The 246741-nt window shown below is 41.2% G+C and overlaps 2 protein-coding genes and 2 long non-coding RNA genes across 13 annotated transcripts; 2 read left to right on the forward strand and 2 right to left on the reverse strand.

Moving 5' to 3' along the window:
• Positions 1 to 11572: 11572 nt before the first annotated feature.
• On the reverse strand, positions 11573 to 173586 carry XRCC4 (X-ray repair cross complementing 4). 9 transcript variants are annotated; one of them, XM_064403607.1, is made up of 11 exons: positions 173549 to 173586; positions 171960 to 172079; positions 167211 to 167283; positions 160136 to 160338; positions 158039 to 158190; positions 155042 to 155229; positions 117483 to 117649; positions 112489 to 112641; positions 111999 to 112102; positions 84418 to 84565; positions 30011 to 30760 (listed from the first exon to the last, which is right to left on the reverse strand). In XM_064403607.1, the coding sequence occupies exons 5-11, from the start codon at positions 158175 to 158177 to the stop codon at positions 30655 to 30657; spliced, it is 1005 nt and encodes a 334-aa protein (XP_064259677.1). In that variant the 5' UTR covers positions 158178 to 158190; positions 160136 to 160338; positions 167211 to 167283; positions 171960 to 172079; positions 173549 to 173586; the 3' UTR covers positions 30011 to 30654. The 9 variants fall into 9 exon arrangements, with proteins under 9 accessions (XP_064259679.1, XP_064259677.1, XP_064259676.1 ...); XM_064403606.1 differs by lacking the exon at positions 173549 to 173586 and adding an exon at positions 172291 to 172434; XM_064403609.1 differs by lacking the exons at positions 30011 to 30760; positions 167211 to 167283 and adding an exon at positions 11573 to 11636.
• A 60-nt stretch (positions 173587 to 173646) lies between these two features.
• On the forward strand, positions 173647 to 193536 carry TMEM167A (transmembrane protein 167A). Its single transcript, XM_064402760.1, has 4 exons — positions 173647 to 173769; positions 184313 to 184422; positions 189138 to 189172; positions 192387 to 193536. Exons 1-4 carry the CDS (start codon positions 173767 to 173769, stop codon positions 192455 to 192457), a joined length of 219 nt encoding a protein of 72 aa, XP_064258830.1. The 5' UTR covers positions 173647 to 173766; the 3' UTR covers positions 192458 to 193536.
• A 19119-nt stretch (positions 193537 to 212655) lies between these two features.
• On the forward strand, positions 212656 to 220244 carry LOC135290569 (uncharacterized). 2 transcript variants are annotated; one of them, XR_010353335.1, is made up of 3 exons: positions 212656 to 213120; positions 216755 to 217008; positions 218751 to 220244. It is a non-coding gene; the product is annotated as an uncharacterized LOC135290569 (long non-coding RNA). The 2 variants fall into 2 exon arrangements; XR_010353334.1 differs by having other exon boundaries at positions 216765 to 217008.
• LOC135290570 (uncharacterized) lies at positions 218859 to 223921 on the reverse strand. Its single transcript, XR_010353336.1, has 2 exons — positions 223865 to 223921; positions 218859 to 219037 (listed from the first exon to the last, which is right to left on the reverse strand). It is a non-coding gene; the product is annotated as an uncharacterized LOC135290570 (long non-coding RNA).
• Between the last annotated feature and the right edge of the window lie 22820 nt (positions 223922 to 246741).

A 246741-nucleotide genomic window follows, 5' to 3' on the forward strand; every position in this document is an offset into this window, starting at 1 on the left:
CTCCAGGCAGCCCCATCCCAAAATGTACCTATCCCAGGATGTGGGAGACCTTTAAGGCACCCTCACCAAGCACAAAATGCTGGCAAGAGCAGCTCCTCTGGCGTGCTCCCTCCCAGAGAAGCAGATGCCAGAAGTCCCCCTCCTCCAGGAAGGTGTAAAGCTGGAGCCAGAAAAGAAAAGCCTGGAGAAATAGGTGTGTCTGATTGCACTGCTCTGGGCACGTTTTTGGCAGCCCCAGGTACAAGCACTGGGAAGAGGCAGAAGGAGTTTTCCTTCAGCTCCTCTCGCTGTTACTGTTCCAGCTGCTGTGTCCCCAGAGTTACGCTGACAGAGGATTTCAGACAAGCCCAAAGCCCTTGTTTCCAAAGACAAGAGCTGGTGCCAAGTTGGAGGGGCGGGAGGTGGAAGAGATGACAGCCAAGCAGGGAGAAACGGAGACCTGGAGGCTTAAGCCAGATCAGCTTTGTGTGAGCTGTGGCCTGGGCGAGCGGAGCTGGAGCGCCGGCTGAAAACCTTATCTCAGCTTGCAGAGCTTGTTTGTTTTCCCTCCTTGCACGGAGCAAATACACAGTTGCTTACTTGGGATGTCCAAGAGAGGCTTCTCTCCCACCAGCGTCACCTCCCAGCAGCACCAGTGCCCCCAGTTCCTCGTGCCTGGCTCAGCCCCTGCATGCTGCGCTGCCACACCTAAACACGCCGGACCTGCCCCACGCTGGGACGAGGTTTCTCAGTCCTTGAAACTTTCTGAATCCTTGAAATCGTGCGTCAGAAGGGTTGATGGAAACACAACACTCTGTTTTCAAACAGGCACTGTAAACAGTTGTGGGCACGTGTTGTTTTTTTTGAGGGTGTTTGATGCAAATTCACACAGAGGCTTGGCAGTTCCTGTTTTTGGTGGCCTTGCCTGCCTCACCAGTGTCGCTGCTGAGGCAGCGCACACTTCCTCTGCACAGTGGTGTGATGAAAGGAGGATACTGACGTTGAATCTCTCCCACACGGGTTCAAACAAGCCTCTTCTGCCCCCCCAGATGTAAGGGGGCTGGGTGAGACACACGGGGAGGGCACTGCTCCCTCTCCCCACACAATCTCAGCCTTCCCGGGCTGCAGACAAACCCTCCTGAAGGCAGGAATCTCTCTGGCCCTCTCTTTTTCTAGGTGGGAGACCATCCTGCTGCCATCCTAGAGTAGTAAAGGAACACTGGGTATCTCCCTTTGTCCAGGCCACCCTCCAGGACAAATGAGGAACTTATAAATGAGCAGGAACCACAGTCAAGCTGCCCCTCTAGCCTTCAGTGTCCCCAACTTCCCAGCTCCACCTGCTCCTACTCTGCTCCCTGCCTTGGCTTCAGGTGGGAAGGGTGACATTAAGCAGAGCAGGAGCCACTTCTGCAGCCCTGGGCTTGCTTCTCCATCACCCCGTGACTCTTCTCCACTGGAGACTGAGCAGCTGCTCCTGGCAAAGGGTGGGAAGAGGAGAGGGTGGCTCTGCTGCCCCGGCTCCGCTGTGTGGAGCATCCTCTCGCAGCTGTGGCTGCAGCAGCACAGCTCCACGAGGGGAAGCTGCAGGTTTCTGCTGTGCTGGTGTCCAGCTGAAGCACTGGCCACCCCTTCCAGGGGATGGGGAGATCCTGAGTCTGACCGGAATTCCGAACAGGGAGTAGGGCAGGGCAGCTCTCTGCCCTACAAGAAGCAACCAGTAGTTGTAGCCCGGGGCTAGCCAGCCTCGCTGCTGGCACCTCTTTTTTTTTTTTTTTTTTTTTTTCTTTTTCACGATGGGAAAGAAAATAGATTATTTCTTTAAAGAGAGAAAAAAAAACCCCACCCTTCCCCCTCCCCTTTCCTTTCCCACCCCCCGGCTGCCGGAGCTCTGATGGGAACCGGCCGGCCAAAGCCGCTCCGTCTCGGAGCTGGGAAGAAAGCGGAGGATGCAGAACCCACCCCCTTCCCCCCCTCCTCCCCAGCCCCCTCCCCGCCTTCCTCCTGCTCCTCCTCCTCCTCCTCTTCCTCCTCTCCGCCCGGCGCGGAGCTCCCGGAGCCCCCGCGGAGCCTCGGGGCCCCGGGGCTGGAGGCGCGGAGCCTCCCCTTCCCCACCCGGGGCCACAAGGCTCCCCCCGGCCCTTCCCGCGGTGGGATGGAGCTTTCTGGGCACGGGGGAGGCTTTGGGGCCGGCCAGACAAAGGCACGGGCGGAGGTGGTCGCAGGGCTCCTGCGGAGCTGGGGAGGGAGGGATGAGGAGCTCCTCCCGGGCATCCCCAGCCCGCCGAGAGGGGAGAGAAAACCCCGCAGGAAGGAGGGTGTGTTACACCGGAGACCCTCTGGGCTTTTCGGGATGAGTGAGGAGCGGATCGAGCTGGGAAAACAGAGCGCTGCAGCCCCTCGGTGTTTTCGCCTCATTTTATTTAACCCTCCCCACCTTCCCCGGGAGCCAAGCTTTCTGCACTGAACCAAAAAAACTGTCCAGAAAGGGGATCTCCTTTCCTCCTCTTGGAGACCACGCAAACTGCCTCCACGGGTTATGTCAGGGGCCTGAAACGTTGTCTGATTTACTGTGAATGTCAGATACTTTTCTTTGTAAATATTTTAGGCAAAGTAGAAACAGTAAACCTTTGCTCAGGCTGCCAAAGTCTCCCATGACAAATCATTGTTTTCAGATGTTCGGATTTGTGTGGGAAAACCCAACAAAAGGAAAAATGTTTAGGCTTTGTCTCCATCCTAAAGCAATATCACTCAAGAAAAAAAAAAAATAATCCTCCCAGCTACGTCATAGTCCAGAGATGAAGAAAAATACTATTTTCATTACACACTTCTTAAGCACAGGTTTTATGTTACTGACTCAACAATGATTATCATTTTAAATGTGAAACACAGGCCCTAAATGGTTCTTTATGAGAAACCATTGTTTTCAAATATCTGAAATTAATTAGACCATGGCTACAGTCAATGTGCAAATATCAAACTGAACATCTGTGGAAAAAAAGCGCTTCCCATCACTTGAAAGAATATTGTGGGTCTGAAACACAGTCTCTCAAGGAAAATCTAATTTGTCTGGCATAGGCTCTCTTACGCTATCTTTTGTGGCTTCACAATCACCTTTTCTTTGTCTCTTCTGTGCTTTTTGTTCCTCCTGAGCTGCTGTGTGTGAAAAAAACTTTACGTAAAAGTAAAGGAAATAATTAATGCAATTTACATGTCAGCGGCACTAGGGTCAGTTCGAGCCAAATCAAAGATCCTTTCTAAGTTATTCCACCTGGTCAGTGGCTCTGAAGGTCCAGCTTCCCACTCCCATCTACTTGCAAAGGACTGTGCCATGGCAGCTGTGCTGAAAATGAACCAACTGCCCCAGTTTGCCTCTCAAAGGTACAGATATGTAGGCTGCCTCCTTATTCTGGAGTGATTCAGTTATCTAAACCCCAATGTGTTTTCAGAAACCACAAAATCTCCCAAAACAATAGACTTTTTGCAAGTTCTCAGATTCCACGTTTAAGAAAAGCTTTTTTTTCTCCCCCAGTACTTCTCTTTCCTGCGCTTCAAGTGAAATATGTTTTCAGAGGCAAATTAAAAATCTCCAAAGGAGTCAGGCTCAGCAGCAGTGGTAACCATAGTGTACACAAGCGCTTTCTCAAACAAAACACTTGATGGCTTATGTCAATGTTTCTTTTGTGGCAAAACCCTTCTCCACCTATTTTTACTCCATATTTCTTCAGCAGAGGGGAGAGCACTCAGCTACGAAAAACCATGAATAGAGTGTTTCATTTGGTAGCAGAACAAGCCACAATTGATGGTTAGGTATTATTTCTGCATTAAATGTAATGATGCAGACACGGCATTATCTGCACTGAGATAGTCGGTTTCCAGGACAGGATTTATCAGGAGAAGGTCCAGGCTTTCAGCAGCACTGGATGATGATGGCAAAGGCAATGATGTTTTCCTCCTGTGTTCTGATGCTGCCTTCTGTTCTGACTCAGTGTTTCTGCCTTGACTCCAAGGACAAGGGGCCAGACTGGGATGTTTTATGTTTCCACAGCTAATCCCCCCAAAAGCTGTGTCAGGAAGCTGGTGGTTTTTAGTTCTGGCTGGTGTAAGTGTCAGGCTGTGTCTCCAGGTCAGGCTGAAAGAGCAGCCCGCTTCCCACAGCTGGGTCTGGCTGCTGGGAGAATGGCAGCTTTGTGATTTTGGGGAGGAGTGGTCAGTGTGGGCAGGTCACCACCAAGGTCCTTCTCAGGGCTGATCCCTGTGAGGGCCAAACACAGCACAAGGCAAGAAAGGGGGAAAGAAACTAAGAAACTTATCAGTACAGGGTGGCCTGAGCCATAGTCAAGTGCTGTGCTAATCCGTGCTGTCCTGGGCTTCCTCTGATAAACTCCATCCTGGGCATGCATTATTTTTGTTTTGATAACTCCGTGGCTGCATCATAAACTTGAGTGCGGAAGTAATCCTGAATAATCAAATGCGGGTTTGTTCTCTTGCTTCTTACCAAAAGAAATGAGTCTTTCATGCTCTTTTTTTTTTGTTGTTGTTGTTCTTTTTTCTTTATGATACGAAGGTACCACCATTGTGCAAAGAATAAGCTCTCTGGGTCTGGTTCCACACTGATAGGGCAAACTCTTGAAATGGATTAAGAGAGATTTTCTTAACTAATCTCTTCTTCCTGGGCCTTCTCATCCTTGGCTAAAGCAATAACAAACATTCGCAATGTGATTAATCCAAAACCTACCAAAGTCACTGGAAAGATCGTGCTAACTCCACAAGTGTCAGTCAACAGTTTCTTCTCCTTGCCAGTGTGTGAAAGGCAAGCAAAGAAATTAAATCAATCAGGAAGACCCTAAAAAGTGGAGGAAATAGGGAATTTAGTCTTTTTCCTTGCCCCTCCCACCATGCTGGAAAATCTCTGCTTTTCTTTGGGGACTCCCTTTTGTTGATTGAAATAGAAAGGTGGAAATCTTGGTTGCTGTTAGCAGGCAAGAAGGATGAAAGCATCCATGTCTACAGGAAGAGTCGTAGCCCACCTTGAGTAAAAGAGAGTAAATTTGGGCTCAAAGATCTGATCCTGTCCTGGCATCTCACAACTTTTGATTTGCTCTCAGACATGTCCAAGATAATAGCTGTCATAATAACATTTAAAACAAACAAACAAACAAATATATAAACAAAAAAAAATAATCTGAGGATGTCTGCAAATATGTCTTGGCACAATTTATAAGCATCATGGGGCAGCTGTAAACATTTTCCCCCCAAAAAAAACTTACCACTTCCTATGAAGGAAATGGTAGCTTTTTTTGTTCAGTAGGGAAACAACAGGTATGAAAGCAGAGAGAAAGATTCAGTCCCTCTCTGTTGAAAATTACCATACTTTGTTGAATACTCTCTGATTTTTAATGATTTTTTTTTTAGTTTTTTGAGGGCCTCAGCTAAGGAGATGTAACATTCTTGAACCTCGTTTGAGTTTTACACGGAACATGAATCATGGTAGGAGCAGAGAAGAGGAAGTAACTTTGCCCTGAAGACCTAAACACCAAATAAAAGTAATCAGAGACAGAAAAGAAAAGAAAAAAAAAACTGTGATTCGCCAAATAATCATGCTGTTTGTGAGGAAGATGAGCTCAATGCTTTGGGAAGCCCAGGACTGTCAATGAGTGAGAACTGATTTGTGATGTACACCAAGAGCTTCAAGCTCCGTGTTCTCCCCACACCATTCCCAGGTCTCTGCTGTAATTCAGTCTTGGCTGCCATCAAGGGTTTCTGACCAAGGTTTGGTGACACACATGCCATTTTTATCCTCCATCTGCTAAAGGAAGGATAAAAGGAAGTGTTTCTGGTATCCAGACATGCAGTGAAAGGTTTTCTCTGTTGCAGCAAGTGGGGTCTCCCAGGATGAGGGCGAATGGGAACAATGTTAGCATTCATTGCACTGGCTGTAGGAGCTAAAAGATGCCCTTTTTAGTATAAAATCAGACAGAAATACCATAAACTTTGTGAGATTTTTCCATAGTAATGCAAGTGGACCTACTCTTGCTGCGAATGCAACGGAGGGGTTCTCCCATCACCCGGCTGAGCACAACCCTTCAGCACTCTAGTCCCAGAAGTTTTGGACATTTCCATGTCCACAAGTGCTCAGAGAGCAGCCTCTGATATCTCTTTGGGGTGACGAGTCTGCAAATGGGGCTGGTGAGGAACTGATAATGGCCTCTCATGCTGGGGGCACCAGGTCTCCCCAGGATTCTGCAAAAGCTTCTGCCGTGTGGAAGTTTTGTGATGGCTGCTGGTCCTTCCCAATCGTCCAATGAGCCAAGAAACCATAAATATGGATAACACCACCTGCCTGGTGTTTGATTTTGCAGGGTGAGAAGGGGTCCAGGTCTGCTCAGACAGGAGGTGAGGTATTTCTTTTCCTTTTTGTTGGCCTTGGCTACCTCCTTGCACAGCACACTACAGGAAGATGCTGTTTGATCACCTTCTTAGCTTTTTCTTCCCCTGGTTCAAATGCACCAGGGGTGGGGGAAGCTCTGGGGTTGAAATGTTTCTACTGGAACCAGTAAAAATGGTGCCCAGCAGCATCCTCTACTTCACAGCTCCAGCACCACCAGCACTGCAGGATATCTCATTTTTTTGTGCCCAGTGAACAAACAGTTTTACCATTTCAAGATGGTTATGACCAAGCTGCTACAACAAAGCTCTCTGAAGCACAACAACCTCCATCTTTCCATTCAGCAAGTTTTAGCACTGCAGATCCAGGACAGCCCAGGAAGAGAGAGGATCTCCCTGCTACACTCCAGGGAAGCAGCTTGGGATAGGAGGATCTTCCTTCTTCTGTGCAAGAAAAACAGGGAATTTGAGGAACCTTTGGCACAGCAGAGACAGAGAATGGACCTGGCAGAGGAAGCTGCCCAGGCAGGGAAAAAGGGGGTTGAGGAACAGCAAGATGCCATGAGAACAAGGGAAACCAGGGGACACTGCAGCTGAGGGAGGACGAGTGTCAAAACAAACTCCACAGAGCAACAAAAGGCAGGGGGAAAATAAGTGTTTATTTTTCTCCCTGTTTGCTTTTTAATGAAAGTAGGCAGGCGAGTGTTTGAGGGTTGTTAGCATTTCTTGCTGACCTGCAGCTGGCGCATTTTTCACCCACTTCTGTCAGAATTTATTTGAGTTTGGTACTGAACGCTGATCAGACTTTGCCCCTTGCTTTACTTAGGCTCGGAATTGCTTATACAGCAAACACTCTCTGCTAGGGTTCTCATTAATCCACTTCTTTGTTGAGGTTTCCTAGAGGAATTCCTATTTGGTAAACCAAACAGAATTAAAAGGAATGCATCTGCACCGGGGATATCCATCTTGGGTCTCTGGGACCCATTGTCCCGGCTAAATTAGACCAGGAGGCCTCTCGTGTTTGCCCGGAGCTGTGATTCCCACTGGCACTTGATAAACCATTAATAGGCTGCTTTAGTTGGGAGGTTTTGGCAGATTTGGGGCACCCCTGGCAGTGCGGGATGCGGGATGCAGGATATGGGATGTGGGATGCAGGATGAGGGGTGTGGGATGCATGGGATATGAGATGTGGGGTGCGGGGTGTGGGATGCAGGGTGCAGGATGGGGGATGCAAGTTGTAAGATGTGGGATGCAGGATATAGGATGCGGGATGAGGGATGCAGGGTGCAGGATGCAGGGTGCGAGATGTAGGATGTGGGATATGGGATGCAGGGTGAGGGATGCGGAATGCAGGGTGCGGGGTGCGGGATGCGCTCCCGCGGCGGCGCGCTCCTTGCCACTAGGTGGCACTTCCCATCCTACAAATTACAGTAATTAACGCACGTCTGCTGCCGCTAATGAACATCGCCGGCTCTGTTTGATCGGCTGCAGGGCGCGGAACCTGATGCACAATCTTTTCCCCTTTTTTTTTTTTTTTTTTTTTTTTTAAGGCGCGATTGACTGGTGATTATTCTCTGTCTCAGCTTCTTATCTTCCCTCTCCCCACTTTTTTTTAAAATTTTTTTTTTAAGATGCTCTGAACCTCACAATGAGGTCTTTGCCTCTGTTAGGATTTCTTAGCCTCCTACTCGCATGTAAAGTTGGGTCCTTTCCTCTAGAGATAGTGCTTGTTACTGAAAACAGAGGATTTTTGGTCCCATTTCATTCCCTCTTTGTTGCCTTGGTGTCAGACTCCACCAATGTGACACAAAAACAAAGACAAGACAGGAAAGCCAATTTGGGTCTTCCAGCTTCTCCTCTCAGAGCAGCCACAGAGAAAGTCTAATGAGAGAAAACTTCACAGTCCAGTCTAAGAAAATGTACACTTTCTTTATTAAAAAAAAAAAATCAAAATAAATAGACCCAGGTTTTACTGTGGATTATGTGACACGTCACCTTGCACTTTAGGTTTCTATAAAGCCCAGTTTAGGTCAAACTGATTTTTTGGCAGAAAACCAGGCATAACTAAGAGCTTCATATAGTTTCCATCTGAAAACATAAATCAAGCAGCAGGCTCAAAGGACAGCCCAGCCAAGGTTTGCTGAACCCCACAGCCCCAGACAGTGAGGCTTTCAGTGGATGTAGTCTGATATGCAGTTTTGGCTATGATATGTAGATATGTAGTTTGTTTGTTTTGCAAAGCATCTGGGCGCGAGGAGGGGAGGAAAGATAAGTGAAATGTGGCTTTTTCCAGGCCCAGGAGCCACCCCTGGCTCCCCAGTTGCTGGTGAACAGTGGGCTCTTTTACACAGCCCCGAGTGGCTCAGCGGAAGCATGTGGGATGCAAATGGGAAAAGGGCACGAGAGGGGATTTTTACTTTTTTTTCTGCCTCTTTCTTTTTTTTAAAGTGTGCACCACTGTGTATATACTTTATCATCTGTGATGCAACCAGATATCCACTCCTACCTGCAGACTCCCCTTGCCCCTTTCACTTTTTATCCATCCATCTTTGCTAGCTCCATTTTATTATTTTTTTGTTTGGTGAAATTATAGCTTTCAATGTTGCAACACTTGAATTTGCCAAGTCTTGCATGCTTTCTGTGCCCAGCCCTTTTTCTCCGTGTTTAGCTGTGTTAGATATTCTCATGCTGTCTCATGAGGATTGAGACCTTTGTTTTCAGAGCAGGGTCTGTATGATTTTCTGTTGAGTGCCTTGAGATGCTCAGTTTCACAGAGATGTTTGTGTGTTTTTTTAATAAAAAACAGTAGAACGAGATAATTTCCCACTTGTGGAACCATTTAATAAATTCTCACAGGCTTACAGCAACACAAAGAGAGGCTTGAATAATTCCTCTCAGGTTTTGCTCATTTTGCAGCAATTTTGTTTTCCATGCTCTGAAAGTCTGAGTGGTTTCTAGCAAAGCCCTCCACGCAGTGTAACCTCTGCTCCCTCGCAATCATTTCACTCCGATTCACAGAAGCTTGGATTGTTCCTGCCCTCGAGTATCCCCCAGGATTAATGCCTGTTAAAACTTCCTAACATATTCCAGCCCATTCTGCTGCTTTCAGCATCTCGCTGAGGACTTTCACTGCCCCACTTTGTACTGCAGGTCCAGAGCCTTATTAGCAAACTCTAATTATGTCACGGGAGCCACACTCTGCAATAATGGCCTTATATGCAACCCAGGTGTGCAAGAAATAAAAAAAAAAGAATAAAAGCTTGGTGCAGAGTGCTGGGTGGATGAAAGGTGAGGGCGTCTTTATACCCTACAATACTTGAAAGCTGGAGAGAAAGAGCGAGTTCCAGATTGTGAATATGGGGCTGAAACTGAGGGCTCTAACACTGGCGAGGTCCCTGGGAAGGGTTCTGGGTCTGAAGACTTGGATTTGTTTGTGGCTATGATTGTTCTCTGGGCAGGCAGTGGGATGCTGGATGCCTGAGAGGGATGTAGGGATGCAGAACTGCATCAGCAGAGCCTCTGGAGAGGTGTTTTGAGGCCAGTGAAGGTCTTGAAGCCCTGTCAGTGCCTGGAAAACTTTCTGCCCTTGTCAGCAGCAGCTGTAGAAATCCTTCCACGGAGCTTTGCTTCTCCTTGCAGAGTTTGCCCAGCCCCTTCTGTTCATACACATCTTTCTTGAATGTGCAACACCCCTGCTTCCTGCCAGGGCCTCTCCCTCTCCTGGGCAAACACGTCTCCCATTTTGACTCAAAACCCCTGGCTTTTGGGCAGAGCTTGAGCTCCCACACACCCCAACCCCTGTGGTACCTCTGGGCACTGATGGAGAGCAGGACCTGAGGTCTTGCCAACATCTGCTTCCTCAGGGGGCTTCCCCAAATTCCCCAGGGGCTGATTGTGTCCGAGGAGCACTCAGCAGCACTGACCCTGCCTCTGGAATCAGAATCCCTTCCGTCAGCACCAGGGGCACTAACTCATGGGTGCTGATACCCCTGCTGGTGTCTGCTCCACAGCCCTCGCTCCCCCTAATTGAATTAAGCAGCAATTGAATTAAGAAAGCGAGGAGAGGGGAGGGCTGGGCAGGGCAAACAGGGGAAGGAGAGATTTGCACTTTCCTTGCCTTGTGCTGGAGATGTTTGTTTTGACACAAGAACGGGGTTAATTCCGCCTCAGCAAAGAAAGCTAAGCGCAATAAAGCTCTTTTCTTAGGTGGGAAGGTTGAGGAAGTCTTTAAACTGTGGCACAGATCATAAAGATAAATTTGGGAGATAGCTGAAAAATTCCCCCTAAGATATAAAGTAATAACAAGCTGTTCACTATAGTTTGGGTCACAATTAAAATGCCTGTGGGATATATAAGTGTCATCCATGGGAGCTCCTGTCCTGCTGCTGGAATGTATTCATTACCCAATGAATCCTTGGGTGCTGAAAAGCTACAAAGATACTCATTGACTTTTAGGACTGATAAGTCAACTTTACAGGGATAGAAATACCTTTCTTGAACACTTTGACATAATTTTTGCATTAGAGTTTATGGTTTGGGCAGAGAAGTGACAGCAAAGTTTTAAATCAAGGAAAAAAAATATTATTTCTTATATTCTTCACTATTCATTGGTTGATAGGAGGGTGCTCCCTCTACTATTGTCAAGGAGCCATCAAAATCTTAACTTCAATTTTTCTCATTTCCTAAGAAGCCAAAGGGATTCCTAGGAGTTAATTTGCAATTTTTTGCTTGTGGGATGTGTGTAGGTAACCACATAGTTAGAACTTACACTTGCACCGCATTTTCATTGTTTCCATTGCTGTCGTATTGGTTATTATTAGGTTTTATTATTAGATTTTTTTATTAGACTTTAGTATTAGAGCAGCCTAATTATTTAAAAGAAGAAAACATTGGAGGTATTTTTATCTCGTTTCTTTTTAGAACATATATATAGGTCTTAATCCGAAGCATTTTGAATTTTCTCAGGAATCTTCCACTGACTTTGAAGAGCTTTATGCTCTGGTGTGTTCAGCAAAAAGGTCAGACAAAAGGAATATGTTGACTCTGCTCGGGCTTCTATAAAAGGAAACCTGAAAGCATTTTAAATAGAAAAAATGCTATCTTTCTGCAACGCGTGTTCCCAAGGCCAGACGTTTAAGCCTCCCCAGAAGCCGGCAATAAGCTCCTCGTTTAATGTCACAATTAATTCAACAGGGCTCAGCCGGGACAGGGGGTTGGTGTGAGTTCATGCACCCGTGCCCACGCAGGCGTTCACCACACACCGTGACATTGCCCTGAAAAAAAAACCAAAAAAACCTGCATTAACATCCAGTCCGGGGCTCAGTTCACAGCTCTGGGTTTGCCAGCTGAAAGCTGAGCCCCGCTCTGACTCGGGGCTGGCTTTGAAGGAGGCCGAGATAAGGCAGCATTAATCTAAGTGAGTGGTTCTTTTTGCCTGGAGGGAGGGAGCTGGAGCTCCTTTGGGAGGCCAGAGACCACCTGGGCATTCATGCTATCGGGCCACAAATCAGTGTGTTAATAGCTTGTGTACAATGGCCTGTCAGAACGAGCAGGAGGTACCTTTGCTGCTTCTACAAGTTCTGAATTTTTTTTTAAATTTTTTTTTTTTGTCCCTGGGACAGGAAAAATAGATGCTATTTTAAACACAGAAGAATACATCCATATTTAATAATTCCTTGATAATGCCAGTACGTTTTTTTTAGTTAGGGTAGGCGTAGGTAACCCTACAAACACACTTTTGTGTGTACAGGTGAGGTGTTCTTTGAGTGGAGGATTTATGGAGGGAAAGTAGCAGGAGTGCAGTTTCGTGGGCCTTTTGCTGACAACCGACTCAGGAAAATGGTCAGTTTTGGACTGAAGTCTTCACGTTGGGAGATGGGGCTGTGCATTGTCGTCTGGAGAGACACCAGAAGTTTCCACAGACTCCAGCAAAGGCCTGACACAGGTGGGATCAAAACTGAGGAGCCGTGACCACATCTCCTGCTGGTGCTCAGCATAAAGGAGCTTTAGTTCCGGCACAGACCACGTGGATTCAGGAGGATTTGATATTAGAGACCTTCTGCTCACATATTGCCCATATATTAAAATTTACACCGCTGTGCAGCAAGGCAGACAAGAATGTTTTTCATACTCCTGACTTCCAGAAGTGCTCCCACACACAGAGCACTTGCATTATTGGGTCCCAGATAGCAAATGAAAGCTCTTACAGAGAGGGACCCACACAATGACCTATTCAGATTAAAACTTGTACATCCAGCCCTTTTTTTTCAGAGCACAGACACTCTATCAGCAGCCAGACAAGAAAAAAGAGCAGATATTTTAATATCACAGCCATTTCCTGGCTTGAGGCATCGTCCAATCAATCTTATAATTCATTTCTAAAAGCCTTTCCAGTTACCCACCCCTAACCTACACCCACAGTGGCACTGAGAGGGTCCCATCTCCAGGGACAAAACAGAAGTGGTAAATATTCAGCATCTTGTGAAAACACAGAGGTGGATGTGGTGCAAAACACACCTCACCACTCCAACACCAAGAAACCAAGACCACAAGAACTTCAATTTCATTTCTCTAAACTCTAAGGAGTGAGAATGAAATGGGAGCAGGGACATGGGGAAGAAAACAGGGGTATGGCTCAGGTGTGTAGGGTTGGGGTCAGAGGCACAGGTGGAACAGGACTTGGCAAGGGATGTGAGGAGTAACAAGGTGAGATTCTGTCAGTGCAGAGGTCAGAAAGAAAGGCCAAGGAGAGAGCAAAGCCCCTGACACTGCCAGTAGAGAAAATTTGGGCATCACTTGATGAAACTGAAGAGTGACCACATCTCTGTGGCCTGCTGAGATACACCCCAGCAACCTGAGGGAGCTCGCTGGCGTTGCCAAGCCACCTTCCATGGATGCCTCAGGTTTTAGCTTTTATATTTTCAGATTCTGTGCTGCTTTAGTGTGCAGTTCTGATTTCCATATGAGGGGATGGTGAGCTCTCTGCACAGAGCAGGGAGACAAAACAATTCCTGCTCCAGCTGGGCACCGAGGACAAATGATCCAAATCTCAGCCCAGGAGCACAAACCCCGTGGGCTGGAGAGAGAAAAACAAGCAGGATGGGACTGCAGGGGCTGCAGCTGGGGTTGGACACTGAACTGCAATGTGCACATGGAGCAGAGCTGAGCCCAGGGAGAGACCCCGGCAGCGCTCGTGCATTTTGGGGCCATTTGGGTTCATCCTGAGTTCATTTTGGGACCATTTGGGTTCACCTTGGGTGCATTTTGGGACCATTTGGGTTCATCCTGGGTGCATTTTGGGACCATTTGGGTTCATCTTGGGCTCATTTTGGGACCATTTTGGTTCATCTTGGGTTCATTTTGGGACCATTTGGGTTCATCTTGGGTGCAGCCCTGGCTGGGCTCTGGTGCTGCCCAGGGTGCATCCATGGAGGAGATCCTTTGAATGAATCCCTGCTTTATTCTTTAGCTCTGTCCAGCCTCTGTTCAAGGTCAGCCTTCACAAAGCATCACCATCATATCTGAAAAGTCACAGCACTCAGGCAAAGCCCCTGGAGTAACTGGAAAACAGGAAACATCATTCCTGCTTTTGAAAAGGGAGGAAAGGAAGACCTGGGGAGCTCCAGAGGAGTGAGCATCACCTCTGTGCCTGGGAAGCACATGGAAATATCCCCATGGAAGCAATCTTAGTGTCCATGCAAGAGAAGGAGGGGATTTGGGACAGCCAGGTGGTTTCACCAAAGGTCCCGTGTCCAGGGAGTCCTCAGGACTCTGTCTTGGCACTCCACCCCTGCACCACAGGGGATGAATGGAGCACACCCTTAGCAATCTGCAGGTGACACAAAGCTCAGGGTGCAGTGACACCCCTGAGGGACAGGGTGGCATCCAGAGGGACCTGGACACGCTCCAAAGTGACTCCAGAAGCATCTCAGGAGGCTGAACCAGGCCAGGAGCTGGTGCTGCCCCTGTGCTGGGGCAATCCCACACACAAGCACAGCCTCGGGGAAGAGTTCAGTGAGGACAAAGAAGGACTTGGGGGTTCCTGTGAGTGAAAGGCTGGATTTGAGCCAACAGTGTGTGCCCACAGCCCAGAAGGCCCGACACATCCCAGGCCTCACCAAACCACGGTGGGCAGAGGGCAAGGAGGATTTCTACTCCTCTCTTCTGTTTTCCTGGGACTCCAAAGCTGGGCTGGGCTGGGCTGGGACCCCAAAGCTGTGCTGGGCTGGGACCCCAAAGCTGTGCTGGGCTGGGACCCCAAAGCTGGGCTGGGCTGGGCTGGGACCCCAAAGCTGGGCTGGCCGAGCCCAGAGCCCAGAGGCCTGTGCTGGGCCCAGCCCCGCGGGGGCAGCAGGGCAGGGGGGATTCTGCCCCTCTCCCCTCAGCCAGAGCCCACCTGCAGAGCTGCCCCAGCCCTGGGCCAGCCCAGCAAGGAGCTGGAGCTGCTGCAGCCAGGCCGGAGGAGGCTCCAGGCTGGGCAGAGCACGGAGCAGCTCTGCTGGCAGCAAAGGCTGGCACAGCTGCCATTGCTCAGCCGGGCAGGAGAAGCTTTGGGCTGAGCTCAGGGCGGCCTTGCAGGGCCTGCAGGGGCTGCAGGGAAGATGGACACAGACAATTGCCAAGGGCTGCAGGGACAGCACCCAGGGAATGGCTGCCAGGGCCAGAGGGCAGGGCTGGCTGGCATCTTGGCAATGGGAATTGTTCCCTGGCAGGGTGGGCAGGGCTGGCACAGGGTGCCCAGAGCAGCTGGGGCTGCCCCTGGATCCCTGGCAGTGCCCAAGGCCAGGCTGGACACTGGGGCTGGAGCAGCCTGGCACAGGGGAAGGTGTCCCTGACATGGCTGGGGCTGGATGGGATTTAAGGTCCTGTCTATCCCAAACCATTCCATGATCCCACAATTGCCACTTTTCAAACAGAAGCATTCAGAGCTTGGTGGATTTCTCTCTCTGATGAGAACAACAGTAAATAATTAACCTTGTGGAGGTGCCATTCCCACAGCATGCCCTGACAAAGAAGTAAAAAGGCTGCCATGAGAAACATGAGGGAAATAATTGAAATCATGATGACCAAAGCAATCCCTTAGTGACCCCATTTCTGCAGGCTTTGGGTGCTGAAACATCAGCACAGAGTACCTGCAATTTCTGGTCTCTTCCCTTTTATCTCTGCTGTTACAATTAGCCTCACACACACCACTTCATGGTCAAGAATTACATTCATGACCCTTATGTAGCATGTCAGTGCAACAAAAAAAGAATTTAATGCACAGTGCTCACAGAAATGGTACTGCTGCCTGTTTAATGTGTATCATTTTCCTCTGAGTTATTTGAAAATGCAAAGCAAATGGTTTTGTTACTTAAAGTGCCATAGCACTTTCAGATGGTGAAGAGTCATTTTAACTTTGAAAATGTCAGAGCTGGGTGGGGGGGGACATTAGAAATTAACATTTCAGTGTTCCCTTTTCAAACCTGCAGAGGAAAATAAGCTCAGGAATCATAAATTTCCCTTTTCTTTTTATCGTCGTTAGAAATTTCTCTGCCTACAGCCCAGTCAACAGCAATTCAGTCGTGATTCATGTGTTTAAAGCCTGAATTATGACAAAAGGAGCCATAAATTGCAGGAATTATTTTACTTTAAAGATGATGGAGTATCTACTCTGACCAGAAGACTTTTAATCCGTTATATTTCTTAAATAAATATGCCTGGGCAACTAATCACTTGCTATTAGCACTCTCCTATGATCACTTCAACTAACATAACAGTGTATCACTTAAATAAACTGGCAATGTGAACAGGGTAGATTTATGGGCTTTAATTTCTCAGCTCACACTTGTCTCTTGCATTTAAAACAAATACCAGAGTGTAGCTGTTGGCTGATGTTTGTAGAATCCATTTGTTCCATGTTTTGAAAGCAACTGTAGTATTCATCAGCCAGTTTGGGACTCAATTATTAGGAAAAAAACCCCAAAAAACAACAAAAAAACCCTCCAAGGAACTCCAAGCAAACCCAGCTAACTAACAAGGTTAACAAAAACGCCTCTGGATTTTATGGTAGCATTGGAATTATTATTATTATTTTTTTTTAATTTTCATGATGACATATTTTTTCTCCAGTGGAAAAGGTATGGGTAGTGCCAGAGAAAGTTCCATAGCTCTGCTCATTTGAAGAAAGATATGAAAAGGGGGGGTCCCAAAGGGGTCCTTGCTAAGCCAAACTGGCCTCACAGACAGAGGTCAAGTACCAAAAATCTGATGTTTTGCCACCAAGAAGTGCCCAGGCAGGTCACATTGTACCTGGTGCAGCAAGCATGGCACATCCATCAGCTGGTGTTAGTCAATACAAGTTACACTTCAGGATATTTAAAAACAAAACAAAACCAAACAAAACAAAACAAACAAAAAAAAAAACACACAAAAAAGAAACCCCTGTACCTTTTTCAGGTATAAAAATAAAAACAATGACATTTTATTGTAAAAAAACTTACTAAAGCTGGAGGTGAACAATGTAAGTTTTAAGGCAACTCCCCCTCAAAAATGACCTCACCTCTGCAGCAGTTTTTGTGCTTCACCTTTCCTAAATACATTCAGAAGTCCCCAAGGGCAGGAGAGTCAGGGTGGCTGGGGAGGATGGGGAAAAATCAACTTTTCCTCACTGCCCCATTTGGGAAAAATCCCAGCGCCTCCAGTGGCACTTCCCACCTGCCACCAGAGCTGAAGAGAGAGCAGATCCTTGGGTTTTAACTGATGGTTTGCAACAAATAAAATAAAAGACAAATTGAAAATTTAAAACAAAACAATGACAACAAAATCTTAATTTCAGGCTGACCTATAAATCTGGCATTTGTAGTCAACTCAAAAATTACTTTGGGATTAAGCAATATGTTCTCATTCCTGAAAAATGACTTTGCTTTGGATTTAGACTCCTAACTTAAAGGAAATGTGGAACAAAAATTCTGTCTAAATGGAAATCCCCAAAACAATCTGAAGTAATGCTTGGATTTCTGGTTTTTTTCCTGCTTCCAACTTTTCCTGGACTTTCTGCGATTATTCTTTTTTTTTTTTTTTTTTTTGGTAAGACAAATGACTTGGCAAAAATTAAATTTTAGTTTCTACAATGCTACGATGTCACCACATCTCTGTGTTTCATAGAAAAAGTTCTTAGCCAGTTCTAACCAACTAATTCATGTCCTGTGGGCAGCTATAGTAAACACAGCTCAGAAAGGAGTTATTTCCTATTAATAATGAACCCAGTAGCTGGAAGGAGAAATAAAATAAATCTCCCTCTTTGATTGCAGGGCAGCATCTTCTCCAAGATATCTGTCATTTATCAGCCTAATAAAAAACGAAGTTGCTTTGAATTCAAGTACCTCTTGCTGAGAAGGTGTTTGAGGAGGATCAAAATTTTTTAAAAACCTACTATTTTTATTAGTTGGAAAGGCATGAATCAGCTCTATTTTATCAGTGATTTGAATTTCCACATATTAACTGCAGGCATCTCTAAATTAATTTCTGGTCTCTGCAAGTGAAAAGCAGAATTGACTTAAAGGGCAAAAACTTACATGCCTTCCCACACAACTGTCTTAAGTATATATCAAAACTGATCTAAATCAAGCTGAAAAAACCCCTAACCCCCCAAGAAATCAATAACATCAGGATTAGTTCCATGTTTGGTTTCCTTGCATGCATTTTTTGTATTTCCAGACTACTGCTAAGTGCCACTAAGACTTTAAATTATTGAAGGCATTGAAACAGGAGATCCCTACTTTGTGTGGGTCTGGGATTGTTTTGTGAAGCCAGAGCTAGATTTTGTCTTTAGGAAGTCCTTGAACAGTCAGCAGCAGTCAGGCCATCTGCTCTGGGATCATTTCAGGAAATAAAGTTATCCTCACAGTGATGTTGGGAAGTGTGGTGACTCACCCTGGAAATCCAAGGACACTTTCCCCCATCCCACACACGCCCCTCACACCAGCCTCACAGAATTAATTAATATTCTTGGTGCTGCAAGGAAGGATTTTCGCAGAATCTAAATGTTCTGTTCGCCCTGCCAGCATTTTTAGGGAAAGCTACAAGTTTTCAGGTCAGTGGAATTCTCGCACCAGCTGCCTCCTCCCGCTCATCTCTGCCAGGGAAGTGAACTCTGCTCTGGTGGTTGGGGAGCAGAATTCCACACCCCTGAGCCAGGCAGGAAGGTGTCCCTGACCACGGCAAGGGGCTGGACCAGGTGACCCTTAAGGTCCCTTCCCACCTGGATCATCCTGTGAGTCTGTGGAAATTTAAATTTCATTTTGCTCGTTCGCTCAGATCGACACAACCCAGTAAATTCATCACATCCCTTCATTCAGTCTCCCTGTGCCTGGCTTTCCTGCCACCCTCCTGAGCTCTGTTCCACCAGGAACAGAGAGGAATCCCTCTGGAACCATCTCCATCACCGCCTGCCCCCCACAGCAGGCACACTTGTGTGATTTCAACCCAGCCTAAGCTGCTCCTCACCCCTTTAGCGATCAGGGATTTTGTGTTGCACTGCTTGCACATCTCTCAGGTCTCTCCCTGAAACCTCTGACTGAAATTCTGCAGCCCACCAAAAACCACAACTGAAGCAGAACCCTAAAATTCTGTGAGGAAAAGGAGCAGGTTACAGCATTTCCATGCTGCAGTCAGCCTTGCCTTTCCCACTCCATGAGAACAGCATCTCCAAAAGGCTGGATTCCTTCTTTTATTTGGCCATATGCTCTCACTGTAACTATGTTCTTTTCATAACAACCCTGCACTAACCATACATTATTAACCCCAGGAGACCCAAACTTCATTTTAACATTTTCCTGTAAGCAGTGTGCAAGCCTAAGGTATAATATTAATGTCTTTTTTTCACCCCCTCTGCTTGCACTTTAAGTATAAGGATATGGTAAGTCAGTTTTAAAAGAAAAAAAAAAAGAAAAAAAGAAATGAAAACTCATCCAGTGTGGAGCATCCAAATCTGAATTATTTTCTGGTAGGAAAGAGTGGGCAGGTGGTAAAACATCTGTTCTCTCTCTGGGCTTTAGGTATCCAACATTGGCTTCTGCTTTGCAACTCCTCTCCCATATGTGTCTCTTACAGAAGGTTTAACACTTGTTGGAGTCTCTACAGCATTTTAAAAATCAAAACAGCAGAAAAGCAGTAATTGTAATGTTATTTCCCAGAGTTTCTGCAATGAGAACTCCCCTCAGATTTAGGACTTTTGGGTTGCATGAGGTTCTGTGACTTGTCTGGCACAGAAACCAGTGCCCTGGTCAGGTGTAATAACCCACCCAGTGGCTGACAAACCCAACAACAATTTTGTTTGTGCTAAAGAACAAACAAAAATCCTCCTGCACTTTGGGGAAAAAGGTTTCTATCAAGGGATCTCAGAGAAGAACCCTGTGATATCTCAGGAGTCTCAAGCTGAGGCCTGTCAGGGTGTAATTAACAGATGCAGACAGACCCTCTCTCGGCATGGCCAAGCTAGTTTTACACCGGATAAGCCGGAACTGTGTTTGTTTTCATTTCACAACATGCTCATAATTTTAATGAACTCGTGTGTGAGATACGGAGAGGGAGAGCAAGGCACCGTGACCAATCCCCCTCCCTGAGCGGCTGGGTCTGGAATGTCACTGGAGACAGAAAACAAAAAAAAATGCAAAAACACCTTCCCCACGGATGGGAGCACGGGGAGGAGGGGAGCGTCAGGAATGGGGTGGCAGCAGGAGCAGGGCAGTGACTGAACCCTGTGCTGAGGGACCACCTCAAATCCTGGGGGCACCTCTGGGCCCTCACACGGGGAATGGAGGGGCTGGAGCGGGGCCCGGGAAGGGAACGGAGCTGGGAAGGGGCTGGAGAATTCCTGAGGGAGCTGGAAAGGGGCTGAGCCCGGAGCAAAGGAGGCTCAGGGGGCCCTTGTGGCTCTGCACAGCTCCTGCCAGGAGGGCACAGCCGGGGGGTCGGGCTGTGCTCCCGGGAACAGGGACAGGAGCAGAGGGAACGGCCTCAGGCTGGGCCAGGGCAGGCTCAGGGTGGGCACAGCAGGAATTTCCCCATGGAAAGGGGGCTCAGGACCTGCCCTGGCACTGCCCAGGGGGGTCTGGAGTGCCCATCCCTGGAGGTGTCACCTGGAGGTGGCACTCAGAGCCCTGGGCTGGGGACAAGGTGGGGATGGGGCCCAGCTGGGACTCCATGGGCTGGGAGGGCTTTTCCAGCCTCTGGGATTCTGTGATTCTGTGATTCTGAGAGGAAGCAGGCAGCTATTGGGGCTGATTCCCTGGGACCTGGCTTGTTTTTAGCCATCTATGATTGAATCAACAGCCAAAATAGCAAAATCTCAACAAGACTGCACTGCAGTCCAAAAGCACTTGGCCACACAAACCAAACACAATTGCTGGAATGTGTCTCAGGCTGAAACACAAGAAATGTTTTCTTGCACCAGACAATGTGATGCAAATGAGTGAACAGGTAAGGGGAGACCAAGATGTTTTATAAGACACACTGGTGGACAAGAGGCTGTAACACAAGGTAGAACTTGTCCAGCTGTCAGGCTGCAGCTCTTGGAATAAAAACCCCATTTTCCCTCTGCTGACCAACAACAAGAAGCCTAAGGATGCTCTCTGAACCTGCACCTGTGCCTAAGATCACTCTTTTTTGGGCTGAAACCTGCCCATGCAGCAGCTGCCCAGGTGTTCACTTGTACAGCAAAGGCTTTTCTGCTGCAGTGCTGGAAAATACACACACACATTATGTAAAAAGGGATTACATGGTCTCCTGAAATTGTCACATTTAAATATCAGTATACAAAGCTTTCTGGCTCTGGCTGGGACACAACTCACTCTGCTGTGTCAAATCCCTTGTTAGAGCAGTACCTCACCCTCTGGGCAGATGATTTTGGTGCAGGTCCTGCCCCAGCTCTGACCTCGGTGGAGGGACACAGGGACCACATTCAGTGCTGCTGAATGCAGGTGAGAGAAGGGCAGGGAGGAGATAACCACCCCATAAATCCATAAATCCACCCAGCAGCACTCCCCAGGACCATCACAACACCAGCATGGGTAGGAATTCCCCACTTCTCCTGCAGCTGCTTTCCTCCCCAGGCAGGGCACCTGTCCGTGATCAGCACCCACAGGGACAGCCACACCTGCCCACACCAGAAAAAGGCCAATAAATATGAATATTAATACAAATACTTTTCCTCCTGTGCTGCCTGAAGCATTCCCACTGCCTTTTGCTGCCTTCCAAACCCATTCTGTCCATGCCACAGCTCTCACACACCCCCTGTGGATGGCAGACACCTGGGGGTACCAAAATGGGGCCCAGCATTTCTGCTGCTCATGTTTAAAGATTATCCATCAAACATCTTTCAGCAGAGGGAGTTTGTGGTGGGATGATGTGCAGGCCTTCAGCCAACCCCAGATTAAATTAAATTCAATGACACTGAGAGGTGAGCTCAGCCCAGCCCTGTGTTTGCCACACCTGGGTGATGCAGAGCATCCCTCAGCAATGAGGAGAGGAGGTGCTGGAATGCCAGGCTCTGTCTTGCTCCAAGGTCAGGGTGAATAAAATTCAGGAGATGTTGTTTTTGAAGCCTCCCTCTGAAGTTTATCATCCTTATCTATTACAAACTCACAAGATGTGAGCTCTCCCTAGCAAGTCAAGAAAGTGCCCCGAAATGGTGCCTGGTCAAGGATATTTAAATCCCAATTACCCAATAATAATAATAATAAATTATTAAAAATTACTCAATAAACAGTTGACATCCATATTATTTCTGCTTCTTGCCCAATTATGATCACCCAAAACCCCCAGTGCAGACATCTTTCACCCAATTAGAGAAAACCACCCAGATTTGTGAAAAAAGAAGAAGAAGGTGCAAAAAAGACATCAAACCACACCCAAAATTCTCCATCTTGGCTCCCACATATCACCATATACTAAAACCCCAAATCTAAGTTTTTTCACCCCGTGAGATCACACAATACTCTCCAAACCACACACAGAGAGTTTCTGTGCTATCACTCAATTTTTGAAGCCTTTTCCAAGGTCTCACCTCAAGTAAACAAGGTGTTTACTTTAGTGTAAGTACTTGAGTGTTTACTTGAGGGTTGACACCCCTAAATTCAGAAATCTCCAAATTTTCAGCCCTCCAGCAGGGAGGGAGGATCTCCTTACCTGTGCCCACCTCAAGGGCTGGGTGCTACCACAGGCTGCAGCCTGGGCTCTTTCCTCCCATAAATAAAAACATCAACCTGTTTTTCAAGGATTACCCCAATCCTCCAAAGCACAGCCAAGGGAGATCCCTTTTCACACATCACCCCAAACATCAGAGCCCTCCTGTCCCTGAAGTCCCTCTAGGCACTTGCTTTCCTAATACAGCAACAAAGCAGAACTTTGAGTGCAGTATTTCACATTTTGACTTATTTTTAATGACTATTTAATATAATAACTCCTGTGCTTCTCTGTCTCCTCATTTCTTTGCTGCACAAAAGCTCTCTCAGCGTGTTTATGGATATGAACCACTCCACTGCCCTCCAGCCATGACAGCAGTGGCTACCTGGTCATCACCCCACCACCCTAACCTGCCACCTTGGCCTGTTTTATGCACTTTAAAAGTGCCTTTTTTTCCTTCAGAGAGCACACAGCTCACATCCTGGCTCCCCTGAAGTCTGCACAGGGTTTGGGGTTGACTGCAGTGTGGTGAGGACTTGACTCACTCATCCCCCTGCCCAGCCAAACTCTCTCAAGTGATTTTGTGCCACAATGGAAAGCAATTTATTACAACGGGGCTACAGCAGAAATCTAGCCAGGCAAATGAAGATAAAAAATACCCCTGACAGTAGAATTTATAGAGACGTTTTCCGAGGGCCTCAAAGGGATTTCATTTCCTGACAGTTCTCTATTCAAATTGTAATTTCAGGGCTGGGTGTGGAGGAGCTGATGTGGCAGCTGAGTCCTGGTGAGGGGCAGGGTGAGGGTGCCACAGCCACAGGCAGCAGGGGAACAAAGGCACTTGGGCCAGGCCTGAGAGGTGTGAACATCAATTTGAGAATTTTCCCCTCCGCTGGGAAACAGAAATCAGCACAAAACAGCAAAAAGCTGGCCAGAACGTGCCCACCTCTGTTTCAGCCTGACTTTTTAGTATTTCCCTCCAGATCATGTCTGTACAGAGGAGAAAGGGAAGGATATGAAGAACCTGTTGTGGTGTGGAACCTACATATATTTTTTGTGAAACCAGAGACTGCATCTTTATTTGTTTTTGTTGTTTGGGTTTTTTGTGGTTTTTTGGCCGGTGCATCTTCTTGTGCTGTGTAAGTTAAATTTCTCATTTTAGTGATAAAATCAGACAGGGTTGGCCTCAAACACCTCCTTGTTTTGAGGCCTTGCCAGTGATTTTTGTGCATCAAACTTTGGTTTGGGCTCTCTGATTTGGGGAGTTTGACTTGGGAAGTTTCCCTCCTGCAGCAGTCCTGAGCAAGCCTGAAGGTTTCATGATGAGGACCTGTGCTGCTCAGGAGGAACACAGGTCCGTGTACACCTCTGGTCAGGCTTAACTCAGCAAACACACCTCCTGAAAGATGAGAAAACCTGAGGGCAGCTGAGCCATCCATTGAGACTGGTGACAACAACAGGAAAAGCTCTTGCAGCAGCTCCACCTGGAGAAAATCACCTGCTTGCTCCTCCACACAGAACTGAAAGCAAAATCTAGGTTTAAGAAGAAGAGAAAAAAAACCAACCCAGCATTGCAAAACAGCAGCCTATTCTGGGCTCACAGCAGCTCATTATGGAGCAGTTGCAATAAATCATCATCCAGTTTGGCCGTGGAGCTCAGCTGAAGTCAAAGTGGAAGACACAACATTCCTGGGAGCTGTCATGAGGAGCCCTGTCCCATCTTTCCAAGGTTTGCACGAGCAGGAACGAGACAAGCTGCACGAGGCCAAGTGCTAGGCAGAAATTATTTCACTTCCTCCATGCCTCTGCAGCAAAAAATATTCCTCTCCCTAAATCAGCTCTGATTAATTTATTGCGGAGTTTTGGGTTAAAACGTCTCAATTGCTCTTTTGTTCTTGGGAGGACACTCTTGTTTTTTATAGATATTTATTAGTGCAGCTCGTAGACAGCTGATTTCATTTCCCATCTCTCTGGGTTTTGGCTCTGAGGAGGGAAGGATGGAGTCATGGGGCTGAAACAAGGGAGCAGGACTCAGGGGTTTGTCTCCTCCAGCACGAGGAGCTGCTCAGGACCAGACCCTGGGCTGCTCTTCCCCTGTGAAATAAAATAAATTGAAATAAATGTGGTTAGCCAGGCACGCCTGGAACATCACCAGCTAAATCAAAGCTGAGCTAAGACAGGCTGGAAAAAGCCAGAGATCAGGGATGCCTTCAACTCACGGGCAGAAAGGATCCACACCAAGGGGAAATTTAGCTTTTAGTTCTGGGTTTAGAGCAGCTGGGAATGGCCTGGCCCAAGCCAGGCTGGTGCTGCTGAGCTTTCTCCACTTTCACGTGAATAATTCATGGATAATTAATGTAAATAATTAATTCATTCATCCTCTGGGACATCAGGTGATGGTTTCTGCCTGACCAGGGCCTGCCAGGTACCAGAAAGGGTGAAGATAATTTTCTCCCTCCCCAGGAAGGGAAATTAACCATGTGCTCACTGTGTGGAAATGCTGTCAGAGAGTATTGTCAATACCTGCCTTCCCAATACAGCAAGAATGGAAAACCTTGAGCACAGTATCTGGATAAATTCTCAATGACTGTTTAATGCAAGAACTTATGTTCTCTTCTGTCTCCTCATTTTTTTGCTGCATAAAAAGCTCTCCCAGTGTCTTTATAAACTGGAGTTGAGCAGGCTTGTGAGTAGTCCTGTAAATATATTTTACTGCCTTTCTCTGTTTTTATGTGGATGTGAGTCTGGAGGACAGACTTTTCCTCAGCATTTTCTGTCTGGAACTCTGGCTTTTGGTTAAAATTGAGTTTTAACATCATCTTTCAATGATCTTGGAAGCCAAAGAGGACCTGGCAGCATCTCAGAAAGAAAGGGCTACACGAGGCTATTGAGGTGGGTGAATAAACTGATTAATCCCAGAGCTTAACCCTGGTCTCTCAACCCACAGGAATCAGAACCATGCACTGGAAATGAGATGCAGGACTTCAAAGCCATGGTTAATTAAGCAGGAAAAGGAGGACAATGTGGTATTACATCATTTACTCAGAGCAGCATGGGTGCTACATGCTGTACTGATGATTATTAAATTAATTCTACAGCAATAGCTGCATAAAAACCACATATTTAAACACTTCATGCCCTTCACAGGGTGGATGTCTACCTCTGGACATGAAGCTCACAAGAAACCCTTTACAGAGATGATTTTCACAGTCCCTTTCCAAAATCACCTGCCCAGTGGCTCCGTGAGGCTGTAGGAATGATGGCAGAATTTTCCTTGGTTAAATATTTCAGCACAAGGAAAATAGAGCCATAAAAAACCCTCCAAACTGAGCTTTGTTTTCTTCCCAAGAAGGAACTTTAAAGTAGAATGGTCATCCTTTCAATCCAGGGCTTGCACAAACATCACCTTGGACAGTACTAGAATTCAGGAAAAAAAAAAAAAGCAGAAACCAATTAAAAAACCAAAACCAAAAAACACAACAACTACAGCAACAAGGACAACAAAACAAAATTAAAAAAACCCAAGAAACAAAAAACAAACTAACACCACCACCAACAACAACAACAAAAAAAAAAATCCCAAAAAACTAAAAAAACCAAAAAACAAAGGTGATATCTGGTTGCTGTTGTCACATCTGGCCAGTGGGACAGAATGAAATTCAATACCACACAGTGCCAAGCTTCCCACATCCACATCTTCAAGAGGTTTCACTGCAATTCTTACTTTTTATTTCAATGCCAGTGGTGAAAACCCTCAATGAGATTGAGCCCAAGACTTATCCCTAAGGGATCTCCAGAAACAATTTTCCTCCAGCTCAGTGTTTTCCTTCTTAAAAGTGTTGGTCTTTAAAATTATAATTTTATTTCCCTAACAGAACCAGATTAATCCTGAGGACATGTATGAATTAAATTAATTCTGGAGCATGATTATAACAGCAGTGAAATTGTTTAATGGTCAGCAAAGGATGAAAAATTCAGATTTGACCAACATTATACGGAAAAAAAAAGACAAGATGGAGGATGGCAGATCAAAAGGAATTTTAGGAGAAAGATTTTATGAGCAGGCAGAGTTTGTGAAGGGAATTGGAATAAAATTAGAGCAGGAAAATGTTTAGTATGAAACTGAGAGGATTGATGGTTGATCCTTTTTCAGTGGGGTAACCAAATCCTGGGCATTTTTCTCAATTAGGATTGCTCAGAAGAAGTTCAGATGTATCACCTTCACTCTCTGGACATTCTTTTATTGCCTTGTTTTCCTTCCATTTTGACTTCACCATTCCCATATTTTATTTTTCCCACGGAAAAAAAAAAAACAAAAACAAAAAAAAGGATTAAAAAAAAAAAAACCAAAACAAAACACAAAAAAAGAAAAGCTTTGCTTTAAACATTTATCAGCACCTGGATCCCCATGTGTAAACAATTTTTCTTTCCTGCAGCACCTCCAGGCTGATGGATCAAACTGCAGGAGCTGCCAGAGCCAGCAGCACCACACTGAATATTTCCAGATAATCACATTTATCCACACAGCCATTCCTACACCACAGGCACAAAGGGAGGGAGAATCTGATGCACACACACGAGTGTCTGCTTTGGGGAATAATAGTGAGAAGGAAGCTAAAATAGTGATGCAGATTGTCAAAACATTACCTCAAAATCAAACTGACATTATCAAGGCAAAGGCAACACTTTATGCAGCACTTCCTCAAGAATTTATGGGGTTTTTTGGGGTTTTTTTGGTCCAGAATTTTCTTTTTCCGCTCCTGTAAATAAATATTTTTGACCTGTACTTTTCAAAATTTGCTGGATGAACTCAGACCTCAAATAACAAATTGTTTTGCATGGCAATACACATTCTGTTCAAGCAGTTGCATTAAAGATATAAAACTCTAGATGAGTCCAAACCTTTAATGAAAACATGGGTTTTCCTTCTGCAAAGCAACTGCATGTTTTATCTTCCCCTACAAATATAGTTAAAACTGCTGGAAAAAAAAATTACCTGGGAAATAATTTGTGAAATGTTAATAAAGAATCTTTGGAATCTGATCTGTCATTCCTCACTTTGATTAAGTTCCTGCCTTTAAAAACCCATTTCTGGGCATTTTTCTCTGTGTTGTCTCCTGTAGTTTTGGGTAGGGGAGAAGCAATTGAGGAATGTGACATCCCACTGCACACCTGGAAAAATTTGTTTTACAAACACTGAGTTAGAGAACTCTGTCCACAAACCAAAACAAGTCAAAGTTTGGTAAATCTGTTAAAGAGGAGGGTGAGTGGAGTGAGGATTAAATCCAGAACTGCTCATGCAGGGATGGCAGAGACCTTGGCTTTTCTCAGACACAACCAAGCAACACCAAGTATTAAATTACTAAACTTTAAAAAATCATTTTATGAGGCATTCCCACAGGGTTCCCTTCCCAAGAGTTAATTTGAAATAGATTTCACCTGTCTGGGTGAATTGGCCACATCTCCATGCACAGGGAAGAATGAGTTCAAACACAAAGCAGAGATCCCCACTTTTCCCACAGACAATGAAATCCCTGAGGAATTTTCACTGATTTCCTGCAGTTTTTTGCAATACCACCTCTGCTCTCACACCATGAATGACCCACACAGAACTGATTTGGAGGTTGGTGGGCTTTTCCTTGTCAAAATCGACTGGAAAATGGAAACTTTATAAAAAAAATCCAGTAGTTTCTCAAATAAACCTTGAGAAAAGAGGATTTCACCAGCTCTTCCCACCAGGCTGAGGGCACTGACAGTGCCAGGAGGGGAGAAGGGGTTTGGGTGTGCAAGGAGCCCCAGCTGGGTGGGAAAGGGCTCACACACACCAAGGGCTGCAGCTGCATCCCCCACCTCGAAATCTTCTGCTCAGCCCCTGGCCTGACTCTGCAAACCTGCCAAAAAACAAAAGGACAAAGGACAAAAAACAAGGAAACGAGCAAACAAACAAACAAAAAGCAAGAAACCCCCTGAAACAAAGAGAAACTCCAAAAACAACAACATAAAATACAAAAAAAGCCCAAAACCAAACAACCCAGGAAAACCCAAAAAATGGAAAACAAACAAACAAATACAAAAATCCCCAAAATAACCAAAACCCCTCAAAACAACAACAACAAAATAATACCAAAAAACTGCACAAAACAAAACAAAACCACAAGAAAACCCAAAAAATTGAAAAAAACCCCACAACCAAACAAAAAAACACAAACCCCCCCAAAAAATGAAAACCCACAAAAACAACCAAAAAACCCCCACAAAAAACAAAACCAAAAATAAACCCCCAAGAAAACCCAAAACATGAAAAAAACAAACAAAGAAATAAACAAAAATGCCAAAACCCTCAAAACCAAAAAGAAACACCTTAAAAAAGCACACAATAAACAAAAACAAAAACAACCCAAGGAAACCCAAAAAATGAAAACAAAAAAACCTCACAGAAATGAAACAAAAAAAAAAGAAACAAAAAACCCAAATCAAAACAAAACCAAAACAAATCCCAAAACCAAAACCTACAAACACCAAAAAACCCCAAAAACACACATTAAAAAAAAAAAAAACTAAGAAAAACCCAAACAAACAAAAAACCCAACCCAAAGAAAGGAGAGAAAAGTAACATTTCCTATTTGCAGCAACAGCATTTTACTATTAGAAACCCTTTTACTCTTAGTTTCCTGACGGGGGGAGCTCTGTGGGACATTCAGCTCCATTTTCTGCTGCAGGCACAATCCAGCCAGGCTCTGGCACTCCGGGTTAAGTCATGGAACATTTTCACTTCAGAGCTGAAACCATATACAAGCTTCTGCTGAAAGCATTGTCAGATCAGCACTGGAAGATTTTAAATCAGGCTGTGCCTCTGAATGGGTGCATGAATGGCTCTTTTGTGGCCCTGCCACTTCCCAGGCACAAAGCCTTCTTAGCAAGCAAAATATTTTGGCCATTCTTGTTTTTGCTGTGTGATTTATAACACTGTCCCAGAGCCCTTTGTGAATTTAAAACGCTGTGACTGGGTTTTTTTTTTTTCAGACAGGAATGATTAAATATAATATTCCCAGATCCCCATGTTCTTGTATGAAGCCTGCAAATGCTGACAGGGATGCTTTTAATGGAGTATAGGATGGAATTCTGGCAGAATCAGAGCCACTTCAAAAATATCAAGTATTTCACCAAAGAGCTTTGCAACCCAGAGAGCACAGGGGATTTAAGGGCTGACTTCAGTGGGATTCCTTCTGAGAAAGAACTGGATCCTTCTGTCTTAAGCAAGGATGGATTCAGGTCCTGAAAATGCAAAGCAGAATCCTGAGGTCCACGTTGAGCTCTTCATTTTGGCCACTGAAAGGTAAATGCATGTTAACTTTGCCTTTTTGGTGAAGGTTTAAATCTAAATTAATGCTTCACTTTGGGGCAAGACAAGCTCAGGCATTACCAGGTTTTGGTAATGACCACCATTACTCATAATGTTTAACAAATAAAGACAAATTTGACGTATTTTTGCAAATGCATTTTATTTTTCTCTTTTTTTTTAAGAAATTGCCATAAGGAAAAAGCTGAAGTATCAAAAAATCCACAATTTTAAACGCTGTGGGTTTCTAGAGAAAGTTAAAACATAGTCAATACCAACTTCAGTAGCACTTCACTCCTGGAATACCTTACACAGCACAGTGCCACAGAGAACCCTCAGGAGAAAGGACATTTTGCTCTGACTCAGGACAGACCAATCCAAAGTCACACCTGCACCTCAAAAAAAGCTGATTTATCCATTCCAAGGGCTGAGCTGGGAAAGGCTGAGCTGGGAAAGGCTGAGCACAGCTCTGGCCTGGCATCACCCACGCCTGGAGCCTGGGAAATGTTTGATCCTGAGCACAACCAGGGGCTGTGAGGATGCAAAACCTCATCCACAGTGCCCTCCCTTCCCCACGCAGGGATGGAAGCTGCACGTGGAGCCTGAAACTCAAATTTGGGACAGCCAAAAGGAGGTGCAGCAGCCCAGGGCTCTGCAGGAAGCGTGGTGAGGGAGGGTGTACAGCATCGGAGAAAAGGTTTTGGCTTTGCTCTGTAAAAAAACAGCTTTTAGCTCACAACTCATCCCTGCTGGACGCAGCAGGGTCCCACTGCCCAGCCCCCAGGTGGCTACATGTCCTCGAAGAGGTCCTGGGGCTCACAGGAGTTTTCCAGGGTTTCCAGATCCCAGTCCGGGCAGCGCTGCCCCGAGGTCGCCTGCGAGCCCAGCCCAGCCCTGGGGACAAAAAGCAGAGGGGTGTGAGACAAACTGGGAACAAATATAAGTAATTTCAACGTATTTTGGGGCTTTTCCTAAGAGGGAAGTGGTTTCTGTGAGACTAATTCATTTTCTGGGGTGGCAGTGGCAAAGCAAGCCACTGAGGAAATTCAGTGTACAAATGTTATGAATTTATAAATTTGTAATCTATATATCTATATACAATTTTATATAAAAGAGTTTATACATTTATATTAATATATAATAGATTTATATTTGTATTGATAATTGTATTTATATTTATTTATACTTCATACAAATACATATAATATATATTCCAATATATAAATATATATAAATATATAAAAATAATATATACAAGTATATAAATAACACATATATAAAAATATAAATAAATATTTACATATAGATATGTATTCATATATAAATATATAAAATATGTATATGTTATACATATAAATAACACATTTATATGTATAACATTATATGTATATAAAAATTTATATTAAACAGTTTATAAATTTATATTAACATAAAGTATATATTTTAAATTATATTCATTACTACATTTTATATTTATATTTTATATAAATATATAAACATTTTATGTATTTATATATTGTTATATAAATGTATACACATACAATATATTTATATTTATCATTTCATATTTATATAAAATCATATTAAAAAGCTTATAAATTTATATTTATATAAAGCATATATTTGTATTTATATTCATTATTATTTTTATATTTATATTTTATATTAATATATAAATAATTTATATTGAATATGCAAATATATAAAAATATATAGATTGAATATATTTATATTTATAATTTTATATTTATAGTAAAATTTATATTAGAAAATACTTTATAAATGCTCTGCTAGAAGTCTTTTAAACACCCTGGGAATGACCATTTCACCCACAACTTCCACATGGAGAGCTGGGAAGAGCAGCACAGATGCAGAAACCATGCTAAGGGATCATGTTCCCTATTTCTGCTCTCTCTCCAGGACTTGATTCCAGTAAAGACAGCTCTGCCCTTGTGCCTTGGGAAGGTGATGTAGCCTGTGTTTCCTAAAAAACCCCAAAAAAGCGGCATTTCCAACAGCTTCTGACCCATGCGGGAATTACACTTATAGAGGCTGAATGCAGAAAAAAACCCAACCAAAATACAAAAAACAAAAACAAAAAACCCAAAAAAACCCCCAAAAAACAACCCCCCCCCCAAAAAAACCCAAAAAACCAACCAAAAACAGAAACAAAACCAAAACCAAACCAAACCAAACCAAAAAAACCCCACAACAACAACAACAAAAAACCACAACTGAATCTTGCAGAAAAACTCCTTTTCTTGTGAGTTTAGAGGGGATTTGTCAATCCCAGGGGTGTGACAAGGATTCCAGGGACCAGCATCAGCCACTGCCTTGAAAATAAGAAATTAAGAAGTGATCTCCTGACCTTGGCTCAGGGCCTGGCTGCAGCTTCACAGGGGTTGAGGGTTCATGCCCAGGTTTATTACAATGCTGACAAAAAGGTGGGAAATTCAGGTGTTTCCCAGGATGGGAAGAGCTAGACAGAAGTGGTGGAGAGCTCAAAGCTGCCCTGTGAGGATTCAGGGAAATGCGGCACGCAATGAAATTCTAATTTTCAGACTGATTCCAGCGTCTTCCTTCAACTGCTCCGTGTGATAAAGTCAGTACTGTTGGTCAAATTCATGAATTTTCCAGTTTTCAGAACCAAACTTTTCCTTAACTCCTACCTGGGAATCTCTAGGGAGGAGAAGTCTCTATAAAAGTGGCAATTCCAAAGGGGAATGAGCTCTCTAAGCCGCCAGGCACTGCCTGGCTCCCACCCCAAGCTGCTCAGCCCCTTGGGGGCTCAGAGCCCTGGACATTCTGTGCTTCCTGGATCTGGGAATGAGCTCCATTTCATCCCTGTCGTGCTCCAGGGCAATCAGCCCTGTAAATGCTGAGTCTTGGATGCTGCCACTTCCTGAGAGCTCTCCACTATCCAGAAGGGTTTCCTCACCACTCCACTTCTGCAAACCCATCTAAATTCAGTATATTGCTATATTCAGAGTATGGTAATTGCTTTCTCTGAAAGTCTAATGAGCTTTCTCCGAGAGCTCTTCCAAAACTCTCTTCTTCAGGCCTGAATAAATTGTGCCAAGCATATTTTATATTCCTTTTTGGCGTGTATTGACACCTAAACAGATATCTGCCTCACCAAGAAGTCACTGGGATGAGCTGTAAAACAGATCTGCAGGAACTGGACCCTTCACCAACGACCTCAGAGCATCCACACTGCCCTGGTGGCTAAAAATCAACTTATTCAAAAATAAAATGCAGGCACCAAGCCCCAGCAGAGGGTTTTGAGGTTCAGTCACTGAAGGTGTGTTGTCCTTTTACCTCTGTGGATCCATCTCCAGTGAGAACAGCACATGTGTGGAGCCACCCACTGATCATTTAAATTAATTCTGAAAGGTCTCATTAGCAAATAAATTAGGCTGTGGAGGCCTTTGTGCCACCACGGGATATTTCAGATATGGCTTGTTGTTTTGCTTTTTTTTTTTTTTTTTTTTTTTTTTTGAGCATAGGCTCATATATTATTCAGGCATAAAAGAATTAAAAGACCTCTGAGACCCCACATTTGCTGGCTGTGGGATTTCAGCAGTTCCAGAGTTTTCTGATTTGGAGAAGCAAGCCTGACAGGGCTTAAGCAACGTCAACAACCATTCCTTCCTCATTGGCTAAAATAACAGTTTTCAACACCATCCATGAGAGCACATCTTTAAGCCAAGCCACTGTTGAGTTTTCACATTGCACAGTGAGAATTATTAAGCTTCTGTGTCCTTGTAACAACATGGTCCTCATTTAATCTCCTAAAAGCTGCCTCTGAATAAACCCAGAGTGGAGGCACCAGGCCCTTCACGCAGAGCTCATCAGCATCTTAATTTTGGTTTCAGGACTGGGTGATTCCCACTTGCATGGCAGCTGCTCACTGAATGCCAACAGCCTGCTTTGTTAAATTAAAATTATTTGGGATTTCTCAGGGAGGCTGTATTACCATATCCTGACACATAACTGAGTTAATTTCTGTGAATTGCAGCGAGTTGCACAGCCCTCCCTTGCCAAGAAGCCTGTGAGTAAGGCATTCCTCCTCAAAGTTTACTCTTCTGTTGGATCTCCTTTTGAAGTCCTGCCTTTTGGTAAACTTAAACTCCATTAACACATCTGGAGAACTGCTGACTATAAGAGATCATTTCATATTTCCTGACATTTAGTTCATAAATTAAGGCAGAGGAGCAGACCCACAGCTGGTGTGAATCACTGCAGCACTAATAATGTCACTGCAGCTCTGCTGACTTACAGCAGCTGAGATCCTGGCCCCAGATCTGGAAGAAAGTGGTTACATGACTGGATGTTTCCTTCCAGAGCTGAGCAGGAGTCCCGAGGAGCAGGAGACACGCAAGGCTCTCCTTACCCAACAGCCCAGGAGCTCTGCAGGAGCTGCACCAAAAAAAAATGTATTTTCTGGAAGGATGAAGTGTCCTTGCACTTTGCCTTTGCCTCCAGAGCCAGCCCAGCACACTGTGGTCATGACTCTACCCAAGCTTTTGTCCTTGGGCAACTCCCATGGGGTTTGGAAAGAGAGAAACCCTCGCTAAAAAACGTGGATGGAAAGGTTTCCCAAGAAACTTGAGCAATCCAGGATTGTGCCCCCGAACCACTGCATTATTTCCCTCATTTTTTAGTAATTGAAATAATTGCTTCCAACCCTGAGCTGGCATTTAAGCAGGAGAGGGGATCTCAGCTCTCACCATCTGAATTTCTCAGTGTGTCCATCCTTGCTTTGGACACGAATCCTAATGAAGGTTTCATACCACGAGCAGACAATAACAGAGGGTAAAATCTGATATACACTTTCTTCAGTGTCATAAAAATAGGTGCCAGCAGCAGCTGGTAGGCAGAGAATTATTCCTGCATTAACACAGATATCTAGAATTTTTGAGGCCCCCATAAAGCTCGTGGCTGCAGCAGAAATCTTGGCCTGGAATAACCAATGTCCTGTGGTGCTCCCAGTGCTCAGAGAAATCCAGTCTGCCCGTGGTGACTGGGGAAAAAAAGAGGAAAGTTAACCACAAAAATAAAAAGCAATGGTGTCATGGAGGGACATGGGGGAAAGCCTCTCACGTGGAGTGATGCACTGAGAACACTCCATGCAGACAGAGCTCTTTAAAAGGGAATATTAAAATTGTGGGTAGGCTAAATGGGAGCTGCATGTGATCAAAAATATCATGGTACTCCCCCTTAGAGACATGCTAGAGTCACTATAAGGTAAATCATAGAGGCACTTCTTTTTTTAATTCGATATAGAATGGAAAAAGAAAATAAAATGTTTCACATTTTGGCAGTAGTAAGAGTATTCAGCTTCCAGATGCAGTTTTTGCTGGCATTTCTTCCCAGAAATGATATGAAAGCAGGCACATATACTTCCAAATAATCCTGCAAGATGTAAATTCCACCAAGTCTTGAAGAACTTGCTGGGTACATTCAGCTTCATGACTTCAGATTAGAGGGACTTTTCCCTAAGTTAGTGAAGAAACTGAGATTATTTTTGTGTTGATCTGAAGAGAGCAGTGGTGCCAGAGATCATCACAGCCCAACCCACACCTGGCCCCCAAGAAAAAGTCACAGAAAGTAGAGGAAAATACTTAGGAAATAGCTGAATAGAACAATTCCATGCCTGGCATTCCCCTAAGCTCAGTGTGTCACTGAGGTCACCAGAGAGACAATGACAACATTATTATATTATATAATACTATATAATATCATATAATATTATATTATATAATATTATAATATTATAATATATAATATATGATATATAATATATAATATATAATATGTTATATATTATATGTTATATACTATATATTATATATTATTATCGCTATTGTTATTGTATGGTATAAAGATATAATGAATATTATATAGATATTATGTAAAATATGTAATGATAACAAGTATATAATGGAATATAAATAATACTACCAATAACAACGACAATACAAATTAATCTTGTTCAGTTTCACAGTTAATGAAGAATATTTTCAATGTAGCAACCACAAAGTCAATGTTCAACCAGGGAATCAAGTGTTCCTTCTTAAGCTTCCACCTCTGGCTGGAGGCCAACCTGCACCTGCACCATCTCCACCTCTGCACTGCAGGGCAAACCTGGAATTCCCTCAGTGAAACACAACTTAAAGACAAACTCTAAAATCCAGGACTATTTTACATTTTGTCTTCAGCTCCCGTGAATGATGCTTTTCACTCTCTGGGACTAGAAACCACCAAATGTGGGATGATTTTGTTTGGTGCTTGTACAAGTTGTGTGGGTTTTTTTTTTAGTTCACATATCCTTGGAATCCTCCAGAGGGAGGAAAGTGACCCTGGAATCCCTCAAGTATTCCATAAATTGACACTGACTGCAGCAACAGCAAACAAATCCTTCATATTGAGAAGATGCTCATATTTATCTCTTAATGACATAACTTTTAATTTCTGATATAATTTCCAATAGTTGGTCTAGATCAGTTCTCAACATTTCTATTCATCCACTGCATTTATTTAGTCCTACACAGCAGAAACTTTTTTAGGGACTTCTTTGAGTTGCAAATTCCCAATTAACTTCAGCTGGCATTGGTGCAGGTCCTTATGTCAAGAGAACATTCTGGTTTAGCAATATAAATACAGCCTTGGATCTTTCCATATGATCAAACACGCTTACAGATGCTCACTAACAAAGATCTACTTAAAAATGTAATAATAGATGTCACTTACAAGGAAAAAGCCTAAGCCATGTTTGTTTTAGACAAGTGGCACACATTTCTGTGGCTCATTTCCACTTAAACTCCTTCCTGCTTAAATAAACTAGACCACATGCACTTCGAGGAACGCACCAGCACCACTGCCTTCACTGGGGAAAAAACACAAACCTCTTAATCACAGCTACGAAAGTACAGAGCAAAGGGAAAAACTTGGTTTGTTTAGGAATTTTGTCAAGGCCCTCCATAAATCCAGCGCGTTGCAAAGCCACTGGCAAATGCTGGGAGACATTTCTCAGAGTCATGAAGCACTTTTTATCACAAATGCATTTATAAAACACCTAAACTGGCTGAACTGTGCCACAATCCTGCTCCAGGCTGTCAGATCCTGGGGCTGCAGGGTCTCCATAACCCTTTCCTACCCCTCAGGGTGACCACAGAGGGCAAATAATAAAAAAAAAAAAAAAAAAAAATCCTGGTTTGTTTTCTTGTGTGGGGAGAATTTGTGTGTCCTGCTCTTCCTCTGCCTGCATCCCTGAAGGGGTGGAGGTGGAGATGGAGGGATGGGGTTTTCCACCCCAGAATCTGGTGACTGCACACGGCAGCCACGGCTGAAAGCCGTGCAAAAACAAAGAACAAAAGGGTATTTAACTGGAGGAAAGCAGGAGTTGGGTTAAAGGTAAGTCTGAGCTTGCAGAGCCTCCTGAACCACAGACTCGGCCTGCAGCTCTCTGGGGCCCACCCTCTGCACTGCCTGCTGAAGAATGAAACCACCCCCTCCACAAATTAACAGCATTTAAAGTGTTCTAAAAGAAAAAAAAAAATAGACTAGGTCACAATCTGTGTGATGAAAATTTCCCTCTCAGGAGCAGACTGGGGTACTCTGATTTAGGAGTGTTGTGGTTTGATATGGGTGGAATTTGGGGAAGTAATATAAAAGGTTTTGGTGCATTAGTTTGTTGAATTATTGAGAAATTTGAGATGTTTTTGTGAAAGATATGTGTTAAAGATGGAAAAAAACTGGGTGTTTGTTTTTTTCTGTTTGTCTTTCTTCTGTTTTGTTTGAATTTTTCTGGGGTGTCTGTTGGTTCTTTTACTGATTATTGGGTAAAAGAGGGGGTGTTATGGGGTTGGTCTTGTTTTGAGAAATTTTAAAATTAAAAAAAAATCTTAAATTCCCCAACCAAAACCACTACAAGTAGAATCCATGGGCTCTTTTAAAAACTCCTACGACTGAATGAAGCACCTTCTTCCTCCCCACTGAGCAATGTGTGCACATCCACCTGGGCACCATCAGGAGCCCATTTCTGCCCAGATTACCTGTTACCCACAGATCTGCTCAGCAGGTTTTGGATTTTTCACTTTAATTCAGTTTACAGCAGAAAACCAGATCAGTGGAGTGTGTGGATGTATCACTCATGCAGGTGTTTTCTAATGACAAGATGCACTCAGACACACAGAGCAGCACTGAGTTCTTCATAAATCTGGGAGCAGGGCTCCATTTACAAGCTGAGGTAGAGCAGGTGAAGTATAGCAAGGTTTTTCCTCCCCTCTAATGGGTTTCTATTGAATATAAAATTGTTTTTAGGACTCAGAAGTGTGCTTTCCTCTCTGCTGCCTCTTAACTCCCATTGAACCTCTCTCTGTGCTCCTCCTGACCCCTCCCCAGCCACAGATCTGAATTCATTCATGCTTTTCTGAAATGAGATCAAAGCTTTGATAATTAAGATCAAACAATCGCCTACAGTGACACCTGTGAGAGCTGAAACCTGTTCAAACACACAGGAAGAGAAATAAATTTTTTAAAAACCCCAGAAAACTAAAAGAAGGGGACAGAATGTATTCAGACCAAACACAAGTTCATAACTTGTTGGGGAAATGCTGCAAAGGAGTCTGGAGAATGAGATTTGTATGAAAGGTTGCACCATCCCCAAATAAACAAGAAAACCCCAGCTAAACAAAAGGATGGCCCTGTGCATTTCCTTTGGGAAAATTACCATAAAATAAGGGGTCTTCTTCTTAATCAGCTGCTTTGCTTTTTGTTCATGTAAATGGTCATAACCACAGAAAGCAGTGACACTCCAGCTGGGATGACAACCACCCCCACAGGTGGAAAGGAGAGGAGCCCAGAAGGGCCACCAGGCTCTGCACCAGGGAGCCACCCGTGTCCTTTTGGGAAAGGAACCAAGACAACCCCTGGAGCTATGAGACAGGAACCAAAAAAGTGACATTTTAAACAGAAACTTCTGATTTCCACCTCTCCCCAGATCAAGGCATGGATTCAGGGAGCCCATGCACCTCATGCTGCCTCCACCAGATGCTCCTTGTCAGGCTCCAGGTTTGAGAGGCACTGAAATCAGGGCATTAGGAACAGGTCTGGGATAAAACTTAGGCATTTGAGGGTCATCAGGAGCACTGACCCACACAGGAAGGTGTGACACTGGTGTCCCACAGCCTGCTCAGCACCTGCATGGACACCTGCAGGTTCCATTTCACACGTGGTGCTAGCTGGGAAAAAACACTCAGCAATTTTGGGTTGCGTTGGGGTGGAATCAGCACCTTCCTGTGGGGATAAAGAGGCTGTGTCAGGCTAAAAAAAAAAAAGGAAATTAAGGGATGACACATCAGCTGTCCACAATGTGGGGACAGCTGTCCTTGGGTCAACTCAGCTCTGCCCAGGTGCTCTCCCAGTTAATTTTTCTTTCATGGTTCTGTGTCCTCTCAAGGCCATGGAAACTTCCCAGAGTCTTGAAGACACCCCACACATAATGTACAGGAACAGGAAAACCACAGCAGAAAGCACAGAACACAATGAAAACGTGACAAAATTCATTAGACACCATTGCACAGTAATTTTCTTTACACAGCTGCCCCCAACTCCAGCCCAAGCCAGATTTTTACCTTCAGCTCTGACACATTAGTACAAACCTAAAGTATGTCCAGGAAATTGTCTTGTGCTGCTCTGGTTCTAAGCAGCATCCAAACCACAAACATTACACAGTTTTAATCCACAGAGAGCCTTGAAAATGGTCCCAGTGCTGCACCACCACTGAAAAATTTAGATAGTTTGCCTTTTTGTTGAGTTTCAGCACAGTGATGTAAAGGAATTTCTCAATTTGCATTAAAAGCATTAAGAGAGAAGGGAACACCATGCAACTGGGACTTTATTTGGAGAAGGCAGGTGTCAATCAGAGGAGAATAATCATGGTTCACATATGAAACAGGTGCTGCTGCTGCCTGGGTAAAGCAACCCAGAAACAGCACTGAAAATGGAGCTGCAGCTGGATCTTGAGGCACTGGGAACAGGTCCTCCCAGTGGGAACTCAGGGTGGTTTGCATTCACCCTGTGGTACTGGGAAAAAGGGGAAAAATAATGCATATTTTTCAAGCACACCTCCTCACCTGATGTCTCGACTGTTTCATTTCCAGAAGAAAAGAAATTAGAATCAGTAGTCAGCCCAGGGCCCAAAAGCACAGGGAAGACACTGTCTGCTGTTAATTGAGATTGTGACAGATTGACCATTCTGATTCTGTCTAAAATGGGAATCTTTGCAAAGGAGACAGAGGAGAGGGAGGAGAAAGAGTGAGACACAGGAATTGCCATCTAAAAGAGCAGATCACAACAAAATAAAATAAAAATCTGGGATAAAATCTCATGCTCAGAATAGGCAGTAAAGATAGTAAAGAATAATGCAAAAAATTTAAGAGACCTAGTTGTTCAAAGAGCCTTTTAAAAATTTATTTTAAAGCACTGTTATAAATAAAAATGGTTGCTTGAAGAGTTTCCCAATACATTTGGCAGACCAAACACATTCCTGGTATCATTGGTGGGGAAAAAAATCAGAATTAATCTGAAGCACAGGTTTTCAGTTTGAGCTTAGCTTAACTTCTTGTTAAATAACCAACATCAATTTTAAAGCAATTTACCAGCCAGATTTCCAAACCTTTCTACATTTCCATAATTGTTATTGCTAATTGTAATAAAATATTCAGGCAAGAGTAACAGAGGCTCATTCGAAACCTGGTGGGGGACCAGCAGGAGCCAGGGTTTGGTGCTGTCAAAGTGTTGAGTTTCAAGCCTAACATAATTCTTTGGAGCTTACACTTCCCCTGTCCTAGAAAGAGGAGAATAAGCTGTTTTCTGATGGAAACACAAGGAAACAAACCATTTAACTGCAGAACACCACAACACTCCATAAACCACCAATAAAAATATAAATGTGAAGAATAAGTTTGGTGTTACTGGTGAGAAAATACTACAAGGGCCTCGAGGCCCTTGGTGGGGTGAGGGAAATTTCAGTGGAAAATTTTCAGGGAAATTCCAGAAATTTCTGATTTCTGTATTTACAGAAGGGAGAAACCTGCTCAAACCTAAACTACTCCTGCCCTTCTCTCACAACAGCTTGATGATCAGGTGCATTTAACTGACTCTTGATATCAGAAAGAGCTTTTGTCTTGGAAGACAAGATAAAAATAAAAAAATCCCAACTCTTATTTGATTGCTACAGCTGTACAAAACCAGAGCAGTAAGCAGTGCTCATGCCACCAGCCAGAATTTATGTAGTAAGGTGTTTCTCTTCCTCTAAGCATCCTAGACCTGATCCCAGCATCACAAAAATAGCAGATTCAGAAGGTTTGGAAGTGGACTGGGGACTTATCAAAACCACACAGTTCTCCCCAAGGCTTTAAACAGCAGAAAATCATGAGAGGAAATAACCTCCTGTAAGACTTCTCTATTGCTGCTTTCCAAAATGAGAGGGGATAAAACCAGCCGTCCCCCTTTTGCACAGGGGGGATGAAAAATGGGATAGCATAAACATCCAGGACAATCCTTTTGAAGTTTGGATCAAAAAAAAAAAAAAAAAGGAATGAAGCCTCGGGGGCAGGGGCAGGGGAAGGGAAGTCACTCCTTTATCACATTGAGTCATTCATCTTGAGCACTCCTGTGTGTCTATTACGTGTCAGCAATTGCAAATTAGGCAACAGGAGGGTGATGAAACCAGACATTCCTAGAAAACCTTTCTAGCAGATGATGCTTAATTCAAAGAAGTGGGTTTTTTCTTCCAACAGTTGCCTGAAAAGACAAAAACTCCAGTGAAACTGTCTCTGGTGACCAGTCCAGATCGATACGAGGCGAGCAGCTAGAATTAAATCAATAAAGGGAATAATGAACATGAAGACACTTCTCCTCAAAGCAGAAAGCCCAGCTGATTCAAATTCCCTCACAGACACTGTCCTGCCTCACCAGGGCTGACTGTTCCCACGCAGCTCCAAGCTGAGGGGCCACTGTGCTGCTGAAAATGCCTTAGTGATGATTAAATACCTGCAGAACGATCAAAAATGGAAGTGTTACAAAGCTGGGTGAGGGAGAGGAAGGCATGGGACTCCTGGGGACCATGCAGGACCACCAAGTTTGGTTAAAGTTTGGTGAAAAACCCCATTTCTGGAGAGGCTGCTGCTGGCAGGGTGAAGGTGGTGTCTGGGGAGGGGTGTGCAGGTGTCAGAGCACACCTCACAAAGTCGTTCCTTGCCCAAATTTCTGCACTGACAGGAAGAGTAGGACCCAGTGTGGGTCCAAACTGGGAGAGGCTGGAGCCCTGACAGGTGCAGCACAAGCATCTTTTGGGGCAGGAATGGGTTTTTTGAGAGGTTAAGCACACCACACTCCAGCAGAACCTGCAGTGGGTGATGTATTGCTGCCCTTCCCAAAGGTGAACTCCCTAAATGGAGAAGTGAGCTCCACAGTCACTGAGGGCTCTGCTGAGCTGGTGTGTTCACAAGTGCGTCTTTGTGCAACAGGAAATGAAGATAATCTTCTGTGGGGGTGAAAAAAAAAAGGAAAGAAAAAAAGGAGAAATGCAACGTGGAAATAAGAATGCTGTGGGTTGATCCCAGCTGGATAACAAATGCCCATCGAAGCTGCCCTGTCCCCCCAATCCTCAGCTGAGGAGGGCAAGGACATCACAAGTGGGCTCTGCTCCTTCTTCCTCAGGGGTTGGACTCCTCACATTCCTTCCCTGCCCCAGTGTGGATCCTTTCCCCATGGGCTCAGTCCTCCAGGAATTCCCCCAGTGTGGGTCTCCCTTGAGCCCACAACATTCCCACCAAACCTGCTCCAGCCCTAGGGATCCCAGCCTTCTCCAGGGACCCCCTGCCCCACAGTGGGGTCCTGCAGTGGCATCTGTGCCCCCCTGACCGTGCCTCTCACGTGTCCCCCTCCCCAGCTGCAGGTTCTTCCCCCCTGATCTGCCATGCCAGAGGTGCCACCACCAAGGAAAATCACACAGAGAGTGCTGGTAAGGCTGCTGTCCGTGCAGAACTCACAAGGAATTAAAGCATGCCGTGCTGGTGGCTGCTTTGCAAGGCAAGATTGCAACCCCAGCATCCAAGGGGAAATGAAGCACCCTTTAAACAAGAGATTTGGAAACAAGAATCTCTTAAACAAGAGTTTGGTTTTTTTTTTCCCAACACATCTTGAATTCAGTTTGCTAAGTGGCTGCCTGGCCACCCTTGCAGCCTCTGGGCTCAAGCACTCATCACATCCTGGAGTATCCCACCTCCACAAGAAATCCAAGGAAATCACTGTGGCCCACAGACCCCGTGAACTTGTCCCTTAAATGACAGATATTCAGGGAGCTCTGTAGAACCAAAGGTGCTCCAGAGCCTGGAAATCTGACTGTACTAAAATTGGAGACTATTGAGGAGATGTTCTTGCCAATCCTCCTTGGAATAATCTCTGTGAAGCTCTGTACATAAATATATACATACAATTATGCACTGGCAGCAGGGGATTGCCTGGCTATGCTTTTCAGGCAAATCAAAGGCAGACATTAAATATACATCCTCGTTAATTCTAAGAAACATTGGGAAACTGGGGCTTTGGGCACATAAACCAATGACCTAATTACACTCATCCACATACAGCATTTTTCCTACTCCCAACAGATAAAATGCTTAGCAACCCCCGCTGCCCTTCCTGAAATTTGTTGTGCAATGTTCCTGTCACCAGGGCTGCTCTGGTCTGTCTTAGATGTGACTGCTTCACAGACCAAGCCACACACACTGCCAGAGAGTCATCGGGTCCCCCTCCAGCTTCAATCACACAGTTTTGGGAAGAAACCTGAAAAAAAAAAAAGGCTTGCAAAATGGAATGGTATGTTCAGCATAAGCCTTGCATCCAGTACGAGTGAATATCCATATATCCATATATTGCAACACACTCCACCTGAAATGCAGATTACACTCCCTTTTGCACCTCAATTTTTAAAGGTGTCCTCTCCACCACAGAACAAAATTTATATTTCCCTTTTAAGACATACCATATACAGCTGGGTTTTGGGGTTTCTCTAACACTTGATGGAAAGACAGGCATTTAGTTTATATGTTTGCCAGGCAAAACAGACAGGTATGAAGCACCAATTTAAATGTGTTTTTGAAGCGCTTTTGTCAGCGAGGGGAACAGAAGAGGCCTGGGACAGCACAGTGTTTATTTCCAGCTTTTCCAGTTTCTGTCCCACAGCTGAACTCCTGTTTCTGGGTGAATACACTAAAAACTATCCAAGGGTAAATATTAAACCAGTAACAGCAAGGTGGAAAAAGAGCATTTCCTCAGACAATCCTTTTCCTAAAGATAGTTGTTTCTGTACATTGATCACTTAGGCCTGAATTTCTGTGCTGATAGAAACCCACTGAAAGAATCCCTTAAAACCAATGATCAAACATGTCTTTCTCTCTATACTTGGGTGTCAAAGGGTATTTAATGAATATTAATTCAGGCAAGTCCTCTGATCTGGACAGCCATGTCTTCAAGTTTAGTGGAAATTTCCAACAGGTCTACAGTTACCTCAACAAAAGACATGGAAAAATAACTTCACATATGTTTATCACAGCAATTCATGCTTACATGCTACTTTTCAACTCAAACAGTTAATTTTAGAACAGAGAGGAGTGTATCTTGCCTTCTGTCAAGATAAACACTTGTGGCATACAGCGCACAGAAAACAATCCAAAATGACAGAATTGATTTTGGAAAACGACACTCACTAACACAGCTAATGATGAGTAATTCCAGGTTGCGATTTACCAGATTTGATCTGAACCATAAGCTATTTCTTTGTCTACTGCTATGTGGAATCATACTTTATTGGGACTGTGGCAGTGTGGCAGATTTCCCCAAACCCCAACAACCCCCAAAGATAACCTAACAAAAAAAACCCAAAAAACAAAAATAAACAAATAAAAATGCAAACAAACAAACAAAAAAACCCAACCCCCCAAAAAAACAAAACAAAACAAAACAAAAAAAACCCCAAAAAACCAAAAAAGCCCCCAAAACAACCTTTAACAACATAATTATTTCCTCCAAGCAGCCAACAGAGTCTCACTGCACTGATGGCATGGTAAATCAATGCCTTTTTTTTAAATTGAGAGGATTATCACTGAAATAAAGACAGGCTGCCCTTGCAGCTTGGTTGGATTAGGTAATTTTCCATAAAGGCTTCGTGATGGTTTCGTTCCTTACAGCTTGGTTTGGTTTTTCACCCGACGCATGTCCGGGATCAATCCCTGCCCACAGACAGCCCTGCACTCCTGCCTTCCCCCACTGTCCTCCCCTTTGATGCTGCTTTCCACATCACAGCCCTGCTCTGTCTGTGCACAAACAGCTGAGCCAGGATTACAAACTCCAGACTCTGCCAAGAGTGTGAGAGCCCAGCATGAAGAAGCAGTTCAGGGATCCAAGTTCCTGTTGCCTAATCAGTCCTTTCACCCTGGCCAGGAGGCAGCCGTGCCTCTGCTGTGGTTTTGCAAAAAAAAAAACCCCAAAAAACCAAAAAAACCCCACCAAAAACTCATGAATTATATGGCAGCACAATGAACTATCAATTACCGACCCAATCTGCAATGCTGGGAATCAAATCCCAGAGAATCTAAGTGATCAAAGAGGAGTCGTAGGTTGCAAATTTTATTGCTGTGTTTTTACTGGAACACAGTTTATTCCTCCTAAAATCTTCCGCATTAACACAATACATAGTCTGAAGCTGTTTAAACAAGACCTCATTCCACAATTCCACATTTCAGGGAAATTAGCCAAGTAATAAGACAAAGCATTTTCTTTAGGGTACTACAAAAAAAATTAGGAAAAGTTTTGAAAATTTAACTCCTGTCCCCAAAGCCTTAAACTCTGGAAATCAACCATAGAGCATATATTTTCCTAGATAATGAAAAGTATTTGTAATGGATTTTACAATTAAATGAATGAAAGCTGCTGCAGGATCTGTTAGGGATTGTCAAACCACTGCAAGGAATTCACTGCTACGTCAAACCCACCATTAAATTTCTTGTGCGTTTACCCACGAGGCATTAGAGAAGAAACAACACTTCACACTGAAAGAACCCCCCTCATTCGGGAGGCAATGACTCAATTTGACTTCAAGGGTGAAACGTGAGGGTGATAAATCAGCCAAGGGGCTGCATGTGGCACAACGCGCACGAGGCTCCGCGAGCAGCGCTTGGTTTTCATTGCTGCTTTTCCACCCTGCATCCCCTTGATGCATTGTTAAAGGCACTGGAAGCAGAAAAGGCACAAACCCGTGCCTGTCTTGGCAGGAGTGACGCTGGAATGGATGAATTTATGGAATTTTTGCTGCTGCCACCAGGCACAGCTTTCATAGAAGGCACTTCAGGAAGGAAAGAATCTTTGGGTGCTTTCCAGCAGTTCTAAGTCTCAGGAGGAACTTAGGCAAGAGCAAATCATGGCTGTAAAGCAGCTTGCCCTGGGAATTCTGACAAGGCTGTGCCCTCCAGCATCTCACCAAGCCATGCTCCTGCCCTGTTGCTGGGGGGAGGGATGGAAAAATACCTGGTCTGAGGAAACCAAAACAGAATATGAATCAGCAGCAACCCAGCTGGGTTTTTTTTCCCTTTGGCTTCTATGTTTTTAAATTTTTTTTTTTTCCTTTTGTTATTTTGGGGTTTTTTCCTTGTGCTTTTCTGTCATGGAAAGACAAAATCTTTTCCTCTTATTCTTCTCTTTTAGTACTTTATTACTCTTGTGTGTTGTCAGTGGGATCCCTCACACTAATAGGTCTCAAACTTCTGAGCCTTTTATTACAGCACTCCCTTCAAGTCAAGACTTTTTCCCAGCAATTCTGCAAAACAGGATCTCGTGCATTGAAGAAAAAATTTAAAAAAGAAAATTACTTTGGATGGAATCTCATTCTGCTAGTCCTGACTTGACTACCACGATCCTACTGAAAGAAGCACTCCTGGTAGCAGGAACCTGTAGGTTCAAAGAGGTAAAAGCAGTGGGTGTAACACCATAAAGAGCTGCAAATCCTGGCAGATGTTTGGGTGGATGGATGGATGGATGGATCCCCCTCAGTGTTCCCTTCTCCAGCCTGCCCAGCCCAGCCCAGATGAGCTCTCCCATCAGAGCAGGACACTCCAGCTGAAACTGCTCCTCAGTGAGGCTGGAGACATCACATCAGCATCCGCAAAATAAGTATCCCTTGAACTGGTTGCCTTGGTACCCTTAATGAAATCCCAACTTCCAGCCTGTTCAGCTCATCTCAGAACATTACAGCCTGATTGCAAGAGGCACGGGGAAAATGAGGTGATGCCAGTGGAAAACATGCCTGTTATCCATATAAATAACTCCCGAGAAAACAAGGTGTTCAACAAGGAGTCAGGATGCCCTGACAACTAAGAGCAATTTGCCAGATTTCAGTGCTTCCACATCTATCTGCACACAAATCTAGGGCTGCACTGGCATTCTTGCATGCACAAAATAATTAATTTCTCTATTTATACTGGTTTTCCAGAGTAGAGAATTAGATGAGGGGGTATTTATTTACCTTACAAAGGACTGTGAAGAGAAACAAGCTCTGTGGAGCTTTTCAAACTGATCTGTTTCCCCCAGCACTCCTCCTCATTATTAGTATTTCTGCAGCACACTGTTAAATTCAGCCAGAGATGCTGCTTCATTTTTTCCTCTGGAAACACTATTCTGCAAGCCAATAAATATAACTGACAATTTCTTAATATATTGTCCAAAAGCTCTTTCTCATTTCCAGTCATCTTCCCTAATCCCATTTCTCATATTACATTCTCTGCTCCGCGCTGATACTCCTCAAGCCTTATCAAATGTTTCCTTTGTTGTCCCGTAGCCAGCCTGTATGTATTTAACCTAAACCCATCCCTCATAAATCCGGGCTCCAAATTCCTTTCCTGTGCTCGGAGTTCTTCCCTCCATCCCTCCAGCTGTCAATACCTCCCTGCTAACGAGACCTCAGCATCCCCCAGCGACAGGAGACCTCTGCTTATTGGACTAAAATTGAATTGGTCTTTATTGCTGTCAAATCAGTATTCCAAATTCATGCCTAATTTGCTGTCAGTTACTACTTTTTTAAGTCCCTTTTGGCATTGCTGCTTTCCAAGGTTCCCTTCACCCGCAGGAATCCGTGGCTCAGATTATTTTTCCCTTGATAGGCCGGTGCTAATTAATGTTTCCAAAATGCTTTCAAAGGGGAAAGTGCTGTATAAATATTAAGTATCCTTATCTGTGATGGGGAAACGTGCCCCATTACTGTTGTCACATAAACTTCACATCAACACACTCTGTGCACAGCCCTTGGTCATGGGCACTTGATTTCCGACAAAGCCCTGCTGACTGGATACAATAATGGGAAATATTTATGTGTGGGCTGTGTACACACCAGAGCTGGGCCCTGCAATGTGAGTGTTGCACACACAAAACACGGCCTGAGCCGCTCTGCTGTTTATGTATTTAATGTAAACAGAAACTCAGAACAGTTTGCAGCTTTGCCTGTGTATTTTACACCGATTTTTGCTGTATAAACACTGTCTCACTGAGTTATTGGCTGCCCAGCAAGGCCTGGTGCAGGGGGATTGTTCAATACTGAATGAAATTAAGTTTGGTGAGTTCAGGCAGCTTGGCTATTAATCATTCAGAAAAACAAAACTAACAAAAAGGGCCTTGTGTTTCCACCGCCTAGCATTTCCTACATCTGACTTTAACGAGTGTCATTTCCAATGCTCCGTTCCACAAAGGAGTGGAACATATTTCTGCACACTTTAACACCTTGAGAGCAGGGCAGATGATGGTGTGCATCCTCCAGTGCCAGCACGGGGCCCCTGGGGACTCACAGCTCATGGCTGGTGGGTTTATGTCCCAGAGCACAAGCCCGAGGGGATGATGAGCACGGGGCACACAAAGGAAGGAAACCAACCCAGATAATTTGTTAAAGCAGGCATGAAATAGGTTGGCAAGGTTTATTCTTCCAAAAGGCTGCATTCTTGGATCTGGTCCAATAAATCACTCACCACAGAACTCTGAGGAGTTATGCAGAGATTATGAAGTTAAATCTGTGTTTACATATTTGTTTTTCATTGCGATCAGCACAATCACCATCTACCAGGATTCAACCTACCACTTAACCCAGGGTTTTTTTTAAATGTACCGATTTTTGACTCAGGAAATTCTGTGACAAATTTTCTGCAAGCATTGCCCCAGAGCAATAGGGATGACAGATCTCCACTTCCACCTGCACTGTTCTCCAACAAGCCTATTTACTATGAGACATTTCATGACATTCCCTCTTGACCTGAACTAGAGTCCCTCTACAAACTTCAGACCAAAGCAGGAAATTAATCTCCTAAAGGCCATAAAAAAGCCACTCCATCCAACCACCTGATGCTTTCGCATGGCAGGTTGCATTTGCTGTCCTCTCCGTGGTGGTGCAAGGTGTGTTTCCACTCTCCCCTTCCGCAGGCGGAGGAGGAGGACACACCTGTGCCAGGCTTCCCAAACCAGAAATCCAGCAGGATTGTTGACTTTGGAGATGGTTTGGGCAGCACTGCACACAGCCAAGGCACCCGTCATGCTACCACAAGACCAGGAAAAAAAGGAAAAAAAAAAAAAAGAGTGTAAAAGTGTTTGCCTCCCTTATAAAAGAGGGAACAGAGCCCTTAACCTCGTATAAAACGTCTAGACTCTGGATAAACAGTCACCAGCGCTGGTGCTGCTGCTGGTTACTGAGTTACCACGGGGACAGGGCTGCAGATTGATGCCAGCCATGCTCAGGGATGAGGAACAGGTCTGAGATAATTCCTGGGATAATCTTTGCCCTGGGATCATCCGCATGGCTGCCCCGAGGATGCAGCCACAGTTCCCACCCCACCCTCACATCCAACCTTCTTTTTCCACTCAGGTATTTCTCACCTCTGAGATGCAGCTGGAGCACTGGATCTGCAATACCTCTGTCATATTGCTGTTTTATCTGTGGTTTTTAACACCAGTTTCCTTGGCAGCAGGACACAAAGGCAATAATCCACCGACCACTGCCAGGATTTCAGGACAGAATTCCTGATTTCCTTGACAGAAACAAGGGAAACTTAGGTGAACCCACAAAATGTAAAGGGTACATTTTACTGGATGTAGGCAGCCTATTTCAGGAGTGCAGTGCACTTTGTAGTAGTTCCACTCCATTGCCTGGATTGCACAAATTCAATTTGCTTCATTTTCTACACACTGATACAATGCCTGCATGTGTTTGCTTCAGGTTTTGTTTCCTGGCACCATGTAGATAAACTAATACAGTGCTGCTTTGGAAAAAAAAAAATGTTTCCTATATTCACATGATTACCCAAACAAAAAAGCAGGTTTTATTCATATTGCTATTCCTAGTAAAACACAACCAGAAAGACAACACAATCCCTTGGTGTGCAAGGGATTTTTGCCAAAGATGTGCTGGAGGTGACTCCAGAAAACAGGCTGGAAAGCTCACAGCCTTTTGTAGAAAGGTGAAAATGCCACATAAAACAAATTTACCTATCAGCAGTGATTACCTTCCCAGGTGTTTCACTACTGGGGAAAATACATATTAAAAAAAACAACAAACAAACAACAAAAACAGCCTTAACATGAAAGAACATCACCTGTGCTGTTTCCACAAGCAGCAGGTTTGAAAGACCTAGAAACTGGGACAGCCCTAAAGGAATTTTCCAGGATTTCATCCAGGAATGCCTCTTCCCTGGCTGAAAACCATCTGGGCTCCTTGCTGAGCAATCTTTAATCAAATTGTCTGTGACAGAGAGAAATATTAAGAAGAAAACTAAGGAAAAAAATCCAGGTCTATTTTCACCAGGGACCTAAGCAGTAGCCTCAACTGAGATTTAAAGACAGAAAAACTGGACAAATGCACTATTTCAACCTCATATTCCAAGTTACAGAGGCACAAACAGATAAATGTGTCAGTAAAATCAGCTTGCTTTTACTGCACAGTAAGCTCTTATGAATAACCAACTTCTTCTCCCCAACACATTTTTTAAAAGAATAATTTGTTCCTAGTCAAAAAGCCTGTGTGCCAAGTTTCAGCACAGAATAAAATCTTTACAGTGGAGTTATAAATTTTTTTGAAAAGTGGGTTCTGTGTACTCACATACACTTAACCATTACAAGGGCAGCAGGTGTCACTATAACAAATGATGTAAAGTTTAATTTAAACATCAGAGAACACACTAAAATACTTTGGAAATTGCCACAGGTCACTTAACATTTTATATGAAAAAAAAAAAAAAAAGAAAAACCCTAACTCCTCTCCCTAACATTTGATTTTTTTTCTCCCCTACACGGCCAAGTAAAGAAAACACAGACATGGATTCTTTGTAATTAGCAGGACTGTGGTTTTTACAGCCAAACGTGGGCCAAGAAGTGAAAAGTTAACAAATCATTAGACAACATACATTGCTCTGTATGAGAACCATGGCAATCTGCAGAATAGCTCAGGATACACGAGCATGAGGTCAACTGTTTTCAGTAGATAATTGTTCAGTATAAGCATCCTTGCCTCACAGACAAGGCATGCAACAACACACAGGGACTCCTGGCACTTCCAAAACAATTATATTTGTCCACCACGTTACCTAAACAAATACAGGAAGCATGGTCAGTAATCACAGATATTATTTAAATACTAAAGAAAGAAAGAAAGAAAAATAATAATTCCATTTTCTTCCCTCTCCTCGCTCCATTTTTCTGTGAATCACCAGTTTCCATGGCAACTACACTGTTTACAACACAATAGCCTCTTCCTCTTCTTGCCCAGGCTCCCTGATGTTGCAAACCACTTTAACACCTACTTAACTTTAAAGCTGGGGGACCCCTACAGCAGTGCAGGGGACCAGTGTGGGTGTTCTGCTCAATTCAGGGACAAAAAGGGAAGGGAACAGAAGGAAAAGTAAAAAATGCAACATCTGTTCGCTTAGGGATGGCCCTCCTTCCCCAGACTGTCCTTTTATTTCAATAAAAGGTTTGATTTTCTGTATTTCCTGCAGGTTTCCACTCAGGAATCCTGCTCCTCCTGAGCCAGACTCTGCTCAGGGCTGCACTCAGCTCCTACAAACATTGGTGATCAATATTTTATTCAGCATCTGCCACCACCAAGGCCAGGCTGGACAGGGCTTGGAGCAACCTGGGGCAGTGGAAATGTGGAATGGGATGAGCTTTAAGGTCCTTTCCAACCCAAACTAGCGAGGAATGCCAGTAATAATTTACCACCATGGTGCTCTTGCTGCTGCTGGTGTCCCTACCTGTCCACAGCAGCAACAAAAAAACCTTAAAATCAGCAATTTCAACCCACACGGCCGAACTTAATACGCAAAAAAATAAATAAAATTGCCTGTGAGAAGGTTTAAGGGGAAATTTTAGTTTTTAGTTTTCTCTTAAGAAAATCATGGTCTGTGGGGAGATGGGGTGTGGGGCTGGAAGAGGTCTGTGCTCCTTCCTCAGGACCCAGAGCCATTTTTTTAACTGGAGCTCTTCCTTTTCTGCAGATGAACATTTTAATCCCAGGAATACAAATATTATCTGTTAGGTATAATTCTTTTTTTTTTTGGTGGTTTGTTGGGTTATTCTTCCTTTTTTCTCTCTTTTGCTACAGCATAACAACTCTGGCCCCATTTCAACAATGCACTTAAGCATGTGCTTAGTTTTAAGTAGATGAATAGGTCTGTTGAAAAAAATGCTCCAGTTAAGCATAAAATTAATAATGTGCCTCAGTGTTTTGGATTAGGCTTTAATTGCAGGAAAAGTTTAAAGCCATATTGTATAACACTTAAACATCCACCCATAACCAAGTTATGCTTTTTCTTAAAAAAACCCCAAAAAACAAAAAAAAACCACCCTCCCAAACTGTAACAATGTTCCCTGCAAGAACCAAAGTACAGGGCTAAATATTCCTAAAATGAAACCAATATTACCCTGCAATGTGATAATAAAAACAGGTCTGTGATTTTCATGCTAATCTTTGCTGTCACACTCAAAGGAGATTTTTTTCATCCCTCTCCATAACTCAGATTATACAGTTTAAAAACACCAGTGGAGTTCGGTGTCTTTTTGGCTAATTTGGTTCTGGTTTCAAACCCCAAATACAGTAAGTCAGGTAATTCCAGAACACACATTCCAGCATCTCTTTACATGTTTTACAGGAGGTCTTTCTGGTTTTTTGTTTTGGTTTTGTTTGGGTTTTTTCTTGGGTTTTTTGGTGTTTTTTTTTCTTTTTTTTTTTCTTTTTTTTTTAATGGTTTTGGGTTTTTTTTGTTGTTGGTTTTTTTTGGTTGTTGTTGTTGGCGGTGGTGGGGTTTTTTGTGTGTTTTTTGTGGTTGGTTGTTTGTTTGTTTTTGTTTTTTAATGGGAAATTCTATTTCCTGTATCACCACCTCCCCCACCTACCTACAACAAGAGCAACCTATTTCAATTTAATTGTGAAATATCCCAAATAAACATTTCAAGTGGCAAAGGAGCCAACGTGAACATGGAATACACATGGATTTCTTCCCTCCTTATGAAGGAGATGTCTATCAGCATGAATTTAGCAAGAAGTGAGATTTTTCTTTATGGCTATTCAACCCAACCTTAATTTAGCACAGAGAATTTCACCTGTCCTTGTGGAAGGAGAAGTCTCCCATAAAACCTAAGCCAAAACTGGAAACCTGAAGAGTTTTATTTATCCTGTTAGTGATACCTGGTGCACAATGAGACAGAGAGAGAGCTGCAGGATGGTCTGGGAGGAGGGGAACAGACAGGAAGGGAACCCGTGGTGTGCAGCAGGGATAAATACAAACTGTTGACAGCAGAGAATGAACTCTGGCACTGAATATGAACTGGTCACGAATCAGTGAGCACACAGCTGAAACCTGAGCACAGGAGGGACACAGTGGAGCCCCTAAATTCAGCAGGAGGATTTGGTGCTCAGCCTCCAGCTGCCTCGAGTTCTGTGTCTCATTCTGAGGAGCATCCCCCGTGCCAGGTACAGCAAAATATTTATGGGGCAGCTGATGGGAAAAGCACGGAGCCAGAGGAGGGGATGAAAAGGCCACAAGACATTTCTCTCTGCAGCTGTCAGAAGGAGGCTGCACACCAGAAAAAAAATAAAATAAAAATCTACAAGAAGTTTTTGCAGTGGGTTTTTTTCCCCCCTCAAGAGACACGGATACAATGATACCTATTCAGCAGCCTGAGCCTCAGAAAAACACAGAATTATACTTCTCTGCCTCTGTGTGCAGTTCTCTGTTCACATACATTGTCCAACACCAAAGGAGACAGAGGGAGAATAAAGTTTCTGCAACAAAAAAGAACTGTGTCTGTTGGGACCCTCAACGTGTTGGAAATACCAAACTTTCATTCATACCATCCATGTAGCAAGGCTTCTCAAAAGATAAAGAAAAATATTTTATCAAACTGAATCAATACTGGACTTTCTCACCAAACACTGCAGCGCTTTATCCCTACAGGGTTGCCTGAGAGCTGTGGTTTGAAACCACCACCACCACCACAAAAATCAATTTTTTTTTATTATTAATTACAAGAATTTTCCTTGCAGTCGTTGTGGGAACAGTGCTCACATATTGATCTCTCCTAGGGCAGCTCCAGAAGTAATCCAACCATCTCATCCAGCCATCTCTGCAAAGAAAGTCCACACAAGTCATTAAAAAAACCTCATTTCTACTGGGCTGTGCTTGTAACCCATGTGATTTCTGCCTCCTGGGTCACAAAGAACTGCTCAGAGAAACTTCAGCATGGGAGACTGGACCTGGGGCAGTTTTCCTTTATTTGTACCAGTCCAGGGGATCCTTCCCAGCTAAACACTGGCCAGGGTAAGAGAGAAGAACCTCTGAGGATCTGACAGCCAGTGCTACAGAATTATTTTTTTTTAATGTAAAATGTTAAAATGCAAATTGTAAACAATTTTTAAAATGTAAAAATGTGGTTTTAAAATCAAATAAAAGAAACTGATGGCGAGACTGTGGATCAGCCTCATCCATTGACTATTTTAAAACTTGCATTTGTCCCTCCAAAATCAGATTACACAGGAGCAAAGATAACATGTAATCATCATCTGGAAAAAAAGAATCCAAGTAGGACATTTCCATACATTTTTGCTTGATGGATTTTGTCCCTTTTTGTCCCCACACGGTTGATACCAGATGTGGTTGTGTCAGCATCTTCCTCAGATGATGTGAAAACCACAAGCTAGTGCAGAAAAGCGATGAGGAGGAAATCCCTTTATTTCCTGCACTCATGAAGGAGCTCACAAACAGCAAAGGTTTTGATAAATGACAAATTATAGCTCATACAATAAATAATAAATTATGAGAATAATAAATAAAATAAATGATAAATGACAGTTCATTCGTGGGCTGAGATTTGAACCATGAACAGGTGGGAGAAGGTTGTCTCTGACCCTGCTCCAGGCACAGCCACTGCAGAACAAGAATGAGGATAAAATCAGAGAGTTTGGACAAAGGGAAGCGCAATAAATTCCAGTGGCACCATTCGTCACAGTCTTGTATCTCATTAATGGTGTGGCCTGCATGGCTGAGTAATTTTCATGCAAATAGGAAGCACTAACATCTTAATTTCATCCTGAATGAAGTAATGGATTTATTATTTATTTAAAGTCACTGGTGTCCTTCTAGTTTGAAATGAACTGGGTGCACAGTGCTGGGGGGAAAAACAACTTTTGTGCTGGTGTAATCAGATGATATAGAACATTATTTTACCTGATTTAGGCCTATCACAGTGCACATAGCAATGTTTATCCATGCTAACCCTGAAAGCAACAGGAGAGCAGCAGGAATATTCAGCATAAACTGCAAAAAGCTGAGACATTTATATGTAGTTCCCTGCACTGCAACCAAAAGACTTATACCACTGATTTGAGCAATATTATTTACAACTTACTTCCAATTTCCCTTTTTCCCTCTACAGACAAATTGAAATAATAGATGCAGGAGTATAATCATGTCTGGCAATTGGTGAGAGTCTTGAAAATTGCTATTTTTGATGCTGTAGTTTGAAGAGCAAATAGATTTCCATGTTTGTGTATCAGCTGGATTGTACTAATGCAGTAAAACCTGTGCAAAATTGTTTGCTTGTCTTTGGGCTTGACAGTGATTTCAGAATTTCACAGCAAAATTGCTTTTGGTGCAGGATGTAACCTGCAAACTTCTCTTCAACAGCTCCTTTTTGTTAGCTAAGTGATAAAAACGCAAAACAAACTAGGAAAAAAACCAAGCCAAACCAAACAAAGAAAAAACTCAAACAATTTTTGCCACATAACCATTCTTAGCACACATTCAGGCAGGTCTAATTCACTTTTTTTTTCCTTTGGCAATACCTGAAATTACATGGAACACGTTTGAAAGATGAGTGCCTTGAATTGAAAGGGTTTTTATGGAGCTGGAGTTTACTGGGGTGCCACAGTAAGCTGAATTTTCCCCAAAGGATTGCAGTGATATGGGATGTGAAAATGGGAAACTGCATGGAATACAGAAAGATTGATGGGATGTCTGTTTGGGGGTGAATATCTCTTTTGTTATAAATACTTTGCCATGGACATGTAAATGAAACTTTAATTTTTCTCCCACCTCTGGCTCTTCCACTTGTTTGATTTTCATATCAAATAAACCCGATTTAGGTGCAACACTTCTGTGGGCAGGAAGTCAAGACTTCACCAAAATAAAGGATGAATATGTGGTAGCCACAGAAGTTGTTATTCCCACCTCAATTCTCCTTTTTCCCTCACAAATTTATTACAGCACTTTTACTCAACAGCGACTACATATAACTGTGAGTTTCCAGCATAAAGGAATAATGTATTTTCTTGTATTTTGTTTTATGATAAGCACAAAACCTGTAGGAACATATTTTATAATTTTCTTACAGCTACTGGGAAAGTAGCATTAATATTAAGGTAAAATTTGGTGGATTTTTTAAGTCCAGAACATGAATAATTGAGATATCTACACTGAGTTAAGATGGTATCTTTCTGTAAAATAACTTGGCAGGACAGATCATAAACCATTTCAAATTCCAAAAGGCATAATTTTCTGTATTACATGAAGCAAAAAACCCATCAAAATCCAAAATAGCCTTTCCTGTACATAATGAAATTCATCCCTTATACAACCACCTAACTTTTCAAGATGTGAGGTGACTTAAAATGAAAAAACAGAGTTTCAAAAGGGGCAGCGTGACTTCCCTCATCCTTCTCTTTCCTGTGCTGTGGTCTGCACCTCTCTCCATGCACCCCAGTTCAAGTTTTTCAAATGCTAATTCCAGATGTAGCACTGCCCCAGGAAGCTCCAGTGAAGCCTGAGGAGATCAGAAAAGGAGGATCCAGTGCTGGCTCAGGAATGTAGACAGGGTGTTCAGAGGGTGCTGCACAGTGAATACAAAAAGAGTCTGATATTTAATGTTGGGGTTGTACTGTCCTGACCACCAGTGGCAGTGGATTTCACCAACCAAAAGAGGCAAATTCAGTGTTGCCTCAAACTGCACCAGCTTCCTTCACAAATCTCAGCTCTGAGGAGTCAAACATAAATAAATGTTGTTGTTTTCCCACTAATTCCACTGCTGACACGTTCTGTAATACAGATCTGTTACTTATTCAGCTGCTATCATATCAGTATTTAGAATAAACACTACATTTCTGAAGACACATATGAATAAAGGGGGATGTTGTCACACCATTTTAAGGCAGAGGCTTCATGAACAGCCAGCTTTGCAGTGTCCTGCAGCTCAAATTTCAGATGGCTAGGTGAGAAAATACATGGGATTTATTTTCAAGCATTTATCATCTGCAATAAACCCAGACTAACCAAAACAGCACCATGACAGTAAAAAAACTCAAAACCACATTTTCAGGTCTCTGTCATTACGGTCTCTAATGACAATTGCTGCTGTTGACATTTCAGTGGATGACAAACTCCATAAAACAGGGGTTTGTTTATGAGAACTGATGTTTTTAAGCAGCTGGCCATGACTTTTCAGCATGGAAATTATTTTAGCAGCACATCTTCCACGACACTCACTGCGATAGTCAGGACACCAACAGCAGGCTGGGAACATATTTTAAGGGGAAAAAAGGAAGAATCACCCCAAAGTCCCGCAGGAAGTGGTAGAGGAGGAAGGTTTGGGCACGGTGGCTCAGAGGCAGCCAAGATTAAGGGAATAAAAAGTGAATATATTTATTGAAGGGCCTTCAGGTACATTTTGGGCAGGCAAAGCCCATGCAGGGCCTACACCCAAAAATGGACAACAGGTCATGCATTTTCACACTTTTGTAAATTTGGTCCATTTGCATGTTGGGGGTTAATTTCCAATAACAGGTTCAGCTAATGAAGTCATTTACCCCAAGTTTTTCCCCCCAGTTCACTTTTGTTTGCATTTCTGGCCCCTGGGGCAGTGAGGCCTCCTTGATTGCCAGGCCTGGAGAGGCCTGGGACAAAATGGGACAGCAGCAGCTGACACTGAATGTGGAGTTTGGAGTTATGCACTAAAGAACTGCAGGATTAAAAATGTATGAACAATATAAAAGCTAAAATCCCAAGGGATCAACACCTCTTTCTCCCCAAAGCTGTGCCACTGCTGAGGGGACAGAGGCCCCTCAGGTGTCACACCCACCTGCATTCCCAGCAAAAACAACCCAGAAAAGCACAGAAGGTGCAGCATTCTGGTAAAGAAACAATTACCCACTTCAGAATAAATTTTAAAAAAAGGACCTTCCACAAGGGAGTTTCTTTCCCTTCTTTTTTATCCCTTGCCCTCCCCCTGGAAATATGTGCAGTCTACACCCCTTTTATCCTTTGCATTAGTTATTTTAAGGGCTGCAGACAATTCTGATGTAAGGCAAAATGAAAATAAGAGTGTTTCACACAGTGTATCAGAGAACCCAGTTTAAAAATGCATAGCCTCATGCCTTGAGCCTCTAAAAACACTCTTAAAAATCAACCAATTCAATGCTTTTCATGTCAATCATACACAGAGGTCTCCAGTGACTCTGAATTTTATGAGCTGTCACTCATCCCAATCCCAGAGGTGCTCCTACTAAATACAAGCTTAATGACCCTACAAAGCATGGCTGAATATTTCCATGCTACAAAAATGTAAATTAAAAGCACAATGGTAATTGAAATTAAAGAGAAAAAAAAACCCAAAACCAACCAACCCCAACACCACTGGCAATTTCTCCTTAAATAGCATTTTTATATTGGATATGGGCTTTGTTCACACTTAAATACACATTTTGGTCTCAGAGGGATGACAATGATGCTCAAAAACATCTGCAGACAGTAAATGGCATTACCCTGAGACAATGGAGGTTACAAGGTAATTACTCCTTATAATACATAATGGCACCTGATTAATTGTATTTCCACTCACACAAGAAACCAGAGAAATTTCTGTTGTCACAGTCACTGACCATACTGCTCACTTGAAATTTAAGTTTCATTTTCCCTTTGTTTCAAAGATGGGGATAATCTGCAGAAATCTGGGGCACTGCCCCAAAATTCAGTGTGCACCTGAGCTGCCTCACTGATGGAAAGTTATCACTAAGAAGCTAAATTATATCACAGGTATTGAACACACAAATTGAAAAAATACAATTTTAGTAATGTTTTGCAGGGTGATGATCCAAGAAATAAAACAGTCCAGCAGAAAAAGAGAGGGCATTAATGCCTGTATTTGTTCTGTTGGTGAAAGTTACTGAACTGGCTACCAGGTGTGTAATATTGTGAATAACTTATCACAGAATTGTGGAAAGGTTTCTGTTGGAATGGAGTTTTGTTCAGGTTATTCAGTCCAAGGCCCTGCCATAAGGGTCTCCATTTGCTGTAGTTGTACTGGAGGTGTTAAAAAATAAATTAAAATGGCCTAGAAGTCGTGTTACCTGCTTGCCTCATTAGTCAATTATAAAAAAATAATAATTTTAAGATTCAGGGTAGGGCATAGTTGATACAAATTAATACACTTGTCAGCTCCACTCATGAACATAAGCTGAAGTATCAGAATCAGTGTGGGCATAGAAATAAAACAGACTTTTTAAAAATATATTTAAGTCAAAATGTCCTGTGTTACCAACATGGCAACTCTGAAAATCCAATTACCTTTGCAGACTGACAGGAATATTGTTAACACCTTCATTTCACCTTTGTTGGCACTCCATTCTTCTCATCTTTCAGCACAGAAATACAAAACACTGGCATGAACCACCACTGTTACACTAATCCTTTACACTTTACATGTCAAGGCATTGCTAGAAAAGTGCAAAGCTACTTTAAAACTCATGAAAAAGTTTTTATTGTGAAAATAAGGAGTGACCTACTTTTTCAGACTTTTCCACTAGTAAAATCTATGAGAAAAAACAGATATCAATGATGACAAAAGCAGAACTACAAGCTGCTGATAAGGCTCCTAAAATTGATGGGAATACATTCCCTGATGTTGATATTACACCTGACAAGTGGAAGGGCTGGAGCTGTGAACAGTCCCTTCCCAGAAGAATAGGAGAGGGAAATTTCTTGCCTGCTGAAAAATGAAATAGAAAAGGCTAAGCAAGAACCAAACTTTCACAAAAACAAGCTACATTTAGAGATCCACCATGCTGATTATACATAAATTACATGCTGTAATTTAAATATTATAGACAGCCTTATTAATTGTTAATTACACAGTGATTGTGCAGAAAGCCCACCCTCTAACAGATCCACCAGATCAGTATAAGTGTTATTGCTTTTTTTTTCTTTTTAGGTCTTACATTGGACTAAGTCCTACTGATTTCATGATAAGTAAACAAGAAACCAAACCAAAATTTTGGGTGTAATTTAACCTTTTTATGGACTAGGAAAGCACGTTCTTAACTTTTGGATGTGGAACTGGGGAACAACCCAGAGAATTGAGAGAAAAGAACCCATATAAGAATAATATAATATTAATAGGGAGATTTTATGGTGATGTCATTTATACCACCATGAAACCTCAGTCCTCCCAGTGTATGTCTGCTAAGATAGGTTTTTCTCAGGGTGCTGCATTTATTTCACAAAATTTGGGAACACAAGAATAGTGCTTGTCTTCACAGGTTGTGTCTTTCCTGGAAAGTATCAAAACACAACAGTAACAGCAAAAACCTAAGTTTGCCTAAATTCAGAAATATGATTTAGGCAGCACCCCCAGGTCTCTGCCAGAGTTTTGAGTTTTAAAACTTTGCAATTAATTAATTCTCAACACTGATGTTTGTGAGTAATTTCATAAGTACTCAGTGTTTAAAAGAAACAGTAATTTTCCTCACCAAAACTGCTGCTGGGGTAACACCTTGGGACACTGAAACAAATGCTATTTATAACATCCAGCAGTAACTCAATATCATCAGGCATTCAAATATATGCCTTCAGCTCCAGCATTTCCCTGAAGCATTCAATCCTTTTAAAGACCCAGTTTTTGTGGCAGCGGTTAAAAAAATGTTCCTTCCACTTGATTAAGGGAACCATTTCATTCCCTAAAGGTATCAGATGTTACCTGTCAGGAACAGAGACAAGAATTGAGCCTTGTTTCACAGAAGGAATATTAAAAACACAGGACAAAATCAGTGTCACTGCAATGAGCTGGTGAATTATGGCGTTTGGGAAGCAGGGCTTTGGTTAAAAGCTGCTGGCTGAGGTTTAATCCAGGAAACAGCAAAACCAACACACACATACACACGCTAAAAAAGAGAAAAAAAGAAGAAAAAAAAAAAGGAAAAAAGAAATGCAAGCTGCATGGAAAGGGTTCTAGGAGTTCATAAAGGCTATCAGCTTGTGTTCTGTCATAGTGAAAGAAGGAGACAGGGTGGGAGTCCAAACAGAAAACTATCCCTCCAAACAGAAGGATTCAGTGGTGAATTTTGTTTTAAATCCCTGGCACAAGGTAAGGGCGGCAGCAGCAGCAAGGGTTGTGGGAAGAAACAAATCTGCTTATAATTATTATTTCTATGGGACCAGTAATTCTAGGCCTGATAAGTAATGAAGAAGTAAAACAAATAAGAAAACGAAACAAGAGACAAATGAGGAGTTCTGCCTCTCCTGTGCTGTAGGTCTGGGCTTTCTGAGGGGGTGAAGGATGAGTCAGGGTGACTCAAAGCCCCGCCACGCCGGCGCGGGGGGAATTGAGAGGCACCTTCTGTTTTACCCTCAAAGTGGGTGATCTGGTCCCAGCACTGCCCCAGCATTAGTCATCCCATGGCAATAAAACCCGTGGAACACTAAAAACTCTTCGCCAGAAAGACAGAAAGCCAAAGAAACAGAAAAAAAAAATATATATATATGAATGAGCAAAGGAGGAGGAGCAATGTCGATGTTCTTGCATTAAATGAAACTGTTCACAAGACTGCTTGGCCCCTGCACACAAAAACACTTCCAAATCTGAGCACAGGCCTTGAGCCACATCTGGATCACCTGTCTGCCTGGTCTGGCTACACCAGACCTAAAACCCCACACTTTGTGCTAAATTCAGCATCACCAGCAGGGTCCTGGTGCCAATTCCAGACCTTTGAGTGAAAAGCCTTGTCACTGCAGCATGGGCATTTGCTGATTTGAAGAATCAGCCTGCTTCTGTGACTTCATGTCTTCAGGCAAGGTAAGAACTGCAGGAGGGTGGTGGGGGAGCCACACTGCACCCCTGGAGCACAGCTCACTGAGAGAATGGCCAGAAATTCACATATTCACGGGAAAAAGACAGCAAAAAGGAGGCACGGTTACCAAATGCCCCTTTGCAGCCCATGGGCTGCTCTGCTGTGCATAATTTCAGGATTTTGGCAGGAGCACAGTTTAATTTGCCTCTGAAGAGCCTTGTTTACTTGCGTTTCCCTCTCACTAGTAACAAGCTGCCACTTCTGACGTTGTTCCAACACAGACACAAACCTGAGAGGGATTTAGTGTATGGCTGCTGCATGGTTCCCTCTTAATAATAACACATAACAGAAAGACTTCATAGATTATAAATATATCCTGATGAAATTACAGATTCAGAGCTATCTCCCTTAAAAAAAAACCAAAAAAGGTTAGGAAAACAATGAAACAATTAAATAAATTAAAAGCTTGTAAGTCTACACCCATTACCATGAGAGGAAAATAGCCTTTATGCCAGGGCTAAATCACACAAGTCAATTTAAGATGTGTGCAAATGGATTAAGGACAACCGTGTCAGTTCTAGAGTTATTTGAAACATTGAAAAAAAATTCCCGTGTTTTCAAGGAAAAAAAGAGTCCTGGAATGGGTATTTAAATGGGACAGGAAGACTGGAAACAAATGCACAGCTGCGGAGTGAAACTTACAAATTCAATTATGCATGGTTGCTAACTATCAATTTTGTTGCTAAAGTAGCATCATCACCAGCAATAAGGAGAACAACAATTTATCTAATTTTATGGTGTTTGCAATGATGATATTCTTTAATGTATGATATTAAGCACAATTTTAACAAAAAAATTACCATTCAATTGGAGAGAAAAACCATGTAGTCTCCAGAATGATTCTTGATTCCAGAAATGTATTCAGTTGGAATTTTCTCTTCCTTCACCCACCCCTGCTTTTTCCTGAATCAACTGAGATACACAGGAACTTTCTAACAATCAAAAGAAATAAAAATAAATGCTTAATGGAACAAAACAAAATTACTGAATACAGATATAAAAGACACTTCAGCCTAATTGTGTTAGTCAGGGAGAAAAGTAAAAAAATACTGTGAGAAAACCTGTCATTTTTTTGTTTTAGAAAGGTAACCTTTGTGTCCCACATACACTAAAAAATAACAACTCCAAAAAAACCCCAACAATGCCAAAAGGAAAAAGAACCCAACCAACCTAAACAAAATTAATCACCTGGAAAAGATAAAAACCATCAGGACTTCTACTGCCCACAATTTTAGACGAAACTCTATTGAGAGTGCTTAACCAGCAGAAGGAAAGGAAGGGCAATGCAAAAGCCGGAAAAAAGGAAATAGTCTGTTATCAAAGGACTATTAATTGCTCCCAAAGTAAGAGCAAGTGATGATCTTCTTCCTTTATTTACTCGGACGTTCAGCTGCCTAATCAAAGAAACGTTGTGCTGGTTGGGCTGAAAGAAAACTGTACCTTTTGTTTTGGTGATTGCCCACTAGACCTTAAGGGCTTTCATTGGATCGGTTTTACAGCTCACTGCTGCACTTTAGGGAAGCAAAGGAGCAGCAGGCAGCTCCCAGCCTCCACTTGCACTGCCAGGAAACAGGAGCAGGGCTCTGGAGCATCACCCACCTCGATTTTGTGGTTGTTGCTGCTTGGTTGGTCCTCCCTCCAAAGCTGCAGTTCCTGGTTATACTCAATTTACTGCATTTTGCAAATATGAATTTCTAATTATAAGTAGCTGGTAACATTCAAGCCAACATATTTAAAAAAAAAAAAAAAAAAAAAAAAAAAAAGAGCTAAAACAAAGCACCTTTCCACAGAGAAGACAAAGATTACAGGTTTTGAGTTTTTGCACTCCCTGCTCTCCTAGCAGAGCATTTTGGCACAAGCTTTTTTTGTGCATTTTGATTTTGCCACAGTTCCAGTGGCTCTCTTGCAGCTTGCAATAATGAATAATATAAAGAAAAATTTAATTTTCTTACTGCCCTGCAGACCCACAGAGTGTTAGATTTTTGCCTTCAAGCTCTTCAACTCAACAAGAAAATATAGAAATGCACCTCTTCCTTTTATCCTCCCTGCATCCCCCACGCACAATCCATTACCAAAGCCATGAAAGTATAAAAGTGTCAGGTCCTCTTTCTCTTCAGAGCAGCAAGTTTTGTAATTTGCCTGCAGGCAGAATAGGAACAAGCAGCTTTTCAAGGTTTTTATGGCCTGAAAGAATTCTTACAACAGCAAAATTATTTTGGAAGAAAATTTCTTAACTCCTACCGGAGAGAGCAAAGATGTTCCAGATGATCTGTAAATGATATGTAATGAATGCTGACTTTTTTTCCCCCTGTCTGAATTTGCTCTATTCTGCCTTTTTAAGGACTTTTCTATATTGAGAACAGAGTATTTGTAATAATGGATACCATTACAGAATGTGTGTGCAGAGGCTGAAAATGACCACAGGCACATTTCTCAGGGCATGTAAGGCTTTATAGTAATTTCTGTGTGAGATGAGGCCTACAGGAGCGAAGAAAACCTTCACTCCTGATACTTAGCAACACAATTTATTTTTTTTTTATTCAAGATGTTTACGACTCTGCAGATGTTACAGGTTTACTTCTTTCCTTACAGGCTGAGTGAGCACAGCAAATCGTCCCCCCGGGAACTCGCGAGCCAAGGCACATTCAGCTATCCCAGAAAACATCTCCCTGCATCCACAGGAATAAAACACCATTAAAAACCCAGTCTTAAGGGGCTGGTGAACCTCCTGCTTTACTGGTCCTGACCAGAATTCTGGCACATCTGTGAGACAAACACAGAAAATGGGCAATTTATGGAAAAGCTTTCAGCGCAGCAGCCTGGGCTCCGGGTGGGACCCTGTTATTTCATGCCCCACCTGAGAGAGGGGCAGTGAGATGAGAGAGGGGTAATCAGGCACACTAAAAGCTCTTGGCTGGCAGGGATAGGGCAGGATCACTCAGGAAGCAGCAACAACATGAGCCATTGTTTCCCAAACCTGTCCTGACAAAGGTAGCTCTGTCGCTCTGTTTGCTTTTCCCAGTTTGTCACGCTTTATGCCATTGATAAACTGTCAAGGCTAGCCCCTCCAAGGACTATATTGCCCCCAAAAACCTCTCTCTGACAGCCTCACATGGCACAGCTCCTTGTGCTTCAGCAGCTTGCAGTTCCCATAGGAGCTCTCCATGTTTTCCACAATAATTTCAATACTTCTCGCATTATTTTCCAGCTGTGCTGCGCACGGGCTGAGCAGCACCACAAATCCTGCCCTGTAACGTTACTCACTTTCAGCTGCTGCTGCAGTCCTGTGGGCTAAGCTGCAGAAATACTAAAAAATACAGAATCAGCTGAATGCCAAACATGCTCACAGTTTACGCACAAAACAGATGAATTTGCTAATGTTACCCATCCCCTGAAATAAAGCAAAGTTGAAATCGGATTACTTTGGCTCCCAACAAGAAGAATGATCAAGTTTCTCTGCTCCAGAGGCAATTTTTCTCCAAGCTGATCAGGCTGAACTACCCCCTAGAAATTAACAGTATTGGAAAGCTAATAGAGCAGGACATGTACTGGATAAAATAACATTTTTCTAACATCTTGACACAGTCAGGACTTTTCTATTTTTGAAACACACAGGAAGAGCAACAGGAGAACAATTCCTCAGATGGAGATTCCTGTGCTAAGGGAGCATCCACAGGGTCTGGGTTTGCCTCCTCTGGAGCTGGAGCATAAAAAGGGATAATTGTGGAGTCAGAGTGTAATTCAGGAACTTGTGCAATACCATTGCCCTTTAAATTCACTGATTAAACAAATAGCTTATTTTGCAAAAATTTGCCTATGTAATCAAGCTTATAGCAAGGCCTAGAATACAAGAACTGTTAATACCAGGGTGACTAAGCCGTCCACTTGCAAAAGCCAGACAAAAAGGGGATAAAATGCATGTCTGAGGACGGGAAATGTTTCACACTGAGAGCACAGAGTGGCCTTTTTCTGAAGAATGATTAGTGCTCTGCAGCTGCCCTGACCTCATTATATTCACTCTGCTGAAATTCAAACTTCCTATTCCGACAGTTTGTTCGGAAGGTGAAGGAAGAGGTTTTTTTTGTTTTTTTTTTCATTTGCCAGTCATGGGTGATTACACATCTTCCTTCCACTGACAGCCAAGGGGAGACACAAGCCTGAACAGCACTTTTGCCCTCCAGAACCTCCCTGCCAGGAGGGCAAGCAGGTTTTGTGCTGAATAATTCCACCTGCCCATTTGTGCTTGCCATCCCTCTGAGCTCCAGCAGCCACAGCTCAGACTGAGAAATCACCTCTGGCAAGCCTGAAACAGATTAGTGAAAAATTGCTTCTCCTGTTAAGCAATTTTCAGCACTTTGTTCTGGTCAATTCAGCAGGTGACCATTCTCCCCCCAAGAGGACACTGGGACCTGAGGGAGTGAAGATGAAAGCTTTTCCTCCACAGATAAATGTGGTACATTTTTAATTCATTAAGACCCTCATTTAACTCCTCTAAAAACAACAGGCTGCTCACAATGCTTGTTTAATGGGAATTACAGTGGATTACCAGCAAGCACAAATTTCAAAGACAATCCATGTTTGAGAACTCAGTACTTCCTCACAGCTGCACCACAAGCATTGTCTGCCTGTCATCAGCATGTTTTGTGCATTGTTTTTTGTATCATTCTGCTTCCACTAACCCAAGGCAGCAATGCAAATATTTCAGCCCAGTTCAGTTCCAGCTGCTGGGTCCAGCAGGGCATCACAGGGGTGCTGATGTCCTCACCATCTCATCCTCCTGCCCATCACCACAACTGCTCCCACCCACACCAAAAACGCAGCCTGTGTCTCAATATTCTGTGTCCTAAAAACCTTTTCCTTGGAGAGAAATTCCTGCCCAGATCAGCCTTCTAAGAAGGGAAGACAATTTTTCAGAGATAAAACCCGCACCATCCCTGTGTCCTTACAGTCCTACAGGGACTTCCTATCTCCCCTTGCTCCCACCTGAAGGCATGCCATAGGCCAAATTCCAGATTAGGATGAATTTATGTTGTTGCCACTGCCTTTTGGGTTGGTTTTAAGCTTTTGCAGACTGCCTCTTTACAAAGTTATCTTCTGATGCAAGTCCTAATCACTGCCGTGACCACAGGAAGGGAGATCAGTAATTCCATTTTCCATCATTATTCTGTCATGCTGGAGAACAAAATGCCTTTTTTTTTATTTCCCAAACAAAAAATTTCATGCTACGTAAAAGAAATACAGATGCAATTTTGCTTAGACTTTGAACAGGGCAAAGGCTGCCAGAGCTCCAGGAGTGTTTGGACAATGCTCTCAAGCACAAGGTGGGATTTTTGGGAGGTCTGTGCAAGGGCAGGGCTTGGACTGGATGATCCTGATGGATCCCTTCTAGCTCAGGACATTCTGTTATTCCTAACCAAAGAAGATCTTTACAAAAACCCTGCAGGTTATCCCAGAACTGCAAATTCACAGTTTTGGTCGGATGCTTTCTTACACAGCACAGCCACCTGCCAAAAGTAAGCCCCGTGGAATGCACAATAGGAAATTTAAATTTTGACCCACAAAAGTGAAAATACAGCAGCTCCATGTACCTAAGGTGCTGCCCAACATCAGAGCTGCACTCTGAAGTATCAGGGAGTTCAGTCTGCCACAATTATTTTTTTTAGGCTCACCTGCTTTCTGACTGAAATCCTCAGGAAAGCACACACACAATGGCACAGGGTGATTAAAAAAGCAGGAAATTGGAGGCCCTGTGGAAGGACTCTGGCAGGTGAGCCCTCTGCAGCAGCTCCTGACTGGTGAGTGCATAAACAAACCATTCAAAGGCTAAAGAAGCATCCCACTTCCCAATGATTTTTGCAATTGATGAGACTAAGTGTGGAGGCTGGGCCCATACATCTGAAAATATTTATTTCAGACTCAGTAGATATCTATTCTCATCCATTTAATCACACTATATTGATCATGTGTCCATTAGAAATAACATTTTCCGTAATCCACACAATCCCCTTTCTACAAACTCATTCTCTTATGCTTAGAACTCTGCTAAGTGTATAATTTATTCAGATAATGAGCTGCATGTGTTTTGTTGTTGTTTTTTTTTTTTTTAATTTTTTTAATTACTAAAACATCAAATGTACATATAAGAAATCTATCTTTCTGGTTAAAGCTATAAAGACACCTTTAAAACAGTTTTACATCATTTAATATCATGATTAGTTGTACAGAGTACTTGAATAGATGGTACAATAAAATCTAAGATATCTAAAGTGCCTTTCAGGGAAAAAATCTCTGTGTTTTTCTGAGTGCTTCTGAATGCAAGCAGTTAACCTTCCATGTTGACTAATAAGTCTAGGGACCACATGTCATGCATGCAATATTTATTAATCTGTTCTTTGTATTTCAGAGGTAAGTGTATAAAATACCTGCAGCACCACAGCAATTGTCAGACTGGGCTTCAGAGATTAAGTAGAAGACAACTCCACTGATAGGAAAGGGACTATAAATAAAAACACACTAAAGATTTCATTGATCAAACGCCCTCTGAATACATAATTCATCAAGGTGTTTGAGAACATTGAGATGCCTTGTTTGAACAGCAATCCACTTCTGTCAGTAATTTGAAATTTAAATTCTCACATTAGCTTCAGGGGGAAGCAGTGGGCGTACTCAGCAGGCTGGAGGTATGAGGAAGAAGAGATAAGGATTAAAATAGAAAATCAAGAAAAAAGTGTCTATTTCAAAGTGCACACTGTTAATTAATAGATTATGAGCCAAAAAAGAAAATGCATAAATATTCCAGTGACAGCTTCACAGTTTAAAAATAAATTTAAATTCAGAATTAAGAAGTACTCCGGCAGACTTTTTTATTTGCAGTTGGATGGATGGAGGGTTTGACTGGCCAAAGTTAAAGACACAAAATATGGAGTGGATTATTTGCCAACAGTTCATAGAACCACAGACTCCCAGCGTGATCTGGTTAGGAATGGACCCTAAAACCCATGCAGTTCCTGCTGGGTCCTGTGTCCCAGGCTGCTCCAAGCCTGGCCTTGGGCACTGCCAGGGATCCAGGGGCAGCCCCAGCTGCTCTGGGCACCCTGTGCCAGCCCTGCCCACCCTGCCAGGGAACAATTCCCATTGCCAAGATGCCAGCCAGCCCTGCCCTCTGGCCCTGGCAGCCATTCCCTGGGTGCTGTCCCTCCAGTTCCAGAGGAAGAGTCCCCTCTCCACCTTCCCTGCAGCCCCTCCAGGTCCTGGAAGGGGCTGGGAGGCTTCCACACAAATTTGTCTTCTCCAGGCTGAACAGCCCCAACCTTCTCAGCCCAAAGTTGCCGCTGAGCCCCAAAATCACCCCAGGTCTAGCTGATCTGGCAAGCAGGGAGAAGATCAAGGCACAGCTCAGCTCAGTCCTCATTCCTGGTTTTCTTTCAGAAGAGCTTACCAGACAAAGCTCATCAGACAAACCTCATCATCCTGCCCTCCGAAGAACTCCAGAGGACAGCCTACAATCCATACAGAACAGTTTATACTGCCTGGAACAGTCAGGGAGGAGAAGGAATTCTGCTGGGAAAAGGAGGCTGGGCTGATATTCCTACTCTCTTCACAGCACCAGAAAGCACAAGGTGGACACCTCCCAAATTTTGTCACAAATTGTGACTTTGGAAGCCTCCCAGTGAGGTGGAGCACTGACAGCCTTGTTTTGGAAGGTGCGACAGGAACTGGTGGGAATAGAGGGATGGAGAACAGTGGGAATAGAGGGATGGAGAGCTCCATCCTGAGCTCCAGGAAAGGAGCAGAAAACCATCAGGCTCCAAATCCCTGCCTTCCTGCCACTTTGCTTAATGCCATCTCTCCCCAGACCAGGCATTTTTCTGTCCCCTGTCTATATCCATCCACTGCCTGTGTGTAATTAAGTTTTCTTCTGAAGTGCTTTTTAATAAAACTGAAGCTGCTGCCTAAGCCCTTCTCACACATCTGCTCTATCCTCATGGTGTCAGTTCATCTATAATTAAACACCAGGAAGCTTTATCACCTATCAGTCATCATTCAGCCACGAGCTTGTCTTATTTATCTAATTAAAAAGGTATTTATTGTCAACAGATTATGCACGTGCCCAGTGGAGAAGCCTTGTACTATTTCATTTAATTTGTGTGCAATAATGTCCACAGCAAAATGCTTGTGAAATCAAGGAGTGGTAAAATAAGAAACAGTAGCTTCAGAGTTGGTATTATCAAGGAATTCTCATGTAAGCTTCATATACAGATGGAATATGGAATTGCTACTGTCTACTTTAATATTGATTACTCCTCTGGTTTCTTTTTCAGGTGAATAAATAAATTTTATTATCATTTATCTGACAGCTTGGTTAGTGGAAGGGAAATTCATTTTGCTGAAAGATGGAAAATGAGAAAATATATATAGCACCACATTGAAAATGAGGCAAAATAAGGAAAGATAAAAACCAGTATACATTAAAATTTTCCTGTTGCTGGAAAGGAAAAGATAGAACTCTATGGAGGTGTCTTGCTTGCACATTTATAATAAAAGTTTAATTTTTCAATTATATCCCTGTAATATCCTGTCCTGCAGCACTGATTACTTCCTTGGCTGACTGAAAATTAATTCTGCATAGTGCAAAACTGTCTGTGGAACACAAGCCCCATCAAAACACAACAAAACAAAACCCACAATCTACCTCCTCATCTAAGACTTGCCAATCCTTCTCCATTAACAGATCCACAATAACAAAAATGAGGAACTGACATGTTAATAATGTCTGTAAGAAATTATTAAAGACTGAGGACCCTGATTATGTGCTGTCACTCATTTAATTAACTTCTACTCTACAGAGTCTTTAAGTAGGCAGAGCACCAGGCTTTCAAGACTCTACATCTTGCCATAGTTTATACATAATCCCCACTATTCACTTGGAATTTTGCAGTTCAGTGCTGTTTTGACACAACCAACTACAAACTAATGTCTGAAATTGCTGTGTCCTGCAGCACCCTGAGGTTGGTACCTCTGCCAGACCTAAACCTGGGGTGAGGGAATTACCTGAATTAGTCACCACACAAGGATTACAAAACCCATTCCAGGATGCCACTACCAAGGTTATGAGTTGCCTCAAGGAAAGGAAAAAAAAACCCCTACAGCTGTGGACTTATGTTTCTGTTCCCATCAGCTAAACTCAGGTGAAATTGCTCAGAAAAAAAAAAAAAATCTGATTTCTCTTTTCTTCCTCTTTTCTTCACCTACATTGAGGCAGTCACGTTTTTTGCTCCAGGGGACAACGGAGACATTGTCACATGAGAAAACCCACTTTTGTGAGAGCACACGATGGAAGAATAATATTTGGAGATGTCAGGTGGTGGCAGGTAAACCTCCACAGGTGCACCTTCATGCAGGCAGCACCGGGCCCTACCTGGATTCATTTTCTGAATTCCATCTCAAATTGGCTAAGTCTGAACCACTGGAAAGTTTTCAGGATGAAAAGCACTTGTCAACATGACTCAGCCAAGAAATATATGTAAAAGCAGAGAACTCAATTACATTTGGAATGCTGGTGCCCTGCTAAGGAACAGCAATTTCAGGTGTGAAAGAAGTTTTGAGGTTAATCATTTGGAAGCCCTAACTGAGACTCAGCTTTCTGATGCCTTTAAATAAATATCAAGCAAATGCTTAAAAATAAACACTAAATACTACTAAAGACAGGGATGCCTGGTTAAGAAAAATAAAAAAAGTGAAGGTGAGAAATAAAAATATTAATAGCCAGCTCAGATTCAGGGTGCTTCAAGCAATTTGAAAGGCTTGGATAGGACATGCATACTCACCTGTCCAACAACATCCAAGCCTGTTTACTATCTGTCATCTCAGTAATGAACTTTGCTAATACAAATTTCCCTCAATTTTTTTTTTTTTTTTTTTTTTTTTGTTCACTTGCATATTTCTCTTTGGAATACAAATACATGTTTTGGTTGCTGCATCATGAAACTCCAGTGGTGTCTGCAAATTCCATGTGTCACCATATTCAATGTGATCTACCCAGTTGTGGGCTGGCTTTGCAAGGGGACCTCAGAAACAGAAAAGTCAGAACAAATGAATTTGTATTTTTAGCTTGGCAAAATGAGAACACGTCAAGAAACAGGACCTGGTGCAGAGCTGGGAGTGGTGTGAACAAAACCATGAAGAAGGGGAGTGTCTGGCTAACACTGCCTCGGGGTAACACAAAAAAAAAACAACTGGCTTTTTTTCTGTAAATCTAGCTCAAGGAAAGGTTATAACAGCATCAGGAACATCTCAACCTTGCAAATCATTGCAGGAGAGAAGCTGTAAAGGGAGGATTGTGGTCTCTGGCAGCATCCTGCACCCAGTCATGCTGAGCAAGCAGCCTGACAAGCCTTCCTCCCCCTGCCCTCAGATGTGATGGTTGATTTGGTGTCAGTCAGAGCAGAAAAGGTGTAAATGCATGCCAGGCATGCAGGGGGCAAAGAGTGGATCAGGACTCACCTGGGCAACACCACATCCCTCAAAAACCGAATTTTACACCACCCCAAACCCTCCAGCCCTTACAATCCCATCCCTGCTCATTCCAGTGCCTTGACATGGTTTTTCCAAATCTCCTGCTGTGTTATTCCCTACGTTTAGCCATGCAGCCACCACCTGCACATGGGCAGAGCTTTGTTGTCCCAAACAAACCCCAGGTGTTCCCAGATTTGGGAAGGACAAAGGACAACACTCACCCCAAAGGGAAGAGGAACAAACCTCATGTATCTGTAAAAAAATAAATGCTTTGCTTCCCCTTGTTTCTCTCCCTCACCACCATCACTGACTGGGGGATACTGGTTTGAACAATTTGTTTGGACATTTTGCTTACAAATTTTGCTCCAGGCTGGCTCTCACTAACATTGATAAAAATTTGATGGTTTGGCCTCTTTTTAACACTTTGGAGCTCACAAAGTGTTTTGATTCACTTAAAGAGTCAACAGGCAACTCGACACATCCTGACAATGTTTTATTTTTATTTGGACACCTTCTGTTTTGTGTCTTCAAATCTGGTTTTACTTCAGCTGAAACAATTGCTCAGGTTCTGAGCAGTTTTATCAGCACAACAGGGTATAATCTGTTTCTTTTGTTTGTTTTTTTTTTCATTTAACATTTTTAGTCAGTGCTGTAGCTACACAGATATACAACTAGAAAGGAGTTTTAATACCAAGATATTCTTTCCTAACCTGGTGTTCCAGAACAGTTTGACACTCACACAGCACTCAAACAGAAAAATAATTTTGTATTTGTGACATACAGCAAATCCAGGAGGTTCACTCCTTGGAGAAATGTTCTCCTATTCAGGGGTGAGTTTTAGCCTAAAGGATTTAAGGTTTTCTTTATAAAAGTATATATTTTTTCAGGATAGCTTAATAAAAGTAGAATTTTGTTCAGGTAGTTCAGTAGTTACCCAAGGATCAGCTCCAAAGGGAATAAAGCAGAAACTCCTTGGATGGTTCACATCCCCAGAAGAAACCAAATGATTTATCACCACTTTACTCCAGTTTTACACTTGTGCAACCTCAAGGTTTAGCCAGTCGTGGCAGAACACTGAGGTGATGAGTAATGAACCATTTTCCTCTGTGAACAAAAAATAACCCCTGTGAAAATATTTCATCGAGTTGCTCAGGAATCTGGGGAGTGGGGAAGATCACAACATGAACTAGGTGCTGAAGAAAGATCATTCCTGTGGCCAAATCATAGTTTTAATGGTGATTTTAATAACTATGTGGAGAAATTCTCAATGTGTAAAAAAAAAAAACAACCAAAAAACAAAAAAAAAAAAAAAACCAAACCAAAAAAAACCAAACAAAAAACCAAACAAACAAAAAATCCCCATTTTTCGGACTCCTGCTAAAGTCAGTGAACATACTCTGTGTTCCGTGGTGTCTTTAGAAAATCACACCTCTGTGAGCTTCCACGACATAAAACAAATTTCTTTCAACCTTTTTTCTCCAATTATCACCTTTTTCAACCAGCCTCTCATAAATTATTTTCTCCAGTTAAATACCTTTATCTTTTCTAGATAAACACAAGGCCAGATGTACCATTTTTTTACTTAACAGACAGGTCTCTTACTTTGATGTCAAATATTCCTTGGGGGATCTATATAAGTGGAATATAAAATATTTATTTCTACACTCTTGAATAATTAACACCTTTTAAAGAAGCACATGAGAAATCTCATCTCTTTCTGGCATGAGACCTAGAATGAAACTCACCCTCACCAAACAGTGGAGTTTTCTTGCACATTTCTTGCCAATTTCCTCACTTTTAGTTATTATTACTCTGCTGATTCTAATTGGACAGGAAGAAACACTGATGCCAGTGGCTACACCACTGTTAGATTTTAATTCACCTCAGTACTTTGAATCAAAACAATTTTGGAAAGAGCCTTTCATTTTATCTCGCTTCTGCTATTTAGGATTCATTGCAACATTGATTCTGTCACTGCTCATTTTTGAATATTGACCATTTTCCCTCAGTTTTACACCCAGTCCACTTATAACAGCTGATATGCAGAAAACCATCTGAGGAAAACACAAGCTTGTAATTAGGTTCCAAATTGCTGGTTGTATGTTCAAGCTTGAGTGATGCAACAGCTACATGACAATTGTTATGAATGGTTTGACAGATGAATAAAGCAAGGAATTATTTTAAGTGTTATTAAGCAATCAAGGGAGTGTGTCAGCAATATTCTGTGTTAACAAGGCTCACATTAATCTAATTCTGCACATCCTGCAGCTCCTAATAAGGACATTTTTATTTATGCTCAAGGAGAGCAAAAGGTAGCCAAATAATTTTAGGGGAGGCCAGATTTGTGCAGCTCTGTCTCTAATTCTCAAAGTTTTTGGGCTGATGCATGAGTATGTGCTCTGTGCCCTGCCACAGATGGCAGAACCCATCAGGAAGGGGTCCTGATTAATGCCACAGGAATTCTGACACAGGCTGCCAGAAACAGATGAGTCCCCTCACCCGACCATGAAAGTGCATTTGCTCAGGCTGTACCTATTAGTCACAGAGTATAAATTTATGAATATTTATCCACTCTGACCAGATCTGGGGAAGCTCTAAATATCATCAGAAATTCATTGCCATGGATGTCAAGGGCTTGATTTACTGCTTTTGGAGAGACACAGAGACATGGTAAATGGGAAAACAAATGCACCATCAGTGCCTCTCACCACATTCCCTCTCCTGCCTCTGCTCACAGAGGTGTCCAGTGCCACCTCTCACCCTTCTCTGTGCTCCACACCATCTCCTGCTCCTTCTCCAAGCCATTCTGAGACAGGAACAGGGCTAAAATAAAATCAGTACAAGCCCTTTCCCTTCTTTTCCTCTGTTTTTGCACCAGAATTCAAACATTCTGGAAGAGAAAAATCTGTATCCTTTTCAGTTTCAACAGCATCCTTATGCATCACACACAAGAGGCCTAGAAGGACACCCAAATCTGATAAAATATTTCTCATTTGCTGGGCCTAGGTCTTCACAATCACCAGTAATCAGTGAAATTAGGCAGGTGAAGAAAAATAGACAACTTAGACACAGCCATCACTGCTTGAAGAGTGAAGTCACCACTGGAAAAATAATTCCCATGCATTTATTTCTGTGGATTTAAAGCAGAGGATTAAGCACTTTTTTAGCATAAAGACCTTCAAGAAAGTCTTGCTAAATCTAAATGCTAGCTGTTTAGCCCTGCTTTGCTGAGGTGGGACATTTCTGGGAGGAAAAAAAGTGGTAAAAAGTTAAGTAAAGAAAAAAGGATGAAGATATATAAAAATAGAAAGATTAATAGCTTCATGCACCAAATTTGAATTTTGAAAAGTGCACTGAACTGAGCAATCACTTCAGCAGAGCAAGCAGCATTTGCAAGAGTTTGTGAAATCCTTTTCCAGACCACGAGTTTTGGTGTATTTCTGTGCACAGGATTTTCTCCAGCAGGTTTCCTGGGGTCCATTATGATTTAAGGGATTACTGGCCTTCCCAGACAGTTCTGCTATACAGAACACTCCAGTTCAATGCAGTAAAGAAAACTTCATGTTCACTCCAAAGAACAACAGAAACAGGTATTTGAGGCAGCTTTATGTCATTAACAGAGCCAAACTTTCCTCTTATGCTCTGCCATGCTATTTTTGACACCAGGGCTGAGGTTACTTGGGCTTTCCATCAGCCTAATCTCAATCTCCTGCCAACACCTGATCAAAATCTCAGGCCCCTACATTACCTGCTCCTTCCTATTACAAATAATGTGAAAATAATTCTGCCTGGAGAGCTGCTTTGGGAAATTGAGGTTTGATGGCACCATCAAGAGCCCTTTGCAGAAGTGCTCACACAGAAGGTGCACGTCTGCTCCTGCACCCAGGGATGCACAGGGAATTTCAAATATTGCCTTCTTTGTTGCTTTTAACACAGTCTCCTTTTCTCAGCTTCCCACCCTTTACCCTCAAAGGCTGGAAATGTTGGAGCATGGTCTACTTCAAAAGCCAACAACTGTTCCAGCACTGCTGGTTACCTCAACCACACACAATCTTCCCTCCTTCTTAGTGTAATTTACCTCTGAGGATAAATTCTTTGCCCTCCCACATTAAAACATCACATTCAGGTTCTCAGGATTTAACAAAACTAATGCACAGTGTGATAAATTAAACTATCCCAACCCACAACCTACCTAAGAGGGGCTTAAAAAGCTCAGGTAAAACAACTCCAGTTAAAACCTTTGTTGAAAAGGCAAGGGAAAAGCATCAAAAAACTTCACCAGAAAGGTAATGGAGGAAGAAGGTATCATTTCCATTTTTTAAGCTCTTCTCTTGTAATCTCACAGGCAGAAATATGAAATAAATTTTCTGGAAGCATTTCAGTGAAATGCATTATAGATGAATCATTGGAGACACATATCTCACCAGATTTGTCACAGCAATAAAACCCTGACCTAAGGAACATGCCCTGAGACAGCAGAGGGTAGAGTCCTGTCAGTCTTACTGAGTAATAACTCCTCCATCAGCAGTCAATTATTGGGCTATTACCAGTGACAAAAACCTGTGAGATGTGCTCCAAACTGGAGAGCTGAGAGACTTTTCCCAGGAGAAATGGCAGCCTCTGAGGTCAGCAGACAGTGCTCATTTTTTTCCTGCCTTCACATTATCCCACCCTTCCCTGGGGAGCTGGGAGAAATGGTGATGGTGGATCCCAATTCCTTCCACTTCCCAGGGAAATAAATCACCCATTCCCACGTGGAAGCCTAATTATCTACTGCTCAGTTAAAAGAAGAACTGCACAGGTACCACCACCAGGAGAAAAACAGCTGAGCTTTGTTACATTTAATTCTGCCTCATTCTTTCAAGCTGAATGAAGAATTACTCTAGATTTTTGGTACCACTTTTTTCCCCTAATGATTCATGTCTTACACAGTTTGATTTTTTTTTTTTTTTTTCACAGGTCACACAGCACAGCTCTCCTTCCCAGCCCAGCCTGGAACACGTGAGTGTTCAGGTGATGAGGGTCACTTATCAAAGCTCCCCTGGGGCACAGAAAGGTGCTGGGACATTTCTGACGTTGGCCCAGGTGGGGGAAAACTGGGGTGAGTGATGGCACACTGCTGCTGCCAGTGTCATGGGAAAGGAGGGGAGAATGGAGCAAAAATAGGTGGAAAAAGGAGGAAGGGAAGGGGAATTCAGGGAAGAAGGAAGGAAGGAAGGAAGGAAGGAAGGAAGGAAGGAAGGAAGGAAGGAAGGAAGGAAGGAAGGAAGGAAGGAAGGAAGGAAGGAAGGAAGGAAGGAAGGAAGGAAGGAAGGAAGGAAGGAAGGAAGGAAGGAAGGAAGGAAGGAAGGAAGGAAGGAAGGAAGGAAGGAAGGAAGGAAGGAAGGAAGGAAGGAAGGAAGGAAGGAAGGAGGGAAGGAGGGAAGGAAGGAAGGAGGGAAGGAGGGAAGGAAGGAAGGAAGGAAGGAAGGAAGGAAGGAAGGAAGGAAGGAAGGAAGGAAGGAAGGAAGGAAGGAAGGAAGGAAGGAAGGAAGGAAGGAAGGAAGGAAGGAAGGAAGGAAGGAAGGAAGGAAGGAAGGAAGGAAGGGAAAGAGAAAGAGAGAGAGAAAGAGAAAAAGAAAAAGAGAGAGAGAAAGAAAGAGGGAGAGAGAAAGAGAGAGAGAGAAAGAAAGAGAAAAAGAGAGAGAGAAAGAAACAGAGAAAGAGAGAGAAAGAAAGTGAGAAAGAAAGAGAAAGAGAGAGAAAGAAAGAGAGAAAGAGAGAGAAAGAAAGAGAGAGAGAAAGAAAGAATTGCTAAGCATGCATGAATCACAAAGATGCCTTAACTCACTATTTAAATTTTTTTGGTGTAATACTCACATTAAAGGCTTATACAACCCAACCATGCACTTCTAAGAGATTTCTTAACTTGTTTACATTTCAGCCTGAACGAGTCATCATCAAAAACTTTGCAAACATTGCCTTCCATAAATTTATGATGGCAGGACTGAGCTTCTCACTGCTGTACACACTCACTGCACTGACTGACTGAAAGATCACAGTGTTTGCCAAACCAGGAAAGTTCTCTCCTGTTGTATTAAATAAATGCACTTAGGAGAATACAAAAGTCATGAGCTCTTAAGTACATCTTCTCCTCAGAAGGGATAACTGTGGTGTGAACTTCATGCTCCCTTTGGAAGGTTCTGGTGTCATTTTCAGCAGAAAAATGACAATTTTTGCCTGGTTGAACTTTTACCAGAAGAAGGAGTTGTTGTGTGAGACAGAAAACCCAGAGTCTGGTTTGTCACCCTCTGGGAATGCCAGATTCCAGGACAGATCTGTGGTTTCTCCTACCTGAGTCACTGGTGGTGGCAGACCACACTTTAAATAAACTTTTGCATTAGAGCTCCAAAAATGTGAACCGCAAGCAGTGAATTAAACAAATGCAGAGAGAGGATCCCCAGGGAGCCCTGGGCTCACCACAGGCTCCCAGTGCTCTTAAGGGGGTGGAAGTTTATCAAAAGAAAAGACAAGTCCAGCTTATTACAGTATTGGGATACAATGCTCAGGGATTTATTTCCAAATAAATTAGATCTACCTGCAAAGACTCGAAAAAAACCTTTTGAAATGAGGAGAGTATGAAGATTGGACAAAAAAAATGAAATTAAAAATCCACATTTATCATTAACAAGTAAAAACCATGCAGCAGCTCATTCTACCCACAATTACACACATGACTAATTTTAATCAGGCCCTGAAGTTAGGAACAAACACTGTGAGCGCCGTGGCAATCGTGTTTAAAGTAAAAATTACATTCCTTCTGATGGAGCAAGGGATGGCAAGGTGGCACAAGCCTCCCCCTGGCAACTCCTGGACCTTCCAACACACACTCAGAAACCTGATTGCATTTCTCTGAATTCCTTGGGTGTTTCTGAGAGCTCCTAAAAATATGTTGAACCCTTCCAGAGCTCTCTGAAGGAGCAGTGTTTATGTGTAAAAAAAGAAATAATTTAATTACTGGTGGCAAAGGTCCCATCAAATTGACCTGCATCTCTAAATTTCAGCAAAGCCAAACACAGTGAGGTAACATATCTCTTTCCTTCAATTTAAATTTAGGCCTGATTCTGACAGTCACTCCATTTTATCACTCAAGCAAGAGGTACCAAGCCAGCAAAAGTCAAATTTCAATTAAAAAAAAAACCAACAAACTAAAGGCAGTAACAGTGACATTAAATGTACTGAACTAGACTTATAAAACTGAAATTTTTGGCATGCACAACAACTAATAAGTCAGAGTCACAGCTTGGTGTAGACAGGGAATTCCTCATTAAAAAAAAAAAAGACAAGAAAAAATACATGTTATTTCTCAGTCAGCTGGATTAAGAGTATGTCTTAACACTTGCTACTCAGAATTACAGAACACTTCCTCTGTAAGAACTTTTCTTAAAATTATTTTTCTAGTCTTATTCTCAGGAGAATCCAGCAAATTTGCATCCATAATAATGTTTTTCCTGTATTTAAGATGCCTTTCCCCAAACCACTTCTGTAACTGTACATCCACTCAACAGCAGGCATGCATTAAATAGCACAGAAATTATGAATACCCTCGAGCAGCAGGAATGAATTATATTTTGAAATATACAGAATAACTTATAGATATTTTGAGCATTACCCAGCAAAGCCTTTCTCCTAGGAAACACATGTGTCAATGAGGACCATAAAAGATCCTTCAGTAGCAAAAAATTAAAGACAGAAATAGAAAGGTTTTGTTAGTCTTAACTCATTAAAAAAACTCTCAATTTTGATAAATCAAAGTAGAAAGATGTAAGTTGCACTAGGAATGGAAGCTTTTTTCTGATTCATTTTTATTTTAGTCATAGAGACTCAATCTCTGTTCCACTGTAGTCTGTGACTGCAGGTTTAGTTCAATGACTATGCTTAATTTTTAAAATTATATTAATTTTTTTGCCATTTTTAGTAGGTACTGTCAGCTCTCTAGTAGATTCCAACAATTTTAAAGTGAAAATATTATAGAAATATCCAGTTATTTACAAGATTCAGGCTGACAGGCCACACAGCTAAGCCTCTGTATTGAATGCATATTGCACACAGCTAATAGTGCCATTCATATGCAGCCCCCAAAGAGATTTGGGTAATGCCTCAATAAGCATAACTTCTAACTGTGGATTGGGAATGCTCTTATTAATATTTTTTTTTTTTCTCCTCCAATTACGAAATGCAAATTGCGAAAAGCAGAATTTGCATCTTAACTTGACTTATATATTATCTCTGCCTTGCACCTTAGGAAATTGCCAGATATTAAGCTAGAGTTAAAGCTGCACCAAGACCATCATGGTGTACTGGAATCAGAATAATTTTATTTTACTTCCTGGCTCAATTGTGTTTTGAAAAGTAAGATCTACTTTTTGTCTTTACATATTTTTAAAATGTGTAAATGAAGAGCCACAGGTCAGCTGTTATTAAGCAAAAGTAACATCTGTCTGCCCAAAGAAGCATTTCCCTCCACTGGATATCTCTGATTTAAGAACAACCTGCTAGAGAGCTGGATAAACCTCATTCTTGGCAGTTGGCTAACCCACTAATTATTCTACATTTCTACTTTATCCTAAAGTACATCTTTATTTCAGCAAATAATTAAACAGTTCACTTGGAGACCTTGTTCCACAAATCCTAGTTCAGTTCCTTGCTGCTCTCATGGCTACTTTCACTAAGCTTAATATTATCCCAAGCACATTGCCAAGTTTCATTAAAAATGTTGATTTAGCCCTTGAATAAATTGACACAGTAATGCTAGAAGTCCATATAGATAAATACAATTCAACTCATTTTCCTGCCACTGCACCCACACACAAAGCATGAGAAAGGCAGCACTCCTCTTGCCCTAATTTCTGTGTCAAACACATTTTTATTTGCATTCTTCTGAGTATTTTTGGTCATACCCAAGAATATATTGTCATTCCAAGGAGCAGAGAATTGCCACACAACTAGCCTCAGCATCCATAAATCTAAAATATTTGCAGAAATGGAATCCTTTAGGTTTTGATGACTTAGTATTTACTGTAGATGCTCGTGAGTTTAGGATAAGTGCTACTTCCTTAGCATACTGTGGAGTCTTTTGAGAAGTATAGGAAAGTTAAGACACAACTTTTCTTAAAGGTTAAGGCACAACTTTTCTGATGTGATAACACTGAAAAACACTTTATTATCAAAAAGCAATCTGAAAGGCAAAGGGAAAATAATACCTTGGGTGCTTTCCTTTGCTAAAAAAGGTATTTTTAAGTCTTTTTATTTTAGGATCTTGTACCAAGGAACTCAGGATGCAGCAGCTTTAGGGCAGCATCAGGCTGGAGGTGTTGGGTTTGTGGCAGCCCTTCCCTCCCCTGGAGAGCACTGGTGATGTCACCAGAAATTCCACATGGGAAACAACCCTAAATAAGCTCAATTTAACAAAGCAAGATCTGTGGGAGAAGGGTTTTGTGAGACTTGGCCTCAAAGGATTTACATTTTTATTTACATTAAGGAGCCAGCCCTGCTGCAGGTCTGAGCAGGAGAGGAGGAATCCTTGGTGCATTTGCAGACCTGATCACGAAATCAGATCAAATCTGGCACTTGATCCCAGAACACACTCCCCAAATCCCTGTTTGTCATGGAGCACTTCCAGAGGTGAAGGAATTTCCAAGTCAACTTCCCCCACTGCCACCCCTTTTCTTGGATAAATAAGTTTTAATTTTCATTTTTTTTAAGATTTTTGCTCAGTGACACAATACTGGAAAACATTTTGGGCAGGAACCCAACGTGCTGTCAGCTTAAGATAAAGCCCTTTGCAGCACCAAGGATCTGGCATTCCATCAGCACAAATTACTGGAGTAATTACAAATTACTGCACAAAAAGAACACCTTTATGTGTGAACTGGATCACGGTGCTAATTCTCCATCTCCCCACTTCTGACAGGCTGAAGAGAACAGAAAATTATTAGCCAAGCAAATTGACTGAAAACTTGATTAGCAGCTGGCAAAAGACTTCAGTGACATTGAGAAAAATAACCAGCAAACTGGAAATTATTTCAGCTCAGCTTTTGTAATGTTTCAGGTAAACAGGGATATTTCCTATCTTCCTGTCTAATCCAAGAATTGCCACTGCCACATAAAGTGCAAGAAAGAAAAATGGAGATAGAGACAGATATAGAATGGATGTTCCATATGTCCAGTCTCAAAATATAACTAATTGTGTTGTAGCCAAAAAGAAGAGCCACTCTTTAGATTCAGCCCTGACTCAATCTGTGAGCAGAGCAGAAATTCTTTGCACATATGAAAATCATAATGCTGCTCTGTTTCTACTAAAATTTGCCTTATTTCAAGGAATTAAAACAAAAATGTCATTATCCTCTTAGTTGCCCCCCTATGCACAGGACTGAGATTTTCATAAACAATTACTCAGTGCAAAGCCTCTGTATATTTGCAATACTTTTCCTCCACAGGTTTTCCTTCTACAATCAATATTAAATAAAATGAAGCTGAATTTCAGGCAAGCACAGGCAGGCTGTCAAAATCAAACTGACCAAATACAAGGGAAAGGGCATTTTCCATTGCAATGGAGTGGGATGTAAAAGAACAAAAAAGCAAGGTCTGGCATATTTCTACACCATCCTAAAAATGCAATTTTTTAACTAATAAAGCAGGACTGTAAATTCAAACATTCCTAGTTGGCATCAAACCACAACTTTTACGTCAAAATGAGATAATTCTGCTGCTGATTTAAACAGAAATCTTTGCTAATCATGGGAAATGTCTTTGTAATCTACTTGTGTCCATGGCTGTTGAAAGAGTTTACAATCCATGGAATATTACAGATAAAAATTAAAAATATGTATTTTCAAATGTAATTTGCCATGTATTTAGAAAAAAAAAGTTTTTTGAAGAAAATACTACCAATCCCTTCACAGCTCTGAGGCAACTTTATAGCATAGGTATAAGCACCTCCCAGAACACATGGAAAGATTTCCAGAGGTTGAAATGGACATAAGAAAAATACTTTTAACTGTTACAAATCCTGCCCCCCTTTGTGTTGTAAGAGCAAACAGTTTTTTCTGCCTGGAGAGCTCATGTTTAAAAAAATCTATTAAAGATGGAATTGAGAGGTAATTTCTTTGCACTGGAATCCCAAAGGCAGAATCTCAGGGTGGTGAGAATCAGGATGGTGGGTTTGGAATCCCACCACCCCGATGAGGTCTGTGAACATAAAAACATTCCAATACAATTGAAACCTGCTTACTTTTCCTGGGATGGCTGCTCTGCCTCGTAAGCAGCCACCTTGGCTCCTGTCCCTGCAGGTTTTGCTGTCCTTTGCCTTCTTTTTCTCCTGGGAGCTGGGTCCACGATGTCTGGGCTGCCCAGCAGGGAGGAATCCCTTCGTTCCAGAGCTGCCAAGAGAAAAAAAAACAACCCAGGTCAAAAGAAATCTAACATCTGAAGTGTTTCAAGACAACCCTTAAAATATTTCTTTTCTGTGTCTTTCTTATGAAAATCTCTACAGTCACAAAATGGCCTCAGAACTGGGAGAAGTTTGTGACATAAAGGCAGGTTCAAAAAGACTGAATTTAGACTGGAAAGATAATGTTCTCTCTGTACCCCTTAGTAGCCAGTGGAGAGAAAGACCAGCAGCCTTAAAATGTTCGATCTGTCTGGACTTTCACTGCCTCTCTTGCTGAAGCTGTCCAGGTTCATCTACCTATTTAAATTACCATGTAAATTCATAAAATATGCTGTATCTACACTTAAACAACAAACCCCTCTCCACTTTGACAATTACCTACTCAAAACTCAAATGTCAAGACAAACAGATCCTTCCTTAAGCTAAAATCCTCCATAAAAAAAAAAAAAAGGCAAAAAAACCCTCTTAATGCATTCAGAAGTTATGCAGACATTTTAATTCCAGCTATCAACATCCTGCAGTGTATTTTCATTTGGTATGCCTGCTTTCAAAATGAAATTGTAAATTACCTATAATTTTCAAGACAATGATATCCAGAACAGCAAAAATTTCAGCTGGAATATATTCAATAACAATGTGGTGACTGAGGCTGAAGCTATTAGGATAACTTCCCTGTTTATTATGTTTCTGTGCATTTTAGGGTGGTTTAATCCTATTGTGGATGAAAGATGCCATAATTTGAGATTCCACACACATGTTTTTCACAGAAAGTAAATAACGAATCCTTTTCCCCCTTTCCTTTCACAATTGTTATCCACGTGTTCTGAAAACGAAGCAGAGAGGGAACACACAGCCCACAAGTGGCATTTTCACCATTTCCCAAAGAAACGTGTTTCTGGCCAAGAACACTGATAAATTAATCAGAGGCTCCCCAGAGCCTCTGCCCTCAGTGAAGCACAAGCTTAGCATTTAATAATATTAAATATTCACCAGCATGCACTACACTACATCACAGACTTGCAGATACTTGCAGGGTGACAACAGGTATTAGCTGACAAATTTCCAAGGCACAAGGTAATTAACAAGTTCCAAAGTCCAGCACAGACAAGACACATTCCTGCAATAAATGCTGAGAAGGTTTAAATAACATCCTAAGTCTCCACACTAAACTTTAACCAGATATGCATACCTTTCCAGTGGTAAATGCTGAAAATATATTTATGACAGTTACCCTTTACCTGTCTGTGGCAGCATGTCCAACATTTGCACAAACACTATTTTATATATTTATAAAGTTGGCCTCTTCATAGTGAGTACACACAGAACAGTTTGCTGTCAAGAGCCCAACAAACTGGAATAAATTTACTATCATAACTCCCATCCTTCCTTTTTGCTGTTCTCCCACACCCTCCATTTCAGCCAAGAAGTAGATCCAGAGGTGAACCCCATGTACAAAACCTAAATTTTCATAGTATAATAAAGAAATGTTTCTGGGTTTTCACCTGTGCAATGTGCACTGGTGAACACAGCCCTCATGTCCAGCATATATTGCTGTTTAGACACAGAATCCTTCTGTGTCTAAAAGTAATTTAAAAAATACTTTATTTTCTTCTGTTTCTGAAAAAATAATTTATTGTAATTATACCAAAAGAAAGGCTTAAAGATTGAATTCAGACAGGCCAGAATTCAATCTCACAAATAGCAGCAGAGTAGCTCATGGGTGAGGGTTGATCACCACGGGCTTGGGGATTTTTGTTGTGTTTGTTTCTTTCTTGTAAGCTATAAGTCTCAGAACTGCTGAAGAAAGGATGGAATACACTTGACTCTCACAGTACCACGCATCACCACTGGACTTTAAACACACACCCACCACTGCTACCCAAAAATAATTCCCATTAATGAATTCATTTATAGCTCTTGACTAGAAGCCAAAGAAAGCTTCAGCAAAATATTATTCATTGCTCAATGTAAAAATCTTTTGGAAAAATGAGAGACAGTCTTAGGCACAAGCCTAGATTTTCATCCTGAAAATATTTTCTGTCCAAATTTAAGCAACGTTTTAAAGGAGGAAAGTTCCTTGACTCATAGTGAAATTAAATTTCTTACTTTTATATTATGTAATTCAATAAGAATGATTGTTATACATTTGAGAGGAATGGTAGCAATCTAAACTCAGAAAAGAATACTGCTGGATGAAAAACAGTAATTAAACCTTTCACACCAAACATTGATTAAGAAAAGAAAATATTCCCAATAGATAACACACTTCCTGCAGGTGAGTAACTGCAAGAAATAAGATTGATAAGAGAGCAAGAAAGGGATCACAGTTCAAGTACTAGAGGAATATTTGTGCCCAGGAGATAAAAGGCTTTAAATAAAAACTCCTGCTGGTTGGAAGGTTTTATGTTGTTTTGGGGGTTCTTTTTTTTTTTTTTTGTAATTTTGGAAAGTGGTATTATTTGTTGGGTTGAAGGAGTTTTCCAATGGGGTGTTCTAGAAGAGAACTGAAAACTAAAGATAGTTGTCATTGGTTTGGAAAAGACAGGATGAAATTAAATCAATGCAGCCCCACAATGCTGGGGACCAGGAAACAGAAGATGCCTTTAATACAGAAAAATGTCAGGACTCATAAGACATTTGGAAATACAGCATAAAGATCTCTGAAACTACAAAAATTAGTTTCTACTACTTCTGCAGACTAATTACGGCAGGCAGTCCTGTTAGATTCTGCAATACTCTTTTGCATTGCTTTATTTTTATATACAGAAGTCAATTGTTTTAAAGGAAATACCTTCCAATCTGTCATATCCACCTTTCAGTGTGAAAAAACCAGTAACTCTATGCTCAAATCTTCTTTTGGGAACACCATCACCTCTAATGAAAAACCCTACAGCTTTGACTTCCCTGATTATTCATGGGAGTGTCACTGAGAAAACAGGTTCCAGATCCTCTCAGTACAGCAATAAAGGGCTAAAATCAGCACCAAAACATTAGTTTTGCCATAAAAAATATAAACAGGGACCAAAGCAAGCAGAAAGCAAGCAGAAATTTTCCAAAACTGAGGAATTTGTTTGTCTACAATGACCTAACTTCACACAGAGAGAATACACAGCCCTGATGTCCAAATTATGAATAATGGACCAGAAGCAAGAAAAAAAGCTGCAATTCATCAGATTTTACCTGCAGGAAACTCAGTCACAGACATTACTTCTCCTCACCTTGCTGTTATATAGTCAAGATATAACAAATTATTAAATGGATTCAAAGAACATTCACATTTCCAGCCTGCACCACTAAATGCAATGCATTTAGTTTGATCACAAGAAAGAACTTGCAATTATTAAGGGAAAAAAAAAAAAGGGCTTTTCCAGATTGCTACAGAACAGGGAATGTTTTAAGTGACACAGGCATTTATCCTGAAGAAAAGCCTTCATTTAAAATTATCTCCTATCCTGAAGATTTCATCAACAGCAGCAGAGAATTCTGACCATTTTTATTGATCTTCTGAATGAAAAATCAGCTTTTTCATCCCACTTAGGAGAATTTCTTCAGATTTTCAGGTATTAACACTACTGTAGCTCCCCTAAATGCCTCCCAGATCCCTCCTGTTAGCAGAGCAGAAATCCCTACTGGAATTCTGACTGACTCCAGGCAGCACGTGTTGCTCCATGGAATTAATCAAATGGACTTCCACATTCTGCTCTTTAATGAAACTGATGATTTAACCTAAAATCAGCACCAATATTAGACAAAATGGGCTGAGAGGCACCTGGAGAGCACCAGGACTGCCTGTGAGCGCTGTCCCCCAAGCTGCCAGAGAAAGGAAAAAGCAGAGAGGGAACAGAGCTCATCACTTTAATCCCCGACTGTAACTCCAGCAATTCCCTGGTTCCTCAATCCCAGCATAATTCCCCAGGGATCACCGTGGCTGATGATAATTAGCATCTCTTTGACAGTCTCAGCAGAGCCTTGTAAATGAATGGGCATGGAAATTAACACATCCCCGGGATGCAGAGGCAGTATCTGCAAAGCAGGATTAAGTCATTCCTGACAGGCAGTTGAGGAAACACCATTCCTACCTACACCGGAGTTACCCCGTGTGCACACATCCTGGCATTTTTCAGGAGAAATAGATTTATTTAGATCACCCAGAGATATTAAACATGAGTATTTACAGTCCGTGCATCTGCTGCAGTGAAAGCAACAGGAATATGTCACTACATTAATTTCAGGAAAACAGTGAAAGGCATTCCCTGTTCCTTTTTTCCTGCCCTACTGTATATTTCATTCTTTGTATAAATTTGGGTTTGCTGTACCATAATCCCCTGGGGCCAAGAGGCAGTTGAGACCAAGGTTCCATAAATTCTCTGTCAGCTGGTTATTAACGTTTATTTTTACAAAGAATATCTCCATGGGAAGTGTTTATGAAGACACATTTTAAAACAACTCCAGCAAGAAGTTTAGCTCCAGCTATACAAAATTTATAAATTGTATTCAGCTCAGTAAGGAAGTTTACATTTCACCCTTCTAGGCTGTATTACCACTGAGTTTTCTATTTGCAAAGTCTATTCTTTTCCTGACATCAACCCTTTCTAAAATCTTTTTGAATAGAACCGTTTTATTAAAAAGAATTAAAACAAATAAAAACCAAACCAAATAACAAATCCCACACAAAACACCCTCACTTTAAACCTTCAGGGAAACTAATCCAGTTATGGTAAAATCTTTTTGCCATAAGGTTTCCTTCTCAATGGTGATTTATTGGGGATAACTCAGGCGCTCATCTGTTGCCATCTCACATTGTCTTGAAACTACATTGGGGAAAAAAAAATTGGGTAAATTTGACATGCAAATAATAAGTTTGGTCATGAAGCACGAAAACGTCTCTTTCCATCTATCACAATACATGAGGATAAAAAAAGAATGTATTTTACACACATCCAAGGGATTCTGAGGGAGCTCATTCATTTTAATCATCAAAACCATGATTTGTAATAGAAACCCCTCTTTCACAAAATACCTTGAGAAGGGAAATTTCAAGGAACCACATAATCAGATGAGAGATATTAATTCTCAATAATCCACATCAATGTGTTTTGCCAAAAAATAATGCAGTAGTATTATAATTCTAAAAAAATACCTGCTTACAACTACTGCTGAAGGTTATGATTTTGCCACATTTTTCTCTAGTCCCTGAAAGTTAGCACCTCTCTCACAGCAAAAAGAGAAAGCTTTGGGATGTGCTCAGACCTTCCCTGGTGTGTATCGGGCAGGCAACATTTTGCAATTTCAATCTGGAGATCTAAAAATCCCCTAACAATCTAAAATCTCCTAACAAAAATCTCCTAACAGTGTTTTCCCTGCTTTATTTTCCATGGGTGCTTGACAGAGGCAGCACCAAGCTGGTGGCTCAGATGCTGTGGTGCTTTTAGGCTTGGCCAGGGACTGTTTGGGGACAAGTTTTAGGCTGCTCAGCAACAGCTTTTCAACAATCCACTGCAATTCCTGGTTTACTGCACGAACCTTTTCTCCCTCTGTGGCCCGTAAATCTCCTCAGACCTCTGAACTGAGGCTGATTTTCTGTGCACCACGGCTGGATGCAGTCATCCAGCACAGGAGCACATCCAAACTCAGGCATCAGCACCAAAAAGGTCGTGGTTTGAAGAGGTCTGGATGAGCTCAGTGTCCCGGGTGTGACTGTTTGCTGGAGTCATCCTCTGGGCTCCCGGGATGTCCCGTTTGGATCATCCGTACCACCCAGGGTGGAGGTAGGAGGCTTCTGGACATAACTCCCAGGAGGCATGAAGCACCACGCAGGTCGAGTAAACAGAACAACAAAGCAGGCAGACAGAAGGGCTGAAATCAGGCCACTTTGGAAAAGATTTCTGGGCTGTGATGTCTCAATTCAACGTGAGGTAGTGGAGCCCGGAGTAATTTCTCACCAGGCTCGTAAAGCATAAACCTCGTGCCTGGAATGCCATCATTTCCTGCTCAGATTGGATTTTCTGGTGTCTGAGCTGATGTGGCTCAGCCCACTCAGCAGATCCAGGCCCTGGCAGCAGCAGTGGTGGGGCTTCCAGTGATCTAAGGTTATCTCCCCTCTAAAGTTACCCCACGTGCCAGAAATCATAATTATTCCTAAGCCCTGCTTGTGTGGATGTGGAGCCTGAGGTCTGAAAGTCAGTCCTAAAGAAGAACGTGAGTAATCAACATTATTTACTGATTTCAAGCCAGTAAGTGATTATTTTAACCTTTACGTAGTCATAAAACCACAGAACTGTGGAATGGTTTGGGTTGGAAGGGATCTTAAAGCTCATCCAGTCCCACCCCTGCCATGGGCAGGGACACCTTCCACTGTCCCAGGCTGCTCCAAACCCTGTCCCACCTGGCCTGGGACACTTTTGGGGACACTTTTGGGGTTACTGCAGGTAACAGTCACCAGTGCTGCTATTTGGAATGTGAAGATAAGCAACATATTTGTTCATGACCTCTATTTAAAAATCAGCTTCTGCATTAATGCCAACAGTAAGTCTCAAACCCCTCATGCATGTGGTGAGAGCTGCTGCTGCTCCTGTGATTCTGCACTCAGTGTGACCTGGATGGAGAAATACACAACTGCAACTTCAAGATCTGTAGGCAATAAAGCCTTTTGACTTTATTTAGCTTTATTTTGATTTTCTCAGCCAGCAGTGTGCCTACAAGGCCGATGGCCCCTGGGCTAATATTCTCTTCAGTCAATAAATTAGAGACATATCAAAAATCGTCTTTCTAGTCTGCTGCAAAACTAGCTACTTTAAAAACTGCTACTTAACCTTGAGAGGTGTTTTCTTTAATGCACATCTTGATGTGACACTTGACCAAATTACGCTGACTGGTAGTGCATATTAACACACTATGGCTGCGTGTGTCTCCACCAGTCACCCAGAACTTCACCTACATGGAAAGCCATTACTTAGATGTCATGAATATATTTACATTTCACTTCATTCTAATGGGCCCAGGGGCCAAATTGTCAGCAGTGGGGTGGCAGCAGGAGCAGGGCAGTGACTGAACCCTGTGCTGAGGCCACAGCTCCAGTGCTGGGTCACCTCTGGGCCCTCACACGGGGAATGGAGGGGCTGGAGCAGGGCCAGGGAAGGGAACGGAGCTGGGAAGGGAATGGAGCCCCAGGAGAGGCTGAGGGAGCTGGGAAGGGAATGGAGCCCCAGGAGAGGCTGAGGGAGCTGGGAAGGGGCTGAGCCTGGAGCAAAGGAGGCTCAGGGGGCCCTTGTGGCTCTGCACAGCTCCTGCCAGGAGGGGACAGCCGGGGGGTCGGGCTGTGCTCCCAGGAACAGGGACAGGAGCAGAGGGAACGGCCTCAGGCTGGGCCAGGGCAGGCTCAGGGTGGGCACAGCAGGAATTTCCCCATGGAAAGAGGGCTCAGGAACTGCCCTGGCACTGCCCAGGGGGATCTGGAGTGCCCATCCCTGGAGGTGTCACCTGGAGGTGGCACTCAGAGCCCTGGGCTGGGGACAAGGTGGGGATGGGGCCCAGCTGGGACTCCATGGGCAGGGAGGGCTTTTCCAGCCTGAATAAATTATTCTGTGATTCCACCCCTTGTTAAATTTATTTCCTTACTCCTTTGGATAAAGCAGTGGGTCGCCCTGGTGCTTTGAACAGGTTTTGCACTACCTGGTCTCCCTGATTAAAGCTGGTTTGGAGAATCACCATCCTGACACACAGTCCATTCCTTAGGAACCCCATGGCATTCCTAGGGAATGGACTGAGGGATTTCCCCCTGTGTACCAAAGGCAGCCTTAAAAACCAATCATGATCTGCACTCAGGACATCCCCCCCATTACCCTGGAGCTCAGACTCCTCTGCCACAAGAATGATTTCTTTCCCCCTTAAACAACCTTTGAGGAAATCAATACAACTCAAGGGAGGCCATAGCTCTGGAAAATGTATGTTTTCATAATGATGGCATTTTGTGGTGGATAAATGTGTAACCTCTACCAATAACTTGGTCATGTTGTACTTATAAGCCTAAGATTTTTTCATTTGAATTACACATTCCATTTTTTTTTCGCATTACAGGTACTTCTACCTTAGACAGAAAAAACATTTCAGGTGGAAAAATCTAAAATAAAAACCTATTTAAACAGAAACTTTGGTTGCCTGTATTTCACTCTATACTTGTAAGGAAGCACAAAAAACATTTAAACAAATACTACATTCAGAACAGAAGGGATTTTGCTACTTATTTATACAGCAATATAAATATGTGGTGCTATTTTAGAGATAAAATAGCAACATAAATATGTGGCACTTCATCTTTTAGAGGAAAAGACAGATTTAAAGCTTTAAAATAACCCATTCTAAAATCAGCCAGTGACACAAGACCTGTGCCCCCTCCATAGCAACACACAGCTTTAGCCCTGGAACACAAACCAGCCACTTTAAAACTTGTCCTTACATGTGAACACAAAGAATTATTGACAGCACAGAGCCCAATCACTCAAAATGTCACTGTCAGAGGACAAAAGTCAAGGTGAGTAAAAGGGAAGTTGTGATTCCTGGGGTGGGCAGGCACGAGGACAAGGACAGTGCTGTTGAGCAAGGCTTGGACACAAGAAAATCTGTGATTTAATGGCCCCACGAGCCACTCTGATGGAAATGTGATTTTTCAGCATGCAAAAGAATATAAAGTGTGTCCATAATCCTTCAGTCAATGGAGAGTGAAAAGCCTAATTAATGCTCCAAACAGAGCTTCTGAGACGAGCAAAGGTGATGTCAAAATTGTGATCTAATTAAGGAAGCAAATTTTGACATTAAATGGGATTTGGCCTTTTTTAAAATTTTTATTGGAAGAATTTTAGAGATTAAACCACTGCCCAAAATATTAAAGAAATTGAAAATTATATTTTCAAAAATTCAAAAGTATTTTTATAATATATATACAGAATATTTTAAAAATTATATGTTTCCTGTTTTTAAATATTTTAAAATTTGAAAAATTATATTTTCAAAATATTGAAAAATTCAGTGAAGAAATGGGAAGTTCAACATGACAACCTCAGGAAAGCCAAGCTTTACCTCAGCATCCTCCACACTTCAGTGATGATCACCAAAAATTTGGGGTGAAGTCTGTGAGATTTAGCACTGCCTTCTTTTATATCCACTCTCCTTTTCTTTTCCTGCCTTTAGCAAACTTTGAGACTAACTGAGGAGGCTGTGGTGAGTGGTCAAAGCAGATCATTGCCCAGAAAGTGACAGACTTATTTCAAACCCCTTCCTTCTCAAAGACTGTTCCATGAGAAGCTCATGCCCTTTCCAAATAACCTTTGCTGCAGAAGTGATTTTTTTGGTATATTTATATTGTGCTTTTTGTATGTATAGACATTCTTTTTCCCCCAAATTTAACAAGCTCTAGATCTTTTATTTCTACAGTGTATTTTTAAATTTTGTATAACCAGCTGATGCAGTTCCAAACTCTGCTATGCATTTTCCTGCATTTCCTGTGGAACGAGCAAGCTGAACTGAATTCTCACATGTCACTCACTAGCAACAAAGTTCTATTTACACTATTACCTTTCTGGACCCATTTATTCCTCTTGAAATCAATATAAAACCCCCACTAAATAAAAGACATACCATGAGTATTATCTACAAATTACTGTCAGCTCTCTGCCTTTTTTTTTTTTTTTTTTTTTGTCATACCGTATCCCTAAAAGGCTTTTCATGCTGTGAATTTAAAGACAGCATTTAAGATGTCATTATGGCATGTCTTTATATACAGCTGCCATTAAGGTCTTTGTAATGGATTCAGAAATGATGAACGTGGAAGGTGCCTCAGTGAGACATGACATTAATGTTTTTATGGCAGATGCACTGGCACAATCTCAATCAACATCACGGGATAATTCTGCTCTGGAAAATGCTACAGGTAATTCTGGTTGCCCTAAGAGGCTCTGAGGGTATATTTAAAGAATTTTAAAGATCTCAGTAAGTACTCTGAGAGCAGCAACACATTAATATTTATTACAACACTTACTGAACAGTGAACGTGAAACCCGGGCGTTGATACACGAGGAACAAAAAATTATCAATCAGCAGGTCTCAATCAGAATGGAGAACTTGGTTTAAACTGTAACTACTTTTATTCAGATGCTCTTAAACACTCACACAGACACATCCACAGCATGATTTTCAGCCACCATTAATTATTCCTATGAATGGACTGTGACACCTGTGGCAGGAGCCCAGAGCTGTGTTTACACCCTGACCTGGGCTGTTTTTCTTCACCAGCTCCTCGGACATCTGCAGGGCTCCCCTGGTCTGGCTGGGCTGTGACCACGAGCAAAGCCCAGCACGGACAGGGCAGTGAGGAAGGAGCTCAGCCTCAGGAGATGTAACCCACACTCCTGGGTTCCCTGCATTCAGGATGACCCAAGAGTTCCTTTTTCCCAGCCCCATGGTCGAAGAGTCAGGATTCTTCAGCTCTGGTTCACAAGGTTGTTTATTGTCTCAGATTTATCTAAAACATTCTTTTCCAGACCCACAGAGCTCTGTCTTGCAGATCTGTCAAGGGCACCCTGCCCACCCCTGGGCTGGTATCCACATTTTATACTATGAGTTACCTGTACTTTATTTATCACTATTTTCCAACACCCATCACCTATGTTAGACTGCCTACTTCTACTCTAGACCAATCCAAACGTGCCAGCATCACCCAGAAGATGGAGGCTAGGAAGAAGAAGGAAGAAGAACAGGACAACACCCAGATCCCTCCATCTTGCCCTAGACCCCTACAGTAAAATCCCCAAAATTCCACTTTTCACCCAGTGATTCATTCATTACCACTCTACCTAAACTTCTGTGACTTGTGGTTCTTCATGCAAAGCTGGTAATTTGCTCCATGGGTTAGGACTGAAATCCCAAGTGTCTCTGGCCTCCTGCCAGGACTCCCCTGCCAGGGGCACGTGTCACCCAGAGGGGTGTGCTGGGTTCTGACACCACACCATGAAAACACCCATGGTTTGGGCAGGGAATGGAGGAGCTGGGACATCCCCAGGGATTTTTTAGAGGTGGTGGTGGAGATGAGTGGCAGAGGACCATGGCAAACAAGTCAGCCAGACAGCAGGGATGCAGAGCCAGGATGCAGGGTGAGTCAGTGTGTGTGATGGCCAGACTCCTCACAGGACTGGCCCTGCTCCCCTGGGAAGCACTAACTCTGGGATAGTCTTTCCATATGGCAAAAGCTGCAGCCCTCGGTGAGAAAAAACAGGATCACGCCCTGGGCTGTGCTCGTGTTCCACAGATCCTCCCCCAGCCAGCATCCCTGTGAGCCACCAGGGCCAGGAGGCACCAGGAGAGAAATTGTTTATTAAAATGGGAAGGACAGGAGCTTCATCACCCAAACCCACTTGGAAACACAAACCCCAAACACCCAAGCACAAGAAACATGGTATTTTCTTCGGATAAAGAGTCTCCCTTCCAAGTTTTGCTGATATTTGCAGAGTATCAGCTGCCTGAAGGGTGAAACACAGCCTGGACTGGCAAAGTTTGATGCAATTCCTCTACCCCTCCATCAATGTTGGAATGAATGATTCTAAAAAAATGTGAATGATTCTAAAAAAAAAAAATACATCTATATATAGGGAAAATTTATGGTTGCTTAATATTTCATGCAAGCTCAAAATATCTATATGCAAGAAGAAAATGCTTTTCTATATTTAATGTATTTTTGTAATTTCATTACACTGGGCAATTCTCATGCCCCTTTACCATCAAAAATTCATTTAAATTATTAAGGCCCTGTGGAAATTTTAAACACTTCCTGACATTTCTCCAAAACAACAGTTACTGTAATGGCAAGGTTTGATTACAAAAAGTAATACAGTCTCCCTCTAACTAAATAAAGCTTAGAGAAAATGGGATTTAAATACAAAGGGTGTGTAAACACACACTCCTTTTCCCACCACAACAAAACAGACTGGTTTAGACTGAAAAGAGTTTTTCCTCTGGCACCTTGCTTCAGAAAAAATATTGAGGGATGATCACTGTGATATAACCCACATGCTAAACCCTAGTGATGAAATACTATAAAAACACAACATCATCAAAGGACATTAAATCAAAGGACAATAATCTGGGTTATTTCCAGAGAAATTTGCCGAAGATGTCGGGAAATATGAATGACTTTATGACTTTTTCTAGAGAACCAAGAGAAAAAAAGATGTTGCAGGCTACAGTGACCTGAAGAATTAGGCTCGCTAACAGTAAAAGCAGGTTAGGCAGGTGATGTGTGGGATGACATAAAGCCATAACAAAGTTCTATAAGCATAAAATTATAGCATATTATATAATTTCATTTTTTTTACTCTTTTCAGGAAAAAAAAAGTAAACTAGAGAATTTTGGTGTCATATTTTCTCAAATTAAAGGTTCCATCTCAGAAGTACTCCAGCTGTCCTAAGCAGCGCTGTATGTGACAGCCTGATCCTTAGAAAAAAACAAAGCTGATATTATTCAAAGCTAGAATTTTTGCCTTTAACTAACATTGTTTCTAACCATCATAATACTTGTCTAAGAAGATGTTTGAGAACCTGCAATTTTCCTTTAATGGAACGGATTATTCATTATTACATTGGTATACCAAAAAAATAAAAAAATAAAATAATAAAAAAAATAAAATAAAAAAAAAAGAGAGAGGGAGAAAAAAAGGAAATCAAAAGGAAGTCACACAGAGCTCCAAATCAGACACTTAAGAAAATATTTTCCTTGTGTGCTCCAGCTGGAGCTGGGAAGGCTCCACAGTGCTGCCCTCAGTCCCACGGTTGCTGGTACTGGGTGTTATTCTGGCAGCCTGCCTCCCAGGAAGGCCAGTCTGGTCTGACTCCTCGTGGAGGAGAACACTGTGAAAAACGTCGGAGCAGAGCTCAGAGGCAGAGAAAGATACATCTAATCTTTGCCCATGCACACAACACCCTCTTTGTTGACCAACAAAAAACACATTAAAACCTCCAGGACTGGGCACAAAGTGCGGATGTGAATAGCGGCTGCTCAGATGAGTAACACTTTTATTACACGTTCAGAACTGAACACTTTGGGCCAGAATAAGCCAGAGCAGCCTCCCTGGAAGTTAATGGAGCCATAATGAATTACACCAATTGAGAATTCAGAGTATTATTCGGGGATAGAGCTTGGTGGTGAAATGCACAAAACAAAGCAAAAGGCTAATTGCATGCTGGGCATGAATGCAGTCACTTCAAATTGTATTTCCTGAAAAGGCAGCTGAGTAATACCATTACCTGAGAAACACCTAGAACCCTTCTTGACCATTCCCTCTCCTGCAAAACCTGCACATAGCAGCTTTGTTCTTTTTTGTTAAATTATATGAAAGAGCTTAGGGTCCATTGATGCTTTTTCCCTCCTGAAGTAGCTGGAAAAAAGCACTACCACGACTAAAACATCCCTGTTTAAACTGCTAACATACCAAACACCAAACCTATCCTGGGATATGAAATTCTTTTTGATACAACAAATCCTTCCCAGCCTTGGAAAAGCAGAAGGGAGCTGTGTGTGGCCAGGGCAGTTTTGGGAGGACTTTCCCAAAAGCTGTGATGAGCTCCCAGTCCACGCAGCTTGCTGGCCCCTGGATTGTTGCTAGCCTGCATGCTCACACATCAGAGCCTCTTGTTTTGGTGGTTTAAAAAAGGAAAATGCTCTGTGCCTTCACCATTTACCCTCAGGAACCCTCACTACAAAAATACCTGTTATTTCCTCTAACACTGTTTTCACTAATAACAACTATTCCAGCTGATAACAAGAACTGTGTTGATCTAGTTATCCACGGATATCTAAGGAAAATAAAGCCACCTCCTGTCTGCCAGACAGGGATTTTAAAGTTCCTCAGGCCCATGAGCAACAAGGGGATGATTTGTTCCAACAAGCAGCCGTGAATTAAAAATGTCAGTGTTGTCCTGAATGAGGACAGCAGCCTGGGCCACTGGGAGAAGCCCAGCTCTGAGACACCAGGCTGCTGCAAGGAAGGATTTGGGGACTGTTTTCCCTTCTAGTTTCCTACCCCAGACAAAGGACATGGATACACAGCAGGGCTCATTCACTGCTGCCAGGATAAGGGTCAGCACTGACTGAGCCACTGGCTGCTGTTAATAAATGCCACATCCCTCCTGCAGTAGTTTCAGCAAGCCACAGCGAGGAGAATGAAGTGGGAAACAGCTTAATCTCACCAAAATGCAGCACCACTTCTTCCTGTCTGATGTCCCATTTTTTTCAAAAAATAAAGAGAAAAAATTGAATTAAAACATATCTTGTTCTGTCATTAACTGCTACTTCTCATGGCTGCAGAAGGATGGAGAAACAGACTTTGTTACCACCTTAGAACTGCAAAATCCCTAATCTGTACCACAAATTTAAAGCCTTTTCTCCCAGCAGAAGACAGGAGCTGTGGATTATATCCCCTTGCCCCACTAAGGCTCATCTCCTGTGCCCATTCCTTTCCTTCCAGCTCAACAGGGGGAACTCACCAGTGATTAATTTTAAGGCAACTTTCCATCATTCATGCAGTAAAAATTCTCCTCAGTAGGGTACAGACACATCCTTAATGGGGCTGGGGCTTTAGGAAACTATTTAATGTCTTTTAGCCATAAAATGTAAGTATCTCCTGAAAGTGCTGGATGCTTGGTGCAGCTCTCCAGTGCCTGTGAAACTTCAGTGGCACAGTTGGCCTTTCCCTGCACATAAAATACCTCCAGTGAACATAAAAGGGCCTACAATGGGATGGCTGCATGTCTTCCATCCTTAGTTTATCCAAAAAAAAACCATCTCCTCTCCTTGGCTCTCCAAAACTCAAATGTCCTGAATGGGAGTTGAACTCTTCTGCACTCTGACAAGAGACAGGACAAGAGGAAATGGCCTCAAATTGCACCAGGGCAGGATTGGTTTGGGTATTAGGAATAATTTATTCACACAAAGGGTCTTCAGGTGCTGGATGGGCTGCCTGGGGCAGTGGTGGAATCATCCTTGAAAGCCTTCAATAAATGTGAGAGTGTGGTGCTGGCTTCACCCTCTGACCCAGTGATCTTTGAGGTCTTCCCCAGCCTTAGTGAATCTATGATTCTACAATTCCATGTTTCTGTGAGGGGTGTTGTCCACCCTCCTTCTCTCAGGGTGCAGTGAGAATGATGTGCTTCCAGTGATTTTCTGCCTATTATTTCCTCAGATTATCAAAATTCAGCTGTGCTATGAAGCTAACAGGGAGGTTCTCGGACGCTGAAACAGCTTTATGATGGTCACATGCCTAGAAAGAGAGTAGAATTTTTCATTTGGCAGCTCCTGAACCAAGTGTTGCAATCAAGTAAAGAATAAGGCATCAGGAAGCAGCTCTGCAGCCTAGAAAGTGACACAATTCACACACAAACCACAGGCCAGCCACAGTTCCGAGCTTGCTGATGCTTTCTGAAAACGACTGGCATCAATCCTATGATTCAAATATCCTAAGGATAGCTTAAAAGCACTCATAGCCCTCAAAAATCCTCTGTTGGGAATCTTGTAATTCCTGCCCTGCTTCCTGGGGAAGGCTCCTGAGAAGTCAGGACTCATGGCAGAGATCTGATTTTACCCTTGGTGTGATGTGGTCAGTGTCATCAGTGGGCAATAACTGAGGGCAGCTGCTACCTGTGCAACACCTTTCATTCTCTCTTTCAAAAAAAGAAAAAAAAAATCAGTTTAGGCAGAGGGAAGTGGGAAATTGAAGATCTGATTTCCATCATTCACAGCCTGCCTCCGTTTCTGATCTCGAGGAAAAGACAAATGCATTCATGTCACAAGTGCCAAAAATCTTTATGAAGTCCTTGGTGGGCAGAAGCACTTTTTACATTTCCCTAAAAGCTATAAGACTCAATCATTTCTGGGAAGTTTAAACTACAATTTCCAGAAAGAAAATAGTTCTCTGTTCTCCACTTTGATGAAAAGTTAAGCTAAGTGCACAATAGGAGCTTATCCCTCCTGGGCATGCAGAGAGGAGGTGTATTTAAATTTCTTCTGTATCTTGATGGCATTTTGTGCTTGGTTAGTGATTTGTTAATGTCCTCGGAAGTTACAGAAACTTGGCAGAACATGTTCCTAAATTTCACTGGTTAATGGAATAGTTTTAGACATGGGGAGGACAGAAAAAACAGCGAGGTGAAATAAAAATAGAGCAGATCACATCAAAAATGAATGACGGTATAGTGAAATGATTGAAAATCCATTTAACCTAGAAGTCCATCTGCATTTCACATCAATCCCCAAATTTTCTTTTCCTTCACCAGTCAAGGTAGGCGACGACATTGGAATTGACCTGTTTGCTCAACAGAACTGAAATCAAATCGGGTGCAATTTACCAGCAGCCTCCAGTGGAGCATCAACATGTTTTGAACCTGCTGCACAAAGGCTCGTTCTGCAGGCAGCAGCCACACAAACAGGCAGCAGTGTTTCTGTGGGGAGGTTTGTCCAGCACACCTGGAGACATGGCTGGGAACTGTGACTCAGATTTGCTGTTGTCAAGTGAGGGAATCAGGGAACTCTGTCATGAGGACTAAACAAAAAAATAACTGCTTCTTACGTGCTAGGAGGAAATTCACAGCAAGAAAAGCAGACAGGTGAAAACCATGGGTGCTGTGAGGGTGGGCAGGCCCTGGCACAGGGTGCCCAGAGCAGCTGGGGCTGCCCCTGGATCCCTGGCAGTGCCCAAGGCCAGGCTGGACACTGGGGCTGGAGCACCTGGGACAGGGGAAGGTGTCCCTGCCATGGCACTGAGTGATCCTCAAGGTCCCTTCCAACACAAGCCAGTCTGTGTGATCTACACACAACCCTGTCTCATGGATTCTGGGGGACTTTTACAGACTGGGCAAGAAAATTACTTCTATACCAAATATACCCTGTCATTTTGGACATCCTATAGATCTTTTCCTTCCCACACCAAGGGGGTGTTCCTGCAAATCCCAACCAAAAAACACTGTGAGTCTTCCACACACGGAAAAGAGGAGTCACTGGCAACTAAGGACAAAGTGTTACCTAACAAGGGAAATTCAGGGGTTCACAACTGCTTTGGAAAAAGCAGCATTTCCAGGAGATTTCCCCAAGGTTGCTTACTGCACCCCAAGGGCATTTTAGGGGCTCTGTGCTGTGTGCTATTTCCGACACAAACACACAAGTTTTGGCACCTGCTTCATCCTCATTTCCCTCACTCACACGCTGATCAATGATGCAAGAAGCCACTGCCTCACTTTGCTGGGATGTGTCCCAAATCTGCTCACAAATTCCTTCCCTGTCCCCTGAGCCACAGCTCCATGGAGTGAAGTGACTGGCTTTCTGCTTTCTTCTCCTCACCTCTAGAACAAAACAAAACAAAAACCAAACCCACCAAAAACCACAAAAGAAAGTTCAACCTCCATCAAAATTCTCCAAGTCTTGCTAGAATTCAAAGATTGCACCCAAAATGTTTTGATGCTTCCTGAAGTAGCAACAAGCTATAGTAGTGAGCCATTTAGTTAATGATACTGCTTCCAAAGTAGACCAAATTTCATGCCTAACTAGAGAAGTTAATATTTGTTGAGGTGTAATGAAGTAAACAATCAAGTAGGGAGTATACAACAGCCTTTTTTATATTTAGAATTTCTCTCTCTTTTTTTTTTTGTTTACTTTGAAGCCTAGAGCAGATGAAGTGCATTCACACCATGTGGAGATGGTGGGACAAAATTCAAATAACCCATGGACAGTGCCAGAATGCCAACATCACCCCTTGAGAGAACCCCTGGGGATTACAGACAGGTTAACCAGGAAAGGTCTCAAGGAAATTGCTGGCAATCAGATACCCCTGACCTGACCCTCCTCTCCCAGGAACCCAGGTAATGAATATCCTTGTGAGAATCCCACACCTGGCTATAGATTAAAGAGCTGTTTTTCCCCTGACTGAGACAACAGCTCACAGTGTGGCTAATCCCAAATAAACCCTGCTTTTCCTGTATGGAATTGGAGACAGTTGCAGGATCAGCAGAGGGAAATCTGGGGGCTGTGTAAGCTGGGGCAACATTGCAGCCAGGTGAGCACACCTGGAAGACCCAGTCTCAGCTGAGACAAATCCCTGCTCCAAGCTGTTCTCCCACAAACTGAGTTTATTTCGCCAAAGGAAACAACCAGGTTCATTACAGAGACAAAAAGTAAGAATTTCGGTCCTGACTAAACTGGTTACATCAAATTTCTTTCCAAGCCACTGATGGATTAACCCATTAAATAATGAAAATTACTTTGGTACTCTTGAAAGCTGAGATTTTTAGCACAGTTACCAAAGCGCTGCCTATTCACTTTTGTGCTGAGGAAGTTTTAAATCCTTATTAAATTAAAAAAAAACCTCCAGAAACTCTGCTCTCAAAGTGAACAAAGGAATGCCCTGGCAGTGAAGTGGGAGTCATTTGACATAGGCATAGTAAACTGGTTTTGTGCCATACACATCAACACTGAAGACTAAGTTATTTTGATTGTGGCTTTCAAATGATTGAGGCAGTTACTTGGTTAAGAGAGGCCAAGAAAAAATATCATGGAATTATTGCCAATTTTTAGTTTGTATTATATTATCAGTATATTCAAATATACTGGTACATAAAAATGTATGCTACTGTACCCTTTTTGTTTTATCTTAATTATGATGAATTTGGACACAACTGATATCTACACAATAAGGTTTAAACTTTACCCCATATGCAATGAAAAAAGGTAATTAAAGATAGTCACTCATTTTAATTTACATTTAGATATCCAGATTTCCAGACCAGTATGCTCTGAACTGCTCACAGAGCATCCAAATTTCTGTTTGGATCAAGAGTGATATTGTGCCTTCTTACACACTGACAGAATTTGTAATGAATTACAAATGAGTTATTACTGACATTTTTATAAGCTACAAGGGAAGAAAAGGTTTGCAGCTTGACTACAGGGACACCTTCTCTGGAAAAGTGAATTACTGGGTTTAAATTTGGGTAGAATTTAAAAGAGAGCCCAATGATTTCACTGTGTTTGGTCCCAGGTGATCACATAACTCCTCAGCACATAATATTAACTCACAGGAACAGAAGCAAAGCTAGGGGAAGACTTGTGAAATGGAGATGAAAACTGCAGGAAGACAAATCCATTCTTTTTATTTAAATCCTCCTTTTTAAAACAAAAATTAAATATTTTGTTTGTAAGATAGGGGTGTCATACCCAGGATGCCCAGAGTGGGTTTTGCACCTGTTTTTCTAAATATAAATGTAAATCTGTGAACCTTATGGATTTTACTCTCTCTGTAAGGTTAGCAGGTGTCATGTTTTGTAACAGAGTAAAACTAATCAGATATTAAAAAGAAAAAAAAAAAAAGAGTAAATAAATGAGGTATTTGTATGTCTGAGGAAATGCACACTCTCTGTGTTTCATGTATACTGGGTTCTCCCTGCATTTAATTAATTAAAAAAAAAAAAAAAAAACAACAACTCATAGTTTACAACACTTTTGCTTTGGCATTATAATCTTTATTACTTTTAATTCATATAGTAAGTAAAAAAAATAAAATAAAACAAGCTAATAAGATGCTGCTGACAGCTCCAGATGTGAAAACATCTCTCCTCTGTCAGATCCCACATGGGGAAGTTGTCTTTTAGAGTGTGTAATTTGGTGTTTGACCTGCCTGGACACAGGGTGTAAAACTGAGAGCTCCTTCTGTACACAAACCAGTGAGTTCAGGTGAAACCTCAAAACCAAGCAGAATGCAGCAAAATGCACGACAAAATCTGGAATAATACCTACTGATGGCATTTTCCTACTGTGCCTGGATTATTCTGAAGCCATTTTCCCCCTTCCAAGTTCCACAAACTTCTAATATTCTGCATTAAATCTGTGCATGGGATGCATGCAGCATCATGGATATTGAGGAAAAGGGTTCTTGAGAAGAGCCTTTCATCCTAAAGATGAAAAGGAACTTCTCAGCCTCTCACTACAATGACTGACAAAAAAACCCCCCTGCTTTCCAGGAAGTCTGGCAACATGCCAAGTGATTTGTGTGGAATTTGTGTATCAGTTTAGTGCCATCACTTATGGTTTCCACTGAGTAAAACAAATTTTTCTAGTACAATTTTATCACCTGACTCTTAGTGTCGTTTGGACTGATCTATGTGCCACCTTAAAAATAAAAGTTTAAGATAGGAAGGTGACCTTAGGACAGTACCTTTTACCTGAGATGGACTTAAATAGCAAAAATATCCAGTAAAATAAGCAGGACGGTAGAGAAGAGGAAATAAATAAAAAAAATCGTTTGCAGGACTATTACATTCATGATTTTTAGATGAAGCAAAGAGATTTCCTTCTTACTCAGGGGTGTTTTAAAGCATTAAAATAAAACATTTTTTTCTATTCCTGTTTTAGGTAGTGTGATGACTTTGACATTTCCTCAGGCGCAAAATCTGTTTCCCAACAAATTTCCACTGGGCTTAAAGACACAACAAAGAGCCAAACAGGGAAACCAACTCTAAAATCCAGCTAAGACTCACAGGGTGCAGCCTGGCTGAGAAAACTTCCAGTTAAAAACAGGGATGTGTGCTCTAACCTGGAAAAGCAATAAATCAAGGGAACAACCACAGGGCTTAGTGCAATCTTGAGCAACCCAGCTTTTAATCAACACAGGCTGTTTGCTGGGATGAGACACTGCAATGCAGCTGGGAAGTCATTAAGGTAATTATGGCAGTGAGTGTTGCACAGGTGGCCGGAGCAAATGCCCCCACAGTCCAAATAAAAAATAAACTGGTGTGTGTGCACCCAGCGCTGGGGAACTGCCCACTGCCTGACTCCCCACCCAAAACACACAGGAAATGTGGAGGTTGAGGAGGCAGCCTGCAAAATACCCAGCTCTGCATCCGAGGAGCTGCTGCAGAACTTGGAACAGGCACAGGTGACAGCAAACTCTGCTGGGATGTGCTGTTCCCTGGTGTGCCAGCACCTGCAGCATCCAGGGCTTGCTGGCTGGCACTGAAAATGAAGTTTTTATCCCAGTGCTGAGTGCTCACCCTTTTGGGAATCCTTCTTCCTCAAGAACCAATGCTTCTCCTTATTGAAAGGATCCTTCTCCAAGAGCCAACAGTGCTAAACCAAATGCCAACTCTTCTGAAGTACAGATGTGTTTCCAAGGTGGGAAAGCCAATGCACTGTTTTCTGATTGTCAATATCTTGTTTTCAGTGTATCACGAAATATACCTAAACATTTTTGATGCTGTTTCTTCCTGTCTGAATTACGACTGCCAGAGGGAAATTGGGAAGGAATCGTTCCCTGTGAGGGTGGGGAGGGGCTGGGATGGAATTCCCAGAGAGGCTGGGGCTGCCCCTGGATCCCTGGCAGTGCCCCAGGCCAGGCTGGACACTGGGGCTGGAGCAGCCTGGGACAGTGGGAGGATAAAGTTCAAAATGAAATTGTGTGGCAGAGGTTCCCTTGGCAGGCTTGCATTTCACTGTGCACCGAATCCAGTCATTCCTGTGCTCCATAATACAAGTCTTGAAGTATTATTTGGTGTAATAAAAATAATCCCTGCCATGTCCTTTAATTGGACCAGATCCCAAAAGGGCCATTGGACCCTGGGTGCTGAACAAATGCAGGGACTGTGGATTAAAGGAGAAACAGCAGCTGGAATGGGGATTGCCCCTGGCAGGAGTTTCCTGCTCACCTGATCAGCAGTGACTCCTCAGCTGTGGATTGCAGGAGGATGAGGCAGAGCAGGGCACAGCTCCAGCACCACTGATGTTGGAGTTTCACAACTGGGGAGGTAAATTCTCTACCAACAGGTGTCAAAATAGGCTTGGGAAATGATTATTCATGGAAGGAGATAACATTTATGAAGGCACTGATTCATTAATTGATTTAATTTTGACTTATTTACTTAAGAACTTTATGTCACTTATGCTCCTTGGCATGATCATATTAACCCAAAAAATGAAATAATTCCACCTCTGTTCAAAGTGCACATTGCTGAATGTTTTTCAGTTGAGGAGAAGAGAAAAAAAACCAACACTGGATTCATGGGTGTGCATCAAGCTTGCAATCAGCACCTTGTTCTGAAAATGATTCTAAAATAATTTCAATTTAACTTAAACATATTAAAGGCAGTTAATTTGATGATTTATGCAGAAATTAAATAGCACTTGAAAACATTTTACAACTCACCAAGGAAATAACAGTTCTTTCATGTGTAACATTTAGTAGTATGTGGATAATACAACAACAAACATTTTTAAATTTCATATTAATCAATGCTGTTGCATCTAACTGTGCAGTGTAATCATTAGCTGCTCTAATTTTTTTGATCAATCACCAAACTTTCAACAGTCTTAGCAAAGCATAAATCTGACTCTGTCAATTGTAAAATTTCATTGAATGACTCATTTTGGGGAAACCACATTCAGCTGCATCACTTTAAATGCTAAAGCAGGAACAATAAAATGATGTGTATAGAGTATGCAGAGATATAACCATTTTTTATAATTTTCGTAGAAAAATGTCAGGGTAACATGTTGTAAATCCTTCTAAGTGCAATATTCATAACAGGATTTTTAAAGGGACATGGAACACCTTGATACCTGTACTGTAAATATATTTTGACCGTGACACCTGGTGTAACACAGAGGGAAACCAGTTTGGCCACCACAAGTATTTCAGAGGCATAAAACCATCAGGTTGTGGGGGAAAAAAATCAAGTTTCAGGGAGAAGAAAAGAAAAGGTATCTACAGCTTTAAGGGAAAGGGAAATGAGATTATTCCTCTAGGATGAACCACTTTCAATTACAGCCTGACAAAAAGAGAAATAATTTAAACCCGAGGTAAATTAAGATGGCTAAGTACTAAAACTCCTTAAAAACAGACTTTTCAAGAGAAGCCTTCACAGATGGAATTTTAACTGCACAGCACAGCCGGGTGCTGTTACAACAGGCTTTTTAAAATTATTATTAACTTTGATCAAAGCTTATTAACCAGCAGCACCAAGCCATCAGTGGATTGGACTACACAGGAGAGCTAATTAAATTTAAAGTGCCACAAAGTCCTGAGGGCACAACACACAATCCCCAAGGCAGGAGCTGGAATGGAGGGGGTGAGAACATTTGCATGGTGAGGCAGTGGGAGATGGCAAGGTGCTTGCTCTTATTTACTGTGAGCTCTGCAGAGAATTTAGTACAACCAATTCTGAACCTGTCCTCGTCATCAAACATGCAGAAAAGTGTGGGCACTGGATGTCTGGGGAAATATGGAATGTTTCCACACACCTCGGCAACAAACACAGATCATAAAATTTTATTTGATCCAACAGGGCAGATCATGACATCCCTCCTTGCCCTAAGGAGAGGTAACTTCTACCAATTATAATGTGAAATATGACTGAAGAATTCAGGGAGAAGAGAAAATAAAAGAGGATGCAAGCTGACTGTAAATGGGTGCACAGCAGCCTTGTTCTGTCCAGAGGCAGACACATATTATAGCATTTTTAAATGAAAATAACAACAATAAATCATAAAACAATTTCTTCCATTGCCTATGTCCCACCTGTTATGTTATCCTTTGTATCTACAATAGATTGCAATAATTAAATCTTTCCCTGCAGTTTTGTCATACACCTGGGAGGAGGAATCATATTCTCTTTTCTGGTCACTTTCCAGGCACTGTGAAGAGTAAACTGTTACCCTCCATCCACCTTTCAAGCTCCTGGGAAGGCAGCAGAGAAGAGGAACGTTTATCCCATCCTTGCTCTTGTTTTAGAAGCCTCCTGACACATGGACCACTAAAACATTTTCCAGTTAATGAAAGGAGTTGATTTGCAGGACAAAGCCATTATTCCCAGCCATGATATCAAATTATGGTTTATCAGTCTGATATTGTCATTTCAGGATCCCTAAGAGGAAGGGCTCAGTAAACAAAACCAGTAAAATTCAGTGCAGAGGGGAAGAAAGAGGAATCATTAACTACTGGGTTGTCCTTAACAGAATAAGAGTTTCTGTATCCTAAAATGACAGAAACATCTTGCATCAGGGTGGTGGCATCACAATGAGTCACCCACTCACTCCCATGGGCTAAGAGAAACACAGGCTGGCAATTTCTGGGGTTTGTGGTTTGGTTTTTTCCCCTTAAAGAACAATTGTGTCCAGCTGGCACCAGCACACGAAGGGAACACAGCCTTACCCCACTCCAGTTCTGAGATTTTTCCAGCTCTGCTCCAGATGGGAGAACTTTTTTGAAGCACAGGTAGAGAAAACAACAACTACACCTGGATTTGGCAACTCTCAGAATCTCACCCACCCTGGAGCAAAACCTCAGCAAGCCAAAGCAAAACCAACCCTGTCCTGCTCCCAAGAAACATTCCTGACACTCCATCCATGAGGAGCAGCAGCAGGATTGCCTTCATCCCCTCCTTCCTCTCTCAAGCAGGAGCTCACAGGCATTTCAAGGACCTGACACATCATCTGTGGCTGTTGCTTCAGAATTTATTAAATTGCAGTGAGAGCAGGAGCTCTGTGCCTTTCTCAACCTCACATTCACAGCCCTAAACAAGATTTCAAATAAATTCCCCCCCTGCCCATGGCATGGCAAAGCTCCTGTGTAGAATCACACACAGTATTATTTGCAAATGTATTATTATTTATAAATATTGTACTATTTCTAGGGGGTGTAATTCTCATCAGCTGTTTTTTCTGAGTGCTTTAAAATACTTACAAATTCAATTTTAATTTCTCCCTTTAGAACATAAAGCATTAACTACACCAGTACGTAGGCAAGAGAAAAACTACCATCTTTCAGCTGATCTTTGCTTTAAGCTATGAAGCAGAAATTGCTGTGAGAAACCATAAATCAAACCTACAAATAGTACTGGAAATGTGAAAAAAAAAAAAAAGGAAAAAAGAAAAAAGAAAGTTTAGATAAACTTTTAGGCTCCAGATTCTGCCCCTTTACAAAGACTGCAATTAATCGTTCTTACTCATTTTCTTAATATTTTTCTTTATTGGGTGTTGTTACAATATTTGTGTCAGATCAACACCAGACTGATAACTAAATAAGTAATTCAACTTTCTTTTAATAAACATCAGCAGATTTTTCTTCCATATCCACTGAAATACCCTGACATTTGAGTGCCCCAAAAATTCAGGGAGAAGAACAATTACTGGTGATGAAGAAAAACCTTCAGACAGAGTTTTAAACTGCAGTTCAACAAATCCTGATTTTTTTTTTCTTTCTGATTTTGCAAATGATGCTGATTTTGAAAATTATTTTTTCTGGATTTCACAGCTTCTGTGTAACATCCCTATGAGCTGCCAGAACAGAATTATCTTGTGATGGAACCACCCCAAGTTTTCTCTCTCAGCACAAACCCAATCACCTGCAGAGCACTGCTGCTTTTTCAATTAATAGTGAATTATTTAGACATGAACATATACAAATGCACTTCCACTGTGCATCTATGTGTGCATACACACACCTGCCTTCACTTTTCTTTAAAGAAGTTTTTTAATTATGATCTTATCTCTAGATTGTGGATTTCACCAATATCTACTAAAACTACCTCAATGATCTTCTAATTCTCAGTGGCCCCTGCAATGACATTTCAAGCCCAAAAGGGAAAGAAATGCAATGATAGATTAGAAAAAAGGAAAACTAAGATAAACAGAAAAAAAGCCCGGATATTATCTGTCTTATCTTTTATGTCTTACAGTCCTTGATGCTTCATGTAGCTTTGAGCTTCATTATCCACTCATTCCACTCACCCCTGAATCACTATTTTCTCCAGAAAGACATGGTCTGCCTCTTTTTGAGAGTGAAAATTCTGGGACAGACTTTAGATATTCAGCACCCAGCTGTGCTTTCCCATTGTTCTCTGAGAGAAAAAGCTGTGCACACAGGATGAGCACCAACTGACCTCAGGGATATTCACTATGAGGGCTCAAGTGCCATTGCCTTGAAAAACTGGAGTGTGTTACCCAGAGCATTAACTTTATAATCTTAATGTTATCTGGAAATTTTGCATCTGACCTCTTCCTGTCAGTACCAAAACCCTGAGGAGTGCATCCCTTAAAGACACAAGAAAGTCCATTCTTTTGTTTGCACCTAAAATGAAAACATAGCTGGTACATTTTCCAGTCCAGTCCCTCATGATTGCCTGAGCAGGGCAGTGGGTGTTGTTTTCATTATTAAATACAAATCTCTGTCTCAAAACTCTCACTGAGCTCGTCAGGTCCCACTGAATTTAGAAGAAAGCTTCACACCTTCCACTCTTCCTTGCCTTTTCACAATACAAATTTCTCATCATGTTACCTGAACTGATCAATTACCACCTGACAGCAAAGACTTCTGGAGAACACAGTGCAGCATCAAATTATTTCCTTCTCTGATCACAATTCCCTCCACTTTTCTGAAGCTCTGCCTACTTCATATAAAGCCAGAAATTCCTCAGCAAACAGTCCCACATGAGTGACAAAGGTGTTTGCCACGGGCACCAGGGTCCTGATCACTTCCAGTTCCCAATGTGCACAGAAAATTGCTGTTTTACAGGAACACATTGTTGTCTGGATTACCTTTACCTGTGGTGGAAATAAAAAGCTCCAGTGAGAGAACCTTTGAAGACCTGAAGGGAAGCTTATGTATCTATTTTTATACACATATGTGTGTATATATCTATACATATATATATAAACCATATTACAGTTTTGAAATGCAGTTTTGAAACTTTGATAGCATTTGCCCTGGGTATTCCTACTAGTTTACCACAAACATGCCAAAATTCTGATTCACAGTTAAATATTTTGTACTGTATAATGGGCCATCACTGCATCCCACACACTTTTTACAAGGCTCTAGTCCTGGAAAAATTCATCAGATTAAGTTTCATGAGCATCTTCACAAGGCCAAAAATTCTTTGACAAATTAAAGTGGATTCTGCTATAAATACACTTTCATTCCATTTATGCACACAGCTCTTTTTATAGCTGTTAAACCTCTTCTCTTTCCCCTTTTTAAACACTATTGAAACTGTCAGGAGCTACCTTTTACACTTTATCAATCACGGCGTGCACATCATGATTCCTAGAATTTAAAACGGAATTGTTGATGGTTCAGATACTGTTAGACTGTCATTAGCTCTGCAAAGTGTGTAATTTGTCACTTTGCAAGAAATGACAGTGCCTTCACTCCTGCAACATGCTTTTAAACCTCCCCTCTCTAATTTGAAAATGCCAGTATTGTACTCTGCTCCAGGAGAGGTATTTTTAAGGCTTGCTGGCTGGCTTGTCACAGAGCAATCTGTCAGGTAGTCTTTTGCCTTCCTTAAGGTTTATTCACACAAAGCCTGCCTGTGATATAACACAAAGACAATGCTTTCTGTCTTACCTGATGGCAACGAGGCCCGTGCTGGATTTTCACTTTCCTCATCAGTGCTGGCATCATAGTTGTTTTCTCTCTTTACAACCACCTGAGCAGCAGCTGTACTATCCCTAAAAACATCAAAAGAAAGGGAAAGAAATTAAGGTATTTTTGTTTCTTAAAGGAATCCAATCATTCAGGGAGAATATGTATGAAATCACCACCTGTGGAAAGGGCAGGGACATGATCTGATTGGAAAATCCATTGCAGCCCAGCAGAAAGCAGGACAGATCCATCAAACACTCACTTCTTGGCCACAGCACCCACAGCAATATGCTGCTGCCTGCAGGGCTGCCAGAAAGAATCCTCCTCTTCCCGTGACTTCCAGGATTGGTTTGGATAACCCAGCACTCAGCCAGGAAGAACTGTCACTCACTGTCAGGGCCAAGGAAATGGAAACTGAACTAAGCCAAACCCAAACGTGCACCACACCAAGACACCCAGGGAAATTAAATACCTTGCACACTTGGCATCCGCTGCAGACTCTTTAGCTTCACTCAACAGCTTCTGCAAGTTTCTTATCTTTGCCTTCTTTTCATTCAGCACCAACACAAACCTGCTGTAAAGGTCTGCCTCCAGCTCCTCTTTAGCTTCCACGCATTTTTCCAGCCTGCAGCACAAAATTCACTGTTACAGCAATCATTCTGTTCCCTAGAAGACATTTCTGTCCAGAGGCCAGCCAGGAATCCCCACTCCAAACCATGCACGACTGGTCCAGCACCTTGTGTCTGAAACAGGCCAGAATAAGCCTTTTTTTGTTGTTTTTCCACAGAGAAATGCAATGGACTCTGCTTCCAAAAGGGGAAAGTTCCAGATGTGAACCTTTCTCTTAATGCTCTTTTTTTTTTTTTTTTTTTTTTTTTTAGGTTCTTGCACACCTCCACCTAAGACAACTAAAATTTCAACAATCCAAATGTTCTTTATTTTCAATGCTAATCACAACAGTGGGCATACCTTAGGAGGATACACATCATGAGATTATAAACAGGTATGATTCACCTTGACAGGTTTCAAATGTGGACCACACATTGGTGTGAAATATATTTGAATAGGACAAGAAAATTCCAAAATATAAAAATGCTTAGATGCTCTTAATATCTTCAAAGGAAAATATATCTTCAGGGTTTTAAATATCATGAGGTTTTTAAAAAAATTTAGTATCCATCCATGTGGGTAGATGAATGCCAATAAAAAGAAGCACAATGGGAGTATTAAATTAAGAATATGGCTGTATGAAGTCTCATAAGCAAAACTGGAACACAAGCAAACCTGAGCACAACAAACCAAGCGATTTGTGGCAAATGTAATTCTGTATTTGATTCTTATATTTCATAACCTTTCAGTCCTTGGGTTGAACCACAAACATTTTATTAGCTGTATACACAAGAAGCAAATAAACATCCTGATAATCTTGCTGATCATGGTAAGTATAGTAGTCATAAGTTAAAAACATATTTTTCACCAGCCTGTGCAAGGCTGTAAAAAGTTTAGAAGGCTTATTATGCTATTAAACCCAGACATGTAACAGACTTTAAAAATATTAATTTATAAGGCAAGAGATTTCAACAGACTTCCTACATAAAAACTAATTATTTTGTTCACAGATCAAAACCATATATGATGTAGGAAGCAAGACAATAGCAAAAAAAGAAATCTCACCATTTTTATGTTGTGGTGAAATGTGTGAAATCCCATGAAGCATTAAGCCTACTGTTCAATGCTTTAGGGATATGCTTGATAGTTGATAAATAATTCATCTAATTTAAATGCAAATAGCAGAACATCATTACCATACAGATCAGTTCAATAATTCCTAAATGAAAGATCATAGGTACTAATCAACTACCAGGAGACTTTCCACCTACAAAAGGGAAGTTAACTGTTTAGTGGGGAATAAATAGGCAATTCATAAAGAACCATAAACCCTAATGCAGGGCCCAGAAGAGCCTGGACATGCTTGATACTAATTATTTTTATATATGTAAAGATGTGGGGAGGAAAGGATTTTGTCTAAAATATGCTAATCTTGCCTGTACCAACTCCTGAAGAATAATCCTCTCTCCCACACACAAACCAGGCAAAGTGGTTCTGCCTTTGCTTTGACAAGGCACTGGGTTTGTGTTGGAGCAGTTGAGGCTGGTTCAAATATTGAGAAATGTGGCTGACTTGGCCCAAAAAGTGCCATTTAAGATAACTTCAGTGAAGCCCCTGAGTGCTGCAAAGACACCCCCTGGTGAAAACCCACATAAATGGACACTTCCAGTGAATTTAAGCTGATGCTGCCTGGGCTGTGAGTAGCACAGTGGAGAAACCAACTGCAAGACTAGCCAATTTCTTTAGTCCCTGGAGAAAAAAAAAATTAGCATCTTGAATATCAGAATGAGAATATTAACTTTTCCCTCTGGGCAGAACCAATTAGTAGCATGCCATCAGTTAATCTTATATGATTGTTTTCATTTACATGAACACCTTTCTTTGATTTATTTTCCCCCCGTTATTCAAAGCCATCCACATCCAAATACAGACACAGAATGGCATTAATTTGGCAAAACACTGAGCATCACAGAAGCATCACATTAATGCTGTACTTGAAAGTTATGAGGCTTTAAAATATTCTAATATATGGCATATTTGATAGTTTAGCAGACTGGTGAAAGGCAGTGGTCTTGGGGGCAGAGATGCATTAATTGGGCAGGTGGGGGTGGCTCTGGACTCACTGAGTGCTGGGTTTCACTCCAGCACCTCAGTGGCTGCAAACACAAACTTTAATTGCCATTCCTTCACATGGTGCTGCCTGAGTGTGCCCTGTGCCCCTCAAGCACCAAATGGAGGAGCTGCTCCTCTCACAGGCAGCTCCCAGCACCATGAACCCAAATGGGGGCTAATTACTGGAGTTTGTGCATCCTCAGGTCTCCCTGCAATGTTTTCCATCTGCCAAAGTGCACCCAAGGTGACAGGCATCAAAAATCCTGCACAGCCCACTGAAACGAGCCACTGTTAGGGACTGTGACAAACAATAAACTGAGACATTACTTACAAAAAACAAGATTTCAAGTGCTGACCCAACACAGAGCAATCACTCATGCTCTACAGAGGTGAACGTGAGCCATGAAACTTAACTGTTTTTCTGTAATTATTAGTGGCAACCTTCACAATCCAACACTATGGAGGAAATAATTCAGCATCTCTGGTACTCATCCCTGTTCCCAGTGCTCTAAAATGATTCCTGGATCTCATGGCACTGCTCCCTTGCATTTCAGATTCACCCTTCCCCCAGCACTGGCAATGGTATGGAATGTTGATGAGCTAATCCTGAAGACTCAGTTTCCAGCCCAAAGTACCTAGCTTGCATTTTTATAATCTGCTTGTGGTTTAAATACACTGTCACTGCAGATGACCACAACATAAATTGGCAGCTATTTTGAATTTGCCTTGTCTACACAAATTCTGGACACCCGAAAACAAAAGACATCCCCCACACCCAAACCAGAAATTGGATTTTTATTGTTCAAGAAATTATTTTGCTACAGGTTATTATTACTTAAAATTTGCCACCTCCATTTTCATGGAATCACAGAGTGGTTTGGATTGGAGGGGCCTTAAAGCCCATCCAGTGCCAACCCTGCTATGGGCAGGGACAACTTCCACTGTCCCAGGCTGCTCCAAGCCCCAGTGTCCAACCTGGCCAGGAATTAACTGGCCTTGAATTTTCTATATGAAATAAAAGCTATTCTGCTTTTATTTCATTATATTTTATACATTTTAACTCATCCACCCCTGAGATGATCACAGACACACTCAACCCCAGGCAGCCACTTGCTCACCAAAACCTCCGTGATGGTCAACAGAATTCAAACAGGGAGATGGAAATGGGATTACTGAATAATTCCACCCAGTGCCCCACAAGTCAGGGGCACAGAAGCAGCTCTCAGAAGGCTGCCTGCTATGTTTTAATTCCAAGGGAGTCCTGAGGAGAGAGGCTGTGAGCAGAGGGAGCTGCAGGGCTGGCATGCCCTGGCTGCAGTTCTGCACATCCGTATTTGATGTTCCACCACTCAGCACCCTGAGTGGTGCAGGATGCAAATCCTGAATTCCTGCCTCCTGAACAAAGACAGCCACAGCTTGGTTCAGCTCGGGGCAACTCGCAGCGTTTGGAGCTGAAACAGCAAGGGGAGGCAGCAGGGTAGAACTGGGCTGTGGCAACAAGAATTTAAAAAGAAAACACCACACCAAACCAAAAAACAAACAAAAAAAAAACCCAAAACCAAAACCAAAACAAAAAAACCTCAAACAAAACAAAACAAAACAAAAATCCCCCCACAATCCCCCAAAAAATCAAACCAAAAAGCCCAATACTTCTTGAATGGAAATGATTTCTGAATTAGTTTTATTCTGCATTTAACAGACATGGCCAAAGACTGGTGACTACAGAACATTCAGTGTATATTCTAAAAAAAACCATTTCTCATCTACCCAAAACTATAAACATGCTAAAGAAATCCACCAGCTTGCACTGAGAATAAAGTCAGGCAACTCTGATTTTTTTTTTTTCCTTTTTCCTCCTTTTCTTTGGGGTTGCTCTGTAAAAGTGCCACCCCACCATGGAAATTGATACAAGCACTAATGCCTCTTACACATCAGCGTGTAATGCAGTACAGAACACGGGTTATACAATACACTATTGTTCAATTACACTGTTAAGCAGTAAAACACTACTTAGGGAGGCCCTTTGCTTGTCAGGGAGACTGTCAGGAGAAACTGTTACTCATTTTAATGAGAGGGAAACAAAACTAACTCCTCCCAAAAGCTGGCTCTCTTTTTCAAGGTAAATTAACACAAATTAGCTGCATTCTTTCATCAATCTTCCTAGATTGTGTTTTTTCAGGTAAAGCTACAGAAAAGCAAGATAAATCTCTGACTGCTCTGTGCTAAGAGTTCTGTGCTTACTGAAACAAGCATAGATGATCTCACTACAGAATGACAGACAATTCAGATTGTAAATGCAACAGCAATTACAAAAATCTATTGAAAAATAATGGTACTTTTATAGTTCTATGCCTACAATACTGCACTTATTTTTCAATTCCGGCTTCTTCAACAAAGAAAACAGATGAAAGAAACAGCACTGTATTCCCCACGCAAAAATGTAAATAATTTACACTGCCAGTCCTAAGAATCATAGGAAATAATATTAACAAAAAGGCTTCCTAAAGAAAGTGAAACTAATTCCACAGATTTTGACATGTTTGGGGTTTTTTTCTAACTTTTAAGCTAAAATCCCCATTAATTGCAAATTTTTAGTATCAGTTATATCTTTATCAAACAGAAAAGATCTACAACAACATGGGCTGTGGTTAACTGAGCTGAAAACATGTCTCAAATGAATAAAAATTTCTGTCCACTGCTGCTGACCTTCTCAGGTGTCACCTGTGAATCCACCTGGGAACTCACCTCCTCTCCACGTCGCTCCAGCTGCTGAAAAGCCTTTCATTTTCCCTCTGCAGATGCTCAGTTTTGGCCTGCAGCTTTCCCAGGCTGTCCAGGCAATAACCAATGAGTTCTTTGATCACCTCTGCTGGGTTTGGGACTTCCTGCATCTTCAGAGATCCAAGTCTGAACTGAGACACAAGGAAAGAGTGAATTATTTCAACTGCACAAGAAACTTCACTGAGGCGCTTTGCCCCACTAAACTTGAATACATCTTTAATAAGCATAAGAAATACCTCACAGTCCTCCAGTTTAAAGGGAGATAACAATAACAATCCTACCCCAAATATTCTGGGATTCTGTGATTTCTGCTGCTAATATGAAAAATCTAGCCAGCAAGTTGTCACCTCCAGGGTTCAGACAGCAAGTTCTTAATCATAAAAGGACTCCTCCAATTGAACAGGCAGCCTCATCAAGCCAGTGAGGTTAAAGGATCTGTAATGAACCAGTGTGCTTCATCAGCAATGGGGATGCTGTACAGGACACACAGGAGGTCTGAACACATTTGTTTTGCCTGGTCTGGTATAAACTACAGAAAACTGTTGTTTATGTCATGTTAAAGGAGGAATACCTCAGCCATACTACAAACCAGTGCCTGCTGAGCTATGACCATGCAAGCCTGGGTGAAGACACATTAATATCTAACACAATAGTTTGAGGGAGTGGAAGAAGGAGAAGGGGTCATCTCTCTCATCTTGTGATTATCAAAAAGACTGATATAAATTTTGTGGAACTTCCCTATGGAGGGAAGTATTACCCATCTTTCCAACTTGAATACACAGCTATAACACCTTTAAAAAGGCATAAATGTAACTGGTACACACCAGGGAAAAGTTCACTCTGTGTTGTGGCACCTCACCTGTTAAAACCAGAAATGTGGTTTGATTTATTTTTCCCCCACTTTACTTGGGAGGTCATGGAAAATTACATAGAGACATCTATTAAAAAAACACCTATTGCTTGTTACCTTTTTCAGATGCAAGTTTCACTAATGCCATGCATAAGTTTTGGCTGAAAAAGGCTGGGTGAGAGCTGCTCACAAAGCTATCAAAGACATTGTTTGAAACAAGGACAGTCCTTCCACGTGGACCTTTTATCTGTGGAAGTCTCTGCCCCAACACATGATACCACCCTGACCTCCTTCAGCAAGGTCAGTCTATCAGAAAATGTGGAAAACCCGAAGGTTTAACTTCCAATTAGCCACCAAATTCACATGTGCTGCTTCTGAAGTGTTGTTGTCTTTAGCAGGCGTACATCTGATGGCTACAGATGAAAAGATGCTTTTAATTTATTTTTGGAAATTAGATTACACTATCAGCAGCCCACAGATTGGCGTGCACCCCCTGAATATCACACTTGCTGTCTGACAGCAGTAACAAAGATGGACGTTTGTGTAAAGGAAACTGTTTTTCATCACTTGCAAGCCACCACCATGCTATTTGGATAAAGAATTCACAGAGATAGAGAGGCACAGTAGCACAGATAAATGGCATCACAACCTTTCACCGTGAAGGAAATAGCAAGGAGAGCACATAATTTCTGTCTTCTGCCTTAATGTATTCAACTGAGGCCAGGTATAGGCAAATATGTTTAATCAGGAGAAACAAATTACACTTTTCACTGCACAAAAACAATAAAAAATTCATAATCCTAAAACAGGTTGAAGTAGAATTATTCTGAAAGCCTGGTGCCACTGCTTAACCAAAATCATGCCAGACACTCCAAATGCAATTGCAATTATTAAAAAAAAAAGAAAAAAAAAAAAAAAGAAAAAAAAAAAAGAACCCAGCACTGTTACAGGGACACAGAATATGGGTCCATCTTTGCAGGTACTGAAGTCAAACACTGACTTTAATTTGACTTCAAGTGACTTTTAAAACTTTAATTTAGCCTTTAGGTCATGCTTTATGTGAAGCAACTGACAATTACCTACTTTCTCATAATAAAATTCACTGTCCTGCTTCTGTGTCTTGGACACTGAGAACTGTGGACCATTTGTAGGAGGCCCACAAAGGTGAGCAGAGCAAACCCATCACCAGGAGGGCTAAAGTTATCATGAAGGTGCTGGCAAATCAGCTAAAAAAGGAAAAAAAATAGTAAGGTTTTCTGCAAAACAAGTGCTCTTCTTTATCTCCCCTTCTCCCGCAGCCATCTAATCTTAATTTAGGATAGCTGTGGGGAGCACATTATCCACAAATTCACACAAAGTGCACCAAAACCCCCTTCCCTGTTCCTTTTTTACACCAGCTATTTAACACAAAGACGTCAGCACTAACAATAGCAGCGCTGCTATCTGGGCAAATTACAGCTGAGTGGTGTTTGCCCCGCCAGCAGCCCTGTGCTGAGAGGCTGATAAGCCAAAAAGGCCCACCGAATTCCCAAAGCAGGGAAAAACAACCCAAAGGAAAAAGAAATCCCGAGGCAGTTCTGCTCTGGAGTCCTGCTGGCATCCTGAACTGGAAAGCAGAGTGGCAGAGGAGAAGATGAGAAAATAACACAATTTTACATCCAAGGATTCTGAATTTGGGGCAGGCGTGTAAATCGCAGATATAATTATATTAAAATTAAGCGTGGTGGGGGAAAAAGTGTATCGTTGAGAAGGAGATGTTAGTTTTCCCCACACACTGCTAAGATTTTTCCTTGCAGCCACAGCAAGGAACAGCTCAGTTATTTGTCCTTCATCTCCAAATCCACAGTAGGGAAACTGCAAACAGCTCCAGAGAGATGCAGTGGAGGTGGTTAAAGACCAGGATACCACAACAAACAGTTGCCCGGGTGGGATATCAAGGTAAACAGCTCTTGCTTACTGCAGGAGTGAAAGAAAACATCATTAACACCTCACTAAGCTAATTTGACAAGCAACACGTCTTTGGTTTGGATCACGTTTCCGAGGTGATTTTGTAAATTTGTGACGGTGAATTTTAGATTTTTTTTTTCCCCCTTAGCTTTGTAAATTCCTGCACTTTGCTGCTCCCCAGATGAATTTAAATTTCTCGCCATCCTTACAGCTGCTGTAGCTCTCTGGCTCTGCATCATCTGCAGATGTAACTAATGTGCTTTCTACTTCCCCTTTCAGATCATTCAAGAAAACATTATGTAAAACACTGAAGCACTAAACACTTCATTTATTCAGAGAGGGAGCAGACCTGGAAGAGGTCCCAGGGGACAACAGACTGACTGTGACTGATACACTGCTGCCCTTCAATATCTGTTTCATTGCTTGCTGGGATTTTATTTTTTCGAATTTTTGGATTTTTTAAAGGTGCAGGAAGATGAACACAGAAGCATTTAGAAAACTGTGTTCCCTTAATCAGAAATCAGTCATCACTTATCCACCAGGTCTGTATTTTGACCTTAAGAAATAAAAACAAGAATTAGAAGCTTATGACAGAAATGCCATTTTCCCCTGAACTCTCACCCTGCCCACTGTTTGTCTTCTAGGGATGAAGAAAGAAGTCATCTTAATCAAAAGATACAAAACATTTCAGAAATAACTGAGAAGTTTCTCAGTATTTCTTCTAGATTCTTATGCTTACAGGAAGATGTGCTTCATGTAAAAAAATAACAGGTATTAAAAAATGATACAACACATTTTTTCACAGAAGATTCCAGAACTGAAAGTCACATTATTGTAGAGAGGCAGTGAATTTTAATTTTGCATTAAGCAACATATATCTGCTAAGTAATCTTTGCATTACTTCACTCCATTACATATGAGAATTATCATACCTAAGGCAGTAATTTTCAGAGGTTATGCACTGAAAGGAGACATTCACACAACAATGCCTCTCTTCTGAGTCAGAATCTGAAACTAAGCACTAACAGTGAGTGTATTTCAAATAACAACAATTTTTCACTGTGTCTATATGAAAAAAGAAATCATGCTGGAAACTCTCATTACATCTGTTTTGCTGGTTGTGATTTCTCCCTGTATTAGTAAAATATTCTAACAATGTTTTTGACCCACAATACATATAAGGAATTCTATACTGCCACAAATTAGATAGATTCTGTCCTTGTTGTCCTGGCAGGGTATACAGATATATAGATATAGAAGTATAGATATAGATGTATTTATAGATGTGTATGTTGTGTGTATTTATCTCTCCTATTAAATCTTAACCCGCAGTATTTAAATTTTTCCTCCTCTGTTTTGAAAACTAATTAACAAATAATTTTTAGAGAGAGCACACTTCACAGACACTTAGGTCTGATTTTGAAATTAAAATATCTCCAGCGTGTGAACTGAATGACAGAGGTTTAACCACACAAGTTGACCTTGTACAGCCTGTTACAGGCTCCAACTCAGCTCAATCAGCTTCCACTGCTCCAGCCCCTGAGTGAGACACAGAGAACTTTTCCTATCCTGGGTGAGACACAGAGATCCCTGTGCTCTGCCCCTAAAACAGCATTTCAGACTGAGCTAGCACTCCCACAAACACCTACATCCTCACAGACAGATGCTGCCTCCTGCAAGGTATTGCCCAAGCCATGTCCTTTCACCAGGGAAATATCAAAGAATAATTTGTTGGGGGGGAAAAAAATAAATTCCAGAGCAGCCCACCAGCACGGAGCAGCTGTGCAGTCCCTGTCTGGCTTCTTGGAGCCTGTGAAAGCAGCTGTGACCCCTGTGCTGGAGCAGGAGAGCCCTGCAGATCCACACAACAACAAATCCTTTTGTCACTGCCCTGTTCCCAGCACAGAATCACAGAATGTTGAAGGGTTGGAAGGGATATAAATCCCACCCAGTGCCACTCCAGCCATGGCAGGGACACCTTCCACTGCCCCAGGATGCTCCAAGAGCCATCCAGCCTGGCCTTGGGCACTGCCAGGGATCCAGGGGCAGCCCCAGCTGTGCCAGGGCCTGCCCACCCTCACAGGGAACAATTCCTTCACAAAATCTCACCTAAACTTCCCCTCTTTAATTTCTACCCATTCCCCCTTGTCCTGTCCCCCCAGTTCCCAACACCAGGTCCTTTCCCTGCAGCCCCTTCACGTCCTGGAAGCTGCTCTCTGGTCTCCACACAACTTGCTCCTTCACAGAGTGAAAAAACTCAAATTTCTCAGCCTGTTTTCACAGCAGAGGTGGCCCAGTTCTCCTTACCAGCTCTGTGGCCACCTAGAAAAATCCTGCAAGGGGAAGCTGTTAAAAGCTGTACAGGTGAGCTACCCTGAAGTCCCCCACCCATGGCTTTGTCTACTGCTGGTGCTGAAAGCAAATTCTTTACTACAGAGTCTTAATTAAAACTAATTAAAGTGGAATTAATTTAATTCCAGAGGAATTGTTACAAAAGGAAGTTCTGCCTTGCACATGAGATACAGCAACTTTCTTTTTCTCCGCTGAGAACTGGAGCTCTTGCAAGACAGACAGTCTGTGATTCCCTGTTAAATATCAGCTACCTCTCCTACTCCACAGCCTCTGAAAGAAGGTAGAATCAACACTTGGATAAAAATAAGCTTTCACTAGGAAAATACCTAAGAATTTAAAAGAGAAAAATGTTAATGAAAATTCATGTACAGGGTTAAAGAATATGACCTACAAATGAATGATGCTGACACTTACACAAAGAAAGTATTGTTACAAGCTTGAATCTGGAAAGCATTATACCATTTTTATTTCTTAAGTCAATCAGTGAGTGGTCTTGATTTTTTAAAGCTGTGCCACTATTATCTCGAGGGAAATCATTCAGCAGTAACTATGACATCCCTGGGTGTGGTAATAAAACGAGCACACTAGACTTGCACAATACAGTGATGACAACGTGAAAGCAGAAGTTGCTTTTGTAACAGCAGACTCTAGGAAGCTAGAAAAAATTACACAGCACCATGGAAGCCAAGAAATCTGTCAGGTTACATCAGACAGTGTAAAAATATGATCACCAGCTCCAAAAAACAAGTTTAGCACAAAAACCCTGCCTGTAAAAAACTCTCCTCCCCCCGATGAAGGCATTGCATCTACTCCAGAGCAAAACAGCTGACGTGATTGAGATTGCTCTCAGGTTTTTACCACACGCTGCAGAAACCTTCAGAACTGCCATCCTACTACCTCCATGTCCACTGGAAAATAAAAATTCCTTCTGGATCCACTATTTGGCATGGAAGCAGCTCCCAAGTATTTTTTTGAGAGTGCTCCACTGTTCCTCACACCCTCAACCCCCCACATTCATGGTGATGTGGGCCCTGTAAAGATGAAAATGAGGAAAACCACAGAGAATTTGGGACAATTCGGACCATCACCAGGTGCTAGAACACACTGACACCCATCCCCACAAGGACAAGGAAGGCTCTTTCTCTCCTTCCACCCCTCATCCAGCCCATGCTCAGCAGGCTCTGATCCTGAAAGCTCTTCCTGGAGTTACTGACTGGAAGGAGCTCTGAACATCAGTTTTTGTGGGACCTGCAGCTCTGTGCAGTCACAAGAAACAGTGCCACATAAACCCCCTCATACAGGACGTTAACTTTTCACAAGATTTTCTTCATCTCTTTAGTGTAGCTCAGTTATTTTTTCCTAATTTGTCTCCGCACACACACACAATTTGTATCCATTTGTTCTAGAACACACTCTATTCACTGGCTTCCAGTGTTCTTTTCCCTCTGTCATGTTCAGACTCCATAATTTATAGATAAATAAATTTCTCAGCCAGTAATTTCTTCTGTTGGACTAAAGCACCATGTGGCTTTGGCTACATGCGTGTTACTTTCTCTATCTCTCATACCACACAACTCTCCTCTCAATTTCAGCTTGCATTTCTTGACTGTGAATGACCAGGACTGTACATTTAATTTCAAATATAGACCATGTCAAAGTAGACAGTGAAAATCCACAGAAAACAGACACAGACTTTAGCACTGATAGTGTTCAAATGGCACATAAATCTATTTGCATGTTTCATTTCTTTCCTTTAACCCTGTCACATGTACCCTGTGTAAGAATCACCAGGATACAGAAATTATCTACATTTTAGGATGCCTGGTTCTCCAGATAGTTTTGGATTTTAAAATGGTAAATTAAAATAGTAAGAACATCAGATAATTGTTAAATACCCCCCTCCAAGAACAAAGAAAGCCATGTACATAGGTTGGAGTACCAAAACCACCTACTGAGCAAGTAACCACTGGATTTCTTTCATAAAAGGCATTACATCTATATGTCTTTCCTTAAAGCCTTTGGAAAACTTCCTTGTTTAATCTCTACACTCCTCAGAAACACCATATTTCACATATCTACACCATCAGCTACTTCTGTGAAGCTTAATCCCACCCAGGCTGAAAGGGTCTTTAGCTACTGAATTTTGACAGCTGTGGCATGGTCTGGTCAGGATCTACCCAGGCTGTGATTCCACTGCCTCAAAGTGCTCTGTAACCTTTTTTTCAGACTTACTCTAAAAAATATTGCTCATGAGAACACTTCCTCCTAACTAACTTAAACCTATACACACAGAGATATATATAGATATATAGATATACATAGATATATATATATATATATATATGCAAGACCCAAAGCATATCTTTGTAAAAAGTGATGAGTTTTCCCCAAAAAGGCCTGAACTGAATAAAGCTGCCAAGCATTTGCACCACGGAAATGCTCATCTCTCAAGGTGCTAAGCCACAGAAACCTGCCACTATATTCCCCCCACACCACCCACCCATTTTTTTGACCAGAGTACAAATGAATCCCTTAAAATTAGAAATACACTGAATACTAAAATTAACTGCAGTGGTAATACTCAGCACTTGTAACATCAGTGACTTCTTCCACTTTTTTGCCTTTTTTTTCCCCCAATGGTAATCACAGAAAAAAATCACTTTGGAAAAAAAAAAAAAATAATCAAAGCAATTGGAGTAAAAAAACCAAAGACAAAAATCTATAAAAATAAGTTGCAGAAGTTACTTCTTAGAACAATAAATATGGAATAGGCAAGTATACCTTATAATTCCACAAACAGTGATAACATGATTAGGTGAAGAACCAACAATTCAAGCACTTTGCTGGGTTTGGTATGAAATTACCATTTCACTGTGCAAAAACTGGCAGGTTTGCACTTCATGCGTGCACCCCAAATGCTTTATTCCTCTTGTGTGCTTCCCCTCCTTTTATCACTCCCTTCTGTACTCCAGGCAATATTGTACATTCAAGTCCCAGCTAAGCCTCTGCCTCTGAAGGGAGCTAACAAAGAGTGAAGCAGAACACCCTTAAAGGACCTTTATTTATTTTTTTTTAATTTTTTTTTCACCTTTTCCCTCATTAATTCCGTGGCTCCAGGCAGGATCAGATGTGTTCCCACCTCCCTGAGCAGCAATGTCTGTGAGCAATGGAACTACTGAAGGCTGGTTTCCTATGGCTATGACTCTTGTGCTGGATCCCCTAATGTCTAAAAAGGTGAGAAATCCAGTCAAAGCCTTTCCCTTATTTAATGCATTCATAACTTCTCTCCCCCATGAGGATTTGCTAGTGTCTAATAATACAGTTGATCTCATTCCACAGCTTTTTCCAAAGCAGGCACATGAATAGGGTCTCTTTTTCTCCATCCAGGCACCTATTTCCATGAAACTAGTAGGAACCTGATATCTCTGAGACCTTTACTCCTGTCAAATCTGTTTGAAATTGTCCAGGAGTTTCAGAAGTTACTGGGGGGAAAGGGAGGAGGTAAGAGGCTGGCAGTCAGCAGAGGCACACAGCATGACCACATAAGCTTTGTTTCCTTAGGAAGCAGGGTAAAACACTTGCACTTTTTATTATTCTTAAAACCTGCCCTAAATGAATTAGGAAATCAGCCTCACTTGGAGATCTAAACTTGTTTTCTTCCTTGTTTTTCATGTAATTTATAGTGTGGCAATAATACAATAGACTCTAGACAGAACATCTGGATTCAGGTCTCAGGGCTTAAATGCATGAACAGTTCACTACTGTGTTAATACAGATTTCAGAGGGAAAGCCTTATGAGATAGCTTAAATCAGAATTTATTTCCTAGAGGCTAAGAACAGAACATGGGCCCATTACCACAAAACACACACAAACTTATCACACAGCACCTTCCTTCAGTTTGAGGCTGGAGCCTCCCTGAAAGTATGAGAGGATACCTGCCAAGGATTTTTCATTTAATCTGATAGTTTATTTGTTTGTTTGTTTATTTTCATATAGTCGTCATTTAAATTCAGGCTTCCAACTCAAAAATTATTCCAGGAAAAAACCACACCTTATTTAAGTAAAATGCTTAAAGGAGCAGAGTGAAGTTCTTTTTCTGAACAGTCACAAAGCATATGTAGCATGAACACGAAACACTGAAAAAAGCACCCTGCAAGCCTTTAAAAACCTCCTGAGAAGTTTCTGCATTATGAAAGGTAGACCCATATAAATGTGCTTTCAGCCAAAAATCTCCAAAATAAAAGCAAGACTTGCAGGAGTGCTGGTGATATTACTGTCAGTAAAGGTTCCAAGGTAACAAAATATAAATGATTAATACCTCCAAGATTAAAAAAAACACCACCACATTACGTGCTGCATAATAGGAGTATTTTAATTCTACCTGTCAACTGATCCTAGTCCTACATGTGAAGCCCAGACTGCAGCTTTCCTTTCAAAAATATAATAAAGCACAACTGAAATGTCTGGAGTAATAACTGTCAGATATGAAGACAACTTGTCTTGGGAGCTGCTTCCCTTCAAACACTTGACCTTTAGGCTCTGGGAAGTAATGGAAACTATAAAGTGCTGGGTGAATACACCCTTGGAGCTGACGTGCCAACGTTCTGCAGGAATCTGGGTCTGATTCCCCCCGAATATGCTGGCAGTAAACAGCTCCAGGACTGCACATGACTTTTTTTTCTTTCTCCCCCCCCCACTCTTTGGAAAGTGAATGTATAACTACGTGAATAAGCATGAGATAATGCCTAGACCGAGGCAAAATATAAAAGTGTTCCCAGCTAAGCACTACAAACAATTTTCCAGTGTGAGTAATAACACTGCACTCATTTAGAACAACCATTGACTATTTTCAGGATGGTGTTTTACCCTTTGTTTAAAAAAAAATCCCTTCAGAATGTTGAGAGCCACTTGCTCAAGCCTTCAATATCCAAACAACTAATTACTTAATAAAAACTTCATTGACTGGAGTTATTCTATCCCACTTAAAAAAAAAAACAAAAAGGCAACAGATTGAAGACTGTGCACCTAATCTGAGCAATCTGAACATCTGTGCATGCTGTGCCCCACCCAGAAACGTGGAAATAACTCAATGCATCATGAGATATATGTACTGAGCATGAAAAAATTCCAGTAAAGCCAAAATTCCAAGCAGCACTGAGTTCATAGAAGGACATAAACACTTCTATAAATTGTCAAGACACGAACAGAACATTTCTTTCCATCCAAGACCCTAAAGAAACCAACAACACCAACCAAAAAAAAAAAAAAAGCCCAAAATCTTATTTTCATAGAAAAACCAAATATTATTTTCATAGAAAGAAATCAGCGCAAGTTCAGGTTCAGGAATGCAATGCAGGTGAAAAAAAACTTCACTGATTTCTCTCTCCCTACAGTTACATCCCTATTGTTATTGGTCAATTTCATCAGCAGAAAAAGATCTCCCCCAGCCCTTAGGGTACTCTGTAAGTAAGCTTTAAGAAAAATAAGAATGAAAGCAGTATTTTTAAAAATCAAGGAGCACTTCACTTTGTTTCCTTGTAAAACACTGTCAGAGAGGTAGGAATTTGACAACAACATTTGTTCTAGACTACACACCCAGCTCTCACATGGAATTAATGACACAGGGGTGCAGCTCAAACTTGAACCATTCCCAGGTTCAGCAGAAGCAGAAGAACATCTTGAACTCCAAACTGATGGCCATGGGGCCATCTCCCCCAAAAATGTCTGGAGGAAGCACTGTGTGACTCCAGTCAGAGCTACACGTTCTACCATGTAAGAATTAAAATATGACATTTTTATTCCATAGGTAAAGGCCATTTCAGAGCATGAACTCATCACAGTTCATTCCTGAGTGATCAAATGTCACTTCACCCTGAATAACATGATTATTAAATTCTATGTCAGATCCATTCATGGGCACTACAAATTCAACTCCAGCAAGTAATTTTTCTATATGGATCATTACAATGATAAATGGCATCAAAATCTTTGCATTCAAGAAACCCATATTAAGTTTTAATAAGAGTTCTAATAAAAATAGATTTTCTAAAAATTCAAATCACCTGAATCTATCTAAAGACAAAAAAAACTTCCTACCCTAAATCTCTTAAATCTCTTACCTAATGCTTAAAATGAACACAATTATAATACGTCTTCTCACAATGGAAGTTTCTACTCAGATGAAAAGCTGGAATGGAGTCAATTAAAAAATATTTTTCCCTGAAATCTTATAAATTCTCATCTGCAAAAGAAATATAGTTCATAGATAAAAAAAGTTAGACTAAACTGGTTGCTAGCAACACAAACAAAACATTTACTTTCTTTTCTGCATAATACCGTTTTCAAAAGTTTTCGTGACGAAGTATTTAGAGAATTAATGTTTTGTTAAGCCAAGGCAACCCTGGATGAGGGAGAGCATTTTTTCCCTCACCATTAGGATTCTATAGAGCACAACTGGAGACTTCATGGGATCATGTTTTAGAACGTGAAGCGCTCAGACAAGGCACCAGAAAGACACATCAGGGCATTTCATTTGCAGAACAAAACAGAGGCAACAATTTCCAGGGAATCAAGTGAAATGAGTGAAGTCTCCTTAATTTTGCAGTCTCCCAGCACAGAGGCAGGGACAGGCTTCCTCTGGATGGCCCCAGGAGTTCTTCAGAGGCCAAGAGCAGAACACTTATCACAGAAATGGCTCAATATGGCAAAGAACCTCAGAATTTAATTTCATCTTTGCAGTAATTTCAGTGGAGGGAAAACATCATTGTTCAGGTCTGTTGTATTTAATTTTCTTAATTTTTTCTTGCCAGCAAACCAGAGCAAAAGGGAGAATTTGTGGATTTTCTGAAATCTAAAGCAGTAGAACTAAAGGTTTCTTACGAACCAGAAAATGCTGGGATTTTGTGGTTTTGTTTGGCTTTGTTTTTTTGCCTTGTGCTTGTACAATTTTTAAACACTCATATTATCTTATCAGAATAATAATATAATATTGGGATACTAATACTGTTATCTTATTTACTACAGAATAAAATGCTAGCAGTTGGATCACCTTAAAGAACATTTGGTTGAGCAAGTGCTGTTTAACACAACTGATAAGAAGAAAAAAACACCAACCAACAACAAAAAAAAAAAAAAACAAAAACAAAAAACCAAAAAAAAACCAACAAAAAACCCCCCAAAAACCCAAAAAGCAAACAAACAACCCAACAAACAAACAAACAAAACCACCAAAAAACCAACAACCAGAGCACAATGCATACACTGAGGTGCTAAAAAAGTCAAAAGTCAATAAACATTGAGTTTTACCTTTTTTATCACCTCGGTGTATGCACTGAGTTTTTAAACATTGCTTTCCAGCAACAAGCTGGAAAAGAAGATGCACAGCAGCAAATGCAAGCTGAAGATGGAGAGGTAACTTTTCCTTTAAAGCACAAAACATCTCAGTGCCAAATGTCAATGATCAGTTATCAGCATTAAAAAAAAAAATTAAAAATAAAAATCAGTATTCTAAAATTATGGGTAAAATAAGATCCAAATGTCTGTCAAGAATCTATTTTCAAGAGCAGGTTCTGGTGATTTGGGGAAGCCCTGCCCAGGGAGCTCTGACTGCAAGACCACCCTCCACAGAGCCCTGTGCACAGACAGAGTTGTAAGAAGTTAAATTTTACCATTTTTCTTATTTTATATCAATATTTCACTGTCAAACAGACAGTGCTTGGTGAGACAATGGCATGTCCAGAGCTAAACAGGCCTGACACGTTCATGTAGGGTTTTTTTGACAAGGATAAAACAAGTACTTGCATGGTCTGAGCTGTCCTCAGGCAAGCAGTTATCTGAACTTTGCTAAATATAACTTCACTGAGGTTCTCAGCACTGCATGCTCAGCCACAGACCTGCAAAAACCTGGCCCCAAATGACATCTAAAACTGTCCCTGCCTGAGGAGCATTTCTGAAATGACAGAACTGATCACTGGACTTGCTTCCCACCAGAGCAACGCGAGGGTTTCCTTCAGACTCACAAGGAAAATGCTCCTTTTGAGCAAATCCCACCTTGTGCACGCAAAGCACAGGGAAATGCAGGAGGAGACTTTTGAAAAGGAGCCATTCCACGCTCCAGGACAGCTGGTTTAAACACATGAGATGTGATTATTTATCCTGGGATGAGAGCTGGGGGAAAGTGGTGCTTTCAAGCCCCACGCAGCTGAACTGCAATGACTGTGGCAGTGTGAGACAGCCCAGGCTGGGCAGCAGAGCTGTGTTAGTGACCAGCCCACACTAACAGGAGCCAGAGATGAACCAGAGCAGCACCACAGCTCACTGGAATAGGCTCTTTGCTGCCAAAACCCCAAACTGTAGAAACACATTAAAAAAAAAAAAAAAAGAGGAGATATCCCTATGCTGCGACTGACTTGCAGAATTAAGAATATTATTTCATGTTTTGCAAGACCAGAGTCCTGCAGCAGTAGCCAACAGCACTCAGACCAACCTCAGAGCTCACTGGATTTCTTTTTTTTTGGCTTGTTAACATTTAAACAACGACTAAAATAAATAAAAGTTAAGTAAGGATGCTCAACACTGCGAAATAATTTCTTTACCCTTACTTTGAGCCACTGGAAAGTGGTAATGGTAATCATAGCAAATGTTGCTTGCAAAGAGTACCAAGGAACAAAAGAAAATAGGTAACTGCTATGCAAATTTCTGCTAACATTAATTATATCAGGGGACACAGACACTTGCAAAAGCAGCATGTTTATTGTCTCTACCTTTTCCTTTTATCTACTGGAGTGTAGCAATTCAAATATGCTGCAAATTAAAACAAAAATAAGGCCATACTAACTGAATGTGGGGATGAAATTTCCAAGAAGCAAAAGAGATCTGATAATAATTTCATCACATTTATGTGTTGAAATCTACCTGAAACACAGCCTTCCACAGCAGATGCAAGAACCTCCATTGTCAAACCTTTAAAAGTACATTGGAAATACTTGGGTCTTCAAAATCCAGAAGTTAACTTTAAAAATAAGTAATTTGTCCACTGTCTGCCCAATCCAACTTCTAGAAAGTTAGGGCTCTGCAGAGATAAGTGAGTGGACTAACCCAAAACACAACATTCCTGCACCAAGAACTACAGATCAGCTACTTCCAAAACACATGGAACAGAGAAAGGGTGTTAAAAAGTTACTAGAAACTGTACAAAAGTTCAAAATGGATGTTGTCTCTCCAAGTTTTCACACTCTTACCAGAAAGACTGTATCACACATATCTGAGTGCCTATATTTGGAAGAACATAAGGGAAAATAAAACAAAGAACAGCAAATGAATCTATTTCAGGTCTCTCTCAATAAATTTGAGTAGAACCTTATGAGATAGGAGGTACATTATCAGATCTCTCACGTATCAACACTGGTTTGCATAGAATCACTGTGTGCAGAATTAAGTAGCTACAGCTCTCAGCAATCATGACATCTCTTTCTTAAACCTGAAGTTAAAGGTAGCTTACCACAAAATATTTCTTTGTAATTACAGTAATGACCACCTGTGTCATGTCTGAATGAGATTCAGAGAGCCCCTTCCAGAAAAGAAGATGCACCACCAACTGAATAAACCCTCCGTGGCTCAAGAGATTACAGAGCATAAGAAACTTGTCCAGGAAATCAGGCTTCTGTTTTCGTCTAAATAAAGTCTCAGGAATTAACTGATATCTCACCTTCATACAAATTTCACAGAATAATAATTTAGGGCAGGACTCTACAACAATAATTAACTGATATGTTACTTTCATATAAATTTCACAGATCAGTAATTTAGGGTAACATTCCATACAGATAACAGGACTGCAGCTAAAACTGTGCAATTGCAAAACTGTTTTTAGGGACATTATTCTCTTTCCCCCACACATAGTGAGGCAGATCTCATCAATGGAGAACAAAACACTTTTGTCATACCACTCCCAAGAGGAAGGACAGCTCTCTGCAGAACTGCATGATAATTCACGTCAAAATGAGGAGGAATCCTAACTACTATGAAAACAAATACTGTATTTCAAAACCCACAGGGAGGAGCCCGTTGTGCAAGAGGTCAGGATACTTAGTGCTCTTCTACTCCAGTTCATTAATTGTAGCTAAGGATGGATTTATTTATAAATATAAGTTCTCTATCATGCCATGATTATTGCCTCTCTTCTCTGAACCAGTAACATCAGTCTTTTATAAAGCTTCCTTTTCCTTTCCACTGGTTCTCAAGTTAAAAAATAGCAACTGAAAAGCAAAATCCAAACAGGATGACTCCTCTCACTTCTCTCTTTGATAAATTGGGAGCAACATTTAAATATAACATTATATTTAAATAAGCTGTAAGTAAAACAAACAATAATACAAATCAACAGTGATGGCTGACTTGTCCAGAAAGCAGCCACTTCTTGGCAGAAAAGTTGGGAAGTTGCAGTGTTGGAGGAGTAGATGAAACAATCCCCCCTAGCATGAGAACTTCTGCCTAGTGGAAAAATAAAACACTTCTCAGTTCAGGGGAAGACTTTCTACCTCTGCAATTCTAAGCTGGGTTCACACTATTTCAGACAAAGGGCACTTGGATGTGGTGGTGCCAGGAGAGCTGAAAGGTGGAATCCCACAGTTCACTCTGTTCTGAACAGAGAGGGATCCTTCCACGCACCCTTTGGGGTGAAATCAGATGTTGGACGGATTGTGGAGGCCTGGAGAGCTCAGCACAAGAAAAACAAGGAGCTGCTGGAGCAGATTCAGAGGAAGCCATGGAGCTGCTCCAGGGTTGGAGCTCTGCTCTGGAGCCAGGCTGGGAGAGCTGGGGGGGTCTCACCTGGAGAAGGGAAGGCTCCAGGGAGAGCTCAGAGCCCCTGCCAGGGTCTAAAAGGCTGCAGGGAAGATGGACACAGACAATTGCCAAGGGCTGCAGGGACAGCACCCAGGGAATGGCTGCCAGGGCCAGAGGGCAGGGCTGGCTGGCATCTTGGCAATGGGAATTGTTCCCTGGCAGGGTGGGCAGGGCTGGCACAGGGTGCCCAGAGCAGCTGGGGCTGCCCCTGGATCCCTGGCAGTGCCCAAGGCCAGGCTGGACACTGGGGCTGGAGCAGCCCGGCACAGGGGAAGGTGTCCCTGCCGTGGTGGGGTGGAATGGATGGGATTTAAGGTCCCTTCCAGCCCAAACCACTCCACAATTTCATGACTTTAAAGTGATTCAATCAAGTAGTGAAAAGCAGTGATACAAAAATCTCAGAGCGATTTAATCCCCCAGAGTGACGAACCATTAGCATATTTTGGCCCTACTCAACTTTTAAGAATGTAAGGGAATTACAATTTTCTAGCGTTAATATTTCCAGCCATGGCAACACCATGATTTCAGGGAAGGTAACTTACAACTCCTATAACTCCATGTGATAATTATCCCATTATCACACCAAGGTTCTCTGCCACTCTCTCATCTTGGAGAATGCTGAGGCAACAAACCCTTCCACCCCAAAATCCAACAGACACGAACTCAAACCAAACAAAAAACTGAAAAAAACCCCAAAACTAAACAACAACAACAAAAACCACAAAAAAAACCCCAAAAAAATAAACCCCAAAATCAAAAAAAAAAACCCAAACAAAAAAATCCCACCAAAACTCCAAAAACCCCCTACCCCTCAAAAAAAAACCAAACCCCCCCCACAAACAAATAAAAACCAGTCCAAGAAACAAACAAAAAAACCCCAAATAAGCAATTAATGCAAGTTTGTTTACTATTAATCATATTCCAGAGCATAATGGGTTTAGAGTTCCATTTTCCACAGCATAGAGCAGTTTGTAGTTTTGATAGAATCAGCCCTCTTTCAGAACAAATGCGTGTTTACAAAGACTTACAATAATATGCCAGCCATGGAAGAGTTTTTGATGTCAAGGACTCCATTATATGTTTGGGTGGAAGTTCAACAACAGCTGCTCCAGATTTAATGAAGGTAGTACTCAAGGGACCGACATTTCCTGGATTTATTTATGGGAGCTTACAGAAAATGTTCAATATGTACCAAAATATACATTGTTCAGAGACTTTCATGCTTGAGAGTGAAACTCTCAGTGTTTGATTCATAATGGCTATTTCACAAGGGCTTACAGGAAATAAAACTGTTTATTTTAATTGCATACAGCAAAAATGTTAGAAAAGAAAGATTTATGTTCTCTAGTGACAGTGAATGTTTTGGGTTAATTTGTCATGGTTACCATGGACAGAAAATAAAGGAATACTATTCAAGCACTACTCCAATTCAAGCACTACTCTAATTCATAGACAACTTAAAGTATCAGCAAATACTCAAGTCCTGTGGGCTCTCTTTTTAATCATTCATGTAAACTTACAGCATCTTTTAAATACAGCATAACTACTTGTGCAAACCCAGCATTTTACCTTTATTTTTCTTTCCCATTAACAGAGCTGTTTTTTCATATTTCCTGTTAATGGAAACTGAAAAATAAACCTGTGAATTTAAAAAAAAAAAAATTAACAGCAATTACACAATACTCAAAAGACTGGATAGTACTGATCTCTAATTATGTCAAGGTGGTTTTCCACTCCAGGTCAGGGTTTCCATTTTTGAGTGTAATGTGACAATTTCTTTAAAACAAACAAAATAAGTGTTTTCCCTTTTCACTTGCATATTGTCCAACAAAAAAGACTATGAAGAAAAAGATGGAAAACTATACATCTGCCCATGTTTATTGAAAGGTCGGGGAAATTAGTAGTATGAGGAGATTTTTGATAAAGATGGACACTGGAAATTTGATTACAGTGTGTCCTCTGAAAATGAAAATCAAAATGCAAATTTGAAAAATATTCTACATTTTACCTTTTCTTTTCTTTTATTACTCCAATGTATTTATGGGCCAATACTTGGAACAGCAAAACCACTGCTTACAGGTTCACACCTAATCTGTGGAAATTTTTGCTTTTCACTGTTTTGTCTTTGTTCTCCTGAATTTGTGACCAGACAATGGTCTGGTCACACACTGCCAGTTGTTATTGTGTTTTCTTACACTGTTTCAGCTATTAGGGTGTTAACTGGTAAGATGACAGAGCAGAAATTAATGTCAGACTGAGCAGAAATTAATGTCAGAGCATTACAAATGCATTTTATCTGCCCGTTGAAATACTTCATTTTCAGCATCATTGCACCTATCCCAAAACCTTTTCCTCTTGTGTTCTGAGCTGCCAACTCTGTCTTCAGAAAAAAGAAAACAGAAAACAGCAAATGACAAATTTCAGCACAATTTCAATGGGTTTAATTATCTTGTAACAGATAAAACTCTCATCCATCAGCTATTTCTGAGGCCTCACAGAGCATTAGAAAACCCAAATACACTTCTCCAAGTGTGACCTTCATTGTGCCTTTTTGCTACAAATCACTTCCACTGTGAACTGAGACACAAACATGAGGAGTTTGCCTTCTGTTTTTCTTTCCACTATTCCACTGTTTTTCTCCTTTCCTCCAAAACTCAACTCATTTTGCCACAGACTATTTCCCTTCCATCAGTTTTTCACACTTGTTTGTCAGTACAGATGAATGTCCAAAGTTGAGAGTTCTTTTAACTCAGATTCCTTGTTTGAAGTATTGCTCAAATTGCAGCCACTTCACTGTTTTTGAGAAAAATGAACAGAGAAATAGAATTTAATTGAAAACTAAGTTTAGTTCTCAACTTCTGTTTGTTCTTTTCTAACGCCTGCATTAAAAAAGTGACAATACACAAGAACAATTCTATTTCAACCTGAAGCTAAACAGTTTTTTGCAGTACACAGTTGAGTGACAAATTAGTTATTTATACCATTTCCTTTCCAGAGCTACAGAAATAATGCTTATCTAACTTAAAAGTTAAATTTCCTGAGTGCAGATGGCCAACGATTCACACGCCTTCAAATTTTCCTCCAACAACACAAAATTGGATTAGACAATCTCAGCCACTGCTGAAAAGGGATATTAGCAAAGCACAGCATCCACTTCTCCTTGCCTTTGGCTGATGAGCAGATTTTACTCACATTTTCCACAGGTTGGACTCCAAAGTCCTCAACCTCTTTTCTTAAGGGTATGCCATTAACATTTGTCCCTTCTAATTTAAACATTTCACATTGCTGTCATTCAGAAAGAAATGTGAAGGGATCAGTAATGACAGGAGAACAAATACTTGCTTGCTTTTGTGAAGTTAAACTCCAACTCTAATGACCCATCAAAAAAAAAATTGTAAGATTTTTTCATTGTCCTAAACCCATAATATAGGGTTAAAATATTTTAACTCTTATCTTTCGTTCCATAGGTTTTTTGATATCTTTAAGCTTTTAAACCATGCCTTTTAAAGCTTTTCCCCTATTGTTCAAAATGGGGACTCCCAAAACTTGAGTGAAAGCTAAAATTCTTACTCAGCTAGGCAACTGTGGTAGGCAGACTTCAAATAAATAATAACTTTTAAAGAAATCAGTAAAATGTGTCCCTTTTGCCTTCAAATCTTGTATATTACTGTTCAGTTTGGATGTTTCCCATACCATTTTTCTTTAAGATGTGACCTAAAGGGATCTAGGTACTGCTGATATATACAGAAACACCATGCAAAAAATATGAAACGTAATTAAAATTATATTTTATCAACAAATACAGGAAGTAGACTATAACCTTAAGGAAGTGAAGCCCTACAATTGGCATTATTTTTCAGCTTTCTCCTTCTCTGTACCATTTAATTCCACAACTGTTTTTCCCACCAAAAATCATATGCTAGCCCAGTAAAGTAGACGTCACCCTCTCAGTCCTTAGCACAGCCTAAAACCTATTTTTCATGTATAATAATCCAGTTACCAACATCAGAAAGCTCGTCCTAAATCCATTAATTGCCTTTCCATCACAATATGGTGGCAGCGAGCAGCTTTAATCCAATTTGTAAATAACATCGGCAAAAAAAAAAAAAAAAAAAATTTAATTAATTTTTCCTCAATATTCCTGCTCAGCCTGCATTATTCTCTGCATTTAGTAGGGCTGAATGAAAAGTGAGAGCTATTAACAGCTTTCTTTTTAGCAGCAATTAGCTAATTGGTGGCCTTTTATGGGGCTGGCTGCTGTCACCACCCGCTCCAGCCCTGACTCAGGTCACCAGGCAGCGCCAGTGAATCACTGGATTTGTAAAAGTGGAACTTTTATGATACAGCTGAGACCTTCCCCTCAGCTTTTTCTGCCCCTCCCAGTGGGTCAGCTCCTCCCTGACAGGCAGAATCACCCTTCTCAGAAATCATCCCCTGCCCAGCAGGGTTGTGGAAGAAGCCTCAGCAAGTCCAGACTTGCAATTGTTCAGAAGGCATCTGTTATTTTTACCTCACCTCTCCATCTGCCTGCAGCTACTGAGACTGCTCTCCTTGCAGGGCTGAGCTGGGAAACAACTGTTAACCTAAAATTCAAGGTACCTGTGAAAAAACCATCAACTTTTCAATCTCAACCAGCACACCTGAGCTGAAGTGAGCTCAGGGAATGTGCATTTCTGTTAGCAAGCCATATACAGCCACCATTTTGATGTTTCTCCTTACCAAAAAGGTGCTCCTGTGTGTGGGGTCTTTTTGGTTCCTGCTTCAAAACTGATGTAAATACACAACACGTCCATTGTTCACTGAGAACTAGCAATTTCTTTATGTTGGAGCTGTTATTTACAGCAGTCAGGTTTCAGGAGTCACACCCCATTTCAGCCCCACTGAGGCTCAGAGCACAGTCCTGTCTCTGTGGTTCTCCGGTCGAGCCAAGAAAGAAATAAAATATAAGTTTATACGAGCCTTAGTACCAGAGTCAAAAGAAACTCCTTTCAAGGGAAGTTTTATTCACTCAGACTGCCAAACTGAAAATTAAATAGCTGGAGGGCAAGGCCTTAAAGCAATTCCAGTCTGGACCAGCTATGTCAAGATTTTTAATATCTAAAACAGTTGCCTTCCCACAGATCATAAGATTGTGCACTTGTCATTCAATTCAGGAGAGACAAAACAGTCTGGGTATGGAACTGAGACTACTTTTTAATTAATTCAGTGGCCCAATACTCCTAAATTAACTGCACATTTACAACCAGGGGCTCAAGAGGGCTACCACATCTGGGACTTTATTAGGATCACGGAATATCCTGAGATTGATGATCCTGATGGGTCCCTTCCAAGTCCAGGTTCTGGCCGTGCACAGGACAGCCGCAACAATCCAACCCTGTGCCTGGGAGTGCTGAGGAAACACCACATCTGACACCTACAGCACAGGGCTGTCACAGGTGTTGATGTGTTTTTATTCACAAATAAATAAAGCTAGTGCAGATATGACCCAAGGAGCACTCAATGTTTTTCTCTTCATTATCCAGATCAGCAGGAGCAGACCCATGAAGGTTAATGAAACTACGAAGGATATTACCAATTCATAACCAATTTTGAAGTAATATTTAACCTTTTAATCAACTTATGTAGCCTTTTTTGAAGGAACAAAAAGAGAAGTGAAATGAATATACACATTCATTTCTCTGTTTGAGAAGTGAACATAATTTTTGCTTTATAAAACAAGGTGCCAACAAAATTATCATGAAATTATATTGATTTAATGCTCTTGATTCCATGATAAAATTCAACAAGTTACAAACTTAAGTCTGCTCATCTATGTAATATCTTCCTTAGTAACTAATGGACTGTCTTCGTGATACAAATATTTTTGCTTTTCAGAGTCAGAAGAGGAAATGGATCAGTCTTAGCTGTCTAAAGATTTGCTAGAAGACTTAAGAATACCGAGGAAATTATTTTAAAGATTGGCACAGAGTATTTCCAAAGCAGCCTGCATTAGACCACTACAGCAACTGCAACCCACCAACGTGAGTTCTGAAAAACGCTTCCAAAAACGAATGAGATACAATAAAAGTGATGGCCTGCAACCAGGGCTGAACAGAAGCCCTTCATAACTCAGGAACTTGGTGAAAAGAGCAGTGCTGCAAGCTTTTCCAGCGTATTGTCCAGTGGGTGAGTAACCAGCAGGAACCACCCTGTCCTGGACCGGCGCTGCCTCCCCGCCTGCCAGCTCAGGCTTCACAGCAGCTCCAAAATCCACTGCTAAGGTACATAGGCAGGGACTACAGACTGAGCTTAACTCCTTGTCTTTGCTTGTTTCTGAACCTGGAGTGATGTCTGGAGGGGGAAAAAAACATGAATAAAAATGAACAAAAATGAAACAAGACAGCATTCTCTGTTCGGTTTCTAAGACCATCACAGCCAACCTCATGCTGTGTTTTTCTTTAATTATGCAATCATCCTAAATATTCACACGATATTTCTTAGCTTTATTGAAATATAAACTTGTAGGGATAAAAAGCAGGCTGAGAATCATCAGACAAGTTATACAGATACTCAGTGTTGCTACAATGTGCTGATCACACACTGCAGAAGATGATCTTGTTAAATGAACTAACTGCTCGCACACTGTGAATTTAAGGGAGATTGTCTCTTTTCTCACTTGTTTATTGTCTGGTTTCCACAGCAATACACTGCCTGTTTGTTTTGAACATGACATGGAGAGCACATTTGTTCAAGGCACTATTTTCTCAGCTTTATACTGTACGTGCACTGATGGTCTCGGGCCAGAGGAGACACAGGACTCCGAATGCACAAAACCCAAAAGGATCCAAAATGAACTTTGGCCAATCCCAGTTTTAGAGCACCAAAATGTCAAGCTACAGCTGCTCTGCCTTAATGAAGGCATGGACTGCCCAGCTTAACCCAGTCCTTCTCCCCATCTACCCCTGAGGGAGGCTGATGACCCTGTCTCAGTTTATCTCACCAAATGTATGTATCTCACCCAGAGGTTTCCTGCTTTGTGTCCTTCTTTCCTCACCTCCATCTCCAGCCTCCACACAGGCACAAACCACTTCACAAAAAAAAACAATGCTTCACACAATTTTACTGCCACCACCAAGAGTTTACAGGGAGAAAACAGTAATTTGCTTTTCCCATTCTGATAAAAGCACTAAATTCAAGCGCCAAGACATTAAACATACCCATTTATTTCACTTCCACTGTCTAAGTTTTGACCTTTGATCAAGGCTCTCTAATATGGAAAATTACTAGCAAAACCTGCAGGCCCAAACTCCCTTCAAGCCCTTTCAAGAGGGTTCCTCTGAAGAAACTTAAAATATTTCTCCAATTTCGAACAACTCTTTCTGCTAAATTCTAAGGTTCTAAGGCTGCTTACATATTTTGGTTTGAAGAGATCACATCTTTCAACTCATTTGTATAATAAAAATCAAGAAACAGCCTAGTTTCTTCATGATTTATATATATCCATATATATTATATATATGATTATATGTATTATAACCATTTCCACCACTTGGAAAATGCACTCAGACACTTTTTTTTTTTGCTCTCCACCTTAAAGTGATACCTCATTTCTTCACTCTGCAGATGATAAGGCCAAAAACTGATACAGGAGTCAAGAGCCACACCACTGCCCTGGCACTTTTGAAAATCTTTGGTTTCTGATACAACTTCCATTCCTGGATTTTATTCTGCCTTACCTAATTCACCAATGTGGGGGAATGAAATGCAGAACTTGCATGGCAGATTCTCATTTCAAAGCAAAGTAAGGATCCAGATAAAGAGTAATATAAGATATAAAAAACTAATGTGGGAATTCACTGACATTTCATTCTCTGAACACATGAAAACACAGCAGTGGACACCTCAAGGACACAACCTGCAGGGATGTCCTCAGATTTCATGGAAACTTTCTATCTAGAGCAAACATGAAACATGTACCACATTTATTTTAGGCTTGAACAACAGTACAAATGTAAGAACCACAGCCATTACTTATTTCACTGAGTCTCAAATCCTCAGACGTTTCAATAGAAATAATTAAATCCAGCTTTCGTGTAGAATATGGAAACCTCTGCAACACTACCTCAAAAAAAATCTACTGTGATATCCTTCATCCACAGATTTCCTTAGCAATCTTTTTTTTTTTTTTTCCCACTTTTAGGTCAGTCTAAGTGATCCTGACATTCTCTTCTTTGGATATGAGTAACTATAGGGATGTAAGCCTTGATCCTGTCCTGCAGAGGGATTTTTTTTTTTTTGTAAAGGAAATTTACCAGCCAGAATTACATTTTCATTCTGTAATCCCTTTAGTATTTCAGCAGACTTGCCTATTACTTTAATTCCAGACTGACTACAGCACAGGCAGCTTCAGATTTCAACACCAACAAGTGGGATAGGATACCCACTGCATGCTGACAGAACAGTAGCACATTTTCAAGTCTTCCATAACTTCCCATGGATTTAGCATTAAAACCAGACTTGAGTGAGCCAGAAATCAGTTCAGCCAATTCTTTTTGCTCTCTTGGACACCATTTATTTGAGGAGAATGGTAATTTAAATGTTTTCATCTATGTAATATCTTCCCTAGTAACTAATGGATTGTCTTTGTGACACACAAATATTTTTCCTTCTCAGATTCAGAGGAGAAATACTAATGGAACATCTTGGTCTGCTCTGAAGTGATGGCAACTTTTTTAAGCATTATTCAGAAACCCAATAAGCCTAACAAGAATATAAGCCTAGCACAATTCACAAAATATTTTTCAAAAAGAAAGCATTTATTATCTTAATTCTATCAGTTGCAGGTTTTTTTCATTATATTATTCTGGTTATCTTTTGTGAACTCACTTTTTTCTGTCTAGTCTTTTGTACTTTGACACTCCCACTTAGCCAGGAAAAGCCTCATTTAAATGTGCTTTCTTAAGAAAGAAACAGTGAGACTTTTGATCCTGTAAATGTTTTAAATCTTGTTGATATAGATCTAGGTACTTGATTCAACCATCTGTATGGTCTTTATTACCTTTTCTAAAGGCAAGGCAGCATAAAGCAAATTAATCAAACAAGAATCAATCACCCTTTATATCTGTGTATAGGAAATCCACCATAATCTGTACGTAGAGAACACATAGCCAAAGAAACTAAATCAAAGATATTTGCTTTGTTATTAAAAAAAAACCTGAAAAACCAACCAAACCCCAAGCCTACATTCCCATTATTAACTCGCAGCATTATTAATTCCATCTCGTGTTTCTGTAATATTTTAATACCTCATTTCAGGGCAGCCATGAAGAATTTTCATAACTTCCAGAGTGATGGGAAGACAGATATGAGGTTAGCTCTCAACTACAAAAACTCCCATGCAGCAGCCCTGGCTGCTGCCAAAAGACCACAGATGGATGCCATATGAGCAGCTGAGACCGTGATGCTGAAGGGGAGCCATGGAAATTCTTTGCTTGTAATGTACTCGTGCAGTTCCAAGGTGTAACATGCACCAAACTCAGTGTTTTAGCAGTTTTAATCTTCATCTTGATAATTTTATAGCTGTGCTCAGCAATAAGCTTCAGGAAAGGGACTCAAAAAAGCAAGGTGACAGAAAATTAAAGTGAAAACATTGCAAAAAAGATGAATGTTACAAACAGACCATGAGAGACAGAATCAGTTTTCAGATATTTTTGTGCTCACAGAATTTAGTGCAAAGATGTAATTATGTTTTTCTTTACAAATCCAGACACTGATTTTATCACAGTGACTTTTTTTTTCTTTTAAAGGAAAGGATCAGGCTTTCACTTCTGTTCAGAATGAAGTCTCCAAGTTACAAGCTATCTGTGAATTAAGTCCTTTTGTCATTTGATAATCAAGAAGTGTCTGCAGAGAGAGCCCAGAAACAGCTTCTCTAATACTCCTGAATTGCATATGACTAATCCAGGGGAGTGGGGTGGAAAAGGGGGATGGAAATCTGCCTGGGCTGAGTCACTGTGAAGGCACACTAAAGAATGACTGCTGGACAAATCCAAAGCTATTGAGACATAAATTGGCTGACCTAGTAGCCAGTTTTTAAGGCTTAGCACAAATATGAGAACTGAGCCCTCCCTTGACATCTCACACTTCCCCTTTCAACAAATGAAATTTCTGCGTTGCACTGAGAAATAATTTTCAACTTACAAAGACGCCACATAGCTGAAATGATCAAAATTTAGAAGCTTCAAACTGAAAAGCTGCTGCTTCAGCTGTGTTTGATTGTTTGTCCAACAGGATCCAGCTAATGGACTGAACAATAAATAGTATTTCTGAAACCCAAACTCACTTGTAATTGTGTTTGACAAATAAGTTAAAAGTTCCAGGTTCTTTTTCTTGGCTATCTGTTGTACTGCTGAGTTAAGTGCTGCACATCACTCTCTCTCAGCAGTGAGAACTTCCTCGTGTAACACTTGGAAAAGGTAAAACAACAAAAAAGACAGGCTGAAATTCCTCAGAGCATACGTACATGAAACCTCCCTAAGTATGAGAAGGCCAACAGGCAGATAGATCAGCTTTTAAAGTCACCACAAAGGACTGTGAAAAACTGATTTCAGGAAAAAACCCCAGCATTTTCATAGTGTTAATCCCAGTGGAACTTTCAGCAAAAAGATTTTTTTTTTTTGGTGAGAAGTGTCCAAACTGAAATACCTACAACAGCACTGCTATAAAACTATCTAGTGTCCATGCCATTGCCTGCAACTGCTGCCATCCCCACCCATCACAATAGTGCACACAGTAAAATAAAAGAATCCTATGACCTAAAATGCTCTTAAACAATCATTTGAAGGTCTATCTACAGAATGTTTTAAAATTAGCTTCCATGGCCATGGGAAAGACCTGATGGAAACTCAAGATCTTGCCTATCTTCCATAGGTGTCAAGTTGATAATGAATGGAAAATTTAGGACCTGCTAAACAGCTGGGCATCTACTGCAACCAAAAGATAATCCTTGGAAAACAAACACTGAAGGAAACCAGATCCTATCTCTCAAACAACCCTCCTTAGCCCATGGCTATGAATACTCACTCTTCTTCACTGAGGAGAGCAGCTGGGACTTGTGACAGGATGAGCTCCCAATTAAATGCCCAACTTCAGGGCAAACCAAGAGTCCATTCAGGCATCACTTGGGAAATTCTTAATTACTGAAAAGAAAAAAAAATGCCCTACAGGGCTCAAATATGTCTCAGCTACAACTTCAGGTTTTATTGCCAGCTTCTTTTTCTAAAGTAAAAAGGCATGTCAACTTCTCAAAAGGCATGTTCATTCAAACAAGGCCACATGGGTCAATTAACAGGTTAAATGTACTTTTTCAAAACTTGCTGTAAGTTTCCAGTGGGGTTTCTGTAGAAATACCAGAACATTTCAGCTAACAAGGTCATTGTGCAATCCAAGCTGTGTTAATGTAAGAGACAGGATTAGTGCCTGAACTACCAAAATTCTGTAGCTTGGGTGTTAGCAGCAGCCAATCTATGCCATTTGTCAGCAATAAGCTGTTTTTGAGTACTACCCAAAAGCTTCAAGAACAAATACAGTCTCCATCTTGTCACACAGTACTCAGAAAACAGTAACTACACAATACTCATGATGAATTCCAGCAAATATCACAAACTGACACCACATAAATGTTACCTCTGAGCTATAAATTTACTTTTCTGAATTCTAAGAAATTCCAAAAAAACCCCTTCCCACTTGTTTTTATTTTCCCCCTGCATTTTCCACTGCATATCCCAATGTTCAAAAACCAATTTCAGATTGTTTTTTCCTCAGCTGCTGCTTTAGCCTTAGAGCAAAATACAGATTTCCTTCTCAAATCAGTGCATGCCCCCCTGATCTAAGGCTACAGAAACCTCAGTAAAGCCTGGAGAACCTGAGGTTGCCATCATATACCAACAAGGTGTAACATTTCATCTCTGTTTTTAAAGAGAGTGCCTATGATAAAGACCACTCTCCCCTGATTGCCATTTTCTCTTCAAAGACACTAAAACAATAAGTTGCAGAGGATTTTTTTCACCCACCAGACTACTGAAGCAGCTTTATAGAGAAATCCACATGAATTTTTCAGCAAAAATTACATTTCTTTTACCATATGGATATATATTTCTTTCCAATGTCATGGTCTGGATCAGGTTTAAAGTTGCAGCTGAAAGGAAAACACTCCTGTGTCATGGAATTGATGTTATTTTCCTAAACCATGTGACCTGACATGTAGGGACTTTAATTTCTTTTTTAATTAAAGTAGCTGCCATTTGTTGAATGACATCATTTTCCATGCTCAACTACATAAAATACCCAGTTTTTGTAACTGTCACTGAGCAAAACCTGCAGAGTCACTCACACACCATGAAATACAAGAGTTTCTTCAGGTAGAAGCAACAGAGAACTAAAAATTAATTGACTAAAATCCAAGACTGGCAGATAATTGCGAAATGTTTCACTGCGCCTAGTTTTGATGAATCAAAACCAAGTATGCCAGATGTGGTAAATTAAACAAAAAGCAATCGCAGGATTTTGTTGACCTCTGAATTAGCTGTGGAATCACAGAGAGAGCTTCCACTACAAAATTATGGTGTCATGAAATTTTAACCTACGAATGACAGACAGACACATCACTAACTCAGTTTTAAGCTTCTCTTTTTCAATAAGGAAACTTTAACACCCCTCAAGGAGCAGTATGATAAACTCTGAGTTTAGACAGACAGATTTTGTCCAAATCTAGTTAAACCCTTCAAATTGCAATTAAGAGAAATGTAAAGATAAAATTTAAAATATAAAAATCTTTTCTAAGAAAAAAAAATGGTTTGAGAAGGGAGAAAGGTCCAGGCTGGCTGTCTCACCAGCTCTAGGGATACTGGGATTAACTATCTCAGCTTTATCAAGCACTGTCAAAAAAAAGACATTTCCTCCTACCACACTACTGACTTACATATGAAAAAGAAAACACAAGCAAACCCACAACAAAACATTAAGCTGTCAAGAGAAGACAAGTTAGTCAAAACACCTTCAATAATTGCCATTAAAAATTTACAAGAAGTTAACAGGAGTTGTCTTTAAGGTCCATACCAGCCCTAATTATTATATTATTTTGCAAGACATGGAAAATATAAAGTTGAGTGTATATTTATGAATATATATCATTATACACATATGATTTATATGGAAATCTTTCAAATATCATGGCCATCATCTCTGGACACACACATTCTCAGAACACTGCCTGGCACACTTCACCAGGGAATTAACACCATCTTAAACACATCTGCATTCTCTAAGAGCTCTTTTAGTACCCAGCAAAAAGATCCAGCAAGAAGTTACAGGAGCTTTAACACAATGAAGAAATTGTTCAGCAAAATTACTGGAACAAAAAGCTCATGCTTTTGTAATACAAAGAAAGGAGCACAACAGATGTGAAATGGTTTAGTGGATGTTTCTGTTTAGACAGACCTGGAAAATGGAGTCTCCTAACAAATAAAAGATAGCAGGCAATTCCTACAGGCTTAACAATTCTCCACGACGACTCTTGATTTGTTATTATTACCACGAAGCTCTTTAAACAACTTGGACTCTGAATAATATACACAGAAGTACGAGAGATTATGGACAAAGGTACTAATTCCAGAGAAGTGGCACCCTCTGGAAGCTTGTTACCCTGAGCTGACGTGGTGGGGTTAGGCAGAATGCACATGTAACTCTAATTTTGGCATCCTGCTGATTATGTATACTGCTCCTGCTAGCCTCTCCACAATAGTGGTCTTGATTAAAGAGCATTGTTCAGGAAGGGGAGCACATGCATTTGCAGATGGCATAAACATGCTGCAGTGACTAAACAATGTTTGATGAGCACATGCAGCCCTGGCAGAGCCCCAGCTTGTGTTCTGCAAGCCTTGTCTGACAAACTTGAGATAAAACACACAGCTCCCCACTCCCAGGCCCAAAAACAGTTGGTAATAAAGGTGTGTAAATAGATGTCACACTCCTCAGTTTTAGGTATTTGCCTGTCCCACAGAAGTTAAACCCAAAATGAATTAAGTATCTGGTGTCTTTCATCTAAAGTTTGGGTTTTTTAGTGGGGGAATGCTTAGTTTTTACTAGACCCTGATCCAAAAAAATTCTACTCTTATTCTCTCCACATTTTATTTGCCCTGATTATTTCCCACAAATGAAGACCTTCAGTCATAGTGGATAAGGTCAGTCTTATCCTATGTAAGTTCACATCTCGGCATTCAACAAAGAAAATAGTTGTTTTAGAAAAAATGACTTAGAAAAGTTCTTGAGGACCACATTCAAAAAGGAAAAATTGAAGGACTGGTACCTGCATGTTCTTTTCCAGAGAAAGTATGTCCTTTTTGCAGTCATGCTGGTTCTATCCCCAGGTTACATCACTGAAAAAAGAACTGCTAAACTGTAATTATGTCAGGTAACTAATACAGATAACCCTTCCACTGGTTAGTACAGCACTTCTGTTACCACATAAGGGCCCTGTTAAAGTCCCTTTCCCAAACATCTTTAGTGATTTACCCATGGCCTGCAAGGGTTTTTGGGAACAAAACATCTTAGTTATGTAGTTTACAGGCTTTTCAAGCTAGCACACCCACATAAGAGCAGTCTGATTATTTCTCTGGTCTCCTGAAGAAGACACAAGTCATATTTAGTTATTTACAGTCAAGGAAAACATGGGGGTTTGCCCCCCTCATCACAGCTAACAAAACCTTCAGGTGGTCTCAGAAATGTAACGATTTCCTTGCATACAAATCAGTGCATATAAAACCAAAATAAATACTATATATACTTATACAGTCTTTATTTTAATTCCTCAGTTTCGACCCACGTTCTAGGCAATGTCTCACTAGTTCTTTAAAGATGAAAACTACTTTGCTCAATATATTTCAGTCCACCAAGGCAAAACCAAAACTGCATGGCTGATTTAGAAAATCACAGCAGGTCACAGGACTACAATTTTACCTCCTTTGTGAGCCCAGGGAAGTTAAAGACAGTGAATTCTTCTGTTTTCAATTATCAGCAAAAAAAACCACCTCACCAAAACTGGAAATAAAACTGTGCTTGTAAAGGCTAGACAAGATCACATTTTTCCTTAACTATGCATCTTCCCCACATCACCTCGGGCTTAAGCCTCTCACCTAAATCAGAACTTGCTAATCACTAGTGTTAGTCACTAAAAGCTACATCAGATAAATCCTCTTCTTGTTTTCATCTTTCCTGAGAGTGATTCAGCTGAGAGGAGAATAATACAGACTCAGGGCAGACTGAAAGAGTACAGTCAGGTTTATTCTAACTACATAGCAAAATCCATAAATTCATCCCTGATGTTCTCAGGATGGATTATCTATATAGAACAACAAATTCTCATTCCAGCTGGAATTGAACAGGTAGGAAACACAACTGCAAGGCAACAAGTTCAGTGTAAATTAATGGAAATAAATCTCCCATTGTTTTGCAAGATGTACAGCCATCAATTAAATGAGCAAAGAACTAATATAAAAAAAACTTGACTGCTTCCAACTCCCAGTTTTTGGCACCTCTGCAAACCCTAAGAGTATTGACAATGTTCTGTTACAAATTTGTGTTAAGCTAATAACCTACAGGTATTATTCACACTGAAAAAACAATGTGCTTTTATGAACAGAACAAAAACCAGTACCTCAAACTCTTAAAAAACCCCAAAGCTCAAGACTTATCTGAGAAAAACACATGTGGAAAGACTAGCATTTGGGTTCCAAAAACAAGAAAAAAAAACAGTTACACTTTGTACTCAACAAAGCAATTGACATCTAATTTTAAATGAAATGTCAGACATTATTTGCAGAGGTACCTGAGAGGAACAAGAAAGGATAACGAAACAAATAATCATCTTGGAGGAGCTTTTTCCTGGAATGACACTACCCAACAACCTGCTCTAGAAATTGTGTGATGTACCTGTCTTTCTGGGAAACAAATTTTTTGCAAGAGAACCACATTTTCCAGTGAGACTAAAATATTTCAGAACAATTCTAACTGAATATTTTACTCACCTGCTCCAAACCCATGTGCAATGGGGCTGCAAATTTTAAAACTCAAAGATGCTTGGGCTTTGTCCTCGTGACAAAAAAACACTCATTCCACATAGTGACAAGTAACAGGCAGTAATTAGCATTCTGTCAAATCCTATGGGCAGGCACAACACCTCACAGGACTTTTAGGGAACCAGCAAACTTATGGCAGGGCTGTTCCACCAGAAAAAGAGCTGACCTTGCTGTCCTCACTGGACACAGAAATCAGAGACTTGCCTTGTTCAAAGAAAATCTTGTTTTTATGTGTGGACCACTAATGCAGACTGACTTCACAGTGGAAAACCAAAGATACATGCATTTTAAATCACTGCATCTTCAGGAAAGAAATCAACAGGAAGTGTAACACTTTCCTCACTGCACATTCTGCAGCTCCCTTATTTCTTCCTCCCATCACCCTGTGATATTTCCATGTTTGTCACTTTTTAACAAATGCAGGACATCCTGAATTTGCCCTTTTCTTACATTTCAAGAAATTTTCTTCTGCAGCAGAAGTAATAGAGGTGTTGAAGTTGCTCTGAGGGCTTAAACATACCCATTCAGTATTTTACACTGGAAAAGGTGCTACTTTAGTGAACCTAAGAGTTAAGATGAGGTTGAGAGCTCTCCTGTGCCTTTGCAGGTAGAAAGATGAATGCTTCCTCTGGAGCTGTGAGAGGTGAGAGAGTTTCTGAAGAGAAACCACTGGTGAGATTCTTGCTGGTTTTCAGCTGCTGGCAGCTGCTCATCCTCACAGAAAATACAGGACTGGGGTCTTGCAGTGAAGATTTAGAGCCCACACACAGTAATCTCTTTTCCAGAGCACCTACTGTCCTCTGCAATTTGTGTTTGGGAAACTAAAGCTTGCCAATGTGCCATGATTTAAAGATTTCTTCCTCCTAAAAGGAAAGCATTTGCAAATGAAAGCAAGCCTTGATGTCCACACAGGGATTTGAAATGCTCAGCAGGTATTCCAAAAAGAGAATCGAGAAAGAATCGAGAGTAGAGGAGGAGAGACAACACAATAACACCAAGAGGGAGAAAGAATAACTGACAATTTTTCTTGCACAAATCCAGATATGTTATTTTATGAACATGTTACATATACTTGAAATATGTTTAGACTCTCATTGTACTCAAGAAATATAAAGATGCCATTTATAGTGTAATTTACAGTAGGCCTTAAAGCAACTAAACTACCATTTTTGTCCAACTGGATAGGTCTAGAAATACACAGATCCTAACAGGCTGAGAAAAAATTAGGAGAGTTTATTCACCGTAGTGTCTGATTCCGCCTTTTTCAACAATACCAGTTTTAAAGGCATAAATTATCAGTATTTTAAATTAATTTCTCTGAACTACTGCTTATCAGAAGCAGAAATCAAATACATAATCTAACAGCTAAGCATGGAAAATTGCAGAGCTTAATTACTGAACTCACCAGGACTTCTGTCACACCTTTTACACCTACACCTTGTAGGTGTACTGTACACCCACTAATGTGGTAGGGAATCGTTCTTTCAGAAATGGTTTTTCTCACCTCAAGGCTACAGAAGTGATGCACTGCATTTCCAGTGTACCTGAAATATGTGAAGGCACACCCGAGGTGAGATGGGGAAAATCATGTGGCACTCAGAATTCTGAGATTACTTACAAGATAACACTTAATGTTTCTATTACAAAAGGCACATTAGAAGCCAGCTATTTCCAAAATGGGCTTCCACGAAATCCATTCAAGTGTCCACTCTCAGGTCCTGAAGTACACAGACATTAAGTGAAATAAGTGATATGAGAGTCATTACTTTCACACTGACCTGGGGATTAATCATTTCATCTTCCTCTCTCCTCAGCTGGTGGAATTGCCTGGGAAACAACCTGAACTCTCAGTGACCTTTGCTAACCAAACAACACATCCTCAGTGGTTTGCAGCAAAGTAACTACTCAGACCTTGAACCGAGATAGTTTGGACAGCACAAAGAGCTCTACCAACTGCATTTCTCTCTCAGTCAGCGTGCTGTGAAAAGTTTTGGTTAGCACAAGCTTCCCCAGCTTTTCTTTCAACTTTTAGTAAACTTCTAATGAACTCACAGGCCCGACCAGGGAAAAGCAGCCACAGGAAACAGGGGAGACAAATAACAGCATCTCTTCCATCATCCTAATTAGCAACAGTGCTGCATCTAAGGTGGAATTTGTTAAGCTCTTACCCTCCCTGTTTACAAATTTAAGCAAAAGGCAAGGGGAGAAAAAAAACCCAGAGCCTGTCACATTACTGTAAAAAAAGAGACTGCTAGCACTCAAATAGTTGTTTATCAAAGGCTATTTAGTCTATTTAATTGCCAGCCCCAAAGAAAAAGGAAAAAAAAAAAAAAGAAAGAGCTTGCCGGATTTCCATTATTTATTATATGTGGAGTGACTCGCTGAAGCACTTGGAAAGATTTACTTCCCAGTGGTCACCTACTTAGATCAAGCACTAAATCACTGCCTCTGTGGCTGGTGTTTGTTTAGGTGGCAGCAGTTGAGCTGGACCAGCCTCCCCGGCCCCTCCGTGTGTGTGGCCCGTCCGGGGCTGCAGCTGGATCCGCACACAATTCCCACTGTGCTCCACAGGCATTGTTATTCCAGGGTCCTTCCCGACTCCCCAGGCACGGCTCCCAAAGGCAGAGCCACCTGTCCTGAGGGAGGTAAATCACAAACACGCCGGGATTTTCACCAAGTGCGTCGGAATTCTCACAAAAACACGTCGGGATTTTCACTGAACCCGTCGGGATTTTCACCAAAGGCGTCGGGGTTTTTAAAGGCACAACTTCTTAGGCTCAGCTGCACATCCTGAGGCACAGCCAGAGCCAGTGTTTCTAAAGCTCAGACATCATTATCTCTCCCGACCAACATTTCAAGATAAACAAGTACTAAAACCCTTACGGACATTCCTTAAGATAAATTATTTTTCTTATTCTGTTACTTCTAAGCACTACAGGCACTACAAAACAAACATGTTACACTGTGCTCCCTGTAAATCAGACAGGAATTCTTCATGACTTGGGGAAGTTTTCCATCCATTCAAAACCCAAACCATCAGCACTCATCCATTACATAAACCTGACATACACCATATACATGTAATACACATCATTATTACAAACTGATGATTATAAACACTTTTTAAATTATATGAAGACACACATAATTTGGTTCCATTCCATAGAAGCAGTGCAGGAGTAGGTGTAACATCCTTTTCCAGTTCATGGAAGGAACCTTTTTGTTCATTAGCTGAACAACAGGTGAATCAAACACCTTGTTAAGTCATCAAATGGGCTACACTGGCAAGGCAGATAATTACAATGCATTTTTCATTCCAGTCCCTTTCAAAGCAAGGGACACGATGGGGCTGCCACCAGTTCCTCCAGAAAACACCTGGGCAGTAAAACCATTTTCCATATCAGAAAGTATTTCCCAGTAATATGCCCATGTTTTCCTTTCCTTAACATCACCCCACTATTTCTATTTGCACTCCTACAGACCAGCCAACACAGATTTGGCACATAATTAGATTTTATGGAAGCAGAGCTTTAGCAAGATGCTACAAAGAAGGTAAAACTTATTTCAAATACCACAGATAGGTGCAGCCATGAAAACAATAAATCAGGATGGCAAATCAGAGATTTGCCAGTCATTAGTCCCATGTGGGATGGAGAACCATGACAGAGCTCAGCTCTGGAAATTACTGGGCACAGGTGACTGCTGGTGATCAGCATCATGTTCAAGGCAGGTCCCATTAAAAATAATTAAAATAATTGAATTTGTGTATATAAGCATGCCTGTATTTCTAAAAAATAAGGCAAGGCATGTTATTGATTTTCTGAGACTGCAAAACTTACTCTTAGGCACCCATATACCAATTTCATGAAAAGATTTTGCAATAACTTTTACTTACATGGATTAATAAGTATTTTATAGCTCAATATGTAACAATGCATTTCAGAAGTTTTTGCTTTTTTTTTTTACTAAAAAGTGTTAATTATTAAACTGATAATAGATAAGCACTGAGTTTAAGTCATGTTTAAGCTACAGAGGAGTTTCTCTAGGCTTCCTCTGCACTAAATTTACATTTAGGTAAATTTACATATCAGCCCACTGGATGTACAGAGTCCAGGAATTAATTTCCTAATGTGGTGCTGAAAGAGAGAGATCACAAATACTTCCACAGGGAGTTTAAAAAACATTTGGAACATCATCTATTACACACCTGAAAGCTATTTCTAATACCTAATTCTATTCTTTAATTCTACATAATTGCTTTGGCAATTTTATTTGTAGGCATTAGCTTACTACAGAGGGAGAGGAAAAAAAAGTGCATTTTCACACAAGAAATCCTATCTTATCTAAAAACATTATTTCAACACCCAAAGTTTAAAGCATACAGAGGAATCAAGGTTCTTTGTATTTTCAATTTCTTTGGCCAGATTATTATTTTCTCAAATTGACATAATGTTGTTTCCATACAAGTTAAATTTCTCATAAGCCTTAATTGATGGAAACATGTATTAGGTGACCCCACAAATACAAGGATGTTTTCATTTAATAAAAATACAGAATGTATTTAATCTGGCCTGTATGTAGAAAATGTGTGACAGAAACAAAAAAAAAAAGGATCCTTAACCTTACTGCTCTCAATTTCTGACTACAGTTCGGTCCTAAACTTTCAACATCTTTGTGAACAATCAAACCGCTCACAAGGTTTAGGGTCAGTATGGTCTTGGGTAAATTCACAGAAATACTTGTAATGCAGACTGGTAGACTTACATGTCCTAACTTTTGGCTCCTCAAGAGCCAAACTCAGCTGAAATTTTCTATATTGCACAAGGAAAAGGGCAGGTAAAAGTATAAAACAAAAAAAGAAGTACAAACTGGGATATTCACCTTAAAAGTTAGCTTCTTGTTCAGAAAAGTTTTAACACAGCAAAGCACAACCTGAAATATCCAGAAGTATCTACAGATACAGATAATACTGGTTTCTTTCCTGTTTTAAGAGGGTCCTTTCCTTTGCAGCCAAGCAAGCAGCATGGAACCACTTTCCCATTTGCAATTTAATGCAACAATTTCAGCCTCAGCTTCAACCTACTCTAAAGTAGTTAAAATCTTAGTTTTAAAACTAGGTTTCAGCATTTGAAAATTATTTTGCCTGAATTTTATTTTTTCCTAATTTAGGTGAGTTGTACAGAGAGAGGATGAAGAAACAAGGAAAACAAAAGTGCACAGGAGGCTGCAATTTGAAAAGAGCAGCATCCATCCCAATGCACCCACTTTCTTTCTAGCTTGGCCCATGCAAGAGCTCACAACACTCATTCAATCTGGAGTGAGTATCACACATCTGATTTTAAAGGCCATAACAAAATACAAAAATGTATTTCATTCTCATTGTTAAACAGTTAAATTTAAACATTTATGTACTTACAGAGCCATCTTTCAGGTTCCTTTCATAGGAGAAGTGACAGGCCTTATTCTGCTCATCTCTTGAAATCACAAAGTTGTATTTGCCAGCTGACTCTTCTCCAGCTATCAGTGCTTTCCTCAGCTCTTCCACATATTTTTCTCTGTTCATTTCCATGTCATCAGCCTCCCTAGAAATGTCTGATTCAGACACTACCAGAAAAAGACATGTGAGGAACAAATATTCATATGTGTGGGAACAAATATGTGAATTATACATTACATACAAAGCATCTATTAATATACATTTATATATATAAAATACTGGTATATAAATATATAATATATATTAAAATATATATAATATCTTATATATTATTATATAAGATATAATATTATAATATATATAATAGGCATTAAATTCTATATAATGTATAAAGATATAATATATAAATATAATTATATATTATATTACAGTATAAAATATATACAATATAGAATATATATTTGCTATGTATATAAATAGTGCACATATTATATATATACTTACTATATATATCTTAAAGTAGATATATTTTTAATATACATAATTTAAAAATATTTACATAAATATATATATATATATATATATATGTATATACAGACTAACACTGACTAGATGACCTTTAAGGTCCCTTCCAACACAAAGCATTCTGTAATTCTGTGATCCAGTGAAATATTAGGAGATTATTTTTCCCTTGAACACACATTGGTATGACATTTCCACTTGTGGAAATGTAGCAGAAATACTGGGGTTTTCAGAAGTTCTGTCCCCTTTTTTCCCCATCTGAAAATTGATTATTTCCTTATTGCTACTGATCCAGAATTCTAGTTGCCTAAAGTCACCCAAAACAGTACAAAGTGAAATGTGTAATCCCTTGCAGCGTGAGGCAAAAAGGAGTAGAAAAAAGTGAGTCTGAAATATTTATAAAGGAAAAAGTTGTCTGGAACAGTGATTGCAATACTGACAAGATAAACTTTTAATAACAGTAAGAAAGTCATAAAAAGAAAGACACTAAAATGCTGCAACAGAGCAGTGTGGGTTTGTTGGTTTTTAGGTTTTTTTTCCCTGTATATGCTGCATGTTCCTTTAGGATTTAAAACCAGCAGAACTGATCAATCATTAGGGAAATATGATATGCATAAATCCTCAGAGATGTATTTCTTTAACCCAATACCAAGGTAACACAGTGGATTACATTGCATATTTGTGTGCTTCTCCTCCCCTCCAACACCCACCGCTTTCCCTCTCTCCTTGAACAGGACTCCTAACACATTTCATCATCACTTTAAACATACTAAACCCATAAAAGACAACTCCATCAGCAACTCTCACTCTCTCCCTGGTAGGTCTTGCCAAGGAAAATAATCCACAGCATGAGAAACCCAAAAGGGATTTCCCACAGCAGGAATATTCCGACCGTTGCCTTCCCTCCCTCCAGGTTTTGAATTTAAAATGGAAGCAGTCTCAAAATTGATCTAATAACTCTATAAATTGACCAAAATGTTTTGTTGAATGAAAACACAGGTCAGTGCAGTAGGAAAGCCTCATGCACAGCAGCATCAACCCCCAATGACATTATTGAAGGGACTAGAAATTCAGTAAGAATTTATTCAGAAAGGGATCAGATTCTTCCAGAACAGAAAAAAGCTTTCCTCTGGATGAGCATCCAGTGCCCACAGCAGAACTACAGTGGGTTCCTTTCTTTCCTTTTTCAAGAAGTGAGGTCATCCTGCTTTCTGTTTGGGGAAATCATTATCCTCCATTCTACCACATGCAGGAACTCAACAAAATGAGAACTGTGTCTACCTATTTTTTCTATGCACTCCCAGCTACAGTGGCACAGCCTTCACTTAAAAAAATAAGAATCATCATTTTGTGAAACTAAACTGGGATTTTGAAGTCACCTAAGGATGAGAAGATCCTTCAAACAGGAAAACTAGTATTTGTCAGTGTTAACACACTTTGTTTTCAAAATAACTTGACTTCACTCTTGTCAAGCCAAGAAAGAAAAATCTTTCACTACCAGGAATCAGGAATGGAATACTTGTATTTTTACATGTACATTTTTTTTACATGTACATTTGTGCAGGGAGCCCTGCTTGATGGAGTGTTTGAAATGTTAAAAGGAAAACGAAGAGCAGATTTAATTTGTGTGTTGATTTTAATTTACATTTATCTCATCTCAGACCTATATGAAAGCTTGGCTTGTGTAGGAACTGACGAGGAACAACACCCACTGGATAAGGAAGGAAAAAAGGAACTACATAAATACATCTTGTAATTCAGACAAGGAGTCCAGAAAATGGTTTTGTCTACAATTTGCTCAAAATACATAATTCTCTCCTCCCTTTGAAATATTTTTGTTACTGAGAGAAGGGCTTTTGATCAAGTATTTGACATTTCTCAAGGACTTTTTCCACTGGGCATGAATGAGAGAATCATGCACATATGCAAAGACACATCCTCTTACTGAGGTTTGGGGAAAAAAATCCCACAGGCTAAGTTTTTCCTGCTGATAATTCATTGTCCCTTTTCCTTCCCAAAAATTCATTTCACCATGAAATACAGCTACCTTTGGCTATTTAAATTCCAGAAAAATATTTAAAAAACCTCTTCAATTAAAGGTTTTATGGACTCCAGTTTGCAAGTGGAACTTTGCATACACATTTGTTTGAGAATCTGCAGAAGACACAGAAGTGTTACTTCAGCACCACTCCAAAAAATTATACATTCTTCAGAAAGAACAAAACATTGCATATCCATGTACTGAATGAATTAGTTTTAGCTTTGACACACAACCTCTCCAGATTTCAAAGTTCTGTGGCCCATCCCAGATCATGAACCCTACCTCCTCCATCACTGGGGACAAAATGCCCAAGAAATTTCCATTAAAATTGTGGGACACAGCTTAGAAAGTGTTTCAAAATGAGCAATTAAGAGCAGTAATAATTTAAATTAGTGCATTTTCCCTTCCATTACCTGTCCCAGTCCAGGCACACTGACAATCACTAAGAAGTAAACTAAAGCCAGTGCCTAAATCCTTTTCCCATGACACCTGTAGAAAATATGTTGCTTTTGGATCAGAAACTGGATGAATTCTGTTCAAGGTCTTCTCCATCTTCTTCTCCTACCTGTTTAAAAAGCAAGATGATCTTGTTATAACCACTAGGATGATTAACAGCTTTGCATAACTAGATTGGGAGTTGTATGTGTGGGGAATATACAAATACAAGCGTGCTTGCAATTTCATTCTACTTTCCTCCCCAAATTCATTTTGTTAGAGAACTGGTGATACTTTAAACAGGAAACTGGATTATAATAAGTAAGGTTTCAGTGCCAACAATTACACGTATCTGAATAGCCTCAAATTAAGAAGCTGTCAGGAAGCTGAGGGACAGGAAATTACTGCAGTCAAGCTCTTCCCCATGGGTCTGTTTTTAACTCAGTCTGCTATCACCCACAGTACAGAATATTTAACATAATTCAAAATAATCAATATTCATCTGGAAGACTGCCACGTGAAAGCTGCTACTGAGATTCACAGCAAAGCAGAGGGTGTAGCAAATGCCAGCAACCCAAAGGAAGTATCTTAAGCACTGGATTCTGCAGAGAACAAAGTATATGATGTTACAGTGAATATTTTTGCTCTTTGGCAAAGCAACTTGGCAACCTGTGCTTGACCTAAGATCTTCTCAGGAATCCCATGTATTTATACACAACCTAAGTGAAGTGACTGAGAAAAGGCTACATGGTCACTCAGACTAAAAATAGCCTGGTAAAGGAGGAAAAACCCAGATCAGGCATTTAAATTTAAACTACATTCACTGAGTACAATGGTGCTTGGGCAGGGATTAAATGCTTTATGGAGGTTTCCATCTAAAGTGCAGCAGTAAATAATCATGACCAGGATCAGTTCAGGCCCTGAAGGGACTCTGCTTTCCAAGCAGGAGTAGAAGGAAGCTTTTCCTTTGCTCCTGGACATTGAGAAATAAATCTAGGTACAGATTTAACTACCTTGGCTTCCCCAAAAATTGGCATTTTCAGATTAGGAGGAGCAGGTTTAACTACAATTGACTGAACTGTTCCTAATCCTTGCTCAACTCTGCACCCAATAACATTTCAAAATGCCTCTCCTTTGTCCAGACAAGTGGATAACATTCAAAACCAGCAAAATATATGAATTTAAGCACTAGTTTTCAAGCATAAAGCTTTAGTATTTACATCTCTAAACCACCACTGCATTTATTATTACCAATGTCATACTCCACCTTTCTGTTCCCTGAAAATGCAACAGAAACTAAAACCTTACCAAAACATAAATTGAAAAATTAATCTCAGTTAAAAAAAAAGTTTTCTAGTTCCATCACTAACCAGCTAGCCATTTCAGCAAATCTACAGCATGTATGTGCACCTGTAAGCAAGAACCAAAAAATTAAATATTTGGGGATGGACAGCTGGTACAATGCCTTTGCAATTAGTGACTCCAGAAATTAAGGCAATTTAAATATTTGTGGGGCACTAACTGCCTAGCCATGGGTCAGTCATGAGCACAGGGCAGGAAACACAAGCATCCTCAAGCATGTTATAAATAAAGTTGGCTTTCATAGGCAAGTTAATGAAATGTTAATGATGTAATCTCATTTTAAATGGTTAATTAGTGTAATAGATTGTTATAATTCATGTAATAGGTTATGAAGTAATGGGTTGTAGAGTTGAATGTACTGTAATATGAATGTATGCCCACCAGAGAGGGGATGGTGAAGTCTGGGTGAGGGAATGTTCTAGAGGGTTACCTCATGTGATGACAACATTAATATGGACTGTGACTGGAAGACCAGCCAGCCAGTGGAGCCTCAGAATTCCAAAATATTGGCCAGAAATGCACCATCTTATGGACCAACCAAAACCTGGAAAAGGACCAATCAATGCATGGATTGAAAATGCACCAATCCTGCACCTTTAAGAGACTTTAAAAACCCTGGTGCTGAGCACTCAGTACTTAGATCCAGAGAAACACCTTGCTGTAAAAAGATTCTTAGTGTTACTTCTGTCTTGTTGCATAGGTCTTAAGCTTACCTTGGGGCCTCGTCCTCTGTTCTTTCACTTAATAAACAGGCACCTCTTCTTTTCAAGATCATCAGCCTCCTTTAATTTCTTTTTGCCTGTTTACCACAAGCACACATGCATGCACTCTCCTTTGCCTGCCAGACTCCCTTTTGCTTCTTGTTAATTATGGAAAAACACAGCTTCTCCTGAAATATGTTCATAGAAGTCCTCCTCTGAAAGACAATGTTTTTAAAAGTATTTCAGTTAAAGACAGTAAAGCAGTAGCAGACAGCCCAGACAGACAGCACACAGGGTACTGATGTATACATGCGTAATTCAGCAGGAAGGTTTTGCTTGTCTTATGTGATTTTTATCACAAAGTAGAGCAGCATTCAGTGAAAAATACCTGCACTAGAGGCTTTCTTATCAAACCAGACTTTTTATAACAAAAAACAAAGCAAGAGAATTACATTTTCTATTTATATAAGGATAAAGCGAATGAAGTGTCAGTCAGAAAAAGTGAGGTCAAGAGTAGCAGAGGAAAGAAGCCTGTTTATTTATTTAAAGATGCACTAACGAGGTCTCTGAGGACTGAGACTAAATTCATTTGATACAGAGATACTGGTTTCCCATGCACACATCAGTATTTCATTACAGTGATGTAGCACAGCTAAAAATGAAAGTTCTGTTTAGACAACACCATTGGTACCCCTGTGGTAAAACACAACCTCAACAGAATGAGGAGACACAACCAGGAATACCCTGAACATCGAAACAAATGGAAAATACAGTTTTCCTGCTTTTCCACGTTATTGTGCAGCTCTGAAAAAAAAGCATTTTCCAAGAATGCATAAAATGAAGATACTTTTTCTCCCACCTTTCCTCTCCTCCACAGTGCTCACTGGCCTTTTGAAAGGAGTATATTACTTATTGCTCCACATTTAGGATCTGTAAGCAGAGCTCAGCCAGACTCCATCTCCAAAGCACTCAACCCTTCCAACCCATCAGCAAAAGCTCAAGGACTCCAGGCTGCATACAATGCCCATTATACACTCCTCTTCAAGAGGAGGGGAAAAAACGCATTCATGAAAATTAGCCTGACCTACACAGCACAGAAAAACATCACTGCAAACAGTAATATTGTAGCTTACTGCTTTTCTGAAAGCAAAACAATTACAACAGCAAACTAAAAATCCAATTTTATGTCCTGAGAACACAGAGCTGACTGCAGTGTTCAGTAAATGGATAAACCACACACAGTTTAAGCATGAATACAGCAAAAATAGCAAAGGAGTTCCCTACTTATTTAACAAATACCAGTTACCACTAAAGAAATTAAAAATACAGACAATAAATGAGGGCATATTCCTTATTCATTCACTATAAGGTGACTGCATGCACTTCATTCATTCTAAAGGCAAATCTTAATAACAGATGTACAGCACTGTATTTTCGAAAAAAAATGTATTGCTCTGTATTTCAAGAGATGAAATAAAACAATCTCCTGAAACTAACCTGTCCCAACACAGCCACCTACTCACTAAAATCATCCCTCCATCAGCTTCCAATGTGTCAAGCTTATGTGACATTTCACAGTTCAAATACTTCTGCCAGCAAAAAAATTTCATTATGAAAGAAAGACAAAATTATAAAGGAGAGGTGAAACCTTATTTTCACTTTCACATCTTTGGGGTAGAAAAGTAGGAACTGTGTTAATGCTCAGAAAGGTTAAAACAGCCCCCTGAATTTTTGGAGCATCACAATTTAACAGTCCAGCTGTTGGTGGAGCTTGTTAAAACAAAGTGAGATACAAGCATTGTGTAAAAGTAGACCATATTTTTACTGCTACCCAAATTAGTGGATCCAGCCTAAAAAGCCCCTCTGAGTCCACCAGACCAGAGGAGCACCCTCAAGTGCCATTCAGCATCCAGCCCCTGTGGGCTCTTCCCATTCACCACCTCCACAAAATGGGAGCACTCAGTTCTTTTCTTCCTTCCCTGGTTATGGCACAGCAGAGCTGCAGAGGAGTTTTGGGATTGGGGTCACAGAAAGGCAGTGTTCCATCCCTGGGGGCCACAGCACCAGCCCCTCTCCACGCCAGGGCCAGCCTGCAGGTGGGGACAGCAGGGTCCCACCCCAAAAGTGTAAATCAGAGCCTTTATTGAGGCCTTTGAACAGTCGGGGATTGAGCTGTTTATCTTTAGCACTTTGTCCCCCTGGTCTTTGGCTCCTGTGATCACCATTAGGCAATGCTTCCCTCTGAGGAGGAATCAGCTGTTGGCTGGTGCCTCTGCCCTCGGAACAAACAGGGCACACAGGCCCCTCTGAATGAACAAGACACTCTTAAAATGGGCCCACAAAGAATTTTATATGTTGTTTTGGATAGCACCAGGCATAGACCAAAAGCCAAATCTTTCAGGCTGCTCCAACACAGCATCATCATTGATAATATTCTGAACTTCAGCACTTCATTTTTTTCTTTTTTTTTTCCTCATGCAGACTAATGGCTTTTTTTTGTTTTTGTTTTTGTTTTTTTTTTCCCAAATTGGCTGGGCTGCAGGTGTTCCAAACCTCAGCAGCTATGCTTGGAAGGCTACTTACAGACCAGAAAGAGCTACTATGTCTTTGAAATGGAGCAATTAACCTAAGTGCTTTCTTGCTGAGGAAAAATGGGAGCTATCCACGGGGAGCTCAGAATAGAAGACCACACACTGCTATTAAAGTTTGGCTCTTCTGATACTGCCCAAACTACAGATCATAACCTAATAATCAGAAGAAAGGTAATAGGAAATTCATAATCAGAGAAGAGGTACTATTCAGGAGACGCTGCATATACTCATAAGTAGATAACTGGAGATTTAAACCAGTCAAGAAAAGCTCAAGATTGCTTTTAAAGATTAAAACTAGCTATTACCACATTTTCTAACAGAAGGAAATAAGATAATGCCTATATTTATGCATATTACCAGTGATATATTTCATACAAATTGATATTCTCTGGTGTTAATTTAAAATTCCATTAACTCCAATACTGCAGGAGTAAGAACACTAAAATACCTGACAAAAAACCTCAACTCTCACTCCATTAATCTTAGAACTAATACTGATCCAAGAGGGACTTCCTCTTTTCTCATTCCTTTTTGCAGGAACAAGACTGGGCCAACAGACATGAAGACAAATAACACAGCATCTTTCCTGTCCCATCTCACAATAATCCTCCCACTCCTCTGGCCACAGTACTTGTTTGACATTGAAGAATGATTCAATAATAACCTTCATGTGGAAGTTACAGATAAATCTGAGAGCCAAAGAAGAGGAAAAATTAGGAAGAGCTTTGCTCCCTTATGCAATTTAGGGGGCTAAGGCATTTTTGTATTGCATGCACCCAAAGTAATATTTAGCTGCTATTTTGTTTAGCTTTACTCTGTACCAAAAGCACTCGGGTTACAATTTCGCCAGTCATGCAACTTTGTCTCGGAGATAAAAGAAATGAAACAAAAATTAGCACTTGGATGTGAGGAAGGGAGTGATTTTCTAACTTTTTGCAGAGGGGTAAGTGGGCTATTTAAGAAATTCAGTGCTCCATGGCAACATTTGATCAGGAGATCACGGGCACAGACTCACATGGCTCACATTTGCCTTCCCACTGCTCCATGGCAGCCACAGAACGATTGGAAACATGCACATGCTTTTTGTGCAGTTGCATGTCCCCCCCACAAAAAAAAGATAAACCCCCAAACCAAAAAAACCAAAAACAAATTAGTTCTGAGCTTTTCAGGCTCCATGGGACAATAGGATATGGAAGATTTGCCACAGAAGATCTGGAATCTACGATAAGGAGCAACCCCTTGTCAGGCTTATTTACTACAGTCACCAGCTGAAAAATGAGGAGAAACAGAAGGAAGCAGACAGTCAACAACCTTTATAGCAGGAATCTTAACTAACAAGCCTTGATCTTAATTGTAGCCTGGAGGCAAAGCCCACCCTGGTGTCTTTCATCCCCTTGAAGTCTCAGGCCTAACCCACTACCCACTGCAGGCATCCAGCCTTGCCAAGCTCACTTACAACCATCTACATTAAGCTATAATAAGGTTAAAAAAAAAAGGCCTTCAGTGTATTAAAATAAACACCAAAGTGGGCAATTATACTAGTATATACTAGCAAGTAAGGGAGTATGCAGACAGATTTATAAAAGGGGCAGACCCTTCTTTCTCACCCTTTCTGTAACAATTTTTCCCAAAACTAACAGCAAATCCAAGATGCACAGATAAACCAGCTTACACTGACTGAATGTTACAAACCTGCAAAAAAATATAAAATTAAGTCATGCAACTATCACGTTTCCTGTTGAAAAAATGAATTTTAGTAGAGAAGTTCTACTAAAAAGTGCATGTGGAAGGCAGCAAAGATCAAAGGCAACAGCCAGCCCAGCCTGCAGAGGATGGATCTGGGAGGAAAAGTCAGCAAGGCGTGTCTCAGAGACCCAGACTCCCTTTCTCTGCTGCTTCTGGAAGATGCAAGTCCCAACAAATACTTTATAACTCTTAACTTGGCAGCAGGACACCCTGGCTTTCCAAGGTCCTACCAAAGCCAGTGGTGGCACAGTGCCTTCACTTGAAAACCACAGGATGCTTTTTAAGAAAAATAATTCACTTCCTCCTCCTCAAAAAAAAAAATTAATTTAAAAAAAGGACACACATTCCAAATATATATCATTTTCCACATAATTTCTCTGAAAAGACAGCACTAAAATTGCTGTGCGTTTCGCAGATAAAAAACAGAGAAAGGAAGTTGTGCCAGACACAACCTTTGAGCCCAATGTATACAGTGAGTAAGAACAAAGATTTGGGAATTCCAAGTCTCTTACTCATATTTTTAAAAGCATCTCTGCAGTTTTCAGTACCTTAGTATCATCCATTTGAGGATAGTAAAGCTGAGGGAATTTTTGGGGGGAGGAAAAACAAAACAAAGCAGCATGTTTTAATTACCCTTCGTCCATCCAAAAATACCCCAATACATATGTGGTTTTGATGTCTATTTGGATAACAACGTAGTCTGGCTGAGGTATCATCTGTTTTCCAAAACACTGCCTTCTTTAGGATTAAATATTATCAGGATATTCAATACAAATCTGTCGCACAGATTTCCTTTGTTTTCTGTTTTTCAGTCCCCACACAGACCTATACAACTCCACTCAGTCTGATGTGTTTCTCTAAATCTCTGACTTTAACATTACTGAGCAATGGATTCCACTGAAATATATTTTTTTGCTATTTTTCCCCCTTTTTTCTTCTTCTTAAAGTCAAGTAAATTTAGTACTGTCAAATCCACAAGAGATCCACAGGCAAGAGCACCCAGTCTGACACAAAGATGAATGAAACAAAGAAATCAGTGTCAGGCAGATACAGATGTATGTAATTCTGTATATGTAGGATTTTCTGAGGAGTTTTGAAAAATTGAGCCCAGTAACCTGGAAAAACAAGTTTCACCAAATGTTGCCACTTCAGAGGGACAAGGGCAGGTATAAATATGAAGGCTTACATATCTTTTTCTCCTCCCACCTCTACACCCAAGACTTTTCAAAGAGATGGATTATTTTAATTTCCCGTCCCTGTCAAATTAATAATAAAAAATAGGCCTAGGCTCCAAATTGCTTTATCTTACTAAACAGTTTCCTCAGGCATTTTCTTTGAAGAAAATTCCTGCATTACCCAGTATTCACTTAAAGTTTTATTACGTTTTTTCTTTCCATCTGCTATATATCTATTAGAAAATGCAACACTAAACTCCCCAAAAACAAAGAGCTCACATGGCTTACATTTATTAATTTAAAAACTGCAATTCATTTTGCTTCACCTGACCCTCAGAGAAAAATAATTCACAAGACAAGGACAATCCACAAAGAACTGAGACATTCACTTTCAATGCAGCTAAATTTCAATTTTGCAGCTCTTTATCCAGCTTTGTTTATTACTTGGCATTGAACATTAATTACTCTGCTGATGGAATAGGCTGAGTTTGAAGATAAGGCAAAAAGACATATATTGAGCACCAATTTCAGCTGCTTCCACGCATGGGCACAGGTTCAGCATGGGTTTAGCTCAGGCTTTGTGATAATCCACATCAGACAAACCAAAGCAGGGCAGAAGCAGCAGTCCCTATCACGACAGGTGCCAAAATTTTAACAAGGAGGGGACGTGGGACACAAATCCCACAGCCTCACCAAACTATGAGCAAACAAGTAGATTTGTTAAAAAAAAATAATTAAAAATAGAAAAAATAAATAAGGGCACAGTTCCACACAAAATTCAGAAGCCACTCACTCTACACCCTCAACCAGCACTTACAAATCTACTGGTTTGTGCTACAAACCACATTTGGAAAGGGAAAAGGGCACAAAGAGCTTCACAGGGGTCAATTTTACTTTCAGCATCACAAGTTTTGTACATTAAAAACAAAAAAAAAAAAAAAATAAAGCCTCTCAAGACTCATCAGCTCACTGCTTTTCTAAGCAATTTTCATGACTCTTTCATTCTTTCATTCATGTGGGGGTTTTTTGGGTGGATTTTTTTTTACTTACTATGGACTGGGGAAAAAAAAAAAAAAACAACAATCCAGAACAACAAAACCCTACTCAAAATTTAACCCTTACCCAAGACACTTGATGCCAAGCAGGGGGTCTACTCTAGGAAAACAGCTTTTCACTATTAGTGCTCCCTTACAGCTCCTAAAGAATGCTTGCAGGGGCGTGAAAAGAAACCTGCAGGCTGAGATGAGGGCACAGCAGGGGCACACCAGTGCAAAAATGCCACTGGGACTTGAGCTGAGAGGGCAATTAAGAACTCATTAGCAAAAATACAGCACAGAACTGCTTTGGCACTGAACCAGTCAGACACAAGTCGGAGATCTTAACACTCAAATTGCAACAAAGCAGAGACGTGGAGCACCACAGAGGTCTCAGGGTGCCGTGCTGAGGATGTGAATTTTTGCTTTCCCAGGTAAGTTAATGACAACATAAAACATGGGGAGTGGGGCACAGAAACAGCACAGAAGGGATAAATATTTTAAAAAAACAAGTCTCAGTTTGTCTTGGGGGGCATCTCACCTTCGTGTTTCTGGCTCCCAACTGCAGCTGCACATCAGTGCCTGACACACAACAGTGAGCAAACACAATGGCCCTGAAATAATGCAGGTACATGAGCATAAAAAAACAGCCTTTGAACACAGGAGTCACCTCCCCACAGCTCCAACAACCTGTTCCAGTGCAGTTTCAGACACAGAACCTGCCACTGCATCTTCCTCTCTTTCACTGCTACAAATGCCCTCATTTATTTTGCACCCTCAAAAGTATCAAACTCAAAACATGAACCTCAAATTGAGACTACACACTAAAAAATTCCACCTCTACCTCTTTACTTCAAGAAAAGGAAAAAAAATCTGGTTTTAGGATACTCAGGCTGATAAAAAAAAATCCCTGCAACAGACAACAAGAGTAAAAAATGTAAAATGTAAGGCACATTCTTAATCTATAGACTTCTCTGACCAAGGCATAGGGGAAAAAAAGCCCTTCCCTTTAATACTGCCTTCAGGAGATCACAAAACATTACTCAAGCACTGTCTTTCCAAGAGACACAAGAATGCTAGTTCCCTGCCTCTTGCTTCCTAAAACAATTTTCCTCCATGTCAGCTTTCAGAGAAATTAACATTTCTGCCCCCTCTCCCGATCTGTGCCTGCTGCCTGCTGGACTCTAAAAATTAAGGTTAATTTTCACAGCTGGAGTAATTCAATATAAGCCTCCACAACAGAGTCTGATGCTTCCCTGCTTGGCTCAGCCAGCACAAATCTCTCCCCAGGATTTTGTGAGGTTTCACCCCAAGCCTGACACAGCTGACAGCGTTTGGAAAGCCCCAGGCTCCCTCTATCCTGTCCAGCTTCTGTACTTTTCTGAAAAGGGTGGCCACTGAGACCCCTTTGTAGACCTGTAAACAAACAATCCCTTTCATAATTATTTGAATCATTTATTTAAAAAAAAATAATCAAAAACACACACATTAAAAAAACCCAACAAATGCAGCCTGTGATAGGATATACAGCCTCACTCTTCCTCTGGTTGCATTAATTTTTCTGTCCCAAGACAGCAAGCAATTTGGCTGGTGTCTAGATCAAGGGCACAAAAGTTCTCAGTCTCTGCACTCTTAAAAGTCACATCTGATCAGTCTCCCTTTTTCTCTGTTTATTTTACAATCTGTGCTCTAGCTGTCTGCTCTGCTGGAGGACATCCCTTCCCAGAAAAGCCACCTAGCAGTCTGCAGAGCAGATGCAGAAATATTCCAATGCTTTTCCAAGCTTTGTAAATTCAAATTAATAAAATTCAAATTAATAAAAAAATGTTTTGTGCAATCACCAGTACACCTTAGAAAGCAGCAGCACCAGAGGCCCTTGCCCAAGGCACACACTTAATGATTTTTGTGTTGATCAGAGCTGACTGTGTTAGATTAGCAAACAACAGTAATTTGTTTAGCAATTATCTCCTAAATTTCACCTTAGCTTGTGTCAACACAGCACCATACATAATTCAGCAAGTCTTTTGTACCTTGACATATCTTGGACAGCAGTCCTTACCATTCACACTATCAGATACTATGTTCTATGAATAATATTCAAATTCAAGGGAGGTTTTTGCCACCTTTCCCTTTTTCCATCTCATACAGAGGAGAAGGATGTGGGGAAGCCTGAGATCCACAAGACATTGATTACAAAGAGCAAGAGATAAAGGCCATTGTTTCATAGCCCAGGAAAGAGACACAGCTCAAGTCAGGGATACAACTAGAAAAAATATTCATTTTGGTGGAAAAATAAGTGATTTCAAGAAGCATTTAATGTTATTTTATGACAGCTGTCTAAATTGGAATCTTGGTTATTTAGTGATGTTGGTTCAGAATTTATGCACAATTTTATGCATTCCCCACAACATCAGCAAGCATTACATTTCTGCCAAATGTAACAGTGAGGAAATCACAGCTGCATCCTACTAACCTTGAAGAATCAGATAATGGTTTTGAGTCCTTGAAAATCTGACCCTCAGCTCTGGGTGGTTCCACTCACTCAAGGACGTGTGCTGCTTTTTCATCTGGGGCTCCCGAGCTCTAACATAACCCCTGAAAAACATTCTCCCACCTCCTGCTAAGCCCTAGGTGACAAGAGTTAGGGATTAAAATTTCTCATCCTCAAGTGGCACTGCAAGATAACGAGGACATCAGAAACAGGCATTGACACAAAACAGCAAGTGACCCTGCAAGGCCCACAGCACACACACGCACAAATATTTGCTATGCTGCTTGAATGAAGCCAACACGCAGCATAGAAAACCACCTAAATTATCTCATCTCTACAGAAATTGATGGGTTTTGGTCAAAGCAGAGCATTGCAAGACATCCAGTGCTGCTGCACAAAGCAGCAGGGATTGTCTGTGTCAGAAAGGCACTGAGGTCACAGGTTCCAGGCACAGCATCACTACTTCTGCAGCAAGGCCGCCTCACCCTGAGTGTTTTTACAATCTGGAGTACCTTGCTAAGTGATGCTGTATCCTTTGCATCAGCCCATCAGTTGTAGACACATGAAATCTGCCACAAAAAGCAGAAATTTTAAGGTCCCGCTGCAGTAGGAACAGTCCCCACCACACATCACCCTGTGCAGTAACTTTGTATTAAACGTGTGGTTAAAATACCGGGCTAAAGCACCCCTGGCATGAAGAATGAGGTTCATTCCTGCTCAAACAGCTGCAAACTCCAAGCCTTTCACATCTATTGTGATCCACCCTACCACAGTGGTTATCATGTGGACTTCTGGCAGGTGACAGAAATTAAGAGAAAGAGGGGTCAAACCTAAATTAGATGGAGGCTTGTTTTTTTGGTTTTTGTTAGGTTTGTTGTTTGGGGTTTTTTTTCCAAAATGGTGCTGGCAAACAAAATGCCATGCTCTAATTGCCACTGTCAGCACACAGAACACCATCCACCCAGGACAGGTTTGCCTGCAAAATGCACACCCCTCGTGTCCCACCGCCTCTTTACTCCAGACTGAGAGCAGAGTGAATTTGTAGCAGCAAGAATGCAAATAAGTTTATAAGCATTCATGCCCTGTGTTTGAAGATCCTGGGAATGACAGATGTGGGCATGGCGTAGAAGGCAAAGAAAAGAAAAGCAGCATCAGCTTCTTGCCAGTCACTCAAAGCAGCATTTCTCAAAAAAAACCCCAAATGACTGCATTTATAGCTTATTTTTAAACGTTTTCTCCACTTCATATACACACATGGATGTTTTAAGCACAGAAACTTATTTACATGGATGTACCTGTCATGTCAGTCACCCACCTGTGATATTTTTAAAACCATTTCCTCCAACCCTCCTCCTCCTGAGGAAAGGTAAAAAACACACAGAAGATAAAAACCAAGGCTTCCACACGTAATTGTCAGCCTTGTGGTAATTCTTCCTGCATCTGGGAACAGCCTAGAAGTTAAACCTTTTTTACCTTTCATTACAGACACAAATCCCTTGGTGTGCTCTACTCCACTGAGCAGTGTGAAAAACTTTTTCTCAACACCAGGAAACACAGCCACGACCATGAGCACTGCTCTTAAGGGACCTAACAGCAAAAAAAAACCACTATTCATCCTAAGCTTTTATTTAAATATCTGAATATTGCTATGTAGATCAATGCAGCTGTTGAAACTTATGATTTGCAATATGATTTTCACCAGAAAGGTGTGCCCACCCAGCCCACTCCTGCGGACAACACCAACCAAACTCAGAGCTGCTTTTCCATGCCAAGATATTAATTAGGAGGGGAAAAAACTGCAAGGGAAACTGGAACAACACCATCTGAAAGCTGATATTCCAGTCCCATATCCCAGAAGACACTTCCAGGCCAGGTGCACCAATATTTTCAATTATGCCACCAAGGGTCCCACAAAATCTTTAAATGGCATTTTTCCCACCACTCCAAATTGTCCAGCTGAAATCATTTTAATGCAGCACACGATCAGTAAAAGTTCCCTTTTGAGTTGGAAACCTCACCTGGAAATTAAATGTTTAGGGTAAACAAAGAGCATTTCTTGCAAAAATCTGCAATGGTTTTCAGGTGGGAGCTCGCCATAAACTACCAAAGTAGAAAAAAATTTAATAAATCTATCACAAAGGGGCATGTTTGCAAACTAAACCACACTAGAGGAAGCTAGATGACCACCTGAAAGCAGATTTGGCTGTGGTGTGAACAAGGACTGACAGCTAGAGTCTCCCTGGACCTTAAAGAGTATTTTCACTTTGAGTTTCTAATTCACACTGAGCATCCAGAAGTGAGTCCAAGCAGGAAAAACAACACAGTTTTTGCTTTCTATCTCTGGCAAGCACAAAAAAAGTTCAGAAGTATTACTGCCTTTAAAGTCTTGAGTCGTGTTGACCATCAAAGGCTGTACTCAGTCATTATACTAACAACTTATTTCTGTTTACAAACATACTTCAATGTAACAATCATTCAAACGGTTCAAATTGAAATTATCCAAGGTAATGAGGCTATTTTTAGAATTGTCTTTGTGCACTTAATGATTGTTCTTTAATCAAAAACCTTGACCTGTGATGGGAAGAAACCAATCCAGTGAATTTAACTGAGTAGCAGGAATAAGATGCATGGACACGCTGTGAGAAAATGAGCACACAGCAAAGTGCTGACTACCTGTCAGGCAGATGGAAAAATCTGCAACTGAGAGAAACTTATTGGCACTAAACAATCTAGAGAAAAATCAGAACAAATCCAGGATCAACAGAGTGCCTGAAGTCCGCAGGACAGAAATTCACCCACCTCAAACTCCAAACCTGCTCATGCTGGTAACATCCCAGGTAAACTTTGGTGATTGTGAGTCTGAAGCCACAATTTCACAGAGATGTGTCAATTCGCAGTGACCAAGGGAAGGAAGCTGCCCTGCAGAGGACACAAACAGCATTTTAAGTGGGCTGTGTAGGTCTCACCCAGCTCAAACTCCTCTCCCTGAGTAAATCACTGCCTCAATTCCACGGGATAAATGCATTTCACACTTGTACATCAACCCCCAGCCTCCCACAGCAGCGGCACAAGGCATGTAAAATGTTACTTAAAAATGTCATTTTAGAGAGGAAAAAAAAAATCTTTTTACCCTCACTGAAGGAAAAAGGAAAAACTGTCCCACACTCAGCAGACCAGCACGAATTTGGTGCTGAAACACAGAGAGTGACACAGACCCCAAGCCACCACCTTGGGAAGGGGTGATGCTTTTAAAACCACGTTTATAAGGATTCCTCACAACATTTCAGGTGTTTGCTATGACAGCAACACTCAGGCACCTGGACACAGAGTCATCACTGTGAAATTCTTCCAAGCTGGTGGCTCCTTCATTTTACTGAGCTCTCACAGCACCAAAGGTTACTCCGTAAAAAACAAACACACAAACAAAACAAAACAAACAACAAAAAAAAAACCCAAAAAACCAAAAAAAAAACCAAAAAAAAACCAAAAAAACCCCACCAAAAACAAAAACTCAACCCAAAAAAAAAAACCCAAACCAAAACAAAAAAAATTACAAAAAAAATTGGAAATTCTTGGGCAGGTGCAGCTACAGAAAAGATGAAGCAAAGCTCCAATAGAAATAAACACAGCACCTTAACCAAAACAGATCAGACCAGGGGAAGACAGTCTGGGTTCCCCCTATACAACAACAGAAGTAACAGTAAGAGGGCCCTAATTAAATAATAACCTCATTAAGGCATTCTTTACGTTATTGAGGCGTTCTTTACGATATTAACACTTCAGCGGCTCACGCCTGAAAGGCGAGACAACAGCAGTGGGAGCCGAATAACAACGAAAAACTGAAAAAAAAAACAACAAAAACCACACACCAAACCAACCAAATTTTGCGGGGGTTTTTGCATGTTTTTGTTTGTTTGTGGGGGCTTTTTTCGGTTACTGCTGTTGGTTTTGGGATTTTTTTGTTTTGGGGTGGTTCTTTTTGGGGTTTTTTGCTTTTTTTGGTTTTTTGTTTTGTTTTTTGGTTTTTTTTTTTTTTTTGTTTGTTTGTTTTGTTTTTTGTTTTGGCGGTTTTTTTTCATCTCACTGGAGACACGCGGCCCCCATGGTCCTCCGGTGAGGGGTCAGTGAGGGGCTGATCCCGGTGATCCCGGTGATCCCGGTGATCCCCACACCGCGACACAACCGGGGCTCCCCTCAATGCCGGTGAGGGGGTCATTAAATGACCGCTGCCGGTGATGCAGGCTGTCCCCACACCGGGACGCGGTCGGGGCTGCCCTGTTTCCCCTCAGAGCCGGGGCGGGGTCGGTGCAGATCCCGGTTATCCCGGTGATCCCCACACCGGGACGCATCCCCACCCCCCGCGCTCCCCTCAGTCCCGCCCGACCTACCTCCCGCGCCGCCGCTTCCGCCTGCTCCCCGCCAGCCAATCAGCGCCGCGTCCGCCCCTTCCGCCCCGCCCCGCGCCGGCCGCGCCGGCCAATCGCGGCGCCGCGCGGGCGCCGCCGGCCAATGGCGGCCGCGCCCGCGCCCCGGCGCGCTGAGGGCGCGCGGTGCGCGCTTCCGCCCGCGGCGGCGGCCGGAAGGTGATGTGGCGGAGCGCGGCGCGATGGTAAGCGCGGGCCCGGCGGCTCCGGACCGGGCCCTCCCCGCTCCCCTGCCTCCCTGCACCTCCCCTCGGCCCTGCACGGCGCCCAGCGGCGCCTCCCGGCCCACGGAGGCCGCTGGCGCCATGAGCCGCGGGGAGCGGAGCGGCCTCAAGGCCGCGGTGGGGGTGGCGCGGGGCGGGTTTGTGTGAGGGGTTTGGTGAGGGGGAAAGTGCCCGGTTTGTGTCCCCCGAGGGGCGTCAGCAGCCGGGGCGAGGTCGGCGAGGTGGGCGAGGTGTTGTGTGCGTCTCTGACGGCTTCCTGACGTCATTGCCGTGCTGCGTGACGTCATGGTGGCGGCGGGTGACGTCATGCTCAGAGCGCTGCGCTGGGCCGCGTGATTGGCTGCTTCTCAGGGGTGTCATCAGAGTCCCAGGGCCATTTACTCGTGAAAACTGTGGATTATATCTTAAACTACATATTATACATACATATATATAAATTTATTTATATATATATATATGTGTATATATATGTATGTATATGTATATATATGTATATATATGTATATATATGCATATAATTTTTATATATATGTGTGTATATATATATAAAATATGTATAAAATTTTAGATATATATGTAATTATATATATATAATTATGGCTAAAATTTTTATATATATAATATAATAAATTTCATTATATATATAATTTTTATATATATGTGTATGCATATATAAAATATGTATAAAATTTTAGATATATGTAATTATATATATATAATTATGCCCAAAATTTATATATAATATATAATAAATTTCATTATATATCTAATTTTATATATGTGTATATATATATAAAATATGTATAAAATTTTAGATATATGTAATTATATATATATAATTATGGCCAAAATTTATATATAATATATAATAAATTTCATTATATATCTAATTTTATATATGTGTATATATATATATAAAATATGTATAAAATTTTAGATATATGTAATTTTATATAAATATGGCTAAAATTTATATATATATATAATATATATATAATAAATTTCATTATATATCTAATTTTATATATGTGTGTGTGTATATATATATATAAAATATGTATAAAATCTGAGATATGTATAATTTTATATATATGATTATGGCTAAAATTTATCTATAATATATATATTATCAATTATATTATATATATATAATTATATGATATATATGTATACGTATACAAATATATATTACCTTTTTCCTGTATTTTTAAAAGTCCATACATTCACAACATGTGTCATTCCTAAGATTGTAGAAGTGTGTATAGCTTACCACATAAATACGAATTTTTAAGTTTATTTATAGTGTTGTATGCCTAAAAGACAGGCGAGTACATCAGGAGTAGAATATCTGTGCTTAAATACAAGTTGATTACGTGTGTAACAAATATATGCAGATACAAAGGTACTTATATATATATATTTATATTTATATTTTTATATATATATATTTATGGATGTATACAAATATACAGTTGAATATTTTAATAATTATGTATTATATATTAGCAATATATCTTTTTCTATAACACATAAAGAGTGTGGTTAGATATATATATGTTTATATATATAGATATACATGTATAATATATGTGTATAAATATATATTATATATATATACACCTTCTTTATTTAGAGTTGATCTAGAAGGAAATTGGTATTCATTTTTTTTTGTTTCCTCCCCATTTTCCCAGTCTCTGTGCAGGTAATGCCAAATAAGGGTTTGCATTTCTCTCATTCTTAAAGCTGAGCAGTGAAATACTTTTTCTTAGTCAAGGTTTATACATTACATGTTTATTTATCAATGGCATTTATATGAGCAGAGCAGATTAATTACTTTAAATTAAAACGAAAACCAAAGGAATAAATGAGTTAACATATATTTTTCCTGTACAAAGGACGTGTTTGTCCATAACTTCAGCTCAGAGTTTGTTTTAAGATGGAAATTCTTACATTTTTCTAATAATCTGAATATAGTTTGGGTTGAAAGGGACCTTTAAAGATCACCTGGTCCCCCCTCCCATGAGCATGGACAGATTATCCATCATTGCTGTGCAGTTTGATGGAATATTGCTGTATTTCCTGTCTATTTACAGGAAAGATCAACAGCTTGTGAATTTTTATTCTAAAAAGGGTTCCCAGTCTCCAGGAAATTGCTGGGAGTTGCTCACCTGAGCCCTCCTTGGCAGATCTTCCAGGTGATCCTGCTCCAGTCTGGGGCTCCAGGCAGAAAACAAAGGAGATTTTTTTTATTATGAGAGACATAAATTATCCCAGGAGATCTAAAACACAGAAAGCAAGAGCCATGGAAAGGGGAGTATACAGAATTACAGCAGCACCTCACTCTTGTTTATTGTAATTAAAAGGGTTTGAGGTGATAGAAAAAGGCAGGAGACCTTGGTGGGGCATTGGTGTTGCTCACTGTAATGATTAAATACAACCAATTATTTAATATTATATCACTATATCATGTATATTTTATGTATATTTTAGTGATATGCAAGAGATACATAACAGCAACTTAAAAACAAAGGTAATGTTTCAATCTAAGAAGATTATGGCAAGTGTATGAGATTCTGTTGGGATTACCTTCTCCACTTTTTCCTGTTCCTTACTCTCACAAGGACCCTGAAGCAAAAAACTCTTGATGGTTTGCTTTGATTTCATGTTGAAGATAAGGTGAAAATAACTATCCTCAGCCTTACTCAGATGTTTGTTTGAATTTCTTCAAGACAGCAGCAGCCCTCCAGGACTTTGGGTCCGCCATGATGCCACCTCTGGTGTCAAGGCATTTTAGGGAAAAAAAAAGGATTTTTGAGCTCACATTTGACTGTGAGGGAGGAAACTGTGTGTGTGTCATGAAGTGGAAGAGATCAGAGCTACATCTCCAATTTATTCTCCTTGTCCAAAGAGTAGAACCTGCAGTTCTGGCTAGCTAGCTGCACTCTGAATATTCTGTGATATTCTGAAGCATGATTTCCAAAGGACTTTATCCCTTGGAAACTTTTCATCCCATTGCTTTCCAGGCTTCCTTACCATGTGCTTCCTGGCTGAGCAGATGGGAACTTGTGCTGGGTGAATGGCCAGCTGCTGCCATACAGGAAAAAAATTTAAGTATATATATATGTATATATATACATATATATGTAAGCTGACTTCTACCTGTCTTTTTTTTAATGTGAAAGCAGAAATTGTGGGATTTTTTTTCCTCTTCACTACAAGTGGATAGGGAAAAAATTCACCATTTTGACTTAGAGCAAAACCCTCACTATTTCAACTTAAAGCAGCTGTGGAAGCCAGTAGAAGCTTCTCAGTGAATTCCAAATTTGCTGGGAATGGAAGGGATGCACCAGGATGAACAGCTCCCTCACTTATTTAGGAGCAGAATGTTATATTGTTTGCTGACTTCCACAAGTCAGTTTGTCCTGCCAGCTTTTGGGATTTTACATCTAAAAGCTCAACAGAAGTTTTCCTGGTGGGCTTGAAAAGTTTGTCACATGCATGGATGGAAAAAGGGAAGAAGCCAAAGGTAACATTAAAATTAATGAGGAGCTTCTCACCTCCTGAAGGGTGGTGTTCACTTTTCTTCATAGCAGAAATGTGAAGTTACACTCAGGCAGACTTTGGTGATGGAGATAATTTAAAAGAAGTGCAGAAAACTTGACAAAAATGTCTTCTTCCCTGTCACCCTCTGGTTGGGGCTGATCCTGGCCCCACATTACTACACAAAAAGTGATTTGGGAACTTTCCACGAGGACAAACATTTCTGTCAGGTCTTTGTTGCTCTCTTAGTGTGGTGTTTATAGAAGGAAGGGGAGTTGCTCATAGAGCCAATTGTAAAAACATTCATTAGTAAATATTATTTCAAACCAAGCTGTCGGATGTAAACATACCAGAGCCCAAGACAGTGCTCTGAAAAAGGAGCTTTCAGGACTCTTCAAGTACAAAGTTTTGTCTTTGTCTTACTCAAAACTACAAAAATGAATCAATCCTCATTCAGATTTGCTAGCAGCTTTGTTTTTATCATGACCTAAAGATACATAGGTTTAAAAACGTCTTCTAGGTTGTATTACAGTCTTAAAGTGTCTTTGTATTGAGAATTTATTTCACCTGAAGTGTTCTGTGTAGATACTTCTGTCATCTTAGAGGACAATGTGAAAGTACATTGTCAGTGTTTTATTTCTGTGATTATTGAACTGAGGAAATTATTCTGTCAAGGTAAGATGGTCTCTTTTTGGAAGAGTAGGATGATTTGAGTCTACTTCAACAGATTTACCCAGAATGACACTGGTTGTGAGAAACCATTGCTTTGCTGAGTGCCATAAAAGAGTGAACATCACAATTTAGTTTTTTGTTTGCCTGCGGTGTTAGACACCACACGCATTCATTCTAACAGCTGCAGCACTGAATATGTTTTTCTGCTAATGCACAGAGCCAGGCGTTCAAACTCAACAAAAGCTTTTGATTTTCAGCCTGGTGACTGTGGAAACAAGGTGGGAACAGCTGTGAAAAATATTACCTGTCTTCCAGATGCTAAATGTTCAAACCATGCACCCGAACCTCTGCCAAATAAGAGACTTGCAGAAGTGCTGTGGACCTGCTCAGGGACATGACAGGCTTAGCAGAACTTGTCATTGTTCCTTAACTATGTATATTTTTGCCTGGTATTTGTTCTTCATGTTTGAAAGAGATGGTTTGACTGTGAATGAACAAAAAAAATTTTGGTAAATAGTATACATAAAATATTTTCAGTTGTTTTGTAGTTTTTAGGTAAATTAGAATATATCTTCTTTTCTGAGAAGTTAGACTTTTTCCCATGGTCACATTCACATTCCTGTAGCACCTTCTGTTGCAAACTCCTGATTTTTGCATGCTGCTTTTATTACAGTAAGGATATCACCTGATTCCAAGTGTGCTTTAGTATGGCTCTTACCCCTTCCATTCACACACAGAGGTTTTACTGGTTTTTTCAGTTTCAGTATTAAATTTGTGGTGAACTAAACAGTGTGGTGTGCAAATTCAGACAGGAGAGTTACTTAAGGGGTTATTTAAAATACTGCTTTTATCTCATGGGGGAAGACAGCAGAGGAAAAATATCTCTGTAAAATTTTAAACTGTATAATCTACAGAGAAGACCTGGGGATAAAGGTATTATAAGATTTTACTGACATATCCACCATAATTCTTTGACTGTTTAGTAAATATGTGAACATACACACCTTTGTGCTACAGTGACCCCTTTAAAAGAGGTATTAAAGTAAAAGACCTTAATAGTCACTTTGTTTTTCATAGTAAGATATTTTGGTGAAATGCAGCATCTGCTAGCTGCTTGCAGCAAAAGTTCAATTTTCAAACTAGATATTGGGGCAAAGAGGGAGGAATTTAAGCAAGTGTGAAATTTCAGCATCATTGCCTGGAGGTGTCTTCACTGCTGGTCTGTGGATTTGAATTACAGTAAAAATCCTAAGTGTGCTTAAGTCAAATGAGCTTTTTGTAGGGGAGGGCAGCTCTGTCCATACATTTAATTAAGTGTTTAATTGTTTGAGGAGATTGGTTATGTTTTAATTAGATGTATTAGTCTTCAGTGGACTGGAAAGCATACATGTTAGTTGCACTTGCCTTTTAAACTTGACAATGTGCTTCTCCAAGAAATGACTAGGAAAAAAATTCCCTTTTTCTCTGATCAAGCCTTAGCTTACATTCTGTGAGTGCAAAAATATGTTTTTCAGACAGAAATCTGAATGAACATTAAATATAGTACTTAAATTCTTTAGAAATAAAATACTGAGGAGAACATGCTGTAAATCCAAAGTAAAAAGCCATATTTATGCTGGAACAACTGCATCTGGCTGCTATTTGGGTACTTACTAACACTCCTTGCTTAGTTTTGTTGTGTACTTTCGCCAATAATTGCTTCAAACTTCAATAATCTGCAGTTTTTGTAATTGTTTTATGATGCTAATTAGCATGCCTCTTTTACATATGCTTGTTTTCCATTTGTTTTTATCAGATTGCATTTGGCAGCAGTGGGAAAAATAATTATTTTTTAATATATTGGAAAATAGTACAATTAGATGCATGTTTTAATTAGTTTTTAGCAGTTGCTTTGGCTTTCAGGTTGGGAGTAGACTACATGATTTATATCTTATTATTTTACTCAATAATATATTCCGAAAAATTTGATTTTGCTGAAGAAATAAGAATTGCAGGGCCTAATGGAAGCCCTAGATAATAAGCATATTCTCTTTCAGCTTTGTAAGGACCTCTTCGTTAAAATTTCATAGCTTGGTTTAACTTTTCTGACATTAAATTTTTATCACCTCTTGCTTAACTGAAGTTTAACTGCAGTATATATGCTCTTGCTCATATTCCAGTATGAGAAAGGCAGCTGAATGATTGGGTATCCATATTTGACTCCAGAAAACATAATTATTCATCAATTTTATTATGCTGGGGAGGAAAAAATATAAAACCATTCTAAAAGGACTGAATATTCTGAAGCGTATTACACAGAGATTATACTTTCTTTAAAATATTCCAGTTATTTATCTGTGTTTGCCCACATAAATTGGTTGTTATAATAGTAACCACAGGGCAAAGTTTTGCAACTTGCTGGCACTACAATGGCCTGTGCTTTTATAGCACAGATGGATGAAATCATCTTGGTCACGCTGCAATCAGAGATAAAATAATCATTTTGTAAATACTTTAAGTCTAGGGAAGGTTAAGCTTTGGTTTCAGTGCTAAGTCTGCTGAGATAAACTCAGGGAGCTTTTGTGTTGGGCTTTCTACCCAAGAGGACAACAGCATAGAGTTTGTGTTCTCCTCCTGCACATTTCATTTCCCCTGGAACCATGATACTGGGTGGTTAATTTTAAACAAAAGTCTGTGAGACAAGGGGAAAATCAGCAGGTCCTTTGTGACACAGTTTCATCAAACCTAGGGTGTGATTTGTGTGCTGCCCAGGGGTTGCATCAGTAGGTGGTTTCTGAGTGTGGTGCTGCCTGCAAGGACAGGGACAGCACAGTGCCTGAAGCAGAGAATATTGGGGTAATGGACTGAGTGAAATCTGCAGAGATGGATAACTCACGTTGTCTTGTCTGTGGGTGTTGTCAGTGCAGGAAAGTGCTTAGAAGTAGTGCATTCCTTATGGTTATTTCTGCATATTGAATTAAATACTCCTGTGAAGTGCAAGACCACAAGGTGGTAACCACAACTCTGCTGCTATTTTTCCTCTTCTACTGCCCAAGTGTAGTAAATTTAATGCTGAGGGACAACCTTGTCTACAATGAGGTTTGCAGTGCAATTGTTGTCATGATTCCCTGCCACAGCCACATAGGTAACTTTTAACTTTCAATCAACACTTACTAAAGTACATTAAACTTCAGTTTATACCCGGATGGGAGTACATTCAGACATCCCTAGCTGTACCTATTGATTTCCAACTACTGTGTATTCCCATGAGTATTTATTTCAATACAAGCCACTGCTGTTAATCCCAACACAATAAAACTTGCAGGAGTACTAATTCTTTACGGTTTATTATATGGAGTTTTTACTGAGATATGTTATGATCAGGAAATAATACTGAGGCTTTTTTTGAAGGCCTAGTTTTGGGAAGGATTTAAAACAGCCTATGGGCATGTAGCTCTCAAAGTCTTGATTTTCCAAAGACATTGGAAAAACCTTGTCTCATGCAAGTTCAGGTGACTAAAATACCTCATTGGTGCTGCAGGTGATGTGGTGGTGCTCCACAGAGGAGGGGCATGGAGGGAATGAGACAGAATGGAGCAAATGAGGTGTTCCTGCTATGTCAGAAATACACCAAATGCAGATGTAGAAGATTTCAGCATGTGGAATTAAAGCTTGCACTGTCTAAAAACAGAATAAAATGCCAGTGCTGGTTCTTTCTGGCATTGCAGCACGAGTCTCAGGAAGTTAGTTGTCATTTCACCCTCATGGGGACCCAGTTAAGAGACAGCACCAGTTTCTCCATGTGCTGAGATCTCTTTGTAGTGGGAGTGAGGCTCACGGGATCTGCCATAAGCCAGTCAACACTAGTCAAAAATTGAAATTAATACATGTTCATCAGAGCAACCCCGTGTAAACAAATGAACAGCAACACATCTATGTTGTCCAAGTAGCTTGGTATGTGAATGCAGTTTTTTTAAAGGATCCTGAGCAATGTATAACTCTTGCAGCAGCTTTTAATTACATCAGTTGGAGCAGCCAGATGTAGGTTGCTGCTCTCTGTGAATTCAGCTGGGCCATGAGAATTACTTCAGATGTGAGGAGTGAAGCCGCCTAATTCAGGAATAGATTCTCATTTCCAAACTCGTGAGCAGATTTTGGACTGCTCACATCTGCCCTTTCAAAGTGCAGATAAACGTGTCATTGAGAGCGCGTTTCCGCGGAAGGGCAGATGCCATTACAGCCATGCATATCTGGGGAAGCCCCCAACAAAGAGCAATTATATACAATTATATACCGCCCCACTTGGCTGGCTGGTAGCACATTTCATGAGTATACATTTACAGCCCCTGCTGAAGAGGCAGCAAGTGTGCCCTGCTGCCATTTTGCAGTGCCCGGTGCCGCCCCGGGAAGCAGCTGCAGGAGTTCATGGGAACGCTGTGAGCTGTCAGAGCAGCTGTCTGTCTGTCTGTCCCGCAGGACTGATCGAGTTAATCAGTTGATAGGCAGTATCTGGCTGTGCTGAGAGCAGCCGCTCCTGGATCCGGCCCCGCCGCGTTCCTAGACCCGCAGGAGCCAGGGGGAATTGAGACTTCCCTGGTTTCTGGAGCTGGCAGAACTTCTGCTGAGCACAGAGGCTGGGGATGGCAGCGTGTTGTCCTTTGTGAAGAGTCTGTGCATTATTTATGACATGATGGGGCAGAAGGGGTGTCTGGTTGGGCTAAAATGCTAAATTAAATATGATTTCGGGAAAGCTGTGGTGCAAGAGGAGACCAAGCAGTCTCATGGTTGGGACAGGAGGGCTGGCTTTGGGTGTGGGATCGCTGCTCCCTCATCACAGAAAGGGTGGGTTTCAGGGATGCTGAAATCTCTCCTCTACAGGCTGCAGGGTCAGAGCATCTCTGGTGATGCTTCTTAGCAGCGTGCCCTGTTGGACCCCATTAAGTTAGATACTGAAACTCCTTCAGATAGCTAACCCTGCCTAAAGCATGTGTTCAGACTGGCAGCTCTGTGCATGTTCTGGAGTTCATATGACCCATGGAGACTTCTAAATAAGATAATATATTTTGTTCTGGTTTGCTGTTGGTTTGGTAGGTTTTGGTCACCAGGTTTTTGATCTCCATATTGGAACACTTGTGTGTGTTCCAGTGGCTTTCTTTCTACTAGAACTTTTCATTTTTCTCTCCTAATCTCCTGCTAGTGCCATACTGAACTAGAATAGTGTGGTTCTCTTATATAATTCTCCTTAACTAGATAGATTTGATAATCAGAGGTTGAAAACATTACCTTTTTGTGACATAGGAAGAAAGCATGTGCACATCAACAGAGATGTGCCTCAGGCTGCGTGGAAATGAAGGCTCTGATGTTCCCTAAAATATGCTTGGAGAAGGAAATGCCAATGTATTATCCCTTCCTAAGTGCTAAATATTTACCTTTAATTAAATACCACTACTCGGCCAGCTGGGTTGAGCATTATGAACACAGGAGACAGAAGTTCATCAGAATTCCAGAACAAAGAGTGAATTTATTGCATTTGCCTTCACTTTTTTTTTTTTTTGAGCTCACACTAAATCAGATTTGCAAATGACCATAGCAGAGAGGAGGTGAAATAAAGCTTTTTGAAATAAGCAATTGCCTCTTACACCACCTGGTGTTGTTACACTGACCAGGATGTCAGTTGAGACACTTAAGAGAAACCCCAAAAATATAAAAATAATAAAAAGTTTAAGAAAAGGGTTTGTAGGTTGCACTTTCTGCCTGTTACTGATACTTTGCTCTTTAGTAAGTAGCCAAATATTGCAGCAGTTTCTCAAGAATTGTGTCTTGAATTTGTGTTTGCTGTCAACAACAGAACTTTACTTCTCAATCCTAGGGCAATTTCATCAATTTCTTCAGAATTTACCATATAACTAGCACTTCTGAAAGTGTATTTATAATAAAGATGTTTTCAGTTCACAATCAGAGCATTATTTGAAAGTAAAAATCAGTTATCATAGTGCAGGTGGGGTTAACTGTGTATTTCTAAGATCTGTTAAATTTGGCCTGTAGCCTTTAAAAAGTGGTATATTAACACACCTACTGCACATTTTGTGTTATTCTTTGTCTTGGCTACTACTGGTTTCCTTGCCAGTGACCTCTTTCACCTCTGCTTTATTACTACCACAATATTCCATTGATGGAAAGGTTTTCTGGCTCGTTGTAGGTTTCATTTTTGGTGTTGTCTAAGTGGTCACCCGTTTTTTCCAGAACTTCCACTTCGAGAGGAGTTCTGCACAGCAGAGATGTAATTCTTTGTTTTCCTGATTCTCTTCCATAGTCTGCCATCTTCAACTTCCAGAGTCTGCTGACTGTGATCCTGCTGCTCATATGTACCTGTGCCTACATCAGATCCTTGGCTCCCAGCTTACTGGACAAAAATAAATCCGGGTATGTGGCCTGATCATTCCTAACATCCACAAGCTGTGTGTGTTCAACTGCAGCCTTTCAGCATCTCCTGATGAAGTCTGTGATAATGCAGATCCTGCTTTGAAAATTTTCTCTCTTTAAAGATAAAAATCTTAATTTTCTACCTCACAATAGGGTGCAATAAGGTATTGGCAAGCACTTAGTTGCAATTTTATTGAAAGAATTTATTAGCCTTCTAACCTTGCTAATACTGCTTTATTAATCTTCTAGATTTGTAGCTTCGTTGTTAGATGCTTATTAGAGATACAGAAATGAGAGACAGAAATAAAACCTTCTCCTACATGTGGCTATTGTTGCAATAATTTATTTTTGATTCCTAGGGTGGGTGAGAAACCAGCAGAAACTGGCTTTTGGCTTGTTTTCAAGATAGGTGCTTTGCAGATAGAAGTTTGAAACACAGCTTTAGCAATAATCTGTAACTAAAAGACAACTAAAAATATTTTTTAAAATAAGCAACACACTCCTCTTGTGTGGTCTGTTCAAATCATGGTTTTGTATTCTCTAAGGTGAGGGAATTTCTGGAGGAGTTTTTGAAAACTTGTACAAACCTAACTTTGGTTTTTAATCATATGGATGCTTCTGTGATCAGCAGAACTGTGATGTAAGTGTGGTGGGTGTTGAGTAACCATTGGGCAGTTGTGGCACAGAAATGTCTGGGGCTGTCCACAGAGCTTCAGTCATGCTGTCACCTCAGCCTAGTGCAAAGGAGATGATATTTGTAGAAGCAGGAGGTAATTCTAGGTGGAAAAACAGGCTTTTGGATGCTGAGTGTTTGACTTCTCCACTTTTGCCATTAGGTCATTTCCTGTTAAATAAAGTTTTCTTCTTCCCTAAGTGTCTTCCATCACTTTGGCATTTAAATTCAGAAGTGTCCAGTTTTAAATAGTGTTGTGACCAAGAACCCTGAGTGTTTGTCTTCTGAAAACCTTCGTTGTAATTAATCTCCAGGGTTGCTGTTTTATTATCCATGTTTTTTTTTTAATTTTAACAGTGTAAGATACCCAAACTGCGCCGGCTTTTTTTTTTTCTTAATTTGGAGCTCTAACATGAAAACACTTGTGTCCTTTTATATGAGGCCATGAAATTGTCACTGACATGAGAGATTTCTTTGGATGGAAGTAAAGATGGAAGAAAGGATGACTTCATGAAGGACAGGGAGTGGGGGGATGAGGGGAGTTTGGGTGTCTGCTGCTGGAAGATAACACAATAGTCAATGAAGTACACACAGTAAGAAGTAAGAATGTTTATTTTACTGATTAAAATTTTAGTGCTGTTCTTGGCAAGGAGTATTTCCTTTAATCTGGAGCTACTCTGTTTATTCTTGAGGCAAATCTGTCTGGAGTACAATAGAACTCTCTTCATAAAACATTTCCAAGGGGTGCTGACACTGTGGAGGAGTTGGGCGTTTGATGTGTAGGTTTGTATTTATGTAGATGTAGGACATACCATTTTGTTTTATATATATATATTTGTAGACTACTTTGTACTGGAGAATAAAACCTTGGCCTGGAAGCAATGAAAGTTGTTTCCTGTATGGTAGATGTTTACATGGAGCTCATATGGTGCTAAACTCCTTTCCCTCTTCTAACATACTCCATGCTCCAGTGGAAATGTCTGGACACGTGGGATAAAACAATTTCTGGTGATATTTCAGTTTGCCACAGAGATGCTCTTACCTCATCATTCCTGCTCCAAATTAAAGGCATAAAAAAGTAGCAATAAAATATTAAAGTGACGGAGAGGAGGAATGCTGATAGTTATTCACTATTTCTAAGTGAGTGGTAACTTTGCTGAGTATTTAGGTCTGTTGATAATAAGTGAAGAAACATATTTCTGTTGGTTGAGAGATGCCATTTAACAGTGATGTCACCCATCCTCATAACCCTGTATTTCCTCCCCCTCATTTCTGCCAAAGTGTGTCTTTTCCTACCAAGCCAAACAACCTTAAACCTTCATTTTCCCTGAATGTTTCCATGTGCTCAGTCGTGAGCAGCAGTGTTAAAGGCTGGGAAAGCAAGTGGAGATTTACTGTTTCATGCTGACTAGTGGAGAATGTGCACCACAACATAATTCTCTCCTCCCTGCTAACCAGAAAGATGTGTTAGCTCATGTGCAGCAGAGATCCCCTTTGATTTTCCATGGGGATGTCTCACACTCCCTCCTGCAGTGGCACTGGGCGTCTCCTGGTGAACACATGGCATTTTGCAGCACACCCAGCCGTAGCAGTTGTTGTCCAAGGCTCCACCACCTCCTCCTCAGCTTAAGAGGTTCCATTTAATTTGGGTTTTTTGTCCTCCAGGTAACCACCACGACTTTTCACAATGAGGGCTTTTAGCATTGAGCACTGAGAGCCAGGAATCTGCAGCAGGTCGTGCACATTGGGGCTGTGGCTGCCAGACAGAGCAGGGATCCCAGCCCACACCTCCAGCTGCATCCAAACAAGGATGGAGCAGAACACGAAGGGTGGAGAAGGAATAGTGCAGTTACACCAAGGAGCTGCTGCAGGGGGAATTGCTTTGGAGCAGAGTTATTCAGGGCAGCATCACTTCTGTAATAAGCAAGCAGATTTTGACTTGAAGAGGTTCTTGTGGAACTGGGGTGTGCACTAATGGAAAAACCAGGGGAGCAGGAGGTCTGCACAGGCTTTTCCTGCAGTGGGAACTCCCCAGTTCTTCCAGAGGGTTCATTACCAGAAGGTCCAGAATTCAGTCTCCTTCTGCTCAGCAGCAGGCTGTGTGGACAAACAGAGGTAATGAGCTGTTCCAGAAGCACAAAAGCCTCTTAGGATGTTCTGGTGTCATCATGGGAAGGCTGGTCAGCCCTCATGTCAGTGGCTTCAGGTTCATAAATTGTTAATTGCAGTTGTTAAGGGCAGCTGGTGAAACCCATCCTCTGTTTTGTACCTGGCACATCAGGTAGGAAAATTTCTGTTTTCACCAAGGGGTTTTGTAGGGCAATGTGCAGTAGTGGGTTCACATTAATCAAGAAATCACTGAGAAGAGGAAAAAATACCCCTGCTGAGATGGTGAGGCAAATTCAACAGACTTCTAGGCTGCCTGAAAGGGTTAATATTCTTTTTCCCATGCAAGATTCTTCAAAAGCATATGTATAGAATGGTAGTGTTTTATTTCTTTGAGCTCCTGGGCAAGCTTTTGAGTGATAGCAATATGAGAAATAGGGCTGTGGAAGTTTTCCTGTTGGTTTTGCAGCATGCAGTCTGTAAATTGTTATTTTACAGAGAGTGAACAACAGTTTTGAGAACCTGAGGTGCTATCAATAGAGCACTTCAGATTTGCACATGAATGCCTTTCTACCTGCATGCCTCTTCAAAAAGTGCATAAATGTCTTCAGGTTACTTTATTGTGTGACCTCTTAGCCTGGAAAAGTGTGGAGTCTGTATGCAGGGATCATTACTTCTGCTTATGGAGCTACATAAAAGCCAGAAAAGAGAGCTTTGGCTCTACAGAAATAGAGTCAAACCCAAATATGTATGTGTGTGCATGTATATATATTTTCCTTGAGGTAAAACTGAAATCTAAAGCAGAGATAAAAAGGCCTGTTTTCTAAAAATGGAAATGGAAAGCTGTTCATTATTAATTGTTCAGCAAGGGGCACATAAGTCAAAAAGCATTTCCCTTTGAGTTTGAACGCCTCAGTCACCTGCTGCCACCCTTGGTCTTCACGTGCCCAGCACTGAATCTTTGTCTCAGAAATAGAGGAGGCTGCTAAATGGACAGAGAGATGCTTACAGAGAGTAAACCAAGACCATAAAAGAGGACATAAAATGGAAGTAGCAGAAAATTAAAAGATATGTTGACTGCTCGAGCATGCAGGAGCAAGTGGCCCAAGCTTAACTGTCTGCATTTAAATGTGTTAGAAGTAAGCAACTCTCAGAGCCCAAAAAAGAGGAAAGACAGACAATCAAACCTTTTTAGGTGTGAGTTCAGAACCTTATTTGTGGGGCTGTATTTACTACCTGCTTGATGGCAGCTCTCCAAGTGCTTCCCCACAGTGTTCTGTGAAGGAAACCTTCCTGCAGACAAATCTTGAAAGGCTGAAATCTGTCTGCGTACACAGGACACCTCAGTGTTGTTCCCCTTGTCTTCCTCAGATCCTAAAGCAGTCCCTGCTCCTCTGGAGCTGTCAGTGTGAGATTATTTTAGTTAGACAAAGAAATTGTAGGTTTGTGACATCCCTTTGGGTGTTCCCTGCGTTGAATTCTGCTTTTCTCCATTGCTCTTTCACTTGTGAGAGGTAAAGTCCTGGGCAAGCAGCACAGGAGAGACATGAGCAAGGTAAATGTTGGTAAAGCAATGAGAAAGAACCAGAAGAATTGGGAAGATTTTTTCCTTCACAAAATTTTCTTTCTGGGGTACTGTAGATGAATATGGGGTTCTGATGAAATCTTTAGATCTGGAATACAGAATGAGTTAAATGAATCCTTGCATGCAAAAAGATCCCTGCTAGACTTAGAACTTTGCCACTTTTGTAATTCCTACTCTGTACCCTTACGTGCAGGTATCTTCTCTTTTCAGGTGTTCAGAAGGGAATCAGGTTGATTCTGTCAGACTCTGTCAAGTAAATTACTGTCAGTTCAGATTATTTTAACATAAAGAAAATCAGTTGACTTGGATGTATTAAATCAAGAGCCTAATGAATTTATTTTATCTTTACAGACTGTTGGGGATATTCTGGAAATGCGCCAGGATTGGTAATTTATTTTTTTTTCCTTCAAAATCATTAAGATCACTCCTATTTCTACCATAATTTATTAGGATTCTGTTGCCATGTAGCAATGAAAACCATACACATCCTTTGTCTTCAAAAATGCAGGTTTTAACCTCCATGAAATAAGAGGGCAGGATATTGCTTAGATTAGCATCATGGAAACCCTGCATCTTCTCATGTCAGTTCATGTATCTAGTGTTATATTTTCAAAAGTCTTTTGCAATTCTTGCCACTTGAAACAACCAAAGGTGTATTTGTAACATGCAAAGAAATAGGTCATTTCTTATAAACTGCAGTCTGTTTGAAATTGTAATGGACTGTTGAAAAAAACCCAGATATTTACCTTATAGTAGTAAAACAACATGGAGTTCATAATGGATTGTGAACTTCTGTTGAAGCATAAATGTGGTTTTTTCCTTTCCCTTCTTTACTCAGCTTCTGTGCACTTTTGAATTACACAAAGCTGTTCGTGTCAAGTGACATCTGCACACAGGCTGATCAGCTCTATCTGATTCTTGACATTTTCCCATAACATTGGTTTTATATTTATTTTAATCCTTATCCTGAATTTATTTGGAGAAGGAAATTGGAATATGCAGCAGAAGTTTAGTCTTAACATTAAGTTACATCCACGATTTAGGGAAAAAAAACTACAAACCCATCATCAGTGTTCAAATTGCATTGTTAATTCAGAGCAGAAACTTTGAACTTGTAATTCTAGATATTCCTACTTTTCATTGAACCTAAAGAAAGCCTTTATCATTCCCTTTCTGCATTCCTAGGCAGAGCATTTTACAGGATGTCAAAAAAGCATTGACACAAAAATCAGGGTTTTGGTGAAGACTGGTTGTTAAAATGATTGCAGATATTGTCCTATTTAGATAATAGACATAGCAGAACCAGTTTTAGTGCTGTAATTGAAAGATTCTGGGAAGGTGGCAGCTGTCAGAGATGAATTTTGAGCTATACCACTGAAAACAAATGTAAAAATTCAGCTGCATTAGGGTTTGTCTAAAGCTGAAAAGAGCGCCTCACCTTACCTTGCCATCTTCTTTGTAGCTAATGAAGTGCAAGGATTATTTTTTCAATTAGCTGTTTCTTCTGCAACTTGCATCTAGAGTGGACCACTGACTTTTTTTTAGACTAAGTGGAAATAGGCTTTGGAGATGATTCCTGTCATTTTATGTGTGTTAATCAAGTTAGCCAAGTGTAGGTTTTAAAAACGAAAATGTCTACTGGCTTCCTTTACATTTCACATCCCTGGTATGTTTAAACAACCTTTTCACATGTACATAAGATCTTAATCACTGGCAAGTGGTTACATATTTACAAAGTTGTGCAAAATAATGTTTAATCCTGCCACATGGTGATTTCTCTTTTAAGAAAATTAAGAGCAGAAAAGCATAACCCATATGAAAATTGTAATACCCTGAACCGTAGGAGTTGGACTTCCTCAAAATTTATTTTAAACAGATGTGAGACTGCAGACATTAATTCGTTCAGTTATTTGAAGTTTAATTAAATATATGCCAGATCATGACAGAATCTTGTAATGTCACTGGGCAGTCAATGCTGTGTATGGGAGGTGTCACTGCAAGTATTTCATTTTTCTTTTACTGTGGAAAGTTTGTTCCCTCTGTGTCTAAAGGTCCCGCTGCTAAAAGAAAATACTTATTTTTCATAAAAATTGCACCATGCTAGACTTGGGAGCCTTGGTGTTTTTTTTTTTTCTCCAATGTTTCTCTGAAAACCATGTCCCTGATAAGGTGGTTTGTAAAGACAAAAGACCTCACACAGCAAAGGGAGATTGAACTTTGCTTAAAGCAAACAGCCCCAACTCTGTCTTTGTACTCCTGGGTGTGTAAAAACAGGGATCTTCTCACTTGAAAGACACATTTCAGTATTAACTTTGGCAGTTCTGCAGGCTGGAGGTCTCTCCAAGCAGAATTCAGTGGAACCGTGAAGAATAAAGTTTAAGTGTAAAAACATCTTGCTAATTAATGGAGAAAGTGCTCATGTAAGCAGGTACCAGTCTGATTACTAGTACTGATGTTCCCCTGGTTGTGCTAGAGTTCCCCACCTGGGAATCTTTTTTTTTTCTTGGTGAAAAAGAGACCTGTGTAATGTTCTGTCCTAGACCAAATCAGTGGGAATAGATCTCTCATGAGTGCTTTTGCCACCAGGTAAAAGCCTATTAATGGAGTAAACTTAACTTTCCTCCACAGTTTGCCTTGGGAAACTGTGACACCAGTTTTAAAGAGTCAGAAAATAGAGGTGTCTGTGCAGCTTCTGTGATCTGCTGACCATTTTTATCATGGAAAACTGTGGACCAGACTCTCTCCACCTGCTAACAGTGTCTTAGCAAAGCAAAAAAAGGCATCTGGCTCTGTCTGGGCAGCTGGGAGCTCACAGCTCTGGCTGCTGTGTCACACCCTGCACAGAAGATTCACACTGCAGGTGGCAGGTACCAGGACCAGGCAGCACCAGCTGCACTTCACCTGACACAGAACAGCTCCTCAGCAGCCTCAGAGGGGCAGAACCAGAAAAAATGGGGTGTCCTGGGCAGCTTTCCACTGCCTGCCCCCAACTTTGGCACTAGGAGGTAGCAGCAACATAAAACTGCACCTCAGTAAGAGTGGTTTGTAGTGAGATGGAAGCGCTTACATGGGTCTGTCACAGAGATCCAGAATCAGCCAGTGCCACCCCAGCCATGGCAGGGACACCTTCCCCTGTGCCAGGCTGCTCCAGCCCCAGTGTCCAGCCTGGCCTTGGGCACTGCCAGGGATCCAGGGGCAGCCCCAGCTGCTCTGGGCACCCTGTGCCAGCCCTGCCCACCCTGCCAGGGAACAATTCCCATTGCCAAGATCCCAGCCAGCCCTGCCTTCCTTCAGCCTGAGCCCATTCCCTCGAGTCCTGTCACTCCATGCCATGTTTACAAGTCCCTCTCTTCAGGCCAAGAGCCCCAACTCTGTTTTTATGTAGCCAAATAACCCGTCCTACATCTCAGTTTCTCCACTGCCCATGGGTGTGTTCTTTGTGAATACACAGCTGTACTTCTGCCTGCCTTTCTCCAGCTAGAAATGTTGAGTATCAGTTTGCACATGCTGTGTCAGAATCACACTAGACCCAGGAACAGGTGGGTCTGTTTAGCCATGCCTGAATTTTTGTTTGTTCTGGGTTCTCTCCCCTCCTGCCAGGTGAGAGGAAGAGCCCCTACGTGGCCGTGTGCTGTGTGGTGATGGCCTTCAGCATCCTGTTCATGCAGTAGCAGCTGGAGGGTGTCTCCACGTACCCAACAGCAGATCCTGTGGCAAGAAAGGATGGGAAGCCTCAGCAAGTCTCCTCTCACAAGATGGATAACTTGTCTCCTGGTGGACACCCCTGCAGATGGACCAGCATTAGTGATCACAACCCAGATGAGATGTGCTTGTTAGTGCCAGGCCAGCACTGGCACTCCTGCTGTAATAATGTGGAAGGGTGTCTGGTGCATGTCTGAGCTTCAGGGGAGCTCTTTCTGGGTTTTTTTCTTTAAACACCATGCAGTTGAAAAGGCTTGCTGTTTGTAATTCTTTAAAATTTCTTGTCCAGTAGACCTGTTGAATGAAACGTTAAAATGGTAAATCAGCCACAGCAATAAGACCACCCTTTGAAGAATAAAGAGCATTTTGACTCTAGGGGATGTTTATCAAAGTATTTTTAGTTCTTGCTGCCTAAACAATTCCTCTTGATTTGTAAGTGATGGCTCTACTCTCATCCTAAAAATATGACCTCTGACCTAAGTTACTTGTAATTTCTCAAATAATCTCTCCATATTTCTGTTGTTAAAATGTGAAATAAAGGCAGGGACCATAATTGTAGTGATGTCTGATTAGCTACTGAGAAGGCAGAGATGGGGGATCTGAGACACCTGCATTGTTCTCTGTAAAAAAAACCACATGTACACATTTTTAGAGGTTCCAAAATGTTGAGAAAAGTATTGAAAAGGCTCTGCTGCTGCTGTTGCATGCATGGAAAGGTTTCTAAATTAGCAGAATGAAGAGTTAGCTGCAGATCAGGAAGTTGCATGTCATAATATAAAGGTTGAATCAACTAAATTACCCTCACCAGTAGTAAAGATTAGATTACTTTTAATGATACCTCCCATTAGCATTTATTTCTTAATTTTGCACACTTTCAGTAATCTAGTGACTTCTTCAATAATGCCTGACAGGTGTGGGTTATATCAGACAGCTGTGTGACTTCATACTGGCTGCATTTGGGAGAATTGTCTGTTTGCAGTATTTGTTGATCTGGAAAGGCTTGTGATCAGAAGGAACAAAGCTAAAAAGTAAAACACGCTTAAAGGTATGTTAACTGTTGTCATTCTTGTTTGAAATCCTTATTTTCATCAATCCAAACTACCCTCCAACTAGGAAAAACAGTTGAGTTATGACCCTTGTGTTGTCTCACATGTACCTGCGAATCTGAATCACCATCAGACACAGCCATCCAAAATTTTCCTATTCTAGGCTCAGTAAAAATAGATTTCTCCAACTTGGGCCAAATAAATACCCCGGGCTGTGAGCCAGAGCAGTGCAGAGCTGCAGGACTGTAACCATGCTGTGCACCCACAGAAGCCTGGGAATGGGGATGTGGGGAGTACAAAATCTGCTCTGTAACTTTAAAATGTGGATCCTGCTCCAAACAGGGCATCAAAGCAACTCAAAGGTTTGGATTTCAAATAGCTGTTCCTCAACAGGGGGAAGGGTGATTCCTAAAAATTCTTGGGTTTTGACTGTTAGGTGTATACATGTTCAAAATATGCAGAGAATCATCTGGTAACTTTTTATGTTGAGCACTTATATTCTAGTTATTAGTTCTTTTAATAAATAATGGCATTTTTATGATATTCACACATTTCCTACTCATCCAAGACGTTAATTACCAGATGAATTCTTAATAATCCCTGGGGTTTAGCTTCAAGTAGGACTACTAGTGAAAGAATCCAATGAGATTTTTTGTTCTGAGTGTCTGAAAATTACTAACATGGAGGAACTGTGTTGCAAAAACCTTCTCTGTTGAGGTTTTATCATCCAAGAAGCTCAGACAGGCCTATTCCTGGCTGTTGCTTGTTGTTCAAACTTTGTTATATGGCAGCTCATCCTTTTTGGCCTAAATGCAAGTGAGGGATACTTCTTAGTTGGAATTATTTTTTTTTTTTGAGTCTTCCCCCTAAATGACATTTTCAGGCTGTTCATTAGGTGCTAGCTGCATGGCTGCTCAACAGAACTGTCTGGAAACAAGATATTTAAACTGCAAACTGCAGTTGTTCTGAAATTGCTGCTTCAGGCAGGTGTTTGCCCCAAATCAAAGACTAAGTCTTTGATTTTCAAGTTTTTAGCTTTGAAGAGATGGATACCTCATGTCTTTTAGTAACATACAGAGTAAATATTGGTTTCCAAGGTTAAAATCTTAAATCCATTTTGCCTTCTTGACTTTCTTTTTTTGTCATTCAAAGGAGTTTGCACCAACAGAGGGCCTGTAAAGTTTTCCCTGTCAAAAGGAATAGTGATTAAATGTGACTGAAGCTGTAGTTATGCCTGCTACTGTGGAAAAGTATTTCCACGTTGGGACTTCATCCTTTTTTCCTAAACAGCATCATGGATGTTGTTGATGCCCAAACACCTGAAACACAACGTGTTGCTCTTGGAACACACAGAGTATTTTATACCCTTGCATGTACTTGGTGTGGGTTAATATTACATTAATTTCTATCCACATCTGCCCTTTAAATGGCCTCAAAATCAAAGCAGGGATTTAGGAAGGCTGAATGGAACAGCAGTAATTGCCATGCTGGGAAATGAGTAAAGCATGAGTAAGAGATGGGATCACGGTGAAGGTCTGATGTTCTGGAGGGACTGATAAGCAGCTGAGCAGACGTGGCTGGTGGAGGAGGAAAGACAAAGTGGAGTCCAAGGATGACAGGAAGATTTCCTGTTCTTGGAACAATGTCCTTGTTCTGTGAATGCCCTTTCTACCTCAGTAACCACAGCAGTGAGCAGTGGAAATAAGAGTGTCACCAAGAGGTGAAGCTGCACTGTGATGGAGGGAATAAATGCTGTTAGTGCTCTGAGGCTTCTGTCATTTCAGTTTGTCTCCAGTTCTGTCCCATTGGCATCTGGGGCAGAGCCCACTCTAATGCCTAGGAAGGCTCATTGTGATTGATTCCTTCCCCCCTTCTCCCTTTGATAATCATCTTCTAGAGAAAAGAAAATAAAACCAGCATCTTCCTAATGATTTAAAATGCTGAACTTGGTGAAACCCACTAGAAGCCAGGAAAGTGTGATGTAAACCTCCTTCTCATACTCAGGCAGCAACTTTACATTATCTAGTCCAAAGATTCCCAGCTAAGGAAAGTTTTCCAGCCAGGTTTCTTCTCCATCCCTTTTCTCTTGTTTTACCTGTGCATTACTATTATTATTATTTTATTATTATATTATTCCAGACACGTTTGGGGAGTGCTCCCAGCATCCATCACAAGACTTCACGTCTGTTTGATGGCACTTGGCTGCCTGGGGAAGCAGTTTTCCCTTAGCTCCTGTACTGCAGTGTAATCAGCATGGCAGGCATGGGAGATCCACACTGAAAAACAGGTTTTGAGCGTGAGGCCTGAATTGTTTACCTGGCTGTTTTATAAATAGCACCTCTTTTTGTGACACCTCTGGACCATAAGGGACAAGGTGTGGAGAAATAGTCATTCTGTAGGATCTAATAGCTGGGGAAAAGCCTCCCTGGGTGCAGCATCACCAGTGTCCCACAGCTAACCTGTACTCTGTGTTACATTTTTTTATTCCATTTCAAACCTGAAGAGCTTGTGTGGCCAAAGACACACCTGTATTTCTCAGTCAGTCAGGATATCATCCATGTCCAGAGGTTTTGCCTAAATTCCAGGAGCTGTTCCCTGCCTGATGGAGCACAGGGACTCCAGCATGACCTGTTTCCTCACAGGGTACCCTTCCCTCTGGCTGTGTGAGATGGAGCCCAGGCTCCTCTGATGGAACATCAGCCAAGCTCAGGCGTCACAAACCTCAGAAACAAAACCACCTCTGGCACTGCAGCTGCCTTATCTCCTCCTGCCTCACCAGCAGCTGCAGGCAGGTTGACCAAGACTTCTTAATCTGAATTAAAATACCTTGAGAAGAGTGCTGCTAACTCCTGTAATCCCCACTGGTGTGGGAGGCAATGCCAACATTTCCTCAAGGACCTGGGTATAAACATTTCAAAACAACTGCTGCTGCCAGCTCCTGGGACATCAGTAGGGGAGCTAATTACTTAATTAAGGAGTGAGGAAGTTCCTTGCTGGTCTGTCACATTCGGAATTTTCTATGAGAGCATCTCATCATCATGTGTGTTGTTTGAAAGGGGTTCTTTGGAAGCTGTGCCACAGGAAAAGAGGTTTTCCCTCCAGCTCTCAGTGAGTGGAAGGAATGTAAATGTAAACAAAATGTAAACACACTGCACTGACACCCTCTGCATCACCCATTTACATAGTCAGAGGAGCCTATCACATCACTCTCGCCACACACCAACACTTACCTTTCACAAACTCGGTGGTTAAAATACTGTATTTTCCCCCAAAGGAAGACCAGGTGGTTTTAAAAGGGTAAAATTATATATGGTTTAGTTTATTCCAGGGAAAAGAAAAAAAACATAAATAAAAAATAAAAAAGAGGAGACTTGTTTTAAAACACAAAAGAAAGGACTTGTTTTAAAGAGAAGAAGTCAAGTCAGGTCAAAATATAGCAATACCCGTTTCAATTCTAAAATCTCCACAGCTGGTCATTCACACATGCAAAAACTTAAATAACCTTTCAGAGCTGTAGTAGGGCTAGCAAGAACTCCAACCAAATGATAGATGTATTTGGACATTTGGATGTATAAATGTCACACCCAGTGGAATTAAGAGGAAATAAATAGTAATTTGACAGCATTGGCAAGCTGTGTTTTTGACTGTGTAGCACCACCAGCATATTTTACAAGTGTATCACAGTCATGAATAAGCCAGTCCAGACACACATTCACAGACCAGTTTTGATTTCCTATTAAGCTACATGCTCATTTTTCTTTCCCCCACCCTTTCCAGCTAATAAAGAGCCAAGGGAACGCACTGATCCTTGTCTCTTTGGAAGAAATTACCTCCAAATTCTCACGATTGATTCAGACAACTTGGATCATTGGATTGGTAAAACTCCAGGAGACAAGGAAAAAAAAAAACAAAACTACAACCTTCCCAGTGATAAGGCATTCTTGACATTTGAATTGTTTGTCATCTACTAAGGACATAAAACACTGATACCAAAGATGGCACTTGAAATTATCATCATTACTGGAGACCTGCCTGGGGCTCCCTGCTCCAGAGGGGTTTTTGGGCACTCTCAAAGACTCAGTGAGTTCTCCCCCACCTCTGCCTGCCCAGGGACACGTTCTGGCATCAATCTGATCACTTAATGATACCCCTCCTGCACAGACCGGAGGCATGGAAAAGATTTTCATCTCTGAATTCACCGTGGCTTCTGGAAGTAATAAAAGCTGTTTCCTCCTCTCCTGCTCACAAGGACGAGCAAATCCTTTGAAATCCAGCTGCTTTCAGGTTGTAGCTGGGTTGGTTGGTTTGACCACCTTCACATTCATATAATCACAGACTGGTTTGGGCTGGAAGGGACCTTAAAGCCCATCCAGTGCCATGGCAGGGACAATTTCCCCTGTCCCAGTGTCCAGCCTGGCCTTGGGCACTGCCAGGGATCCAGGGGCAGCCCCAGCTGCTCTGGGCACCCTGTGCCAGCCCTGCCCACCCTGCCAGGGAACAATTCCCATTGCCAAGATCCCACCCAGCCCTGCCCTCTGGCCCTGGCAGCCATTCTCTGGGTGCTGTCCCTGCAGCCCTTGGCAATTGTCTGTGTCCATGTTCCCTGCAGCCCCTGCAGGCCCTGAAATTAATATATTTCTCCTCAGGGAAAGCAGCAGGCTGCCACCCCTATTCCACCCAAATTCTCCCCAGTGCAGTTTCACCCCTAACACTGGATGAGGACAGGACACATGAGGAAATTCCTGTTTCCATAGGCACCATGCCTGTGCCAGGCAGCAGCACAGGACAACACCTGCCAGGGCTGGAGAGGCTGCCCTGGCCACAGGGAGAGTGATATCCATTCAAAACCAGCACAGACATACAGCAGCAAGCTCCAGAGCTTAGCAGCACTTGTACCTGGACTTTCCTTTTATCCCTCCAAATCCAGCTCCAGAAGCTGCATTAGAGCATCTGATCCTTGGAAGTGTCCGAGCAATTTCTATTGCAGTCCCTGCTGTGTTTAAACAGATTGCAGGCTTTTACTTTTCAAAAAGGAAGATATTTTCTAATTTACCGTAACAGAACTGTAAATATTTTATGTATACTATTTACCAAAATTTTTTTTTGTTCATTCATAGTCAAACCATTTCTTTCAAACATGAAGAACAAATACCAGGAAAAAATATACTTAGTCAAGATATAATGATAAGTTCTGGTAAGTCTGTCACATCCCTGTTTTAGATTAGTTCTCAGTACCAGTAAGTCTAATTTATGCACTCACCAATGGATATAGAGAAACACAAAGCATTTTGAAGATAGAATTGTTCAGTTTAAAAACACTCCTGGTTAGAGCATACCACGCTGTTGATGGGGAAATTGACAGGGAGGCAATTAGAGACCAAATCAAAGCAAGTGGAGTTTTCAGCAGGTGGGTTTGCTGTTGAGCAACTCCACAGCCCCATTAGGAATCCTGAGGCATCTTTACCTGAAGCTTTTAGGAATCAGAGAAAAACCTGCACCGAGTTATGTGTGATCTTACTTCATTTTAGGAGGCTGCCTGAGTTCTTTTGCAGTGCTGAATTCAAGCAGAATTCAAGCAGACCATTTCCAGGGAAGCTGCTGTGCTTCCAGCCAGAGCATCCCCCTCCCCTGTGCCCTGGTGCCTGCAGGTATTTGGGCACTTCAGCTGCTCATTAATGGGGCTGTGGATGTGTCCTAGATGAGGACACAGACCTTTTCTCATTCCACCACGCCAGAACACCCAGCAGCTTTATGGGGACCAGCACACAGCACATGAAAAAGAGGGCAGGAAAAGAAAACTTTACCCAGTTTGTGTTCTGAGGGAACCAAGACTATTGATGAACTATTAATTATCATTAAATGAGGTCAATGATGTTCCCTAAATTATATACAGAGGCAGAAAGAGTGGGACCCACTCAGATTTTAAATCAGCCAAGTGAATTAAACTGTAATCCAGATCTCAGTCATGTAAACAACTATAACTCCAACATCTCTAAGAAGTTGTTTCATCAATTAATCACAAATTATATCTGAAATTCTCAGGCCAGTGCTATTCTCCTGTGCTGCTGATACAGATTTTGGCCATTTTCACCTTCTAAACTCTTCTCTATTGCATGTCCACCTGGAACAAAGTCACTTGGGATGACTAAATAAGCTTTACTTCCAAAAACCTCTGTTCCAACAGACTGTTGTTTTATTCTCTTGAAAGCTTTGTTCTTAGAAATGAGACCTTTATCAAACTTTCTATCTCAGAAAAGACATTATTAGCCCCCATTTCAACATAAAATGTTCTTGTTTTGGAGGGAAAATAAAGATTTCTATGTAAATGTAAAGAATAATGCCTCGGAATGTCTACAAAATTTACAATTCACTAATGTGTATGATGCTACCAGATGATACTCGTAGGGAATGACAATAGATGTGTGTCCAAGTGGATATTATCCCTGTTCCAAAAGTGCAGACTAATCTCAGCTGTCCTTGTGATTTACAGCATCACTAATGGAAGCAGTTTAGCAACATTTTCTGGCAAGCAGGAGCATGTGCACCAGGGAGAGGGAGAAATATCCCACACTGGAGGGAGAGGATGTGTTTGCTGAAGGGGAGAAGGATCCTGTCAATGTAAAACACACAAACAGAACTAAAACATTCTGGGTTTTCCTCCGTGTTTCTTTATATCCATTGGTGAGTGCATAAATTAGATTTATTGGCACTGAGAACTAACCTAAAAAATGTAGATAATATCAAGACCCAAGCAGGGCCAATATGGTTTTAACTCATATCTTGGTTGTTTTCAACTGATCCAGAATTGTCCCAACATCATTCATGTGAGGCAAAAATGCCTCCAGAACCCATTTAGCCCCATTTCTGCTGTTTTGTGATAGTAATTCTCTATTGTGTTTACGCTTGGAAGCCTCTCTTCCCTCACAATTTCTTTTTCACGTACAATTCATTTTTCCTCAGACACTGGATTATCACCCATTTCCTGCAGAATAGCTCACATGACACTGTTTCTGCTAAGTCCAACAGAAAAAGCAGCTCACCTGGAATTGTCACACCTGCCAGGTGATTTGCCCAGTATATTCCTCCCTTTCTGAGAAAAAAAAAAAACCCCAAAAAACAGTCAGCTGTTGAAATGTACAAAGTAGGTAGATACTCAACCTCTTTGGTTCTCTGGAGAAAGAGCACTGGTTTTGTTTTCTCAAGGATTATTTTTTCTTGACCAATGTTTCTTGTTCTTCTGGCTCCTGCTTGGTGGCTCCTTTCCACAAGCAGCCTGGAAGGAAGAGTCCAGGGAAGCTGTGGGGCCACTGGGGAAATCAAATGGCATCACTGCAAGTGACACAACGCAGTAAATGAAAGTCTTCCCTTCCTCAGGCTGTTTACATTTCTAAAGGCTTGGGTGACTGAAATGCTAGGATTAATTAAATCAAGCACCAGTCAATTCTGCAGAAGTTAAGTAGGTCTGTTTCGTAATGGTAAGAAAAGAGAAGAGACTAGAAACAGGAGGATATTTCTCTTTTCTACCACATCTGGTTGAAAAAGAGTATGTTTTTCTAGGCAAGCATGAAAATGGAGATGAAAGAGGAGTTCTCCACTAAAAAAAAAAATAATAAAAGGCTGGTTGATTATGATTATGGAAGTGGTAGGGAATGAATCAAAGCAGGAAAAGCTGCTGCCAACCTGCACAAATGTTATGGCTGATTGTCAAAATCCAGTCAGGCAGGAGAAGAAACACCAGGCTGTTTGTCTCTAATCAGGGTCTGACAGGGCCACACTCATCTGGCTGGAGTGAGCAGCTCCTCCTGTGCTGGGGGAGGACCCGTGAATCACAGAACCATGGAATCATCGGGGCTGGGAAAGACCTCCAGGGTCATCAAACATGATCATAGGGCTGCCAAATCCAGCACTAAACCGTGTCCCCAAGTGCCACCTCTGCACATCTCCCTCGCCCTTGCACAGGACACAAAACGTCCCTGGTGCTGCACAGCAGCAGGGATCAGTTAAGACAGGAAAAATAAAGAGGCACAGCCGTTTTTCCCAGGAAAAATATCGAATTTCTGCTGCTCTCTCTGCTTTCTTACATCGCTTAGAGAGAGGGAATGTGGCTCGCCCTGGTTCTGCAGCCCCAGGCTCTTTTCAAAGATCAAACTGGCTGCCACATTCTGCACAACCAGGATAAAAATGTTAGATTTTCTATCCGTAGAAAAGCCACCTTGCTTTTGTTTGCCACGTGTCCTTTTGTTGCCAGAAGCTTTCATCACCTGCACCTGGAATAATGAACGATGTACAAATGGTGGTGCAGCCTCACCAGTCTATTCCCATGGATATCTCAAAAGGCAGGTCCCCAGCTGCCCCTCAGGGAAAGACACAAATTGCCATTTTAGAGATGCCCCAATCCACATATTTTCGAGTTAAAACATTCCTTGATATTCTGCAGTCCAGGCAGGACAGGGCTGGAGCAGCCTGGGGCAGTGGAAGGTGTCCCTGCCATGGCAGGGGTGGGACTGGATGATCTTCAAGGCCCTTTCCAACCCAAACCATTCTGTGGTTCTATGGTTGATATCACATGTACTTATTACAGGCATTTTTCTGGATGTCTGGGCACAAAGACAAATGATTTCAGAGATAGGAGTTCACACAGATTTCCAAAGTACGCAGTTCTTCGTTGGGAACAATTCTACCCAAACTTTGTATTAAGTGTCTTTGCAGACTATGAACCACAAAACCCAGCTAAGTCTTCACCAAACTACCTCAGCTAAAGCAGGATTCTGCCCTTCTTCAAGGTTTCTCACCATGCAAAACTGGTATAAACCCTCCATAAAGTTTGTATCTGGGAAATATTTTCATTTTCTCCATCAGAATTGCTAATGCTGGATTCTACAGAGAAACATTCCCATCCCTGGAAGTGCCCAAGGCCAGGTTGCAGCAACCTGGGACAGTGGAAGTGTTAAAAAATTTTTAGAAAATGCTAATTAGACCAGCTAAAAAATACAGATCAATACAAACTGCAAAAGATATAAAATCTTCAGCAGAAGAGGTTTCCATGGAAGGGGAGCAATTAATCCCACTGTCACTTAATAAACCTGGGGCAAGACGTGGAATTTGGGTAACACAAGCCACACAAGGTGTCTCAAACCAGGGCAGGTGCTGATAAAACACAACACTGTTTATGGTTAAGGTGACAAGAACTGCATATCTTCCTTTTCCTGTGGAAAAAGTTGTGTTCTAAACTGTATTTTGTTCTGAAGTAGAACAACAGTTTGGGGGAAAGACAGTCGTAATAAAAGTTCAAAAATGCCTTTTGGTAATGGAATTATTAGTTTATTGGAATAATCTGGAAAAAAAAAATCTGAGCAGCTCGAGACAGACAGAGCCAGAGACCTGGCAATTTTGGGTGGAGAGTGGATAATCATAGGAAAGTCTCCCAAAGTCAATGTTTCATGGGGAAAACAGAATTTTGGTGGAAAAGCCAGTTATGTTTTGGGGAGGTAGCAGTCAGGAAAAATAATCCCACTGAAATTAAATCTTAGTTTCACCTTAACTACCCAAGGCAGAGTGTGTTGATGAGGAATGTGGTGAGGAACAAGGTCCAAGTCCTCAGCAGAAGGAGAGGAACAGCAGGAAGGCACACCTGTGCTTTATCTTGGTGCACAATGAAGCCTAAAAGAACTTCCAGAAAATTTATGAGGAGCCCTCAGACACCTTTCACACATTTAAGAGTAATTTTTCATAAATGCTGTTGCCCAAAGTCTGGGTGACTGCAGGAAAATTGAAGTCAGGCTTTTTGCCCCAGCTGCAAAACACAGCCCTGTGCCTGGGGAAGGAAAACAACAGGAATGAAAGTGACAGCTAAAATTCCAGGTTTCCTTGGGACAGCAGATCCATACAGGAGCACAAACAAAGCTGCTCTGATTTATGCTGCTGACATAAAAGGCTCCCCACCTAAGAGTGCCTAACAGCCCCTTTCCTCTCTGCAGCAGAGAGCTGCCAGGAAATTCCAGATATCCAGGGAGCTGAGCTCCTGGAATGAAAGCTGCCATTCAGAACCAGCCTGGGCAAGGCAGCAGCACTGAAACTGAGCATCTGAGCCATACCTGCATTGTAAAAGCTTTTCAGGTTTTTTTTTTTATTTCTTTCCAGTTTTACCATGGTGGGATTTTGGCGCAGGACAGCCAAAGTTCAGCCCTGAGCTGCTGACATATTAAATCTAAACATACCAATAACTGCGGTGTGAGACCACAGTTTTTATTCCAATTTCAATTCTGTTGTGTCTAGCAGAGGCATTTCTGGTGCAGGGAAATAAGGTAGGATTGGGATCACGCTGCACTTGAAGAAAAAAGAAAATTCCAGAATACTTTTTGCTTTTTTTCTTTCCTTTCCTTTTGTTTCTTAAAGCCAGACTTCCCATGATAAGATGCCTGCTGTAAAGATTTATGGACATCCACACAGCAAGACTGGGAAAAAAACCCTTGTGTAACAAACCTTCAGATAATCCCAAACTGTAGAATTTAAGGTTGTTCCACTGTCAGTATTTTCATGGTCATTTTTATAGCAATGGGTTGTTTTCTCCGTTATTTTCCTACAGTAAATCATATTCCAAACAATAGGCAGGGAAAAGCATTCTGGAGTGTAAATCACTATAGCAAGCTTCAGGATATGGAGCTTTAGAGTGAGCTGGGGAAAAGTCTGAGGACATGTTTTCCTATGAGTTAAAGTGAAAAATTATGTGAAGCCACTGTTAGGACACATTACCAGAGGTTTATGTGTCCAAATATATATATATGTATATATATATATATATATTTTTTTTTTTTTAAGCTTGCGTAAAAGCATGTAAATTCATGCCAATGGTAATGTCAGATGACAAAGGTGTCAGTCTCATATACCAGCACTGAAAGTCCATTTACATGCAGATGAACCTTTATTCACACACTCAACTTCACTATTTAGTTGTTCCTATCAGGAAAACCACATGTACCTACTCTTTTTCACTCTTGTCAAATTCATCAGCCCCCTTAAAAACACAAAATATGGTTTTGTTCTTTTTTGTTTTTACTCCAGACTCTCATTAAAACTACAACCTTTCTTGCTGCCTCTATCTGTCTTATTAAAGTGTTTGCTTCAAAAAATGAAGTGGCAGAAATGTACAGAGCAATGAATCCGATGTAAACAAAGGTATCTGCAGCCTGAACCTGCTTTATGATGTTCTTGGGCTGTCTGTTGTGAAGCATATTTCCTGGTGAAGAAAACAGATAACCCCTCTATCTAAAAGACCATTTGGGAGCAGGGAGAGAGAGTTTAATCACGATTTCTGCAGCCTGCTTTCAATGCAACCTCTCAGCATGTGCACAGTGATCCTCTGAGCCAGTGAATAAACTGATTTTTAATATATTTTTAGCTGGTATAAGATGGAAAAAATACTTTGGAGAATTTCATGTATAGAACATTTAAATTTCCTGGTCTAAAACACTATGGTTAACAGTCAGATGTTTATGGCATGAGTTAAGGCTTTGGCTCCTGAGATAATTCTTGGCTTTCTCAGCAGTGACACAGCTTTCTCAGTCATGTGTTGAGCATTTATTAATTAATGACAAGGTGTTAGTGGAAACAATTAGCTCCAAACTCCTCACTGAGTGTTTTCCAAGCAATATATGTATTTTTAGCATCTGATCAGAGAAGGGTGTCTCAGCACCTTGAATTATTGTGTCAACTGCACTGCTCTCATGAGAGGGTTTGAGAAAAGACCATGCCAGGCCTAAGTCAGAGTCTAAACCAAGTCCAGACCTAACCTTTTTCTAGGCAAGACCAAATACATTCCCTTAAATCAAACTGTTGAGGGGAAAAAATTAGATATTTTATGAAGTTTGTTCTCTTAACTCCCAGACCCACAATGTCACACTAGCACAGGCAAATGCAGGGCTCCCCTCACTTAAAAAATGCCACTCAGCCTTAGATTAAAAAAAAAAAAGTCTGAAATTAAAGAATGCTGTGCCAGGACTTACCTTATTGCTGCAAGCAAATTGAAACTGCACTTAAAGCATGCCAATATTCCAAAAATAACATAACAGCAAGCAAAAAAACGCCGTCTTTAAATGCGGCATCTTTAAAGGCGAAACGCATTTTCTCATGCACAGCAAAAGTCCTAAAGGAGTTTTAGCTGTGATTTTTTTTTTTTTTTTTTGGACTGTCAGAAGCTCTTTCACAGGACCCCTCATAAGAGGCTGCTGATAAGACCCCCGTGGGCACGAGGGGAAGGGCACAGCAGGGCCATGGGTCAGGGACGGAGACGCGCGAGCATCCGCGGGCGCCAGCGAGAGCACTGACAGGGTCAGCCCCCCTGGTGCTGCCAGAGCCAGGCAGGAGATGAAACACACTGGTTCACCCCAGTTAAAACCTCTGGGCTTAACTGAGACCACTCTTCTGCCTGCAGAAGAGCTCAGGAGGACCTGCACGAGCAGTAAAAGGTGTGCTGGGTGGCGTGACCGGAGCTGCTCGCAGACCTCGCCAGGAAATTCAGAGATAGAGGAGGCCGAGCCCTTCCACAGCTTCCCTTGCCACAGGAAATATATCCACAGCAGCAGTCCTTCCCTCACTCCTGAGCTCCTGAAAGGCACCAAACCCTACAGGTGAACTTTGGCATGCACGTGGTAAAAGAAGGTAAATTTTGGCTGACAATTTGTGGTACACTTGGGTAATCCCAAGCTCTGACTTGATTCTCACCCAGCAGTAAAAGGTATCTATATCTTCCTTTTCTCAGCCTAAATCACTTGCTTGTTTGGGCCAGTTATTTTTCCTGTTCTTGGCTCCAGCCTTGCCATTAGTGAGTATTGTAATGCTCAGGAAAAGAAATCCAGCTGGTGGAGTGAAGGCTCTGCACAAATTAAATGGGAAGCTTGCAGCCATGCCTGTTTTTCATCTAAACACTATGCGCATTTAAGTCAGGGTTACAAAAGCTGCTATGCCTTCAAAATTTCATTTATAGGTACATCTCATGAAAGACAGTGAAAAAAATTTAATGCATCTTCATGTATTTTATCTCAATGTAGCCTAAAAAAATATAAGCTTAAAACTACACCAGCTTCTCTTGAGGATCAGCCATACTTTACAGCAGAGGTGAAGCCTTCTGCATTTAGGAAATTTCTTACCCCAAAACAAGTCCCACAAGTCCACTTTGGGGGGGTCTTCAAGCAGTTTATGACCATGAAAGAATCAAAGAATCCCACATTGGTTTGGGCTGGAAGGGACCTTAAATCCCACCCAGTGCCACCCCTGCCATGGCAGGGACACCTCCCACTGCCCCAGGCTGCTTACCCAAAAAATGATGACCATTTTGCCCATTTTAATCAACTTTGCTCAAGAAAGTTCCTCCATGTGGGCCAAAACATGCAAGAAATATTTCACCTGTGAGCTTCTTACTATTTTCTGCAATATGTAATACCCAAGTAGTAATTTCTAAAAATTATTCCCTGAACAGAAACTTCATTTCATCTTTTATCAAGGTTTTATATTACATATAAAAGCAGTTGCTTGAGGGTTTTTTCTTTTCATTCTTTCTTTGTCTTCTTTTTCTTCCATTGCATAATAATGCTTGACAAGAAATCTAGAGACAAAACTAAAATTACATTATAACTCCTTTATCTCCATTTTGTATTGTACTGGAATAGATCACTATTAAGTGTCTTCAAATCAGGTTTCATAAAGTTAAAAATAAAGGATGGTGATGGAATTGGAAGACTCCCACAGAAATTTTATAGGAAGTAGTGCCAGTCACACAGACATTGTGTGGTTGGAAAATCCCTGCCTCCTCATCAAATTGTACTGTACAATTTCTTGTCACTAAAATGCAGTATAAAAATGAAGAGGTATGATGTGCAGGAGGCCAGCTGTGATCCCAGCTGTTTCTGAAGATTAATTGCTTTCTGTAAAACCCCCTTGGTTTTGGAGTTGCACTGATGGATTGTGGAGATTCTTTCCAGTGCCACAATCCAAAATCCAAATTCTGCTCTGTGCCACTCCCAGTGGGTGAAGCCCTTATTGGTAGGAGTCAAGATAAACAAAATTAACAAGATAAACAAATTACATTTCCTTCTCATCCACAACACCCTTTGCATCACCACTTCACCTGATCCTGAGCAGAAATTCATGTGAACATTCAAAAATTAAATCACCTTTATTCCTCAAGTGTAAAATCCTGGACTGGGAGAAGGAGAAGCATTTTTTTTGGAAAGAACCAGGGTTTCACCCAAAGTGTGTGATGCTTTTCAGAAGGTATGCATTGTTTGGAATTTTTTATGAATTTTTTTTATTACATTCCTTCCTCCCTTCCAGCTGCCCACAGGGATTCCCATCAGCTCGCTGTCCTTGGTGGTAGATGGGCCTGCTGTGAATTATTTGTGATCACTGAGCTCACCCATGAGGAATTTTGTTCTGATTCAGCCAGCATGGAAATGCTTTGTGGCACAGGTTTTACTGACAGTGAGAGTGGGAATTTTATTTTCTGTTAATCCTCTCTTGGTGGATTTTGGACTGGGCAATGCAAGGATAAATGGGATAGTACCACGATTGGAACAAAGCAACTACAACAGAGCAAAAATGAGTCAGCTTTCATCTGACTCTTCTCTTATAAGGGTTGAGGTTTTCATATTGTATATATTGCATTGTTTTATTCATTTTTATTCATATACATAGGCTCAGCTTGGCCACAGAGCATTTCACTGCTTCTAATAAACCTTAATGGCTTGACAAGAATTGCCTTCACAGGTATCAGCCACACACTGGTTCTAGACAAATCACAGCTTCTAGACAAATCCCAGGTAATTTAATTCAGGGAGAATTCTTAATTTCTCACAGGTCCAGATGGTCACTGAAAGGAGAGCTGCCTTATTTTGGGTCTCAGTGCAGCTCCTGAACTCCTCAGCACCAATGCATTTCCCAGTTCTGGGAACATCCAACACGTGTTATGTGACAAGAAGTTACCTTGGCAACTCACTCCTGTTTCCCAACACCATCCCTCCCGGAGCCCTGGGGTTCTGGGAAGAGTTGGGAGTGGGAAAGACTGTCTGGGCAAGGGAGGCTGTCAAGAAAGGAGGTGGAAAAACTGGGAAAGTTTGAGGTAGATGAGCTAATCACCAGGCAGAGGCAGAAAATATTCCAGGATAAATATCAGGTCCTTTGTTCCAAAGAAAACTTCTTGTTCAGAGTGAGACAGTCTTTCCCAACATCAGATAAGATCTTGGCAGGAGGAAAATCCAAGCACCTAAAGGACATCAATTCTGAACAGTTTGGAGATTCAGTCTTTGTGCAGAGCAAGGCTGATGATGTCTGCAAAAAACCCAAAAATATTTTTTAAAAAAATTCACCCCCACAAAAGAAAATTCTCCAGAAAATTTCTCTCCGGAAATCGCCCTGACATTAAAAAAAAAAAAAAAAGAGAGAGAGAGAGAGAGAGAGAGAAAAGGTGCAAATCCATAATCCATTTAGGAAGAACACACCAGTATTATGTAGATTTTCTATTTGCCCTAGAAAATAGTAGATTTTTTATTTGAGAAGTTGAAGCACAGAGAAGAGGAATTAGTAGTTTGATTCTAACAGGGAGCATTGATACTCATTAAAGAAATTGTTCTCATTAGAGACTCACTCATTAAGCAGAAGAGAGGAAAGCTGTGTGTGTCATCTTTCCCATTCCCAGCTGTTGGTGGTAAAGAGACCCAGCCTTGGAAGAAGGGAGAACTGCAAATGTTAGCTGTTGCACTGACATTCATAGCCGTGTAATTTCTGCAGGATATAGGAAATCCTAATTTATTTTTATTCCAGGCTTATCACACAAAATTGATTCTTTCCTCAGTTTATCCAGAATGGGATGCGGACAAAGGCGCGCATTTGCTAGGAAAATAAAGAAATAATTTAACGTGCTTTTTGTTTCATTTTTGGAGGAACTGAAACAAGGATTTCCCTGTTGCAGGCAGCGGTGTCATGTGCAATAATCTGGCCATTGTAAACCCATATCTGCTCCTAATTCCCAGCCCAGCACCAGATGTTCCCAAGGCGTGTTCCCTCGCAAGGCTGGAGAACAACAATGCTGGCATTTCGGCTCCCGTGTTTCAGCACCTCATCACGGCTGTTAGGGGATGGGCAGAGGGATTTCAGGGCTGTCACCCTGCCAGGGAGGCTCTGCTGGCCAACAGAGGGGATTTGGTGGCTGCAAACCCAGCCTGACCCAGGGTCAGCATCCCAGGAAGGGCTGGCACCCCTCCAGCCAGCGGCCGGCCACTCTCACACGGATCAGGTTTTGGGACACTCGTGCCTGTGGCCAAGCCCCGCTAATTTGGAGGGGCTGGATGCTCAGTGGGGCCGAGGGTGTGAGGGTTACAAGGGATGCTCTGTGCTGGGGATCAGCCCCTGCCCCATGGGGCTCCTGGCAGTTGCCACCGTGGCTCCTTCTCCTGGCGTGTCCAACAGGTGCCCCCAGGCTGCCAGCAGGCGGTGGGACACAGCCCCTGTCATGCCTCAGGGTTCCAGTTTTTATATTTTTTAAATCCTGTATTACTATAGGGTATTGCTCTGACCTCCATATACAGTGTTAGATTTGGGTCAGACAACACAATCCCTCTGGGCCTGGTCCAAGGACACCCTACAGCCTCAGGCCCTGAAAGTGTAAACAAAAGTGAATTGGGGGGAGCAAACTGGAGGTAAATGACTTCATTACCTCAAGCTGGAATTGGAGGATTAACCCCTGAAATGCAAATGGACCAAACTTATAATCATCTGAAAAGCTCATGACCATAATCCATTTTTGAGTGTAACCCCTGAGGAGGCTTTGGCTGCCCTTAATGTACCTGAAGGCCTTCATCAAATATATCCATTTTTATTCTCTTAATTCTGTGTGGCCCCTGTTTTTAGGTAAACCCAAACAAAGGCCTCAACCAGGAGAATTTCCAAGCTGGCTGCAGGCCAGAGGGTCTCCAGACCTTGCCTCTGGCTGGGTCAGTGTGTCCTGTGTCACACACAACTCTTCTTTCTTTTATACCCAGCTTTGCTGATCACCCCATTTCCAGCACCCACTCTGCATTTGGGGCTGTACTGCCCCAAAATTTACCTCCCCCCAACACAGAAATGAGTGTGAGGGGATTTTTCCTGCCACAAACCCCTTGGGCATTGGGATGGTGATGTCAAGCCCCTGAAGAGGGTACAGATAAGATAACATTTTCTGTTGTCCACATTGTCCATACACCTATGGGGTGCACTGTGAATTAGGATGGATCCTCCTGAGCTTATTTTCCTCTATTAGTACAGTAAATCCCACCAAATAAGTTGTAGCTTTGTGACATCTCCCCCTTCAACTTCTGGAGTGTATGGTTTGGTTTGATGACCTCAAATGTCTTTTCCAACCTTAATTCTGTGAAGGTAGAATGCTGATCTTTAGTCTATATATCACATTTAAGTTTCTGTACTGCTTCAGGTAAACAAATTATTCCAAAACTTATGAAAAACTGTGAGTAAAGGAAGACTCTGGCATGAAAATTAATCGTTTCTTATAATATTTTATACAGGAAGAAAGCCAACTGTTGATGAGTTATTTGTTTTATGAAGTCTCCAGAATAAAAAGATAGCAATGCTGAAATGCATACTGGTTTTTTTAGAGATAGAAGCAACTTATACATATCCCTAGAGATATGAATTTCAGGGCTGTAAAGTACATGAAGAAAGTTGCAAAAATGGGCAGTTACATTTGGTGGTGGTACATGAGGATATGGATCCTGTGCACAAATACTTTTTATTTTGAAAGGTCTTGGTTGTGACATGAAGTCTCAGGCATGAAAAGCAGGGATCTCACCTGAGATTTAGCAGTTCTACAAGAAATAAGGTTTGCTCTGCCTTGTTTCCAGAATAAAATGAGCTGCTTTGCTCAGGAGGATTTCTGGGTGAAATAGAGGTATTGCCCCACTTGTAGTCACAAGGGTTTTTTATTGCAACAGGATGGATGCAGCCAATCCCTGCCTTGAGGCAGAGACATTTCTACACTGATGTTGCTGCTCAAAACCAAGAACACAGGGAAAGCATGGACAGTTTCCTTAAAATTTGTTACTCTCTGAACAAAGTTTTATATGTTCTAGAAAGACAGTAAGTGTATTAATTGTCTAATTGTCGTCTGTCATTAAAGCTAAATGCTAAAACTTGTCTCTCTTTGTTTTGGTTTTCATTGGGGATTTTTTTTGATGGATTTTTTGGTTGTTTTTTATTGTTTGGTTGTTTTTGGTTGTTTTTGTATTTGGTTGGTTGCTTAGGTTGTATTTGGGTTTTTTGGGATTTTTTACAGTTTCGTGGGGGCGTTTTGTTGTTTTTTGGGTTGTGTTTTGGGAGGTTTTTGGTTGGTTGGTGTATTTTTGTGTTGTTTTTTGGTTTTTGGGGTTTTTTGTTGTTGTTTAGGGTTTTTTGTTGTTTTGTTTTGGGTTTGTTGTTGTTGTTTGTTGTTGTTGTTTGTTTGTGGGGGGTTTTTTTGTTTTTTGGTTTTTAGTTTTTGTTTTTTGGATTGTGGTTGGTTTGGTTTGGTAAAAAAATTTGTTTTGGCAAAAAAATTTTGAGTCCCACCTGGGTCAGGCTGGATTTTACAAAGTATAGTAAAAGCAGTAGGACACCATCCTACTGAGCACTTGCAGAAAACATCGTCAAGGAGCAGGAAAATAAGACCTGGAGAAGCTAATAATGACAATCTAATTGAATTGAAGAATCATGGAACGGGTTGGGCTGGAAGGGACCTTAAAGCTCAGCTCTGTCAAACCCCCCAGCCATGGCAGGGACACCTTCCCCTGTGCCAGGCTGCTCCAGCCCCAGTGTCCAGCCTGGCCTTGGGCACTGCCAGGGATCCAGGGGCAGCCCCAGCTGCTCTGGGCACCCTGTGCCAGCCCTGCCCACCCTGCCAGGGAACAATTCCCATTGCCAAGATGCCAGCCAGCCCTGCCCTCTGGCCCTGGCAGCCATTCCCTGGGTGCTGTCCCTGCAGCCCTTGGCAATTGTCTGTGTCCATCTTCCCTGCAGCCCCTGCAGGCCCTGCAAGGCCGCCCTGAGCTCAGCCCAAAGCTTCTCCTGCCCGGCTGAGCAATGGCAGCTGTGCCAGCCTTTGCTGCCAGCAGAGCTGCTCCGTGCTCTGCCCAGCCTGGAGCCTCCTCCGGCCTGGCTGCAGCAGCTCCAGCTCCTTGCTGGGCTGGCCCAGGGCTGGGGCAGCTCTGCAGGTGGGCTCTGGCTGAGGGGAGAGGGGCAGAATCCCCCCTGCCCTGCTGCCCCCGCGGGGCTGGGCCCAGCACAGGCCTCTGGGCTCTGGGCTCGGCCAGCACAGCTTTGGGCCCCAGCACACACTGCCAGCTTAATCTGAGGGTTTTTTTCCCCAGCATAAAGATTTACAAACCCTCCTATCTATCTCTAAGTCCGTCCCCTCATTAGTTTGACATTTGTGAGGTTCCCCTTTGGATCACTCAGAGCTTCAAGTCCTGACCATGCTCGCACAGATACAATAATGTGTCAGCAACTGCGAGAATCGAGCAACAGAAACCTTCTGCAAAGGGTGAAATTCACACCAAATGCTCTGGCAGGTGAGATTTTTCATATAAATAATTTATCGTAAAGTTTAACTCTTATTCCATGCCACTGATCGCTAATGGATTCAGTTCTTGTTTTCCCTTTAGGATCAGTTACTGTGAGGGAGTAAAAAGGAAAAAAACCTCAAGCGAAAAAAAGCAGGTTAATGGAAAAAAAAAAATAAAAGGAAGCACAGTGGGCCTATGAAAGATACCTGGTTGTGCCTGTAGGAATCACAGCCTGTAATCCAGAATCTAAACTGACCCTGGTACCTTCTCAGCATCCAAAATCCCTTATGAAGGGCTGGGCACACACAGGCACAAGCCTTGAGGGAGTTGTGTTGCTACAGACTGCTTTGAGAATGTGGCTCTGGTTTCCTTGTCTTCTGCTACTCCACTTCCCTTCCTCCCACCCTTTTGCCCCTTTTTCCATGGATGATTCCTTGAGTTGTGCCCATCCCATGCAGGATGCCACATGGGTGTGCCAAAGGCCTCCCCCTCGGGTGTGGGATGAAATTTTTCACACAAACCTCTTCATCTATTGGGCCAGAAAATCCAACAAACTGTTTCCTGGCCTTGCTGGGCCCTGCAGCCCAGCCTCTGCAGCTCCTTCAGCTTTTATGGCTGTTGTCTGCTCTGCCCTGGTTGTTTTTTCCCCCCTAATCAACACTGTGGAGTGAACAACTCCTGCCCTGCGAGCTCCTGTGCTCTGTCACGTCACTCAGGCAGCTCCTTGTCAGCAGAGAGCCCTAAAGGCATTAACTCATTAATCCTCACACCCCCCTGATGATATGGGCAGCTATTATTATCCCCCTTTTTTGGGGACGTGGGGGAGAGAGGAAACTCTCTAAGATTAAACATCTCAACCCAAGGTCACACGGGAAGCACAGCCAGGCTGGTCTCTTCCTCTCCTGTGCCCAGGTCCTCCTGGAGGAGCTGCAAAGCCTCCTCACAGCTGGGAAAAGCTTTGATTGTCAGGGTTTACACCCACACAGCAGGAAGCAGGAGCACTGAAATTATTTCAGGAAAATTGGGGCACTGGTGGAGGGCACCCTACAGAAACACCTTTGGGTCAAAAGCCAAAATCACGAGGTCTCAGCACACTAAAGCTGGGCAGATGTTTTATTTTGCCTCGTTGCTCACATTGCCACTGGTGTTCGCCATCAGTGGAAAGCCAGACTGTGTTAGGGTGGCTGGGACGAGTCCTTGGAATGTCCTTGGAAGGGAAGGGAGCAGCCCAGGTTGTGCCTGGGGTGTCACCCCCACCCACAGCCTTCCCCTTCTCCTGCACAACCACTTGCTACCCCAAATCACTCCAAATAAAACCACCCCAGGAGAATCCACACCTGTAACATCACAGAACAGACCATCACGGAGCAGAAATGTGGGAAAGTATAATTCTGAGGATAATGCTCAAACCCTCTTCATTCACAGAAATCAAATTGCTCAATTTCCTTCTACCTCTGTTTTTGCCATCTGTGAAGCCATCACAGTGGTGGCATGAGTTTTTTGCAGACCTGCTTTCCTACAACATGCTATTCAAGATTAGAATTCATTCCTCCTCAAAGTGAAAATGAAATATTGAAACCTCTTCTTTATGTTGCTGCCAAAAGAAATCTGTGTTTTATGGCCATGTCTAAAAATGGGTAACTTAAGTTTTCAGACTAATTGGAAACATGAAATTAAGGCACCTTTGAACAACTGTATTTGAAAAAAGCAGGCAGAGATTTAATCTTTCATGAAAGACTTCAGCAGAGACGTTTGCCCCCTCCACCCAGATAGTTTGATGCTGTCCAGATGTTTTGCTGTGTGATGGGTGTGTACCTTCTGTCTGTGATGAAGAAACCAGCCCAGACATCCCTGGGCTCCTTTCTTTGTACAGCTTAAGAGGATTTAAACCTGTTTTGTCCTAGATTGTCTACTCACATTATCATTAGGGATGGCAAATCACAATGGGAGGGAAATGCTGGCTTAGGTCAGGACTGAAAGTTTTGTTGCTTAGGCAAACTCAGCCAAAATACTAATGAATTCAAAGCGTTTTAGCCTGTGAGGATATAGTAAATCCATAGCTGTTAATTTCTGGGTTTGCAAAAAAAAAAAAAAAAAAAATCAGAGTTCAACTTTTCTTGCATGATTAGTCTATTTTTATTCTGGATAAGATGGCTAGAGGTAATGCGACAGCAATGACAAAGAAATTATTCTGTGGATTTATTACAATTCCATCATTATGTTAAATCCACTGCATGGCTGCATAAATCAGGAATTTGTATTTGACTGAAGAGAAACAATACTTATGTCACCAAACCCACCCTGCATATTGAAAATAGAGGAATGATAAGAAAAAACCCCAAAACTTTCCAATTCAGTTTCCCTTTCAGACCAATGGTGGCTTCTGGTTTTGATCAAAACAGAGGAAATAACACAAATAAAGAAGAGTTCAAAATAGATTTTTTTTCCTATCTTGTAGGTTAGTTATGCTGGTGTGCATTGGCAAATCCAGAAGGATGCATAATGTTAAAGCTACCAAAATAATTAGCAATAATCTTACTGTCACTGCTAATACCATCAGCTGTGGGGGTAAGAACCTGCAGAAATTAGTGCAAAACCAGACAAGCCTTTAAGTCTCATTTTCATAGCTAAGAAACCATTCACATGGGAAAGGAGGAAGAGCAAAACAATGAATAAATTACTTGCTTGAGCCTGTAGAATTCCAGACTGACTGGATTATCACACATATAGGCAAGATAAGGAAATAAACCAGAGCGGGGTGGGCAAATTTATTCCTGGTGCCACTCAATGCTCCTGAAATACAGAGTTTTATGATGGATAAGTGCAGGCTCTTTGGCTGTATTGTGGAACATAAAGACCAACCCCTCCCTGTATTAATTCCTGTGTTATCCCTTCACTGGTGAGGGGGGGAGCTGGAGAAGGGATGGGTTCACCCAAGTCAGTGCCCTCCTAAGGCTGCCCTCTGTCATGTTTGAGAGCTCTTGGAAACTGAGACAGGCCCCTCATTGTGTAGAAATATTCTCCACTCCAGAAGAGATCAGAAGGACTTGCTGGGAAGCTACACGATCAGAATTATTGAGGATGGAAAAGACTTCCAAACCATGGAGTCCCAGCTGGGCCCCATCCCCACCTTGTCCCCAGCCCAGGGCTCTGAGTGCCACCTCCAGGGGACACCTCCAGGGATGGGCACTCCAGAACCCCCTGGGCAGTGCCAGGGCAGTTCCTGAGCCCCCTTTCCATGGGGAAATTCCTGCTGTGCCCACCCTGAGCCTGCCCTGGCCCAGCCTGAGGCCGTTCCCTCTGCTCCTGTCCCTGTTCCTGGGAGCACAGCCCGACCCCCCGGCTGTCCCCTCCTGGCAGGAGCTGTGCAGAGCCACAAGGGCCCCCTGAGCCTCCTTTGCTCCAGGCTCAGCCCCTTCCCAGCTCCCTCAGCCTCTCCTGGGGCTCCAGCCCCTTCCCCAGGGGCTGAGAGAAGGAGCAGTCCCTTCCCTGTGGATGCAGCCCCACACTGGAATGGGCTCTCTGGAGCATCCACGTTATCTCCAGCCTTGGAACCTGCCTGCCAAAATCCTGAGGAAATCTCAGGGCTGGCCCAGAGATCCCTTTCTACCTGAAAATTATGATTTTCTGAGTTTTCCAGCTCTTTCCAGAGGATTAGCTTCCCCACAGAGCCACAGGTCCTGCAGCAGCCAGGATTCCTGTGGAGAAGCAGGTGTGGCAGAATCTCTCCTCAAGTATATTTCAAGACCATAGTCAGTAAGGAACAGCTCAGAAGAGATCACTGAGAGGATCCCAGTTCAACTTTTTAAAAATTAACAGCCATTGCACAAAAGAAATGGAACAGCTGCACCACTCTTCCATCCTTAATTTCTGTCTGAAAAGTTTTGAACACAGGTGAAGTATGGGTTGACCTGGCTGAACTGTATTACAAATAAATAACTTGAAATAGGAAGATTATCCCCTTATATCTATCACCATAATAATATTGGCCATTGAAGAGAACATGGAAAATTAATAAAAAAAGGAAAAATGCTCAATTCCACTGTGCAAGTGGAAGAGGTAATAGAAAAGAATGATAGAATTATTGAGACCTCCAAGACCATCAGGTCCAAATTTCTACCAAAAATGAAGGGGGCAAATTTAGAGTCATATCCTCTGCTGGGCCCAGATATTGGCTAAAATGTGGAAGGCATGGAGCTTCATCCCAAGCTCCCTGTTTCTGGGGGCTCTGTGGACACTGAAAGGTTCATATCCAGAGTGTCCTGGCCAAATTCCTGCTGAAATCCCCTGCTGGTGGCTCCATCCTGACCATCCCCACGGCTCTGGGCAGGTGTTTGGGGTCTGTGTGTGTGAGAAGGGGGGACACAAAAACCCCCTGAGCAGCAGCTGGGCTCTGCCTCACTGCAGGGGAATCCCCAGCCAGCTGCTTCCATCCCCTTCCCATTGGCAATGGCCAGAAAAAACAGAGCAGGGGCCAGGATCTATTAAAGTGTTAAGTGCAGGCTGTTATCTGTGCTCTGTAATTATGAGTGTGATAGAAACTTGGTGCTTTTCCCCCTGTTGCACTGCTGCTCTCCCATGCCAACATGTACACAGCAGATTTCTGTGTTTTAATCTTCAGCATGCCATTGCTTACTTGCTGCCTTGAAAGTCAGCTGCCAGGGTGGGAAACTAAGACAACCAGATGTTTTGCTTTTCATGCTGAGGAAGTGAAATTAGAGATCATCTTCCTCAAGATTTTTATGCAAGAGAGTTCAGAAATATAAGGGAAGCTATACTTTTAACCCTGTGCAGTTTAAGCATCAAATCCTGTTGATGTAATCACTGATTTTATAAAAGTAATTTTAAAAAAAATGACAGTAACATGGATGGAGGGGCAGAAAACAAGAGTAAGAAAATGGAGTAAATGTCACCCTTTGTTCTTAGTTTTGGCTTGAAAGGTAATTACTTCTTTAATGAGGGGCAGCTAAATCTCTACCACTTAAAAATCACCCATTTAGAAGTCCAAAAATGTTTATATTTACAACAAATATTTTTGCTTCTGCCCTTCATAATCTGATGCTTCAAGGCACCCACTGCTAAAAGAAATGCAGAACTCTTACTGCAAATTGCCCACATGTTGTGGCTGGCATCCTAAATACACGGAAATGCAAAAATCCCAGTGTTTTCTCTTTTTTTCAAGGCGTATCTGACAGTTTTCAAGAGGGCTGTTGCAATGTCAAGGCAGAGGGATAGGAGGTTTTAGGGAAGCAGCCTGCAGTGGGAAGGTTCATGCACTGCCAGCTCTTGGCAATCAGGGCTGTGTGAAGGAACATTCATGGCACAGCCCTGTTCAGCTCCTCGGTGTTATCACAAATGGGAAATTAAACATTCTGTCTCACAACAAGAATACACTGGCTGGCTTGCACCCACATCCCTTTAATTTCATTTGTGCTAGCTGCAAATCTGTTTCTCATTTAGCTGCAGCTTCTTTCTCAGCTGTGTCTCACTTTTTTGTGTGTGTTGTACTGCAAGTGAATTTGTATTTAGAGGTGAACGCTGCCTCCAAGCACAAATCCTAATTCCAGCCCCATTCAGCTCTGTGACTGTTTAGATTTAAACTTTAGCCCAGATCTAACTTTTTTTTTTTTTTTCAGTTGACTTCTGCCTTTGATACAGCACAAATGGAATCCCTGGAGCTGAAGACCTTTGGACTGTTGCAGGGCTGAAATATGAACCCATATCAAATCCACAGCTTGAGCTCATTTCTTGGGGGTACTGATGAGGTCCACACATGAAACCTTGCTCATGTTTCCTGTCACTCTTTGCTTATGTCCTTGGCATTCATTCACCCATCACCTTTCCAGGTGGGATTTTGCATATTCAGGCCTCCCAGTACAAATCCTGCCCTGAGATGCTCCAGAAGGAAAATCCAAATGTGACCCTGCATTAAAAAAGAAAAAAAAAAAAAAAAAAAAAAAAAATCAGTGTCATTTGAACCTCCCATTGAAATGCAAGGTTCAGATATTGAACATTGCAGCCACTCTGGGCCTGCTCTTAAATCTTCACAGGAGAGGTCCTGAGCTCTTGGAGGGGAACATTTTTATGCACAGCAGGAATGGGAGCATCTTTAACCAAACTGGAACCAAAATCAGGGCAAGCAGAGGGCAGATGTCCCCAGCTCCCAATTCACTGTTCATGGCAGAAAACTTAAATTTTTGTTCTCCAAAACAGCACAACAATAAGTGTTAAAAAACCCATGCATCTGGAACATAATAATATATGGATTATCCCATATGTTTTACGTTTTAAACACTTCCTACCTCTTTTTCTAAAAAAGAGAGTGTATTTTCAACCCTAAAGTATGTTACTGATATTAAAAAAAACACAAAAAACCCCCAACAAAGACATACAAACAAACAAATTTTAGAAAGCTTGTGAGGCTGTTTTTCCCTCCAGTAATGCAGTTATGCAACATCAACCCGAGGAAAAGTTGTCAAAGGGAATGACAGAAAACAAATAATCTCTGGACCCCAGGGAAATGCAAGAAATTTTAACACCAAATGACAGGATTTCTTATTTTCTTCATTAAAGAAAACTTCCCCTTATAATACTACAAAAACCAACCTTTACCTAGAAATATCTATTCACTGAGTATCACTCAAAACTCAAAAATGGTTTTATCTCAGCACTTTTTAAAAGACAAGCAAGCATGGGTTTCTGGAGGTTTGCATGCAAATTTATTTCTTTGGTTTTAGGATCACAGGAAAAACACTGGAATATTTTAATTTTTTTCCTAGTATGTGGGGAAAAAAGGGAGTCTCTCCTCCTGTAGTGGGTAGATAGCAAGCAAAGAACTGGAATATTTCCAGGTACCATCTCTTGCGAAATATGAATTGCAGTTGTTTTTCAGGCAGCTCTCCTGTGGCAAAAGTGCCTATAAGTTTGAACATAAGAAGTCATTACAGGAAATTCCCATTTTCTCTGCCCAAATATTTGATTTGCTTTACCTAAGCACAGGCTGCTGTACAAGAAGGGGTTTGTGGAGCTAAAACCCATCACAGACAGGAAAACTGGCTGGAACTTTGAGGTTTCTTTGCATCTCCTCATGGCTGAATTCTTTTTTGTCAATAAATGCAGTCTCAGTTATAGTCATCAGCCCAGTTTCATTTCTTTTTAGAAAAGCAGCGTCTCCAAAGTATTGCAAAATGAAATTCACCAAAAAAAAAGTGCTTTCCTTTCCCATTTTATGGAATTATTTGAGAGTGACAACGATGGACATACAACATTTTATTACTGACTTTGGAATGGGAGAGCTTGGCACGTCTCATTGTTTTTAATAAAATCCCAATAGAAGGAAAAGCTGGAAAGCAAGATTACATGTTTATAAACTACAGAATGAATTCTGGGACAGTTCAAAACTGATTCTTTCAGAGTGTGTTCTTAAGTCCTCAAAATGTTACTTAAACTGGCAACTACATGGATGGCTACTTGCAGAAAAAATTATCATGTAAAAAGCTTTATTAAAACCTAGACATATGAGCTGCTAATCTAGCAATTAATACTAATTTCATAATATTGTGTTTTATATATATAAAAATATATTTTAGTTTATTATAATATTAGTATTAATATTAATATATTAAATATATGAAAATAATATCAATATATTAAATAATATTAATTATATTTTAATATATCATTTAATAATGTAACTGGTAAGATGAGAAAATACCTCTAAGATCTTTGAGTCCACCACTGTGAACCCAGAACTGCTGTATTCACCAGAAAACTGTGACATTTAAGGATCAGCATCAAATGATTTGCTGTAAATTTTTAGCTTTAAAATCCCTGGGAAAGAAGTGTTTGCTGAGGGACATGTCACAAATGTAAGAGAGGTCACCTAGGGAATTTATCAGGGAAAAAAAATGTTAAACTTCTCAGAAGAGCTAAAAAAAATCCCAAAAAAAATACAAACACAAGATTTTTGTCTGTTCTGGTTTTGTCACATGGTGTTGTATTTGTGGTACTGACTGCCACAGGATGTCACAGAGACCAAGAGCAGGAGCAGTTTTAGGAGGGATTAGAGGGATTGGTGGGGCTAAGCCCATCAGTGGTAATTAGGGGATCTGCTCCAAATAACATTTACACTGCAAACCCGTGCCTTGTCTGCAGCAGCCTTTCCACAGAGATATTCCCTGATGTGGGAATGGGAATGGAGTGATCTCCAGGCAGCTCCAGCAAAGCAGGGATCCAGGCTGGACCCTCTCAGCTGAGCAGGGTGGAAAAGCCAGGTATCTGCTGAGGAAGGCAGGAGCCTCCCCTGAAATGGAAAATGCAAACCCCCTCCCTCTGAATTATTGTAATTTTGGAATGTAGGGGCTCTCAGGCAAAGATGTGGGAATAGGAATAACAGTGCTTTATTAGGAAAATTAAAAATACAAATGCAATAGTACAAAAAACCCAACCCACTGTCAGAGTGAGAGCAGGAGCTGAGCCCTGCTCAGGGGGTGGCACAGTCCCATCCCAGGGTGGCTCAGCCCTCCTGCAGTGCCAGCTGTGCTTCTGCTGGAGCAGGGATCCTGCACCAGGGGGGAGTTTTCCTCTGCAGCTCCAGGGCTGCTGCAGATGGGCCTGGTGCTCCTGTGGGAATGCAGGGCAGGAGAAAGCTGCTCCTGTGGGAATGCAGGGCAGGAGAAAGCTGCTCCTGTGGGAATGCAGGGCAGGGGAAAGCTGCTCCTCTGGGAGTGCAGGGGGCAGAGGCTGCTGTGCAGTTCCAGGCTCAGATTGTATCCAGGTAGGAATGCTTGGCTCCTGCCCTGGGCAGAGCATCTCCCCATGGGATGATGGAATTTGATCAGCCATGCAGGGACACTCAGTGGCCATGAACAGCAGATAATTAATAATTAATGGCCCATGAACAGCAGAGATCTCCTGGAGGGAGGATTGGCTGTGGGAGAGATAAAGAAAACTGCCCCATGAACAGAGAGAACTGCCCCAGCTCTGACAGAGGGAAATGGAATTCACACCCCAGCTAAATATTTCAGTCTAACACAGCAGGTTCCCAAATATTTGTCTGTGAGGTGCCACCAGCCTGTTCCTATCCTAAAGCTTAGTAAAGTGCTTTTTTTCTTGTTATTTTTGACAGAGATTAGACCCTGTCTCTGGTGTCCCACACGCAGCAAAGGCAGCACGTGGAGCTCCAACCCAGCCTTTCCAGCATCAGTGTCCAGGTGAGAATTGGGAAAAGATCCTGCCCTGCTGCTCTGAGAGGTGGCTCCAGGTGAACCAGTTTGCTCTGCCTGCACCAAACCCCTCCAGAATGATTTTGGATGAGTTTTAGTATAATTTCCTACAATAATTGCACTCTAGGGTACAGTTTGGGGGAAAAAAAACCCCCAAAACAACCAAACAACAATAAAACAACAACAACAACAACAACAACAACAAACCACAAACAAAAAACAGCCCAAAAAAACCCCATAAAACAAGCCAAACTAAAAAACTAAAACAAACCAAGAAAACCCCCACCATTTTCCTTATAGTTTTTTGAAATATGTGAGTACACATTCTGTCCTTTTCACAGATTTTAAAATGAAAATGTTTTGCAGGAGGGAGACTGCTGCAACACCCCAGCCTGATCTGTGATGTTTTCCCCTTGGCAAACCTAAAATAATTTTAAACCCATAGGACAGGAATCCTGCACGTCAGAATGTCCAAAATGCTGCAGCCCACGAGACATGGGGTAATTTTACTGATATTTGTGGAATGGGAGGTCCCTTCACCCATCACTGGCTTTTGTCCCTCTGCAAATAAATATCCTGAAGCTCTTCATGCAAAGGAAACAGTTTGGCACTAAGAATTTTGATGATTGTGCTACCTTTAGGACAAAAAAAAAAAAAAATCAATTTTACTGTGAAATTTATCCCTTATGTCATCCACCACAAGCATAACCCTTACTTGCAAGGCTGTGCTGAGCTAATCAAAGGGTTCATAAAACCATTAAATAAACTACTGATTTACCATGTACATTCATTATTGATTGAGGCAGGGAATAATTATGAGTGTATCAAGAACCAAAGTACGCATATTAAAAATATATAAATGTATAAAAAATAAGTTCTTCCTCTTAAATGTGTGTCTCTAAAATCACAAATGCAAATTCCTCTTGCAAAATTGGTGTCATGAGAGGCACCAGGTTCAGTCCTAATGACTGAAGGAAGATATTCCCACACAGATCAAGGGGAAGAACTGGATGTGGATTTGGGAGTGTTTTCCCTCTCCCTGCACACTGGATATAACAATAACCACAGAACAATTAGGTGTAAAAATTACTGTCAGAGGCTATGAAACACTGAAGATTAAACCCCACAAACAGCTGTGAGATCTCCAGAAGAACCAGTTAGAGTGAATTTATAATAAGCACCTACAACCCTGTGAAAATATTTATGGCTGGACCTACAGAATGGTTTTTTTAGGAGAAATTTTGGATCCAAACTGGATCCTCAGATTCCATGACAATCCCATGGGTCCTCCAGCCCCACAGATAATAATTCCTTTTTTTTACTTCCTTTTATTACTTTACTTATTTTACTCACTTTATTTACTTCCTTTTATTACTTTACTTACTTTATCACTTTCTTTTATTACTCCCAACCATCCAAAGTTCTGATATGCAGCTGAGCACCTCAAGCCTTTCAGGGCTCAGAAATTCTCCTCTGTCCACCCCCAGTGAGCCCCCTCAGGCTGGGAGTTCCCTGAGCTCACCTACCTCCACAATAAATTAGATTTTCCCAAATGCCAGGCTGCTTCCAGCTGAGTATTTTCCCAAAATTTTCAGTGATCTGGGATTAAATTCCTGCTTTTGAGGAGGGCTGTGCCAGCTGAGGGTGAAAGCAGAAATATTGCACGCTGCCTCTCCATCAGCCTTTATAACCAGATGGAAAACACCTTAAACATAAACTCAGAATTATACAAACAGTGTGGATGTCACAGAACTTTGCCTTTTTAACCCAAATACAGCAGAGCAGAGGGTATAATTCCTTACAGGAGGGTCAGGATACAGGTTATATATTTTAACCCTTTCCAGGTTAAAATATAAATATATTTTGGATATAAAATGCTTGGAAACCTTCTCAGGATCTTTTCACTTCCAGCACAACTTGTGCCAAGCTACCAAATTAAACAAATTTAAGCTGGGGAGCTTAAATTTGCTGAGTTGGGTGCCACTCAGCTGAGACAAAAGAGGCATGGACAAATAGGGACCACAAACATTAACAACATAAAAAATGATTATACAATTCCTCTTTACTCTCAGAGTGACTAAAAATTTCACTATCAGGCTCCTGAATACCTTAAAATTAAATATATACTATAAGACCTCAGACAAAGCTCTAAACCAGATAAACATTACCCAGGACTAAACCAAATCACTTCACAGTACCAGAACAGGAAGCTCTTAAAGTTTATTTGGACTGAAAGGAGGGAGTGAAAGTAGCTCCTCTCTGCATGTGATTCAAGGGAAAATAAAACAAAATATTTCCAGGGTTGCAGTTATACCAGTAGGCTCTGTCACTCATTTCACCACAGCCCAGAGGAGCTTAAAACATATAAAATTCATTGTTAGCACTAAACTTTGAGTGCTGTGCTGTGTGAAAAGTGAATTAATTTCAAATTCTCTCTGTAGGCAGCACCAGTTTTTACTGAATAAGGTAGCAAATAAAAATGATTGGTTTATTTCTGTCTATTTTTCTTTTTTCTTTTTATAAAGAGAAAATTCAAAATTAAAGCATTTTAAATCTTTTCATTGACTTATGCATACTTTGCTTGCAGTTTTTCTACAGAAAGTTGCCTGAAGTTCAATTTTTTTTTCCTTATACTTTTCAGGTAGTGCACATTAAGACCAATGTTGAGTACCAAAGACTCCCTGAACAAGGCCTCTTTAATAAGACATTGCTAGGATTTGTTATTGTGCATAAATAATATTTATGGGATAAAAATATAGGATAAAAATATTATAGTATATAATATAATATTATATTATATTGTTATTATTATAGGATTTAATAATATTACATTTCATAATATTATGTATAGTATTATATATCATATTACATTGTATTGTAGGATATGTATTATATTGCAATCAATAGGATAATAATAATAATGATAATAATGATGATGATGATGATGATTATGATGATGATAAAAATAATAATAATAACAACAATAATAATAATAATAATATAGGATAGATAATAGTTTTTTGATAGTGCAAAGTTGTTTTAAGGACACTAGTGTTGCTCCTAGCATTTTGTATATTATTGTAGAGCCTCCAAAAGGCAACTTAACTTGGTTTTATGGTTAAGGAATATGTGAAACCGTAATCTTGCTGCAGGTAATCAGAGCTGTGAGATTTCTAAAAAAGCCATTTATGTGATGGAGAATTGTAGCAAACAGAGAGGCCTGGTTTTATCAGCAAAAAAAAAAAAAAATTGTTCACATTTATACATTAGTATGTTACAGTAAGGGTTCATATGTCATGAAGATGATGTTATCAGTCCATGATTTAAATGCTGAAATAATGAATTTGTATGACTGGGAGAAAAAAAAAAAAAAAAAGAATTCAAAGGAAACTACCCAGAGGCAATTATTGTATTAGCAGTAATATCCTCCATTGAAAAAATTGAAAACCTGCTTTTAGATGTCCTGTGGGCTGTGGATTTTCTTCTAAGGTCAGCAGAGGGAACTTTCCTGCTTTTTTCTTTTGTTCTTTTTTTTTTTTCCTTCTTTTTTGAAGAGCTGCAGCTCTAACCCTCACCCTAACCATAACCCTGACCCCAAATCAAACCCAGCTTCCAGCCCAGGGCAGGCTCCACAGCCCCACAGCAAGATTTTCAGCTGGAATACCAAAGGAGAACAGCTCTGCTGCTCAATCACTCAGCAAACCTCATCCCAGGGTAATCCTTACTGTGATTTTCGTGTTTTCTTCTTAAAGAGGAAGAGGTTGCCTCTGCAGGCTACTGAGATAAAAATTAAAGAAATAATAGTGATAAAATAAAAAATAAATAAAATACAATGAAAGGCAACAAAGTAAAATAAAATAAAATAACACAAAACAAAACAAATTAAATCAAAACAAAACAAAACGAAATAAAATAAAATAACTCAAAATAAAATAAAATAAAATAAAATAAAATAAAATAAAGCAAAATAAAATAAAATAAAGCAAAATAAATAAAATTAAATTTAAAAATAAAATAAAATAAAGAAAAAAGTAAAATAAAATGAAATAAAACAAAGCAAAATAATATAAATACAATTACATAAAACATATAAAATAAAATAAAATAAAATAAAATAAAATAAAATAATTAAAATAAAATAAAATTAAATTAAAAATAAAATAAAATAAAATAAAGAAAAAAATAAAATAAAATGAAATAAAACAAAGCAAAATAATATAAATACTATTAAATAAAGCATATAAAATAAAATAAAATAAAATAAAATAAAATAAAATAAAATAAAATAAAATAAAATAAAATAAAATAAAATAAAATAAAATAAAATAAAATAAAATAAAATAAAAATACTGATAACACTGCATGTGCACAAGCAGAAAATACCATGTATTGCCATGGAGATGGGTCTCATCTCGCCACTTCACCTACTCCTCTCCCTGATTATTTCTTATGCTGGTGATAGACATGTGTTTGTCTGGGAATTTTCATCACCCATGTCATCAAATCCATCCACATCTGACAATCTGGCCTGAAAAATCACTATTATCTGTCTCCTTGATCTGCTGCTCAGCAGAATAACAGATATTAAAGGAAGCCCTACACCCATTCCTTCCCCATCCAAAACATGGGGAAAGGAAGGGAGAGAGGACACAGAAAAGATTCTTGTCCCCAAAGATAAAACTCAGGAAAAAAATTTTTTGGGATATTTTGTCTGCAATGTCCCAGCTTGTTTTGCTTCCTCCCACCTTGGTCCCAGTCCTCTCATTCCTCCCCAGCTGTTGCCAGTGCTCAGCACTCAAAACACAGGCAAGAATTTGGGATAGACTGTCAGAAGAAGGGATTTCTAGTCTGGACATCAGCGATGAAATCAAACTCTTAAATGTTCTTGTTGGGTGAGGAGAAGTGTAACAGCCTTCCTCTCAAAACTAAAGGGAAAAGCAAAAAGAAAACCCTCCAAACCCAACCAAAGCAGTTTGATATCACATCAAATTAATCACCTGGTGGGCCACAAATGGAATAAGCAAATTTAATTTTGTGGAAAAAGAGCCAAATTACACTATTTCACTTTCTTATGCCTGCCATGGCCCCTGCCCGTCCCTGGCCCCGTGGAACCATTCCCTTTTTCCAGGGACCACCAGAACAGACCACTGGTTTCCTCATCAAGCTTGTGCTGTGAATCTGACTCCCTGAGTGGCTCCTGAGAGTCACTAGCAGTTGTCTGCCTCCATAAATCTCTGGAAAAAGAAAACAAAGATGCATTGTTTGAACGTGCACTGTCACTGCAGGAGTAAATAAGCACGATTAATGCTTTACTTTAGAAAACGTCTGGTTTCTGTACCCAGGGTAAAAAAACCCCAAACCTGGAGTGTATCTGTTGTTCAGCTGAAATGTAATAATACAAAGTGGTTATGAAGAAAGTTGTTTATACAAGCCTCTCTCCGCCATTATTCCTTTCCTCTCTTCTCTGCTGTTATTTATTTTAAATTCTAGTTTAAGTGGATTACATTTCATCCATAACCAGTATGTGACTACGTGTTGCCACAACGCCAGCTCCTGCTAGGACCTCACTGAAAGCAGTTCCCCACCCTTCCTCTTGATATACAAGAGACTTTCCAGTGCTTTTCCCTTCTGAAATGATTGAGAAGGCATTCTGGTTTCATTGCACTGAATTTCTGAAGGGGCATTTCACAAGCAGAACCAGATCACCTGTGCATTGCACAAACACAAACCCGCTGCAAAGTAGCATCAGCCAGGTTGTGTGCTGAAGGATGGGCAAAGGTAGGGTTTAAATCAGCCTCAGCCTGTGATTAAAGGCAGTAGCATCATTAATAACAGGAGTCTAGCCCCACTCTTCAAGAAGAACTCCTGCAAATCAGACCTGGTGTGGAAAATCAAGTTTGAGCCACAGCATCCCACCTCTGTGTGGTGTGAGACACTGTGCTGGGTCCTTCTGAACCCCTGAGCAGCCTTGCCCAGCAGTTCATCCCCTTCCTTTCCACCCTCTTTGTCATCACAGCTTCCCACTTTTGGCACCATCTCTGCCCAGTGCCCACATTCTCTTCCAGGTGCAGCTGCTCCCTGCTTCCCTGTGCTCTGCCAGCTCTGGGTTCAGCACAACCCCTTTCCTCTCTTCTCTTCCTGACCTGCCCTCATCACAGGTGCCTCTCATTTTCCCTCTTCTTTCACATCTCCTTGCCCAATGCTCTCATTTTTTTAATTATTTTTCTTTTTTGACATCTAGTTTTGACCCTCATCAACACATTTCTCCTCTTCCATATCATGGCAGGTCCAGCCTTTTCGTTTTCCAGTCTGGAGCTGAGTCACCTTTCCCACTCCTTTCCCAATCCCTTCTGACCCACTGACTTCCAGACCCTACTTCCCTTTCACTATTTCATTTTTCCACCTCCATCCCCTCCTTCCTGGGCTCCTTATCCACATTTTTTTTGCACCTTCACATCAAACATCCACATCCAGCAGTCCCTGCCATGGTGCTGGAGCACCTCAGGGAAGCACAGGGGGAGAGTCTCCCCTTATTTTTTTCTTCTGTTTAACCAAAATCCAGCTGTAGAGGAGATTACAGGTGAAATTCCAATGGAACTCCTGCATGGAAAAGTATCTTCATCACTTCCAGAGTTATACTAATAATCTCCTTAAAATGCTTATAATTAACAAAGGCTTTTAAAAAAAAATGCATTGTGAAAAGAGCTTTTTCTGCCAGCACTGAAATTGCTGTAACTTCTCAGAGGAATATCTGCCAGGATTCCTTCCAGCAAGAGCAAAATGATATGGTTTTATTCATTCTTGGTTTTGGAAAAAGAAAACCCGAGCAGGTATTTTCCTCATAATTACAGCCAGCCCGAGGCTCACATCTCACCTGGAAAGCTGAAGTTCAAATTATTAATGCTGAGCAGAGTTTAAAGCAGCAGAGAGCTGCAAGCAGTGGAAATAAAGACACCCTTAAACTGTGCTGCAGCCAGTCTCTCCTTCAGTGTTAATTACATATTTTGCTTTTTGCTTTTAGGTCAAGGTTCTGGGTGCTGCAAATAAAACACAGGAATTACCAGGAACTGTGTCTGCTGTAGAAGCCACTCAGCAATGTCATCTGCTGTCTCCTGAGTGAGCTGCAGCTCGGGTTTGCAGAACACATTTTGCTTTGTCTGGAAATGGTGTTTCACCCAGACAGCATCTAGGGCTGGTGAGCTTTGTGTCTTCAATTCTGCATCCTCCCTTGGTCAGCTGAGTGCAAGTTTTTAGTGAGCTCTCAAGGCCAAGCGGTTTTAAATTTACTAAGTAAATTTACTGAGGCCCTATCATACTCATACAAAAATCAAACAGAGGGAACACCATCTTTTTATAAAAACAGTACAGGAAGAAAAAAAAAAAAACCCAAAAGAAAACCAACAAAAACCAAATATTTTCACATCCAGAGCTTTGTCCCCTCTCATCTCTGACAGCAGGAGCAAGAGGATGCACCACAGCAGTGGAGGAACAGGGTGGGATTATTGCATTAAGGCTCTATTTATACCAGGGAGTTCAGAAAGAGCTGTCAGGGCAGAGATGTTGTAACATGTCCTTTGCATTAGCAGGGTTTGGAAGCTCAGCTTGAAACCCCTGCCATCACATTTGCCTCTTGGCAAGCCTAACACACCGTGGCTCTTTGCTGTGAGAAAGGCTTCTCAAGCAAAAGGCTCTTGCTGATGCATTCCTTATTCCTGTTCTTAAATGTACCACACTTCCCAAGTGCCTCTGGAGCAAAGAGTTTTAGCAGAGTTGTGAGAAGTGAAAAACAAACAAAAAAATTTTCAAAAGGCATTTTCTTCTTTGGTTTTTTTTTTTTTTTTTTCATTTGCAGCATCCACCCTCCTGACTTTATAAGGATTTGATCTAAGAACATACAACTTCTTAAATCAAAAACTTCCCTGTTAGATCAGAAACTTAGATCAGAGGCTTCCCTGTTTGAGACCATGCTTTGGTCCCAAAGAGGGAAATCACTTTCCTGCTGACTCCAAACGTGAACAAATGTTCCAAATCCATGCAAAAGCAGAATTCTCAGTTTTAGGCCAAAATCTAAATCCAAATAAGAGTTTCCCCCTGTGATTATAAGTAATTTACTGTGTATAACACAGCAGCCTGATGTCCAGGAAAGACCAAACAGGAGTTCACAGGCAACTCCAGTCTCCTTTATCAGAGCAAGGACAAGAAATAAAGGGCAGACAATTAGACAAGGTAAAAGCTACACATAAGGAATAAAAAAGAAAACATCTCTCTACCCCAAAACCAGCTTCCAGATCAATGAAATTTTATGGCTGTCCAGAGCACTCTGGATAAATAAGTTTCTTTGCAATACAAATACGATTATTTGCAATAGTTTCAAGAAGTTTCCCAGATAAAACTTACTTCTATCAGTTTCCCAAACAGAACTTATTTCTGGGTTGCTGATTCAGATCCTGTCTTTCTGTGGAGCCTCAGTGAGAACCCCTCAGAGCAGCTCCCTGAACAGAAACAGATTTTCTGTAGCATGGAAAGCACAGGGGACTATTTTGTTGCATCTCAATTTACTCTGATTGGCAGCAATATTATTATTAAACATGCAAAAACTCCCATGGACTTAAATGTCTTGAATTTTTGAACGCCATAAATCTCCAGGAAGGAAAGCTCTGTCTCCCTCCAGGCAATGTGGCAATTGCAGACAATTTAGAAGTCAGGATCCTTTTCTCAGCCAACTGAAATTATGAGCACTTCTATATCAATTTGAAATCTGGTCTCTATTGACTACCAATGCACAAAGCCACTGAAATTAGAAACATTCTTTTGAATTTGTGTTTAACTGCAGGACTGTTTTGCTTATTGAACTTCCCCTGCACTTCAGAAATAATAAATTAAGGTTGATCAAAACAGTTTGGTGCTCAGGAACCAAGCTGAGTTTCCAAGCTGCACAAATAGGAATTTTTCACCTTCCCTTTTCTCCCCATTCACTTGAAAATTCAGCTACAAAATTTATAAACAACGTTGAAATACGATAAAGAACAAAACCCACAATTTCATTTCAATTTCCAGCTTTGCAGAGCAGAATTGCAAGAATTTATGAAGCTGGCAGTCTTCTACACAGATCTCTCTCTATTTGCTTTGCATTCTGAAATAAAATTACCAGGATGAAGCTTTTTCCTTTGCTGTTTGTACCATTGTTGAGTCCCTTCATCAGGGAGACTCTGGCGTGTGTTGGATGCTCAGAAACCTCTCTCTCCAAACACAGATTTATCCAAATTACTGCAGCCCTGGAGAGGGATCAAAGCACAAGGAATCAAGTAGCAAAAAGAACTTCTTGGCATTTGAAATCACTTGGTTCAACAGGAACAGCTAATTCAAAACTGCAAGAGGCACCTCCCACCAGCTAAATTCTGGGGGTTTATTCCATTCCAACCAGATTAAAAACTTATTTTAAATGTATTCAAAGAAATGAACTGCAGTCACATCACAGCAAAGTATCCTGTTGGGTCACCCTGGTTCAGCCTGTCTTGATTTCAGCACCAAATTCCTTGGGTTAGTGTAATCAACTACAACCATCCTTCCTCCTACCTTTAAAAAAAAATCACTTAAAAGCAATCTTCATGTGGAAACATCTTTGGGGAGGAATCCTGGTAAAGCTTTTAAGTTGACTTTTCACCCTGATTCACTCTGAAATATTTTCCCAGATTGCAAGCTGACTCCCTGCTTCTATTGAATTGAATTTAGCGTTTCAATTTCAGGATTTCAGGGGTGGAACGAACCACAGTACAAACAAACTCACAAAAAAGTTCTAAAAGCCTAATTGTAAAAATATTGTCTTTTAAACCCTTTTTTTTTCACTCTCTTTTAGTGACTCAGAGAAAATTCCACTCTTCTTTATGTAATCTGTGACTCCCATTCAAGTCATGAGCACGAGTACCCAAGAGAACATTAACCAGAACTTTGATGAAAGACATTGTTTGTAGAATTTGTCACAATATTGCATATTATCTTTCAGCAAAGCCCAAAATAACCTTCAGAATCCTTTGCTATTTTCTCTAAATCACTTCTACTGGCAGCACCACCTGCATCCTGTAGGGAAAAAAAAACACCCCAAACAGTCAGAGGTGGGAAATACAGCCAGGTTTCCTATGCATTTTAACACATATATTAACCTAAATCCTAATTTGTCATATCCTAGCTGGAAGTAAAGCATAGGAACATAAAATACAAACCCATTTCTTCTTTCCTGCAGCCTGACCCTGACTGTGGCCACGTTTTCTGATCTCTCACTCTTGTTTTTTCCCAAGCAAGAGGGTACAACTTCTTTGGAGGCAGCTGAGTCTGGTTTATACCTATAAAAAATCCCAAATTTGGAGATTTTGAAGCAACATGATGCTTACCCAGACATTCAGAACCTTTATAACACATGTGCACTTTCATTTATATTATAAAGCAAAGCAGAAAGTACCATCTGAACAGCACACAAGAGGCAGACTGAGGTTCTACATCTTCTTGGAAACAATTGAAATTTAATCGATAAATGGGCAGAAATGACAGTGAGGAGTGCAGCAGAGGGAGATTTCAGAATCCATCACCTCTGGAGAAACCTGGACAAGGCTACCCCAGGGAGCTGCACGTTCCCTACAACTGAACCTCACCAACCTCATTTGCTTTTGGCTACACAGTAAAAGAAAATCTATTTCCAGGAAAGATAAAGAAAATCTGAATGCCATATTTCATTAAAAGGATCAAAGGCATCACTCAGAACCTGTTCACACCCACAAAACCCCTGTGCTGCCTTTGTGGGTTCTGGGGTGGCATGTGATACAGATATATTATATATTACATATTAAATATTATACATTACATATTATATGCTCATAATATATTATATGTTACATGTTATGTTAAATATTCTATATTATATGTTATGTATTCTATATTCTACATTCTGTGCTGTACATTGTATATTACATATTACATATTACATACTGTATACTATATTACATATTATATATACTATATATCAATTATATATTACATATTACATATTTTATATTATATATTATACATTACATATTAAATACTATATATCACATAATACTCACTATATAATATATAATATATAATATGCTATAAATTATATATTATATTATACATTATATACTGCATTATATATTATATGCTATATATTATATATTATATATCATGTACTATATATTATATATTATATATTATATATTATATATTATATATTATCTATTATCTATTATATACTATATACTATATATTATATATTATATTATATGTTATATATTACTTATTATACATTATACGTTATATATACTAAGTATTATATATTATACATTATGTATGGTATAGCTATATTATATAGTATTTATATTACAGCTATTATTATTGTTATAGGTCACAGAAAGTAAACAAAATCCAGATATTCTTGCTGTGTATTTCTGCCTAAAGAAGATCACTACCTAATACAACAAATAAAACTACCAAATATGTCATGTCCTGGGAAAAATATGTCTAAGGACTGCCACACCAGTACCTTAAAGAAAAAGTGAGTTCTGCTGTGTACACACAGGCAGCCACAGAACTTGATTAATCTGTTTAATTGCTCACAGCCCAATTGTTTTTGTAGCAACCATCTGCAGCCTGCAACTCCCAGCTACCACAAAATAAAGAGAAATAAAGGAGAATAGTGAATGTCCAAAAGCACCAAAGCTTGAAAATGCACCAAAAGCAGAAATATGCCCCAAAAATCCGCCTCAAAAGTTCTGCAAATTAAAGAACACAGAATCCAGCACGGTTTTAATGGGATCAAATATTTATTTGTGTGCCTGGTGACACCTCTGTGTGTCACCAGCTTGTGCCTGTGCCTGCTGTCCAAAGGGAATGTGAAGAGAAGCTCCCACTGACCTCCCTGCAGTCCAGTCATTGCTTGGGTGTGGCTCAGACCAGGATATGATCCATTAAACCCTGGGCTCAGGCATGGAATTCAGCCTCCAGAGAGCCCAGAATCCACCTGGGGATTATGGAAACAAGCAAACCTGAATCAGAATTAAGGCACTTTTTCCCCTTTTTTAAAACTTTTTTTTTTTCCTTTTTAAAAATATTTATTATTAATTTAATTTTAAAATATTTAATTTTAGTATTTTATTATTTTAAAAAAACCAAAACCCTTGTGAACGGGTGAATGTTGATCTTTCCTTTGCCAAGACCACAAAACAATTTATGAAGGCTCCCCCCTTGTTTCTCTCCTTCACAGCACATTTGTAGTACTGAAACTGAGAACTGGGAACATCAGAAGTCAAAGAAAGGAAAAGGAATTTGAGAGATAATTCTGTATTTACTGATAATGTCACAGTAATATGTTTCATGATGTAACTGCCTACCTACAAACTAGAATTTTTCACTGCTGTGCCTGATACTCTCCCACTCAGAGACCCTTGGTCAGCTGCATGCTGAGGCAGGGCAGAAAAATTGTGTCCACAGAAGTTTGAAGGGACAAATGACAAATTTTATCTTTTAATGTGGCTTGATTTTAAATTAAAGCAACAGCAGAAGCCACTATTGAAACAATTGGATGCTACAATTTCCAAGAGCAGCAAACTGAGAATCCATTTCACTGGTTTTTTTTTGTTGTTGTTGGTTTTTTGGGTTTTGTTGTTGCTGTTGTTGTTTGGGGTTTTTTTCTTTTTTTTTTGTTTGTTTGTTTGTTTTGTGTTTGGGGTTTTTTTTTGTTTCTTTGTGGTTTTCTTGGGTTTCTTGGGTTTTTTTTTAGTTTTTGATTTTTTGGTTTGTTTTTGGGTTTTTGGTTTCTTTGGGGTTTTTTTTTGTTTCTTTGTGGGTTTTTGGGTTTTTTGATTTTTTTTTAGTTTTTGATTTTTTGATTTGTTTTTGGGTTTTTGGTTTCTTTGGGGTTTTTTTTTGTTTGGTTTGGTTTGGGTTTCTTGTGTTGGGTTTTTTGTGTTGTTGTTTTTGGGGTTTTTTTGGTTTTTTTGGGGGGGGTTTTGTTTGGTTGGTTTTTTGGGGGGGGGGAGGGTTTGTTTGTTTTTTGTCTTGATTTTTGTTTTTTTTTGTTTTTTGCTTTCTATTTAAATTGATGAAAGAGGCTGTGGAACAGGAGGAGGAGCTGCAAAGGCTGAACCACTCCTCACATCACCATCCTGAACACCAATGCACCAGGAAAAAAAAACCCAAACAAAACCCCCAAAACCCCTGAGATGCTGAGTTTTCCTTGGAGAAAACTCTGTATTTGAAGGGGAGGGATGTTCCAAGCCTCTTTGGGGCTGCCCATGACAATCTGGTGCCTCCACAGCTGATGTGAGGCAGGGGCAGCAGCCCCAAAAACTTCCCCCAGGGACCTGGTGATGCCAGCATGATTTTTTTGCCTTTTATCTTTATACACCTTCATGTATCCTCAGTATTCTCACCATACACACTTGTAATTCTTTAAACCTGATATCTTTGCACAGCCCTAATATCCTGCTTAACCAGAAGATCAAACATCCCCAAAACCTCACAGTTAAAAATGAAAAAACCTTGAGCTATTTTAAAAAAACCCAAGACCCTCTCTAGAACACACTCTGCTAACTAAGATTAAACCCATCTAGAAGAGAATACTTTAGAATTAAGGAATTTCACACCAGTCATTCAAACATCTCATTAGAGAATCTTTGTCAGGTATGCTAATTTGCAAAGTCTGTAAATTTATATACACGACACACCATGGGTGTGCATTTTGGCATATTCCACCCTCGAAATTATTGCACCACAAAAATCCTTATTAAATACTGAAATAAAAGCCCTTTTATCCCTTAACCATGTCTAACTCTTAATTGTAAACCAACAAAACTGCATCAATTTCCTTTGCTGTGACACTGGCATGCCAAGGATGAAGCATTTCCTCAAGACGCCCCTTTTCAATCTAATAATAAATAATAAATATAAATAATAAATAACAAATAATAAATAAATAAATAATAAATAATTAATTATAAAAGTGTTGCTCCACCATGCCAGGGAGCTCCTGAGAGGACACCCCAAGGATACCCCAGTCAGGCAGGGTGGACCTGGCTTCCCTCAGCAGCTCAAGGTGGGCTCACCAGCCTGGGGGTAGAAAGCAACACAAAAAACTGAATCCTTCCAATTAAAAGATGCATGACATTAGGGAAAAAAAATTAATTAGGAAATGATAGAAAACAGCAATTCCAGAATCAAGCCAAAACTTATTTTGAAGTTTTCACTGGTGTGTGTTGGAGACCAGCTACATCATGGAATGCTGGACCTTATTATCACAGAATACCAGAATAAAATATTCTGAAGTATCACAGAAGAAAAGTTGGAAAAGGCATCCTTGATTCTCAAGTCCAGCCTTCTCCCATGCACCCTCTTGCCCAATAATCCTTATTATGAGTGCCACACCTTCTTCATTTTGGTTTTGAACACTTCCAGGGATGGTGACTCCATCATTTCCCCTGGCAACCCATTCCAAAGCTTCACCAGCATTTCAGTGGAGAGACAAATTCTTCCTAATTTCCCACCGGAACCCACCCTGGTGCAACCTGGGACCATTTTCTCTTGTCCTAAAGTGACCAAAGGGGAGCTTGGCTCTGCTGGAAGAGTGGACATTTAGTGACCTTTTTTTTTCTTTTTTTTTTTCTTTTTTTCAAATCTCTCATGAAAAATGAGAATTAAGGCAAACTAAGTGTTATCTGTCTGCTCTCCAAAGCTGCAAGTGCTGTCCTCTGTCTGTGTTTCGTGATGGCAAATGGAGAGTGTCAAATGCTGAAAGGATCCTGCCTCTAAATATTAATATTATGGAATATTAAGGATACAAGGCTGAACTTGCTCCTCCTTTTCACCATCTCTAATCACTCCTGGGGGAAATGGCTTGACCAACAGATAAAAAATGTCACCACAAGCATTTCTTCTTCCTCGTGGTGGCACAGGGACCATGGAAGGCTGGCTTTGATAAGCATTTACACCAATTATTAATTAATAAAAGAGTGATTTATGCAGGTTTTATTTCAACAACCAAAAGCATGTTCTAGGCACATGTATTTAAACTCACTGAACATTTGAATACTCACAGGTTTTTCCATCACCCTGAAAGTCACAGAATTAATTGGAGGGGTGTGCAAACAGAGTAGTTTAGAAGTGATGTTTTTAATTTCTGTTTAAGTGGTTTAAAAGAGATTAAACCCTTTTGCGACATGAAGATCCCGGATGCCAGATTTCATCTTAGCTTTAAAACCATGGAAATGTTTCCTCTGCCTTAATCATAGCATGAAAAAAACATCCCATGAAAACAACCCACGAATAACCAGATGCTATGGCTGGTTTTGAAATTTTTCCTGTGGACAAATGATCACAGAACCTCAATGAGATGTGCAACATTAAACTCCAGTTTTGCCTCTGTGAAACTCATTTTAATCTAGATAATTTGTTTCAGTGCATGTCATAGACATGCCTTCCCTGACTGGGTAAGCTGTGACCATTAGAAAAGCAAATTTTAAAACTAACAATACCCAATCTGTAGGAAAAGCTGTAACAGAGGTACCTGCAAGGTTTTTTGCAGAGTAAAAATTGGAGGGAAGGAAAGCTGGAGAAGCCAAACCCTTATTCTGACACTGTATAAATCCATGTTAATTTCCAACTTGAACCTCCAAGTACTTTTAGTCCTCTGTCTTCAATAACAGCAGAAAAGGAAAAATTGCAGGGAGCAGCAATGAGATCAATCAGATGTTGGCAAGAAAAGTAACTGAACACTGCAATTCTTGAAACTGGAAGAAAGCAGCATAAGGCAACAGGAAGCTGACAGGACAGACATCCATTTCACCATGCCTGATGTGGAATAATCATATTTTTGAGAACATGAGAGGGCATCAAATTAACCTAGCTGCCTCTCAGGGTCAGGAAATTCTTATCAAACATGCAGACAAGCTGTGGAACCACAAGATGCATCGCAAGCTGGAAGTGTTTATGGACACAGGAAAACAATGTGTTCCTGGAATTAAAAAAAAAACAAACTAAATTCAAACATATAGAAAACTGGCACCACACTTGCTCCAGGAACTGTCTGAAGTGCAGGTGGCTGGAAGAGAGTTCTGGAGCAGGACACCGTGCATTTCTCAGTGTTCTTTCTCTAAAATCCTGTGATGAGAGATTACCAAATGTCCCTGGCCTGTGCCCAGCACTCATCCAAGTGGATTGTATTAACTTAATCTCTTTGGGTGAAATGCTGGTTAACTGCAGTGGATTTGAGCTCCATTCCTCCCTGTTAGGAAAAGAAACCACGTAAAAACTTCCTCAATGTCAGGATTTGTCTCATTATTCTGTTTTTGTCACATTATTCTGTTTTTACTGCGCAAATAAAGACATCAGGCTTCCTCTTTTGGACATCCCCCAAAGTTCTTTTAAGAACTAGAGCAGAATTAGCCACTTTTCTGCTCCTCTGGCTCTACCCTGAGCTTACTAGAACAAATACACTCCTGTGAACACAATTTTACCTCTTCATGCTGCACCAGTTCTACCATCATATCATATTTGAGGCAGGTCTTAATTCATTCTCTATAAAGGGGGGTTTGGTGCCAAAATCCCCTCTCTTTTTTTTGCATCTGGGCACAACTTTTGAACTTCTACTAGCTCTACAAACTTTTCATCCCACAAACTCCCTAGAAGCCTGACACTGATGTATTCAAAGAAGGAAACTTTTCCACATTTGTTGTTCATTTGAAATTGTTCAGACCCTTGGTGACGTTCAGCTCCCTGACAGATTTGCTTCCCAACTTCCTCTCCCCAGACCTGTGTCTAAATTTGTCCTTTTCTGCAAAGTTATGTTGATCCAGGAATCTGCAACTTCTTCAAAGTGGTGTGCATTTACACAAGTCTATTAAAAGGCACAGAAAGAAAAATAATTCCAGATGCAGATGGTCCCTGATAATTCCTTAATGAGGAATGTGACTATTTTAAGATCTAAGCTTAGTACCATTTCTATAGGAGACCACCTACATTTTTTAAAGTGCATTTCAGGGGAGGGTAGAACAAATCTGAGTCCCTAACAGAGATCAGCACACCTGCACAACCTTGGGCCAGAGAAACAGACAGGCCCAAGGACTTTAATTTAATACATGCTGATATCTTCTCTTTAAATCCCTGACTTGAGCATTCAGAAAAAGCATCAGAAAAAGCATTTTCCCCCACCCACTTAATTTGCTGCTTACCTGCACTTTCCAAAAGTTAAGATTTTACTTTGGCTGACCCTGAAATTCATTAGAGAAGAAGGAAACAAAGCTAAGGCCTTTAAAAAAAATAGATAAATAGCAGGACACAGATTTGAAGGAATACAGTTTACTATTTTGTGGACAACAGCTGTGTTCTTACAGGCTGAATGAAAAAAAGAGAAAAAAAGCACACCTGCAGTCAACACCTCCCAACCTCAGCAGGGAAAAGGAGCTTGCCATGACAGAGTAACAACAGAACCACCCAAATATTTGCAGCCAAGCAATGAAGACCCTGCACAGTCCATGTTTTACCATGTAAAGGATGCCAAGACAGTGCCAAAGGATGCCAAGGGATGTTCAGGGCCAAGCAGGATGGGACTTTGAGCAGCCTGGCCTGGAGGGTGACATCCCTGCCCCTGGCAGGGAGCTGGAACAAGCTGGTCCTTAGGGGCCCTTCCAACCCAAAACATCCTGTGATTCTGTAACTCTGGTGGCAGGCTGACCAAAAGTGCCCTGCACATCTTCTTGGGGACAAAAGTGTGGGCAGCACACCTGGGAGAAGAGCAGGGAAAATCAGGGAAGACCCAAGGCACGCTAGTGTCGCTGCCTTATTTTCTGGGAAAATCCCCTTGCCCAGGATTTCTCTCCTGGGAAGCCAAGAAGCCTCAGAGAAAAAGGAAAACTGTATTATTTCATTTGCTTCTCCTGTGTTTTGGAATGTGGTTGGAGATTGTTTATTCAACATGTGAATTGACTTTTTGACCAGTCAGGGCCAAGCTCTGTCAGACTGGAGAGAGAGTCACAAGTTTTCATTATTATCTTTTAGCCTCCTGTCTGTATCCTTTCTGTATTCTTTATAGTATAGCATTCTTTAATAATACAATACCATAAAACAATAAATTAGCCTTCTAAGAACATGGAGTCATCATTTCCCTCCCTGCGACAGGGGTCTCGGAAAATCCCACACACAGGGCCAGGCTCTCTCCCAGCTCCCTCCACTAATCACCTCACTGCCAGGACCCCTCAGGAAAGACACCTCCTGACACCCCCAAACACCTGCTTTTCTCACAGGAATCCCCAGCAGATCATCCCTACAGCCCCTTTCTGCCTTTTCCAGATCCAAAGGAAAACTGCAGGTCTTGGATGAAAATATTGACAACAGCTCAATAGGAAACCCTCTCCCTGCTTTCAGTGGCTGCCCCATGGCTGCAAGCTATCTCTGCCATCTTCTAAAAAAAAAAAGTTTGCAGCTATTTTATTCAGCCTCTCTCACAGCCACACATTTATTGATTTTACTGCCACTTTCACAGGCAGGCCCGGCAGCAGGGCCTGCAAAAGAACCCACAGACCCCGAGGTCTGCTTAAATATGAGTTATCACTCCTGTTTTAATTTAAATGCAGCTCTCCACATCCAGTTTCTGACACTTTCCTTGCTGCAGGTAGTGCTGCCAGTACCCTCTGAAGATCTGAAGAGGAGCTGATTAGAGGAAGGCACATATCAGAGTTTCAGACCATTTTGTCTCAGTTGTCACCACTCGGTTGTTATTCCCTCCATCACAGTGACTCCTAAGCTAATTCCTTGGACCTGACACATGTGCTGTGTCACCCAGCCCACAGCAGAAATTCATAGCCAAAATTATAAGGGCAGTAAGTCAAGACTTCTGGGATTACTTCCCTGTATAGCAGACAATAGGGGACAAAGCTATTTTTTGCCCTATTCACTGAACGCAAACATATGTATCTTATTTTTCTTATTTTTTTTTCTTCACTTGAAGTTTTTTTTATAGTTTGGTGTTGTAGCATGTCCAAGTTCACAAGAAGAAGGATTCACACCTGGAGATAGGTGTGAAGAATGATTCCTTCCTAATTCCTCATTGCTATTGCATTTTTAAACTGCAAAGCACTATCAAACTGCAAACACAATAGTAAAATTTATCTGTGCACCATGACATGTCAGAGCATGTTTAGCCCTCAGCTCTTTCACACTTCCCCATTAGCTCATTAAGCATCATCTGTAGTGGTATTAAAATATTTTCTGGAGATTAAAAATTGTGTCCAATCATCATAAGACTTTTCTTGGGATTTCAGTGCTCTCAAGCCATGCTCTCTCAAATAAATTTAGCAGATGCCAATTAAAACTACACTTCAGCATGTTTAACCACATTATTAGTACAGGACCTAGAATCTGAATCTAGTGTTCTTGCAATCATGACAGATTTACTGTAGTTTTCATGTAATAAACTAGGTGGGTATGATAACATCTGTATAGCTGCTAGAGCTATACTGCATTAAATGTGCCTTTACCATGGCTTTATAATCCTAAAAAATATGGGTTTGGGCCAGTGTTTTATTGAGTGGCCTTGCTCAAACGTGCTCTTCATGGCAACAGAGTGTATTTTTTTTTTTTTCCTGTTCCAGCTCCTGGAACTGCAACATGAACAGGAAATACAACATTCATGTACAACCACACAGGGAAACCTGCCAGGAGTTTGTGCTCCCTCTCCAGAGCCCAGTCCAGGGAAAGGTGAATCTGCTGATCCTACAGGTGGTGAGGGGAATCCAGTGATGCTGAAAGAGTGAGCTCTGCTTCCAGGGCTGGGAGCCTGGAGCTGGGTGGTTTTCAGGTCCCTTTCTGGGTGTTGCACCATCCTGAATGAACCCTGCAGCAGAGCTGGGATTGGAGAGCTCCCATCTGCCAAAGCAACACCAGAAATGCACAAACCCAGGGAAAACGTTCCACCCTATTGAAACCAGATGTTCCCATTCACCCTTCAGGCCTGTGCCTTGTGCCTCCTGTATCTCAAGGTGAGGGAGATGTTCCTGGATCCAGGGACTTCCATGGATCCATAAATAACACATGCAAATGTATCCCTGTGTTTACAAGGACATTTTCTTTCCATTTACATCTTCATCTCCTTTCTAACCTGGAGAACTTACCCAGGCCTCCCTCCAATGCTCTGTATGAAGACATGCACTCATATGACTATAATATTATGTATTGAATTATATATTAATTATATTTGGATGAATATATAAATATCTACATTTATTGTGAATATATGACTGGTGCTCCAGCCATTCTGCATTGCACAGGCAAGCAAGAAGTGAATTGCCACGTGATGAGCAAGAGAAAAGTGGAAATGCATGGCTGCAGCTAAAATCAGCTTTCATCTTGTGCACCCCATGGCTTGGCTGGTGCAACTCAGTCAGAGTGGGGCTGCCAATCCCAGTAAGGATTCCTTTGTGAATTTTGGGCATAAAACATCATGGAAAACTCTTCCTGCCCATCAGCAAGAGGTGGTTGCAAAGATGAGAGAAAGGAAATTATTTTTATCCAACCAGAGAAAATTTGTGTCTTTAATGTTGGGACAGAACTGAAATTGGGGTGAGGAAAAGGATCTGGTAATGAAACTTCCTCCAAAGATTTTGAAAATCAAGGCTCAGGTTCCTGCTCTGTCCCAGAGCGCATCTCTTGGTCCAGATCAACATTTGGATCAATTTCCCTGAATTTCAGTGCCCATATTTATGCATTGATTTCATTGCCAGTGAAAGAATAGGAGTGAGAGGAGGAAATTTAAAACCAGAAGTGAATTCTGCAGCAAGTCTGGCCCTAAAATTCATGTTCATGAACAACAAATACAGAATTAACTCCTTCAAAGTCACCCCAGTGGTGGGAAAGATGCTCTGCCCATCATCCAAACCAGCCCTGGGAGTACAGGGGACTCAGGGACAACTAAGATAGTGACATATGTATAAAAATATTCTTCATACTTTCTGACTCCCAGCAGATATTTAAGTAAAAATATAATTACATACGGAGAAAGAGAAAAGAGAAAAGAGAAAGAGAAAGAGAAAGAGAAAGAGAAAGAGAAAGAGAAAGAGAAAGAGAAAGAGAAAGAGAAAGAGAAAGAGAAAGAGAAAGAGAAAGAGAAGAGGGAAAGGGAAAGGGAAAGGGAAAGGGAAAGGGAAAGGGAAAGGGAAAGGGAAAGGGAAAGGGAAAGGGAAAGAGAAAGAGAAAGAGAAAGAGAAAGAGAAAGAGAAAGAGAAAGAGAAAGAGAAAGAGAAAGAGAAAGAGAAAGAGAAAGAGAAAGAGAAAGAGAAAGAGAAAGAGAAAGAGAAGAGAAAGAAGACAGAAAGAGAGAGAAAGAAAGATAAAGATGAACAAGGTAAAGGTAATATAAAGAAAAATATAAGATGGTAAAGGTAAAGGTAAAGGTAAAGATAAAGGTAAAGATAAAGATAAAGATAAAGATAAAGGTAAAGATAAAGATAATATTACTTGTCTATTATGTGTTACCTTAAATAATTTTGTTGGATTCCAGAAATGGTTTTTACTCAATACACTTCCAATTGACACCTGTGATGCTGAGTGCCATTAAGGATGTGTGAAAGATATACACTGCCTTTTTCTTCCTTATGTCTGCCACTCAGAATTTCCCTCCCAAAACCTTCCTCAGAGATGGGACACAACTAACCTGGCCACTGCTGCCTTAGTACTGCCTGAAAATAAACCTTTATCATTCAATGACCTTTATTTGTTAGAAAATTTGTTAGATAATTTATTATTTGCGATGTATCTTGCTCTTTGTCAGGATTCTCTTGGAGAATGTGATGTGAGCTGCAATTAAGCACATCCCTTGCCCAGGCAGCTCCAGAGCCCACACTTTAAACAGGCCAGAACCAAAGCCTGACATGTGCCTTTCTGTGAGTATTTCATATGTTTCTTCACTGAGATAACCTCTGTGCTCTGCTGGATGGTCTGGACAGATGCCTGAAGGGATATTTTGTGTGCACACCAAGAGGTAACCCAGCCCCTGCTGATCCTGGAGCTCCTACAAGGATGTGGGTGATTTGTTTGGAATGGGTGGACATCAGGAAATTTCCTCCAGAAACACGTTCAGAAGGAGCTGGAGGCAGGTAGAAGGAGGTGGGATGAGGCACAAAGCTGTGGTTAGATCAATCCTCTGATGGCACCCTACTGATGGACTCCAGCCTGGCCCTCCAGTGCTCTAGAAAACCTCCAAATCTTGAAGAAATCTGATCAAGCTTGGCTGGCAATGGATGCCTGGTCTAAAGGAGCTCTTTGAGACCATTTCAGGAGCTGTGCATTGCCAGGTGAGCATGGGCTGACATTTTGGACCATCTAGGGTCTGTAGGAACAACATTCTGAAACTGGATCTCCTCCATGTTCCTCCTCCAACAATTTGCACTTCAACAAACAGAAATTCTGTTATTTGCTGCGTTTGATGTGTTAGTGCTGCTGAGAAAAATTCACCCTTTTGAGGGAAGACTTTGGTCATTACTTCCTAGTGGGTTTCTATATCACCTTGTGGACTTTGTCTAAGCAATCAAAGCAGAACATAAAAATGTACCAAAATAAAGCACTGAAAAGGAGAGGAATCTATTTCAGAATCTGACAGGAGAGCTCAGCCTTGAGAAAGAAAAAAGAAACAAACCAAACAAACAGGTTGAAATACTGGCCTCTGTGAAATTGGTGACAAATCTCCCTCTGCTACACTGCCTGCACTTGTGTTCTAATATTTCAAAGGAAAATTGATTTTTCTAGCTTTGCTATTGGCATGATGCTGATAGGGTAATAAGGAACCATTCACATCCAGCATACATACTCACACTGTGACAACCCCACTCAGCCCTTCACAACCAGAGGGAGGGAGAAAGTGGCAATTGTTAATAAATTTCCTGCACAGATTTATTTTACCTGCTGACATTTTGAGAGGCAACTCAATCCTCATACTCTCAAATCCAACTGTGCCTGTGGGACACGACCAGCTTGTATTAAATCAAGAAGCCCTGCTCTGGCTCCAAGAGGATAATCACAATTTGTGTTTAGGAAAGTGGGTGAAGTCATTTGGGTTATTAGGAACAAATGTTTAACAATTCAAGCTTTTCAAAGACCCCTCTGTATTCTCTCCAGGAGGGTTTCAGTTTGTGCTGCCACTGTGCCCTCAGGAAAGGCTGTGTGTATGGCATGCAATGCACACTGTTCTGACCTGTGTCCCCTTTGAAAAGCTCCTTCTCCTTCTCTGTCTCCTACACTCCAACTCTCTCCTTTCCAGGGGGAGCTGGTCACTTTTGTGAGTTTAAATCAGCTTAGAGTAAAGGTAGCATGTTCTGTTGAAGAAGGGATCACTAATGAAGCCTGGTCTCTGTGATGAATGCAACATTTCCACACAGAAATGCTGGCTGTGCAGGGGTTATCTCCTGCCTCACACACGATGGGGAATGTGCTGTCTCAAGCCAAACTATTGCCAGCTTTTAATTTCTTAATATCAGTCATGGTGTGTATTGAACAACAGTGCCACGTCTGTGTTTCACGGGATATTTAAACAGCTTTGTGAAAGCTTAGTTGTCAACAAAAAACAAGCCAGGGGGGTGGAATAAAAAAAAAAAAAAAAGAAAAAGCCTTGCCCCCAGTTCTGAAGAAACACCGTGTCATGCAGCACAGTGAGAGTGTCACCTGCAGAGCTGGTGTCACTTGATCCAAGGGACCAAAACCAGCAGTGGAAGGGTTGGTGTGTGCCTTGCCTGGGTGTGAAAAGCCAGGTGTCTGCTGAGGAGGGCAGGAGCCTCCCCTGAAATGGAAAATACAACCCCCTCCCTCTGAATTATTGTAATTTTGAAATTAAGGAGCTCTCAGGCAAAGATATGGGAATAGGAAAAATGGTTCTTCACTAGAAAAAATAAAAATACCAATGCAATAGTACAAAAAACCAAACCAACCCACTGGCAGAGTGAGAGCAGGAGCTGACCCTGTGGGTCAGGGGGTGGCACAGTCCCATCCCAGGGTGGCTCAGCCCTCCTGCAGTGCCAGCTGTGCTTCTGCTGGAGCAGGGATCCTGCACCAGGGGGGAGTTTTCCTCTGGAGCTCCAGGGCTGCTGGAGATGGGCCTGGTGCTCCTGTGGGAATGCAGGGCAGGAGAAAGCTGCTCCTGTGGGAATGCGGGGCAGGAGAAAGCTGCTCCTGTGGGAATGCAGGGCAGGAGAAAGCTGCTCCTGTGGGAGTGCAGGGCAGGAGAAAGCTGCTCCTGTGGGAGTGCAGGGCAGGAGAAAGCTGCTCCTGTGGGAATGCAGGGCAGGAGAAAGCTGCTCCTGTGGGAATGCAGGGCAGGAGAAAGCTGCTCCTGTGGGAGTGCAGGGCAGGAGAAAGC

Source organism: Passer domesticus, chromosome Z (assembly GCF_036417665.1).
Source record: "Passer domesticus isolate bPasDom1 chromosome Z, bPasDom1.hap1, whole genome shotgun sequence".
NCBI lineage: Eukaryota > Metazoa > Chordata > Aves > Passeriformes > Passeridae > Passer > Passer domesticus.

Excerpts from the sequence above, each read along its gene's own strand:
- XRCC4 (XM_064403601.1), bottom strand. The coding sequence starts at position 158,177 with ATGGAGAAGACCTTGAACAGAATTCATCCAGTTTCTGATCCAAAAGCA. Across the intron at positions 112,103-112,488 it reads GCGGATGCCAAGTGTGCAAG|GGATAGTACAGCTGCTGCTC; the intron begins GTATTTAATTTC and ends TGATGTTTTTAG. Across the intron at positions 30,761-84,417 it reads GAGCAGCCATCCCAGGAAAA|GGCTGGGCTGGGCTCGCAGG; the intron begins GTAAGCAGGTTT and ends TTTTGTCCCCAG.
- TMEM167A (XM_064402760.1), top strand. Across the intron at positions 184,423-189,137 it reads CTGGACAAAAATAAATCCGG|ACTGTTGGGGATATTCTGGA; the intron begins GTATGTGGCCTG and ends TTATCTTTACAG. Across the intron at positions 189,173-192,386 it reads CTGGAAATGCGCCAGGATTG|GTGAGAGGAAGAGCCCCTAC; the intron begins GTAATTTATTTT and ends CCCTCCTGCCAG.